General features: G+C 38.2%; 8 protein-coding genes and 3 long non-coding RNA genes across 14 annotated transcripts; 8 read left to right on the forward strand and 3 right to left on the reverse strand.

The window, feature by feature from the left end:
• Positions 1–253: 253 nt before the first annotated feature.
• On the forward strand, positions 254–17,785 carry nradd (neurotrophin receptor associated death domain). Its single transcript, XM_055211164.2, has 6 exons — positions 254–633; positions 7,954–8,086; positions 8,186–8,554; positions 13,720–13,936; positions 15,953–16,095; positions 16,231–17,785. The coding sequence occupies exons 1-6, from the start codon at positions 580–582 to the stop codon at positions 16,542–16,544; spliced, it is 1,230 nt and encodes a 409-aa protein (XP_055067139.2). The 5' UTR covers positions 254–579; the 3' UTR covers positions 16,545–17,785.
• A 3,050-nt stretch (positions 17,786–20,835) lies between these two features.
• setd2 (SET domain containing 2, histone lysine methyltransferase) lies at positions 20,836–56,674 on the reverse strand. The gene is made up of 22 exons (XM_073871968.1): positions 56,300–56,674; positions 54,971–55,093; positions 52,963–52,984; positions 48,864–52,822; positions 45,109–45,240; positions 44,786–44,914; positions 44,564–44,687; positions 44,384–44,461; positions 42,409–42,506; positions 41,030–41,174; positions 40,132–40,266; positions 39,883–40,011; positions 37,168–39,138; positions 36,964–37,012; positions 36,578–36,866; positions 35,142–35,913; positions 34,765–34,890; positions 31,627–31,763; positions 28,595–28,706; positions 25,708–25,782; positions 25,505–25,606; positions 20,836–22,298 (listed from the first exon to the last, which is right to left on the reverse strand). The coding sequence occupies exons 2-22, from the start codon at positions 54,997–54,999 to the stop codon at positions 22,137–22,139; spliced, it is 8,775 nt and encodes a 2,924-aa protein (XP_073728069.1). The 5' UTR covers positions 55,000–55,093; positions 56,300–56,674; the 3' UTR covers positions 20,836–22,136.
• Positions 56,675–59,433: 2,759 nt separating this feature from the next.
• On the forward strand, positions 59,434–63,225 carry rbm12bb (RNA binding motif protein 12Bb). The gene is made up of 2 exons (XM_055209686.2): positions 59,434–59,631; positions 60,771–63,225. Exon 2 carries the CDS (start codon positions 60,793–60,795, stop codon positions 62,668–62,670), a length of 1,878 nt encoding a protein of 625 aa, XP_055065661.2. The 5' UTR covers positions 59,434–59,631; positions 60,771–60,792; the 3' UTR covers positions 62,671–63,225.
• A 2,558-nt stretch (positions 63,226–65,783) lies between these two features.
• On the forward strand, positions 65,784–77,010 carry gra (granulito). 4 transcript variants are annotated; one of them, XM_055209692.2, is made up of 7 exons: positions 65,784–65,917; positions 69,834–69,913; positions 71,024–71,076; positions 71,177–71,264; positions 73,335–73,444; positions 76,033–76,079; positions 76,166–77,010. In XM_055209692.2, the coding sequence occupies exons 2-7, from the start codon at positions 69,841–69,843 to the stop codon at positions 76,173–76,175; spliced, it is 381 nt and encodes a 126-aa protein (XP_055065667.2). In that variant the 5' UTR covers positions 65,784–65,917; positions 69,834–69,840; the 3' UTR covers positions 76,176–77,010. The 4 variants fall into 4 exon arrangements, with proteins under 4 accessions (XP_055065667.2, XP_055065663.2, XP_055065665.2 ...); XM_055209688.2 differs by lacking the exon at positions 65,784–65,917 and adding an exon at positions 67,236–67,355; XM_055209690.2 differs by lacking the exon at positions 65,784–65,917 and adding an exon at positions 67,236–67,355 and having other exon boundaries at positions 73,338–73,444.
• An 837-nt stretch (positions 77,011–77,847) lies between these two features.
• On the reverse strand, positions 77,848–86,310 carry LOC129447813 (uncharacterized). Its single transcript, XR_008645574.2, has 2 exons — positions 85,858–86,310; positions 77,848–78,273 (listed from the first exon to the last, which is right to left on the reverse strand). It is a non-coding gene; the product is annotated as an uncharacterized lncRNA (long non-coding RNA).
• Positions 85,023–97,463, forward strand: upp1 (uridine phosphorylase 1). The gene is made up of 8 exons (XM_055209687.2): positions 85,023–85,182; positions 85,299–85,370; positions 91,855–91,966; positions 92,083–92,232; positions 92,353–92,467; positions 92,827–93,036; positions 94,049–94,195; positions 94,919–97,463. The coding sequence occupies exons 2-8, from the start codon at positions 85,312–85,314 to the stop codon at positions 95,065–95,067; spliced, it is 942 nt and encodes a 313-aa protein (XP_055065662.2). The 5' UTR covers positions 85,023–85,182; positions 85,299–85,311; the 3' UTR covers positions 95,068–97,463.
• A 3,527-nt stretch (positions 97,464–100,990) lies between these two features.
• On the forward strand, positions 100,991–106,596 carry stmn2a (stathmin 2a). The gene is made up of 5 exons (XM_055211815.2): positions 100,991–101,152; positions 103,193–103,288; positions 103,447–103,622; positions 103,778–103,969; positions 105,087–106,596. The coding sequence occupies exons 1-5, from the start codon at positions 101,134–101,136 to the stop codon at positions 105,144–105,146; spliced, it is 543 nt and encodes a 180-aa protein (XP_055067790.1). The 5' UTR covers positions 100,991–101,133; the 3' UTR covers positions 105,147–106,596.
• A 3,852-nt stretch (positions 106,597–110,448) lies between these two features.
• Positions 110,449–111,749, forward strand: fabp4b (fatty acid binding protein 4b). The gene is made up of 4 exons (XM_055211695.2): positions 110,449–110,610; positions 110,776–110,951; positions 111,028–111,129; positions 111,249–111,749. The coding sequence occupies exons 1-4, from the start codon at positions 110,538–110,540 to the stop codon at positions 111,300–111,302; spliced, it is 405 nt and encodes a 134-aa protein (XP_055067670.2). The 5' UTR covers positions 110,449–110,537; the 3' UTR covers positions 111,303–111,749.
• A 1,550-nt stretch (positions 111,750–113,299) lies between these two features.
• On the forward strand, positions 113,300–146,584 carry ankib1b (ankyrin repeat and IBR domain containing 1b). Its single transcript, XM_073871973.1, has 20 exons — positions 113,300–113,463; positions 115,373–115,637; positions 121,237–121,537; positions 123,775–123,957; positions 125,949–126,066; positions 128,265–128,473; positions 128,698–128,786; positions 128,913–129,057; positions 132,486–132,641; positions 133,338–133,437; positions 133,544–133,674; positions 134,750–134,884; positions 135,005–135,091; positions 136,991–137,057; positions 137,614–137,759; positions 138,583–138,761; positions 139,993–140,044; positions 144,400–144,505; positions 144,857–144,900; positions 144,978–146,584. The coding sequence occupies exons 2-20, from the start codon at positions 115,450–115,452 to the stop codon at positions 145,722–145,724; spliced, it is 3,183 nt and encodes a 1,060-aa protein (XP_073728074.1). The 5' UTR covers positions 113,300–113,463; positions 115,373–115,449; the 3' UTR covers positions 145,725–146,584.
• A 30,573-nt stretch (positions 146,585–177,157) lies between these two features.
• Positions 177,158–180,033, reverse strand: LOC129421296 (uncharacterized). Its single transcript, XR_012371705.1, has 6 exons — positions 179,765–180,033; positions 178,938–179,084; positions 178,522–178,619; positions 178,265–178,385; positions 178,070–178,184; positions 177,158–177,930 (listed from the first exon to the last, which is right to left on the reverse strand). It is a non-coding gene; the product is annotated as an uncharacterized lncRNA (long non-coding RNA).
• A 21,440-nt stretch (positions 180,034–201,473) lies between these two features.
• On the forward strand, positions 201,474–203,050 carry LOC141367349 (uncharacterized). The gene is made up of 2 exons (XR_012371706.1): positions 201,474–201,733; positions 202,209–203,050. It is a non-coding gene; the product is annotated as an uncharacterized lncRNA (long non-coding RNA).
• Positions 203,051–288,358: the final 85,308 nt, after the last annotated feature.

Here is a 288,358-nt window from a genome sequence, read left to right on the forward strand (position 1 = left end):
TTAATATTATATTATTTTTTTCAGTGTAATTTGTAATAAAAAATAGAGTGAATGAAAGTCAAAAACAATGTAAAAAAAATCAACAAATGCAAAATTTAAAATTATTAAAATATCTGCTATAGGCATGCAGCAATTTCCAATGTGAATTCCTACAATACTGTCTGTCCAATCGCACTGTGTGTGTTTGGGGGGGGGTATCTGGGGCTTTATGTCCATCCCCTTCATCACAAGCTATTTAGTGAACAGCTGCTCGTGAGCACACATCAGTTGAGTGATGGAGCGACACTAACAAGAGTAGCCTACACTGACTGTAGCGAGACAGCAGAGGGAAGCTCGAGCACATACGGGGATTTACACTTACATCGCTATTCATCACACGTTCACGAGTTTTCCATCGATAAAAAACAAACTGTGGTGAAAGAAACCCGTGGTCAGTTTCACCGAAGACCGTGTAAAGTACTTGCCGAAGATGTTTTAAACTGTAATGTCTGCGGTATGTTCATGAGCATCTGTGCGGTTTCCGTTGGATTTTGAGCGGCACAAAGACTCGTTTACTGAATCCATCAGTGAGGGGAAAACATGAAGGGAAGGATGGCAACACTTCAGCTCTGTTTCTGTGTCCTGGCACTAAAGGTAAGTTAAGTTATACTCATTTACATTAGTTTAGTGCAAGTTAGCGATTCGTGACTTGTAACAGTTTCAGTTCGTTATTTTTTTTTGGCGATCTGAACGCAGGGTTTTTTTTACTTTATAATGTCTACACAATAAAAATGTTTCCAATTGACATTTTAACAATTGCGTCCAAAATAAATAAACAATAATTAATTAAAAATAATGTAAAAATCAGTTCAGTATTTGCTTTATGTTGTGTTAATAAGATAGTGTTTGTAATACGTTTCTAATAGATATTGCATTGCCAAGCATAACTAAGTAATTAAAGACAGGAAAGAAACACCCTTTTCTTCTTAGGACCTGCACAGCTTTACTTTATTGCATTTTATTACACCCCCACAGAAAAAATATCGTAGTATACATCAGTATTTACTATAGTAAACTGTAGTAATTTGTAGAATAGTATACTGCACTTTGTTTATTTATACAGTAGTATTTATGTAACGTAGTACATACTACAATAAATTGATAGGCTATAGTTTTGTACTTTAATACTTACTATAGGAAATATAAAAAACACTAGTATCTAAGAATTTTACTAGGCTATAGTAAATACTTTTCATGCAGTATTAAAGCCTACTAACTCATATATGCATTTTTACAATCTGGTATTTATTTACCAACGCCTCCATTTTGTCATCTTTTCCAAATTATAAGTTGTGTTAGAGAGATGCAGAGCCAAATTTCTGTGAATGACTCATGTTAAACCAAAATCTCTAAATATAAAAACACTTAATAAAGAGCATGCAGATATAGTGTTACCAAATAACATAAAACCAAAGCGGTAAACATTTTGGCCTGATGATTTTGTCTATTTTTAAGTCAGTGGTTTTGAATAGGGGAACGCTATTCCCCAGATCCATATCTCCTGGTGTGTTCAAACGGTCCGTTTGAACACGTGGGGGGATAGGACTAGACCCCCGTTCCCCTTCCCAAAGTATGTTGGTCGATAGGCGACCACAGTGTTAAGTACTGCTGGGGCCCGTGATATCCGGCCCGTTGTAATTATGATCATTTTCTGTCGGTATGTGGAAAGCAAGGGGGTTGAATTTGCAGCTCAGTAATTTGACTTTCCATTTAGCCACATCACTTTAGTTGTGTCTACCGGGGCAAAACTGCGGTTTCCTCTTGAACTCCCAACCTTTTTATTTCTCCCACTGGTTTTGATGGTGCAGCTCACTGTCTCTATCTGCTAACTGACACTGGTGTAAATGATCTTGAAGTTTCGCAGACGCTCAGCCGTATCTAGCATGGTGAATAAAAAGGGTCCAGATGTGAGTTTTGTGTGAAATGTCTATGCGTACGGTGTGGTATTGTACGTTTTCGGATACTGTTGGCCACATTGAGATAAGATATCAGTGGAAGCCGTATCTCAGTGGATGTCTGTGGTTGTATGTTTGGTTTGGTGGGGGTGAAGGGTCAATCACTGTTGTCTCCTGGGGCTTGTGTCTCTTTTTATGTTCCCATCATTCAGACTACTCTTACAAAACGCACTCATGGGTAGCACACATGTGCCCATATATCATATCATACAACATTTGCTTTAAGAAAGATCAAACGTGTGTGTTTGCATGTGCATGTATGTATAATACAGTGATTTACTGTAAAAAACAATTTGTTGGTTCAACTTTAAAAAGTAAGTTGCTTTAAAAGTTTGAGGTAATTCAACTTAAAAATATTACTTAACTCAAAAAAAGTTGGGTTATAATTTTGTTTAAGATGAATTCACTTAAAATTTTATAGCAACCAAGTAACTTATTTTTTTTAAGTTGAACCAACTTCTTTACACTGTTTACATTGATATACACCCGTTGGGAAAGTGAAACTAGATCTCCTCAATGTCTTGCTTGTTATTTCTAGACAGCAATGTGCTTCTCCTGAGAAAAGACCCCGGTAATTTTTTTAAGAAACTGAAATCATCTTAAAAATCTTTAGAGAAAACGTAACCACATTTTTTTAGAACATTAACATTTTCAGAAAGTTTTAGAAGAAACAATCAAAACGTAAATAAAACACAACTAAGATCTCTTTTAACAAGCACCCAATGTAAAAAATTGATCTTGGTGTGTGTGATTAAAAAAATGTATTTGAAAGTTTTCGACTGAGATACTAAGTAACTTGAATGGCCAAATAAAAAAATCCTTTGTTGGTCTTTAGTAAAATAGGTGCTTAAAAGACACCAGCTAAGCTATGATATCCGGTCTGACTTTACCTCTCTGTGTGTTTGTGTGGGAGGGGGTTGTAGAATAGATCAAAGGTGTTTTGTGTGAATTGGCTTCTTTCATATGTGTTACTAATCCCTCAGCATTACGTGAATTCATCACAGAGACTGAAAGTGTGTGTAGTGAATGAGCTCTCTTCACAGTCCTCTACACTCCTGCACTTCCAGATGTTTATAGGTGATGTCTGCACTTTGTTCATGCCATTTACTCAAGACTTACGAGCAAATTAGATGGTGAAGAATTGTCAGCGAGGATGTGAAGTTCCTTCCTCTTACAGCCCACTGTGGGTTAGGAAAGTATTAAACACCATATTAGGAAACTGACAAAGAAAATTCCAATGGTGCTGCTCATCTCTCTCTCTCTCTCTCTCTCTCTCTCTCTCTCTCTCCCTCAGTAAAGCCTAGTATTGGGCTAAGAACTGGCTAAGTACCTTATATTTAATGCATTTCTCATTTACGCATTACGCATTTCGAATTACATCGCATTCAAGCTATTTTATCTTTATTTGTAATGTGTTCTCTGGAAATCAAACGCCTGACCTTTGCGTTGAAAATGCAATGCACTGCCAAGTGAGCTACAGAGATATCTCTTCTTTCATTTTTTTCTCATTTAAAGATGTTTGTATAATATTTTGGGGGGTTACAATCATTTATTTTACGATTCTCAGTAAAATTCTTTGCAGTGTATTTTTTACTTCATTCTGCACTGTAAAAAAATAAATGCAACATGAAGAAAACAACTTGGTTTTGCAAGTCAATTCAACCTACTATTTTAAGTTTTGGCTTGTGATAAGTTAAACATTACTTATAAAATCAGTTGAAATTGTTTAACTTAAATTTTTAAAGTAACACAAAAATATTAGTGCTGGGCAAAGATTAATTGGATACAAAATAAAAGTAAATTTTTGCATAAAATATGTGTGTGCTGTGTCTAATTATTATGTATAGTTAAACACTCACACATACATATATTAATAATATATTTTTTAAATATATATATTTTTAAAATGTATATATAATATAGAATATCTAAAAAAAAAATATATATATATATACACACACATGTAAATGTTATAAATGTTTCATACATAATAATATACATGTGTGTGCAGTGTGTAATTATGTTAAAAATCACTTTTATTTTGTATGCGATTAATCGCGAAAATGTATTTTCTTACAAAAAGGCTGCATATTTTTACAGTGTTGGAATAAACTTTTTTTCGTATCATACCAAATACTAAAATGTTTTACAATTGATGTTAATTTTTGCTTTAGAAAAGAAAATAAAAGAAAGCAGAATGATTTTCTCAAGTGATTAAATTTTTTTCTTATATGTGACCCTGTCTGTAAAAAGTAATTTTTTGTGGTTTACTGTTTTCTTTCACTGTAAAAAAGTTGGTTCAACTTAAAAAGTAAGTTACCTGGTTGTCTTAATTTTAAGAGTTAATTCAACGGAAAAATATTAGTTTTACACTCACCTTTTTTGAGTCAACTTACATTTTTAAGTTATTTTAAGTAACAACCATGTAACTTACTTTTTTAAGTTGAACCAACAACTTTTACAGTGTACATAAAATCATCCTGCATAATGTAAAGACCATTCTGTGAAAAAATATAACCTTGATATCTTTAATATTGACTGAGCCAAAGATTGAAATCAAACTTGGATGCTCATAATTAGATTATGACACTTTAGCCTGGATTTGACAGACAGGATGACATTTATTTAAATTAGTGCTCAATCAATTGCAGGTTTAGTTGCAGATTATTAAACCTGGTTACTTAACCTCTCCCCTTTGCCTTTTAAACCTTTGAAATTTTCTGGTGTGTCTAACTGGTTAAAAAAGTGAGGGTTTTTGCCTTGTGGGCAGGTGTGTACAAACGCGTATTTGTGTTTTTTTTAATAAGATTATAAGTGTGTGTGTGTGCTCGTTCGACAGGTTTACACATGCGTTCTTGTCCTAACAGAGATCAGAGAGACATCAGAGCGGTCGTGTGGGTTTGCTTTCCCTCTTTAGAGGAGGTTTACATCTACAGGCATCTGTTGGCTCTTGTCAGAGCCCCAGGGGGCAGTTGTGAAGTAGAGGGGGTGTGTGAGGGGCAATTTTCCCAAACATATGCATGTTTAAGATGCCGTGGAACTGACCTCCTTTATCACACCTGCAGAGCTGGGGGGGCATCAAAGACTTCTCTCTTAGCCAAACAGACAGACATGCACACACCAGCCCAACCCCATCACACCCTTCCCTGAGGTCTCCAACCGCAGTGGTCTTCCCACCGTACTGGTGCATCTGTTTGAAATGGGCACAGCAGATACACATATTGGGAATATAAAGTATTTTTGAAGGTTTTCTCATGACATCTTTTTTTTATTATTCTCTGTGTGTTATTTCGGTGCATGGGCATGACTCAAACTGTGGGGTAAAAGTCACACGTTATCTTACCTCTGGCTCTTACAGGAAACGCAGCACAATTGAAATGCCTAAGTTTAATGAAAAATTACAGGGAGTTGTGTGTGTATTGTGTATTTAGATGGAGAGAACACAATGTTCCTATAACCTTTTTTACAGGCTGAACTAAATTATATCTTTAAAAGTTATCTTTAAAATTATAGTTTTCACAAAGTTCCTTCTCTTGACGCGGATCCAAAATGTGTAATTTATCAGGCATTTGTTGTTTAGTACTTTATAAATGTTTATCTGTAATCTTTATAGTCCGTGTTTATACTGCAGGGTCTTGTTTTTATCCCACAAATTACTATATGTAATCCTCTGCTTTAATAGTAGTAGGTGGTTATCATGTTATGTCTTTTGTTAGGTTTTTTGATAGATTTCAAATATTAAAAAATGACAAATATTTTTGACTCGCTTCTGTTTGAAAATCAGCGTATGTTGTGTATTCAATGTTGATCCCCTGCTTGTGATACTGGTATGCTGGTAATCGTAACCAGCAAGAATCCTGAGGGCAACCAGATTAGTAAGACCATTTGTTGTTGATAAACAACATGGCTATGCATATACTGCAAAAAAAAGGTTATACGTAGTATTTTTGTCTAGTTTTCCAGTACAAATATCTCAAAATACTTTATCTGGGATACATTTACTTGAAAAGCAAAATGAGAAGTCGAAAACATGTTTATTCTTAAAACAGGAAAAATAAGCCTGAATTAAGTACTTAATAAAGAGGTAAAACCTAAGATTTATTTTATATTTCTTGTTTTAAGCATAAACTCACTTAATTTTTATGTATTTATACATTAAATAAGACTTAAAGGGGACATATCATGAAAATCTGACTTTCGATGTTTAAGTGCTATAATTGATTCCTCAGTGCTTCTATTAATCTAAAAAAAAAATAATAATAAAAAATAATAACCCAGTAACTTAGTTTTGGTAAACCATTCTATGTGAGAAAATAGGTTCAGATTTTGCCTGTTTTGTGATGTATGTAGCAAGTCTAGTTATAATAAAACCGCCCCCTAATCGGAACTATCCAATCACAGCACTGCCATTTAGTGCAGAGAGACTAAATAAAAAAAATTATTTACAGCACAATTGAGTTTCAATTTCAGCAAACCACCATCATTGTGATCAGTGTTTGCATTTCATCAGCTCATTTGCATTTTAAAGGAAACACCCAAAAACGGCACACTTTTGCTCAGGCCTACAAAGTGGCATTTTTAACATGTTATAATAAATTGTCTATATGATGTTTTCAGCTTTAACTCCACATAGGCACTCTGGAGACACCAAAGACTTACTTTACTTTTTTAAAATGTATTTAATACTTTAAGTCAGGGGTTTTAAACTTTTTGTCAGTTGAACCCCTTCGACCTAAATTATTTACTTGAAGTATCCCCTGAGATTTTAAGTAAATAATATTTCAATAATTTAATAGCCCATTTGCTCTTTTAAAGTTCTCAATATTTTACATTTATTGTTATTATTACCTGTTATTAAACCTTCACCTGGTAAATTTCTTTTATAGGTAAATAAAATGTACACTGTAAAAAATAAAAAAAGTTGGATCAATTTTTAAAATTACTTCAATTGGTAACACCTAAAAATTTAAGTTGTTTCAAGTTAGTTTTTTCACTTTTCACCTAAACATAAATTGAAACAACTTAATTGTTTAAGTTGATCCAACTATAAACATTTTCGGCAGATAAAAGCAATTTTTTGTTTAAAAACAGTCGATGATCAGGGCAGATTATCTTCACATTCAAAGGATGCATAAAAATGCATCAGAACAAAAAATGCATATTGTGCAAATATTTCGAATTTGGTGACGATGACAACATAATTGACAACACAGTTTGTACACTCAGCACTTCTAGGATTTCACAACATAATCATTTGAAACAAAACGTAAAAAATACACTGTAAAGTGTAAACAATTCTTTTTTGCACTTTTCAACTTGAATTTACAAGTGATTTAAACTTATTTTTATTCAGTTGACTTGAAAAATGAAGTTGAATTAGCTTGTTATTTTAACTTTATTTTTTTTTATATTTTATAGCAACTCCTCGCTAGTCAAGAAAGTTGATATGAATTAGGGTGACCTACGTGCCATTCTTCCCGGACGCGTCCTGTCATATTTGTCGACCGCATTCGTCATAGAGGGTTGTTATTATTACAGAAAAGCAACTGTTACATTTTAAGATAAGAATGAAACTACGATTGTATGTCTTATGTTTTTAACTGAATGGCGTATGCGGTCAACAAATACGACTTCCGGAAGACACACCGAAATCCTGGACAAGGACGCGTCTGGGAAGAATGGCACGTATGGTCACCCTATATGAATTGTAGTTTGAGGTTTATTAAACTTAAAGTTTTTTTTAAGTACATCAGTATGAAAGTCATTGTAAGTAATTGAATATCGGCATTGGCACAGAATTGTGTGTATTGGTTCATCTCAGTAATAACCATTAATGTTAGCTTGGATCAGTTTGGAAATGGTGGTCTAAGCTGCTCTTTTCAGCAGGAGCAAGCTACAAATTGCCAGTATTTTGTTTATCTTTGGTATGTTACATTGATGTCTGCTTATGTTTATTCAGGTGGCTATCGGCGAGGCTTGTGCCAGTGAGCAGTTCAGACAAACAGGAGAATGTTGTAGCATGTGTGCTGCGGGCACTGGCTTGGTAAGCAGCTGTGGCCGTGAAGACACTAAATGCCAACCGTGTCAAGATGGTGAGCATTTCCAAACCTAAACAATTTTAGGTTTACTTTGTTTATTTTTATAGCTGTGCTTCTTTATTAATGATAAATATAACTTTACATCGCTCGTAGGTGTTTCCTTTTCCGACTCTGAGGGTCTTTCACCTTGCCGGTTGTGCGCCCGTTGCCCCGCAGCCATTCCTGAATTGGCACGTTGCACAACTACCCAGGATACCCAGTGCGACTGTGGCGAGCATTTCTTCCTGCGGCGGGCAGTTAACGGTACGAGCGGACTGTGTGCGTTTTGCAGTCTGTGCGGTCCTGGAAGTGGAGCGGCTCGGCCCTGTAGTCCGCTGGGAGATACTGTATGCGAGCGGTGCAAGCCAGGGACTTACTCAAAAGAGAAAAGTGACATGAAACCCTGTGTGCCTTGTTCACGCTGTAGTGAAGACGAGGTGGAGCTCAGACCCTGCCAACCGGACTCTGACACCCTCTGTATGGGTGAGTATCATTTTCATAATATATGATTATTATTATGATTTTATAATACTGATTATAAGGAGCATCAAAGTTTGACTTGACAATCTTTGACATGACTTTAGTCAATATAAAAAATGTTTTTTATATTATATAGGATAATTTTATGTAGAAAACCATAAAGATTGTAGCTGGGTTTTCACAGGCAGGGTCACAAAACATCCAAAACAACTTCTGATACATTTAAGCAGTGGCAGCTCGTGACTGCTCATCCGAGTGGCACAAACTCAAAATAAGTGTTCGGAGTGTCATGTGTGTGGTTCCTTTTTTCAAAATATGTTTGTTGCGTCATGTATAAACCATGTGCATCACGTGTTTTGTCAAAATAAGTGCCTGCTGCACACGTGTCAAAACCATTTATGATAAAAGAGATGCTCACGTTCACAAAATACACGCAAGACACTCCCTTAACAGTAAACTCTGATTACGCATGAGATTATGCGAGTATCTGGCAAACGCAAGCTTCTCTTTTATCATAAACCTTTTAGACGCGTCTGCAGCAGGCACTTATTTTGACAAGGCATCACTCGACACGCAGAACACATATTTTGAAAATATGAACCACACACGATGGGTTACATAAGAAAAGAAGTCACCGGCCGCCACTGCATTTAAGCAACACATTTACATTCTCTAGGAATCTAACTGATGACCTTTATGCAGAATGCAAGACGTTTATTAGCTGAGCTACACTATACAAAGTTAGGTTTACTTAAAGCCATGCAGAGAGAAAAACAAAATGTAATTTCCGAGGAAACCTTGGTACAAACCATACATCTCTTATAGTCTAAGATATATGTGTGTATGCGTAAGGTTAGACTGATAACATGTGGCTGACACCTGTGTTCAACCAGAAAGAGCCAGTGTGCTTAAACACAGACAGTTCTCACGTTTTACTGCATTGACAAAATACAGGACCTACTTTGGCTTTAGATGTTCTTCTCATCTTTAAAGGCACATAACAGTCCATCATTTGGATCTGATCAGCCTAATCTGATTCACTTTGTCCTTAAGTATATCAGCGCCACGTCGAGTCGCGTCTAGGACAACTCAGAGGTATCGTAGAACATTAAAGGTGCCCTTCCTCTGTCGTTTTCATTGTTTTATACTGTTGTCTGAGGTCTACTCATGACGTTTGCATGGTTTTTACATCCAAAAACATCAAAAGCAATAAGTAATAGGCCATTTTGTACCCTGGTTTTGACGCTGGTTTCAGAAATGATCCATTTTAATGGGCGGGCTGCATTGACGACTTGGAAGTAAACGCCCACTGCTATGATTGGATAACAGTTTTTCGTTCAAACTAACTTTCAATTTAATCTCATGTGTAATCAGTTTAATGTTAAGTGAGTGTCTTAAGACAGTGTCTTTCTTACACACGCATATTTTATCATAAACCCTTTTGACACACACACACACACACACACGTGTCTTTTATCGTAAACCCTTTCGATGCGCGTGTAGCAGCGCACGCACGCACACACACACACACAAACGTATTTTACATAAACCCTTTCGACGCATGTGTAACGAACGCACAAACACACACATGTGTCTTTTATAACATTTGATGCGTGTGCATCATGAATTCGCGTGAATCGCGTCCCGGCCGCAACTGATAGTGACACATAGTACTAAAGTGTTTTACTCACACACACGCGTGTCTTTTATCATAAACCCTTTCAACATGTGTGCAGCATGAATTCGCGTCCCTCGGAAGAGAAAACACCGGCCGCCACAGTGACACGTTGGACTAAAGTGTTTTACTTACTTAAAGGAATTGTCTACTCATTTTCAGTATTAAAATATGTTATTACCTTAACTAAGAATTGTTGATACATCCCTCTATCATCTGTGTGTGTGCACGTAAGCGCTGGAGCGCGCTGCGATGCTTCGATAGCATTTAGCTTAGCGCCATTCATTCAATGGTACCATTTAGAGATAAAGTTAGAAGTGACCAAACACATCAACGCCTCTCCTATTCAAGACGAGCAGTCATACGAGCAAACCTGGCGGTACAAAACAAAACGCAGCGCTTCTCCAAGCCGATTCAAAAGAGGAACTATATTTTATGGGGTAATAGCACTTTTGGGAGTACTTCGACTCGCCTAAAAAGTCCGCTCCCCTTCTCACTCTCATAATGGGAGAGGGAGGGTGTTACTGCACCGAGTCGAAGTACTCCCAAAAGTGCTTTTACGCCATAAAATATAGTTCCTCCTCCAAATCCGCTTAGAAAAGCGCTACGTTTTATTTTGTACCACCAAACTTGCTCGTATAACTACTCGTCTTAAATAGGAAAAACGTTGATGTGTTTGGTCACTTCTAACTTTATCTCTAAATGGTACCATTGAATGAATGGCGCTAAGCTAAATGCTATCAAAGCATCGCAGCGTGCTCCAGCGCTTACGTGCACGCACACAGATGATAGAGGGATGTATCAACAATTCTTAGTTAAGGTAATAACATATTTTAATATTGAATATGAGTAGACTATTCCTGTAAGCTGCGCCATTCTGTCCGGATCCAATATTGATGGAGGAGCATTGCTTTTTAATCGCAGTCTCTCTTCAAATCCAGCGTTCTTCTGAACATCCAAATATGTAGCAACTGTTATGATTGTTATGATTTAATAGGAATGATGTCTCTCGACGAAAAACAATGGCCCGAATACGGTACGATTGACGTTTAGCCATCCTTGCTGTAACTTGTTATGAAAACTAACTGAACTACACGTATAATGTGAGCGTGGTCTCAAGTCGGAGAGATCATGAATATTAATGACCTCGATCAGTTCCACGTCACACTGATAAGCTTTTCAAACTGACCTGATTTCTCCGCTTATTTCTTTTCAGTGGCTAGAGCTGACAGAGGAGGTGGAAGTTAATTTTCACATTCACAACACAACACAAACACATATGGACCTAACACATTTTAAAAATACAAGTAAAAACGGTTTTATGTGGGAGGGCCTCTTTAAAAAGCGCGAGCTTAGTCAGATAGCGTCGACTTCAAAATGCAAAATATACGTTAGCAGCCAGTGTGTTAATCGTTAATGATTTGGGACAAATATGATGTTATTTAATGTTAAACTATGTGAGTGGCGCTTTGTGGCGCGACAGGGATTTGAGCAACTTCCTAAGTCTTAGCTGGGCGCCGCGGACAGGCGTCACCTGTCGGCGCCGGCGTGCGTATACTCATAGAAAACAATGTATTCGACGCTGAGCTGTCCCCTTAAGGTTAATTTGCGATAACTTGTTAAGAATATATCATACATTAATACTCTATGTAAAATCAAATAAGCAAAATGAAAACGCTGCTGAAAAAATCCACAAAGTGCACAATTACAATTGCATAACACATCACATGTGTCTTTCTGCCAGTGGTTCTCAAACTAGGGGGCGTGAGATGGTCCAATTTTCATGTTTTTTTTTCCTAGTGCTGGGCAAAGATTAATTGCGATTAATCGCATACAAAATAAAAGTGCATAATATATATGTGTGTACTGTGTGTAATTATTATGTATATTTAACCACACATACATACATATATTTCTTTCAGATTTTTTATTTATATATAATTTTTTTACATTTATATAGAATATATAAAAATATATTAAAAAAAAATATATATATATATATATATATAGGCTACACATTTAAATGTTTCTTAAATACATACATGAATGTGTGTTTATTTATATATACATAATAATAACACACAGCACACACTCATATATTATGCCAAAAATCACTTTTATTTTGTATGCGATTAATCGCGATGAATCTTTTCCAAGCACTTATCATACATGCTGTGTAAAGCTAGTATCGCTTTAACATTTATGTGCCAATCTCTTTTCTAAAACATAGACTATACTTAACCTTTTGAAGTATTATACAGTTATCGCAAACTATTGTGGCATGCATATTGCGGTATAAACATTTGCAATATTACAGTTATTTTGATATATTGTGCAACCCTAGTTGTTCCCGGGAAATCTTAGATATCAACTAAGATATCAAATGTTTCATATTAACAAAAACTAGGACATTAAAACATAAAAAAGAAATAAAAACTCATTTTCATGATGGTTAATGTTTGTTTGGTCCAGCTGGACAATCATAGCCTTGTTGAGGTGTGTTAAATCTGTTTGAAGGTTAACCAACTGGCCAGTGGGTCGCATCTCGCGTTTCCCACTGTTCCCTGCATGGTGTAGTCACCAGTGGGGTAGTTTGACCTGCACAGGTCACAAAGGAATCACAGCGAGTGTTTGATCCGTATGGACAGCCTGCGGTGTGTGTGAGAGAGAGAGAGAGAGAGAGAGAGAAAGAGAGATGGGTGGACAGCATGGATGTATCTGTGTGAGTGGTTGGGGTGATATGCAGGATCTATTACAGGACACGGGGTGCAGGCAATGAATTCTCCTAACCGTGCCACACTTTTCAACATTACGACTTGGAGCTTTAGTCTGTCAACTGTGCCTGTGGCCGCTGATGATGTGTTAATCAGCCTTATAGCAGATGTATGTCAGATGTGGGTTTCACGTCGAGGCTGGAGGGAACGTTTGTTTTTTGCAGTAGGGGTGTTGAAATGCTTTAGCGTGTACTTAAAATGTCCTGGAAGTACTAATGAGGAGATGAATGTGATTGAAATGAAGATCAGTTAAAGATCCTTAGGTGAAATAAATACAGAAAGAAATTAGAAATTAGAGAAATTAAATGAATGTGGATAACATTGTTTGGAAGAATTTGGTGCTTTAATTCATATAAAAATTTCTTCGATTTTTTCGACTTGGAAACTGTTTCCCTTCTATAACTCTAGATGAGACAAATGAGATTTGAGAGTACAAAACATCTAAGGATGAACCTAAAAAAAGCTCCACTTGCGTCTCATTAATTTCACTGCTGTTTAAGAGAAACCACAAGGGCATTGTGATAAGAGATCTCAATTTACATTTTGATGCGTTTACATTCATAGGTATTGAATCTTTAAAAGAAAACGTTCCTTAATTCTCAACCCAGCACACATAAGTTTCATTGTATTGTATGTACACAGTATGTATTGTATATGTAAAAAAGGTGCAAGATGTCAATTCGAATCATTTATCTTCCCTATTAAATCTCTTATTGCAGTAAAAGACCTCAACATCCTGTCCCGGCCGTCTGGTTCTGATGGTCCTCGATGGCCGACTCTGACTGATGAAACGGATAACAGGAGCAGCCCGGCTCCAGGGTCCGGATCCCCTCGACTCACACCACAGGAACAAGGAGGCAGCAATAACATCCTGATCTATGTGTCTGTACTCGCTGCAGTGGTGCTTGGTCTCCTGCTCTACGTCGCCTACAAATGGTGAGATAATAAAGTGGGGATGACAACCGATTGAGTAAAATACAGTTGAAGGTTGTCTGTGACCTGGTAAAAACAAAACATTTTATTTCATTTGAACGTGCAAACAGCAGCGACAGATCAACAACAGAACCAGGATTCATACATTATCAGATATTCACGCAACATTACCTTATCAAAGAGCACGCTTATCAGTTTTTCAGCTACCACAGTAGCCATTTCTAAAGCAGGAAGCATTTCAAAAAGTTTTCCTTTTGCGTTGTCTTTCTCTGTTTGTGCAAAAAGAGAGATGTTTATGGTCAGGGTCAGAGGCCATCAGTCAAGGTCTGTCCGGATGTGTGCGAGACAGAGAGGGACTGCGTAATCTTGCGCGCACACGCCCTATCTCCGTTCAGCTTCCAAACCATACTCAAACAAGCACACTAATGATTTCTCATACAAATGATTAATTTATCATAACGTCAGGGCAGCAATAATTTGTGTCATTTACAGGACATTCACAAATTAAAGATAGAAAAGTGGCAAAATGTCTGTCAGCTCATGACGACACGCACCGTGCGTAAACAAATATTTTTTCTTTTAACTGATAATGTTAATCAGTCATAAATTCTTACCTTCGGTTAACGGTTAAATGGTCAATATGAACATCCCTATAGTAAAGGCATGACCTTGACCTTTTGCGCTACTAATGCAATGCTCTACTACAGGAACACAATGAAAAAAAGGAAAAAAGAAAAATAAGCTGTTTTTAACCGTTGATGAGTTATCTCGTAAATTAAAAGAAACGCTTCCCTGCCAATGACGAGTTTTTACGGCAATCCTTATTTCCGCTATTATCCACCAGGTGCCGCTCTTACCCAACTTATAAAACACAAAGTATCCCCTTGGGTCCAACAGTTTAAACTATGTTTTGATCATTGCCTTGAATCTGATCTCTATCAAAAGTCCTTTACAAAAACGCAATTATCTCAGGTGTTTTGGAAGAAACCTACCTATATTTGAGAGATGATAAAAAGAGAACAATTTTTTTTTAAAGCAGAGGGTCTGTTCTTTCATTTGATATATTGTAAGTTTATATATTGAAAGAAAAATATTTTCTGGAAGGTATTAAACTTTGTGAAAATCATAAAAATGCTGGCTCTGGCTGGCAACTTTAAAAAAAAAAACTTTGGCAGGGAAAGAGTTAAAGACATATAGCCTATTGTAAAAGGTTCTTTGGATGTCATTCAATGTGCTTTTTCCATCCGAGTTTGAATTTTGACCAAATCTTGGACCATATCCCTTATCTCTAAGTATATAAATGTGTTCAACGTCATGCAACGCTGTCCAGATTGATCGCCATATGATATCATAGTGACTCAAGAGCAGATAGCTCTGCATCACGCCCGGTCGCTCTCTTCCATTGGTGAAAAGTGAAGCCGCCAGTGTCCCGATACGGCGCTGACATCTTGGGTCTTGAGTCTGCGCATTAGTGAGCAGGAAGTAAAGCCGCAAAATCAAGGCCTCGCTCTCGCAGAATGCGCATATCACAGCTGTCGATCATGACGTGACACCACTATTTTTATATCATTAAATAACGAACTAAAAACAAACTTATTTTAAAAACAAACACTTGAATTTAACTTCAGCTTGATAAAAACTACAGTAAATGACAGAAACCAGCTTCGGAAAAAAGATAATTGAAGTGTAATTAAATAGTTTAATTGGTCTCAAGTCCCATTGAATAACAAGGGTTTATGACCTATACTGGGACCAGTCACTGGGGGGATCAAGATGTTTTGGCGTCACTTTTCAGGGCTTGTGCGGCACGCTTGCTCTGTATGTTTTGATGTCATACGCTGATCGGTCCGCACAGCACCATCGCATGAAGCCCAACACCCCTGTTTAATGAAAAAGGTCCAATGTGTTTCTCAAATAGTTTGGGATAATAGATTAAAGATTAGGTACAGCATAAAGTGTGAAATGTCATTGTGGCGGTAAGAATGCTGAACTCACTGTGATGTGTATGTGTGCATTTAGCTGGAAGTCCTGTCAACAGAAGCAAGCTCTGGTGAAGGCTCGGGTCGCAGAGCTGAATAATGCCGGGGAAGGAGAGAAATTACACAGCGATAGCGGTGTGTTCCTGGACTCTCACAGCCTGCAGGACGGCCAGCCGAGTAAAGGTACAAAACAAAAGCTGAAATTCACATACAATGTCACCAAAAGATACTTAAGCTACACTTAAAAATGTATGCAAGTTACTCAGCAAACTTTGCATTTGTTAAGTGACCGATAAGTAATTCTTATATTTTCGGCAGGCAGTAAACGGGACAGCAAACAGGACACGCGGCTTTACGTAAACCTGCCCCCACAGAGACAGGAAGAGGTAGAGCGAGTCCTCGCGGAGGGGGGCAGTCGGAGCTGGAGGCAGCTGGCCGCCACGCTTGGTTACGAACAGGACCGCGTGGATGTCTTCGGGCGGGGCCAGGACCCCATCCACACCCTGTTGACTGACTGGGCTCAACAGGAAGGCTCCACGCTGGGCCTTCTCTGCTCCGCCCTCACCCGCATCGAGCGACCGGATATCATCACTGTACTCACCGCGCCCACTCAAGGAGTGTCAGTGGTCTGAAAACTTAAATCTGTTCTTAAAAGTGAAAAAGACGCTATATATTTACAGATGAGGAGTGGACTGCAAAGCCATGCAGTAAGACTTTGAAGATTGGATATTACCACAAGGCTTTTACAACAAGCTTTTTCGGAGATGTTCCTCGCACCCCATAATTTCTGCTCAAGACTCCTATATTCATAAACAGTTTATGCTTCATATTATCCTCTTTGTAGTGTCTCAGACACTCATCCACGCTGAACCTTTTTATTTCCCAGTGTTTGTGCTGTTTCTGCGGTTCATACATCGGCGTTCGCAAGCTTTGTGGATCATTGTGTGTGAGATGTGGTTATGTATTTATATTTGAGCGCTTCTGCCATTTGAACAATAGTCAACACACACAACATGTACAGTATGAAATGCACAGCAACAATGGCAATGGCATTACAGCGTTGAATCATTTCCAGATAGGAAAACCACTAATAGAGCTATACAAGGAAAGGGAAAGTTCAATGAAGATATTTTACATTGACATCCATAGTAGGAAAAACAAATACTATGGAAGTCAATTGGTACTGTCAACTGTGCATCATTTATCGAAATATCTTCTTTTGTGTTCGATAGAATGAAGAAACTCATACAGGTTTGTAACAACATGAGGAAATGATGGCAGAATTTTGGTTGGTTGTTTTATGCCTATAGGTCATATGAACTGTACCCGTGTTAACTTTGTTATCTTTAGGAAAACAAACTACATAGATTAACTAGATAATGACCTTGAGACCAATTAGTTAAAACTAATTGTGTTGAAGTTCAAACTAAAAGTGAGAAAAGGTCTAATGTGCCACTTTGTTTGCCGTTTTGTTATTTAATGCATTGACATTTAGACATGTCTGTCATAAGTGTTCACATACTGCATATATCCCACAACAAGTGCCTGGTTTGCACTTTAACCAACAATGCAACCTAAAAGCAAAGGAAGCCCACCCAGCTTATGCACCTCTCCGGTGCCTTTTCTTTGATTGCTCAGGTTTGTGCTTCGCTGGTTTGTCCAACATTGTATGTATTTTAATGTAAGTTGTGTATTTTAGGGCTGGGAGTTCTGGGTGAGACTTGATGGTTTCTGTGCCGAGATGCTTTTCATGTTCGTAACATTGATGTTGTGCATCTATCACTTATGTTTGTTCTTTTTATTCATGAAATATAGTTTATAGTTATCTTTGTATTTTTAAATAAAATAAATAATACATTGTGTGAACAAAGTAGCAGCACAGTCCCTTTAGGGAAGTCGCACCACTAGGCGGCCATGTTTGCACACTGAAAAAATGATTCATTTACTTTACTAAATTTTTTAAGGTAAGTGGTCGCAATCAATTTATTTAAGCTACATTTAACAAAAAAATTAGAAAAACAAAACAAAAAACTTTGTTTAAAAATGTAGCTTAAATAAATTGATTGCAAAACAGTGGGTCTCATTCACCAAACATGCGTACGCACAAATTTGTTCGTAAAATGTTTTAACTTAAAAATCATGATTCAACAAAAACATTCATAATAAAATTTCTTCTAAATGTTTGCAAAAACGTAAGAACAACTTAGACCACACATGTGCAATAATCATAAACAAGGAAAAAATACATAACACAGATATATATTATAGGGTTCTTTTTCCTTGTTCATGATTATTACGCAAGTGTGGTCTAAGTTGTTCTTACGTTTTGGAAACATTTAGAAGAAATTTTATGATGAAAGTTTTTGTTGAATCATGATTTTTAAGTTAAAACATTTTACGAACAAATTTGTGCGTACGCATGCTTAGTGAATGAGACCCATTATCTCTGGATAACTTTTTAATCACTAAATGTTTAAAACAAACATATGATGCATTTTACTTATCACCTGCTACTCATGACCCAGTTAGGACCGCCCCATTTCAATGAAATCCAGCGTTAAACAAACACACCCGCACAACTCCGCTGCTACCCCGGATAAACAAACTATATTTTTCCATTGGGGAGCAGCACAAGCATAAATTTCCCTCACAAACAACAACACACTTCTCTGATTCATGTGACCCCTTGGTTGGTGTGTGGGTGTACCATTCCGGTCTAAATAAGGCCCATATAAGGACTTCCACTGGACTTCCTGTGCTGAAATTGCCCTAAAAGAAATGGAATAAGATGAAATAGCTTTAAACCCCCCCTTTAATAATAAACAAACAAAAAGTTGGCAAGGATTTTAACTAAACTAACATTAAAATGAAAACCACAAAAATAAAAGCCAATTAAAAATATTATAAAAAAATACATTTGTAAAACTACGCAGTGTATAATAGTGAGGTGCTGGTTTGTAAACAGGATTTAAATAGAAAATGTGTACATCTCAACATCATTAACCCTGTTTGTCAAAGCTGGAGCCAAAATTATCAATTTTTCTTTTTATGCAAAAAATCACTAGTACATTAAGTAAAGATCATGTTTTGTGAAGATATTTTGTATATTTCCTACAATATATATATCAAAATGTATTTATCATTAGTTGCTACGGACTTCATTTGGACAACTTTAAAGAGGACATATAATGAAAATCTGACTTTGTCCATGTTTAAGTGCTATGATTGGGTCCCCAGTGCTTCTATCAACCTAGTAAATGAGAAAAAGATCAACCCAGTAACTTAGTTTTGGTAAACCATTCTCCACAAGCATGTGAAAAAATAGGTCATTGAATTTTGTCTCCCCTTGTGATGTCAGAAGCAGATAATACCGCCCCTTAATCTGCACTATCCAACCACAGCAGTGCCATTTAGTGCAGAGATCAGCTCATTTACATTTTAAAGGACACACCAAAAATGGCTAATGTATAAAATGGTAAAGTTACAATAAATTATCTATGGTATTTTGAGCTAAAACTTCACATACGTACTCTGGGGACGCTAATGTTTTTTTGACATTTTTAAAGGTCTTGTGAAATGTCCCCTTTAAAGGCGATTTTTCTCAATATTTTGATTTTTTTGCACCCTCAGATTTTCAAATAGCTGCATCTCAACCAAAAATGGACCCTTATGGCTAGTCTTGTGTTCCTGGCTACCACGGTCACATTTATTGCTTGTTTTTGCCTTTCCTGTCCACTTAAAGGGCTAGTCCACTTTAAAAATGGGGTCAATTGACTTTTTATAGTGGGAAAAAAATACTATGGGCCCCATCTTTAAAGTGGATTACTCCTTTAAGGAAGACATGTTCAAAAAATAGTTTGCTTCGACCGTAGCAAAAGATGAAGTTGTTGAGCCATGGCGATCACTGCCTTGTTCAACCTGGCAACAGAGAACCACAAGATTTTTAAATCTGCCAAAATAATGTCATATGGTTTTGTTGGCAGTCAGAATTTTCAGATTTAATATAAAGTGATCACTACAGCGTAATCTGTTTGTCAACGCTCTCTTCTGTACATCTTACTGTGGTCATGATGAAAGTCAGGTCTTAGAAATTTCAACAACATTTAAAATTAAATTTCAATATAGTCAAAACTAAATGAAATCCGGTTTACTTTAAAAAGTTACTTCTTAAAACCCCTTTGCTCTTCAAAAAGAAAAAAAGAATGAAGTCATGTTCAATTTAGTTGAGAACCGAGGACAAAACTTTCAAGTGAAACCTTGGAGGTTGAAGGGCAAAGTTCAATGCCATCAAAGACCCCAACCAGTAAAGAAGAGAATAAGATCTTCTGTCACTGTAGTGAATGTTTGAGTCCATTACTCTGCATCCTCTCTCTCACTAAATCTGCTAATGATTTCTGTGACTGCTATGTTAAGTGAAAGCAGAGGGTTGTAGGGACTTGGGGCGGCTCTGCGTGCTGTCACGTACTCCAGACGGTGCTGCTTAACTGCGGTCTGGAGCGGCACGGTAAAATGCCCTGGGAGCTCTGCTAAACATGGAGAAGGGGTAGGGTGAGGGGAACGGGATGACTATTAGGGCACCATGTAGAGTCTGAGCCCTGGCAGTGTCTGTGCAGCACATTTATACGACGCTTTACCGAAACCAGATCTATGCTGTGGTGGCAGTGGCTCTCTTTAAAAACAGGAAGTTCATGAAATCCAACAATTCCTTAATACATGCTTTTGGCAAGTACGCAATTCCAAAGATAAATAAAGGATTACCTTAGTAGATGATGTCATTGAGGCTGCATGTGCGGAGGAAATATTAGCCAATCTGCAGCAGGCATAGACACAAGCTATTATTTTGGGTAACGCAGCTGTCGGGTTCGCTATTAAACAACAGCTTTTAACCGTTGAGTATTGTAAGACCGACACCACAAACAAGACTTGTTTTTAGAAAACAGTTTATTTTACCTTAAAATGTTTTTACACTCAGTATGACAATGTGCTTGCACAGTACTTACAGTGGAGCGGGGTGAGACTCCTGTATGTCCATATAAAACAATCCAAAGTCTTTCAGCAAGGAAAAAGTTAATGACACCCCCACTATTAAAACCCAACCCAACATTAGGAGCGTGTGGAATTCTGCTTGATGTAGGATCATCGGAGTCACACTTACGAGGACGGAGCACATCCTTCTAATCCCATTATTCCGGTTTGGTATAATTACACATATTTACATGAGAAACAGTAGAACCCCACAGTCTTTTTACAAAGTCTCTGCTAATGGTCTCAAAAACTAGCTCTCAATATATTCACATATAAAGCAATATAATACACGTATTGGAAACAGATTTAATGCATGGTAACTAATATGGGATGAGTTGATTAATGGGTAGAGCTTATGGGACAGTTAACCTGATCCTTACACCAAAACAAGCTACAAGTTGCCCGGAAGGCTTCACATTTGCCTCTGCGATGCGAATATAAAAATGTTAATGTAAAAACAGTGTGAAAGACCTTGATAAAATCTTCTTGCTACATAACCTTGAGGAGAAACAAGACCAGATCAGATGGGGTTAGACCACAGACCTGCACCGTTCAATGTAACTCCATGTCTAAAAAGCATAAAAACAATGCTGAGCGGGGTGTGAGTTCATGCAGATGATGATCGGTAATTGAGAAAGTGAATACAGGCTCATCTATTGGCTCACATTTGCGACTGTAATCCTTAGCATGTGTCGTGACTGCCGAGCCAGAACTTCTTTGTTTTCTTCATCAGCCTTGATTGATATCAGAAAGGAGTTGGACTACCAAAAGCCCTTAAATAAAATCTACAGTAACAGAGTGGGGTGGCAAGGGGTGTAAAGCATTTAAATGGTCCATCTAATGTATGAAGAAGAGTTCGAGATGATCCTCCTCTACAACGTGAGTGCATCTGCCTTATAGATCATTTTTAAGAAGACTAAAAATATCATGAAATCTGCGACAGAGTCTGTCTAGTAGCACCCTTGATGTGTGTGTCCTCTGCACGTCATACCGCGGCCGTTTCCTTCGAGGCGTGTCTCTTTGTAAAACCGTCCCCGTGCGGGACGGCTCGGGCCTGAGCAGCATCTAGGACGTGTTCAGAAAGACAATGGAAAAAACAACAGGACTCGCTCTGGTGCCGTCCTGTCTGATGTTTCGAAAATTGTTCGGCTGCTCAGAGCCGGCGACTGCAAGGAGGTTCTTGGATTTGCTCCGAGACATTAGTCCAGCTCGGTGTCTTCCTTGGGCCGGTACACGGAGCCAAACTTCTGCATGTATTTCTTGATGTATTCCTTGGTCTTGTGTTTGACATTCTCATTGCATTCGAGATCTTCGGGGTTCTTGCACGATTTCAGTTCCTTGTTCATCACCCCGTGAGTCAGCTGCAGGGGCACACAGATGCAAATACAGGGTTAAGGTTCAGATGACTGGTTTTGTGGTCTATATATAGTTTATACTTTCCAAGTAGCACAGGTATATTTGAAGAGTTTGGTTCCAAAACTCGATGAACGCCTTTTTTTATTAATTACCGGCAAAATCAGTATTAAAAAGTAAATTCTTAATTTTACTCAAAATCTGATATCCGCCGTGTTATTCTGTCATCTTTTATCCCTTTTTTCCACAAATCGCAACAAATGCCAGCCCTCCTTCTCTGCAGAATGCAATAAATTCGCTTAACAAATCACAGCGCACCATTGCACGCACTGTAAACAATAATGGCGGCGCATTAAATACACACAGAATCTTAGTTTTCCTCATCTACTTTGTTCTTCATGATCAACAAAAACAAAATAATACTTTTGATGGCATTAATAAACCTGTGGTCGTGTTCTGTTATGGGGAAGAATTGCAATCCATCAAAATGTGACAAAAGTAAGTGTTTTGATTAGTGCTATTATTGTTTTTTATTTGTTTTAATCAGTGTATACCACTAGTCAACTAAATGAATATAACATGGCAAAGATGAATGCACATTTATATATTGATTCAATAGATTTATAGCATTTTGGAAAAAAACTTGTCATGAATTTATTGCATTTTGTGAAAGAAATAATCAGTTTTTATAATAAATCTTTGAAAATCTAATTATGGATTTTAATTTTTAATGTTATTATAATCTAAAGATGCTATGTGAAAGTTTGTAACAGAAAATAGTGGTTTTCATTTTGTCACTCTCTTTGTATAAAAAACACATTTTAACCCAAATTAGTCAAAATTGATTTATTGCGTTTTGGAACCAAACTCTTCATTTGTAGCAATAGCCAACAATACATTGTATGGCTTAAATTAATTGATTTTTTATGCCAAAAACATTAGGATATTAAGTAAAGATCATGTGCCATGAAGATATTTTGTAAATTTCCAACCGTTAACAAATCAAAATGCTATTTATCATTTATAATGTGTGTTGCTAAATTCATTTGGACAACTTTAAAAGGTGATTTTCTCAATATTTAGATTTTTCGCACCCTCAGATTCCAGATGTTCAAATAGTTGCATCTCTGCCAAATATTGCCATATCCTAACAAACAATAATGGAAAGCTTATCATTATGATGACTGGTTTTGTGGTTGAGGATCACATATGGAGTAAAACAGAATGCAGGGGTTTTACTTTTTCAAATCTATTTCAATCTCTACTATCGATATTTTAAAGCAACACTATGTAGTTTCCATGTAAAAATGACTTACAGCTCCCCCATGTGGTTGAAAAGCGCAACAATGCCTGGTATCAGACACTCTTCTGCAGGCAGGGGGAGGAGCGGGGCTGTGTGCTCTACCCTCCACCGCCACTTTCAGAGTTTGCTTGTAGCAGCTAGGAGGCTGCTCAGGTTGCAGCAACAGTACAATTTGTCCAGTTAAAAGTTGTTCTATCACTGAAATAATTTCAGAGACATTATTTAAAGGTAAAAAAACTACATAGTGTTGCTTTAAAGGAACACGCCCACATTTTGGGAATTTAGCTTATTCACCGTATCCCCCAGAGTTAGATAAGTCCATACATACCTCTCTCATCTCCGTGCGTGCTGTAACTCTGTCTGACGCAGCCCCCGCTAGCTTAGCTTAGCACAAAGACTGGAAGTGGGTGGCTTTAGCTAGCATACTGCTCCCAATAAGTGACAAAATAACGCGATCATTTTCCTATTTATGTGTTGTGATTTGTATAGTCAAACCGTGTACAAATAACAAGGTGATATGAGACACAGCGATCTTTTAACAGTATACATACTGAGAACTATATTCTCTGAAGACGAAGCACTGCCGCATGGGCGGAGTGATTTGCACAATTCTGACCGAACTCTCTGCTCCTCACCAGGGGCTTCTCGTGTGCTGCGAGCAGATCACTCCGCCCATGCGGCAGTGCTTCGTCTTCAGAGAATATAGTTCTCAGTATGTAGATGGCTGTGTCTCATATCACCTTGTTATTTGTACACGGTTTGACTATACAAATCACAACACATAAATAGGAAAATGATCGCGTTATTTTGTCACTTATTGGGAGCAGTATGCTAGCTAAAGCCACCCACTTCCAGTCTTTGTGCTAAGCTAAGCTAGCGGGGGCTGCGTCAGACAGAGTTACAGCACGCACGGAGATGAGAGAGGTATGTATGGACTTATCTAACTCTGGGGGATACGGTGAATAAGCTAAATTCCCAAAATGTGGGCGTGTTCCTTTAAAACCCCATCAAATCCCTTTGTGTGCATCAAATAACCTCCTTAGCCGCTGCTGTAGTTGTCGCTGTCCAGTTGTCTGCCATATACGACCATTCGGCCAATGTCTCAAAAGTTAGAGGGAGTTAGAAAATGGCAAAAAATTTAAAAACAACTGCAGCTTTCCAAGTCGACGTGTGGAAGCACTTTTTATTTTTTAATTATAAAAAAGAAAAAGTATTGCAATGTATCGCAACATGCAACGCATTGTATTGTATCGTGATACGTATCGTGAGGCTCTTGCCAATACCCAGTTCAGAGTATTAAACACAGTCAAATTGACCAGTCCATTTAGCAGTAGAGCTGCACGATTCTGTATAAAATGAGAATCACGAGTCTTTTGCCTAAAATTAAGATCACGATTTTCTCACGATTCTCAAGAACTTTGTTAATTTTAAAGATGTACAGCCCCTGAACATTAGTTTAACATTAGTTTTTACAGGTGCAAAGAATTCTGCTTCTGAAAGTTTCAGATAAGTGCACATAATCTTTAAATTCAGTTAATGTTAATTGTAGAGTTATTATGAATTCATTTTATTTAAAGAAAAAAATTAAAATATAAATTTTAAGTAGACATGGATTAACATTACTTTATGGCAATGAGCTATGACGCGGTTCGGTGCCAACCATTCGCAAGGCGGAAACATTCGGCGCCAACCAATCGGAAGGTGGAAACCTCCGCTTGAATAAATCTACATGCAGGCTTAATCTTCAAGCCCACTACACTTTACGAATCGAGATCACGATCTTTTAACGATTAATCGTGCAGCTCTATTTAGCAGTGGAAGTAGTGTAAAATTAAATAAATTCAAAAAAGTTGGTTTGCATAAAGTACATCAAGGCTTCATTGTCATACAACATAAGCACACACACATTACCTTTCTAGCAAGATGTTTGAAGTCCTCCGTGTTACTGATGCGGCCCAGCTTGCAGTCTGGCTTGCGATATGGATTAAGGCATTGCACAATGAACTGTGACATCTAAAAGAGACGAGAATAAATTGAACGGTTACACGAGCCAGACGCACATGAGCTACTGATATGATCAATCGGTAAAACCCAGAGAGAATCGAAAAGTTCACCTCCTTGCGGAAGACTTCTTTGCTTTTTTTGGCCAGCTCGCTGGACGTGTCGGCCTCGGCCGTCTTCGTAGAGAACTGTATTTCAAATAAAAACCCACTGATGAATTCCCACACTTCATACGTTACATAAATCAAATCCAAACACTTCTTTATCTTTCTTTTCCTCATATTTCAGAGATGAAATCCTGCTAGACTTCAAACTGGAATTCCCAGGGTGCCATTAGATGAAAATCAAGACTTAATGCCAAGACTGTCGTTACTCACGATCCCAGAGCTCCAAATAGAAATGTTCAAGCCAAAACAGTACAAACACATGCTAAAACACAGACAATCAAACCTTCCTGTAACATCGGTGGAATGTTTTTTAGTCAAGTGGAAGTTAAAACGAAAGGGGAAAGAGAGAGGGATTTGCAGAGAAGACAAAAGAGATTGCGCAGAGTTCAACTTCAAAACAAGAAACCACACATAAATGAATGCAGTTTCGACAGCTGGGTTTCATTAGCATCAAAGAGAGCCAGAGAAAACACCAGCACACGCTGAAGAGACAGAGAGAGAAAGAGAGAAATAAAGAGAGATGTGCACTGAACGACAGTTTCGAGATGGTTACGGACTGTGAGATTACATGTTTACTTGTAGCCTGCTTTTGTTTTCGGGTTTACTCTGGTCGTACCTCGTTTATTTGTGCCAGATGATTTGTCTTAGAAGTCTAAACTGACGCCTACAAAACCGAAGCAAATGTTAAGTGATCTAAGCGTTTCCCTCCTAACTCCAAATAACTTTTCTCCATGTGGATGAGCCCCAGCTGTGAACCATTCCATCCTGGATGCTTGGATCAACATCTTCAATTATCCACAGAGGCAGGGCCGGTTTAGGACTCAACATGCGTGCACTAATGTGAACTCTAGGGCAGTGGTTCCCAACCTTTTTAGCCTTAAGTACCCCCACAGCCCTATCAGTAAGGCCCAAGTACCCCTCTATCGAAACTAAACCGAAGTTGTGTTTTAAAGACAAATAATTAGTAATATTAATTAATTAATTAATTAGTTTTAAACATTAAAGTAAAAAGCACTGACTGATGAAGCATGTTTATTTCAACAAGCCACAATCATTGCGATCAGTGTTTGCATTTTATCAGCTCATTTGCATTTTAAAAGACACACCCAAAAATTGCACATTTTGCTCAGGCCTACAAAATGGCAATTTTGACATGCTATAATTAATTATCTGTAGTGTGTTTTGAGATAAAACTTCACATATGGACTCTGGGAACGCCAAAGACTTATTTTACAAATTAAAAAAATTTCATCATATGACCCCTTTAAGGGCCAGATTTACTAACAGCTTGCGCAAACCATCATTTTGGCATTAAATAACGAGTGAACTTACTAAAGACACGTAGTAGATATTTAGCTCTGAAAAGGTGCTATTTTTGCGACCTTATTGCATGTGCATTTGTAGAAGTTTTCCTTTTAGAAGCAACATTAATGCGAGGAGAGTATTAAATTTTAGAGGAACATACTTTAAAAAAACTATATAGTTTGCCAAGCCATGCTATGTTTAATTTGCTGGAGAAAAGAGGAGGAGAAGTCACGAGGAGAAGTCAAATCAGGTATTTCAAAACGTATTTTACCCTTCATCTTTTGTCCTCCGGATCTTAGTGTACTTAGCTGGAATTTCACACTCCGCAGTCCACATTTTCATTGCGATGTCCTGCCGAGGTCTCTTATTTGCGACCCTGTATTAATTTGCGCTGCTAGTAGATTGCAATGGTCATTATAGAAATGTGCTTATGTCATTATTGTGCCTGTGTATTTTATTTGCGCCTTTGTAGTAAATCACGCGCAAATTTTCCACTCCGTCGCTTATTTGGAATTCTCACGTCCTTTTTAGAAAATGCCCTAAATTTACTAAAATCTCAATTTAAGTTACTAATAATTAAAGTGTGAGAATAAGTTAAATTATTCGGTTCAAATATAAAGAGAAACAAATGTGTTAAGACATTCTCTATAAATACAAAAGACATCATATGGGACAAAATATGTTAGCCAAAAACAATGCAAACGTTTTTTTTTTTTTTCATCATTTGAAAATGCAATGGCAGCGGGAATGAATATTATAACATTATTTGAACATTATTTATAGTTAATAAACTTTGTGTCTTTAGAAACTATTCAGGTTCATTGAAAATAGTCAGATCGTTCTTGAGTTGGACATCACTATTGCAAACTTTTGGATCATGCAGCGCATTTACTCTTGACGGCTAATTATATTAATGATAAGATTAAAATTACAAAGTTGTCCTTTTTACAATGCTTTCCTCACAAAAATCAATCTTATGTAAATGACTGGACAAACGAAAGACATTTTTATTCAAAGTAAATGAGATCAAAGCAAAATGTAAATCTTTTCGCGTACCCCCTGGAAACTCTTCACGTACCCCCTGGGGTACGCGTACCCCCGGTTGGGAATCACTGCTCTAGGGTGCTTGTGGCAGCTTCAGAACCAAATGTTTGTATTTTTGGATTATTTAACAATGACCTCAATGATTTGGTGACAATGACCACTGGGGAAAATCCATACGCTTTTTACATTTCTATTTTTTAGCCCTACTTGAATGTGCTGCTCATGGTTGTGATGTCAACACAAGTTGATTCATTTACGCAGTTTCAAAAATGTGACTCTGTCTGTGAAATCCAGGGTCAAGTTTCGTAATCAAAATATGAGATTTGGAGCAATAAAGTTTGGCTTCACTTCGATTTCAATTGTTGACATGAGTTTGCTCAGTCAGTATTAAAAATATAAAGGTGTTCACATAACATAACTTGTGTTGAAAGATCAAGGGTGACCCATGATACCGCCTTTATAAGTGTCAAGAACTAATGAATACCTTTGAAGGATTTTCATCGTATGTGGGCGTCCCAAGGTCCATTTCAGCCTCGTGTTCTAGATTGGCCTCTTCTGTAGTCCCATCCCAGCTGGGTGGATCCCACTGTGTTTGCCTGACATAAGAAAGATCACAAGCTCATCAAACTCTCATTGCATTACTATAACAGCACAATAGTAGACATGTTCTGGCTCTGCTGAATGTGAAATTTCTAACATCATGTAGTTATCCTTATTCTTCTCGAGTGTGTCACTTTAAAGGAAAACACCACCATTTTTCAATATTTTACTATGTTCTTAGTACCTCAATTTAGACAAATGAATACATACATATCTTTATTCAATGCTGCGCTTATTCTTGTGAATGTGTTAGCATTTAGCCTAAACCCATTCATTCCTTAGGATCCAAACAGGGATGAATTTAGAAGCCACCAAACATTTCCATGTTTTCCCTATTTAAAGTCTCTTACATGAGTAGTTACACGAGTATGGTGGCACAAAATAAACGTGGTAATTTAAGCGGATAAAAAATGAGAACTATATTGTATGGTGGAAGAGAACTTCGTTTGTAGCACTTTGAACTCGCGCGCAGTAATATTGAGGGAAGTTTGAGCGATAGAGGGAGTAGTCATTAGTGATGATGTTACTGTGCCCAAGGTCTCTGTTTGGATCCTAAGGAATGACTGAGGGCCAGCCTAAATGCCAACACATTCACGACGCACTGTACAAAGATTAAGTGCACGCATTAAATTAACATGTATGTATTAATTTGTCCAAATTGAGGTAAGAACATAGTAAAATGTTGAAAACTGTTTTCCTTTAATTTTATGAGCAGATCAGGTGGCAAAAAATTATGTTGATCAAACAAAGTTACAGTAGCTTCAGGTCATGTTTACATAAATGTGTTTACATTTTAAAATGTATTACTTTTGCCATGTTTACGCCTTTCATTTAGACCAGTGATTCCCAACCGGGGGTACGCGTACGCCAGGGGGTATGTGAAGAGTTTCCAGGGGGTACGCGAAAAGATTTCGATTTTGCTAAATATCTACTGCGTGTCTTTAGTAAGTTCAGTCGTTATTTAACGCCAAAATTATGGTTTGCGCAAGCTGTTAGTAAATCTGGCCCTTAAAGGGGTCATATGATGAAATTTAAAAAAAATGTAAAATAAGTCTTTGGTGTTCCCAGAGTCCGAATGGGAAGTTTTATCTCAAAACACCCCACAGATAATTAATTATAGCATGTCAAAATTGCCATTTTGTAAGCCTGAGCAAAAATGTGCCGTTTTTGGGTGTGTCCTTTAAAATGCAAATGAGCTGATAAAATCACAATGATGGTGGTTTGTTGAAATAAACATGCATCATCAGTCGGTGCTTTTTACTTTAATGTTTAAAATTTGTTAATCAATTAATTAATATTCCTAATTATTTGTCTTTAAAACACAAGTTTGGTTTAGTTTCGACGAAGGGGTACTTGTGCCTTACTGGTAGGGCCGTGGGGGTACTTGGGGCTAAAAAGGTTGGGAACCACTGATCTATGGTACCCCCAGAAAAAATTGCAGACAAGGCTTAAAGGACTAGTTCACCCAAAAATGAAAATTCTGTCATCATTTACTCACTCTCATGTTGTTACAAACCCGCATAAATTTCTTTGTTTTTATTTGTTCTTTGTTAAACCAAACTGTTCATGGACCCCATTTATTTCCATAGTATTCTTTTTTCCTACTATTGGCGCTTATCCATTGCATAGTACCCCACGGTTAGTTTAGTTTGGGTCGGGTGAGCTCACCTCACTTTGGTGTGGTTAGCTTTTCCATCGAGTTTGGTATCACTTCGCAGTGGGAGGGATTATAGGCGTGTCGTTATATTTGCGCTGCATACTAGGTGTGTAACGATTAACCTTGCAAATGCGCGTTTTCTCAATGAATGAATTTGAATGAATTACGGTGAAATCCAGGCACATCCGAACGCCAGGGGGCGCTCCCGTGCAGAAACTCCCTTTGTGCCACAGAAGTAGCAGCATTACGAATGCTATTCCAGGAAATGTCTACAGGAATATTTATATCACTGTTCTTCAAATTGTTTCAGGTATTTTCATGATAATAAAGAATATTTTAAATGATTTGGTTTAACGAGTGTTGCTTTTTTAAATGCACGTTATAAACGACTCCAACTCGTTATGATTTTAGATTGATAAGGACTTCCTACTGACCATGTCGTAATGCCGTAGTATACGCACAAGCTGTGCATTAAACAAAGAATCGCAGCCTTGCGATTCAGAATCGATTTCAGACGGTTGAATCGTTACATCCCTACTGCATACTGGTGTGACATCATACAAGTGAGACCATCCTTGTACATTCCCATTCATTTATTTATTTCTCAGACCTACAGTGTTTTCGCATCACGTTTGGTATCAGCTCGGCTCGCTTGGAACGCTAACCGGGGTGGTATGAAAAAAAGTATTGGGTAGTACGTACTGCACCCAATGGAAAAGCTCCCAAAAGTATGCTGACCCGACCCAAACTAAACCAAACCGTGGAGCACTAAGCAATGGAAAAGCGCCATATGTAAGTGAATGTGGTCCACGAACGGTTTGGTTACAAACATTTCTCAAAATATCTTCATTTGTGTTCATCAGAAAAAATAAATGTATATGGGTTTGTAACAACATGAGAGTGAGTAAATGACGACAGAATCCTCATCCCTGGGTGAACTATCCCTCCAAGGCTAGTCCTAGACTAAGAAAAATGTTTAAGCTGTCTCATAACTTGCAATGACTGATCTTTAAATATGCCAGTGCCATTGATTTGTCTCAAGATACACACAAGTAACATCTTTTCTAAGGCATGTTTATAAAAGACATATTAATTTGACTAAGGCCTAGTCCAAGCTTTAGCTAAGCCTTGTCTGTGAAAACGGGCCATAGTGTTATCGGTTAAAGTGACCGACTTCATCTAGTTGTACTAATGAAAGTGGTTATTGGCTCTCTCTATGCTTCAGTTTTAATGACGTACAAAGCAAAGGATGTTTATACCTGGTAATGATGTGGTAGTAATAGATTCGGCCCTCTGGGTCTCGCGCCACCTTCCAGCTGGGCGGCAGTATGATGGTTTTTGGTTTAGGTGGGGAGGGGGGCGGCAGGTCAATAATGCTGTTGGGTACGATCATTTCCTGTGGTGAATCACAGATCAGGAGAGTTTAGTCAGCATGTTGAAATTACTGGAACTGATTCCTGTTGTCTATAAAATGCTAATCACATGCTCCCCAGGACTTTGTGGTATATCAGTGCTCAACATTAAAGCTTGTGAAACCTGAAGTTAAACTAAACTAAAGCTATATGATACAAACATAGGATGTGAGGAGACAGTTTTTCATTGAGAAGTGAATTTAAAAAGAAAGTGTACCACACGCTCAATGCTTATTGACTCTAGTGCACCACCGACAGAAACAACATGCTGATTAGCACAACAAAGACTACGAACCAACATAAATCTGCAGTGGTTTGCATCAAAGCAAATGCATCAGGAAAGCATTAACAAGTTTAATTAAAATGTACACTTGACTTACTCCAAATGTAAAACGACACCATATTTATAAGCAAATGAAACGAAGGCTTAAAGTTCACTCACATATGTAAATACTCAGTTTACTCACCTTCATGGCATCAAAGATGACTTCCTTTCTTCAGTTGAACACAATTTAACAGTTATATATAAAAATGTTGTTATCTTATGGTGCGTTTACACCAACCGCGGTAGAGGCGTGAAGCGCGAGTGATTTCAATGTTAAGTCAATGTGCAGACGCGTTGACGGGCGGCAGGAGGTCCCGCGGCGCGGAAGAGGCGTTCGGCGCGGAGCTGAAGACGCGTTTCCGCCTCATTCGCGCGTGAAGCTCGCGCGAAAGGCGTGAATTGAGCGTTGTGCGCGGTACGCGCGAATGGTGCTTTTGTGCATTTTGCGGTTCACGCGAATTTGCAGCTGACGCCCGAGTTGAAAAATTTGAAGTTTGGCAGAATTTCGCGCCGCGTTAACCAATCAGTAGCCTGCCTGCTGCTGTGGCGGCAGCCCCGCCCGGAGTCACTCACTCAACCAAGGCTTCGCTTGATATTGCCTGTAAGCAGTCACTCGGAGCTATATGACACAAGTTGTTATTTCTATAGAGGAGACAGGAATAAAAAGGACCTCGCATGGAAGAGTGTCAGTAAGGACTTTTGGCAACCTGGTAAGTTGTAATACACACTTCACTTTTGAGTCACGTGACGTTTATCGACCCGCGCCGTTCATTTTCCCCCTATAGTAAGATTACTCAATACAAACTGGTAACTCTCTTGATAAATGCACAATCAACATCAGTCATCTTGCAAACAGACACTCTCACAGCAGTTACCCCTCCCACAAGAAGCGGATTTTGCATCGGACGCGCGTCAAATGCTTGCTTTTTCCGCGCGTCCACTCCGCTCTACACGCGCGAATGCATTCAAAGTGTTCAAGCGGCAAGCTGGGCGCGGTGGACGCGATTTTGACGCCCGGAACGCGTTTGGTGTAAACTCAGCATTATGATAAGGGTCAACATGGTCCAGCTCCAAAAAACACTTAAACCAATTACTTAAGTAATCCAAATAACTCCAGTGGGTTAATATAGGTCTTTGAAAGCCAAATAAGTTTGTCAAAGAAAAATGAAGCAATCATTAAGCAATCAATAAATTGTGTATCATTGTAAATAAGCACAACAGAGAGTAAAATTCAAATATGGTGGCATTGATCAATATATCACGCATCAATGGAAATGAGCACACCCGAGCTCTAAACTTAAATACGGAGGCACTGATTAATATATCGCATTATCAATGGAAACAAGGACATCAGAGCTCAGGGTTCCCACACCTTAGTTAACTTCAAATTCAAGGATCTTTCAAAGACTTTCCAGGTGCAATACCCTCAAATTCAGGGAATAATTGTGGGGACACATTTAAAGTGAGAGCAAGGTTACATCGTGTTATCTTTTAAGATACATTGTTACAGTTTCCTTTTGAGGGAACTCGCGCTGCGTCACTGCTGTAATACTCTGGGGACGCCTCCAGGGGTAAGTGCGTCTGAATGTGTATATCAAATGCAACCAATGGTGAGGCTTAACGACAAAGACAGGGTGACGTGGGAGCCAAGAAGTATATAGCTATCTGAAATATTGCCAAAGATGGCGTTAGAGGGACGCAGGAAGTATGGCAAGGGAGACGCAGCGTCTCGTTCCCTTCTCAGGGAACAACAGTTACAAAAGTAACTCGAGATGTTTTCATGTGTCAAAACACAACTATGCAAAAAAGCATTATGAATCAACATTCGCATACAGAAGATATAAGCATTAAAAGTGAACAGTTTAGCATGTGTGCTTAAAAAGTCTAGAATCTTTATGACATTATCCTACACAACACAGGGAATAATATGGATTTTTTTCCCAGAAAACTTTTTGCATAAAATAGATTCAAGCACTTTCAATGACCTGTATCTACGTATGTACATTTTCAAAAACCTCCCAGGGCCTTGAATTTTTTTTCCCCAGAGTCACAAACTTTCAAGGATTTCAAGGACCCGTGGGAACCCTGAGAGCTATAAACTCAAGTAATGGCGGCATCGATCAATATATCATGTTTTGATGGAAATTAGCACATCCGAGCACTAAACTTAAATGTGGCGATATTGATCAGAATATCACATATCGGAATTGAATCGGTCCTGTTAGTCCGATATCCGAACCAGCCAAAAAGCCCTGATCGGCCCTGATAACGATCCAAGATATCGGATCGGTGCATCCCTAGTTCTTGCACATCTTCTGTTTTTTGTAGCTTTAACTTGTTGGCTTACTTTTTGAAAATAAAGCCTGACAAAACGTTATTATAAAATTATTTGTTTGTGTTGAACTGAAGAAAGGAAGTCAATACATCTTGAGAGTTTTCTTATCTGGGTGAACTCTAAGCATTTCAATCCTGTTTGCAATTAAACTCTTATTTTGTTATTATTCTACCAATAATTCATGCAACAAAGGAATGCACATAGTTTACAATTTCAGTATTTGAAATTACAAAGATAATCTAAACAGAAAAGAGATTAAATACAAAGTGAGTGCGAGACTGAATATAATAGCGCCCTCTTTTGGTCAAAGGCACAAGCTACATACCTGTTGAACAGTCTGAGATGTGACAATTGTGGTGACAGTGCCTCCCTGCTGCACGACCACACCCTGCGGATGCCCTGTGTACACCTGCTGTCCGTGCAGGTAGCTGGCGGCTGGCTCAGTGTATGCCTGGACATGCAAGAAAAAACTTTTCAGCATGCACTCAATAAAAGACTTTGCTCCAAGCTGTCTCAGTTTTACTATTAGGTAACATGACTGATTAACAGCCATACATTCTGTTTTCAGCACCAAGCTGATAATAATCATACTCATAGGATAAAAACATTTTCTACATAATTTTAAGAAATCAACCCATGAAAACCCTACACTAGTCAATCATCCTTTAAGAATGAGGATTTGGGAAGGTGTTGGCATCCCACCTGTATGACAGGAGTGCTGGTCTGTGGGTATCCTGCAGGAATGCTATAGATGGTCGGGCAGGGTTGACCCTGATAATAGATAGCTGTCTGAGGCTGAGCTGTGGTGGAATATTGCTGGGTCGGTTGCGTCTGCACTGTGACCGCTTGCTGTGTGTTGGGGTCCCAGAGCGTGGTGTAGCCCTGCTGACTCTGGACCTGCTGGCTGGCTGTTTGCGCAGGAACCGTCAGGACAGCCACACTCGGGTCCTGCGCTGGCACAGCAGGCTGGACAAACTGCTGAGTCGGTGTGGCGGATGACAGCTCCAAAGAGGCAGGGATGTGCGTCAAGGTGGAAACGGGTACAGCCTGGGTAACGGTGGAAGAAGGTGAAGCCAGACCAAGATCTGATATGATCGGCTGAGATGGCGTTTGTTCAAAATTAACGGCAGTGCCCGCAGCAGCTGCTGTGACACAGATAGGATCTACGGGAGGTGTGGGTAAGAGAACTTTTCCTGCATTGGGATTGGTGGGGTCAACATAGGTCTGGATAGGGTATCCAGGTGGGTAGCCCAAGAAGCTCGGGCTGGAGGCGTAGGCCAGTGGGTTGAATGCGAGTGTCTGCAGTTGTTGCTGCTGCTGCTGTTGTTGTTGTTGCTGCTGCTGTTGTTGTTGTTTCTGGGCCTCACGCTGAGCCACTTCCTGCTCGAAGAGTTTCCGTCGTTCCTCCGTGGACAGCTTGTTACGAGACTCTTTGGTGTGCAGCTTCTTCTTGCTGCTGTTGGTCTGCTCATAACTACATGACATAATACAAGAACATCTCATTATCGGTCATCTATTATTTCTACTGTGCTTTTAAGCCATTTTGGAGCATGAAATCATTCATTCTATAGAAAGAAGTTTCTATTATACTGTGCAAAAATGTGTTAAGGCCAAAGTATGGTCCAGTTTTTATGTGTGCGCAATTTTGTCATCAGAAGAGTGCACGTGATTTTGGAAACCCCACGTACGTCGTACACGTAGGTTGCACATGGGCCTAGTATGTATGTAGCCCAGGAGATGCATACGTCAAACGTCTGTGTACACCAGGGATGGGCAACTTTGGTCCTGGAGGGCCGGTGTCCTGCAGAGTTTAGCTCCAACCATAATTGAACACACCTGAATCAGCCAATTAAAGTCTTACTAGGCATACTAGAAACTTTTAGGCAGGTGTGCTGAGGCAAGTTGGAGCTAAACTCTGCAGGACACCGGCCCTCCAGGACGAAAGTTGCCCATACCTGGTGTACACATACAAGTCAAACTATATTTTTGCAAGGCTGTGCATTTGATTGTGTGCGTATGTTCGCATACACATAAAAAACAGACTATATTCTGGCCTTTAGAAGTAACTCATATGTGTTTGGAATGACATGAAGTTCACGTGACAAAGTAATGAAAGTTTATTAGTTATGAGTTAATACCGGTCATCATTTCTGCGGTTTCTCTCATAAGCTGAAGGTGGCAGAGGGGAGGTGGAACCTCGTCGTCGTTTCCTGTCTGCACTGCGAAGGGTTGATCTTTCGCCATCCCGATCACGTTCCCGGTCCCGATCTCTATCCCGATCCCTGTCCCGATCCCAGTCCCGTTCACGCTCCCATTCTCTCTCCCGTTCCCGGTCTCGATCTCTATCCTTCTCTCGTTCTCGTTCTCTCTCCCGACTGCTCGAGGGTGTGCGAGGGGTCATCAGCAATTCCCGATCACGACTGCGATCTGTGTTTAAAAAATAATAATAAAGAATAAAAAAGAGACTGTAATAGTGAAACTTATAATAAAACTGGTAGGGGTATAAGATAACTTCTGAACATACCATTTGACTCTTTCTCAATCTGGCTCTTCTTTGGTATCCTGTAAACCTCCTAGGTAGAGAAAAACAGGCTATTCATAATAGTACTAACTTTATGGGATCTACATATAGTTATTCATAGTCCTGTATAAGGTATATTTCATATAAATGTAGCAAATACCAATAAAAAGGCATGCATCACTTCTTTGAAGAAATCTAAAGTCTTGCCTTCAAGTCTTTCCAGCTGTCCAGCAGACGGGCAGCCATGTCACTGATATCACAAGCCCGCACTTGCGGCTCCTGACTGCGTTCACTCTCTACATCAGAAACATCCTCATCTTGTGAGGGAGTTCCTACTGCAGCACCCTCTGCTGGAACGACCACAACACCAACGGCTGAAGTATCTGCAGAACCAGCGGCTAAGACAGGCTCGGATGATGCATTTGCTGAAGAAACTGTACAGGAACCAGGTGGAGTGGTCTCTATGGAGACGGATGGAGATTCTGCAGGCGTACCTTCTATGGCATCAACTTTGGCTTCAGAAATGCTTTCCAAGACTTCTAAGGGCTGTGTGGGTGCAATCTCCACAACGCTTGAACTTGTGTTGCTTTCTGAGCTGCACGGTTCAGATGATTTCTCCACCTGTTCTTCGACAGTGGGAGTTTCCACATCAGCAACTACGGTTTCATTCCCATTGATCTCTGCAGCTGTGATGTCCATAAGTACAGGTTGATCTTCTGCTAAAGTCATAGATACCTCCTCACTCTTGGTCTCCTCTACCAGCTTATCTTCATTAGACAATTCATTTTCTTCGTTGGTCTGTTGGTCTTCGTTTTTACAGGGAAGTGTCTTTTCAGTTTCTTGGGCTTTGATGGTCTCTTCAGGGTCTTGCGCTTGGTTGGTCTCCTCAGGGGCTTGCGCTTCGATGGTCGCCTCAGGGTCTTGAGCTTGGATGGTCACCTCAGGGTCTTGAGCTTGGATGGTCACCTCAGGGTCTTGAGCTTGGATGGTCACCTCAGGGTCTTGAGCTTGGATGGTCACCTCAGGGTCTTGAGCTTGGATGGTCACCTCAGGGTCTCGCGCTTGGATGGGCTCCTCAGGGTCTCGCGCTTGAATGGGCTCCTCAGGGTCTTGATTTTGGATGGTCGCCTCAGGGTCTCGCGCTTGGATGGGCTCCTCAGGGTCTCGCGCTTGAATGGGCTCCTCAGGGTCTCGCGTTTGAATGGGCCCCTCAGGGTCTTGATTTTGGATGGTCGCTTCAGGGTCTTGGGCTTGGCTGGTTGCTTCAGGGTCTTGGATGGTCTCTTCAGGGTCTTGCACTTGGATGGCCAACTCAGGTTCTTGCGCTTTGATGGCCTCCTCAGGTTCTTGCGCTTTGATGACCTCCTCAGGTTCTTGCGAGGGAGGTTCTTGTGCTTTGATGACCTCCTCAGGTTTATGCGAGGGAGGTTCTTGCTCTTTGATGGCGTCCTCAGGTTTTTGCGCTTTGATGGCCTCCTCAGGTTCTTGCTCTTTCATGGCCTCCTCGAGTTCTTGCGCATTCATGGCCTCCTCAGGTTCTTGCGCTTTGATGGCGTCCTCAGGTTCTTGAGCATTCATGGCCTCCTCACGTTCTTGCACTTTCATGGCCTCCTCAGGTTCTTGCACTTTCATGGCCTCCTCAGGTTCATGCACTTTTATGGTCTCTCCTTTGCTTATATCTTCAGATTTTGATAGCGTAATCTCCTCTGTGTCAGAGGTTTCCGGTTTCAACACGGGGTCAACCTCTGCCTGACCCTCAGCAGGAGCTTCTTTAACCCTTTCTACTACTTTGACTGATGTTTCAACTGTGGCTTCCAACTGTGAAGCCTCATCCTCCATTTCTTCTTCCTCCTCATCATCCTCCTCTTTGCCATCCGAAGCTTTACTAGCATCTGAGTGTGCACTGTCCAGACTGTTCTCGCTGATGATCTTTAACCTACGGTAGACAGCTCGCTTGGGAGTGTCTCCATCCAGTTCGGTGATCAGCTTGGCCGGTGGACCATCGGGGGTGTTGAGGGGCGTCTGGGCACGTGAGGTGCTCTCACTAGAGTAGCCATCTTGTTCTGCAGGTTGACCAAGTGGACGATTCTGTGCCCAGCGCTGGATGAACTGCAGCACACGGCTCTCCTCCAGCATGTTCTTTGTGGAGATGGGTAGCACTGCTAGTGCCTTCATTATCTGAGGATGGTAAAAATATGCCAACTTAAGATCCATAGGTTTAAAGTATCATACAAGCTACATTTACAAAAATATCAGGCCACTAGAAATTTCTGGAGTTTGTAAACATGCGCGTGCAGCATGGGGTCAAACTGTTCATACAATCGAGGCTTTATAATTTAATCTAACAGGGCTGAAAAATGATGGCTAACCTGAAATGAAGTGAGCACTACAAACACAAGCCTCTTTGAACTTTGCATTGTCCCAGTCTGCACGTTAATTGCTTGCAGCCGGAGATGTTGTATTTGTTTGTTTTTAAGATTCTGCATGAACCGCGAAAACTTAACGGAAGACCTGGTGCGATTTTCACAGCCCACGACGCAAGTAGGCATTTTTTACGATACAGAATAATACGCAACTCAATCTGCTGTAATGACTTTTTTGAGGCCCAAAGTGGGCTGAGCTGGAAGTCGCCATCTTGGTAGCACGTTACCACACGTTAACATTGGGGGTATACTTTTGGAGCCAGTCTCTAGTGGCCAGTTTGATGAAGTGCAGTTTAAGTCACTTTCGTGTTGGCGCTTGGTGCCAGCATGGCAATAAAACAAAAAGGTAAACCCAGAGATAGAAAATGCTTTACAGTATTCTGCAAAAAAATAAGCTTGCAAATGGCTTACGGTATTATTACTGACCACAAATGGCTAGCAGCCCAATATTTTTCTTGTTAATGCACTTTAATCTTTGCATTTATATTTAAAATTTTACCTCAAACTGTAGTTTGATGTTGTTCACAGAGTTGGTCTTGGCCTCTGATAGTTCAACCATAAATATCCACAGCAGAGAGAGGCCATGGTGATCCAAAAACTGCTTCAGGCACAAAGGATTCTGGGTATTCTGCATATGCATGCAAAAAAATAAAGACACGTTTACAATTTTAACCCCCACAAGTCATAAAAAGCAATGTTTTCCAGCATTCCAATACTGATTCATCTCAGTGTTATGCAGATGATTTACCCTGATGAGTTTGAGGCAGGTAAGTCGTTGCTCCATTGTCTCCACCCGTACCATAAGCCTACAGAGCGAGATTACATCCTTCTCCCCGCATAAGCCTTCCCCATTCTCCTGCAGAGCCTCCAGCTCTTCATCCAACTGTAAAACATCAATGAGGATCCTTAACTCCTATTAAAACTGCACTTTACACTACTGGTCACACAGTTTCATGTACCTGACAGATTTTTTCACATTTGATTTGCCTTCTTAGTGCAAAGCTATAGCAGATATAATGAGTGGTAGTTTAAACCAGCCATTAATCATAAACTGAATGTATGCAGAATAGCGGTTATTTGTAGACTATAACAGGCTCTGCAAGTCTCAGAGCAATTAACCTGCAGCAAGAACAAAGCTGACCCAATTCAGCTATAGCATCATTTCTTTGGTCCTGCTAGTTTTAAAAAAATAACACTTCAGCACAATAGCTTAAAATGTGGCATGCCGTGTGTTATTTTTAGCAATTTGCAAAAAAATGTTAACGTTTGCAGAAGACAAAGACACAAAATGATCCTGTCCTCTCAGGTTAAAATCTCCCATTAAAGAGTTTATTTGTGATGATAACTGTCCGACAGTACAATATCCCATTTATCCCACATAGCTAGGGCTGGCCGTAAATCTAAAACTATCTAAAATTAATCTGTTCAAATATGTCATTTTTAGTTTGCAAATTATAAATTTCTAGTCAAGCTGTTCACCTGGCCAAGGAGGACATTGCAAACTATTTGTATAGGCTATTTACTGTATTGTTTGCTTGGACCGTTGCATTAAATAGCATAAAATAGTGTAAGCGTTGCTCGCTGCACGTGCATTTTGTCTGGCATCTTGTTTAAACAACCACAATAATCAAACCCCTCTTTCTTACCGTGGTAAGGGCACTATCAGTTTCTTTCTTCCGTGGGCGTTCTTTCTGTTTCTTCCCACCTGCTGCCCGGACACTGACTCGAGTCTCTCCCCCAATTAATCCTCGACAGCTGGGAGCTCCACAGAAACACTTCTGAGCCTCTTTCCTGATGAACAGAGTAAGAAAGACCTCACAATGAAAATGTGTTTATGCTGTTTTGAATAAATGCATTAAATGTAAAGCAGAAGTGCCGTTTGGACAAGAGGCAATTGTTACACGACAACAAAAAAACAGAAAAGATTTCCCTTGCATTTACGAAATATTTGACATACATATACGGTTGCCAACTATCCTGTGTTAGCAGGGACGTCACGTCACATTTTGAGCCTAATTTATTTGTCCCGTACGGGACGTGACACATCCAGTTTTTTGACTGCTACACTGATCTAACCAAGCCTAATAGGCTTGTTCTACTTTATGTGGTGCCACAAGAACTGAGTGGCAAATGACAGCAATATCCAGTGAGAGCAAATAGTATGTAACACGTAAAATGAACATGAAGCGGATTAAGTTTTTTACTCTTAGTGCGGGAGTCATAAGTGTTTTGTTTTAGACAGATATGGTTCAACTAAAGGACTGTGTTAAACGTACCTGCTAATAAACCTGCCGTATGTTGCCAATGCTTAGGAGTTATAAATTAATATTTTATTAGGAGATTAGCATTTTGACAACTGACTTAAATACACTGTATACACAAAACCATATCTGCACTGCTGCGACAGGCCATCTTTTGTCCCGTATTTTAGAGTGAGAAAGTCGGCAACCCAACATTCACATGACAAAGCGGTCAAAAATATCCCCGTTTATGCGGTTGCGAGAAAACAAATCCCTTGTATTACATATGCCAGAACTCGATGTTATCTTGTAATGTAACACTACAAGCCTGCACATATACACATTCATTAACAGAACGATACATACAAACATTCAAAATGGTGAAAGCATCAAGATGTTTTATATTTAGATGGATGATAAATGGACTATAAAGTGGCAAACATTTTTAAACTCTGTTGGAGAGGCATTAATAAACTTATTACACAGTCTTGTAAGCCACCACTGTTGTTTTGGTTAATACACTTGCGCCTATAGACCAACTTAACACATGCACAGAATGTAACCATTATCACTTATTTGCGTTTACATGGTATACACGAAGACAACAAGGCGGCATATTTAAAAACGTTTACTTTAAAAGTTTTGTCTTCAAAAGTTTTTTGTTTTCAGGACCCCAAAACGTTGTTGTCGTGTAAATGAACAGACAAACAGCATAAACGTTTAAGGTTGAAATCGTTGTCATGTAAACGACCCCTAAAACAAACTGAGCCGAAGGAATTCCTTACCCGTATCTCTGGAACTGATAATCAAATGTGAGCTCTGTCCCAGCTGTCACAGCTTTGGTGGTAAAAAAGCCAACTCTGAGCTGACCATTCACAGTCCACTGCAAAAAGAGCAATGAGTTAAGACATGCAAAACTAAGATTTTACATAGTGTTCCTTTGGTTCAACAGAGAGAACATGGTGCTATGCCGAAGTTAAGACACAAACTGATCAAATGTATAGTTTGAAAGCAGTGTAAACAGCTTATGATAAAATAATCTGCAAACTGTGTAAATGTACAATAAAAGGGCATATATTATGCCTACTTTCACAAGATGTAATACAAGTCTCAGGTGTGCCCAGAATGTGTCTGTAAAGTTTCGGCTAAAAATACCCCACAAATCATATCTGATCATTATAGCATGTCAAAAATGCCCAAATTTGGTGGGTGCAAAAACCTTTAAAGCAACACTAAAGAGTTTTTGCTCTTTGCTCCCCCTACAGGTTGGAAGTGGAAGTCTTCACTCCCTTACCAACAGACGGTGAGCACTTTTGGTTAAATATAGATTGGATATCTGTGAATTCAGTCTGAGACAATAGTATATTTAGACGCATTAGCGCTACAATGTGCTATCAAACACATTTGGTAAAGCTTTTAGATAAAAGTGGTCAGTCAGTAGTCGTAGGGGGGCTTTGTTTGTGTGACGTCACATTAACAAGAGAATCAAAACAGCATGTCTAATGAGACTGTTTTGGTTTAATGTGGATTAAAAAAGAAGGCATGGATTTTTTTCATTGTAGGGTTAATGTGTTCACACACTGCCAACACACATTTATCCCCAAACAACTTGGATTTTGCATAATATGTGCCCTTTAATGGATTTGGGCCTAACTGTGTGTTCACACCAGCCGCGGAAGAGTTGGCAAGCGTGAGTGATTTACATGTTAAGTTAATGCAAAGACGTGAATAGGCATCCTGTGGCTCGAATGTCGCAGAATGCGAACTGAGCAAATTGAGGGTTGCCGCGTGATCCGCGCGAGTTGAAAAATCTGAACTTTGCCGGATTTTCGCATCGCGTTAACCAATCAGGAGTAGGGATCGACCGATATGGATTTTTCATTGCCGATGCCGATTTTTGTTTCATCAGCCTTAGCCGATGACCGATACAGGCTGCCAATTTTCTTGAGCCGATATTTGGAGCGGATACTGCTTTTGCTCACTCAATTTACATCCTAAAAATGATGTAAAAAATGACATGTTGTTAAAAAGAGATGTTATTAGTTTGAACAGTTCTTACATTTATTTAAGTCTAGGACTAGTCTAATTCCTGTCCGGGAAATTGCCCCATAGAGATGAAAATAAAACCTGCTTTGTTCAGCTATGATCAGCTGTTAGGCCGAGCTTTCGATGTTGTCATGGAAAGGTTGGTTGTTTTTAGTCACATGACCGGCAATCGCTTGCGGCTTCCAGCACTCTGTCTGTAAATAATGGCGGGAAAAATTGGCGAACACGGCAGCCATGTATCGGCCGATGCCGATACACATAAAACTCGCAAATATCGGCCCGATATATGTTTAGTAGTGGCGTGATAACAGGAAATAAGCCAAGGCAGAAGAAGCCCCTCCTATGATGCGAATTTCCACGTGAATGTCTCAAATGACTCGGATTTTAACGCGCGAATGAAGCGAGTAAACCCAAAATGTTCAAGCGTCCAACTACACGCGAATAGCGTGTTTTTGCAGCTTCTTCCGTGTCTGGTGTGAATGCACAGCAATGACTAGGTGACAGAGCTACAGAAACGCTACATAAATAGGTAAAAATTTGTTCATATGCACTTCTGCATGCTGACATAATGTTAATAGCTAATTAGCAATGAAGCTATTAACCTAACTATCGACTTAGACACATTTAATACTGTAAACAATCTCAATGCAGACAGACAGGTGAACTTGATGGTTTAACACTTTTTTTTAACTACAGTAAAAACAAAGCACTTACCTTCTGAGTTTCACAGTTGGGTTCGCAGCTGTGATTCATGAAACGGGAGCAGTTTCCTTTTAGTGTAGCATCAATGATCTGCAGATGAAATGGAGGCATAAATGTTTATCAGTGTGCTAAGAAAACTACTGGTAAAGCATTAGAATTCTCAGTCCTTGTGTACAAATCCCAACACCTCACCTCATTGTTCTTCAAAGCCATAAAATAATAGTGAATGTTCTTGTTTCGGGCATACTCCTTCACCCGTGCCTTAAATTCCCGGTGGTCCAAAACTTCCCCGCAGTATTCTAAAACAAAGGTGTTCCTGCAAAAATCAAAATAAGGTGGTTATATAAAGGACAGGACACAAAAAAAACTATTAAATCTAACAAGCGTGTGTTTGCTGATGGAAACAGAACTTACGCTGGCAGGTCTTTGGCGGCTCGTAGACCCCAGCCTTTGCTCTCGGTCAAAATGACCTCAAAGTCTGCATGCTGTTTCAATTGGAAGCGGCGGTTGGAGCAGTAGGCTCCATTTAAACACCGGGAGGAACTTAAAAGAACATACAGAAAACAAAAACTATTTTACCCTGCGTGATCTTACTGCAAATGATAAGTTGAAGATTCCAGTCTCCACATTCGCAAACTGCCAGTACCACAATATGAGCAACAAAATAAACATGATATATTAATTGTAGTCTCTCTTCCAAGAAACCAAATATTAAGATGTGGTAGCAGAGTAAATACCACTCAATCATTAGCAGGCGATTAAGACAGTCTTCTCCACACGCCATGATCCCTCGGGCTCGCTCTTCTCTTGACAGGACAGCACATTCGCACTGCATTCTTTTAATGTCACGATGAGATTTGTTTTTCTTGCTGTTAAGAAAGAGATCATGAATACATTTTTTATTAAATGTAAACTAGGATTTAAAAACCTGGCAATTTAAGGGTTAAATTTGAGTAACATATTACTATCTAACATCTAACTTGTTAGATAGTTAACTGAACACAGCTACAGGGCTGCTTTAAAATAGCTTAATAAAGTAAAAAAATTAAAGAGATAGTTCACCCAAAAATTAAAACTCTGTCATCATTTACTCACTTTCATGTTGTTAAAAATCTGTTTACATTTCTTGTGTTGCTTATTTTGAGGAATGTTTGTAATCAAACCAATCAGAAGCCTTATTGACTCCCATAGTATTTTTTTTCCTACTATGGGAGTCAATGGGGCTTCTGTTCGAACAAGGAAATATATACAGGCCTGTAACAACTTGAGAGTTATGAGAGTAAATGACAGAATTTTTGGGCATTAAACAGCAACATATTACTGCTGCTGATGCACCAAAATTTTGGCTGCTGAAGATCTTTGGCCGAAAGAAAAAACGGCTGAAAAATATAAACCAAAAATAAATGATGCTCCAGCTTAGGGATGCTCCGATCGATCGGTGGCAGATCGCTATCGGTTGTTATCAAATTAAATGACTTAAAACGATCCTCGCTAAATCTCACAAACCGATTTTTTTATCTATTTTTGTCATGACAGACATTGTTACAAAGCATCTATTGTAACCTTTCAATATTCAGCAATAAATTTACGTTTAAATGACTCATGTGACTAACCAATTTAAAAAAAATCTTGATTTCACATAAAAAAAAAATAAGATGTAAACAAATTAGGGGTTATGCTGTAATTTTTATAGTGTGTAATAGATTTAATAATAAATCTACTTAAATACATTATTTTATTTAGGTGCGGTTTCCCGGACAGGGATTAGACTAGTCCTAGACTAAAATAAAATAAATGTAAGAGCTGTCCAAGCTGAAAACAACTTGCAGTGACATAAAATACATCAGTGCCCTTTGTTTTACCTCAACATGCACACAAGTGATGTTTTTAGTAGGGCTGCCTAATGATTTGTCACGACTATTTGTTTGCAAAATAAAAGTTTTAGTTTACATAATTATTATACAAAGTACATCAACAAATATTATGTATATGTAAATACAAACACATGTATGATTTAAGGGAAAGATATGAAGAGTTTGGTTCCAAAACGCAATAAACGCCATTTTTGAAAAAAATGAGTTACTGCCAAAATCAGTATTATATCAGGTCAGTAGTTAAAAGTAAATTCTTAATTTTACGCAAAATCCAATATCCGCCGTGTTATTCTGTCATCTTTTCTCCCTTTTTTCCCAAAATGCGACAAACGCCACTCCCACTTTTTTACAGAACGCAATAACTCCATTTCTGATATTACAGCCCACCGTTCACGCAATGTAAACAAGCAATGGCGGACGCGCGTAGTACACGGAGTCCTGGTTTTCCTCATCTACTTTGTACTACGTGATCAACAAACAAAACAAAATAATACTTTAATTGCATCGCTAAACCTGTGATGGTTTTCTGTGATGGGAAAGAAACGTAAGCCATCAGCATCTAACAATTTCCCTGAGAGGCACTTGGGAGACGGGTGCTTGTTCTCCCGACAGCATCAAGCTTCTCATGCTAACACATTGACCCCAGAGGATCTTATGAAAAACTTTACATAATTTTACTCAAAGTCAACGAAAATCGAGCAGGACCAAAAACATTTTACAGTCGATCGCTGTGAAAGACGTTTAAGCGAAGACGTCAAGTAACCGCAATGACAGGGTTCTTAATATGACAAAGTAAGTGTTTTGATTAATAACATTAATGTTTATATTTTTAATTAGTGTGTACAACTAGTTAACTAAATGAATATAACATGGCAAAGATGAATGCACATTTATATAGGCTATTGATTCAATAGATTTATAGCATTTTGAATAAAAACTTGTCATGGATTTATTGCATTTTGTGGAAAAAATAATCCGTTTTTATAATAAATCTTTGAAAATCAACTTATGGATTTGAATTTTTTATGTTTTTATAACCTAAAGATGCTGTGTGAAAGTTTGTAACAGAAAATAGTTGTTTTCATCTTGTCACTTTCTTGGTATAGAAAACACGTTTTTACCAAAATTTGTCAAAATGGATTTATTGCGTTTTGGAACCAAACTCTTCATATATTGATATAATAAATATTTATTAGGGATGTCACGATTCGATATGCTGGATCGGTATCGGGGCCAATCCGGGCTTTTTGGCTGGATCGGACATCGGATCTAGGACCGACAACATGATCGATCCAATTCCGATATGTGCGTTAGCCATGCTTGTGACTGTCAAGCTATTAAAAAGGACAACGTATTATAAAAGCACATAAACATTTTATGCACTATATTCAAAGTCCACGCATCTATTCTCTTTGTGTTTTAACAGTTATAAACTTTCCATTGCGGTGCGAGGATGCTTCAAGGGCATCAATTTTGCGCCCAGAAACCGGATGAACGTAGTGTGTTATGACTTAGGCGCATCAATTCTGCACCCGGAATGTGCATAAAAAGTCCGGTCAAATGCGTAATTCACAAAATAACCATTTGCACACTAAAGCTCTTTTACATTTTTTTCGCAATTAAGAAAAAAATATTTAGCATACTTAATTGATCAAACGTACCCATTATATGTTCTCCTAAACACTGATTAAGTAAGGAATAATTGACGACGGGCCATTGAATTATAAGAAAATAATGCACACCAAGGTGGTAATGCGGCACGACGCGAAGCGGAGTGTGCATTATTTTCAAATAACTCAAAGGACCGGAGTCAACTACTCCGCTTATACCACGGTTACCACAAACATTGCTCTGGTACCTATTTTTAAGACATTTGAAAAGTTAGGTGTGCGGTTTACAGAAAAATAATCAACACGCATAGAACATTTCTCAGCCAATCAGAATGCAGCATTCAACAGACCCGTGGTATAATATTTAATAATGCTTCCTTTAACTTGTAAATTATTTTAAATTATTGAAAATGATACTAGATGTAGCAGGAAGCACCATACACATTTAATTAAAATAGTATCGGGCAGATATCGATATTGGCTGATATACAGAATTCTGGTATTGGAATCGGAAATGAAAAAGTGGGATCGGGACATCCCTAATATTCATATATGATACAAATTATATGTAAATATAAAAATGTTTATTCACATGCAAATATTTCTTAAATGTATACATGCATGTGTGTGCATACATAATTATTATACACACATTACACATACATTTAATATGTAAACACAAACCTTTATTATGCAAACTTTATTAGTCGCAACTAATCGTTCAGCTCTAGTTTTTAGTAAGGCATGTTTGTTAAAACTAGTTTTATTTCCTAATTGAACTAAGGCCTAGTCCTGACTTAAGATAATCTCTGTCCGGGAAACCGCCGCATAGATATATAATCGGTTTCAGTTTTGTTATTTTTGTTTTAGCTACCTGAAACTCCGAATGGCTCTTAACGTCTAATTTTTGGAGCCAAATTGGCTGGTTGATAATAAGGGTAATTATAAATGCTTTTATAGTACATTTATAAATGCTTTGGCTGTACAGAGAGAAATATAGATACTTACCGTTCTGTCAGATACAAATTCTCCTCAATAAGGTCAAAGTAAGGAGGCATCTTTTTCTGTTTTGCTTTATCCTTCCACTCAGCTGGATCTCGGAAATTTTTTAGACGGAGCAGTGGGCGACGTACCTCCTGAATTTGGTCAGATGATTCCTTGCCATCTTTGGCACTCCTTGAACCCTCATCAAAACACTCCCTTTTGCTAGCCAGCCCAGCATCTGCCTCATTATCTGATTCTGATTCAAAGTCCTGACGTCTCTTCTTGGGTGGACCCCTTCCTCTATGAGGCTTTTGGTTGTCTTCTTTAGGAGCTTCCAAGATGTGTTGTCCCTCTGTGGTGAAACTGCAGTTGCTACTTATCTCATTGGCTTGAACAAATGGGGAAAAACCTGGATGTTCTGCATCTGGGACAGATCCTCTCTTAATCCCCATTACCCTTCCTTCGCAGTCCTCATCATGGTCATTGGTCAGGGAGTCTGGATGAATCTGGTTGACTGAATCATGATACTGAGAAGGCACATGTGTGTTGACTGATTTGCTGGTTTTTGAGATAGTAGGCTGAGCCCACGGACCTTGTTTGTTACCACCCTCAAATACAGCAGTTCCTGGCTGTGGCAGACGTTCGTTACCATGACTGCTGTCAGGTTGCTGAAATGTGCTGCTGGGCTGCTCTGACTGGTGGAAATCCCAGGCCAAATTACAACCCTTCCCATCACTAAAGTCTGAATCATCATATTGTTGTCTTCCTCCCCTTCTTCCATTCCAACTATCTGGTCGATCATGGTACTGATGATGACCCGATTCAGGTCTTCTACAAGTCTTGTCAAAGTTCTGAACAGAGGCTTGGTTGATCTGGGAATAGACACCATGTCGTTCTTGGGCACTCCAATTTATGTCAACATGATGGGTGGCTTCTGAATGGCTGGTGCTGTCAACCATGTTGCTTTGCGATTGGTAAGACACACCAGCAGAAGTAGATTGACATTTATCATCGGCCCTTAGTGCACTGGCCTTAAAGTGTGGAGTCGATGGTTCCTCAAGCTTTGACTGAGAATTAAATCTATAACCGGGTTCCTGGTTAAAGGCTTCAACTGCATCAGGTGGTTGCTGCTGGTCAGGAAATACAGAGGACCCAGAAGGATCAGTCAAGTCTTTAGCCTCAAGAGCAATGGTTGAATTTTTTGGCACAACCACTACAGAGTGTAGTCGTTTCAAAGAGACCTGTCCATCATCTGAATCAGAGTCAGATTCTTCACTCTCACTGTCCTCGCTGTGACATTTAGCATCATGGTTTAAAGAATCAGGGTCTTCTGCTTCAGACACTGGTTTGTCTACACTGACTGTTTCAGAATTAGTTAAATTAGGAGGAAGATCCAAAGGGGCACTTTCTGATTCAGGAATTTCAGAAGGCAGATTTACAACTTGTTCATCACACATGTGATGAGTGGCATGGTCAGGCAACGGAGTACTTGGTTTTTCCAAAGATTCAAGAGAAGTCACATCCCTTAGCCCTTCCACAGATTTGTCAGAATGTACTTCAGATTCATCAGGGTTAGTCTCATTTTTCAACTCAATTTTTTTCACTGAAATGACCTTCAGAGAGGTGACAATTTCTGGATTTAACATCATCTTAGGGCTTTGAGATTCTAAAGTGTTTTGACCAACAATGTCCCATCTTGATTTTTTAGCACTATTATCTTTTTTCACAGTTCCACTATTAGGTTGTTCAGGAATTAAACTAAGCTGCTCAGAATCGGTTTCACAAAATTCAGCACTTAGTGTGACAGGCACACTAAGGTTACTAATGATTAATGATGAGCCATCCAAGTTAGTGTTTAATTTCAAACATTCTCCAAGTGGTGATTCTTTCACAGAAAGAGGGTCTGCCAGTGATCCTACTGGATCCTGGTCTGGAGTGTGGACCACAAGAACCGTCTCAGTCGTTTCAGCTGTCAAAGATTCATTTTGGACTGGAGTCTCATCTTTTATTTCAGTTTTGTCAATCACAGTGCAACTTTCAACTTTGAGACTACTAGAATTTGATTCTTTCAATATCTCAGTTGTCTTTTGCCTCTCATCTGTGCAATGTTCCAGGTTACTAAGATCTTGGTTTGGAAATTGATGCTCAACTTGTTGATTTGTTGTTTTGTGCGTAGCTTCATGCGTTTCTTGAGAACTTTTAGATTTAGACTGATCAAAGTAATCACACAAAGGTTCAACATAAACTTTGCAATCCCTCTGCGGAATAATTTGACTGGATCCTAAATGTGACTGCTTCGTATTTTTACTTAACCTGTCAGTTGATTGTCTGTCTGTTCCATTATTTAAAGTCTTGTGATCTGTTTTTTTGTATGATGAACTCCCGGAACCAGAAGACTTGTCTGACCCTTGTGACTGAGATTTTTTTCTATGCTCTTCATCAGAGTCAGAGCTGCCACTGTTTTTCTGGACCTTCTTTTCTGATGTTCTTGATGAGGTAGCTGGGTTGGAATCTGAGGTTTTAGTATTGATCTCTGATTTTGACTGGGTGCTAGATGTCCTGTGAACACCCAATGCTTCAAGAGAGCTCTTTTTGTTGGATTCAGAGTCACCACTTTTTCCATGAGATCGTTCTGATTTTGAATGACTTCTTTTGTCTGACTCTGTTGATCGAGAACAATCTGTTGTTTTTGAGTCTCTATGGGATCTGGAGTGCGTAGATGATTTTGTGTCTTTTTGTGAGCTAGAGTAATTGGATGATCGACTTGAATCGCTACCTCTAGTCCTCATCCGCCTGTGGTCCTCTTCTGAGTCGGAGCTGTCACGAGACCTGCCATCGCCTCGAGAACGCGAGTTTCTCCTTTCACGGTGAGGAGAACTTCGATGAAACCTTCTATCAGAATCGTGATAATGTGACCTATCTGACCTTAACTGTCTATCGCCCCTTGATCTCTCAGACCTGGAATAAGAACTAGTTCGACAGCTTCGGGATCTAGACCGCGACCGACTTTTGGTCCTCCTCCTGTCTCTTTCAGAACGAGATGATCTTGTAGACATGTGCCTCGACTCACGTTCAGACTTGGAACGACTTGAACCCTTTTCATCTTCCTTTCGATCAGACCTTGATTTTTCACATTCCTCCGTTTTGGATTTAGAGGATCTTTTCGTTTCATTACTCTGACCTTCAGATTTTGCTGTATGTTTCCGGTCACTAGACCTTCGGGTAGAAGTCTTTCCTTCAGACTCTGAACCTGGAAGAGTGCTGTCTGATCGGGACTGGGATTTTCTGTTATCTTCATGCTCAGAAATGATGGGAGAATCCGTATCTCCTTTCCCAATATGGGAAGAAACAGCATCCTTAAGGCATGAATCTGATTTCTCCTGAGGGTTTCCCTCTTTGAAAATAACTTTTTCAGAGGAACTATCAATGACAGAGTTCTTGTGTGACTGTCGCAATAAGGTTTCAGTTTCAACCTTGGCTGAAGATCTAGTTCTGACTGAGCTTGATGGAACTACAGGCTTTGAAATCTCACCTGGGGCATTGGTGACATTGGAGTTACCCTCTGCAACAGTAATGCTGAGAATCTGTTTCTTAAAATGGATCTTTCCAAGATCCTGTTTTGATTTGAGTGGAAAGGATACTGGGGAATGTGTTATCTGGGACTCCCTCACTGCTGCGGCAACAACAGAACAATTGGCATCCACATTTTTGATTTCATTACTATGTCCTGCTAGATCTGAAGTGGGTACAGTCCCAGCTTGCACTGGAGATGAATGCTCACTCTTCTCCAGGCTTGGGGGGGCTAAAAATACATTCTGACGTGGCTTCTTAGTCTGCGTAAAGCTGAAGGAGATCTTCTGTCGGCCCTGTTCCTCAAGGTTTACTTTTGACTTGGTTCCTTTGGGCAGGAGATGGTTTGTCAATACAACCCTAGGGGCAAGACCTTTGAATATGACGTGTTTCGAGAGGTTTTCAACCTTGATCTAGTGATAAAGAGTGAAAAATTATTTCATTAGTAAAACACAATGATGACTACACTACATTTGTTTAATATTTCAGATAGGAATTAGGTACACAATAAAATAAACAATTGTTTTATACATAGTGTTTGTAAAAGACTTACCGAACAATCTTTTACATCCTCCCTAAAATGAACAGCATAAAAACAGAATATTAGTCAAGTAAATTTAATGTAAAACAAAAACTAAAAAATAAATTATTAAAACTCTATAATATATTAAACTCAATTATAAAACACCATGGCCTGCTATTTCATAACTCACTTTCCTTCCTATGCATGAAGCTTCATTTTATACATAATTCACACACCAAAATGTAGACTTTTGCCAGTTCTCACTCTAAACTGAACTTAAGCTGCCAAGCAACAACTGGGTTGCATGTTCTTCTGCGACTTGTTCTCCCGCTGACCTTCATAATGGAGTCACACACAATGATAGTAGTAGTAAATGGGAGGCTTCTCATGAGTCAAGTTAAACAGACCTTGCCATTCAGATCTGTCAGATTTATAGGCAATATTTTATATATTTTAAAATGGCAATATCTTCCATGACCCCAATTAAAATATAATTTAGCCAAAATGTTATTAGCACTATTAACCCCTTAAAGTTCCAAAGTACCACTGCATTATTTGACAGAAGACTTCATGACATACAACAACTCAAAAACAAAACCTAAACATGTCACATATCTTTGAAAAGATGAGAATCTTGTGATTTGAAAAATGTCAAGCCTTTTATAATACATTAAACACAGCAGGTACAATGTGTGTCTTATTTAGGCATTTTTAGCAATGCTAACGGGTATTGCTTACATTGCTGTATAAGACATATTTAGTAACAATATATTCAAACAATGTTGTCACAAAATCTAGTCCTAATTCTGCTTTAACACCAGCTGCGGTAGAGGCATCAAGCGCGAGTGATTTCAATGTTAAGTCAATGTGAAGACACGTTGATGCGCGTCTGGAGGTCTAGTTCGCGCGAATGGCGCAAATTGAGCATTGCTGCGGCAAACGCGCAAATTGAAAAATTTTAACTTTGGCGGAAAAACCCGGCACGTTAACCAATCAGGAGCTTGCTCTAGTAGTGACACGATTACAGGATGAGAGCGTAGATGCAGAAGCCCCTCCCATGACACGAATTTCCGCGTGAATGTCTCAATGACTAGAATTTCACGCACGGCTTCCACATGCACATGAAGCGATTAAACTCAAAATGTTCAAGTGGCAAACTAGACGCGGTAGACGTGAATTTGACGCCTCAAACGCGGCTGGTGTGAACCCAAGGTAATGACACTAACTGGTACAACTCAAATAAAACTCAAATAAAGAATGCATAGGCACAAATACTGCTCTTAAATGTAAAGCAAGAGGTGCACTGCTTGTATGAAAAAGATAATTTAAAAGCATATTCATATTCAAACAAATGTGCAAAAAAACAAAGGTAGCCCACACATGTTCAAGATATTCTGCCATGTTACACGTATAGACTGTTTCAGTGGCAACAACATAAGTAGTCTCTCTAGAGTGGTTTATTTCTGATAACAAGCTAAATAAACATGTAAATTGCCTTAGTTCAAATCATAGTAACGTTACTATGTAAAATCACGCTTGTTCCTGTGACCAGTGACAATAAAGACTATTCTATTCTATTCTAATGTATGCAACGATCTTTGAATAATTGCCTGGCTACCAAACCTCTCCTTACACCCAGATCCATCCAATCACCCCTCAAATTTTTCTCTGCAAAGTGGAATATACGTTTCATAATGTCTTATGCTTTGTTTATTTCAAATACCTTAATGGTGTGAAACCAAATTTAGCATGGAACTGGAGAACCTGTATTACTACTGCAGTGAAGCATGGCTTAACATTCTTGCATTCTGTACGTTGACAAAAGGAGCTAAAGATATATCAGCTTATGTCTAATTGGGCATAAAAATTTGAACTATGCCGAATGAAGGAAAACACTAAAAACACATTTGAAACTTAAAGCTATCACTCTAGTAGCAAGGCCACTTTTCCAACATCTTAAAAAGATTGCTTTGTTAAATAATTGTGTACATTGCACTGTATTGGACAACAACACGATCAGCTGGACTAGAGGAAGTACCTGAGCTCGGGATTTAACAGAGTATCCATTTTAAGGCAGATTTGACGTTGAGCAGCTTGAAGAAAGCTGCAACACTGGAGCAACCCAATTCAGAGTAGTATGCTCTCCTGTGTGATGTCACACCTATGGATAAAAGACAACACAACTGCGTTCAGTCATTGTACATATCCTAATGGAAATGTATTTGTCCGTAAATATGTACAGATGAAGTTGTAACCCTGCATACAAAAAAGCTTAAACTATGTAACAAAAAATGGTTCACAGTTGACAAATAAAGCCTTAACGTTTATATGTTTTCCGAAGACAGACTTGAAAGTTACAGCGTTCAAATGGTCAGCTTTAACATTGTACTTGTTGCAACAGACAGAAGTGGAGGGAAGAGTACTTATCTGTTTCAGCAAGACAAAATGCCTTTTGTTTGAGTGTGAAAGGTTAAAGACTGTGATCCACAATATCAATAAGCACACTTTGTTCTCTGAAATAACATATTATATACCTTATGTTTTACCTATAGTAAACACTTAACTAACTTTAAACGAAATAACAACGTTTCGGAAAAAGAGAACTTGCATAGTGCAGAGGAGCTAACGTTATCTGTAGCATGTGGGTGACATTTGTTTGGACAACATAGCCATTTTACTCAGCTGTTTATCTCGGTTAAATTATTGTTGTAGATTACAATATTCATAACGATGTCAACAGCACAAGTCTTTGAATACCATAGAGTTTGGCTCTTTATTACTGACTGTTTGGTTAGTAATGGCAGCTCGAAAGATCCTTCAGTACTTGACCGCGGGCAGCTAAAAAATTTAGCCCGTGGTTTCGAGGCCTACACGGAGGCCACGCTTCATCTGTCTTTAGTGTGTTTCCACTGTATACAAACCACTTTGATACCACCGTAATGTCTAATCACATTGTAATACTAACGGTGAATTTAAAAAATTGTTTATCTAAATGGATCCTGACTGCATTTATTAAATGTGTTATTGATCGGTCCTCAGATCTCACAGGCTAGTTACAGGGTGAGCAGTCTTCAAGTCTTTGCTTGTTTATCATAAACTAACCTCTACGTTAACCTTAAAGGATTGACTGTTATCTACAACATAACGTTACTCAGCTCTACAAAACGAAAATTATAGTTTGACCTGTGTTTATTTTTCCATGTACCAGGGTCACCGTAGACGGTCGGTTAGCGAGTTAGCACTAACGTTACTATTACTACTAACTAGGTAGCTCGATGGCTAACTGGGTAAAATTGTTGCATGTAGGCTTTCGTTTGGGTATGGTTTGTGTGCCAATAGAAACTGAAAAAGGCGGCAAAATACTTACTTCGTATACTTCTCCAGTTCGTGTAAGCTGTCCATCTTCTAGGACAACGATGGCAACCTTATTTCCCCTAAACATCCAGCAGCACACAGACGTCAAATCCACACGGGCCAGCCAACAAACTGCTCTCTCGAAAACACAATTCGCCCGGTGTAAGATATCCTGCTGCTAATTCCAAATGCTTTCATTTAATGCTCGGTCCACGGTGTTCAAATGAAGACCCATTAGACGAAACCCCTGTACCATTGGATCAGTACGAAGCGAGCTGTAAAGGGCAACATCCTTTTTGTTTCATGGTGTGGGACAGCCTCAGATTATCCGCTGGAGTCGATATGCGATGCACCGGTTGCGGCTCCTCCTCTCTCTCCGAGCTACAACAGTGAAAGAGGTCGACATGCACTGCTGCCCAGAGGGACTGGTGACGATGAACCGAGGATTTGGGGGTCTTTGTTACTTTGTTAATTACGACATCGTCCAGTACAATAGATGGGGAAATAAATATGTTTTATGAAAGAGAGATTGTGTGACAAAAAATTTTTTTAAGACGTTTAAAAATGTTTCATGTTTCAACGTGAGACAACGCGGAGACCATATAGGCCTTAACAAGAGGTCAGAGCACAGCCAAAGTTTAGGGTTAATCTAGAAGTTTGGAGAAACGTAGATAATAGTTGGTTGATATGGAGATATAATCTTAAAAGTATCTCATCTAAAAATATTACCCTGATAAAGTTTGGGAAGGAAGGATAACACTGCAAGTAAAATCAGTCTTAAAGGGGTAGTTCACCCAAAAATGAAAATTGTCATAATTTACTCACTTTTATTGTGTTACAAACCTGTATAAATTTCTTTGTTTTGGTCAACACGAAGAAAGATATTTTGAGGAATGTTTGCAACCAAACCGTCTAACCTTCACTTCCATAGTATTCTTTTATCCTACTATGGAAGTGAATGGGGCTCATGAAAGGTTTGGTTACAAATAGGGTGGCCATTCGTGCCAGTTCCGCTGGACACGTCCCGAATAGGATTTCGGGTGTGTTCTCCGGAAGTCGCGTTGCTCGACCGTGTATGTCATCGAGGTTCTCACATTTCAGTTAAAAAACATTAGAAAATTACGATTTATTTATTTTAAGACATACAATCACTGTAGTTTTTTTTACCTTGAAATGTAACGTTTGCTTTTCTGAAATTGAACCCGAAATATTAAACCTTGATGACGTATGCAGTCGGCCAACGCGAATTCCGGAGAACGCACCCGATATCCTGTTCGGGACGTGTCCGGCGGAACTGGCACGAATGGCCACCCTAGTTACAAACATTTCTTGAAATATCTTTCTTCGTGTTCATCAGAACAAAGAAATTTATACAGGTTTGTAACAACATAAAAGTGAGTAAATGGTGACAGAATTTTCATTTTTGTATGAACTATTCCTTTAACGAAGTGTTAATTGTTTTGTAAAGTGATGTTAGACACATTGTGCGGACTAGTAATATTTAACAAAACATGTAATTGTATCTTGGCTGATTTGTTCGCTTTTAAAATTATTACAATTGGTCTGCAGTATTATTAAATGACTTTAGGGTAGATATTCACAGCATTAGTAACTAGTATGTAGTTACTGTTATGCAACCTTTTGTATCGTCTTCCTGTCATAAACGTTTTTGGAATGCGCACATACCTCATCTCTCCCCTCATTCTTGAAGTCTCCTGTTAAAAACAAGCCTGATCACAAAACTGGAATTAAAACTTTTCAATTTTTCATGGTTTAATTTCTAATTCTATATAAAACATATGTTCGACTAAGATGTGTTGATGTATAATAACAGAAAAGGAAGGAAAAGCAGCATTTTATCATATCAAATCCAAGGATTATTCAAGTATTACCCTTGTCATAGACTCTTTGATTTGTTGCTGTATTGTAAAGTTCATCATGAACAATAAAGAAAGGTGAAGGTGGGAGTGGCTTACAAAGGGGAGCATTGCGACTAATATGGCAAAACAATCCTTTTCTACAGTTGAGTAAAGGCACATGCCATTGTGAGCACCATAGCAGGAGAAGACCAACTTTGAAAAACTAGTTTGAGTGAGATACACGATGAATTTTAGTTGCACAATGTATTTTAGCTCTGCTTAAGTCCTGGCTCTTGACTTTATGTAGGGATTGCCAGTGGGTAATAGGGATGCATATCAATTAATCGCGATTAATCTATAGCAGAATAAAAGTTTTTGTTTACATCATATATGTGTGTGAACTGTGTATAATAATTATGTATATATAAATATGCACACATGCATGTATAATTCTAAGAAAAAAATATATTTATATATTAAGTATTTATATTTATATATAATATAAATTATACATAAATATACAAATGTATATACACATGTAAACATTGCTTAAATATATACATGCATGTGTGTGCATTTAACTATACAAAGTTATTATATACAGTACACACACATATATGATGTAAACAAAAACTTTTATTCTGCTATAGATTAATCGCGATTAATTGATATGCATCCCTAGTGGGTAACTTTCTGACATTCTGCTTTGGGTACAAAGTGCGGGTCTTCTTGTCTTCAAATGATCTACACTTGATGAATTTGGTCAACTTGTATGAAAATGATTTTCGGTTTTTTTTTTACTGGTCTGCTTCTAGCTTGACACAAATCTTGTTTGCACTTGTTTGCATGAAGCGCCTGCTGGGAACAAAATATTTTTCTTATGTTTGTTAATTTTGTTTCATTCCTTTTAAAATGTTCTTTAGGTTATCTAATTTATTTGTTAAAAACAAATTATAATTCCTGCTCCTCGGTACTCAGTGTAAATATTGGATAGTTTACCATAGCAATCATTTATCATACCCACAAAATTGTATAACGCTTTGCAAGTAGACTATTTGTAAACGTGTGTGTTGATGTCTATTTAATTCAGTGTGATTTTATTCATTACATTCCAGTTATCTCTCTCTCTCTCTCTCTCTCTCTCTCTCTCTCTCTCTCTCTCTCTCTCTCTCTCTCTCTCTCTCTCCCTCTCTCTGGATGGACAAAGGGCTTCGCTTTGCATTTTTCTTCCAGCAAGCATTCTAGAATGATCAGCCATAATATGTAAATACGCGGTTTCGTTATTTTTTTGGCGCCTGCAGGCTTCCGTAGTCCACAGATGGCGCTAGAGACGCATAAGCTTAGATTCATGATATGCCCTCACTGGTGATATAAAATAACGACGTTTTTGTTTTGCCACGGTGGAAATCGGACAGACGACATCCTAAATTGGTTAAATTTCGCATTCGTTTATGATTGGAGAAGAGTGATATTTCCTTTATTTTGTGTAAGTTGGTAAATGTTGTGCCTGTCATATTCTGGGCCTATCATTTTAGCGTGGCCGATACCGAAAGTAGCTTTCGTTTTTATCTTGCTCTTATATAATCTCAGATTTATATATAATATCTTGCAAAAACGCGTGGATCCTTTTTCACCGCGCAATGTGTAACAGTTATCAAACGTGTTTCTCGTGCCATGCATCGTTAAAATCGACACGGTTGTATTGTTTGTCTGTTTGGTTGCTTTGGCGGAAATCGGTTGAACCTTTGTAACTTAGGTTTTTTGTGGGGGATGTGAGATTAAAAGACGTGTAGGAAGATAGCATGTGTTTATATTTCTGAATAAAATCCTACAGAAATAGGATTGTTATTTAACACTAATGCAGTTTTTAAAACGTTTCACCTGATAGAAAGCAAGCACGGTTGCTTAAGAAACCGGATGTCTTTTTTTTCTTAAACAAGATGCCACAATACAGTAGGAAAGGTCATGGAGGATTTTTTTGCCTTTTATTTACCATTAGTATTTGGAGAATTTTTTTTAAGAAAGCTTTGAAACATTGATGACGACATGATGGGTGCAGGTGATGTGAAATTGATGTGTTTTTAAATGTACTGAGCTGAGGTTTTATTGTGTGTATTGAGTGACTGTAGTGTAGTTTATATTGGGTTTTTGTATTATTTTAACTACTTGAAAAGATTTGAGTTGCTGTAATCCATTGCAAACTGTTTTACCCTACTGTTCTTTGTGCTGTATATGGATTGGAGTGGGAAAATGCAGATATTATTAATTATCATAGATAACAGCATAGTTAAATATGCGATGAACAATCATGGTTGTCATTTCTCTGACAGTGGCGCCAGCTTTAGTTGTAAAAATTGACAAGCTGGAAAACTAGTCTTTCCTGTTAATCTCAAAAGTATGATGTTTGCCGGGTGAAGTTGTTTTTTCGTGGATCAACAGACGTTGTTACTGGATACAAACTGGTTGGTCCTGGCTAGATTGGCTTGTGGGAGGTTTGTGTTGCACAACAAAACGTGGTCGTTCTTGGTTCGCAAAGCATATTTGGGAGCTTTTTCAATGTTTTGATGTGGAGGCAACGGTTTTGTCAGCTATAATGCAAACTCTATGTGCCCCTTCTGTCTACAGGTGCTGTTGTGTGTGCTCCATCATGGCTGTGGTCATCCGATTACAGGGGCTCAGAATCACGGCTGGTTCTGAGGACATTCGCAATTTCTTCACTGGGCTCAGAATCCCCGATGGTGGGGTTCATATTATTGGTGGGGACCTTGAGGAAGCTTTCATAATATTTGCATCCGATGAAGATGCGAGACGAGCCATGACGCGCTCGGGGGGCTGCATAAAGGGCTCACCTGTTAACTTGCTTCTGAGTAGCAAGACAGAAATGCAGAATCTTCTCGAAGAAAGCACTAGACGGTCTGAGTTAAAAGGCAGGGGTATCAAAAGACCTGTGGAAACGGGTCCTCAGCAGTTCAATAAAGACCCGAGACCAGACGTGCGAAGGGTAGATCATCAGGAGTTGAGAAAAAGACCGTCTCCTTCTTCATTCGGTGAACCGCGAGGCAAGAGAGAAGGGTCTGTGTCTATCAAGGATGATGTTTATCTGAAGTTGACCGGGATGCCGTTCTCGGCGACGAAGGTAGACGTTCGTACCTTTTTTGATGGGTTGCAACTCGATGATATTCTCTTTCTGAGGAACAACCGTGGAACATTTAACGGACAGGCTCTCGTCAGATTTGTCACCGTAGAGGACACCATCGCAGGTCTGAAGAGGGATCGACAATACATCGGACCGCGGTATATACAAGTATCGAGATGCACAGAGGAGCAGTGGCTGCAATCAGGGGGCGTTGTTAGACTAGAACCCCGAAAGAGAAAGTCCGTAGATCGTACGAGATCTCAGTCTCCTGTTTCCTACCGGTCACGGTCTCGTTCCCCCTCCCGTGAAGAATACTGTGTTTTGTTTGAAAACTTGGCGTATGGAATTGAAAAGCGAGATTTGAGGGCATTACTTAATCCGCTGTCTTTGAAGGATGACCAAATTATTATCTTTGCGCAAAAGCAGGACGATAGAACCAAATCGGCCATTGTAGTGTTTAGAAATCTTACCGATTATTGTGCTGGCTTGGCTCATCATAAGGAAATTTTGCAGACTCGGGTTGTTTACGTGTCGCCTGTCTCCAAGGAAAAAATGGTAGCCATGTTGGAATCTTCTGTTGATGTGGACAAGGACACCAGAGGGCAGAGGCGGTCGGCTGAAATGCCCCAATCTTCAAGAAGAGCTCCAGATTCAGAGATGAGGTGTGTCTACGTGCGCAATCTGCCCTTTGATGTTCGGAAAGTGGAGATTATGGACTTCTTCCATGGATTTGCGCTCTCGGAGGATAAGGTTATTTTATTGCGTGATGAAAGAGGAGCTGGGCTTGGTGAGGCTTTGGTGATCTTTCAGTCTGAGAAGGAGGCTGCAATGGCTCAGTCCCTAAATGGACAGGGGTTTCTTGGATCAGAAGTCATGCTAAAGTGCATTACATTGGCCCAAATGCGTGAATTTGGTTTGAACGACCAATCGGTGATCAACTCGCAGGTGCAGAACTTTCAGAGACCAGAAGAAGTTTTCAATGATGGTGCAGGGTTTTCTAATGCCCAGATGCGCCCTGATGATTGTAATATGCAGCCCAGTTTTGGAGGTGACTCCTTTGAGCCTAATTTTCAGCGTAATAATGCATTTAGAGCGGGACCGGAGGGTAACGGCAATCGCCGTTACGGATCACCTGACCAACAGTTTGATGGACCAACGTGTATTAAATTGCTCAATTTACCCTCCCAGATAAGGATCGATGAGATTTATGACTTCTGCTATGGATACAGAGTGATTCCAGGATCTGCCTCATTGCTATATGATAGAAATGGAGCTCCCAGGCGTTGTGCCACAGTATTGTTCGAAACCCACAGAGAAGCACTCACCGCTCTTCAAGAATTAAATGGGAGACCGATTGGCACAAGGAAGATTCAGGTTGTGTTTGTGTAAATATGCATGTAGAATATAGGATCAAAAGATTTGGTGCAATTTGTTCTTGTTGTCTCAACATAAATACAAATTTTGTGTTTTTTAAGGCTTGTGCAAGTAGACCTGTTTTTTTGTCATTTTTCTTTCTTTCTGAATTTTTCAGAATTCTGAATTTGAATTTCCAGATAAAATTTCTTTACTGTAGATGAATACTATCTGTTGTAAGTAATTCTTAAAATACATTTGGTTTCAAATATTCTGCTCTTTAATTGGTGTAGGTCAAATACAGGATTGTATCTGTATTATTTATACTGTTTAATATTAGTTTCCAAGCTACCATTTTGTTTCAGTTTTCAAGTCAGTAATATTGAGTGTTCTGGTAAAAAAAGGTTTAAAATGTTTTTGTTAACATCCCTGTGTAATAAAAATGTGAAGGATGTTTATTAAGCCACTGATAAAAAGTGCGTTAAAGAAATCAGTTTGTTTTGATTGCTTTTCAAAGCTTTTTTCTTTTCCTTCTACAAAAGTCAGTATTGTCCAGCAAGAATCTTATGAAGTAAATTTGATAAGATTATATTTTCTGTGTTTGGTGAATTGTCTCAACATTTACTATCTATTTCTTATTAAAAAATAGAGTATGACTCTATCTACAGCAATTGCTATAGCGCATGTTTATTTTTCATAAGCAGTACTTTTCTCATAATTAGCGTAATTCGTTTGTTAATGATGCTATAGGTTAGTGAACTAGCCATTTTTTTTTACATCAGTCAACAGAAATGTTTGGACTTCTGCATAAAAAAATAATATTTTTTATTTTGTGCTAAAACGTATTTTTTTGCCGGTCTTTTAAAGGAATATTCCATTTTCTTACAAGAAAAATCCAGATAATTTACTCACCACCATGTCATCCAAAATGTTGATGTCTTTCTTTGTTCAGTCGAGAAGAAATTATATTTTTTGAGGAAAAAATGGACTTTAATAGAGCCCAACATTTAATACTTAACTCAACACTTAACTGTTTTTTTCAACTGAGTTTCTAAGGACTATAAACGATCCCAAACGAGGCATAATGGTCTTATGTAGTGAAACGATTGTCATTTTTGACAAGAAAAATAAAAAATATCCACTTTTAAACCACAACTTCTTGTCTAGATCCGGTCCAGCGCGACCTAACATAAATGCGTAGTGTTGTAGGGAGGTCACGTGTTACATATATAAAACACACATTTGCGGACCATTTTAAACAATAAACTGACACAAAGACATTAATTAGTATCAGTTGACATACAACAATGTAGGAACAGTCCTCTTTCAACACATTAGTAAACACTGGGGCGGAGTTTCGCGTTCGTCCTCTGTGACCTCTTGACGTATTGCGTGGGGTCACGCTGGCGCATCACGACCCGATCTAGACGAGAAGTTGTGGTTTAAAAGTGGATATTTTTTATTTTTCTTGTCAAAAATGACAATTGTTTTGCTAGATAAGACCCTTATGCCTCGTTTGGGATCGTTTATAGTCCTTTGAAACTCCGTTGAAAAAAACTGTTAAGTGTTGAGTTAATTATTAAATGTTGGGCTCTATTAAAGTCCATTAAAACGAGAAAAATCCTGCAGTGTTTTCTTCAAAAAACATAATTTCTTCTCGACTGAACAAAGAAAGACATCAACATTTTGGATGACATGGTGGTGAGTAAATTATCTGGATTTTAATTTTAAGAAAATGGAATATTCCTTTAACATGCAGCATAAATCTAACAGTACATTATAAAATGAATATAAACCAATCCGTGTTCTATTTTTCATCACATTTTATTTGATTTGGAGGGAAGGCAAGGGAGTACAATTTTTACACCTCCCAAGGTGAAGTGTAAAAAGATCAGGTGAGGTAGTAAAGCCACTGTCTTATTTTTTTTTAATGGGTAATTGGATGCATTGACTTAAAGGGGTAGTTTACCCATAAATAAAAATTCAATCATTTTCTCATTCTCATGTTGTTTTAAACCTGTATGAATGTCTTTTTTCTGATGAACATAAAAGATTGTAACCATTGACTTCCATAATAGAAAAAAACAAATATGATGGAATTTAATGGGTGAATGATGACAGAATTTTAGTTTTTGGGTGAACTATCCCTTTAGGTCACATGTTACTTAAAAATTATGATGCTGCATTTGCAAAACCAACTAAAGCTATTTTTTGTGATTCACTGTTTTCTACATAAAATCATTCTGCTGTAAATAACATTCTGTGCAAATATAATCTTAAATATCTTTAATTGACTCTTTGATGCTCCGAAATTACTTTTAATCGCTTTTAAAAAAAATAGTTAAATGCTGCTTTTGTGTGTTTGTAACAGCAACCAAAAAGTCCTGCATCTTAATATGATGATCTTGCAGGAGTGATGTCTTTCTGATAGTACAAATCATCTATGGAGCAGCTGCTCTTCCTTAAATCCACAGCCAATGCAACACTTATTACTGCTAAATGAACGTTTATTGTAAGATGGTGTTTTCCCCTCTTTTCTTAGCAGTTCCCAAGAATGTGGTAAACAAAGCAGGTGCAGTAAATTAGTTTTTAATGTTAAGTTAAATTAAATGAGCAAAAAGTGCAACTGTTTCTGATGCACAGGACAGTAAAGAAACCATGACATTGAACTTGACAATCTAAAGAAGACTTCTTCACAGGGAACTTATTTCACACTGAGTAACATTCTTTATTGTACATAACATCTATTACTGCTGGTTAAAGATTACTGATTGCTGTCTTTTGTACAGAAAAAATAAACTTAAAATGAATATGGTCCTAAGCATGTTTGTCTTCAATCATTCATTTAAGAATAATAATATTAAAAACTGCTGTTGCACAAAAACAAGCTGTACAACATTGCAATATTTATAAATCAGCACAAAGCTGATTAAGTCTTTTATTATATTACGAGTTGAATTTTTTTTATAGTTAATCATACCCTCGCAGAAAAGGAGAAGACATGAATGCGACAGACTTTTAGTATTAGCTCCACTTGAAAAGCTGCGATCTAATCTTGTTTAGGCTACATGAAATAATCCTCCTCCCGAGCAGGTTTAATCTTACGGACCCGTTGCTATGACAGCAGCTCTAGGAGGAGCTTCAAAATTACCCATGATCAAGTTTGGGAAGTTGTCAAAATAAAATCACAAAACATCACTAGAGGGCACTACAGTATAATCAATCTTGGAATAACTACCACCTCCTTCGTGAAAGTGTGAGACTGACAAAGACAAGACTAGAGGTGGGTGGTAGCAATAAAATGAACATATTTTTAACAAGTACTGTGTGTTTTTAGACAGTACCAGAAAGATGGGCCATATCAAAGACAGTAATCAATGTAAATGTCAGCGTTTCTGCAGCAAAACAGCATAAATTATAGAGGTGCACATGCAGATCCAGCTAAAATTGGGATTTTGAAGAAACAAAACAGTGTTCCATTATAAGATGCATCAGGCTATAAAGTACTACACAGCTGTTGCAGCAGAATGTCTTTACTATCAGGAAATAGTAGAAAGATTTGGGGAAAGTCATTTGGGAGTGTGTGCTATAAAAAAGCAACAGGTCATTAAGGTCATTTTTTCAGTGTAGAATGGTCAATGCAAAGCAGTGATTCTCATGACAAGAACCAACTAAAACAGAGGCCTGTGTGAGAAGCACTTGCTTTTCCTAGTTAAAAAAATGTCTACCATTCAGCTTCCTATAACAAAGGATGTTGGTCAAACAATTATATGACATACCTGTTATACTAGCAGACTTCTCTGGAAATAAGCCATTCAAGGCCACATCACAGTTTCAAGCAGTAAACTTCGGAAATTTTATAAAATATTACAATGCAATAATCTGATCAGCCTTAAATGAAAGTGGAAAAACTAACTGTATGATACACAGAAGATTTACTTACCTGTTGAGGCTTGAGTATAGAAAGAAATATGTTTCATCTTGTCTGCCTTATTTTTAATAGGCCTATAGCTAATGGAAGGTTTGTGGTATTTGGTAGGTTTGGGTACAAAATGTGTATTTCCTATGATCTACTAACTCCTGAAAAAGTAACGACTTTGAATATGTCAGGTGAAACCTCACATCAGATTTAGACCTCAAAACAAAAAGTTTGCATTCCTCAATTGGTTTACCTCACATCCTTTGCACATAGCAATTACCCTTTTTTCCCCAATATCCAATCTCTTTTTCTCTCACAGCTCAGCTATGATATAAAACTGATCAATTAAAAAAAAACTTTATTGGTAATTTAATCTAATCATTAATTAAAATATGAAATAAACCCATTGTGTGTTGACAATAGACAAAAAGTGAAATGTTTAATGGGAATATTTTTGCTATATATTTTTTATTACATGCAGCCGTAACATTTTTAAACTGTAGTCATGGCACATGGAGCATCATCAGTTATGTCATGGTAAAATTATAGTACAGCAGTGTCACTTAAAAAAAATCATTAAATAAAATAAAATAAAAATTACATAAAATAATCAAAATAAAATAAACAGATATTAAAATAACTTTTAAAAATTAATTTGACCCGTGATGTGTCGGGTCATCAGCAGGCCAGGCAGCTCGAGCGGACAGATGAAGAGTCACGAGCTGAGGTGGAATGTTTTCCCGGTGTGTGTGTGAGTGAAAATGACGGAGGCTGGAGCTGGACGCATTGTCAATGACAAAATGTAAGATGACATTATTTGGTTAATTTGTTTGTTTTGTCCGATTGTCTGAGGTACTTTTAGTCCGTCGTGAGCATGATATTGTGGTAAAACTAGATTGTGAAGAAAAAAGTTTGCAGTCATCATGGCTAGCCAGCTAGCAGGAACGGTTCGGATGCATTCAAATGATAAAGTTCAACTTAGCATTAGCTTTTCATCTTTACACTTGTCTAATTTATATTACACATGAGTATGGGCAATTATTTGTTTTTACAATTCAATTAAAGTTTTTATACGGACTGATATTTTTAAAAAGTAGATTTACGACCATGCCTGTGAAAACTCAGCTAGTCATTTACTGTTTTCTACATAAAATCGTTTCTACATAATGTAAATAATATGTAAAAATATAACATTGATGTCTTTAATATTAACTGAGTAAGGTCGTGTCAAAGATTGAAGCTAATGAGTAAAATCAAACTTCGATGCTCATGCCTGGATTTCACAGACAGGGTCACATACTTTAAGCTTATGCCATCTATTGTTATACATTTGTTAGAGGTTTAATAGACAGCTAAACTTTGCTGTCCCCTTTTTTTTAGGAAGACGCCTGAAAGCATCACATTTTTAGTTGCCATCTACCTCACTGCCATGTTTCACTGGTTATTAAAGGGATAGTTCATTTTGTCATAGTTGCTGTTTATTTACTCACCCTCAGGCCATCTGATATGTTGGTGGCATTTTTTCTTCAGTAGAACAATAAAGAAGATATTTAGAGTTTTGTTTTGTTCAAAAAGCAGATATCCAATACAAAAGTAATCCCCAGGACTCCTGGTGAGATATTGAGGTCTTGTGAAGCCTATTAATTGTTTTTTTGCTAGAAATTCAACGTTATTTGCAACATTATTAGTGTTAATGCAGAGCCTCTGCCAAACATTAGCACAATCTTTTGTTTTTTGGTGGCGGTTGGCAAACCAGCCTCTTAGTACCACCTATAGAGCGAGAGGGTAATGCGCACTTCATATACATAGTATTAGGGATGGGCAAAAAAAAAAAATCGCCAGCGATTCTCATGCGTATCTTATTAGTAAAGCCGGTTCGATGATTAGTAGTAAATCACCATCACCTGCTTTCAGATGGAGGGCATTTACTACACAGAGCTGTAGTTCACTTACAAGCTGAGCCATATTGCATTCACAATCGCGGACGAATTGCCTGCGATTATGAATGCAATATTGCCTAGCTTTTCAGTGAACTACGGCTCTGTGTAGTAAATGCCCTCCATCTGAAAGCAGGTGATGTTGATTTACTACCAATCAAGGAACCGGCGTTACTGACAAGAGGCGTGTGACAATCGCATGATATTTATCGTGCATCCCTATTGCCTCGTAAGTCGACACGCTCCGCTGAGCTTCATTTAAGTTGCAAAAATGCTGTGCATGCATGTGGACGATCACGTCGCAGATGTGCTGCCAAAAAACGCAAGCTTGGAAAACACTGATGTGGTGTTCCTGATTCTCAACCTGTGGATGTTTTTCATTACAAAAAAAGTTGTTTGACAACTTAAAACAAAGCACAGTAGACAACAGGTTTACTTGAGACAGCGCACACACAAAGGTAAAGCTAATCTTGCATTATAACGATGACGCTGGTAGTGACGATTCTCTTAGACCAGTCAGTGATCTACAGTGTTTTTACGTCACATTTTAGTACCCGCTTGGACTTAAACCGAGGTGGTACTAAAAAATGCTTAGATCTTATGTACTGTACCCAGTGGAAAAGCCCCTAAAAGTGAGCTAACCCGGCCTGTGGGGTACTACTCAATAGAAAAGTGCCAGAAATGAACAGCAAATGTTGGATGAACTATCCCTTTAACGGGACTGACATTAATACAAATCCTTCTGTTGCTCAGTGGCTGTAATAGGAATGACATTCTTACTTGAACTTGCGTATAATCCATTGTGAAATTTATTTAAAAAGTCCATCATGAAAATTAAGTCTGTAAAGTCTTAAGGGGGTCGCACACCGGACACGTAGCTCAGCGCAGCCCGCGTCTAGGACAACTCGGAGGCATCGTACACCGAAGTGCACATTAAATAGCGCAAGCTTATTCCGATAGCGTCTACTTCAAAATGCAAAATATACGTTAGCAGCCAATGTTAATCATTGATGATTTGGGACAAATTTGATTTTATTTAATGTTAAACTATGTGAGTGGTGCTCTGTGGCCCTACAGGGATTTGAGCAATTTCCTGAGTCGTAGCTGGGTGCGGCAGACTCGTATACTCATAGAAAACAATGTGTTTGTTGTTGTTGTTGTTGTTGTGCAATCCCCTTTAGATGGCAAGAGACTGATGTCAGTAAATTGTGTAAGACAGCATGGTGTGCTGTGGTATTTTACTCTTAGTCACAGACACAATTAAGTCGTAATGCATTGTTACAGATATTGTACATAATTAAGTCTTGGACACAATTAACATGTTTACTCTTTGCCCTGTTTAGCAGAAAAATGGACGTTTCAAAGAGGATCGTCAGAAATTTGGAGCCAGCAAGGCCACTGCGTCGTCTTAACATAAATCAAGGTAAAATGTGGCAATGTTCACACAGAGTTTAAGGTGCGATAGGCGATTTTATTCAGGAACACCTTTTACCATGCTGGTTAATAGCAATTTACATTTAAATGTAATGTTTATCTTATGTGGAAGGTGCAGGACCATAAAATGTTTGCCAAATCATTGCATTCGGTCCGCAAACAATTATAGGATGCCTGTCAAACTGTGTATTTGTATACCTATGTGCACTCTGTTTGCACAGACATTCTTTTTCCATCATTAAGCAGTGTTGTCAAGTCCACATTTTTTTCTTGTGGAATTGGATTACTTTTGGTGCACGCTCGCATCATCCTTAACCAAACCACCCTCCTCACTCCCCTGCTTGTCTGCACTCCCACTACACTTTCTGATCGGTACCCGAATACACTTATTTTGAAGATTGTTTTGAAGGAAACTGTTAGATATGCAATGTTAGAGTTCATAATAATTCTCAGTTTTTGGGTTATTAGGTGTGTTTGAAATCATGCGCGCTGTGATGGTTTGGCGTATGACATTAATAATCGTGAGAGAGATTTAAAAGCATATAAGGAGCACTCTGCTCTCCAATCACTCTCGAGCTGCCGTGCAGCACGCAAGATGTCAAACACATCTCTATTATCTGGGGTCGTTTGGGATACAGTGACATACGGCTGTATGTTTTTGTGCTGCGTATCAGAGTGTTTTACATTGACAGCTGAAGTTTGACATTCTGGCACGCTTGCCCCGCCCCTGAATCAAATTAATTGTACTCGAGACCACATCTGCAAAGCGGACCTGGGTATGCTTAAGTGTAGTGCACTGTGGTACAGTACAGAGTTAATTAGGTTAGATTTAATTGGCCATTGGGCTGGTTTTGTTAGGCAGGTCTGGCAACCCTGTATGTTCCATTACACAATGCGGACCAAGTTAGAATGGGACGCAAACAGCGACTACCTTACGGTCCTCCTGAATGGACAAAACATGGCACAAGAAAAGGATGTTAAAACTAAGGAAGGCTTGGAAATGTCTGGATCAAGAAATATTTAAAATACTTGTTTTTTATGTGTTTCTCTCTCTGTGTGTTGGTGTGCTTTTATGATTCATTGAACGGGCCACCCATAGTACCACAAAGCAATGTGATGATCAGGCAATTTGAAAAGCCAGTTAAAAAGCCGGTAAGTCCAATTTTATTGAATTAAACATTATGCTTGTTGTGTAATTCTGGCATTTTTCAATTCCTGTGTCATTGAGTGACCCTTTGTTTAATGCTGACAGGACAACACTATTAAAGTGGAGCAGTTGTACGAAATCCTTCATCTTCAAACCACAAGTAACCTGAAAAGTCCCCAACCTGAAAAGAAAGGTAGACGTTTTCCTTAATGTATAAGCTAAAAACAAATAGTTCAGATTGTATGAAGTGCATTAAAGGAGTAGTTTACCAAAAATTACCCCACTTTCTTCAGCCAAACACCGCACACCAGCTCCACGCTAGTACTAAAGATGATAATTGATCTATGGCTAAGCCACGCCCCCAAATGCGATGATCCAATCACAGTGCGCATAGCTAACCCTATACAATCGGACATTCTCTGCTTCCACGTCCATTCAAATGCATTGCAGTTAGTCAGTTTTCATTCGTTTTTATGTTTTTTTCTTGTCATTTTAAGTTAAAAATGATCAAACTGTGTGCATGGGGTATATGCAACTCTGAGAGGCTGGGCGACGTTGTGTATTTTTTTACCCTTTCCCAAACCACATCTCAACCGAGATGATGTTAAGTGTCTGCTCTGGATTAAGTTATGAGGTAGACAACAACACCAACTAAACATGGATAAATTAAACAAGGATGTCTACATCTGTTCTAAAGTCAACAATGTATTCTGTTCTAAAGTCAACAAAAAATTAGAAAACGTTAACGTTAGCTTTTTGCTGCGTTGAAAAATTAGCTATACAGACCAAAAACCAGGCTGTAAACATATTATTTTCTGTTGTAAAGCTGGGCATTTTTAACATGGAGGTCTATGGAAATTATATCCCTTTTTTGGAGCCTGCCTCTATGAATTGCAGTTTAAATCACTTCCGTATTGGCTTCATCAGAGAGATCGGAAGGTTGCCCCTCGGTTTACACTGTGACCTTTAAATTTTTGCCTGGAGCTGAAGCTTTTCATCCACCTTCTCAACAATAAAATAATTAATGTAACCCTCCAATGCATAGTTAAGGCCCTTTTGGTGACTTTGAGATTATATATAGTCTTTCTTTTTCCAGAAAATAACCAATTGCCTCTTGTGACATGTCTCCTACTGTGACAGCTGCCATAGCGTCCATCACCAAATGTTGATTGTTTGTCCGAGTGAGTGGAGGGGGCGTGGCTTAGCCATAGGTCAAGTACTGACGTGGAGCCGGCTTGCTGCATTTTTGATGTAGATGTGTTCTATTCAAACGTATTACACGGCTCTCTGGAATGCTTGATTCTGATTGGTCAGTTGAGACATTTGCAGGTTCGTTCTTTTCAAATAATAACCGCTCCAAAGTAATAACGCATAGCCGGACTACTTGTATGTTTAAAATCCCTCCGCGCCAACAAAGATTACTGTTTGGTGCCATATTGTGAGAAACACTGGACAACCACAATTAAGAATGGAACATTATGACATTAATTTTAACATGTACGGAAAAAACAAAACATTTAAACAGTGGATAGAAGAACGAACAACGACAAGACACAGAGATCTTACTGAGACTGAACTTGACAAAATAGAGCATGACAGATACGAAGCCAACACAAAAAAAAAACAGAATGGGCATTAAAACTTCTCAAAGACTGGCTAAAAGAAAAAATAATGGAGACAGACAAGTATGAAGCAGAGGATCTTAATAAGGTATTACAATCATTTTATGCATCTGTGCAAAGTTTCGCGGAAGGATAAAAGTGTTAATTTAAAACAAATATGCCAATAAAATGTTTCAAATTCATATTCATGTCCAGTTTTTTTTTATGTGGCAAGTAGCCGTGTAATAAGCGGGATAATGTAGAGGCAGCCGGTAGTTATTGGGAAATAAGCCCCTTCAGTGTGATACACGACCCTCTGCTTCGCGTCGGGTCCTGATCACACTGTCGGGGCTTATTTCCCAATAACTACCGGCTGCCTCTACATTATCCCTTACGTGATGTATCGATTGCTAAATACGGAGCATGAATAGTTTTCTCTCAGAAATGTATCGTTTCGCTTCAGAAGACATGTATTGAATTTTAAAATGGCCACTATTGAATGCCATTACAAAGCTAGGAAGAGCCAGACTGTTATTTAATATAACTCTTAATGTGTTCAGCTGAAGAAATTAAGTCATATGCCTATGATGGGATTTCTGTGAACTTTTCCTTTAATTAAAACTTAGAGAAATTTAGAGCTAATGCTTAATATTTTATTGCAGAAGAAAGGATATGCTACACCAGGGACTTTCTTATCAAGATGGCAAATTGTCCATTGGCCAAGAAGAAACCTGAGTTTTTGCCAGAGCATCCTGTTGTTTTGGAGAATGGAGTGAGTTATTAATCACTATACCACGGGGCTGTTGAATGCTTTATTCTGATTGGTTAAGAAATGTTCCACGGGTATGCATTATTTTTCGATAAACACACAACTGACCTGTCAAATGTCCCAAAATAACCACCAGAGCATATGTCTGTGGTAACCGTGGTACAAGTGGAATAATTGACTCCGGTCCTTCGAATTATTTGAAAATATACACACCCATATATTAACGGCATTACCACCTTGGCTGTGCATTATTTTCAATTTATTTAATGGTCCGTCTTCACTTATTCCTTACTTACACGGCTCTCTAAAATGCTAGATTCTGATTGGCCCCGAAGCTTCTCCCTTTTACATAATTACTGCTCAAAACTAATAACACACGGTAACCCTAATGCTGCAAATCATTTTGACAGGTACCATTTAATATTACACAAAATTCTATATCAATAAGTCTAACATATCCGGCATTATATTTGAAGAGTTTGGTTCCAAAACACGATAAACGCCATTTTTATAAAAAATTAGTTACTGCCAGAATCAGTATTATATCAGGTCAGTGTTTAAAAGTAAATTCTTAATTTTACGCCAAATCCCAAATCCGCTGTGTTATTCTGTCATCTTTTTTCCCAAAACGCGATAAACGCCCTCCTCCTTTTCTACAGAATGCAATAAATCCACTCCACAGATTACAGCGCACCATTCCACACAATGGCGGCGCGTTGAGTACACGGAATCTAGTTTTCCTCGTCTACTTTGTACTTCATGATCAACAAACAAACAAAAACAAAATAATAATTTAATGGCATTGATAAACCTGTGATGGTTTTCTGTGACGGGAAAGAAATGTAAGCCATCAACATCTAATAATTTACGCAAAAGGCACTCGGGAGACGGGTGTTTGTTCTCACACAACAGCATCAAGTTTCTCTCATGCTAACACATTGACCCCAGTGGATCTTATAAAAAACTTTCCATAATTTTATTCAAAGTCAACGAAAATCGAGCAGGACCAAAACATTTACAGCTGATCGCTGTGAAAAACGTTAAGCGACAACGTCAGGTATAACCGCAGCAATGACAGTGTTCTTAATATCACAAAGTAAGTGTTTTGATTAATGACATTAATGTTTATATTTTAATCAGTGTGTACAACTTGTCAACTAAATAAATATAACATGGCAAAGATGAATGCACATTTATATATGCTATTGACTCAATAGATTTATAGCGTTTTGAAAAAAAAAACTTGTCATGGATTTATTGCATTTTGTGGAAAATATATATATTTTTTAATAATAAATCTTTGAAAATCAGGTTATTTGAATTTTTTATGTTTTTATAACCTAAAGATGCTATGTGAAAGTTTGTAACAGAAAATAGTGGTTTTCATCTTGTCACTTTCTTGGTATAGAAAACACGTTTTTACCCAAATTTGTCAAAATTGATTTATTGCGTTTTGGAACCAAACTCTTCATTTACAAATGATTAAACCAAATAGTGTGTTCGTGACATTTGAACGTCTTATCTTATCTCAAAACCGAAAGTTAAAGTGTTTTCCTCACAGAAGGTCTGTATTCGTTAAAAATTAACAAATAAAATATTTCAAATAAATATTTAATGCTCCATACCTTACTTATGAGGTAAAAAAGCCGTGTAATAAGTGAGATAGTGTACAGGCAGCAGGTTGTTATTGGCTGATTTCTGCGATAACAACCTGATTCCTATAAGTTATTCCTCACTTATTACACGGCTCTCTGGAATGCTTCATTCTGATTGGTCAGTTGAGACATTTGCAGGTTCGTTCTTTTCAAATAATAACCGCTCCAAAGTAATAACGCATAGCCGGCACTACTTGTATGTTTTAAATCCCTCCGCGCCAACAAAGATTACTGTTTGGCGCCATCTTGTGACAAACACTGGACAACCACAATTAAGAATGGAAAAAGTTTGACATTGATTTTAACATGTACGGAAAAAACTAAACATTTAAACAGTGGATAGAAGAACGAACAACGACAAGACACAGAGAGCTTACTGAGACTGAACTTGACAAAATAGAGCATGACAGCTACGAAGCCAACACACAAAAAAATACAGAATGGGCATTAAAACTTCTCAAAGACTGGCTAAAAGAGAAAAAAATTGGAGACAGACAAGTATGAAGCAGAGGATCTTAATAAGGTATTACGATCATTTTTTGCATCTGTGCAAAGTTTCGCAGAAGGAAAAAAATGTTAATTTAAAACAAATATGCCAATAAAATGTTTCAAATTCATATTCATGTCCAGTTTTTTTCTTATGTGACAAGTAGCCGTGTTATAAGCGGGATAATGTAGAGGCAGCCGGTAGTTATCGGGTAAATAAGCCCCTTCAGTGTGATACAAAACCTGATCACACTGTCGGGGCTTATTTCCCGATAACTACCGGCTGCCTCTACATTATCCCTTACTTAATGTAGATTTTATAATACAGATAGTTACTTGTCAAATAATACATTTCTTAGAGGAGATACCTTTATAGATGTACAAAAATATACACGCATGTACAATTGATAAAGGTTTGTGTCTGATCTTTTCATCTTTGACCCAATCTAGAGAACTCGTATTGTGCCCAGTGTCAATAACTTTAAGAGAGAGGACATGTAAGTACATTCATGAAGCTACCATATAAATATAATGACATAAAATGGATTCACTGTTTACCTATAAGCTTTTCTTTCATTTATAGGGTTGTCTGATGTGGAGAATTCCTTAAAATCTATTTTTATTATTATTTAAAACTGGGCTCTAAAACTGCACTACATGGGGAGTAATGTGTAAATGGTTAAAAATCTTGCCCTTTTAAGTTCCTGTAATGTTGGAATCCATCACAAGTTAAGTTTATATTCATAGATGTAAGAGGAGTACATAGTATAGTACAAAACAAAAAGGATACCTGCAGCACTAATGTATCGTTCCTTGCAAAATGTATATTTAAAAGAAATGTTGCCCTAAACTCTATCTTTGTCCTTGATCAAACCTTTTTTTTTGTCTTACCTCATCAAAAAACGATGATTTCTAACTCTGGCTTTTGATCTTTTTCAAATACTGGTGGTTTTGCGCTGCACTACAATTTGATGATCTGTGATGTTTTGCTGATATTTGGATTTGAAGTGTATTTGCTTGAAGATGTGCACCTTGAAGTGACTTATAAGGGGTTTTCATGCTTTAGTTAGACTTCAGAGATGTTTGATTGTAACTTGCCAGCTGTACTAACACTGGATATTGCAAAGAGGTTGGATTCAAGGGTTGGGCAAGCAACGCATATCTGGCACATTCTTTTTGATAACTAATTAGTCTACTGGATTACAAAACCTTGCAATGATGGTAATAATACACTTAATATTTCAATATTTCTGTTTGTATAAATGTATGCATAATTTATTGCAGTGAAGTGGGTGGAAGCTCAAAATGTTTTGTCACAGGAATTTGTGTTTAAACATGTTTTGTACCACACTGTAATCTGTCAAACTTATTGTCTTGAGATTTGCTCTACAAAACTCATTACACTCAGTAAAGAAAATGTTTGTTTTACTTGCTGCTTTGCTTCATTTGTGTGTTTTTTTCCCCCACGAATTTGGAAATTGGTACAGTAACTGGTTTATCATACTGTACATCGTGTGCACAATTATTATCCAAGTTGTATTTTTTAGTTTTACTTTTGTTATTGTACAACTACAGTGCTCTTGGTCAATTTAAAATGTTAACAAACCCTCAAACCTGAGCATTTAAATAGTAAAAGTGAAATTTTGGCTTTCTTAAGAGAATATTTCTATGTACACCATTATTAGGCAACTATTAGTGTACAGAATTATTAGACAACTAAATGAAAAACAAAGATTTTACCATCTCGCTTGGTTCTTTTCACCTGTTAAAGTGAGAATAATACATTTACAAATAAACATTTAATAAAAAAATTAATAATAATAAAAAACCTCAGTGACCAATATAGCCACCATCTTTTCGATAACAGTCACAAGCCTTCCATTCACGGATTCTGTCAGTTTTTTGATCTGGTCAGAATCAACATTTTGTGGAGTACTTTGATGCATGTGATGGGGCGTTGTCTTGCATAAAAATCAGTCTTCTTGAAAGATGGAGACAGTGTCTTCTACATTACATGAAGGCAGGCACAGACAGGTATTATTAAAGATGAGCTAGTTGGACATTTTGGGTTGAAAATGGAAATAAAAAACAACTCTCAGACCTACTGCCAATTTTTAGTAGACACTTTCTTCGAGCAGTGGTACAGGAAAAAATTATCATTTAAGACTATTATTTATGCAACACAACGCTTCATCACATACAGTCGAGCTCAAAATTATTCATACCCTTTGTAAATATGACCAAAGAAGGCTGTAAAAATAAATCTGCATCGTTAATACTTTTGATCTTTAATTTTAAAAATCTGCAAAAATCCAACCTTTCATTGGAACATAATTCTTTTAAAATGGGGGAAAATTTCATTATGAGAGAAATATTATTCTCTAATACACACTGCTCACAATTAACCATTTTGTTCAATTCTTTTTGCAACCTCCTTTTCCCAAGAGAACAGCTCTGAGTCTTCACCTATAATGCCTGATGAGTTTGGAGAACACCTGACAAGAGATCAGAGAACATTCCTTCATGCAGAATCTCTCCTGATCCTTCAGATTCCAGCTCCATGTTGCTGCTTCTCTTCAGTTCATCCCACTCACTTTCTTTAGGGTTCAGGTCAGGGGACTGGGATTGTCATGGCAGAAGCTTTGTTTTGTGCTCAGTGACTCATTTTTGTGTTAGTTTTGGATCATTGCCCTGGAGGAAGATCAAACCATGGCCCATTATATGATTTCTAACAGGGACAGTCAGGTTTTGATTTTTCCTCTGTTGGTATTTCATAGAATCCATGATGCCATGTATCTGATCAAGATGTCTAGGACCTCTAGCAGAGAAATAGGCCCACAACATTAAAGATACAGCAGTATATTTCATTTTACATATGGGGTACATTTTACCCCTGTGTGCACCAAACTAATGTTGAGTGTTTGCTGCTTAAAAAGCAAATTTTTTTGTGCTTCATCTGACCATAGAACAGACTGGAAAAGTAACTGACACTACTTGAACTTCAAACGGGATGGGTTCTGTGGTCAGATAAAAAAAAATAGCTTTTTAAGCAGCAAACACTTGAAAATATACACACCCATTGGTGTAACGGCATTACCACCTTGGCTGTGCATTATTTTCAATTTATTTAATGGTCCGTCTTCACTTATTCCTTAATTATTACACATCTCTCTAAAATGTAAGATTCTGATTGGCCCGAAGCTACTGCTCAAAACTAATAACACACGGTAACCCTAATGCTGCAAATCATTTTGACAGGTACCATTTAATATTACACAAAATTCTATATCAATAAGTCTTTTAATAACATATCCGGCATTATATTCGAAGAGTTTGGTTCCAAAACGCGATAAACGCCATTTTTGAAAAAAACAAGTTACTGCGAGAATCAGTATTATATCAGGTCAGTGTTTAAAAGTAAATTCTTAATTTTATGCAAAATCCAATATCCGCCGTGTAATTCTGTCATCTTTTCTCCCTTTTTTCCCAAAACGTGATAAACGGCACTGCCCCTTTTTTACAGAATGCAATAAATCCGCTTCACAAATTAAAGCGCACTTTGAATAAACACTGAATCCTAGTTTTCCTCATCTACTTTGTACTTTGTAATCAACAAACAAACAAAAACAAAATAATACTTTAATGGCATTGATAAACCTGTGATGGTTTTCTGTGACGGGAAAGAAACGTAAGCCATCAACATCTAATAATTTATGCAAGAGGCACTCGGGAGCCGGTTGCTTGCTCTCACACGACAGCATCAAGTTTCTCTCATGCTAACACATTGACACCAGTGGATCTTATGAAAAACTTTCCATAATTTTATTCAAAGTCAACGAAAATCGAGCAGGACCAAAACATTTTACAGCTGATCGCTGTGAAAAACGTTAAGCGACAACGTCAAGCATAACCAAGCAATGACAGTGTTCTTAATATGACAAAGTAAGTGTTTTGATTATGACATTAATGTTTATTTTTTTAATCAGTGTGTACAACTAGTTAACTTAATGAATATAACATGGCAAAGATGAATGCACATTTATATAGGCTATTGATTCAATAGATGTATAGCATTTTGAAAAAAAACTTGGATTTATTGCATTTTGTGGAAAAAATAATTAGTTTTTATAATAAATCTTTGAAAATCAAATTATGATTTTTTTATGTTTTTATAACCTAAAGATGCTATGTGACAGTTTGTAAGAGAAAATAGTGGTTTTCATCTTGTCACTTTCTTGGTATAGAAAAATGGATTTATTGCGTTTTGGAACCAAACTCTTCATTTACAAATGATTAAACCAAATAGTTTGTTCGTGACATTTGAACGTCTTATCTTATCTCAAAACCGAAAGTAAAAGTCCATTGGCCAAGAAGAAACCTGAGTTTTTGTCAGAGCATCCTGTTGTTTTGGAGAATGGAGTGAGTTATTAATCACTATACCACGGGGCTGTTGAATGCTGCATTCTGATTGGCTGAGAAATGTTCTATGGGTGTTGATTATTTTTCTGTAAACCGCACACCTATCTTTTCAAATGTCTTAAAAATAGGCACCAGAGCAATGTTTGTGGTAACCGTGGTATAAGCAGAATAATTGACTCCGGTCCTTTGAATTGTTTGAAAATAATGCACACCTGCGGTGTAACGGCACTCCGCTTCGGGTCGTGCCGCATTACCACCTTGGTGTGCATTATTTTCTTATAATTCAATGGCCCGTCGTCAATTATTCCTTACCTATACCACGGGGCTGTTGAATGCTTTATTCTGATTGGTTAAGAAATGTTCCACGGGTATGCATTATTTTTCGATAAACACACAACTGACCTGTCAAATGTCTTAAAATAACCAGAGTCGTATAAAGAGAGAGTAACGACAAGCTTTGATCTCGCTGCCGCGCGGTCACGTAATTCATGTAACGTTCTACAGTTCCAAACCAAGCTGGGCTGTCAATCTGTTTGCATAGGTTTTCAGCTATTTTAGGTAAATATTAGCTTGTAGTGTGAATTGATTACTATACTTACTATGTTTATGACTTTTGTTTATTTTTTTTACTAGGGAGTGATGGAAATACAGTAAATCAGTTAATAAAGATAAACAGTTATGGTGACCCAAAGATAACTGTGGTTATCTATAGCAACTACAGCAACACAGTTTATCTTTTATTTTTGTAGCAAAAATATGGCTATATAAATGGCTATCCATCTGCTAAAAACATAATTCCTACACTTTTACTATATTAAAATCACAAAAAAGATCGCCGATGCGGTTATTTTTAACAGTGAAACATAATAGAAACACACTAAATTCATATTTAATTATATTTATATTTACAGTACACATTAAATGTTAATATAATTATACATGATTTTCCCGGATATATCACTCGTATTACCTACCAAACACAATGAAACACATAGCAGCATTGTGAAGCAGTGTGACTTTCTTATGAGGCATTTAGCTTCTCGCTGTTGCCCCCTAGTGTTACTCGTAATAGATAAAAAATATATGATAAGTATATATTAAAGTAGATGGCCACCAGTAATAAAATATTAAACCATTAAATCTATATTATTCACACATTATACACAACTCATTAAAATATAAAAATTGTACTAGTTATTATTAACGATAATCATACCTACAGCAGAGTTCATAAAATATCACTGTTGACTATATTCATGAAATGTCCGAAAATGTAAAGAGAAACAGTAATTTCATCGATTTACCAGCAGGTGTCATTGAAATGAATGGACTTCAGTGCCTGTGTTTGGAACTAGGTCACATGACACGCTGTTACTTTCGCATTCCATTCTTCCAACGGACGTCTGTGTGAGTATCGTAACTCTCTTATTATACGACTCTGAAAATAACCACCAGAGCAATGTCTGTGGTAACCGTGGTACAAGTGGAATAATTGACTCCGGTCCTTCGAATTATTTGAAAATACACACCCGTGTAACGGCATTGCCACCTTGGATGTGCATTATTTTCCATTTATTTAATGGCTTCACTTATTCCTTACTTATTACACAGCTCTCTAAAATGCTAGATTCTGATTGGCCCGAAGCTTCTTCCTTTTCATAACTCAAAACTAATAATAACGGTAACCCTAATGCTGCAAATCATTTTGACAGGTGCCATGTAATATTACACAAAATTCTATATCAATAAGTCTTTTAATAACATATCCGGCATTATATTTACAAATGATTAAACCAAATAGTGTGTTCGTGACATTTGAACGTCTTATCTTATCTCAAAACCGAAAGTAAAAGTGTTTTCTTCACAGAAGGTATGTATTCGTTGAAAATGAGGAAATAAAATATTTCAAATCAATATTTAATGCTCCTTACCTTACTTATGATGTAAAAAAAGCCGTGTAATAAGCGGGATAATGTAGTTGCATTTTTGAGGATTACTTTCGTTATTGTACAGTGCTCTTGGCCAATTCAAAATGTCAACAAACCCTCAAACCCGAACATCCAAGCATAAAAAGTGAAATTTTGGCTTTTTTAAGAGAATGTTTCTATGCACCATTGTTGGGCAACTATTAATGTGCAGAACCACTAAGCAACCAAATGAAAAACAAAGATTTTCCCATCTCACTTGGTTCTTTTCACCTGTTAAAGTGAGAATAATACATTTACAAATAAACATTTAATAAAAAATTATAATAATAAAAAACCTCGGCGACCGATATAGCCACCCATCTTTTCGATAACAGTCACAAGCCTTCCATTCACGGATTCAGTCAGTTTCTTGATCTGGTCAGAAACAACATTTTGTGGAGTACTTTGACAGTTGTCACCTGGCGTTGGGGTTAGAGTTAGGTTTGGGTAGGGATGTCATTATGTAAATCTAACCCTAAACCGACGCGAAAATGGTAAGAAAATAGGAGAAGAGAATGCAACGGACCTAATAGTATTGAAGTCCCCAGTTCGTCAAAAAATGACGCGAAAGGTATACCCTCCGCGTCACATATTGACGAATGGTCAAGTGTCGTCAAATATTGACGACATGGGGTGAGACTGGGTTGTTGTATGTGATGAAGCGTTGTTTTGCATAAAAATCCAATAGTATATTCCTGCACAACCGGAGGCTGCAGTTTTATGACCGCAGTTTTATGACCGCAGTTCTATGACCCTACGTTTTTGTGACAGCGCCACCTACCGAACTTCCGCAGTTCTGGGCTCCTGGTGGTTTAGTTTGTAATAACGTTTGTACATAATTATATCAATATAGTAATCTCACTACTATTTCTAATATGATATGTGAGAGGAAACGTTGTTTTGTAGGTATATAGCTCATTAACGTGTCAGCTCCGTACATTTTGTCTATTCTGAATGTGCTGCTGCTCAGCTTACTCAAACACATTTATTTTTGTACATTGATTTATTTTATTAAAAGACCATTTATTTATATCCCGCCATAAATGTAAGTCATCGCGGGATGGCAGCTCCGGTGTTTTGTCGAAGTCTGTTCCCCCTATGTTTCCCTTCAGTGTAGTGTTTTTATGGCGTTTTTATCACGTTATAGGTTTTATTATTTATATATTTAAAGTTTTAATGGCTACTGAGATGTATATGTGTGCATTTCTGTAATGCATCTGTATTGTTCTTAATGGTAAGTCAATTATTTTTACAGTATGAATCATATTATATGTACAATATTTATTTAATTATGTATGCAAACATTACATTTTTAAAACAACCAGTAAAGGAAAAAAAAAGAAAAAGACAGGCTATATTGTAAAAGAAATACCCTAATAGAAAACTGTCAAATGTATGAAATATTTAATAAATTGTATTATAAAATACATGATATTATGCCTTTTTAGTATAACCAATTCAAATCTTTAATCTTTCTAAATGTAACGTGATGAAAACGCTATAAAAGCATACACTAAAGGGAAACATAGGGGGAACTCAGTTCGACACAACACCGGCTTCCCGCATACAGGATTTTGCCGTCTGGCCGCGAAGAGATGAGCATAATCTCCTGCCCTGACTGCAGATGGGAGAGACTCTGCTCTGCTGCACGAGGCCGCCTGTGAGTGCTTTGGTATGGGGGTGGAGCCCGCGGAAGGAGCGGTAGCTGCTCGTTGAGAAGACTGAATGATAAGTGCTTTCAAGTCAAAGTCTCCAAAAAGTCTCTAACAATGCCAGAAAAAGTAGCTAGATTTGTCGCTAATAAGTCGCTAAAGGGGTCTGAAAAGTCGCTAAATCTAGTGACAAAGTCGCCAAGTTCGCAACACTGCCAGTTCGATAGTTGGCGCTGTCACAAAAACGTAGGGCCACAGAACTGCGGTCACAAAACTGCGGTCATAAAACTGCAGCTTCCAGTTGTGCAGGAATACCCTTCTCTAAAAATCTGTCTTCTTGAAAGATGGAGACGTTTTCGTGTACCACTGCTTGAAGAAAGTGGTACGTTACATGAAGGCAGGCACAGACAGGTATTATTAAAGATCAGCCAGTTGGACATGTTGGGTTGAAAATGGAAATAAAAAACAACTCTCTGACCTACTGCCAATTTTTAGAAGACACTTTCTTCAAGCAGTGCACAGGAAAAAATCTGCATCTCCCAAGAAGACGGATTTTAAGGCAAGACAACGCTTCATCACATACACCAAAGCACTCCACTGCGTGGCTGGCCAGTAAAGGCCTTAAAGATAAAAAAATAATGACGTGGCCCCTTCTTCACCTGACTTAAACCCTATTGAGGACTTTTGAGCCCTTATAAAGCAGGCCATTTACAGTGAAGGTAAACAGTACACTTCTCTGAAAAGGGAAGGCTGTGGTTGCGGCTGCACAAAATGCTGACTCTAACCAGATCAAGAAACCGACTGAATCCGCGAACAGACGGCCCGCGACTCACATGGAAAAGAAGGGTGGCTACACTGGTCACTGAGTTTATTCATTTTTTTTAATTTCAGAAATTTTTATTTGTACTTGTAGAGTTTGTTTATTAATCTCACCAGAACCAAGTGAGATGGGAAAATCTTTGTTTTTTATTTAGTTGCCTTATAATTCTGCACACTAATAGTTGCCTAATAATGGTGTACATAGAAATATTCTCTTAAGAAAGCCAAACTTTCACTCTTACTACTTAAATGTTCAGGTTTGGGGGTTTGTTGGCATTTTGAATTGACCAAGAGTAGGCCTACTGTACAGTAACGAAAGTGAAACTAAAGAATACATCTTGCCTAATAATTGTGCACACGGTGTATATAACAGTTTCTTTGTGTGCAGGAATATAAAAAATAGTCTGTTTCTAGAAAAACAAAAACAAAAACACTGAAGCATCTGTTGTGCTCGTGCCTCAATCTTTCCCTCACTACATGCCATAAAAATTAGGTCCCGCCTTTATCATAGATGTGACAGACATCTTAACGTTTCATTCGAAAAGCTCATCCTGTGCCAGGGGGCGGGGTTTGTCAAAACGACGGTAGAAAAGCACTGTCACGTACATCAGCAGTGCAGTCGGATGTTTCGCAGCTGTAACTGACAGAAACAGTTTTATAAAGCTCTCCCTCACCGATTTATAAAGTTAGACAGCTCATAAAGACAGACAGCTCATTTAAAGGCGTAAAGTTGACACATAAAGGTAATGTATATTACGTTTTATTGAGAGACATTTTTTCTAAGTGTTGAGAGATTATGATGAACTTTGTTTCTAGTACAGTGAAATGTGATGGTTTGTCATTGTGTACCACGTCATAGGGATAAACGAAAAATGCAGCGGGGTGAAGAGACGAACTTGACGGAAGAAGAGAAGTACAGCACGTGTAAAGGGTAAAGAATTATAATCAATAAGTGCACCCATATACTTTTTATGTTTTTATTATTTCCATAAAATCTTTTTATTATGCACGCACTCCCTGCCGTCTTCTGTGATGTGCTGTCTAATGATTTAACTTTTGTTAACCATTGACAACATGATACGAAATAAATGACACATTCTCGCATTCGTGTAATGTGAAATGTTAGTAAGCAAAGTTTATTTCAGTACTGTAGGTTGTCATGTCTTTACCTTTACCTCAGGAACAAGAGAACTTGCGTCTTTTTAATACGCACATTGCATTTGTCTACAAACATTGCAAAATACACTTCCACATACTACAGCTTTGTGACCCACCCATACGCACTAAAGAAACAGTTACTATTTTCTTCCTACATAACACTCCTCTCACCCAAAACAGAAAGTCCTTTTTTTCCAGGTACAAAATACCAAAACTGTCAGAAAACACATTTGAACATTGTCTGCACCCTTTATACTTACTATCAATCAAGCCTTTTAGACGGTCGTCTCTCCCTAGAGGAATAACGGTGTTTTGTGCATGACAAGGACTCTGAAACCGAAACCCTGGACCAGGTTGGTTGTTTTGCAACTTTGGAAAGCTTTCAGTCTCTGGCGGAGTAGGAGGACCCTCTGTTGAAAGTCCACTAACACAAGATCCCAGCAACAGCTGGTCCAAATGTCGCCTCCAGATAAGCTTGTCAGATGTTAGAACAGTGTATGACACTGGGCCAGTCTGAGCTAGACTTGGTCCCGAAGTATAGTTGCGACCTAGAAAATTTTGTCCTGGATGGAATATAGCCAAAGCCGCGCCTGCAATTTCGCAACTGCCGCTCTGCACAAACAGAGAGCCCCGCCACTGCCCTTCCACTCCCAAGATCACATCCCTTTTTAAAAATCCCCTACAGCTCGGAAACTGTCTGCGGTCTCAAGCCAGCGAGACAGCCGCAATTTTTTTATTAATTTACTTACGCTAATCGGTTTCAGTACCGCTAGAACGGATTAGAGACGGCGTTCTCTTTCTTTCAACAAGGCACGACTATAAAAATATATCAGAGAAGTTATTTGGTTCTTTTTCAAATCTTATTAGAACTCAAATAATTGTTTTATGTTAAAACTTGACATTTATATTCGTCTGGACTACATTTTCCATAATGCTCCACTCTCTCTCACCTGTTTGTCTGCCATCATATTCATCATTTATCTCCCTATATGAGCTTATTTTAATTTATATTACATTTTTGTTTAAATGTAATGTTTTATATTGTAAATTAATGTTAATAGTAATGGTAATTATTATAGATAATTTATTATTTTATTAATTTAAATATTTTATGTATGTATGTATGTATGTATGTATAAATGAAGAGTTTCGTTGCAAAACGAGAGAAATCCATTTTTTAACATTTTTGTCAAAACATGTTTATTATTATGTTATCATGTTATTATTTTGTTTTATGGTGCTACTTAGCTGTATTTTTTAAGTTTTAAAGGTTTAAATCAAAACAAACCAACTGCAGTTGAATTGAAATTAATTGGAATGCACAACCAAAAAACGAGATTTCTGAACAATTAAAAAAACGGTGGTTATCTCGTTTTGCAACGAAACTCTTCATATATATATATATATATATATATATATATATATATATATATATATATATATATATATATATATATATATATATATATATATATACATATTTTTAAAATATTTATATTTCCATTAAGACCTTTCCTTTATAGGTTTGCTCATTCTGTCAATTGATGTTTGGTTGGGGTCACCCCGACTATAGCTGTACCCATTTTCAAGTCATTTAACTGTATATTAAGAAACATCACATTGGATCGAAACCTAAAAGAGTGCAATAAGAAGAAAGTGTTTTTTTGTACATTTTAAATAAATCACTGTATTTTAAACTTTTATTTATTTTACAAAGTTTATTTTATTTACATTTACTGTTCTATTATTTTTGTTTGTTTAATTTAAATGGAAAGTGTGTAAAGTATAAAGAGAAAATACAGATCTCTATCTATGTTTTATCAAAAAGGAAATCAATAAATGTTTGTCCAAATGTGACACATGCAAATTATTTAAGTTCTAATAAATAATACAGTTTAAGAATGAACTTTTTTGAGTTTACCTTAATTATGCTTCAAAGAAATACAGTAAAATGACTTGATAGTCAGGGTGACCCTAAACAAACATCAATTGACAAAATGAGTTAACCTAAAGGAAAGGTTTTTATGGAAAATAAAAAATAATGTACAGTTAAATGACTTATAAATGGGTACAGTTATAGTCAGGAGACAGGGACCCTAAACAAACATCAGTTGACAGAATGAGCTAACCTATAAAGGAAAGGTTTTTATGGGAAAAAAAATAATGTACTGTTAAATGACTTGAAAATGGCTACAGTTATGGTCAGAGTGACCCTAAACAGACATCAATTGACAAAATGACACTAAATAACCTATAAAGGTATAACATATAAAGTAATAAATAATGTTTAATAAATAATGTATAATAATTAAAGTTGTAGCGGAGGATTTTCTCGACCTGCCTTCTCCACTTAAAAAAATTTGTCTGCCTTTAAATGCAGTTTTAAAGTTTAAAATTACTTTAATTTAACTGATCAACACAAATACAGACTCTGCTGCTCTATAATGACAGAGGCTCTGTAAATTTGCATTTAACAAACTTAAATTATGTTCTTTAATTTATTTTTGTTATTTGTAAATATATATTTAGTTGTAGGATAGCTTGTTAATCTTTTTTCATAAGGGGAAATATAGCACCCTGCGTTCTCAGTGCACCTCATGGCTTATAACTGGGTTTAATTATACTTTTATACATTTATATAATTATAACCTCATGGCTTATAACTGATATAATATAACCAGGGCTCGCAAAATCGCTAGCCCGAGCCCCGAGGTCCCTGGGCTATTGCGAATTCTTGTCGGGCTACCAAAATGTATCTCCGCCCTACAAATCGGGTATATGGAGGAAAAATATTTGAATGTTTTTTGCATTCTCTCAGATTTAGTTAGGTAATTATATTGTATGTAATTCGGCGTTGTCTGTCAGTCATTACTATCCTCACGTAACAACTGAAAGTGTCAGGAAGTAAAAGTATAATTAAACCCATTATTTTTCTCGTGTTCACGTCTGAAATGCGCAGCGCAGCTGCACGCGCTTCTCTCGGCTGTGCTCTTCACGAGAGTACCCGATTAAATAATTTCGTTTTTACCTCAGCCCTATCAAGCTAACTTAGCCACAACGTCAATCACGTTTCCGCCATTTACTCAACCACTCTCACCGCAGAGATTCGGGCCATTTAGACTGTATTAATAGTAGCGGTCTATGATTAGGACTTCTTCGTCTTCTTCTTAGGTGTTTTACGGCAGCTCGCATCCAGTTTGTTGCATGATTAGAGCCGTTTCTCAATACCAAGTACGCCAAACTCGGTCTTGTGTCCTTCGTAGTTCGAACTTGCAAGTTCAGACTCGGAAGAACGAACTCCTGACGCGAAATGCATTCTGGGAAACTTCGCTGTCATAAGTCCACACAAGTCTCCTCTGATGCATCCTCGATAAAATGGGCGGATCAAGAACACATCCGGGGATTTTATGTGAACTTGGGCTTGATGCGAACTTTGGCTGTTTCTCAATATGCGTTCTTCAGCGATCTTGTGTTCTCGTGTCCTTGCTCTACGTCATCATTAACAGTCGAAGTTCATTCCAAAGCCGTTTCTCAATGTCAAGGATACTTCCTTGGCAGGACTAGTCCTTACAAGTCACTTCCTTCAGAGACTAGGCGAGGCTCCTTTTAAGCATTCGGAGAACACGTTAAATGGAACAGGCTAGCAAGTGCACGTCATTACGTCATTGCGTGATTGAAAGGTGTGCTTTCGGTGCTGCGCGCATAGGATTGTGGGTGATTTCAGCGCGTGAAGAGCGCGAAGGATACAAATGTGCATCCTTTCCTGTATATGGGATATTTCACGAACGAAGGACTCAGTCCTTGGCTGAAATTTCGAGGATCCTCGAAATTGGAACAGTCCTTCAACGGACGTCGATGACGTAGCATCCTCAAAATTCTAGCTTCCGAGGATCCTTCCTTGACATTGAGAAACGGCTCAATTCTCAAGAACGCAAGGACAGAGGACGCATGAAAATACCCGGATGTGTTCTTGATATCGAGGATGCATCGAGTGCAGACTTGCGCGCTGAAATCGCTTCACTCCTCATAAGTCATTGCGGCAAAACAATAGGTGTGTTCGACTTCATGCGGCGCTGCGCAGACTGATCGGTGGCTGACTAGAAGCAGTGCATTCCGGTTAGTATTTTTGTCCGACTTCAGCTGGCGCTGCAGGCACGTGACAGTGTCATATGGTTTTAAAGTACCGCAAGAGCGTTTCGAGAGTAGCCGGCTAGCTCAGCCGGTGCAGCCTCTCCAGAGCGGCTGCACGGAGTTGTGATGACGACACAGCTTTTCGTGATTGGTCGCCTCACTGATGACAACGATCTCGTGCGTTTCAAGTTTAATCCAACCTTTAGTTCCACTAATAAACATTATAAATTCATGTTTTAAAACAGGAAAAAATGTGTTAATATGCATAAATATGTTATATTGTGTTGTGTAATAAAATAAAAATGATGTAACAAACTCTATTGTTATTTTAATAATATAGGCTTGTTTCCCGTTATTTTCGGGTATACAGTATAAGCAGCAATTAAAATATTCGATATAAAATGTTTCTGGTTGCAACTTTTTATTAAAAGATTTGTTTTTATCAAATTCACCATCTAATTCACTTCATTCGCGATTAAAAACAAGGAAACACGGCGCACACGTCACTACGGCAAGCAGCAGGTGTTCGGCTTGACGGCTCGTCTTCAGTTCCTCCCTCGACTGCAAGCGGCAAACCTCGCCGATCGGTCTGCGCAGCGCCGGATGATCTCGAACACACCTATTGGCGGAGGTCAGGTGACCAACAGGAAGATCGCACACATCTCAATTCTCCTAAGTGCGTTCTGTGTTCTCGCGACCTTCTGAGTTAGTTCTTCCGAGGTCGCCTGGCAAGTTCGATCTCCACGAGGACGCAAGTCCGTTCTTTGTGTTCTTGGAATTGAGAAACAGCCTTTGAATTGGAACAGTACTTGGGCCGCGACTGATGACGTTTCACAAGTCCACAAGAACACAAGTACAGACAAGAACGCATATTGAGAAACGGCTTAGGACTTCATGAAGGCTTATGCTGCGTTCCAGGCAGGTTTTTGAGCCCGTGAATTACGACTTCAAAACCACGACTCACGACTCTATGTGTTCCAGGCAGCCTGTAACCCGTGTTTTTACAACCTTCTACCTGTGAAAGTGCACTGGAACGGCAGTCAAACCCGTGACTTCCCACCCGTGAACTCGTACTAGATCGATGTACTGACTCGTGGTTTTGAAGTCGTAATTTACGGGTTACAAGTTGCCTTGAACGCAGCATTACAATGTTTTGTTTTTTACCCGCCCCCTTGAAATCAAAGCGTGATTGGTCGATTTGCCCGTCACTCTCCACACCAAAACACATACGCTGCGTCCCAAACCGCATACTTCCATACTATATAGTAGGCGAAAAGCACTACTTCTCGTGCTCTTTGCCTACTATGGAGGTGGGCGGTTTGGGATGCAGCGATAGCTTGGCCTTCCCTGGAATTAGTGAAGTCCTAACCAATGAATGAGCCAGCTAATCGGGCCTTAATAGAGACAGACGATTTTGATTGGATAAGATGTTTTCATGACATGAACCTGAGCTTAACGTTAGAACATAGATATTACATGTATTGTATTGTATTAAATTAAATTAAATTAAATTAAATTAAATAGAAATTTAAAAATGTAAAAACATATTTTTATTGAATACTTTATTATTTATTAGTATTATTATTATAAAAAAAATGTTAATTTTAGAAGGCCCTGTGAGTGACAATTGTCAGGAACTGTTTAGAGCTCTCATCAGCTTTCATAAATCAAGTTTGCTGAACCGCTTTCCCCCAGCCAGGCCAGCAAACAGATCATCAATGAGGGGAAGTGGATACTGGTCAGAAGACAGAACAGGGTTAACTGTCACTTTAAAGTCACCACAAATTCTAATAGACTCATCCTTTTTAAGCACAGATACAATAGCCCGTATACGTTTTCAAAACTATATTTGAGGGCTTTAGGCAGACATGCTTTAGTGTTTTATGGTACACAGCATCTGACACTGAAAACTATTTTATTCATACATGACATAGGTAGCAATACAAAACCAAGGAATTTCCTCACCATGCCCTTTTCATGACCCCCGATTGACTCTTGTCTGTATTGTACCTTATGGTGTTTATGATTAAGGTTGTACTTTATACCAGTTTCTTTTTTTACCAGGGACAATATTTAACAGCTATTACCTGCTTCATGCAACTGTTTAACTTATAATCCATGCATAGGGGCATACGTGTTAACAATCCTCATTTGGATTCCATGAAGGAAGACTTCCTCTACCACTTTAACCTCGGGACATCCAGTCATGACTTACCAGCCATGTTTGGAGATGTCAAAGTAATGTCAAATCACATCAACACTCTTATATGTGAAAGTTTTACCCAAAATAATTTAAATATATATGTTCTGGTCATATGTTAATAATAAATATATTGGTTTACGTGCTCCTGTAGTTTGTGTGTGTAGGGGGAAGTTCGTCGAGAATGGCGGCTTTCACTAAATACATTGCAAAGGAACTGGGGGAGAAGGGAGAGTACTCAAATTTATGCGTAGACATCGATCGCTACGTCATGTACAAAGTTGGACCTGTGCTGTCCATCAGTGTGAGTGAGCTCAGATTCATATAAAGCACTTTGTGTAGCATTATCCATCAAACACCTTTGTTTTTAATAAAAAAATGATATTTGTCTGAATATTAACATTAGGTTTTTTGTGTGTTCTAGCATGGAATGGGCATCCCATCAATTGCCATCATGTTGCATGAGCTAATCAAGCTGCTCTATCACGCTCGCTGTACTGACGTTACAGTTATCCGCCTTGGGACATCAGGTGGATTAGGTACATTTGCTTTTGACATTTAACAGTTTAGTCAAAAAGGCCTCCCTGTGCTTTCGAAAACATGTCAAACCACACCCGTGTGATGTAAACTGGGAAATTTTTTGGATTATTTTCTGGCATTGTGACTGTACACATACTGTATGTTGAAATTGCGATAACAATAGACTTCATAGCCTTTTACATTGCTGTTCACAGAACCATGAATGAAATGTCGTCACGCTTTGAATTTACTGCTTAGATGCACAAAACCCTTGTTGTTACAGACAGCCATTCTCTCAGCGTAGCAAATGGTTCATTACACATACAGTAGTGAGGCGCATGATAGTTTCAGGCTGTTTTTCTGTCTGTCCTTTTGTCAGATTTAGAGCCAGGCACCGTGGTGGTTACCAAGCGGGCGGTCGATTCTATGTTAAAACCCTCCTTCGAGCAGATTATCCTGGGCAAACCGGTTGTCAGGAACACCGAACTTGATAGCAAACTCGCAGAGGAGCTGCTAAAGTGTGGCGAAGAGCTCGGGAAGTTCAAAACCGTCATTGGTGACACAATGTGCACGCTTGACTTTTATGAAGGTATGATAACATCAGATCTGACCTTAAATATTTGTTACTGTTTTATATCTGCACAAAAATTTGCACAAATATATAACTACATTTCTCACATGAAAATTTCATAAATCTACTTAACTAAGTTGAGTAAAATTACACAGAAAAAAATATTATGTAAAATTACCTCTTTTCTTTACTCTTATGTCACATTATATTGAGCAAGTAAGAAGAGATTGGTCTCAGTACTGGCATTATTGCTCATTGAGTAAATTAAGACACATAATGAATTTCATTGTGTCTCCTAATAAGTTTTTTTATTTAGTCCTGTCAATCAAAGGGCAGGACAAATACCACACCAACCACTCTAAATTCTGTTAGGTTACTTAAGCTGGGTATATATAATATAAATATATAAATATACATGTTTGGTTATAAATAATCATATGCTGGGTTGTTGTTAACCCAAACATGAGTTAAAACAACCCAGCATTGTCCAATATTTTCCCAGCATTGGGTTAAAAATAACACAGATAATTTAGATTGAATCATAATAAGTCTGATCCAATAACATTTAAAAAACGAAAACGCAAGTTTTGTTTTCCAAAATTTTAGTTAGTTTTGCAGGTCCACATTTTAATTTTTTTAGAAACCTTCGTTTTTATTTTATTTCAGTTAACTAAAATGTTTTTTTCACTAATAGTTTCAGTTTACGTGATAGTTTCGTTTACTATAATAACCCTGGTCTACCCAAATCATTTATGCAATTTCATGTATTTCTTTTTTTTTTTACAAATTTAAGTGGATTATACATGATAAAATGAAGTTTAATTAACTCAATAATGTGTTTATTTAGAATTACTCAAACTACTTACAGTACTATGTTAGTTTTGACTCCAATTTAACACATTTTTATAGAGTTTAGCTATTTTATTTTGTTAAATCTACTAAGGCACATAATTTTTAACAGTATTTAAGATTTCAAAATTAAAGGGTTAATTAAAAGCAAGAAGTTAATTTTAAAGCTGTTTCGTTACAGGTCAGGGTCGGCTGGATGGCGCCTTCTGCTCATACACAGAGGAAGATAAAATGCGCTATCTTGATCAGATCTGTAAGGCTGGGGTTTGTAACATTGAGATGGAGTCAACTGTCTTTGCGGCCATGTGCAAACAAAGTAATCTTCGAGGTGTGCAATTGTTAACAGCTATTCTTAATAAGTAATTTTTGTATATATCCAAGTATCTATCTGTCAAAATGTATGCCTGTAGTTCACTTGAACACAAAATAAGACACATTTTTGTCTAATGGTAGAAGGTACCTTTGTGGGTATTGTCTCAAAAACAAAGTAAAGTTAAAAATTTTTTGTAATCCGTTTGGCTGAGGAGCTTCATGGCTCTCCTGATTGTGCCAAGTGGTTGATGTCCTCAGGGCAACATTATGTTGACCCTGGGACAACATTTCAATCAACCAATCAGATTTCAGAAATAAGTTTACAGTTTGTTTTAAGTTTAAGCTTACAACAAGGATTAGCTGTTTCTAGACCATTTTTTTCACTTATCATGTCTCTCTGATTTTAGGGTTTGGTTATGGTTAGGGTTTGGATTTGGGGTAGGGTTAGGTTTTATTTAGAAAAATGTTGTCCTTGGGTCAACACAATATGTTGCCCTGGGGACATCAACCACTTGGCAAAATCAGTTTGAGCGTAGATACATTCACTTGAACTCATCTGGGCTTATTTTACACGCACACGTTTTACAAAAGTGGCTAAGATTTATGGTTTTTATTGGAGTTACAGTAATGTTTGAAAGACTACTGGGAACTTGTCGCACATTAAGCTTGCCATTGTTTCTTTGGGTTGTGGTTTTATGTGTTAAGGTCATGTGATAATATGCTTGTTTTGTTCTTTTAGCTGCTGTTGTGTGTGTGACTATAGTGAATAGGATGAATGGAGATCAGATCACCACCCCTCATGAAGTCATGGATGAGTACCAATCGCGCCCTCAGGTGCTGGTGGGACATTACATCAAAAAGAAGCTGAATGCCTCCAAGAAAAGCTAATTGTCCGCAGTGGCGTGTTCAACATTTTGGGGGCCCTAAGCAAAGTCCAAGGTCCTGGGGCCCCCAACATTGCCTAAGGTTTTTAATTTGAATTGCACAAACGTAAAATTTAGAATATAATTAAGTTGGACATATATAAACCTGATTTATTTAATTTGGAACAGCTTAACATTATACAAAATTGTTACGGTTTGGTATAAGACAAAAAAATCTTGGTTTAAAAAATACAAATAGTGCCCATTGTCCTTTTCAAAATGATACAGAATCATTCTCTATAAAAAATAAAGGTCTTGGTTGTACCTTAAGACACAAACCTTTTCCACCGGCCCCCCTTTTTTACAGAAAAATATTTTCAAGCCCTCTCAGATATATCCTTAGCTTGCAAATTCCTTATTTCTTATAATTAGTGATGAGACAAAATATGATATATGTATTTTCTGCGTGATTTAAACCTATATGTGGTGTATATCATGTTTCTACCTATTTCACGACGAGTGTTGAACAAAAGATTATGCGTGTCACTGATCAAACCAAACTACCAATCACAGTAAAGCCCAAAGACACAAAAGTCAACTTGACGATTGAATGAATGTTGCGAAAGCATAGAGAGAGTCGAGAGAGCGCTCATCCCAGCATTGCATGTGTGATTGCATTTGTGCGCGCTGAGCAGACGTGTGCTTTTTCGCCCATGAACTAGCCTATATATGCACTCTTGCAAGGATGCTTTTCCATGCGCAAATATTTTTCTGTGCGCTTACTCACGCATTTCTCGCTTGCGAGTTTTTTATATGAGTGCTTAGATTTTGGTCTGAATAAACACAACATACTTTTGAAATTATGCTTACCAGGCCCCCCTTTTAATTACTCCACGCTCCCCAGTTAAGAAAACCAGTATTTTCGTATTTTTATCCGTTGTCTGTTTGATGTATCTGGGCCGAAATCATTAAATAAGGGGCTGTTTACACTTAGTATTAAGATGTGTTTTCATCGATCCGATCACAAGTGGACGACTGAGACACATCACGTTTACACCTGGTATTTAAATCCGTCTCTTTTGTCCCCTTTCGACCGCTTCTGTCCTGAATACTGTGAGGGGGCGGTCTGTCGAGACGGTGGGCGAGTTTCTCTGCTGTCATTCAAACGCGAGCGGGAGTAATTATGAGTTTAAATGGACGCAAACTAATATTATGTTGGAGTCGGCTGCTTATTTAGCAAGTTAACATGCTGCACAGTGTTTTGTACATGTATATGTTAAAGCTTTCTCTGAATTTTCAGCGCAATTGATGAAATAAGATCGCGCAACTTTCACACGCTTTCAAAACGAAACTACGGAGATCAGCCGCTTTAGTTTTATCAATGAAAGGCTAAAAATAGCGCTGTTTACCGTATGTTTGCACCAGAAGTCAGAAAAGACCTTAAACATTGTATTTAGTACCTCAGATTAGATAAATGAGCGGAGGGAAGGCGGTCGCGTGTGGCTGTTCGAACACATTCAACCACATGTGCGTTTACAATACAAAAGCAATCCGATCAAAAGGTGTTTCGACCACCTTTGAATGTGGTTGAAAGTGGTCGAAAGTGGACGAGCTCAAAACGTTTTGAACACCATTTACACCTGGCATTAACGTCATCCACTTGTGATGCCAAGTGTAAACAGCCTCTAAGTTAACCGCTTGTGGTCAGTAGGGCCCCCCCCAGGCCCGTGGGGCCCCATGCAATTTCATGGTTTGTGTGGTGGGTAAACACGCCACTGGTTGTCCGCGAGCTAGAACATTAACAAGCATGTGTTTATGCAGACTAGGAAACGTTATATGTTGTGGTTTTATTTATACATTTTCTTATGTAAAAGAATCCAGCTCAAGTAAACCAGTATGAAGGAAAGTAACTAAAGAAAAAACAATACATTTCGTTTTTCTACTGTTTAATAATGCATTTAATAGCTAAATTTGTTTGAAATTATATTGGGCATTCTGTGCTGTCTAAATTGTTTTAAATACCTGATATTTATTGAATAAAAAATGATGGAATTTAATGGGTACCGTCAACTGCGTGCTTACCATAATTTATTAAATTATTTTCTTTTGTGTTCATCAGAAAAAAGAAATTCATACAGATTTAGAACAACATGAGGATGAGTAAATGATGACTGAATTTTCATTTTAAAGTGAACTATCCCTTTAAAGAGCACTTTCCAAAACTGTTTGCCTTCTTTTATGTTTGTTACAATTATAGTGTTTATAAAATTGTACTGTAAAATTACAGACATCTTAAATTTTTATACTCTCAAAGTTTGCAAAATGTAAACATTGCAAACAATTATTTTAATCGCATGAATAAAGGTTTATGTACTGTATTCTATAACATATGAAGATAAATAAAATACAACATTTAATAAATGACTGTTTTTGTCTAATATGTGATGCTAAGTACATGTATAAAAAATAAACAATGAAAATAATCACACATTTATATGAATAATGTATAAACATTGCATTATGCATGTCAGCCTCACAAAAGAGACAACTTAAAATAATTATTTTGTTTTACACAAATTATTAGAAAGCTCTCAAAGGCCAAAAGGCTGAAGACAAGTAAGTTGTTTGTGTCACTTACTCATTTATTTTCCTCACATTTTAGAATAGTGAAAGAGTAACTATTTAATTGCTAAAAAACTTTATTTTGTATATTTGGTATAATACAATGTGTTTGTTTGGTTTATGGTTAAAAAACATTATTTTCCACATACTAACATTTTTGTAGCTCCAGATTTCCATGTCTTCCTGATACACACGGATTTTGTACAAAACTGTGCCTGATTGGCCAGCTAATCTGTACGTTGTGATTGGTCTGAATACCTCTGACATCAGCCAGAAAAGGACGCTCCTTACGCATAATGCAATGCAGGGTTTAACTTACAGGCTGTGAGTCCGAAGCGGGAGGAATTATGATATTGGTCTACATCACCAATCCCAGGAAGTAAACTGTTGCCTATAATACGTGTGTTTGTTGTAGTCCAAGAAAAGAGATTTACGTTAGAGATGAAAACTCGCATCATTGTTTACTTTGGTGTGTATACCTTATATCGTTAACATGAACTAATACACACTTATACACCAAAGGAAATGTAAAATCATGAATCGGACTATTGGTGCTCTTTAACCATCAAGTAAAACAAATGTAACATTGGGAATTGCATTGTAACATAAAATGATTTTGATTTATTTGGGATTTGTTATTTTACCACCTTTAAAGTAGCCACCCTTGTAGAATTTGTAAATATGTTTCATCCATCTTTTTGAGATGCTTTTAAAGGAGCATTTCACCCGTGGAAACATTAATCTTTATTGAAAGTGCGTCATATTTGTAGTCGAAATGTAACATACATTTAGAATTGCTGCCTATTTGACCGAGAAAAGGGGTGTTTGTAGTCAGTGCCGGCCCGAGCCTCTTAGGGGCCCAAAGCAGAATTTGTTTGGGGCCCCCTCTCACCATTTTTGTATGAATTAAGTATAATTTTTTAGAGCTACAGAAGTGATTCTTTGTCTTGGATTGTTTGATTAACATTAATGACACAGACTTAAAGGGGTCTTACTGTGAAAATCTGACTTTTCCCATATTTAAGTGCTATAATTGGGTCCCCAGTGCTTCTATCAACCTAGAAAATGTAATAAAGATCAACCCAGTAACTTTGTTTGGGTAAACCATTTTCTGCAAGCGTGTGAAAAATTAGGTCGTTCAGATTTCGCCTGTTTTGTGAAGTAGGTAGCAAGGCGAATTACAATAATACCACCCCCTTTATCTGCAATATTCAACCACAGCACTGCCATAGTGCAAGGAGAAAGAGAGAAAGAAAAAAGTACTTGACAGCACAATTGAGTTTCAATTACAACAAACAACCATCATAGTGATCAGTGTTTGCATTTCATCAGCTCATTTGTATTTTAAACGACACAACCAAAAACGGCACATTTTTGCTCAAGACTACAAATTAGCAATTTTAACATGCTATAATAAATTATCTGTGGAGTATTTGGAGCTAAATCTTCACATACGCACTCTGGGGACACCAAAGATTTATTTTACATCTTAAAAAAATCTCATAATATGACCCCTTTAAGTAGGTTAATTGAGGTTACTGTCTCTTTAAGAGAAGCACGGACCTGTGCTTTCTGCCTAATCTATACATATAAACCTAACACATAAACAAATGTTTTATTGGAAAAAGAGTACTGTGGAGATCATTTTGTTTGTATGTGCCCTGTCAAGAACAGAAAGATGTTATGTTTGCTTGCTTTTTTTGCTTTGCTGAAACGCGTTTTCACATGTGTGCACTACCGAGTGCACTTAAGCACGCGCGCACACAGACGGAGGACGAATTACAAACGGCACAGCATAAAAACCTTACGTTGTTTTTAAGTGCTCTATTCCTCAAATGTATGCTAACAACACACAGTAGCGTAACTCTCTCTAAAGTTTAAACATTAAGTGTTCTGATCTCTGAAGGGGATAGTGAGGATCACCTCTGACTAGAGCTGGACCGGACACATTTAACACGTGCGTCCAGAAACCTGCTCACTTTAGCGACTTTTTGCGGGTTAAATAGTTTAAAATCACTTGAAATGTTAACATTTGCAAGCCTTTGAAACACATGCAAATGATAAACTTTCCCTATTAATCCGCAAATCGCATGCGAGCCGAACTCGATCACGGATCAACTGCGATCTATCACACCACTAGCTGCTGCTGCACAAATTGAACACACTGTAAATAATCATGCAAACATACATTTATCTTGCTCTTTTTTCTCCTCCTCTGTCCTTTTCTTATTTCTCTTTTCGGCACCAGAGGGATATATGCTTTTTTGTGACATGGCTTATTATTTATTACAGTGACCGGCACCTGCGCAAATTGTCAGTTCAAGCTAGGTGTCTATATTGCGCATGACTCAACTGCTAGCACTACAGACACACAGCAGTTGTCTGCAAATCAAAATTTTCTTATCTTGAATTCATTCATTTATTCATTCGTATTCATTCATTCATTTATATTACTTGTGTAAGTTATTTAAATGAACAACAACAACAACAACAACAAAAAAAAACGATTGGGGGCCCCCTGGTGGCCACGGGGCCCTAAGCAGCCACTTTGTTCGCTTGGCCCTGTTTGTAGTCTCACCCCCTCAACAAAGATATTGGACTTCCTGCTTTCAAGGATGCAAAATTATGATTTTTACATCATTGAAAGAAGGAAGTGCAACACTGAAATCTGTATTTCTCCTGCAGCGGCAACTGACTATACAAAGCTTAATGCAAAAGTGTCCCTTTAAAGTTAAAGGGATAGTTTACCCAAAAATAAAAATTCTTGCATTATTTACTCGCGCTCATGTTGTTACAAACCTGTATGTTCTAATGAACATGAAGGAAGATATTTTGATTAATATTTATAACCAAACGGTTCATGAGCCCCATTCACTTCCATAGTATTATTTTTTCCTACTATGGAAGTGTATGGGGCTCACAAATGGGTTGGTTACAAACGTTCCTCAAAATATCTTGCATCGTGTTCATCAGAACAAAGAAATGTTATACATTTTTGGTTGAACTATCCATTTAAACACCACCTCGTTAATCAGGCCAAGTCAAGAATTAAAAAAAATCTTAAAAAACAATTCTATAAATATTTAGTAAAAGAAATTAATATTCACCATTATAATTTTGCTTAGCAAAAATTCCAACATTTAAGTATTCAGTGTAAAAGATTTTTAAATCTTAAAAAGTCATGCAATGATATGCATCCTTATGTGACCAGATGTGAATTGTGATAGTCCCACTCCCATGTAGTTCTCGTGTAGATGCAGGCCAGTTTTTTCCTCCTCACACACGTCAGTGAACGGTGTCCAATCTGCTGCTGCGCGGAAAGCATCATAACTCAGCCGCTCCCTCCTCACATCTCTTCTCTCTCCTCTCTCATTGTGCTCTGCTGACTCAGTGCCTTAAGCATCATTCGCTCCCACTGGCACAAAACGCCATCATTGTGGAAAATAATACAGATTTAGGAAAAGATACAATGGCCAAAACAGCTATCGGTAAGTACTGCGCATTTCTTTACATGCGTTATTGAATCCATTGCTGCTTTTGGGGAACGTGACCGTAACAGAGCGAATGAGCGTTAGACCGTGCCCAAATATTTACCCTATCTCTTTTACAAATATTTGTATTTTATTTACATTGTTAATATGTTTCTTATCTCACTTATTATGGTTTTTATTCAAAGCGTATCGTAAATACGCATGTCCCGCTATCACGCGTCTGCTATTAAATAATCGGCGGCATCATACAAAGACTCATTTCGTATTATTGTGATCTATTATAATTTATAAGAATCTGTCGAAATTGAATCAAAATTAAAAGCATCCTTATATAAGCTACCAAATAGCGACATTTTTGTATGATTGGCGATGGCGCACCTGCTACCGCCGCGCATCATAATGCAGAAAGACCGCACCCAAGAAACCGGCATCTTAACGCTGGCCACATACAACCACAAAATCCCTAAAAAAAATATAGCCTTATATAGCACATACGACACGTTTAACAAGCGATTGTTGCTTTATGTACAAACGTTAATGAAATTAGTCATTTTGTTAAGAATGCCATCGATATCAAGTCTGAATGCTGGCATATGCTGTGATCAGATGTTATCAAGGTGACAGATTTGCTTTTAGGGTGCATTTCTAAATAAGCCTGTTTAAACATTAAAAGCAGGCTTATAATGATGCTATTAGATTTAACAAATAGGCCTAGCTCGATTCATTTATGGAAGCATCAATTAATATATGCTTGTTTAAATACAACATTAATATTAGTGACCTTTAAAGTGATTACTAGTTATAGTGCTGGCAAACAACACAATGCAGGCTATATAACAATTTTCATATCTTTTGTTGTGTTTTTTCCATAATGAAACCAGACTCAGTTTTGTTGTGGAGTCTGAGGTCTGATTCCCAATCAGCGGGCAATATACAGTGCATGGTTTAAAAGTGATTTATTATTTTTTCACAATTCACCAGGCTGTTAAATTACAGAAGGTGTAAAGTCAGAATCCGTCACAGGCCTGTTCTGTCAGGATTTATTGATCACAAGGCCCCTGTGCATTGGGCCTGGTTGTTGATATCGGAGAGAATGGCTGGCGGATGGACACTGGGAGGCCGGCCAGCCCTGCAGCAGTGGGATGCTGCACATGGTGACCTTTGCAGCACTAGATAAATACTATTGACAGTATTTGGATATTTGCATACAGGGTCCCGGTCTCTGTCTTGATAAGAAATGGTCTCCTTTTAAAAAGTTAGGTACAGATATGGATACATTTGGTACCCGCCCCAGTGACAGCTTTTGTGGCCTTTTTTAAGGACGTGCATGTGAATTACTGGTTTGGAGATGGTCAAGACGAAGCGACGTATCTGATTCCTGTTGATAACGTTTTTAATGCACGTGGGAGAAACTTGTCTAGTGTCTGCTAGTGTTAATAGTGTCTGGTTTTAATTTTCTAGCTAATGGGCTGTTGAGGATGTGCTTGTAATCTGTACGACGCTACAGAGGCCAGGAAATGGGAAGTGTCATTAGTGTTCCTCTTGCATTTTTCATGAGTCTGCAAGCTCCATTCGTTTGAATGTAGAAAGCATTCATTGGTGGCACTTTTTATGACAACTTTATGATTTTCAGGGATTTGCTCAGTTTAACTCCAGATGTTTTATTGTGTCTGTCATCCAATTAGAAAAATTGTGGTGATAATAGAAATTTTCCCAAATTGGAATTGACAGAATTCCTAAAATATAATTATATAATATAAATATACATAAGTAAATCCACTTTCTCAGATGTTTGATTGTCTTAATAATAATTATAGCATGAGCAATATTAGCTAAAGTGGCAGTCGACCATTAAACAAATTGTTCATCATTCAGTTAAAGTATCTTAGAGAAAGCCACTGGATAGTCAAGAGCATGATAACCCCACTTATATACTTGAAAGAGTCTCAGAGACAATTTACGATGCCCTGTTAAGTTTAGCATATAAGTCTGTATATTTATATAAGACTAACAAGAGGCCAATTTACTTTTTTCCAGCCTACAAAGAGAAGATGAAGGAGCTGTCCATGCTCTCCCTCATTTGCTCTTGCTTCAGCCCACAGACACGCAATAACATTGTCTGTGAATTTGAAGGTAATTTTCATTATCTAACATCATGCATGATGGGTATGAATAATATTTTTATGAGAATCTCTGCTCATACTGCTCTTAATTAAAAACATTAACTGAAACGTTGATATAAATGAATTAATATCAGTGAGTATTGTCAATCTTCTACGATCGATTTGAAGATATGGAGGTAAAGCCCATAAATAAAAGGGCATCGGGGCAGGCGTTTGAGGTGATCCTGAAACCACCCACTCCAGTGTCCGAGGTGGCCCCCAGCATCACCACCCCTCCAAAGAAGAGGGATGTCTCGCTGGAGGACATCCAGAAGAAACTGGAGGCTGCTGAAGACCGCAGGAGGGTATGTGAATCACGAGCAGACTTTTATGAGGCACAAATGTCCAGTTTAGAGAATGTTAAGGGACTGTAATTAGCCAGCTACTTTAAAATCCATTTAACCTTAATGAAACGTAGCCTGTATGTTTGGAGGATCTATATAATGACTCTTCTCAACAGTCCCAGGAAGCTCAAGTGCTGAAAGCTCTGGCTGAGAAACGCGAGCACGAGAGGGAAGTGCTACTTAAAGCCATGGAGGAAAACAGCAACTTCAGCAAGATGGCAGAAGAAAAGCTCATCCTGAAGATGGAGCAGATCAAGGAAAACCGCGACGCTTACCTGGCAGCCATCATGGAGCGCCTGCACGAGAAGGTGAACGCAACAAGCAAAAAAATTCTCACAGTGAAGTAAACTACAGAGTACTGAATAATAGGCTTATCGCGAGATATTTTACAATTTGTTTTGAAATATTTTAACTAAATATCATCAAGAAGTCATTTTTGTAATTTTGCAATAGCATTTATTGCTAATTTAGTTTTACACGTACTGTCCAGGTTAGTCTCATAACATAGGTGGAGCTTCGCAATTGTGCTTGGGGGGCACCTACTGGCAAACAAGGGTACTGCAATACTTTGAAATTAGCGAGAGAGTGAGGCTTCATGGTTTTTAAGTTCAAATTCTGTGATTTTCTCATCCTCATGTTGTTCTAAACCTGTATGGGTTTCTTTTTTTCTGATGAACACAAAAGAAGATATTTTAATAAATGATGGTACACTGAAAAAAATATTTATTCAATTTACTTTTTTTTAAGGTAGGTGGTTGCAAACAATTTATTTAAGCTATATTTAAACAAACGTTTTAATTTTATTTTACTAATTGTTTTTTGTGAAAATGTAGCATAAATTAATTGATTGCAATCACTTACCTTAAAAAATTTAGTAAATTGAATGAATCAGCACACAGTTGGTGGTACCCATTGAGTAGAAAAAACAAGTACTCAACTGTGTGCTTACCACCATTTATCAAAATATCTTCTTTATGATGTATCACAATACTTCCATAATATTTGTTTTTCCTACTATGGAAGTCGATGGTTACAATTAGCATTTATCAAAATATCATCTTCTGTGTTCATCAAAATAAAAAAAACTGTACTATCCCTTTAAAAATGGTTTAAATCAATTAAAACTATTTTAGCCTCAAGTTACTCATTCATTTATTGAGATTAGACAAATAAAATATGATTTCTCGTATTTCTATTTCATTTTTAGCGCAGACAAAATCATAACCGGCTCTGGTTTGGGGGGCAGTGCCCCCCTGTCCCTTAAACTCGGCCTATAATCCATTTATGAGATTAAAAGCATCAAAGTTAGATTTCACATTGATTTTAAAGGTGCATTGTGTAATTTTTAGAAGGATCTCTTGACAGAATCACAGATAGGGTCACACAAATTGAATAATTATCAAATAGTGATTTTTGAACCTTCAGGAGCGACACGCTGCAGTGGTCCGCAGGAACAAGGAGCTGAGAGAAGAGCTGGAAGCGTGAAGATCCTCCATCTCCTCACATCCTTCATCAGCCAATCTATCATCCTATTCTGCTCACGCACACTTACACACAAACGCTGGTAAACAAAAGTCAAAACAACTAGTATACTGTTTGAACGGTCCCGCTTGATTTCATAAAGTAAAGGGAAGACACAAGTATTATTTTGTATATACATCTTTTTTATCTATCTATCTATCTATCTATCTATCTATCTATCTATCTATCTATCTATCTATCTATCTATCTATCTATCTATCTATCTATCTATCTATCTATCTATCTATCTATCTATCTATCTATCTATCTATCTATCTAATTGAATGATGATAAATCAAACGTATCAGATCTACGCGATCCAATGTCAATTATGTTCGATATCATTTGTCAGTTCTTTGGTTCAGGCACATCTGGTTTGATCATGTGAAAGGTTTCGGTGTCGTGAGTAAGCTGCTTGCTTACGTTTGCAGTGTTAAATGATGTAAAGTTTGGTGTAATTGTGAAGAATGCAAAAAGCTTCAGTGCTCAGGCCCCAGGTCAGTATAGGTTTATCTTTTAAATACAAACCCGCCACCATATCCAGACTCATTGATATATAGTGCACTTCGGTTTATATACAGCATGATCAAGACAGGCTTTTTTCTGAACAAATAGCTTGAGTGCAGAAACAAATAAAAGATGTTAATAGTGTCTCACTGGTAAACTAAATCTCTCTGAAAGTATGTGTTTGAGCTTTTGTTTTGATATTCTCTGTAAAAATAAATATCACTTTCTTGAAATGTTATGAACATGTGCATGTTGACGTCTGCAAACCTACTTTCACCGGCTGACGTTTTGGAAGCACTGCGCCCCTTCTGGACTCTCTGGATCGGACAGCTTGACACAGCCTGCATTATGACTGATAAAGAAAAGAGAACCGTCCGGGTCCTACATATCTATATTTTTTTTCCTCATTTATTGCTCCTTATGAGCAAGATATCCGCACATCGATTTGGCACATATAAGGCTGTTTTTTGTCATCTCTTGCTAGCAGTAGAAAGCATCATTAGTACTGCGGTGTGTATAAGGGAGTTAACCTCCTCGAATGTTTTGTCATCTGTCTGGCTTGATAAAATAGGTAACATCTTTACCAGCTGAATGTATCCTCCTATACTCCCGACTACAGCCTTTGACGTGTGATTAATTTTTATGTTATTTATTTCAGTCAGTTTGAATGAGTGAGTGTAAGTGTGTGTGTCCATGTTAGGTTGACCGAGCATTTGTGTGCTTTCTGGAAGATATATGCATATGCAGAATATGCACTGAATGGTTAAACTGTATATTTTCCCTTAAATCACTGTTTCCTCTATAAATGCTAGAAACGTCCTCGGCTGCCAAATTGTCTTTTTTCCCCACTCTCATTTCTGTGTGTGCAAACTTTGGTGAAAATAAAGGTTTGGGGTTCTGTGAACAATGGCATGCTCTCTTATTTGCCTTTATATGAAGTATTGCTGCACATCATCAGATGGCAGTTAACCTTTTATCATCAAGTAAATTGCTCGCACATTTTCAACCATTATTTAATATGTGCCTTCCATATTTGTCAACTTAAAGGGGCCATGGCATGAAAATCTGACTTTTTCCATGTTTAAGTTCTATGATTGGGTCCCCAGTGCTTCTATCAACCTTGAAAATGTGAAAAAGATCAACCCAGTAACTTAGTTTTGGTAAACCATTCTCTAGAAGCACATGAAAAAATAGGTCGTTGAAATTTGGCTCTCCTTATGATGTCATAAGGAGCTCTTATTATAATAATACCACCCCTTAATATGCACTATCCAACCACAGCACTGCCATTTAGTGCAGAGAAAAGCACAATTGAGTTTTAATTGCAACAAACCACCATCATTGTGATCAGTGTTTGAATTTTATCAGCTCATTTGCATTTTAAAGGACACACCCAAAACGGCACATTTTTGCACACACCTACAAAGTGGCAACTTTAACATGCTATAATAAATTATTTATATGGTATTTTGAGCTAAAACTTCACATATGTGCTCTGGGGACACCAAAGATTTATTTGACATCTTAAAAAAGTATTGTGCCATGGCCCCTTTAAGTACAACCAGTTAAAAATAATATAAATAAATCAAATTTCTGTTGAAATTACAGTATTACTGGCAAGGAGTTTGCCAGTAACTTACTGTAAATTTAAATTAATTTTATTTACTTTGTTCAAGGATAAATTAACATAAAACATTAACAAGACTTTATATTTACAGAAAAAGTACAGTATTATGCAAAGCATTTTGGTAACCAAAATCAGAAAAAAAACTGAAACAGGTTGATGGGGATTTCTGGTTCCCAGAATGCTTTGCATGAGGCTGCTTTTCATCATTTTATTCTGTGAAGATTGAGGCGTGTTGCTGTTTAATGTTCATTTAACTTTGAACAAATGGTTGCCAGTAAATAACATAAATTTAAATCTACAGTAAGTTACTGGCAAACAGCTGCATAACCACAGCATTTTTTTTACAGTGATGCAATAATCTAAATAATTATGGTAGTTATTTATTCAAAGATGCTATAGCTTAGTGGTAAAGCATTGCATTAGCAGTGCAAAAGGTCATGGGGTTCAGAAACACATATACTGATAAATAAAATGTATACCTTATAGTTACTTTTTATTAAAACGTTCGCCAAATGTGTGAATGTAAAATCTTTAAACAATATTATTATTTAGTTATGTGAAAATTGGCATTTTAGAGTGCTTGTGTTATTAAACAAATGACAAAAATAGGTAAATTTGATGTGAAACAGCGAAACAAAGTGGTGATGTCTTACTTTTTTACCACAAGATGGCAGAAAGTCGTAATTCTCCAAGGCTTTTTTTTCTGAAAATGAGTTTTTGATTTAAAATCTCTCTTACTGCATATAATTTAAAATGCATGCACAAAAAGAAAAATGGATACCTAGCAGTCCGTTCACAGTGGTCTTTGTGATCCAGTGTCTGAAGCCCACATGTTTCTGGGCTGTCAAGTACCCAGCAAGATGAGATGGCAACTGTACAACATACAGATGGTTATTTTAAAAGCAATGGTCTTTTATAAGTCTAATAGTTGCCATCTGAATCATGGAGCATCTGGAGGATCTTCAAATGATTCACAGCGCTCGTTTTCTCACAACTCAATTTCTCAGTATATATGCTGATGATCTCATAGTGGGACAGTGTTTTCCTAAGAGCTAAGATCTAAAAAAAACCTAAAATTGTTATTGAGTCACCCATAAAATCTCCTTTTGCAGTTTCACTTATCAGCATATTGGAGTGAAGAAATGAATATAATAAAGCTTCAGTTCTCAAAGGTATATAAAACAGGATGGGTCTGTATTATCATAGGATTGGGGGATATTTTAATATGCTTTGCATGGTAATATTATTTTCCAGCACCCAGTGGTTTAACATGAGCAGTCTAAAGAGATAAAATGTATTATTTGTTAGATTTATTATTATATAGATTTAAACGTCAGTGAACATACGTTTGGATGAATATAAGGACATAAAAATATATGCCATAACAGTATAGTTTGTAGTTTTAAAATTGTTTAAATCATTTTGTTTTCCAGTTGTCAATCCAATTTCATTGTATATTTATCCTTTAATAAAAATTCTATGGCAACATTTGCATGCCATAATTTATAAAAACAGATTTCCTTGAAGAGTCACACTTTTTACAACTGTACTGAACTTCAGCAGATGTGATTTCTGACCATGTCACTGAGTTTAGGGCCTCTGACTAGCCCACACAGTTTTAAGGGAACAACAATAATAGATAATATATAACATTAAATAATAGAGGAAAATTCCGAATCATTCCTATGCAACCCTGTTATTGCTTATTTTTCGCTCTGTCCCCTCATGAGACTCTTTGTGCAATGAGAGCAAATCTTTGCACTCACAGACGCCTTTGTTATCATCTTTGTGCTCCCACTGTGGTTTATTTCCTTCCCTATTTCCACCTGCAATTTAACACTTCATTATAAAATGCACCATTGGGATCTGTATAGTCTGAGCTATTTTCTACTGCCGCACTGCAAAGTGTTTGTGAGGAAAGTAAATATCATCGAAAATCATCTGGAGTATAGACAGACACACAAAAGCTCCGGCAAATCATACAGTATGCACTCCATGTTTAATCCTAAAGAGTCACATTTGTTCATAGTTAAAATTGTATGACTTGTGGTTGTTAAGAGACTGAACAGTGCTTAGACAACAAATTTAATTTCTGACTTAATTGTTTCTGCTTTATGTCAAAACACCTACAAATGCCTGGAAACGTAGAGAGCTAATATTCTGTATTCAATATTCAACATCCAGATATTATGTACGATCTAAGACTTGATATATTATATGAACGTTAATACATTATTGAACTTACTTTAGATGTGTTAATAGATTAACTATTTGCTGTTGTTATTGTTATTTATTATTGATTTACTTTTTTTAATAAGATGTTTTTCTTGTGATATGGTATTCCTTTATCTTCACCTAAGGTTTTTATTTCTAAATATATTGGTATGACATGTTTGTGTGTGGCATATTTGGATAAAAAACAATCTTTCTTCTGGGGGCAATAAAGTAGCCTTCATTTAAATTTAATTTCATTTATTGCCCTGCTATTAAAAATATAAACACACTGATTCACATTTTTTCTTATTATGGTTGACAAGGGAACAAAGAGGATTAGATGTTTTGTATTTGTCCTTGAAAGACCAAAGCATTTTAGGTACAAAAGTTATTTCTTTTTCTCCCCTAACTAACTATACACAAATTACTATTGCTTATATTTGCATGTTTAATAGGGGCAGGACCTCATATACATAATGCATGTAAACAAAATGATTAGTTATTTAGATTGGATATCAAATTGTTAGTATTATTAACGGTCAGTAGAGTTTACATTCTGCAGAAAAAAGAAAGAAAAAAGTACAAAAAGAAAAATTAGTAAATAAGTCCAACCAAAATCCACCAAAAACAAAGTCTTTAACAAGATTAAACTTTTGTTGTTTTTGCTGTCCCCAAATACTTGTTATATTGTGTTAATTATATATTTAGTATCATAATATAATAAAGCACATATATAATTTACCTTATGCACATTAAAATATCACATTTTTTTCACTTTGCCTGACATTCAAATATTCATCTACCAGGCACTCCCCTTCCAAGATCTCTTAACCAATCAATGTTTTTTGTATCACGTCAATGATTGGTCAGGAATGGTGACACTTATTCCTGCACTCTTTAAATTCCCTTCTGCTCTGGTCTGTACCTTTACAACACTTAAGATATATTAAGAACCAGAAGTTCTTGTATTATAATAATCCAATTATTTCTTGTTTTCAATAGTAACTATGGTTGAGCAATTTGTTGGTAAATGGAAAATGACTTCAAGTGAGAACTTTGATGAATACTTAAAGGCTGTAGGTAAGACGAACAGACGATGCAAGATTAAATTATTTTATTACATTTCCTTTTTTTACATACTAAAATTAACTTTTGTCAGGAATATGTTGTCCAGTATTATGGTCATATAACTGTTGCAATGTATCTCAGTGTCTTTGTTTAAGCAATATATGCATGTGTAAACAGGTGCTGGTTTTGCTTTCCGGCAAATAGCAAGCCTTGCAAAACCCAACGTGACATTTGCTGTGGATGAGCAGGGTTTCATCTTCATGAAAGCTGTTACTTCATTTAAGACCTTTGAACTCAAATTCAAATTAGATGAAGAATTTGATGAGGCAACAGCAGGCGGAAAGAAAGCCAAGGTAGGGGCATTTTTTTCGTTTTCATTTTTGAATTATACTTATGTTCTTTTATTAATCTCAATATCTTATTTTTAAGAATACAATGAGCCTTGTGGATAATAAACTTATTCAAAAACAGACCTGGGAGGGCAATACCACAACAATCGAAAGAGAGATTATAGACTCAAAACTGATAGTGGTATGTGCAATAATTATTATTATTTTTAACATTATTGTATTTTGTTTGAAAACTATGTCAGAGTTAAGTGTTGCTAATCTTTCCCTCCTTTTCTTCCATTCACCCATTAATCTCTACAGACATGTATCATGAATGATGTGGTCGCTATCAGGACATATGAGAGAGATGAATGACTGCCAGCCTGAACTGCTGATTTTAATATGGTTTAACTTTACTGCTTCTTAATTCAGTGTCCAACAGAATTTGTTTTGGCGCAAGAAAAAATGGTTTATAAGTACAATTAAAAATAAAATAAAAATATTACAATGTAACTTGGGTATTATTTTTATTTTATTAAAATTTTTCCACATGAGAACCAAACAGAAAGTGAAGTAGTACAGTATGAATATTAATGTAAAATAATTATAAATAATAATCCACCCCTGCACCTCACATTGCAAGTATGCAGTAAGTGCCTAGATTAGATGTTAAGGACATGAGGAGAAAAGTAATAATACATGTTTTTGTTTCTTTTTGAAAATAAATAAATAAAGTTTAGGTTCCTGTCATATATAACTCAATATAGCAAAATGCCTAGCATCCAAAAACAGCCATAATAAAAATATATTGTTCGACCACTGGCCAGTAAGCATGTGATGTATTAATCCTTAATTCTCCAGTTCATAATGTTTCCCTTAACCTCAATAGTTTCAGGATTAACATTACTTTAGCTGCTGGAGTGAAACTAAGAGAGCTGAGTGACTGACCAAGAGCTCATTACAAACTTCTGCTATGCATTCCTTATTTGTGACCCTAATCTTACTATTACAATGCATTGCATATTAAAGCATGTGGTGTATAAAGAGAGTTCTACACTGCAAGAAACAAGGTAAATAAACTCTGCTTGGTGTTTGCTAAAAGAAGCAGATAGGGTGTTAGATTTTTGTGCATTAATATTCATCTCTTTCAAAAACACAGTTTCAGTGAATGCCCAAATAAAGTTGGCTTTAGGGTCATGAGATGGATTTGATTTAGAAAGGGTGAAGCCCTGTCACATTTTCTCTCAATGGCCCATTGTATTCTAGACTTTACTTATAAGGAACACATTTTAAGACTGTCATCCATTTTTCCATGTGCTTAAAATTTTGAGGGAATTTACTACAAAAAACACCACAGCGCTTAACATAGGATTACAATTTGTTTTAGATAAAAAAAAGTTTTGTTATGTTTTCTTCTTTATTGTAATGCATTAGACCGGGCAATGTATAGGGCTATCCACAGAAGCTACGTTATTCTGACACATTGAGCATTGTTAGACATTAAAGATCTGATACTGTGCTCAATCACAGGGAGGTCTATGTCAACATCATCATATTATATATATGTGATCAATTTTCATTTGGTGGTCCACAATATTAGAGTAGTCAATAAATTGCAGAAATGTAAAAGTGCAAATAATTCACTTAATTTCCCTTCCACACTGCCACCTGGTGTTATATTTGTGTAATGAAACAATGTTCTTGATCAGCATAAAACATCGTTTTGTTTTGCTCATGTGCAAGCATGTAGCCTACTATCTTGTTTTTACTCAGTAGGCTAAGCACCCTCAACTTTAGCTTGGTAAAAAAAGCAATATATGCTTAGTTACATAAAAAGTCGTATGCAAACAGTTAAAGCTCATAATTAATCTATGGTTTTAATTTTGAAACAGAAAAATATTGTGAACGCTTTGTAACGTTACTTTAATCTGATTAGTAGTTTTAATTTTTTATTTAAATCCTAACCCAAACATAAAACTGTATCCTGCCTGAAATTATAATAAGGTGAAAAACAAGAAACCTAATTTTATATATTAAAAAAACACAACGAAGCCTACATAAAATATAACACATAAAAACGTTTAAACGTGGCATCAACTGATACATAAGGGAATGAGGCCATGGGTAGCCACATTCATTTTGGGGGAACATTTCTGACCAATCAACAAAAAATGTAAATACATTTTCGGTAGCCAACTGGAGGACAGAAACTTAATCACACATTCAAATCAAGCAGCTAAACGTATAAATTACTAAGGGTAAAGAATAAAAAAGTCACACAAAAAATCAGGGCCTACGGTGATTTTGGTACTGTTTGGAAGCGAAACTGACGGGGCTTTTATTTTGAAATATGAAATTCACAGCCAAAGAAACTGGGTGATTGACGTCCGCTTCACACAGCGGCAGAGGAGCGTTCACAACAAAGGCGAGAGGCAGATTTTTTTGTATTTAGAGTCAACACAGTTTCATCAGACAACCGTTAAATTATTCACGGTCAGAAAGAGACGAAAAAGACTGCCATCGTTGTGACATCTGGGTAAGTGGGTTTTCTGGGTTTGTCGCGGTGGATCGTTGAAAGGATTTGTTTGTTCCAATATTATGCAGCCTTTTTAAAGAAATGTACACCTCATAACAACAACACGTCGGGTTGACAGCGATTAAATACCGTTTATCTATAACAGCTCTGTCTATAAAGCATCTCTATCTCGGTCTTTGTTGCGAAATCTGGGTTTGTATTGATAAGTTGCCAAGCTAACTCCGTTGAGATTGATATCATGACTAATCAGCACATGAAAGAACTGTGTCAATCAGACAGGTGTATTGATTTTATCATCGGAAGTAGCATAGTGGCCTTTCTGCGCAACAGGGATCGCGTGGAGTATAAAACCAACCAGCTATTAAAAACAGTGGCCAGCTGGAAAACACACCCCGATGACTATTTTTGTCTCTGTGAATAACACACAATGCACACAGACGTTTGCAGTAGATGAAAGTACACTCTAGTTATGACTTTTGTGTATTTTAATGGCAGAGGCTGTAAACACATCGCCCAGCCCCTTCTAGGAAATCGACGTTTGGCTATAAACAGCGCAGAGAATCTGGATCAACACACACACACATACACATACACACAACAAAACACAACCGCTGACTTCCTGCATGCCGATGATTTCACTCTCAAACGGGAGAAATTAAACGTTAACTCATTTCATTACCCTTTGGAAATAATACCATGGTAACCACAGCTTCCGCTTCAAAAAACCACAGTTACTATAGTTAATATTACTCATGTACTCAATCTGTAATGCATTAACGTGAGGTATCCTTAGAGCAGTTTAAAGTTTGTATGCTGTGACATTTTCTTCACTGTATTCCTGAAGTAATTGTCAGAGCTATACTGTGGTACCAAGAGCTGTAGTGGCTGTGGCGTTGTTGCGGAGGCTGCGGTTACCATGGCAATGTATTTTTGTAAGGGTAGACTTGACAAGCACATTAAAATGCCTTGCGAAACTGATACAAAAAGCATAAAATAATATCTTGTGTGTGTGTTTAAGCTTTCACAAGTGTTTGCCTCCTAATTTATTTAATGATTTAAATATGTTTTATGTTTTCCATCCAACCTGCTTATAACATTGCGCCATCCCTTCTTGAAATGTACTTCACTTAAGTTACTATATAAAACAACCCAAGACAACCTGGCCATGAAACTAGGCCAGACGGGTTGGGTCGTATAGCGAAATGTACTGTTGTTTTGGTTTAATCTATGCCTATGTATGTTGAGATTATGCAACCGTAATGGCGGTATACATACGAACCCATCTGACACCTCAGGTGTCCATGTTGACAGATGGCATTTGTGGGGGCATAACTTTTGCCCTGCTGTATCCTGCCCTTCGACAGAACCCGCTCTCAGTAGGCGGACAGCAGTTGGCGGAGGGAGCCGGAAGCCCCTGTTGTTCCTGGAGGAAGTCTGTGTTTCTTTCCTCACAACCTCCTGTTGAGAATGAGTCAGTGTATTCGCCACTTGCCTCTGATCCAAGACCAGTTTTAGTTTATCTCTTGAGGAGGTTGAGCAGGATTTATGCGGACACGCTGGCCTCAGATCTGCTCTTGGAGGTGGCCGGGTTTCTAAAGGGCACACATGTGAAGTGGGACATGTTTAGCATCTGCTCCTGTCTTGTGGCTGAACACGTGACTTTGTTTAGTTAATGTTGTTTGGCTTTGGCAAGGAGTCGGTTTGCCTCCTAAATAATAATGATAGATACGTTCAATGCAGGCTTTTTACAGGAATGAGTATAAATAGGATTTCTTTTTATTTTCGGCTGGTGTTTTTTCTTTACGTTTTAAAGTGTTGAATGCTTTTTATTATGTAGCAAGCATGACCTGACCGCTATCTGATGATAAGGCTATGGTGGATGCATTCTTTGCTTTATTGATGTTTCCAGGATCCGCATCATGTTGGCTGTCTGCAGGCCCACAGGCTGAAGAGGTCTGAGCGGTTGGAAGTGCTGGGAACGGAGAGATGGGGAACACGGCCACAAAGTTTCGCAAGGCACTGATCGGTGGAGATGAGGTTTTGGCTTATCAGCTGTACGAAGGCAACCCTCAGTTCAAAGAGTCACTAGATCCCAACACCTCATATGGGGAACCTTACCAACACAACACTCCGCTCCATTACGCTGCCAGACATGCCATGACACGCATACTCAGGTAAAACATGCTTAATTCTGCGAAATTCTGCTGTTCTGGTTAGACCTTACATATATCTCATTTTCATTGCTTACCTGTGACAAATAGAAACATTAGTGTTTTCTTCAGTATTGCATTGTTTTGCCTTCCATTTTACACCTGCAATCCTATAATTGGGTCTATAAAAATATGTGACCCTGTCTGTGAAATACAGGCTAAAGTCTGAATGTAATTATGAGCATCAATGTTTGATTTCAATTATTGATTTCACATTAATTTAAATCTTTGGCATGATCTTACTCAGTCAATATTAAATATATCAAGATTTTCAAACAATGTTCTTTTTATTAGGATGATTTTATGTAGTAAACTGTAATAACAGGAAATGACTTTAGCTTGGTTTTCAGAGATTTAAGAAATAATACTATATTTGCATCTTTTTTTTTTATTCTAGAGCAGGGGTGGTACTTGAGTCGAGGGTCACGTCAGTTTTTGAGATAAAGGTGAAGGGCAGCAAACTATGAACAATACATGTAGCTTTATTTATTCCAAATTCGCACTCATATAATTTATAATATTAACTTTATGAGCACTTTTTATTACTCTTATATTAACCCTCAAGAGTTCCTTTAAAAAACTTCCTTAAGTGTTCCTAAGGCCACAAAATGACACCTTCCCAAAACTGCTCTAAAAATATCATACGTCAATATTTTCTTTCATTTTAAACGATGCTATCTTTAAGAACTACTTCTGCCTGAAACATACATATCAAATATTAATATAATTTGTGAAAATTTTAACCCTTTATATGCCTGTTTGTTTACATTAGCCCATGTTTTTTATAACAGAAAAAACAAAAAAACTAAATATTTTCCAAAAAACACATTTGAACCACCATGTGATTATTATTATTATTATACCCTGAGATGGGTCAAAGATTGGTAGCAACATTGATTTTCATGCATTGTTATTTTTTTGAACAGGGTCAGATTTTATAAAAAACTTCCTTAAGTGTTCCTAAGGCCACAAAATGACACCTTCCCAAAACTGCTCTAAAAATATCATACGTCAATATTTTTTTTCATTTTAAACGATGCAGTCTTTTAGAACTACTTCTGCCTGAAACATACATATCAAATATTAATTACATTTGTGGAAATTTTAACCCTTTAAATGCCAATATATTAACGTTAATCGAACCACAGTGTTCAACTGATGTCGTAAAACCTTTTGTGGGACATCGTAGCCCAAATAGTGACCTGTCCTGATTTCTCACTCCAGAGACTGAGAGCTAATAAATTTTTTATCTGTAAACATCGGTCAGAATGAGCAGCCCCACATAAGCCTGCAGTTTCTCTGTCTCAAGATCTCTCCAGTCTGTGACTGTCTCCCATGTAGGTTTGTCATGGCCCCAATATGCTGCAGGATTTCATGCATCAGCATCAATGAAAAGCTTGAAGTCAGGGCTGATTTGGGGAGTGGCATTGTGTGTGAGCCCTGGGATCAAATCTCTGGCTGCTGGAAAGTGGCGGAGCGTCTCCATGTTTGTGGGAGACCAGAAGATTTTTCAATTTTGACGTCCATCCTGCCGCCACTTCATCCATCTCCTCTCCGCTCTCACCTTCTGACAAGTCTTCTGAAGATCTCTCTAATGAATTAGACTCCAGCTGGTCTACTTCTACCTCTGAGGCCTCCGTGTCGACCTCAGAATCCTCGGAGGAAGATGAGGAGCCATCCTCGCTCTTGAAGTGCATGATTATTTCAGGAGCCTTATGTATGCTGTAATGCCTTGCCATTTTCACTACTTCTGCTATACTGTTCATACTTATAGCAGTGTATTTGCATAAACAACATGAGCGAGAAACAAAATGAAGATTGATTTTGTTTCGGTTCTGGCCTCTCATCGTTTTTATTACTGAATTAGTTTATAACGCAGAATGTGCCTTTCAAAGAGAGAAGAATTTGGATATGTTGAATATGCCCCCCTTCTCCACTCATCACCGACCCCACCCCGACATCACCCCACCCCCTTACCACTCAGACACACTTTTTTTTACACACACACCAATTTTCAACATTAAAGGTTTATCTTTTCAGCAGCTATGCGGTCCGCAGAAAACAGCAAAAATTGTGACATTTTGATGAATGCATGAAATGGTAAAAAGTAGCGCCACCTGGTGGACAAGTATAAAAATTAAAACTTCAAGGCCAGTAGTTTAAAATGATATATTGACATAAAGGTATGTATTAGTTTATGTTAAGATAAATGGGGGGTCAAAAATGGTAGTTATAATGGTTTTCAATGGGGCATTTTTTGTCCGAAGGAACACATTAGTCGGTTTTTGCGTAGCTTAGCCATTTTAAGCTAATTTAAAAAACTGAAACCAATATTCTAAAATGTATCAAAAATGATTAACCTTTGGCAAGTTTGGGCAATATTCAATCATCACAGTCAAGATGGTTTAAAAATCAAAATCAAAATGGCACAAAATGTCCCTAGGAACTCTTAAGGGTTAAAAAACTAAAATATCTCTACTTCTGTGGATACATGCAGTTATACAGTTATGAATAAAACATTATAGTATTACAGCCTGAGTAAAAAATGTAACATAGTAAGATAGTAAGACATTTTTACAGTTATCACCATAGGGAAGCGTAATCATGGTTTTATTAGTGTAGTAACCATTTTTACTAGATTAATTCCCATCTGTATTACCACAGTTTAACTACAAATAAAATGCCATATTGTGAGACCATAGTAAATTTTGGTTACAGCAAAGTAAAAGCATGCTTCATTTTCTTAAAGGATTAGCCTATTTTCTTAAAAAAACAGATAATTTTCTCACCACTATGTCATCCTAAATGTTGATACCTTTCTTTGTTCGGTGGAGAAGAAATTATGATTTTTGAGGAAAACATTCCAGGATTTTTCTCATTTAATGGACCCCAATACTTAACAGTTTTAATGCAGTTTAAAATTGCAGTTTCAATGCAGTTTCAAAGGACTCTAAATAATCCCAAATGAGGCATAAGGGTCTTATCTAGCGAAACGAATGTCATTTTTGGCAAGAAAAATAAAAAATATGCATACACAACTTCTCTTCTTCCTTCGGCTGTGTGACGAGCCAGCGTGACCTCACGTAATTGCGTAATGCCGTGGAAAGGTCACGTGTTACTAGGGCTGGACTAGAATATTCGAATATTCGTTCCGTGGGTTGACATTCGATTTTCAGTTTTGAGATTCGAATATAAATATTTTACAGCATTAATGCAGAGCTTTTGCCAAGCAGGAAGTGCGCTTCACGCTCCCGCTCTATAGGTGGTGCAGAGAGACCAACATTCATAGCCAACAGCCACCAAACGCCACCAGTGGAAGAGATCACCTCAAACGGAAAGCGCGCTTCCTGCTTTGGCATTCACGCTAATAGTGTTGTAAATAACGTTCAGTTTCTTGCAAAAACTGATTGATTTGCTTCACAAGACGTCAATATGTCACACGGAGTTTTGGGGGATTACTTTTGTATTGGATATATGCTTTAGCTCTTAAAGTGTGCGGATCGGTTGACTTGCATGACGGAGGACTGGGGTTTCTGCAAAATATCTTCTTTATTGTTCTGCTGATGAAATAAACATATTGGGTGGTGTAAGTGTTATAAATAAACTTGATTTTGAAAGTATGCTACCGTTTTATTCCAGTTTGTTGAACTTCGTTCATTTATTTTAGTTGTTTTATTTACATAGCATACCCTTTACGTTGTCAGTAATTATTGTGCTGCTAATTTCTGATACGGGAGTGTTTGTTTGTTAGAAAAATGTTAGGCTAACTTATTAAAAGTATTGGTCTTGTGTTTTGTTTCACTAACGCCGCTTCCGTCTTGCGCTGTTCTGTAGTATTTTTAAAGTTTATTAATTCTAAACGTGTCACATGTCCATATTGCAGCAACACATCCGCCACATAATAAAACTGTGTAGACAGACAGACAGACACACACATACACACACAGAGATTCCTGCCTTTATTAAAGAGAAAAATGTGTTCAGCCCCTCCTTCCGAAGCTTTGAATATTCGATTTGATTTCTAGTAGAGCTTCGAAGCTCAAAAAATGGTATTCGGAACAGCCCTACGTGTTACATATATGAAACGCATATTTGCGGACCATTTTAAAAATAAACGGACACAAATACATTAATTATTATCATTCGAAACAGCGTCGGAACGGTCCTCTTTCTCCACACTTGTAAACACTGATACGGTACGTCATCCGTGACCTGTTGACATGATGACGTATTGCGTGAGGTCGCGCAGATGCATCACAGGACCGTAGATAGACGAGAAGTTGTGGTTTAAAAGTGCATATTTTTCTTGCCAAAAATTACAATCGTTTCGCTAGATAAGACCTTTATGCCTCATTTGAGATCGTTTTGAGTCCTTTTAAACTGCATTAAAACTGTTAGTTGTTGGGGTCCATTAAAGTCCATTAAAATGAGAAAAATTATAATTATAAAAAAAACATAATTTCTTCTCGACTGAGCCGAGAAAGACGTCAGCATTTTGGAAGACATGGTGGTGAGTAAATTATCAGGACCCCTTAATGGGTAGGATAGGACCAGGGACCTCAGTACATCAAATTAAGATTTACATACAATAGTTTTTGGCATAATACCTAACATTTTAATTTAACTGAATGCTCTTCATTTTAATCAAGTTTTCATTTTTTTTAGCCTATTAATGCATTTTTTTATGCCTAATTTCATTTTGCCAACAAAAAGTGCATTCAAGCAATAGGACCCCCAGTGATACCCCCATAGACCCTCAAGGGTCCCTAGACCGCCTGTTAAAGATTCATTTTCTAGAGGTTCCATTTTAATTCAAACTGCAATTTCAAAATTTGGGTAATACCAAGTTTTCTTGCTATGATACTGCAGGTTTAAATATAACCTAGCTATGCAGGAAACATTGGTAAATATCTATTAAATCTGATATTACAGTTTGTATCTGTCAGGCTTTAAAAGTGTTTAGAAAGTTTATAAATGCCCAAAGTATGGGAAATGTTTTTTTTAAACACATTAGACATTATATACAAAAATGTTCTGCTGTTTTTCATGCCCAGTGTGAAACTTTTGGGTATGATGAGGTCAGAATTTTTGGGACAAAGCATTAGAAGTTATTTTAAACAGCTGTTCTAACTGCAAATGTGCTTTGAACTGAAGATTTTAATGATACTGGGTCTGAGTCATCGCACCTGTGTTTCTCTGACTTTCTAGTTGTTTGGTAAAGGATAAAACATTCATTTATCTGAGGTAGATGTAATAAAAATCTGGCCTTTTTATAGTAATCGTAACAGATCACATTTTTCCAAGTAATCCTTTTCTTCGTAACCAGAATATAATAATTTGCTCTTTGTCTGAAATCACTTTTTCCACTGCTGTCACATGCTATTGCATCATACTTACCGAAAGCCAAATAACCTTTTAAGTGCCGTTTACGCGAACTCTCATTCAGGTGTGACTCTACACCCACATTTGATTTAATCTCACAGTGTATATAATTTTGTATGACTTAATTTTGACTAACAGCAGGTTGCTGGAAATTTCACTATATCATTTTTCTCACACACAGGTCCTTTCTCTTCAGCAAGGATGGGAACCCCAACAAGCGTAACTTGCACAATGAGACGGCGCTGCATGTTTTGTGCATGGGGCCTCACATCATGCTGTCAGAGGGGGCGCTGCAGCCACGCCTGGCCCGGCCCTATGAAGATGAGCGCAGACGGGCTGAGTGCCTACAGATGATTCTGAAATGGACCGGCGCCAAACTGGACCACGGCGAATACGAAAGTGCGGACATCTGCGCCAGTGATAACAAGAAAAACACGCCGCTGCACTATTCTGCTGCCTCAGGGATGAAGACGTGTGTGGAGGTACAGGCTCATGCACTTCATCTTAAATTGGTCTTTGGAGATGAGGAAAAAATTGCATCTGGAACATCTTGAAATCTTGCACGATGTGACGTGTGTGTGTGTTTTGACTATAAATGTTGAGGTGGTTACAAGATACAAAAGTTAAACCATCTGTGTGCATAACTCTAGGAAATTAATTCAAAGAATATTCGTTCCCAAAACGTGTATGTACAATTTTTCCGGTTGTGCAGCCTCCTGGAACTGAGCTCTTTACTTGAATTGAAACAAACTGGAATTTCGGGAATTTTTACGTTAGCTTTATTTGGTCTGCCACTTATGTAAACAAATATGTCATCAAAAAAATTCTAATAAAGCTGTCTTTAAATAGGAATCCTGCTGTTTACCCTCGCCTAGCTATCTGCACCATGATTTGTAAAAATCAAACAGTTTTATTAACAGATGAAGTTGGATACATTCAGGTTGTTGCAAGTTTGCGGTCTAGTCCAAATTGTCTTTCATTGACAGGTTCTTTGCAAAGCCTTTTGTAAATATTGTGTCTGTTTCACTAAACAATCAATGCTGAAATGCGCTGAACAAACAATCACACAACGACATGATCAGGCACCTAACACTAGGATCCTGTGGAAAATTATGGCGAGACATTGATTTTCCAGTCAGTAACGGCACAATGTTTAAATTTCCTAGTAGGTTAGTTAAATATCAGCTGTAAAGTGATGTGGGTTCACATGTTCACGCCTTGAGCAGAATAAGACAAAATGTGGTGGGTGGGTCAAGGATGTGTTGCTGAGTAGGTGAGTAGCTGAGTCATCATGAGTCTTACCATACAGTCTTTACTGGTAAATTGCAGGTAAATTGCAGTTAACAGATCATGTGTGAACAGAACATTTCTGGTAAACCAGTGCTGCCAATTTACCAGTAAGAGAGGTTGTAAGATTGCCAATAATTTACTGGTAAGCGCTACGTGAGAATTTCAGCATTTAAAACAGATGACATCAGAACATGCTGACGGCTTTGGGCCAATCATAAGGTTTTGATACAGATGACACTTTTACCCCTGCGCTGCTTACGGACGTTTCCACGTGCTTGCTGGTTAAAGGGGCCATGGCATGAAAATCTGACTTTTTCCATGTTTAAGTGCTATGATTGGGTCCCCAGTGCTTTTATCAATCTAGAAAATGTGAAAAAGATCAACCCAGTAACTTAGTTTTGGTAAACCATTCTCTACAAGTACATGAAAAAATAGGTCGTTGAAATTTGGCTCTCCTTATGATGTCATAAGGAGCTCTTATTATAATAATACCACCCCTTAATCTGCACCATCCAACCACATCACTGCCATTAAGTGCAGAGAAAAGCACAATTGAGTTTTAATTGCAACAAACCACCATCATTGTGATCAGTGTTTGAATTTCATCAGCTCATTTGCATTTTTAAGGACACACCCAAAATGGCACATTTTTGCACACACCTACAAAGTGGCAATTTAAACATGCTATAATAAATTATCTATATGGTGTTTTGAGCTAAAACTGGGGGCACCAAACTGCTCTGGGGACACCAAAGATTTATTTGACATCTTAAAAAGTCTTGTGCCATTGCCCCTTTAAAGTCGAACGTCCACATTTCTTCACCAAAGTTGGTTAAAACAGCTTACCATCTATTTGCCGAATTGCCACGTCCTTCGCACACTCTCTTTGAAGCCTAATGTGCAAACATTATTGCAGTTCAAGACGCAGGTTGCGACTCTTCCCCAGTTCAGTTGTGTTTGAAGTCACCTAATACAATGTTTGGTCACGAGCAACTTCGCAACTTTCAGCGTTTGCCACAGAAGTGAAAACAACAAAATATGAACTGTGGATATGAAATCATAACCCACCATTGTTAACAAATGCAACACTAAGATCGCAGTGCGGCAGTTTAGAGGTAACTTCTGCTTTTGGTACTATTTTGGTATGAATGATATCTTACTAGCAAAAACATGGAAGGTCACTGTGTGTGTGAACAGCACATTTTTGTATTTACTAGTAAAGTCATTCTGGTAAATTCATGGTCATTTACCAAAGTTACTGTGGGAAAGAGGCTATGCATTTGTGTGTGATGTCACAAAGTTGCAAAATAACTTTGTATTATTAAATTGCTACAGTATGTTTTTATAATACAGGTAACAGTAAATGTAATACTTAATTCCAATATTTTGATCTTTTCTTTGTATATTAAGATTCTTCTTCTCTGTGGAGTTTCTGGTGAAGCGTGGTGCAGACCTGTTTGCGGAGAATGAGAATAAGGAGACCCCATGTGACTGTGCAGAGAGGCAACACCATAAGGAGCTTGCGCTCAATCTGGAGTCTCAGATGGTCTTCTCCACCGACCCGCACGCTGAGAATATTGAGGCAGAGTACGCAGCCTTAGACCGCAGGGAGGTGAGCTCTTCAAATAAACTCGGAGATTTCTTGCGACATCAGGACATTGACCTCAGGGCCTGCTGGTGTCCAGATGCAATGGTATCTATGGGTTTGATCCCCAGGGAACACATACAGCACTGATTAAAAATGCTTTTACAGGAATGGAAATCACATGTTTTGTGATTCAAACCAATAAAAATGCTGATCAACCAATTAAAATAAGGCCCACTGATTAAACACTGGAAGGGGTCTGTAGGGGGTAAATGCACTGTAAATCGCTTTGGATAAATGTGTAAACATAGTGTTAATGACTGATTAATGATGTTTAGCGAAATGCTAATTTTTAGGATGCTTATTATGGGATGTGTGGCTTGACATCTTTACAGGGACACTCCACTTTTTTGAAAGTGGGCCCATTTTCCGGCTCCTCTAGAGTTGGACATTTGGTTTTTGCCATTTTGGAGTCCATTCCAAATCTCCGGGTCTGGCGCTGGCACTTTTGGCATGGCTTGGCATAATTCATTGAATCTGATTGGACCATTGGCATCGCGCAAAAAAATAACCAAAGACTTTCGATATATTCCTATTTAAAACTTGACTCTTCTTTAGTTACAGTGTGTACTAAGAATGACAATCTTCATGTTCATATGCCTGAAGAAGATCTTACGATCGAAACGTCGCAATAAATTAATTTAATATTTTGCAAGTTACTAGTGTGCGGGATATCTCTTGTGTATATAAAAACACTCAAATAAAACGTAATTTTGAAGAAACTATGACAAAAAAATTAACACATACTAGATTATTAATGAATTAAATGTTTTTACCTCTAAGGCTGTGTGATGAAGTGAAACTAAAGGGTTAATAAACACAAACTAAAGGAGATGTTGTAGAACGTCTGGCGAACGATGATAGATAGCGCAAAAATTGTAAAAAATGATTATTTCCTATTAATAACATTATCTTAAAGGAGCGTAACTACTGTGGCATGTAAATAATGCACATAAATAAAGTGAGCAAGAGCGCTCAACAATTATATCTAATCAACAGGCACGTGAAACCTAGCAGGATGCTCAAACAACAAAATCACCAGCTAACTTACTTTAAAACTGCAAGAACTATAGACTGATAGAATAACAGGCTTAAATAACCCCAAAACATAAGTCCACTTACAGTTCTCACGGACACGCGATTTATCAACTGGCTATCCTCCAGACATGACAGACCATGTCTTATCTTATTTCGGCCGTGTGGTGCGCGTGCACGCTCGCGGTGTCAAGCGCGTCTGCGCTATTCTCCGAGATGTTTTATCAACTGGCTAGTTATCCTCCAGACAGTGAGGGTCCGGACCACGTCTTTCTCATTTCGGCCGTGTGGCGCACGTACCCGCTCACGGTTTGATGCACGTACGCGCTATTCTCCGAGATGTACTTGACTTTTTTTGGACGACCTTGTTAAGGCGGTTTGATTTCCGAGCTCAGGCGGGCCGCCTTAACTGAAATATGCTGCAGGAAACCCCGATAGTTTCTAGCCACATCGGCCCAGAAAATCGCAACCTTCAACCCCCCGCCGTTCCCGGCACACGATGTAACCACAGAAGAGTCAAGTTTTAAATAGGACATTTTTTATTGCGCGATGCTAATGGTCTAATCAGATTCAATGAATTATGCTAAGCTATGCTAAAAGTGGTACCACCAGACCCAGAGATCGGATGAATGGATTCCAAAACGGTAAAACTCAATTGTTTAACTCTAGGGAAGCTGACAAAATAAGACTATTTTCAAAAAAAGTGGAGTGTCTCCTTAAATATATCTTGAATCACCCCCTTTAAGCAAAAAAAGTGTGCGGGGTTCATTATTCATTATTTTGTGATAGATTTACATGAACTTCAACTGACTGCATCCTGACAATGTCCAGGTTAAATTGCAATGTTTACACAAAAGTCAAATTGAAAAAAAACCATACATAATTCATATACTGACTGAGGTGCATCTCTACCTGTGTTTCAGTTTTATGAAGGTTTGCGAGTGCAGGATCTCAGAAGACTGAAGGACATGCTGATAGTAGAGACTGCAGACATGTTGCAAGCTCCTCTCTTCACTGCTGAAGCTCTCCTCCGGGCTCATGGTACGCTAGCGTCATGCTCACAAAGTCCTTGATGCACTGAAGAATCTTTATGAACAATCACAGTATGCTATGTAAATTGATGGTAGGATAAATAAGTTGTAAGGTATTTTTTTATACAGTCTATCAGTCGTCCTCTTACAGCAGGTGTACAGAAAGCCGCAGGGAGGTTTTTTCTTCGTATTTGATAAAAGCACTCGTCTTCAGAGCTGCTAAATGCACTGGCACAAGACTCGTAATTGGATCAGTGCTTTCTTTAATAATCTCCAATTATGCAAGCAGGCTGTCACTAGAGCCCATGGGAGGCGAAGGGCAAAGCTCTGATTCATAATTGCGGCTGTTATTGCCATAACCACCATGGGGTTCTTCAGCCCAAGATTAAATATACAACTCACCGCCTTTTAATCTTAAACTCGAATGTACAAATTCAGGCACCTCTGTGTAACAAAATCTAAACAGTTTAATTTAGGGGGTTTTCCTACAGTATATAAAAGCCCCTGGGGGTCAAACCAATAGTGTGATACTCCTACATAACTCTCTTTTACGGAGTACAAACAGTTGTCTGAGCAGGTGTAATGAATTTAGGGTTTCATAAAGTTGTTTTGGGAATATTTGTCCTCTTTCTGTGGGTATGATAAAGTTATTTTTGGCTTTGTGTATTCATTTGGCTTGTTTAAGATCTGGAGACCATCTCCGATTTCTTATCTTTTCTTATAAACCCACATGCTCTTCATTGATGCAGTTTGATTACGTTCACTTTAGGAAATAAAAATGTCTTTTTATATATAACAATCCCATGCATAGGTTTTGAATAGAATGAATTGACTACACACTTTTCATGTTTTTGAATTAAATTCGTGAATTATTGCTAATAGCATATTTGACCTACTTTGGGGTTTTGTTTCTCTTATGTAGGAGTATCACACCATTGTTTTGAGATGACTGGCAGGTTTAATACAATGGGGACCTAGGGGGTTTTATATATACTGTAGGGAAACTTCCCACTTAAAGGAATAGTCTACTCATTTTCAATATTAAAATATGTTATTACCTTAACTAAGAATTGTTGATACATCCCTCTATCATCTGTGTGCGTGCACGTAAGCGCTGGAGTGCGCTGCGACGCTTTGATAGCATTTAGCTTAGCCCCATTCATTCAATGGTACCATTTAGAGATAAAGTTAGAAGTGACCAAACACATCAACGTTTTTCCTATTTAAGACGAGTAGTTATACGAGCAGGTTTGGTGGTGCAGGATAGAGCGTAGCGCTTTTCTAGGCGTATTTAGGGGAGGGGCTGTATTTTGTGGCGTGGTGGCACTTTTGGGAGTACTTCGACTCGCCTGAAAAGTCCGCTCCCCTTCTCACTCTCATAATGGGAGAGGGAGGGTGTTACTGCCCAGAGTCGAAGTACTCCCAAAAGTGCTATTATGCCATATAATATAGTTCCTCTTTTAAATCCGCTTAGAAAAGCGCTGCGTTTTGTTTTGTGCCACCAAACTTGCTCGTATAACTACTCGTCTTAAATAGGAAAAACGTTGATGTGTTTGGTCACTTATAACTTTATCTCTAAATGGTACCATTGAATGAATGGGGCTAAGCTAAATGCTATCGAAGTGTCGCAGCGCGCTCCAGCGCTTACGTGCACGCACACAGATGATAGAGGGATGTTCTTAGTTAAGGTAATAACATATTTTAATATTGAAAATGAGTAGACTATTCCTTTAAAGGGATAGTTCACCCAAAAATGAAAATTCTGTCACTATTTACTCACATGTTGTTACAAACCAGCATAAATTTCTTTGTTCTGATGAACACAAAGGAAGATATTTTGAGGAACCAAACCATTCACTTCCATAATTTTAATTACAATGGAAGTGAATGGGGCCTCTGATTGGTTTGGTTACAAACATCCCTCAAAATATCTTTTTGTTCATAAGAAAATAGAAATTTGTGCAGGTGTGTAACAACATGAGAGTAAGTAAATGATGACAGAATTTACATTTTTGGGTGAACTATCCCTTTATTCTGTTTAGACCTTCGAGAAGCAACCTTGTATTGAAATGGATGAATTTGTTTGCAAACAAGCTGGTACAGAGGAACATTTGAAAAGTCAAAGATTGTGTTTCTCCATGTAAACAATATAATCTTTAATTTTGAAGTATTGTACCTTGTCGTACACATTATTCCTTAAATCTGTAGACTGGGATAGGGAGAAGCTCCTGGAAGCTTGGATGTCTAACGCTGAAGACTGCTGCCAGCGCTCTGGCGTTCAAATGCCAACCCCTCCACCCAGAGGCTACAACACTTGGGACACCCTACCGTCACCCCGTACACCTCGAACCACCCGATCATCCATCACCTCCCCGGATGAGATCAGCCTGACGCCTGCTGATGATGATCGCTCCTTGGTGAAGGATTATACATATTGCCTCTTGTGTTAAAATGATACTCAGTACCTTTTCCATCTATCATTGTCTGCCTGTACAGAATATAGTTTATATAGCTAATGTAGTTTTCTTATCAAATAAGTGTATTAAAAGACATAAGAATGAGTTATCACATTAGATTAAATCAAACCATCTCTTACGTAGGTGTCTCACTGAAGGTGTCATGTTTTTTTTTATACCGGCAGTGCGGGATTTGTATGTGTGCAGCATCTATGTTCGAAGAGCCTGTTGATATTCCATGCGGTCACGAGTTTTGCAGGGGATGCTGGGAAAGGTAAAAGTTTTTATATGGGAACTTCTCACTTCGTCATTTTTTAATTCAATCACATGTCAGTCATTCTCACATGTTATTGCTGCTGTCATGATGTAACTCCAGGCATGTGTTTGTTCCCCTTTGCAGCTTTTTGAATCTGAAAATCCAAGAGGGGGAGGCCCATAACATCTTTTGCCCAGCTTATGACTGCTTCCAGCTGGTTCCTGTTGAGGTCATTGAGAGCATCGTGTCCAGAGAGATGGACAAACGTTATCTGCAGTTTGACATCAAGGTATGATGATGTGTGCGGTATGTTGTACTCGGATTCTTTATGCACACCTACTGTTTCTATACCGAGTTTTAAACTGCATTCAAAATCATTTACAGGGGCAGTATGTACTGAATTGGATGAAGTAGCTACTTATTTGTCATTTAAAACGTTTTAATTTTTTTGTATCACCTCGGTTGAGGGTCCTGTCGCTGTGTATCTCTCGTCTTTTCAAATGAGGCGTTTCTAAATCTGGTTGTCATAAACAAATAAGTATCGTTCACTCCAGTAACTGACAAGAGACGGATGACGTGAACTACAATGCTTCGTTCTCATTGGTAGTCGCTTTTGAAAGTCGCTCATAATTTGCATAAAGTTAAACATTTCTCAAATTAGACGCGCGACTGGACATGCTGTCAACGGTCACTGCCGCTCGTGATGTCGGAAGTCGCTAGCTTCCATTGAAATCATTGAGTTTGTGTCGCTCTGCTATTGCTAGTCGCTGCTAGTCCGAATGCAGCTTAACACTGCAGATGACTGATTAAGGGCGATTTATAGTCGTGCGTAGGTCCTACGGCGTAGCAGCGACGGCGTAGGTTCCGCGTCGGTTTTCATTTATACTTGTGCGTCGCCGTCCGCGTCGACGTGCAAACACACGCGAAACCGCTGGTTGGCAGTAATCACGCGTGTAACCACAGTAGCAGCAGAAGTCGTCACAGAAGAAGAAGCTAAGCAAGTAAACCCACAAACGAAGAAGAAATAGCAACTTGTTGTGTATAATTTGAGAAGAACAGCAATGATGGAAGTAAATAAACAGCGACTTATGTTTCAGTTTAAGTTAAATCACTCCTCAACTTGGCTCGTCTTTGTTTTCACCGTCTCAAACGGAAATACCTATGACGCAGTTTTTTTACCTGACGGGAGGGGTTCTGGTGGACCAATCACAGCGCTTACGGTCCGCGTAGAGCCGACGCGCTGTTAGAAAATTTGTGAGGTGCGCGTCAGGCTACGCAGAGCTACGCACAGGCTACGGATAGCCTGCGCCGTAGCTGCGCCGTGGGACCTACGCACGACTATGGATCGCACTTAAGTCAGAGAATCATCACTACCAGCATCATTGCTAAATTCACGAGTATACTCTCCACGGCTACGCCCGGATGGCCGCGTTCGACACGTACGCAATGCAAATGATTTCTTATTCAAATTATTACTCTACCAGGTCGTCAGGGCTTTGAATTGAATTAAATTGATTCACGACATTTACAGTACATCAAAAAATTTAGATAGATAGAGGAAAAATAGCGGATTCACCATTGCAAACAAGGTTTAGAACAAACAACAAGAAAAACAAAGAACAGGAATCAAACATTATGGTGACAAAAATGCTCCACAGGTTTCTGCTCTTGGAATAAATGAAAATAAAAGAAGAAATGGTGTGTCTCCAAACGCTGTCTATTGCCTTTGTGTAATTGTTTGTTGTGTAGTGTCCTGTCTCAACATTTTTACGCGCACGCGCTGTCGTAATTATGAAAATGATGTCAATGCGTATGGCCCGATTATACCTTCGGCTTAAGTGATGTTGTCAACTTCGCTTTGTTGTACGAGTTCCCAAACTCCCTCTAGCTGTGAAAAACATCCACATGGCGAGAATCAAGAACACCATCGATATGCTCCGTTGATCCCGCGTTGAACATTTGTTTGCATCGCGTTAATGATTCGTCCATAATCCCTTCCACTGTGAACCGGCACTAAACCAAAAGCAAACCGAGCCAAAGTAAAGCGTGCTGAGGCCAACCGTGTAGTACCATATTGGCTCGTACTATCCAATAGAAAAGCACCATTTTGTGATCGTTAACAATCCTAGGATGTTCGTCGAAGAAGAGTAGGGGTGTGCCCTCGCATCCTGGCAAAACTTGCCCATTGGTCTACTTATCATCCCCATATACTAATTGGCGATATAACTCTGTCTCCTCCCTACTAATTTACTTCTTTCACTTTTTTGAATTTAGCTTGGCCTCATGGGATAGTAGTGTCCATCCAATGCACACTTAAAAACCTAGCTGGAAGTATTAGGTCATACGGGTACTTTTTGCCAACTGTTTCTCAAATACTATGAATTTAGACATACCGGTACTACTCACCTTGCATACTGATTTTCGGATGCAACGACATTTTACAGGTTTTGCAGGGGTCCTTGAAATCCTTGAAAGATTGTGAATCTGGGGGGAAAGATTCAAGGCCCTGGGAAGTTTTTGTAAATATACATACATAGATACAGATAATTGAAAGTGTTTGAATCTATTTTATGCAAGAAATTTCTAGCCTTTTAAGCATGTGTGCTAAACTGTTCGCTTTAAATGCTTATATCTTCTGTATGTGAATGTTGATTCATACCGAAATGCTTTTTTGCATAGTTGTGTTTGACACATGAAAACGTCTCGGGTTACGTATGTAACTGTTGTTCCCTGAGAAGGGAACGAGACGTTGCGTCTCCCTTGCCATACTTCCTGCGTCCCTGTAACATTGTCTTTAGCAATATTTCAGATAGCGATATACTTCCTGGCTCCCGCGTCACCCTGTCTTTGTCGTTAAGCCTCACCATTGGTTGAATTTGATATAGACATTCAGATGCACTTACCCCTGGAGGCGTCCCCAAAGTGTCACTGCAGTGACGCAGCGCGAGTTCCCTTGAAAGGGAACTGTAACAATATATCTTAAAAGGTAACACGATGTAACCTTGCTCTTACTGAAATGTGTCCCCACATTTAGTCCTTGAATTATTTGAGGGTATTGGACCTGGAAAGTCCTTGAAAGGTCCTTGAATTTGAAGTTAACTGATTTAAAGGGGTTCACTTAATTCGCCGCTCTGTAGTTGTTTTAAGTGCTGTGATTCTGCCATCTTAGGTAGCTTTGCAGTAACACAGATCTAGTACACTGAACATGTTTTGGTGTTATTGTAAAGTCAGTCCAAAGCTGTGGATCATTGAAATGGGAGCCAAGAAGATTGAAGTAACTGTAACAATGGCAGCTCTCATCAGAGACTGTCTGAGAATGACACTCTCACGCTGTGGAGTCCCAAGCCTTTCATTACGTTGCCATGGCGATGTTGAATCTTTCGCAGGGGCGTCTGAGCTGCTTTCAGGGTCAGTGTTTACTAAGAGACTTCTAGAGCTGTTGGTAAAAATTAACTCTCATCCATTGACTCAACAGATTAGATGAACCAGGCGGGACAAGATATTATCATTTTGGTTTAGCTTGTCAACAGTTTTTAGGTTTTTCACATTTCATACAGCCATATGCAGTCGGTACTATCGGTAACATTGGTTGTTCCTGTAGCTGAATTGGTAGATTATTGCGTTAAGGGTCAATACTGATAAAATGTGTGTCTTGAAAAAGTCACGTTGGTTAAAAGTGTCCATTTGCATAAATGTCTCTCGATTTCTCTTTCACAGGCATTTGTTGAGAATAATCCTGCCATCCGGTGGTGTCCACGGGCCGGCTGTGATAGAGCGGTGCGTTTGGCTGGACAGGGGCCTGGTGCCAGTACCTCTGACCCGCTCAGCTTCCCTCACCTTCAGGCCCCTGCAGTGGATTGTGGCAAGGGCCATCTCTTCTGTTGGTCAGTGCCAGTCATCCATATCAAATCCCTCAACTAAACTCCAGTGCTCTTGAACATATTAGTATCATTTTGTTTTTACATATGTTAGTTAAGACCTTTCACCACTTATATTTTAATTTCATTCGACCACTAGACTGATATATGTACATGACCTATATACGGAAAAGAAGAATCTGTTTGTATGCATGTTTGCCCGCAGAGGTCCGTGGCAGGATTGTTTCGCACAGCTCTGGGCCTTCTGTCCCAACACACAAACACACATAGACGTATACACACCCACAAAGAAGGCACATATTTCATCACTGCCTGTGCCAGGTCTGAACATTACATTTCACTAAATACACCCTCTCCTCTATCTCACACGCACAAACATTTCAGCTGTCTCACTAAATATGGAAATATTGGAGTGTTTCCATAGCTGAAGGTGTCATCTTAAGGCGTCCATCAATGTTTTTAAATAGTATAGCATCATAAGCTATTTCAAACACCTGAAACTGCTAAGAATGATACCTAATAATGAAGGAAATGTGTACTTAAGTATTTATACTTACGCTTACATTTCACATACAAGTTGCATGGAAACAGCTTAATCCCCCACGATCCTTTGCTATAGTATCCCGACAGAAGTGTATAGAATACAAACAAGATATTCTGTTGATTTTTTTCTGACATCACAATGATGATCCTCTTCTGTTGGGAATGTCAAGGAGAAGCCCATGAACCCTGTGACTGCCAAACATGGAAGATGTGGCTTCAGAAGGTCACTGATATGAAACCAGAAGAGCGTATGTTTTGGTTTGGACACTCCAGTCGTCACTTTCATCTTTTGTGATGAAAACTGTTCTGAAAATGTTGTTGAACCATCTGTATTTCTGTCTTTTTGCATTTCAGTGGCAGGTGTAAGTGAGGCGTATGAAGATGCTGCCAACTGCCTGTGGTTACTCACCAACTCAAAACCCTGTGCCAACTGCAAATCTCCCATTCAGAAGAATGAGGGCTGTAACCACATGCAATGTGCCAAGGTTATTGCTTGATAATAAAAATCATAATAGGGTTTATTTATATACCAGCTTAAGTGGGGGTGAGTTTTGCTGAGGTAGAAGAATGCAGGCTTGACAAGAACTTGTGTGAACTTTATCAGTGGATGATAAGACATTATATTAAGATTTCAATGGCTACAATTTTAAATCAGTAATCAATTAGTTTAACATTTTTTGTTGGTTTTTGGTTTGAGAAATTGGAGTTTGCCTTGTGTTTTATCACTGATACAGATGGTCACAGAAATTGGTGGGATGGTTAGTAGCAGAACAAGTAGTAAAATAAACTTGGTCATCAACAAAGGAGACGATCAATGTGACTCCGAAAAGACAAGTAGATTAAGAGAAGGAGTGGGCCAAGGACAGAACCCTGTGGGACTCCTAGAGTGGTGGAATTGTATTTCTGAATAGAGTTTGTCAGCGTTAGTAAGAAAAAACTTGAAGGAACACTTGTCAGTGATACCAATAGCTCAAAGACAAAATTAATATATTTTGACTGTCAAAAGTGAAACATTTTATGAAGTCCTGACTTCAGTGCTATAAAAGTATTAAATCCTAAGATTTTTTGTCAAATTATATTTGACAGGTTATGATATTTTCTTTGATCTGATGTTTGTTGTAGCTCTATTTTTGTGTTCAGCATAATGCTTTGTTTATACCAGCGATCACATGGTTGACATAATAATTGAATGTTATTATTAAAATTGTGATTTGTTGACAGTCCCACAAATGCAACATATTTAATAGATCTTTCTCTCTCTTATCACGATAAAGGAAAGCTGTGCAATTCCTTCTTATGATTGAAAAATGTGCTTTAGGGAAGTAATGCCTTTTAAGTCAATCTTTATAGTCTTACGGCAAGGTTATTCAACAGGGGAAACGTGGCAAATACTAGCAGAAAGCAAAAGTGAGAAAGCAACAAACTTAATCCTTTCAGAGGCCCACTGCTCCCAGTGTACTGCCTGTAGTAGACTGATATATTTGCTAGTGACACAGTAAAGGTGAGCTAATAGACTTGTTTTAGTGTTGGTGATAGAAAGTGTAAGTTTTCTTTGTACAGTGTAAGTATGATTTCTGCTGGATCTGTCTGGAGGAGTGGAAGAAACACAGTTCCTCTACAGGAGGATATTACCGGTGCACGCGCTATGAGGTCATTCAGCATGTGGAGGAACAGTCCAAGGAGATGACCGTTGAGGTACAACGTTGACATACAAATTTGTATACTTTTGAGAAGATAATGAAAGATTATATCAAATAATAAGCATTAAAGTGAGTAATGCTGTGCCTGCACATTAATGCATCATTTTAACTTGAGGCTGAGAAGAAACACAAAAACTTTCAGGAGCTGGATCGCTTCATGCACTATTACACACGCTTTAAGAACCACGAACACAGCTACAAGGTAATAATACCCAAACAGTTGGATGTTACATAGTCTTGCATTGCTGTACATTTGATTAAACAGCATAAGCTAAGTTCAAGAATTCAAGTGACCTCCAAACATTTTTTTTTACATGCAAAGTATATTTGATTGTTCTTAAAAAAAAAACGGACTATTTTACTGACATAATTCAGAAAACATATCAGTATAGTATTCTGCCCATAGAATCCAGTTTATCTGCTGCCAAGTGTCTGAATTAAAATAACACATATTTTTAAAAAAAGTAGAAGATTTATCATCCCAGTCATTTTTAAGCATAACTTAATCACATGTGCCCTTGATCCTAAAAGTTGTGTAAAGCCAGCCAATCAGATTAGAGATTCCCAGATCATAAACGTGCTTTCAGTTTCCAGTTTTCACATCAAATATCGGAATTATTACTACACTTACATTGAGTTTTATGCACATGAATGATTAGAGTCATATTTAAAGGAACAGTATATAAGAAATGTATATCAATTAATCATAAAATGGCCCTGACATGTCACTATACACATTAAGAAATCATTTTCATTTCAAATACTTATATCACTCACAACAGTGGTCTGGCCAGGATATTGTCATTTAAAAAGTGGAGTTGCAGCCCTCAACTGATGTATATGTTGTAATGTTGTGTATTGGCCACCAGTTGTGTGATTGCAGTACCAGTTTTAGCCACAAGTTTTGTGATTGCAATATCAGTGTTGGCCACAATTCTACATACTGTTCCTTTAAGTGGGAAACTTGCGAGTTGTGAGGTATGGGATGTGTCTATTCTTTTAACATTATAAAAAGCATGTTTGTTGTCAATGGTAATGAATGATTTTGCAAAGTCTGTATTTCAGTCATTTTACATAAATGTGCGAAAAATCTTTATTTTTATTCAATACCAATGTATGACTAGGATTTCTATGACTTGTAATGGGCAAGCTGTGTGGACACTATAGTTAATATAAGTAATCATAAAGTTTTCAGGAAAACTTTTTTGTTACATAATGTTTTTGCTACACTGTCAGAAATAAAGGTACAAAACTGTACATTTTCTGTCACTGGGCTGTACACTAAGTTTACGTTTCGTTCCTTTACAGGAATACAAAACAGAATACAATTTTGTAGATTACCATACCTTAAGGACCTACATTGTTAGAGAAAAGTCAAAATATGTACCCTAGCTGTCAGTTGGGCAGCGCCCTTTAAAAAGGTAATTGTATGAACCATTAGGTACAGATATGTAAACATTAGTACCAATATGTACCTTTGGGATACTAATATATGTATTTTTGAGGTACTAATAAGCTCTCTTTGGTCCCAGTATGTACCTCTGAGGTACTAAAATGCAATCTCTAGGTGCAAAGCTGTACTTTTTGAAAGGGTACAGCCCCACTGACAGAAAAGGTACAGTTTTGTACTTTTATTTCTGGCAGTATACTTTTATGTTATTCTCTGACTTGAACGCATTAAGTAAGGAATAATTGTCGATGAGCCCTTGAATTATAAGAAAATAATGCACACCCAAGGTGCAATGCGGCACGACTCGAAGCGGAGTGCCTTTACACCTCAGGTGTGCATTATTTTCAAATAATTCTAAGGACCGTAGTAAATTTTTCATTTTATACCACGGTTACCACAAACATTGCTCTGGTGCCTATTTTTAAGACATTTGACAAGTTAGGTGTGCGTTTATTAGAAATTAATGCATACCCACAGAACATTTCTCAGCCAATCAGAATATAGCATTCAACAGACCTGTGGTATAATAACAAATGCATGTCTCGGACCTTTGAGTTTCTTAGGTACACTTGTAGGCTGCTTGTAGTCCAAAGCCAATATGCAAAATGTCTCCATTTTACACTGAGATATTTCTACTATCCTCTCTTACAGCTTGAGGAACGGCTGCTTAAGACAGCCAAAGACAAGATGGAACAGCTAAGCAAAGTTCTGAGTGGAAGTAAGATGCAAAGCAGGACTTTTATTTATAATATTTTGTCCTTTGTTAAATTGTATAGACCCCTTCACGGTTCACGTCACAGGCGGTTCCAACTGCGCATGTTGGGGTCAGAAAAGACATTACAGCAGATTGAGTTGCGTATTACTCGGTATCGTCAAAAATGCCTACTTACGTTGTGGGCTGTGAAAATCGCACCAGGTCTTCCGTTAAGTTTTCGCGATTCATGCAGAATCTCAAAAACAAAAAAAATACAACATCTGCGTCTGCAAGCAATTAACGTGCAGACTGGAACAATGCAAATATCAAAGAGGCTTGTGTTTGTAGTGCTCACTTCATTTGAGGTAAGTAAAAATTTTTCAGCCCTGTTAGATTAAATATATATATAAAGCCTGGATGGTATGAACAGTTTGACCCCATGCTGCGCGCGCACCCGATAGTCATTCAATGTTTACAAACCTTGAAGGGGTCTATAGTCTGGTAGTACTGTATATAGCTTTATACCTGAGGCTTATGATTTTTTTTTAAACTTGTGATTTGTCTTGCTGTGTTGTTGCAGGAGAGGGAGGTCCTCCAGACACTACTTTCATTGAAGATGCAGTGCATGAACTACTCAAGACCCGCCGCATTCTCAAGTGCTCTTACCCTTACGGGTTCTATCTGGAGCCCAAAAGCACAAAGAAGGAAATATATGAACTTATGCAGGTCAGTAACGTGGAGTAAATAGTCGGAAGTGCTTATCCCAGACTGTTCTGAGTTAGCAATGATGCTTCTTTTGCCAGAGTTCCCACGGGGCCTTGAAATCCTTGAAAGTTTGTGAATCTGGGGGGGATTCAAGCCCCTGGGAAGTTTTTGAAAATATACATACATAGATACAGGTCATTGAAAGTGCTTGAATCTATTTAATGCAAGAAGTTTTTTTTGGAAAAAAATCCATATTATTCCCTGTATAGTGTAGGATTATCTTATACAATTTCCAGCCTTTTAAGCACACGTGCTAAACTGTTCGCTTTAAATGCTTATATCTTCTGTATGCGAATGTTGATTCATACCAAAATGCTTTTTTGCATAGTTGGTGTTTGACACATGAAAACATCTCGGGTTACGTATGTAACTGTTGTTCCCTAAAAAAGGGAACGAGACGCTGCGTCTCCCTTGCCACAATTCCTGCGTCCCTCTAATGCCGCCTTTGGCAATATATTTAAGATAGCGAAATACTTCCTGGCTCCCACGTCACCCTGTCTTTGTTGTTAAGCCTCACCATTGGTTGAATTTGATATACACATTCAGACACACTTACCCCTGGAGGCGTCCCCAAAGTGTCACCGCAGTGACGCAGCGTAAGTTCCCTAAAAAGGGAACTGTAACAATGTATCTTAAAAGGTAACTCGATGCAACCTTGCTCTCACTTGAAATTTATCCTTACATTTAGTCCTTGAATTTGAGGGTATTGGATCTGGAAAGTCCTTGAAAGGTCATTGAATTTGAAGTTAACTAAGGTGTGGGAACCCTGTTTTGCTCCCATTAGACTGACTTGGAAATGGTGACTGAAGACCTTGCGCAAAAGGTCAACAGACCGTACCTCCGCACCCCCCGTCATAAAATCATCCGCGCCGCATGCTTGGTGCAGCAGAAACGGCAGGAGTTTCTGGCTTCTGTGGCGAGAGGCGTGGCCCCCAACGACTCACCCGAAGCCCCTCGACGCAGGTAAGAGACTTCTTTCTGAATATCAGGCTGCTTACGGTTTAGTCAAAATGTATTTTACTTCTGGGTGACAGAAGATGCAATGAGAAAAAATTGTGATGTGAAAGTTTATTTTGTACATCACGAGTTTATTGGCTTATGCAATGTTTGTCCCAGCAATCAGTTTTTTGAGTGCTTTCCCTCCGAGGACCGAGGTTGTGATACCTGCATTAATGGACAAGTTCGGTATTTTACACTTAAAGCCCTGTTTTCAGATTGTTTATGATGATATAGAACGGTTTTGACTGAAATTTCAACATATGCGGCTGCCCCGAGAATTTTCAGGTGTTTGTGTTTCCCCTCACACCCCTACAATGGGTTTAATGGTGCACTGGAACAATCCTTCCTAAAATGCATTAAACTTTCGTTTACAAAGACGTGAAACTCACCGAGTGGTCAGGGGTGTTCACTGATATTCTCACACAAAAATTGCTGCAAATTACGCATTCCAACAGGTTTTATCTTAGTTTTTGCAACTCCATTGACTTGTATTAGATGTGCTGTGAGGTACGGTATTACTCCGCGCCGGGAACGTTGTTTGTATTCTTGCAATTGGCAAAGCTGGATTAGCGCCACCACCTGGACTGGAGTTTCTATTATTTAAGCTCTCAATGGAAGAATATACGAGTGTGAGGCGTTTGGAATTTGGAAAAATAGGTCCACAAGTTAACGACGAATGCTAAAACACTTGTTGGAAATCATCTTTTGCAGCGATTTTTGTGTGAGCATATCAGTGAACACCCCTGACCACTCGGTGAGTTTCACGTATTTGTAAACGAAAGTTTAATGCATTTTAGGAAGGATTGTTCCAGTGCACCATTAAACCCATTGTAGGGGTGGGAGGTGAAACACAAACACCCGAAAATTCTCGGGGCAGACGCATATGTCGAAATTTCAGTCAAAACCGTTCTATTTCATCATAAACAATCTGAAAACAGGACTACCTAAAATACCGAACTTGTCCTTTAAAATTAAAATTTATTGTTAAATGTTTGCAGGATTTAAAGGCTGTGTTGTAACAGTAGTCAAAAGCAATGTCTAAATATTTCAATATATGTTAACATTATTTCCCCCTGCCATGAAACACATATATGTACATATGGATTTATTTAGGCGATGTAAATAGGGCCATTAAATGTTGTTATTTGCTGGAATCTGATTAAAGTAATGTAGTACTCTTTTTGTATGTTTACAGTTTTGCTGGTGGGACATGGGACTGGGAGTACTTGGGTTTCGCCTCTCCAGAGGTAAGGTGTTTTGTTTGGTATACAGCCATATGGAAAAGCCTTTGGGGATGGTTTAATGTAGAGTGCTTTTCAATAAATCTATACTGTGGGCAACGTTTGTAAACCTGACGTACAGCGCTTGAAGGTTTGAACCTCCATCCAGGCCTATTGAACAAAATTGAGTGAAGTTGCAGTAGCTGTAAATGTGAAATGTGAAGATAAACAGTGTGTGCCTGTGTTTTGTTCTGATCTAAAGATCCAGAGGAATCAAGCCTTTCTCGGGGGAATTGATCCGAGAGAGCGCTGTCAGTATACAGGAAGCCATCTGCAGGTATTAATAAATCCTCATTAGACCCCATCTCAAGAACGGCAGAACAGCACCTGTCATGTACATCACTTTTTATTTGGTCGCATGCTTTTTGTTGCATTTATGTCTTTTTAGAAAGACACTTTGCACACCAAGGAAAGATTTCTTGCTCTGATGCATTTTGCCATCTTTGAAAAGTCATTCAGGAGAAGGTCCTCTGAAAGATGCCTTTGGTGTTGCAACTTGCTTATTTTGCTTTCGCTATACCGCAGAGGTCACGAATAAAGGGCTCGTTATAGTCGTGCATAGGTCCTACGGCGTAGCAGCGACGGCGTAGGTTCCGCGTCGGTTTTCATTTATACTTTTGCGTCGTCGTCCGCGTCGACGTGCAAACACACGCGCGACCGCTGGTAGGCAGTATCCACGCGTGTAACCACAGTAGCAGCACAAACGTGAAAGAAGAAGAAGCTTAGCAAGTTAACCCACAAACAAAGAAGAAACAGCAACTTGTTGTGTATAATTTGAGAAGACCAGCAATGATGGAAGTAAATAAACAGTGACTTTTGATGCAGTTTGAGTTAAATCACTCCTCAACTTTGTTTTCACCGTCACAAACGGAAATACCTATGACGCAGTTTTTTTACCTGACGGGAGGGGTTCTGGTGGACCAATCACAGCGCTTGCGGTCCGCGTAGATCTGACGCGCTGTTAATTTTTTTGTGAGGTGCGCGTCAGGCTACGCAGAGCTACGCACACGCACAGGCTACGGATAGCCTACGCCGTAGCTACGGCGTAGAACCTACGCACGACTATAAATCGCCCTTAATGTGTTATTGGAGATTTTTTGAGGTGAAGCAGGCCACTGTTTCAAAATATAATGCTGGTTGCTGCTCTTTGTAATCTATTATTCAGGTTATGGCACAGTTTTTATGGCTTCAAGGGAAGATGAATGATAGTTCATCTTATAGAAAGTAAAGTTTTCTATTACTGATGCTTGAGCTGTTCCTCTCAGAAATGTTTTTCCTAAATGTGCAGTTTCTTTCAGTTGCTTCTACTTTTGTATGCTTTTTGCATGCAGCTTTAGTCTGGGTTAGACAAATTTTTTTTATAATTTTGTAAAGTCAAGTTCTGCGGTACAATCAAAATTGGAACAAGTTCATTATAGATCAATACCCGGTAAAGAGTAAGTTGTTGTTATACAGATCTAAGTTTGTTTTTTCTGTTAATACTTTTGAGAACGTTTTTTACCAAGTCAAACCAGATGTAGTTTTACATTTTTTTTTAATTCTTTATAATTAAACCCCACCCTCACCATGAACATAGCCATAGAAACTGGCATGGCATTTTAAATGAAAGGAAAAAAAGAAATGATACGGCTACATGTCTGAAATAACTGATTCTGATTGGTCATCAATGGTAGATGCATTTCTATTAAGCCTGGAGTATAGTACAAGAACGTGCGTGTACAGTTGAAAGCACAAGTATAGTTTATTTGGCTCGTACGTGTACACAGACTTTCAACGCGTGTACATTGCAACAAATACAATGCATCTACTACATTCTCCTGTATGCGCATGCCTATGAGTACAAAGTATACTGATGACAAAATTTGCTTCATGCGCGTATGTGCACGTACACTGATAGGTCTTATACATATATATATAATGCATACATATATTTTGAAATATAAAAATGTAAACAAGGATCAGATATACAGTTCTTAACAAACATGCATGTTCGAAGGCGCCAATTCTTTCTCTGCCGGTGGGTGCTCATCACAGCGTCAAGCAATGCTTAGGTTACTTAGCAACGACAGATGCTCTGGAGTGCTGCACGCACTTTGAAGGGGAGGAAAGCGGAATGGTAAAGTTTTTTGTGTGATTTTAGACGTGACGTGTGAAGTAAATGTAAAGCAACTGTGCATATGTGCTTGGCCATTTTGGTGGGTGCTCCAGCCGAGCCCCAGAGCACCCACGGGATCGGCGCCTATGTGCATGCTTATTGTAGCACTTCCATCATCGTAAAACAACAAGTGAGGAACCTTTTTGGGGTTATAAGCCCTACTTCACACGCACTATACATAGACCCTCGTGCATGCATAAAAATGGGACTATCCTTTAGCTTTATCCTTTAAATTGCGCAAATTCAAAAATACGCCCAATGCAAATGCTCCTATTTCGAAAAAATTGCTTTTTACTTTTTCTGCTCTATAGAAGAGGTCATTCAGGCGATTTTAAAAAAAGGAATATATTGCGAAACTGCAATAGAAACAGATTTTCACATTCTAAAGAATTTCTATAACATCCCAGAAACACCTCATACGTGGCTCATAAGGGGCTTTTCTTGCCATTAATGCTTTGATAACACGCCTGGGTGTCTTTTGGTTAAATCAGCAGTGGCTACAATACACGTAAACCTACCAACATCCTTCACCATGATTCTTGGAATGACTTGTTTTAGTTGCATTGGTTAAAGGTCCAGTGTGGGTTTTTTTAGCGGCATCTAGCAGAGAGTTTGCAAATTTGCAAACCTCAATTTCGAACGCAGTGAGAAGCTACGGTAGCTGCCACAGGACAAACATGTCAACAACGTAGGGATGAAATGCGCTCTGTAGAACAGTTTGGGGGCGACTGTATAAACATGGCTGTTACTTCCATGTAAGGAGACCCGTGATGTATGTAGATAAAAATTCTAAGGAAATAAAAACAATACAGGTCTTATGTAAGGTCTTTATACACCACTGATAATATAGTTATGTATATTATATAGGGCTGGGACGATGCATCGCGTTTCCCATTAAAAATGCCTGTCTGAAATCGATTTTGAACCGCAAGACTCCGATTCTGTGTTTCATGCGCAGCTTGTGCGTGTACTACGGATCTTTGATAAGTAGGAAGTCTTAATCAATCTAAAATCATTATGAATCAAGAAGTAAACCTAACATTGGATTCAGACATGCCTTCATTCCTTCCTGCCTTGGAATGCTGCCTCAGAAGGCAGCAATTTACAATTTTCGGATGCACCGCGTATCAATCTAAAATCACCATGAGTTTAAGTCGTTTATAACATGCATTTAAAAAAGCAACACTCGTCAAACACAATCATTCAAAATATTCTTTATTATCATGAAAATACCTGTAACAATTTGAAGAACAGCGATGTAAATATGCTTATAGACATTTCCTGAAATAGTGTTTGTAATGGTTCTTTTTCTGTGGCACAAATGGAGTTTCTGCATGAGAGCGCCCTCTGGCTTTTGGATGTGGCGGCATTTCACTGTAATTCATTAAAATTCATTCATTCAGAAAACGCGCATTTGCACAATTAATCGTCCCCAGCCTTAATATTATATTGTATTTCTGTCAAAAGATCCTTCTAAAAGTTACACAATGCACCTTTAATGAACATCCTGTCATTTCAAAATAGTTTTTTGTTGGCATTTTGAAAATAGCGCAACTGATTTTTACAAATCTGTAATAAAAACAAGGCTAATGTGAGGTCAGATATTTTTGTATAATGGCCGATAAGTTGTAAAATTGCCACACTGCTAGTTTTAAGTCTTGCATCGAGTGTGTCACTTTTCTTCTAACACAACACTTCGATTTGAGTATAATTTTATAATTGGGGTGTCTCTGTAATAACTGGGATCATGAACAGTACTTCTGTCATTACGGCAGGTCATTAATAGGCCAAAGGTTCTTGTAACATACCAACATTTTTTTGCCATATTGACAGGATGACTGTACATTTAACCCTTACATAGACTAAACAGACACACACATACTGAAGCCCATAAAGTATCATGTTCATTACCTAGCATAAGCTTGTTTGAATATGTACATGATTCAAGCAACTTCTCTCACATTTCAGCTTATAACATCTGTTTGGTATTGTGACACATCAAAGGCAATAAATAACCCTCCTTAGTTTTGATAGCGTCACAGCAGATATCTGTTCCTGTGACGAGTTTCTCAGAGATGTTGACTTTTATTTACAGGGCCCGTGGAGAATGCTGATAGCACATTTGAAGCAGATGTGAAACAGTGCTGCGTGTGTTTTTGTGTTGTAGGAGTATGCCGAGTTCCAGTACAGACGCAGACACAGGCAACGCAGACGGGGAGACATGGCCAGTCTGCGCAGCAACACACCCGATCCCGATGACCACGGCACTTTAGGTGTGGAGAAGAAAAATCCTGCATCTTTCGCACACGCTGACCTCAGCCTAAAATGCAGTAAAAATGCAATGTGAACGTTCTGTTAACGCTCTCTTTTCGTGATACAGGCTTTTATTAAGCTATATAAAATAATGGAGTGTTATTTTTATTCGTTGATGGGGAAAAGATGTCGGTTAGACTTGAAGGAAGTTCCACACAAAGTGTTCGGGCTCATAAACCGTCAGTATGTGTAACTAAATCCAGATGAGTAGTGTAAACAGCGTTGCCACCCTTGGAGTCAGGATACAAAACTCAAAAGTACCCTAGGAAACTAAACAATTGATCACTTTTTCCATTGTTTTTCCTTTGTAGACACACAGGAAATCGGCGGTGGTCAGAGACAAGGTTTGCCAATGGTAAGCGTTGCACGTCCGCAAATGGATTATTCTGCAGATCCTCGGCTTATAGTAACATCCGATCTTGTGCCTTACAGCCTCACGGCTCTCTGGATGAGGATGACCCGAATATTCTCTTGGCCATCCAGCTGTCCCTGCAGGAGTCCGGTCTGGCTTTAGGCGGTGCTGGTGTTGATGCTCAAGAGATACTGGCCAATGAGGCGTCTCTAGGGGCCATTGGAACATCCCTGCCCACGCGGCTGGATTCGATGCTGTGCGGTATAGATGTGCCCCGCGCTGCCCTAAGCAGCTCTGAGCTGTTGGAGGTGGGTGACAGTTTGAAGAAGCTGGGAAATATCAGCGGCCAGAACGTTCCCCTGCGTTATGACAATCTTAGCAATCCGACTCGTGAGTCCGCAGAGGGCACCTACCAACCTCTTTCGGGACGCCTGGAGTCTACTGACTTCAACACAGAGAGCGCCAACCTTCTGGGCAACATCATGGCTTGGTTTCATGACATGAACCCCCAGAATATCAATTTGGTGCCCTCGGCGACGCATCAAGAATTCTCTGCTTCGGAGTGCACCGATACGCAGTGGACATCAGGGGGCGATAGAGAGCAAGAGCGCGAGTACGGCGCCACAGAAGAACGTGAGCCTGTCAGGCCGACGCAGCTCGACCTGGTGGCTCACGACGTATCTCCAGTACCTCCTTCGTCTGTCGAGTTAGGGGAAACTCCGAGCGGTTCCAACCCGTGTCACTCCGATACCCCGAAATGTGACTCTGACCCTGACCAGCCTAGCAGTAGCTCTTCTGAATGGGAGGGTCAAGTGCATCTTGTATGAAATACCGACCCTTCTTATACGCTAAGCCACTTTTTCATGTGAAGTAGTCGCTGGGGTTCAAACTCGAGGCGAGATTAATCACAACGAGAAAAGCTTTCGTGTCTATTGTCTGAAGCCGAGTTCACAAATTGGTCAGTACTCGTAACTAGTGTTCTTTGCTCACTAAAAAAAAAACTCTTTCCAATCATAAAGTGTGAAACACTTCTGAAGAGTCAGCAACTGAACCACGTAATAAAAAAGAGAGAGAAGTCCGTGAGGTAATCTTACGCAGACAGCCAATGCCGTAGGGCTTAATCTGTAATGATGAGAAAATATCTACTGTATAGTAAAGTCTTTATCCGCATAAATGTTAGGATGTAAAAGACACTGTAGGTGCCAAAAACACTGGCTAGCACACCCAGAGTTCACTAACGCCCAGTGGACGGTGTGCCGACTGTGCCTGCTGCTGAAGGGCTCGGTCGCCCTATCCTTCCTTTAAACTAGACCTGTAGTGTTAAGAGACGCATACAGAAGAGCGGGGCTGTTCTGTGCTGCCGATCATCACAGAAACTAAATGTACGGTCGGTTGCGCAGTCTACTTCTTCATTTTTTGGGTCAAATGCAATCACTGTAATCCTTCAATGGTAAATTCGAAAGTATCGGTGAGGTTCGGCTCATTTCAGGAGCGCCGCCGCACTGGCTCGGTTTTCTCTTTGCAACTTATCACAGTGCCTTTTCTGTGAAACTTCGCTTTATTTATAGCCACTCTCTTGCGCTCGGCGCCCAGTATGTGGGAAGTTCAGATAGACGGCGTTGGATTATCAGGTGGCAGTTACGCAAACTGAGCTTAATTAAAAAAAATAAACTTTTATATATGTTGATTTGCCCTTGTTAGCATGTTTCCGGTCCCGTTACAGAGAATCTTTATAAAAAACTAAAATAATGGATTATTGTATCCATTTATATTGAATGTGAATGTGCATTGTGTTTTAAGATGAGAAATCCAGAAAGTGTGGCGATAACATTTCAACAACAAGAAATATTTAACATTTAAAGGTATTGTTCACCTTAAAACAAAAATGTTGGCATTATTTTTTACCCTCATGTTACCTTGGAACAAAAAAGCAGTTTAGCAGAATGCTCCTGATGTTTTTTTCCATAAAATTAAAGTGAATGGTGACCAAGCTTAAATGGCTAAATGGCTTTACTCCAGTCAAGTATCAAGGTTTCCCCATGATGTGCTCGCCCTCGGGCGGTCCGGGATGCATGTGTCCATCGTCTTTCGGACGAGCACACTTGGAGTTGTTTTAGTAAATGTCCTACACTGTAAAAATATTCTGTAGAAATTACAATGTTATTGCAGCTGGTTGCCGGTGGTTTGCCGTGGATTTGGATGTGTGTTGTTTGCTGGCAAGAGTTTGTTCAGGGTTAAATGAATTTTGAATATTGGCGGGTCTTTGTCTTTACAGAATAAAACTATACAATAACAGCCTCATGCAAAGCATTCTGGGAACCAGAAATCATCATCAAACTCTTTCTGTTTTTTGCTTCAGATTTTGTTTCCTAGAATGTTTTGCTTGATGCTGTTTTTTAGTTTTACTGTAAAGACAAAGACTTGTGAATGTTTGGAGTTCATTTAACTTTGAACAAAATGTTGCCGGTGGAAAACATAGATTTGAATCTACGGTGAGTTGCCGGCAACCCAGCTGCAATTTCTACGGAATTTTTTTACAGTGTACCTTTTCCAAGCTTTATAATGATTGAAAACAGGGATAAGGGAACAACTTCTAAAAAAGTGAATCCATCCTTGACAGAAGCAATCCACAAGGGGTTAATTAGAGGTCTTCTGCGGGTAATCGATGCGTTTTTGTAAGAAAAATATCCATATTTTGAACATTATAAACTATAACTAGCTTCTAGTAATGACGCCATCTTGTACTCACGTGATTAACGTGATAGTTTTGAAGGGATAGTTCGGCCAAGGGCGATGTTGGACCCATGATTTGCTCGCCCCCGGGCTGTCCGAGTTGCGTGTGTCCATCGTTTTTCGGACGGACACATTTTCGGATATTTTGGAGAGTATTTTGGATCTTTCGGTTGAGTAGATGTAATGTTACGGGGTCCAGCCATAGTCCACAACCTTCGGGTCCAAAAGGGGTGCGTCCATCCTTCACAAATTAAATCCAGACGGCTCCAGGATGATAAACAAAGTCCTTCTGAGGGTAATCCGTGCGGTGTTGTTCTGGAAATATCCATGTTTGGGATCTTGTTAACGTAATTAGCTGGCTTCCGGTTGCGCCGCCATCTTAGACTCAGGAGAGAGTATTAGCGTAGTGTACGCACTTTTCTTAGTGACGTATGACAAATTCGGAGGGCGGGGGCACAGAGCAGCAGCAGAGAAACTCTGTACGCTGCGTAAGCGCTCATCCTGAATGCGGATGAGACTGGGATGGCGGCGCTACCGGAGGCTAGTTGATTACGTTAATGCAGTTTTGAATGTGGATGTTTCTGCGGCGGCACCGCACGGATTGCCCTCGGAGGACCTTTGTTTGTCGTCCTGGAGCCGTCTGGATTTGATTTGTGGGGGATGGACGCACTTTTTTTGGACTTGAGGGTCGTGGACTGTGGCTGGACCCCGTAACATTGCATTTGATCAACGGAAGGATCTAGAATATTTTCTGGAGTATCCGAGGGTGTGTTTGTCTGGGAGGCGATGGACGTGTGCAGCTCGGACGGCTTGGGGGTGAGTGAATCATGGGTTTGGTGTCGTTTTTGGCCGAACTATCCCTTTAACATGTAAGTACTCTTTGCCCATGGGTACGTTGTGCAGTGACCCTAGAATCGCGTGAAACGCTTTTTTGGCCTTCAAAGTCAAAATTTTATCCCATTATAAGCTTGGAAAAGTAAGGACATTTGCTAGGGTGATTCCAAGTGTGCTCGTCTGGGGGTTGATGGACGTGTGTGTTTCGGATTGCTTGGGGGTGAGTGCATCATGGGGTAATTTTGATATTTGGCTGGAGTTTTCCTTTTATGCTGATGCTAGCAAAAATGAGCTTAAAAATAAAACAAACATTACATTTATGTCTTTATCTCACACAAGGCTGTCATAGGGCTACAAAAGACTTGAAATCATAAGGATGTGGGATTACATTTATGGTGCTTATGTTTTGGAGCTCGACAGCCTTTGGTCACCATCTGCTTTCGTTATAGATAAAAGAGCAACTCGATGCATAGAAAATGTCTTTTTGCTTCAACTGTTGACTTGAGGTTGAGTAAATGATGGCTAAATGTTTCATTGTTGAGTGAACTGTCACTTTAAAAATGTCATTACGGCTAACAATCCATAGATGTGACCATGCTCAAATACATAGTTTAATTTGTAGTCACACCCCTTAAAAAATAAAATAAACATCTGATTCATATAGTTTGATTGCATCTATGTGATAGTAAAGAACCGTCGATGGTACATTTCTACAGATTGAGCGAATAATTCACAAATAATGATTTTTTATTTTACTATTAAATATAACTGTGGTATTTACAATAAATTATGGATATGAATTTTCTATTTATTTGAAATTGAATGTCCTACTTTAAAAAGTTATAATAATGAAAGTTGATGTTTAAAAAAACCCAAACTGACAAGAGCATAACTATATTTTATATGTACAATATTAAAGCTGTAATAAACACAGTGCCACTTTTGAAAATGTGCTTGTTACTTACAAATGACTGCTAAACAGAATTGTGAAAGCCATTTAAATGAATTAACAATTTGTACAACTTTTTTATTTGCTTTAATTTCCTGCAAACACCTGGCCAACTTTTCATCATATGAAACTGTCTGTTCAGCTCGTACTGAATCTTAAGCACTTCAGAAATATTGCACAAAACTAGCTCACACTTAAGCCTTGAAATAACCCACTTTAGTTCATGCGGGTTTGCTGGTATTTTGGCACCTCTTGCTGTGGGTTTGATTTTGCAGGCGCCTGGTGTTTAACTGTGGGCTTGTATATTGAATCTGACCTGTTTTTCTAATGCATTGTTGCATTGCATTGTGGAAACTTTACAACGTGCAAAATGAAGGCAAAGTTTTTTTTTTGAAGTGGTATTTTGTCATTCCAGAAGTTTCATCAGAATTTAGGACAGTTCACAAATTTTTTACTGTATGTATGTGTCATCTGAATCAATTACAGTATTTCTTTAGAGTAACGTGTCAACAGAGGTGCAGGTGAAGCTGATGTCTGTTTTCATGAAGCGTATGGTAGATTCTCAACATCTGACCAGATGTGACAAATATAAGTGAATAAAAAAGTTGTCCTGTATTTGACGGTATGCTGTGCATTCAGTAATTATAATAAACATAGATCATGTTTTCCTGACAAAAGGCAATTCAAGTGTCAAGGCTATTGTTTGGGGGAAGGGGGGTGTCTGATGTTTGTGGGGGGAGCACTTTTGTAACCATTAAAATTTTTATATTGTTAAGCATCTAATCCTTGAAATGGTATTTGCACTTTCATAATCTTTACTTGATACATTCCCAGTTTATATTGAAAAAACAAATGTGTGATGCTTGGCCAATGAATTGGACCGATTTTGAGTGTGAATCTTAATAAAGTTGTTAAGACAAGTTTCAGTTGTACAGTGGTAATGGTCTTTGAACAGAATGTACAATGAAAGCTGAATAGTTGCGTGCAAATCAATATATAGACTTTTTTTAATAATATCAATATTATTTTAGCATTTAAAAATATTTTAGTACCAAATGTTTATTAAATACGTTTAAATGCAATGCTGAGGTTATGTTATGGAAATTAGATTCTCCTAATTGGGTTCAAGTTCAATTATAAAGAGGAAATTGGCATTTCATGAGCATCCCTCTAGTGGCCAGATTTGGGACTACACTGTTATTTGAATAAAAATAATACTTGCTTTCTGGACCCGAAACCTTTTGTGATGTAAAACCTAAAGACTACAGCATTATTTTCACTTTACACACTCTTGTATATTAATCACATTCACAGTGGAAATAAAGATTGACTTGAACCCCCATGTGCATATAGCCCAGAACAGTGATATCGTATATATTTATATCGCTCACTTTTATTTTAGTTTACTGACTTTGTTAAATGCCCAAAGTCAGAAATTGAGAGACATTGAAGCTGAATGGCTTTACAGAGCATAACGTTTTAGGGAGCATTAGGGAATTCATTTAAAGGTACTCTGGTTATAAACACATTTATGACAGATTAACACTGGGATTGACAGTACGATTGTAAAAAAATAAACAGTACAAATGTCATAGTTTTCATAAACTTAAAAATAAATTAATCTGAGGCTGCCATTTTGTTTTTCATTACTATACATATGACATCAAATGGTTGCAATAAACCCGACTGCTCTATTAATGCAACAGCGAGGTAAACATGATAAACAAGTCTTTATAAAATGATGTGAAACAGCAGATGAGAGTTATAAATGCACACAGACAGTAGGTGGCGTGTTTACCATTTTGGGGGCCCTAAGCAAAGTCCAAGAACCGGGGCCCCCCCATGCCCCAGCATTGCCCAAGGTTTTTTATTTGAATTGCACAACAATAATATTCAGTATATATGATATATGATTCAGACTGATCTAACCAGGCCCGGACTGGCCATAGGGAGAACCGGGAGGATTCCCTGTGGGCCGGTCTGTTTTTTTGGGTCACGGGGGTCCGGTGTTGTCATGCCACCGGGTTGAAGGTTGCTGTACCTAGAATGCCAGCACTCACAGCAGCCCCATTCGCGTATTTGCGAGTGAGATATATCCTCGCAGCTTTATTTCCAAGTTGATTGTGTTCCGAATCCCGACCACTTATTGGAATAATTCATGCACGAGGGTTCATAACATCTAAAACGTATGAAAAACGCAGGACGCGCTGCTTTCTTCTGCTTTTCAAAGCGCTCGCCTGTGAACGCGAGTTTGGTTTCAGACGCGTCTATATTCGAGTGCGCTTGCCGTGCGTCTATATTTAAAATAAACTTGAGCACATCTTGATTCGAACGTCCTCTAAGGAAAATGATCTACAAATTTTATAATTTTATCCAAGTCACAGATGTAACAATGAATCATCTATATAGTCATTATTCATTGTTTATTGCAAGAGGAACAAAAATCTATTTGATGCAAAACTCATCAGTTTATTTGAAAAATGCTAAGTTTCAAAAGTAAGTTCCATATGATGTTTTCTTTTTTGGACACAATGTATGTCTACCTTAGCCTACGTTATTTGGCAGTAGACATGATCTAATAAGTACTAAAAAATTATAAAACAGATTTTTTCCATTTGTTTCCAATGCATACTTTATAATTCTTGTTTAGGCTATTGTATATGATATCAGGGGTTTCCAAACTTTATCAACCCAACAGGTAATCTCAAGACCCACATTTTTTAGAAATAGTAATATAGAGGGAACACTCAAACACATTTGTTCCCTTTCAGTAGTTTTTGAATAGCAGGATTTAGAATTTTACTTGAATAATATTAAAATGTATTTTGGCCGGGCTGCACAAATATTGCAAAAATCATAATTGTTTAGGCTACTGTATTTGCACTAAATTGAAAATGATATGAAAAATGTACAATGAATTTGCAAGGATCTGCAGAGACCCGCAAAGATGCACTACTTGACAGACTATATTAAAATGACTATGGAGGATTTTATGATATTATTTTAAATAGTCAGTCGTGAGCTACAGTGGGCCGGTCTAAGGCTTAAAACTCCAGGGCTGAATGAATGAATGTCCCACTCCGGCCCTGGATCTAACAAACTGAACTTCCAATATTTCACCAGCAAAAAAGTTCATTGTAAGTTGTATTTTTACATGCGCACATACTCACACATCTCTCGCTTGGGGTGCTTTATCCGTACCTTATGATTTGGGTCTGAATTATAACATAACAGTACTTTCACTACACCTTTTTGTTGTCGCTAGTAGGGGGCCCCCCATGCCCGGGGGCCCCAGTGAACATTTGTACGTGGTTTGCGTGGTGGGTAAACACGGTTTCAGCACTGTAAATGCACACAGACAGTAGGTGGCGGTATTCGTGGGTCCTCATGTAACTTATTAAAAATACAGCATCAGGTCCTTTCAGTTTAGCCCTTTCACACAAAGTAACATAAATGAAGAATAATACAGAAAACATAAACAAAGATCAAAATAAAGGCGATCTGAGAGGTAAAAATGTGAGTGGGAAATAAAAAAATTCACATGAAAAACTATAGATATACCACTGTAGTTGTATATTTCTCAACAACCATTGCATGTCAACAATTTCAGAACGCAGAAACATAATGGCGTCCTCCATAGGTTAAAATGAAGGGTTTTTTTAGGGATGAAAATATTTTAATTTTCGTAATTGAAGGCAAAGTGATAGAGCAATGTGTTAGAAGCGCAAAACATCATGGATTTGAAACCAATAAAAACACTTGTTTACCTTGTCATGTGCTGTACCTCAAATTTGGACGAAAGTGTCTGCCAAATGCATAAATGTAGGCTAAATGTAAAGTGATCTGGGATCTCTTTTTTGGGACCAGCAAAGATTTACTTGACATACTACATTAAAATGACGTCAGTAGAATATACGTTTTTTAATAATATTAAATATGTCCGTCGCCAGCTAAAAGCTAACGGCATACATTAAAACACACTTAACAAACATACACAATCAGAACTCGAATGTCACTGCATTGTCTGAAGTACAATATCCCAGATATTTCACAAAAAGTTACATTGTAAGCCCGTTTTTAGGACAGTGAAAACAGCGCTATAGAGACATCATATATATTGTGTTTGTAATTATAACAAAAGTGTTACTACACTTTTTTGTTGTCGAACACACAGTATGATTTGGGCTATATGGACAAAAACAAAGTGAACAATTGTACATTTAGTATAAGACGGTTTCAGCAGTAACAACATAAACAAGCAGCTTTCGTGGTCAACACGTAACTTCTGGTAAACTCCGCTAAGAATAAATAACAACAAAGTTCTTTAAACGTAGTTTTTTTATATAACAAGCTAAATAAACAACACATAGATTACCTAGTAAACCAAAACATTTATTTTCAACGAGGTATTTGTTCAAGAGTTCAGTTTCAGCAACTCTTCAGACCATTAAAAAACTGAAACCTGAAGTAAAGTTCAGACCAGACGCGTAATCGCGTCACCGCACGCGTGTCCGATGAAACTGTCTATAACGAACTATATTAGTTTTCACACCACCGGACGATAACGTTATGCTAATTCACTCGTGAGGAGCAGTACGCACGCAAATCATTTACCTTCAATAGCATCAACTAATATTGCATATTTAAAAACAATTTATAAATGTTAACATGTCATTAAATGTATAAATATCTTGTTGCACATACACAGCGGGTATAACCAGCAGATGTCCTCAACACACCGCGTTTCGCGTAACTCTAAACAGCGAATCTAGTTTGTGTAATTGAATATCTTACCTTTCAGTGTAATAGGCAGTGTAGTAAAATAAGTGTAGAACGTGCACTTCAAGTTCAAGTAGATTTGATTGGCTGTCAATGGTTTATCGTTTATTGGTTGTTTATTAGTGTGAACTCCGCTATTCTTTTTAATACTAAATGATTTATGTGAACAGCCCTTAAGCCTTTTGGAAAATCACTCATAATAGTAAATTATAAACAAAATGGTCTTACATTGTTTGTTGGAAGTGCCAAAACTCTTGCATAATGGAGTGTAAATCATACAATTAAAGTGTGTCTGTAGAATAAAGTCTTAATTCAATGAAATTAAGGGCATCAAAGTTTAAATTTTACTTCACTTTATTTTCAATATTTGACAATATTGAAGATATCAAGGTTATATTTTCACAGAACAATATTTACATTATGTTGGATGATTTTAGAAAACAGTATATCACAAAAAATAACTTTAGCTGGATTTTCACAGATAGGGTCTCAAATGCTTATTTTTTTTGTACTGCACCTAAAGTTTTTTTTTTTTTAGTTATCAATGCCTGTAATGGTTGTTATGCCTCAGCAGGCCAGTAGAGAGTGATATGTCTCAGTGAATGAAAGAGAGAAGGTTGTGAATCTGAGTCTGGTACTTGGGCGTCTGTGTTGCTGGCAAGCCATGTTGGCACTCTCTATCCCAGACTCATGGAAGCAATTCAAGACGTCATTTAGAGGAGGAGAAACCCGAAAGCTCCTCAGGAGGCCCTTAAAACATGTCAAGAGAACATCCTGCATCATATTCCCACAGTCAAAACGAATTCAATGTAAATCATGTAGTTCTAAAAGACATGAAAATGGCCCTATTGTATTTTTATATTTCTGAAGATCCCTCTGGTGCTTGTGCGGGGATATTTTTAACACTTTATAACGAAGTGTGATTACAAAATTGCTTGACAGTTGTTTGTTTTGTTTTCTGGTGCAGTGCAAAGTTCTTGGCTTGTCTCTTTGTTTTATTGGTCCAACTGGAGATGGTTTCAAAAAACAAATATTAAATTTAGTCCTGGACTTCTACAAAACAGTTCTTCTCCCACCAGAATCTCTTTGATTTTACTAGACTCAGTATCAATAAGAGCAAATCAGAGTAACACTTGTGTCCATTGTGTAAGTCCCAACAGCCCAGATTTGTTGCAGACTTTCTCTCTTATGTGGAACGCCAAGGAAACAAACTTTGAGGACCTATACTAGTGTTACGACTAGTTCCGTCCTTAAATACAAGGCACAGGAGAACATTCAACGCACGCACGCACGCATGCACAGACACGTACACACACACACACACACAGTAAACACATGACGCAAGTGTCAAAATATGTACTCCAATTGTCACTGGGGTGAAATCTCTTTTCATGGGAAGTACAGCTTTGCACATAAAGACACGGATCTCAGAAGAACATATTGGCACCACATTGTACATATCTGTATGGAACCACACCTTTGGTGATTGTGTATTAGTACATGTTAACGATATGCAAAAGGACAAGTAAACAAGGACGCAAGTTATTGTCTCCAACTTAAAAATCTCTTTTCTTGGACTACAACGCTTCGCACTTCCTGGGATTGGTGATGTAGACAAGACCTGACATTATCATAATTCCTCCCGCTTCACACTCACAGCCTGTAAGTTAACTCCAGTTCCCTACTGAAAAATCCAGCAAAGACCAGCATAAGCTGGTAGCTGGTTTTAGCTGGTTTAAGGTGGCAGTACCTGGTCTAAGCTGGTTAACCAGCCTGACAAAGCTTGGTCAAGTTGGTGTGTCAGCTGGTCTTTCAGCCTGACCAGCTAATTCCAGCTAGACCAGCTTAAAAAGTAACCAAAACACAGCTAGGCCAGCTTGCTACACCAGCATTACCAGCTAAAATTAATCAAGCTGGGAGACCAGCTAAAACCAGCTCACCAGCTTATGCTGGTCTTAGCTGGATTTTTCAGCAGGGTTAGCAATTGCATTGTGATCAAACAAACATGGTAAGGAGCGTCACATTTCCTGCTGATGTCAGAGGTATTAAGACCAATCACAACGTACAGATTAGCTGGCCATTTAGGGACACAAATCAATGAGTTTTATACAAAATCAGTGCGTTTCAGGAAGAGAGTGATATCTGGAGCTACAAAAATGTACGGTATGTGGCAAATAATGTGTTTTTTAACCATAAATCGTGCGAACGGGTGAATAAACGTTTTATTAGCAATGAAATAGGTGCCCTTTAAACAATTTTCTCTAACAGTGCATGCAAAAGTGGTACATTAACAAAGTAGGTAAGCAAACGATGTCACATAAGACCTGTGCGCTATAGGTCAAAGTCTTTTAAACTCAAATAACAAATTCTTTTTAATCAGTTTCAATTGTAATATTTATTTACATGCTCCTCTTCTCATAAGCAGCTCTTAAGTCAAGAACCTCTTTGACTTGACCATTAAATTGTTGAATTCAAGAAAGATTCTTAGGCAAAGTCGTTTCAACATGAATGAAAACGATTTCTTCAGCTGAGGGCTTTGGTTTTGTATGATACTTTGAATGTTCTTTGTTTGAAACGGTCTACATCCATACTCGATATATTGTGTGAAAAGCAGTGGATGAGGCGACGTAGTATGTCGATTCCAAAACAGTAGGGAAAAAGTACCCGGATGACCTACTACTTCCGGCAAGATTCAGGACCTACTACTTCCATGGAAGAGGTGTTAGTGAGACCAGCAGGGGGTGCTCACCCTGTGGTCTGTGTGGAAGTCCTAACACCCCAGTATAGTGACAGGGACTACTATAGTGTCAAAAAGCACCCCAGACGTTAAGCTACCGAGGTCCTGACTCTCTGTGGTCATTTAGAAAGCAGCTAAGCTACCAGGATGTCTTTCGAAAAATGTAGTTAGGAGTGTGCCCTGGCATCGCTGGCCAAACTTGTCTGTTGAAGCCTACTAATCATCCCTCATACTAATTGGCTATATATTGAGGAGATTCCCCCATTCATATGTAAAGCGCTTTGGGTGCTGCAGAAAAGCACTATATAAATGTAACAAATTATTATTATTAATAAGATCCTGAAGTGTTCATTCGATGGACACTATACTATACCGTGATCTCTGGAAGAGGAGTTATCCAATGAAGAAAAAGAAGGAAATGCATTGTTTTATTCAAAAATGTCCAAAATGCATTAACGCGGCCCTATTCAAATGCAGTGGCGGCTCATGACTGTTCATCCGAGGGGCCCAAAATTCAAAATATGTGTTCGGAGTGTCATGTGTGTTGCTCGTGTTTATGTGTTTGTTGCGTCATTTGAACCATGTGCATCACACGGGTTTTTTTGTCAAAATATGTGCCTGCTGCAGACCCATCAAAACCGTTTATGATAAAGAGCATTCACGTTCACAAAATACACACAAGACACCCCACCCCCCTTCATAGTAAACTCTAATTACGCATGAGATTATGCAAATATCTGGCAAATGCGAGCGTCTCTTTTAATCATTAAACCCTTTAGAGGCTTCTGCAGCAGGCACTTATTTTGACAAGACACTTGACGCACACAGGATCTTTCGACGCGCAGAACACATATTTTGAAATTATGAACCACACATGACGGGGTACATACATGTTGTGACGAACTTCCGCATCGAGCGCCCTCGAAAAAAGAAGTCACCGACTGTTCAAATGCAAATACATAATAAATAGCTGTCCCTCGTGGTTAACTTGCACTTGTTTAAGAGTTTGGTTCCAAAACGCGATAAACGCCATTTTGAAAAAAATTAGTTACTGCCAGAATCAGTATTACTTACTCAGGTCAGTATTTAAAAGTAAATTCTTAATTTTACGCAAAAACCAAAATCCGCCGTGTTATTCTCAGTCATCTTTTCTCCCCTTTTTCCCAAAACGCGATAGCTCTTGAGCGTACCACTCCTCCTTTTCTGCAGAACACAATAAATCCGCTCCACATATTAGCAGGAGGCAGTGCACGCATTCCACGCAATGTTTAAACAAGCAGATGGCGGCGTGTTGAGTACATCGGAATCTTAGCTGTTTCCTCATCTACTTAATGTACTTGGTGATCAACAAATTCGTTCCAAACAAAAGCAGAAATAATGGCATTGATAAACCTGTGGTTGTTTTCTGTGACGGGAAAGATTGTAAGCGCATGCGTCATCAGTCCAATGTCGAGAGGGACTCGGGAGACGGATGCTGTGTTCTCCCGACAGCATCTGTGAAACGCTTTAGCTGCTCGATTCTAGCACATTGACCCCAGCAGATACTTATGAACACGTAACTATGCCCTCCATTATTTTAGACTCCGAAAGTCAATGAAGAATCGAGCAGGACCAAAACATTTTACAGCGGACTCGCTTTGAAAAATGTTAGGCGACGGCGTCAAGTATAACCGCAGCAATGACTGTGTCATCAATATAACAAAAGTGTTTTGATTAATGCCATTAATGTTTCTTTTTTTAATCAGTGTATGATTTTCAAAGATTTATTATGAAAACGAATTATTTTTTCCACAAAATTGCAATAAATCCATGACAAGCTTTTTTTCAAAATGCTATAAATCTATTCAATCAATGTATGAACGATGTGAACATTCATCTTTGCCATGATGTATTCATTTAGTTGAACACCAGGCGTCTAAAAGAGACTTTAGAGCCTCTATAAGATGACAGGCTATTTAATGTTAATTGTTGACCAGCATGACAGCATGGAGGTGTACCACATATTACGTTTTATTTTTAAGCTTTGAATGTGTTTAACCAAATTAGTTCATGTAACATTTAACAACAGTCTTAAATTATTGGCAGTATAAATAAAGCAAATAATCTACCTATGCACTTTTTTATTGGTATGTTGCGTGAAACTCTTTACCCAGATACAACAGTAGCTATTTTCTGATTGGCTATTGTGTAGCCTCTTTGCACATTTTATTTATGTTCAGTATTTGGCTCGCTCGACTAGCAAACTCTAGGAAAGACGGGCTTGATAGAGAGAGAGAGAGAGAGAGCAGTGCGGCCAGATACATTATTAGGCGCTGCATAGTGATGAGTAAAGGAACAACTGCGTCTGTCACGTGACATCTACCGGTAAGCAAAAAAAAACTTTAGCGTGTTCAATCTGCACCATAGGAACTTTCTTAAACAGACTATCTGACGTGTTTTAGCAAGATTAAATACATACCCGAAACTAAAAACAGACCAGGCACCTTTATTTGAGACAGGCGTTTATTTACCCAAACCTGTCGTCACACCAGGCGTCTAAAAGAGACAGGCGTCTATGTTGGGACTTGGCTATTATTTGAAAGTTTTACGGTATGTGGGTTTGTAACAACATGAAAGTGAGTAAATGATGACAGAATTTTCATTTTTGGGTGAACTATCCCTTTAAGAGCATTCCAATTAAGAACAAACGTGTTGTTTTGATGACATATGTCACGTGATCCACACGTATCAACATGGCGCATCATGTACGTCCGATTTCAATCACAATATTGAAATTCATAGTGTTTTAACGGTGGACGAGTACTTCATCTAATTCAGTACCTACTGTCAAAGTGTGCGATTTTGCACCCAGGGTTAGTGTGGTATTTGTCCTGCCCCCTCTCCACTGTGATTGGACGGCTATGTGAAACATGACATTAATAAGTTGAGCGTTCTTCCCCATGTCAAAAAGTTTTTCAAAAGCGCGCCATAAGAAAAATCGCTCTGGTGGACCCGGGGCCTTAATTACATTGGTTTTGTAAACTGGGAAAGATTCATGAACATACCAAGAAGAGGACAAACTTCATCAAACATTTTTAGGACAACCACTATGGTTCATTGTGTTCTTCATTTTTTTTGTGACTTGTGTCTTTTTTATAATATTTTTTTGGTCCATTTTGTCTTTATTTGATAGACAGTAATTACGACATGACAGGAAAGTACAGGGTGGAGAGAGGGGTATGGGATCGGCAAAGGACCTCGAGCCGGGATTTGAACTCGGGTTGCCGGAAGTGCGTCTGCACCATATGTCAGATCACTGTCCACTACACCATCAGCTCCAACTTGTGTCTTTTTTAATACTGAATACATATTACTGTAGAAAGATCATCAAATGGGTTTGGAACTGCATTATGAGTAAATATTTTACCTTAAAGGATTAGTCCATTTTCTTAAAATAAAAATCCAGATAATTTACTCACCACCATGTCATCCAAAATGTTGATGTCTGTCCTTGCTCAGTAGAGAAGAAATTATGTTTTTTGAGGAAAACATTGCAGGATTTTTCTCATTTTAATGGACTTTAATAGAGCCCAACATTTAATACTTAACTCAACACTTAACAGTTTTTTTCAACGGAGTTTCAAAGGACTATAAACAATCCCAAACGAGGCATAAGGGTCTTATCTAGCGAAACGATTGTCATTTTTGACAAGAAAAATAAAAAATATGTACTTTTAAACCACAACTTTTCGTCTTCGGTCCAGCGTGACCTAACGTAAATGCGTAGTGACGTACAGTAGGGAGGTCACGTGTTACATATATAAAACGGACATTTGCGGACCATTTTAAACAATAAACTGACACAAAGACATTAATTAGTATCATTCCACATACAACAACGTAGGAACGGTGTTCTTTCTCAACACTTGTAAACACTGGGGCGGAGTTTCGCGTTCGTCCTCTGTGACCTCTTGATGTGATGACGTATTGCGTGGGATCAGCTGGCGCATCACGACCGGATCTACATGACGAGAAGTTGTGCTTTAAAAGTGTATATTTGTTATTTTTATTGTCAAAAATGACAATCGTTTTGCTAAGACCCTTATGCCTCGTTCGGGATCGTTCATAGTCCTTTGAAACTCCGTTGAAAAAACCTGTTAAGTGTTGAGTTAAGTATTAAATGTTGGGCTCTATTAAAGTCCATTAAAATGAGAAAAATCCTGCAATGTTTTCCTCAAAAAACATAATTTCTTTTCGACTGAACAAAGAAAGACATCAACATTTTGGATGACACGGTGGTGAGTAAATTATCTGGATTTTTCTTTTAAGAAAATGGACTAATCCTTTAAAACACTCTTACTTCATACAAGACAGTATAACATCTTCATGAGCGTATCTAAGCCTGTCTGTCATCAAGAATGAAAGTTTTCAGACTGAAAATGAATGGTCACAGTAATATGAGAGTTATGTGTGACTGGTCAACCCCAGGACCTCCTCATGTGATTTTTAAACCGATAGACTTCATAAAGCAGAGGATGTTATTTTAGGGAGGAATAACCAAACATTGAACCGGCTATGAGGCATCATTTGGCAATTACTCAACAGAAACCCCCACCAAAATAATAAAGGATGAATGTGAATAAGATACAGACTAAACATGAACTCCAAAGACTGCAAGCAACCACAAAAAATCTGAAGTGGCACTTGATGTGTGGCCCTTCAGGCTGTTTCCCATATATAGAGCCACTAACTATACAAGATAACCAGCTTAAGGATACAGTAATATCCACAGAGACAGGCGTCTCAATGTCAGCTATATTAGGCTTACAAACTGCCTGACATCTCTGTATAAAATCTTGGTGATTATTAAGTTGACCTCCTCCTGCCTTTATCATTTTACTTCATACATTTCTTTTTACTCACCATCTCTGAGAAACACCAGGACAGGACAAATCCTGTCAGGAACGCTGTTCTGAATTTGTAGTTTCGTGCAAATTGCCGTCCATTGTTAACTATCCAGGGGCACCTTTGGTTTCGAGCCAGATCACTTCAAAGAAAGAGCAGATATCATTAGTGAAAGTGACTTTAATTGTTGGTATAATTAATCCCAGAACTGAGAACCAAGGCTTCATGATATCATAAATAATATGATTTATTTAATGCATTTCCAGAGACATGCTTGTTTAATGATATACATAATGAGGCCCATAATTCTTGCTCGGTTTGAATCATTATTCACAAAACTGTATGAAAGAAAGCTGGTCAGAAATCTGCCAGTCTTTACCTTCTGAGAAGCAAAATAAATGGTTTATGGGCCCGGCTTTGAATATCCCAACCACCCCCTTTCATTTAAATGCCATTTTTGTTACCTGGCTCTTAAATTTCACTGTGTACCAAAAATAAGTGTCAAAGTTTGTGGGAAGAGAAAGCACAGCTTATCCAGACACCAAATAAGAAGCGCTGAGGTAATGCCAAGCCCCTGGAGATGAAGTCCAAGATGTTTTTCTAAAACATGGGTTAGTTTTGAATTACCGTACTTGGTGACAAAACGATATATAATGAATGTTCCTGGGTACAGCAACCTACTTATTATATCAGAAACATATATTGCAGATAAATGAATGATTTAAAGATATCTATATAGTGTCTGCTGGAGAAAGACTAAAGTTTATATATAAAGGGAAATGTTTATTGATTTATATCCTCTGGACTTCTGAAGGTACCTGGAGATCATTCTCTGCAACAAAAAAAAAACCCAAATCCTGTATGTAAATTACCTGGGTTATACCTTCTGCTCTCTAACACCAGCCATATGGGCAAACTGCGAGCACATGTGGTTTTGATAGGGCCGCAGCGATAGCTCTGTTCATGGTTTCTCTGAACAGTTACCACAGAGCAGTGCTGTTGCATGGGCAAAACTTGGCCGATCTCACAGGCGACCACATGCAGAGACGACTGAAAAATCAACACACATGTTTGGAGTAATATAAAGGAGATCTCCACGTATTAAAGCTGAGGCCCCATGCTTCTGTGACTCACTGAGAATTTAGTTTCATAGAAGTGCTGTTGATCTGATCATGGGGGTTCCATCACTGGGAGTTTCGTGGAGAGAAACAAAACTGGCAGATGTTTAACATCACTTTGAAACTACACTACTTAATGTTTCTGGGTTTCTTTTTTCGCAGAACTACTGCATATTTGCCAGGTCCACCGTTCTGACAAGAGGCCCTTTCACACCGATTACGGAAAATACAGGGAAAATGCTTCCGGGATTTGTCCGGGATCGTTTGATTTTTGGTTCATTCACACTGCCAATGATTTCCCGGAATCTGTGCCTGCATTCACACACATAAAGATCCGGTAAAGTCACGTGATGTATTTAAAGGTGCTCTAAGCATTTAGACTATCAAATTTTTTTTGTTACATACAGCAAACATCTCCTCACTGTCTGCTTGCTGCCTGTCCGCTGATCAAACTGTAAAAAACGCGATCTCTGTAGACAGCCCAGGCTCCACAAACTGCAATAAAAACAAAGTGGCCAAACCTAGCACCACGAAACAAAACAAAGTGTTCCAGCCAATAAACGACAAGAAGGATTTGGGGGTGGGGGTTGGGCGTGTTCATGAAAGCACGGGAGGGGGAGGAGTTAGCTAAGCTCCGTTAGTTTGAAAACAGTTCAAACATCAACAAAAACATGCAGCAATCGGACAAGCAAAAGTGCGTATGTCTGCTCAGAACCTGACGTGGCGCTAAGCACTTTTCCGCGTCAAAGACAGTTCTTATAAATATGGACTTTGCCATGGATTTTTGCGTACACTTTACGATTAAATCTGTGCTTACACACTTTTTATAGATGAGGCCCCTGCACTTGGTAGGTTTTTTTCAGACTGATCTCACAGAAAGTTGTGTTGTATTCATGCGAAATTTTATCAATTTATTCGTGTCCATGGCACGAAATAATTTTTTCCATGCCTTGAGCACAAATGTCTTTTTCGTGAAACTCGCACAATTTTCTATAAATAGTTTTACGTGTGCATTGCACAACTTTCTTTTTCATTTAGTTTTATTTTATGTATTGTTTTCTCATAGATTTTTCTATTTTCTTACCATTGTCGCTTGGGGTTGGGGTTAGAATCACTTTATGTTACATTTCTAGACATCCTAACCCAAACCCCAACTCCCGGCGAGAATAGTTTTAAAAGCGGAAGACATACATAAAAAACAATACAACAATTTGTTAATTTGTTGATTTTATGTTAATATTTCCTAATATCTCATTAATAATTTGTTTTGATATCCTTTGTTTGGCCACCTACTGCACCTAAATTTTTAAGTTTAATTGACTCAGATTTACAATTAATTTCTATTTAAGCTGGCCACCCACTTGAAGATTTTAAGCCCAAATTAAGTTTTTTTGTCCAAAAAACATTCACTATGTGGTGTCATTTGCTGCTCGTTTCATTGGCCTGGCTGCGCCCTCCTACGCACTTCTGCTCGATTTCATTTTCCTTCAGTACTATGTCTGGGATTTCGGTCTATTCTAGCGTTTCGAGAAATAAAATTTTTGTAGGACCAATCAGCGAACAGAGAGAGTAGCTGAGAAAGATGACGTTAATGTTGTGCGTCAGTTTGAGTTGTAGTTCAGTAATGGCAGCGGAGAAAAACGTGAGAAAAGTTATTCAGTCCGTTGTTGCAAAACTGCCGAATATACAGAAGTTAAAGCCGGAGCAAGAACAATGTTTGCCAAGTTTTGTTGGCCTGATCATTCGGACGTGTTGTTTCCGGCCGGTTTCGGCGCATGATATACGTCACGACCACACGTTAGAGATTGCCTATGGCAGATCCTGAGTGACTCTGGGCAGATCCAATAGTGTCGAACTTTATTAGAGAACCCGCCTACAAGGACGTAAACGTTTCTCAATGGAGAGAGGCCATACTCTCTGTACAAATGAAATGTACGAGAATCTGGTAGAACCAGACTAGCTCGTTGGAGCCTTCCCGACCCTAAATCGTAAATATCAAACAAGTTGCCTTCGACATGACAGTAGCAATAGCCAATGAAAGCATGCAAGCTTCAACCGGATGTTGTGTGCTTTTATAGCAAAATAAGACACTCACAAGCATGACATGATAGAGGAGTATTGAGAAAGAATCGACTTTTACACCTTTGACAACAGTACTTTTATAATGTGTCATGCAGGAACAACATTTGTTTATTTTTCACATATCCGTGGGATCCCGCATCACTTTTAAATCGTTACTACAGTCATTACGTGTGTGGTCGAATCATCCAGTGTGTGCATTCTGAGAATCTTTTTAAAATTGTTTGACGCTGTCACTATGTCTGTGGTCTCCCATGGATTTAAAATCGTTTAAGATGTAAAAATCATCCAGTGTGTCCCAGGCCTTTCTTGACTAGTGAGGAGTTGCTATAAATTATAAAAAATAAAGTTAAATTAACTTAAGCTAATTCAACTTATTTTTTTATCATTTATAGCAACTGTTGCCCTCACTAGTCAAGAAAGTTGAAATTAATTGTAATTTAAAGTTGATTCAATCTCACATATAACCATATTAAAGTCTAAAGTAAATTCACACAGCATGAAAATGGTCTATGCTGAGGTCCTCTGAGAGTTTGATAGAGAAACAAACCCAAGTGTTATTTAAAAGGCTAATGGTTTAATTCTGTGATTTTCTCACAGCTGCACCTGATGTTCTGCTCTTCCTCTCCATCGGTCCAAGAGGTTCGTCCAGCTTCCGTTGAGCGGTCGATCTGTCTCCTCTAGAGAGAGATCTCTGTGCACACGCATTCAATAAATGAGTCACACTGTCTCTTCTGTCCCATCTTCAGCATTCGGTCAGCTGTCAGCTTTCAGAGACACTCCACATGGCCTCTGCAGGCGAGCTGATGAATTTTGGGAAGTGAATCGTTCAAGAAGATTTATTGGTTGTTTAAACATCTTTTCTGAGTGGATTATTCACCATTTAAAAGGGGTCTGTGTGTGTTTTAATGCAAAATGCTGAACTGTGAGATGATGTAAAGCTTGTTAACAGATGCTTATTTGAGTTTTTTTATGTGGCTGAAGGGACAAAGCTAAATTTGCAGTAGCAGACCTTTCGATATGACCTGTTTTGGACTATTGGTAAGACTAATATTAAAACAGGCCACAGTGAAAGTGCCTTTAGGGAAGTCGCGCCACATAGGCGGCCATGCTTGCCTCCAGGCATTTGTTTAGTCATGCAAGACTACAGTACAGTCTGCTTGAATAGGGAAAGACTAATATCTCTAAAATTCAACATGATCTCACAGCAAGTTGTGTTATACTGTAGTCACAATTTTTTTTATTAATTTCTTCGTATCCATGGCACAAAATTCATTTTTTTTGAGCCTTGAGCACGAATGTCTATAAAGTTTTTGGTGTCTGTGGCACGACTTTCTTGTTATGTCATTTTATATATTGTTTTCTCTTTCTTTCCGTATTTTTAAATCAATGTCACTTGGGGTTGGGGTTAGATTTGGGTGTACTTTTATATATTGGTTTCTACACGTTTTTCTTCCGCTTTTAAAACTATTCTCACTTGGATTTGGGGTTAGAGTTGGGGTTTGGGTAAAGATGTCTACAAATGTAACAAAAAGCGATGCGTTGCGACACGCTCGTTTTTCCAGGTGCGTCCGCGAAATGTGAACCGCCCCTAAGGCTCACTGAAAGAAAAGCTGATATCCACGTTACCACCCAATGTGTGTAATCAACGGCCGTGTGACGTCGACCAGCGTAGCGGCAGCCTAGGGTTCGGTTCGGTGAAAAAAAATCTAGGATTCGGCCGAACCCGAACCCCGTCAAAAAGCCCAGTATTCGGCCGAATCCGAATCCTGGATTCGGTGCATCCCTAATGTAATTAAAATTTAACTGAATTTGACTTTCTGTGAGATTAGTGTGCTAAAATTGTGTACTAAAGTCACAAATAAATATATTACTGCACCATACTGCACCATAGCATCGGTTTCTTAAGCTAAAATTGTGATAAAACACATTTTTGCGCATGCACACAGGTTGGCAAACACCTCGTGACTCTGTATATTGCCCCTCCCACGGAGAATCATCAGGCTTTATCGATCGATGATTGGTTCTTTTAACTCGAAGGCGGGACTTATGTCCCCAGAGTGGCCATATGGAGCATTGCATTGTCCTTTTTCATAGTAACAATGTTGTTATATCCAATATGTTTGCTACAGTTTAGCTTGTGTTTTTATACAGTTTCTTTTTACATTAACTGAATGCATTAATGTTAAGCAACAAATATTTTTTTGCAATTATACCTTATTATGACCTTATAATCATTTACCTTATTATCATTTCTCTTGGTTCTAAAAAGCAAATTTAAAGTCTTTCCATGTAGGCCTACCCAACGAAATGAGATCTGACATGTACCCTTCATTGGAAGTTACTCATGAAGGTCACCTGGCTTACAAATCAATTCACAGTTTAACAATAGCACCACAGTGTCAGAAACCAGTGTCACCACCTTTATCTTGTCATTACAATGAAGTGTCTTAAAAAGAGGGGAGACAGGAAACATTGTTGTTACTTTTACTATGTGTGGTCTGGTGATCAAAGCAGTGGAACCAAAGCAGAGCCATTTGGTTACAGCACCTCCAGACCTACATCAGTACTGCACTTTTTATGTGAATCAAACTAAACATCATTATTCATGCTATAGTGAACAATAAAACATATTAAATTCCACTAAAAAACATTATATATGTACAAAAAAACTTTTCATGTTCACACTTATTTTCAGTCTCTTTTCAATGATCATCTTTTAATCTGCTGCAGCTCTGAATATGACAATTGTCGTCGCTCTGATCTGTTGTTGTATGGTAAAGATTTGGATGAAGATAAAACAAAACCATACGGGTGAACTATTGAACTGTAGTGATCTCTTATACTGTAGTGCATTAGCAGATCCTACTACACAGACATTACGTTTGCAACTGCATATGATTCTGCTTAAACACATTTAATGTATTTAAGTTTGAATTTCAAAGTCAGACGAGCCTCTAATAATCAGTTACAGTTATCAACTTAAAGTAAGAGAGAGTTTAAGAAAATGACATTAGAGTTCAAGGCCAAATCTAACCTTTTCTTTTTGACAGCTCAATTGACTGAATCCACTTCACAGGCACAAAACGTTTTAGCAACAGAAGGCATCTGTTGTAGCGATGTTTTCAATTGTCAATGCAATTCACTTCTTATAGAGTACTGCATTGATCCAAGTAAATATAAGGGTAAATGACAAAACAACTCCTAAAAATGTATAAAAATCTTCTATTAAAGGATGTAATGCATATTTTTGTTTAAAGTGCACCTATATTTCATTGCTGAAAAACAACGTTATTTTGTGTATTTGGTATAATACAATGTATTCGCGTGGTTTATGGTTAAAAACACATTATTTTCCACAAACCGTACATTTTTGTAGCTCCAGATTTTACTCTCTTCCTGAAACGCATGATTTTGTACAAAACTCATCGATCTGAAAAGCTCTGTGTCCCTGGCCTGATTGTCCATCTAATCTGTACGTTATGATTGGCCTGAATACCTCTGACGTCGGCCGGAAATGTGACGCTCCTTACCATGTTTCAAAGATTCGCTCACAATGCAATGCTAACAGGAGTTAACTTACAGGCTGTGAGTCCAAGCGGGAGCAATTGTGATATTGTCGGTCTTGTCTACATCACCAATCCTAACACACCAAAGGAAATTTAAAAACGTGAATCGGACCATAGGTCCCCTTTAAAAAGTTTTGTTTATATATATATATATATATATATGTATATAACATCTCAGTTCATTTTAATATTTCACAATATTTTTAATATCCCCATTCAAAAAAATGTCAGGTGGTACAACCATTGTGTATTGTCGGATTGTTTGTGTACTTGATCGTGGATTTTAAAATGATAATCCTGAAAATAGAACAACTTTACCATAAAACTAACATTTTAAACTATACATTTAATAACAATAAAAAAGTAAAACAACAATTATAGACAGCCTTAGCTTGCATTTATTCAAACTAAAATTATTAGCTCATTAAATTTATCCAGCTTACTGTTTTTTATTTTTAACACTTTACAACAAGGTTGTATTAGTAAACATTACTAAATGCATTGACTAACATAAACAAACAATGAACAATATAATTTTTCAGCATATTTATTCTTGTTAATGTTAATTGATTTCAATACAGTTGTTCATGTTAGTTCATGGTGCATAAATTAATGTCAACAGTTAAAATGCTTGATTTTATAAATGTATTAATAAATGCCGCAATTAATATGTTCAAAGTTTAATAAATGCTGTGGAACTATTGTTAATTTTTAAGTTCATGTTAGCTAATGCATTAACTAAATGTTAACAAGTACAACCTTATTGTAAAGTGTTACCTTTTAATTTCTTTGGGGCATTTATAGCAGTTGCACCCTTTGCACCACCCGACCTCTGCAACATTTAACAGACTTCTACTTGAATGCTGGTAAGGTTTTGTCTATGATATTAAATTCATAATATACTGTTTTTAAAACACAATAAAAATGTTTTTAATAAAATAGCATTTTTTCTAGTTTTACATTGGCTGTACCCCCTGACACAAAAAGTGTACCAGCCTATCCATTACATTAAAGTAGCTATTTTGTTAATAAGATAAATATTTAATATGAGAAAAAATTTTTTTCGAAGACATACTACTCGCCTCACCACTGCTTTTCGCCTACTATATAGTATGGAAGTAGGCAGTTTTGGACGCAGTCAGTGTGTAGTTGAAGCCACTAGGAGGCTGCTCAGGTTGCAGCAGCAGTAGAATTTGACGAGTTGAAATAAAAAAATAAAATAAAAATGCCCCCGGACACAAAAACATGCACGTTGTTTCATATCCCCATAAACTTTCACTTGTAGTATTATGCCATGGCAGTGATGGTAAATGAACAGAACAAGGATGTCTTCACAAAGACTTTCCTTCAAAGTTTGCTTTCAAAGTGCTTGATCGTTCATCTGTAACTTTTTTATGGCATCTGTTTTCTTTTTATTTCTTCCTTGAGCGGTTGAGAAGTGGCCTCCCCTGCAGTGCTTGGTTCGGTTTGTTCTGTCTTCTTCTCAGGATAAAGGATGCTCACTCTCTGTTCGTCAGATGTTCAGAGAAAGGAATGATGAAAACCAGGAACTGGGAGAGGAAGCATTGAGGAGAATGTTGTATATAATGGTCAAGCAGTGGTGCGATGTGTCCTTTGAATAATTGTGAATTAAATTAGCAAAGCATCTTGTGGTTAGAACCTGAATCTCATTTATCTTAACAAGAATATTTAAAAGTGACCTTGTCACCTCATTCACCCTGTAATGATAATGCATTTAATTGCTTAACAGATGAAGATTTGTCTTCTACACTTGGGTTTGCATAGGGTTGTGCCGATAGACGATAGTATCATTTCTGAATCGCTGTTTAACCTCAGATTGGCTTTATGAGGCAATGTTTGAGTGGTCTGTGGTTAATAAGAACAGTAATAAAAAAATTAGATTGAGCCATTAACCATCTTTAATCTAATGACTGTGTCTTTAAAAATGGTTATGGATTCGAAGACCTCTGAGGATCTCACCCTACAACTGGAAAACTAGTTATGCAGCAGTTTGCCAGTATCTTATTGTAGATTTATCTAATTTATTGGCAACGTTTTTTTCAAAGAAAAATTAATATTATTAAACAGCCCGTTCTGGTCCTTCATTCTGATTGGTTGAAACGCGTTCTAAGCCGTGATAAAATACCCCACGGTTCAGATCGCATTACATAAGCATCACTGCGCCACCGTTGCTACATACTGATTAATCAAAATAACACCAAAGTCTTTAATCATATTTTGAATTTTTCTACAATTACACAATTAATGGCGATATCCAGATAGATGTCAAGAAATATTGTTGAGTCATCTTGTCAATAAAGAGAAAACGTTCCCTTTGGAGTTTCTTCCTCAAATCCATATTTCCGCTTTTATCCACTAGGTGGCGATCTTACCCAACTTAAACACTGACGCATTCACTCAACACAAAAAACACATGCTGAGTCCCAATTCGCCTATACTACGACCTAAAAGTATGTACTGTTTTTGTGAGGAAAATGTACATACTTTTGAGTGTGTAGCAAAAGAGTATGCACGTTCTGGGATGTACTTCGATGACGTCATGCAACGTGAACGACAACGTGGTTGCCTAGTTACGCACACCAAATGCAGGTCGTTTGTGAGGCGGCTGGTTATGATGTTCATGTGCAACAATGTGTGTAACGAAAGCTACTTATTTTAAAGTCAAAATAGTTAAAGTTTATAGTATAACTATTGTTTAACGTATTTTATGCTTATTTTATACTTATGTGTGCAAATCAAAATTACCGCGATGAAAATGAACCATGCTTTTACTATAGTAAAAGTGTAGTAACCATATTTCTTAATAAAGTTAACATTTGTACAGCCACAGTATTACTACAAATAAGTCAGTGTGGTTAAACTATGGTTAGTGTAGTAAAAGGTGTTTATTTTCAAAAGGGTTTATAGTAAGGTATAAATCTAAGACAGAATCATAAAAAGAAATACATAAAAAAGACACATGCATGACACAGTACTACAGCCATGGTACTTTATTTTCACAACATCAACCGAATATTACGAGACAATGAAAGATAACTTTAATTTGGGTTAAACATTTGAATTCTTACACTCAGGGCCGGAGTGGGACTCATTTTCAGCCCTGGAGTTTCATGCCTTAGACCGGCCCACTTTAGTTCACGACTGACTATTAAAATAATATCTTTAAACCCTCAATAGTACAAGTCTGCAGTAGTGCACTGTTCTCTGCAGCCTTGCAATTCACTGTATTTTTCAAATATATAATTTCATATTCCGTGCAAATGCAGTAAACAATTATATTTTTTGCCATAATTATGCAGCCCAACCATAAGACCATATATTACTAAAGTAAACTTATTCAAAAACTAAAGGAAACAAATGTGTTTGTATTTTCCTCTATATTTCTATTTCTAAAAAATGGTGGGCCTACATTGTGTTAAAAAAAAGAAAACATCATGGATATACTTTTGAAACTAATGACTTTTGCATCAAATAGATTTTTGTTCCTCTTGCAATAAACGATGAATAATGACTATTCATAGAGAATTCATCTATGACTTGGATAAAAAAATACGTTTAGAGGCCAGCCCGTTTGTATTAAGACGCGCTCAAGTTTATTTAAAATATAATAGACGCGCGGCCGGCAAGGGCACTCAAAAGACGCGCTCAAGTTTATTTAAAATATAGACGCGCGGCCGGCAAGCGCACTCAAAAGACGCGCTCAAGTTTATTTAAAATATAATAGACGCGCGGCCGGCAAGCGCACTCAAAAGACGCGCTCAAGTTTATTTAAAATATAATAGACGCGCGGCCGGCAAGCGCACTCAAAAGACGCGCTCAAGTTTATTTAAAATATAATAGGCGCGCGACCGGCAAGCGCACTCAAAAGACGCGCTCAAGTTTATTTTAAATATAGACGCGCGGCCGGCAAGCGCACTCAATATAGACGCGTCTGAAACAAAACTCGTGTTCAAGTAAGCGCTTTGAAAACCAGAAGACAGCGACACGTCCTGCGTTTCCCATGCGTTTTAGATGTCAATGCACCCTAATGCAAGAATTCTTCCAATAAGTGGTCGGGACTCGGGACACAATCAACTTGTGCATAAAGCGGCGGAGACATCTCTCACCCGCAAATACGCGTCATCCCGGTGGCATGACAACACCGGCCCTCGTGGCCAAAAAAAACAGACCGGCCCACCGGGAATCCTCCCAGTTCTCCCTTTGGCCAATCCGGGCCTGCTTACACTTAAAAGCTGAGGGCGCATCTCCGCTGCTGCGTCTGGCTGCCATGTTTACATCACCACAAAGCTCCTCCCTCCCGCACGCAATGGGTTCTGGGCAATATTAGCCGTTAGAGTGTGGATCGATCTGCACTTCGAAATCTAACCTGAAATAGTAGACCATCCGGGTATCTTTGGGATACTCATTTCAACATACTACGATTTGGGACGTACTAATTCTAGTTTCGAATACTATTTAGGACGGATAGTATGCGAATTGGGACTCAGTGACAGTGTAAGTTTTGATCATGGCTCTGAATCTAATCTCCTGCAAACAAATCTACAAAAAAAATTGAATTATCTCCGCTTTTAGCTGAAAATTTGAGAGGTGATAAGAGAACAAATGAAGGTAGGATAAAACTGGATTGATGGATTTTTCTAAACTAAAACTTGGTGGCAACTATTTATAAAAATGAATGGGAAAGAGTTAAACATGATTCCAAGCATATTTGATCATCACTTCACAGTTGTACAATATAAATGTTAATATAAATTAGATGAATGTTGATTTATGAAAATAAACACTACAGTCTTTAATCATATTTTCATTGTGTCTTTGCTGCGTCTGTGTTGCTTGGAAACTGCGCTACGTTGCAGACACACTTGATTCTGAGGAACTACTTTGTTTAACGGAAGAGTAATATTTGTACTAATGTTTTATTTTATGAAACCCTGCTATGCATATGAAGATACCGTTTTATAAAAGCAATAAGCTAAGGGGGTTACCCACTGCTTCTTGGGGCTTATTGCTTTATTAAACATTAAGTCATCTTTTTCTTTACAGAATAAAATGATAAATAACAGCCTCATGCGAAGCATTCTGGGAAACAAAAATTCTCATCACCTTTTTCATTTTTTTCTGATTTTGGTTTCCAGAATCACTTTGCATAATGCTGTACTTTTATAGTTTTTTTTTTTTGTAAAGATATGATGATAATTTATCTTTGAACAAACTGTTGCCAGTAAATAACAAAACATTTTAATCTACAGTAAATTACTGACAAACAGCTGGCAGTATGCTGTCATTTCTACAGACATTTTTTACAGTGTGTAAGTTGCTTTGAAAAAGTGTTTTAAATGTAAATATTTAAGCAAGATATTTAAAATCTTTTACTGTTTTATGTTATTAAACATTTGCTATATTTTATTTTAACTCATGGGTTTGATGCCACTGCAGATAGCACTGATCTGTTAAATGTGTATAGCTGCTCTTCAAGAGATAAATAATATGGATATGGATTCCATTGAGAAAGGAAAATGTTATTAAGGTAAGACAAAAAGTTTTGTTTTTGTAAACTTGTTTATTGACTTTGATTTTTAAGTAGGGTGAGAGCGCCACCTAGTGCATAATAACGTAGATATTGATTGCCATAAAAACCCGTCATTGGCAGGGAAGTGTTTTCTCTTAATTGACGAGATGATACGGAAAGGAAAGAGTTAATACCAATGATCCTGTCCAGTCGGGTCTGTGTTTTTTTTGCAGGATTCGGTCCAGCTTTCAAATAAAAGATGTGTCTGCATTAGTTCTGGGTAGTAAATTTAGTTTTTCTCGGGTATGCATGAATCCAGGTCCAACTTTTAAACAATAGACGGGTCCAGTCGGTTCTGTTTTGATGTCAGCTGGCCTAAAGTGGAATCACTTTATGGAAAATCATTTGGTGCTCCATTTGATCCTTCTTAGTTTCATATACTGAATGGTATATGGTAAATGCATAGCAAAGTGCATAGTACGCCAGTTGGGACATAACTTCTGTTCTGTCAGAGGGCAACAGTAAAGCAACATCAGTAGCTAAATCTCCACACGTCTGGCACAGGTAGTCAATAAAAATCTGTTTTGCGCTTCATAAAGCAGCACGCGTTTGTAATGTGAGAATGGAAAACTGAAGGCCATCTGATTTTACAGAGGGAAAGCGTGAAAAACTCTGTTACACAGTGAGTCAGACGCCACATGGCTATAATGTCAGTGATCTTGACCTTAAAGTTTAACATGCAGTTACACCTTTAAGCCACGAGTGGCCAGTGTTGCTCATCGAGCTGAGGCGGTGAAAACAAGACAGACAGAGGCAACTTTGCCTGATTTTGATTTTACTCACACGCATGACTGCTAAGTAAATTGATAGCACTCATAAAATGAAGTGAGGAAGTAACCATCATTCTCAAGCATATATCTGCTAATGACACTAATGAAATGTAACATTAGCCATTCAACCTTTAACACGCTTAAACTGCTACATGTGTGACCCAATCTCTTAATACTTTTACATGTTGTTATTCTTAACATATGAAAGTAATATGATACGTATCACTTTAGTATGAAAATATACATACGGATTTGATTCCAATTAATTCCCAGATGCCATTTTGTGGGTTTCCCACATGTGATTTGTAGGGAAACATCTGTATACAATACATTAGAAGAAACCTAATGCCTACTGTACTGAGGGAAATAATCTGTGATGGATTGTTTATTTTTAGCCATCTTTAAGAAATGGACAAATATTGACACATGGTTCCATTTAGGTAATGTGACCACGATAGAAAGAGAGGTGATTTAAATGTTAAAATTGTGAGAGCACCTACCAACACTATTAGTCCAAAACAAAATCATAGCTGCGGAAAGTTATTGTATACCAAAATCCACTGAGGAGCAAGATTAGAAAATGAAACGTTTTATAGAGTTTGACAGGATTTGGAATGAAGAGAACTGAAATGCTGTACTTAAGACTCTTTTCTTAAACCACATAATTGTGCAATAATTTCACAAACACACATATTACTAGCAGGTGCATATAATGAAGAAAATAACTATACCATTTTCATAGACAAACCATTTTAAGTGTAACAGGCATGCTTTCAGTGCTGTGCTTTTATAGGATGTTCAAGTTAAGTCGTTTAAAGGGGCCATGACATGAAAATCTGACTTTTTCCTTGTTGTGTCCCAAGTGCTTCTATCAACCTAGAAAATGTGAAAAAGATCAACCCAGTAACTTAGTTTTGGTAACTCATTCTCTACCAGCACATGAAAAAACAGGTTGTTGAAATTTGGCTCTCCTTATGATGTCATAAGGAGCACCAATTATAATACTACCACCACTTAATCTGCACCATCCAACCACAGCACTGCCATTTAGTGCAGAGAAAAAGAGAGAGAGAAAATAATTCACAGCACAGAATTGAGTTTCAATTGCAACAAACCACCATCATTGTGATCAGTGTTTGAATTTCATCAGCTCATTTGCATTTTAAAGGACACACCCAAAACGGCACATTTTTACACACACCTACAAAGTGGCAATTTTAACATGTTATAATAAATTATCTATGCACTGAAAAAATGATTCATTCAATTTACTCAATTTTTTTAAGGTAAGCGATTGCAATCAATTCATTTAAGCTACATTTAAACAAAAAAAATTTTGTTGAACTTAATCAATTTTATTTAGTTACCCTAGTATAAAAAAGTGTAGTAAATTCAACCCTATTTAATTATTTAATTATGACTGATGAAAAATTATTAACTGAATTTACTAAATTTTTTTAAGGTAAGTGGTTGCAATCAATTCATTTTAGCTACATTTAAACAAACACATTTCATTGACTAACTTTCAACATTTTAAGGAAATTGTTTGCAATCACTAACCTTAAAAAACAATAAAAATGACCCTTAAATGGCTTTGCAAATACACAAAGTAGTAAGTTTAATGTTATTTTTTTTAATGTCAGCAAATGTAGTGCATGTTCAATAACAATTTCTTTGTGTGTACAAGTGTTTAAAACAAGTGCTCACTGCACATTCACGAAATATAAAATAAAAAAACACAGGTGGAAAGAGGCCACATTGTTTGTGAATCAATAAAACAACAATATTAAAACGGCACAAAAGTCAAAAACAGTAGTGCTGACTTCACACACACTTTTTACAGACAACAGTTATGAATCATTAAAAGCATTATTAAAATGTTTAAAACTACTGATTCCCAGGTCTTAAATGAAAAACAGAGTAGACTGTGACATCTGGACTAACATTTCATGCTGAGCATGCACATACATGTCTGCTGCAAAATTTCAGTATTAAAAGTTTTTCAGTCCTTGAATTTTTGGGGAGAGCTTTAGAATCCATCTGCATAATGAATTTCTAAAAATTCATACACAGCAAAATCACTGGTGTTAAAATAACACCCACAGTGTCAAATTTAACACCGGCAAAGTGTGTATATGTGTCCACACTACACTGTGTTAATTTAGTCAAAAGTGTAGTGTTAATTTAACAACACCCATAATATGTTAATTTAACACTCAATATTGTTAAATTTGACACTTTGTTCAACACTATTCATTGTTGTTTCCACACTACACTGGTGTTGGCACAGAAATACAGTGTTAAAAATTAACACTCCTAATTTAAGGTCAACACCAGTGTAATGTGAATTCAACAATGTTAAGTGTTAAAATACTGAGTAATAGCCACTTTTGTTGCTAATGGGTTGTTTCTATAAAAGAAAAATGACAAGAAATATTGCAAAACCTCTTTTTATTAAAGTAAATCACATTTAATATTTACATTGATACACACAATACTTTGCATTTAACACTGCTTATTTAAATACCTCAGCTACAATTAGAAACAAAATACAGTATGGAATAATGAAAGTTATCTTATACCACAGCGCAGTGACATGAAAACCACTTATTATAAGGTCTTTAATAAATCAAATGAAATCAAAATTAACCTCCCTACTCAAAACATGAACATTAAAATACACTGCAATTACCTTACTGGCAGGCAGAAATGTTATCCTTCACAATACTAAAGATTTTTCCATAACAAAACAGACATTTCAATTCAAAAAACGTTTCATTTTTCTTAAATACGTTCCAACCTGGTATTTAGTTCTGTAGTTGTTTTACTCATGATGTAGTGGGAGGCTGCATCAGTGGTCATCATCATGCAGGGAATGGCTTTTTGGTCCAGAATGATGCAAAAACTCTGGATGCAACTTCTGTTCCCAACGCAGAGCAGGCAGGGCTGTGCTGATCCATCCACCTCAAAGCATGGATTGATGCTCATCACCTAAGAGTGTTTTAAAAGAGTGTATTTGATGAATGTATTTGATGTGTATTTATGAACTTGTATGCATTTACATGGGGTGAACAATGCAAGCAAACTAACTGCTGAATAAATAACTAGAACAAAACACCAAAAAACTTACACAGCACAATCAGAAGCTTCAGTTGCACATTGACCCTCTCCAGTCTTTCTTCCTTTCACAAATGAAGGCAAGAGGTGAATGAGCCAGGGAAGAGCTGCCACATAACTGTCCCGTCCTAGCAAAACAGAATTTAAACACCATGAGTATACAGTTCAACTTTAAAACCGTAAAAGTAGCAAACCCATTTACACTTACCATATTTAAACTCCTGTTGACCAGACAGAGGGTCATCCATATCTTCATCAGGATGTAGTCTGCAATTATCCTTTAATTGTTGTATGTTGGCTATTTTGCAATACATCACCTCAGCATATTTCTGCAGATTTTCAAAGACAAAAAGGGTCAAGAAAATACCAAAAAGGGTGCAGTTTTAACCGTTATTTGAATCAAAATCATCTCAGTATAATCATGTTAGAGACAGTGTACAGTACTTAAGTACTGTATGTACTCACATAACTAGTTGGTAAGCTCTTATCCTCCAAACTGGGTTAAGAAATAACAGTTCCAGAATTCATGGGTATGCCGTATTCAAATATAGTCTGGTAGGGTCCTATCACAAAAAAATGACAATAAAGACTCTGAAAACTCAACATTCTTTTCATATTAAATACAGCACTCAAGACAATATGAATCTTCAATTATACATTTTCAAAATAGTAATCAATTTGATTGCTATTTAATATGATATCAATAGCAAAACGATGTATGAGAAGATAATATATTTTTATTAAAGTTGGCAGCAGGTCATGTGACTTTCTTGCCTGATTAATAACCATAATATGTACAAAACTGCATATACTAAAAAGATTGGTTAACTGTTCAGTTATGTCAAATAAAATGATTTATATGTATAAATATATAAACTTACCTTCTGTAATGAATTTATATAAGTATTAGCAGTCGTTTCTCATTGGAAGTCATCCATGTCAGGTCTTCTTTAATAAACTGCCCTTAAAAACAGCATCTCTTCTGAATGATTTGAAGCACTCAGTGTGTACTTTTACCAAACTAGCATCTATAATGACAGGAAAACAAATGTTCGCCATACACGTTTTACACTTTGGTATGTATTTGCTATTTGCATCTGTCTGACATCTAGTGCCACGAAAAGCTTACAACACACAATGCATCCAATCTGTGCATACATATTCTGAGGTAAAATGAATTGTTGGTTTGGCGATATTTTCCCTGTTTGCATACATCTTAAAAAAAACACATGACGATGCGGTTGCGGTTTTCTCCATGTTTTTCAGTAATTTGAATAATTAACCGACATCCGTGCACTCACGTGCATGTAAACGACCTCGTTAACTCACGGTATCTAGCCTATATGATTACCTCATAACGAGCATCATATGGTGAATAAACGAGCTTTCATTTAACTTAATTTCATACCTTCAATTTGTAGTGCATGTCGCGTTTTATCATGGTTCAATTATTTCATTCATTCATATCTCCTGTTAATATTATACTTCTTGGTTAAAACTTTTAGCTAGCAGTTTAACTTTATACCAAACTAACAAGGGAACAACGTAACACAAGGTAGTTCTGAAGAAACTGAACCAAATAACGAACAAAGGGGAAATAAAATGAGACAAATATCTTATTTAGGTTTTTTGGCATATGGCTGCGTAGAGTCAGACAGAGAAATAACAGTTTAATTTAACTAAACCAAGTGAATATTATAAGATTTACCTGCTCTCTTCAGTCCTCCTTAAAAAGAAAATGGCGGTAAAATCCCTGACAGGAAATGTTTAGTGGAGGCGTGGCTTGATTTACACCGCTCAGAGTGAAATCTGATAACACCCTTGTTTTACACTGACACTGTCGTGGATATAACACTGGCCTAGCAATGGCAGTGTTATTTTATTACCAGATAGTGTTAAAACAGCATCAACACTGTGTATTTAACACCATCCCTGAAAATTTAACACTGGTGATTTTGCTGTGTAGTAGTATTTTAGTTCTTTGGGGTACGCCAAATTAAGCACATAGATTGTACCCAGCATCAATGCAGGCTTGTGCCACAGATTAACGCGGCTAAAGAATCATCACTCCAACAACGATTCCAATATCGTCATAGTCGCCAAGAACACCTTCTTTCTTTTTGATTACACATATGCCCATTATGATGTTTTCCTTTCAATAAGTCATTTGGTTGACTGTACTACATTTAAATAAAAATAAGCTGTTATTAGAGATTGTTCTGATTCATAACACTTTGACAAGTCTACAAGGGTAATTACAAAAACTATGACACCCTTGTATACCCCATATATTATACAGTGCCCTCTATAAATATTGGGACAGAGTGCACACTCTTAGAGGGTATTCACAAATTCCAATTTGTCTTTAGGATTTAGGAATTACAGTCGTTTAAATGGGCCAAACCTAATGGGACAGTTGATTTAAAATATTAATGTAAAGAAACGGCTATTCTGTCCATCAAATTTTTATGAGATTCAAAGCAGCCGAGTGTTACATTCTCCCTGCCCTCAAATCCGTGGCGGAAGAAAGTAGTTCCCAAACAAAGAGGCTTTTAAAATAACTCCGTTGTTGTTTTCTAGTTTTTGTTTTTCAAACTTGTGCCGTCGAACTTCTGTATAAAAGCAATATCGCTCTCGGAGTCGTGTGGTATTTGTTTACGTTATATCGTAACGGCTGTGATTGCCTCCGACACTCGGCCTGGAGGAGCTCTCTTATAAACGGCGTATTTTAAGTTTATAAAAGTATTCAATGTTATAAAAGGTGCTGTATTACATGAAATATTACTTACTGTGAAAATAGACCGACTGAGCAAAACTCCAGGGCTGAAATATCCCAACTTCAGATCGACCGTAAACCTGACTGGAAACTTCTTGTAGTACCAGGGAAAAATGTACATTTGCGCGCATGCGCAAAGAACCAACCTATTTTTTTAAACTGAATTTAATTAATTGACATGACTTGGATTTAAGAGACATGCAATTTGCTTAAAACCTATTAATATATATTAATTAAAATCAAAAACTTAAATTAAATAGTTAAAACTAGCTAAATTGAATTATGCTTCATTTAATTGGGGCCATAATCATTTTTTTTTCAGTTTGAGCTAAAACTTTACATATGTGTCCTGGGGACTAGGTCGAGCATCGCATTAAACGACTCGATCGGTACTCAATCTTTCTATAAACTTTTGTCATCATAGGGCTCCTGAATGCAGGTGCAATTTGAGACAATTTTGACACAGTGCGAGCATTTTTACAAGGCAAAGTTTCAAATTTGCAGGTTGCACACAAGCAACAGGTTGTAAAAATACTGTAATTTTTTTACAGTTTATTTTCTATGAGGCTGCACTCCAGTCCTAACATGCAGTGTGATGCGTCTTTACATCCCCATCAAACAGCGTATACAACATATCCTGGTATCGGCCGATCATAACGACAAGAAATCAGTACTCGCCATCGCTTGCAAAAATCCTGATTGCCATCCCTACCCTAAGGATCTGTTTTGTACCTTTACAAGTATATGAAACATAATACAATGTTGTACTTTTTGGAGTACATGTACCTTAAGGTTCTATTGTGTACCTTTAAAGGTACAGTTAACTAAAAATGAACTGGAACAAAATTGCTCCTTAAGTTACACAATAGGTCCTTAGTAGGGATGTAACGATTAAATCGCGTCTCCCATTAAAATTGATTCTGAATCGCAAGGCTGCGATTCTTTGTTTCATGCACAGCTTGTGTGTGTACTACAGCATTTGGTCAGTAGGAAGTCCTTATCAATCTAAAATCATTATGAGTCAGAGTCGTTTATAACGTGCATTTAGAAAAGCAACACTCGTTAAATAAAAATCATTCAAAATAATCTTTATTATCATAAAAATACCTGAAACAATTTGGCGATATAAATATTCCTGTAGACATTTCTTGGAATAGCGTTTGTAATGCTGCTACTTCTGTGGCACAAAGGGAGTTTCTGCATGAGAGCGCCCCCTGGCGTTCGGATGTGCCGGGATTTCACAGTAATTCATTAAAATTAATTCATTGAGAAAACGCACATTTGCACGATTAATCGTTACATCCCTAGTCCTTAGGATATAATATTGTACCCCAAAGGTACAATCTATGAAACCTCTATGATTACGAGCCAGTGAACCAGTTTTAGTGCTATTTAGCATCGTTTGTTTTTAGAGTGTATATGCACTCTCTGTTTGATGCTAAGCCCTCAAACATTGTGTTCATCCACGTGGATCATTGGATCCTTGATTCCAAATCCAATTATGTATCCGATACAGCTTATTTTGTCACTTAAATTATCATTAGTAAGAAAGATTTTCCCGCTGTAGGGAAGAATTTAATGGAACAAAGCACTGTTGCTGCTCTGATTTTGCACTGATCTTCACACTTCACTGCATTGTAAAGGATGTATTGGACATTCATTAAATATCAAAAAGGGAGAAAAAACATTATTTTCAAAGACACCATACTACTGGGGTATAAATATAAATTCTGGACTGTGAGCCAACAAATATTTGACAATAAATAGTGGCAAACCCTTAATTATAAGAAAAAACAATTGTCCCAAAGGTCCACTTAAAGGTCCACTGTGTAGATCAGGTGTCTTCAACCCTGCTCCTGGTGAGCTACCATCCTGCAGACTTCAGGTCCAACACACCTGTCTGTAATTATCAAGCAAACCTGAACGGCTTGATTAGTTGGTTCACCTGTGTTTGATTGGGGTTGCAGCTAAAATCTGCAGGATGGTAACTCACGAGGAGCAGGGTTGGAGAACCCTGGTGTAGATCTGTAGTGGGATCTAGTGGTGAGATTGTGAATTGTGACCAATGGTTCAGTCCACATCTCACCCCACCCCTTGTATTATGGGACAGTCTCGACTGTTACACCAGAAATAGGAAGAACAGTGGTGAACTCCTCCCATACATCATCTGATTACTCTTTCGCAAGGACTTCTGGGTTGGTAAAGTGTGTGGGCTTCACCGAAGACCGCATCAAGGGTGCAAAGGGGGCGCTGATAAATATGACAGATGGGACACCCTACAGAGTCATAGACTAAAGGCCCGGGTATACTTTTTTTCCGCGTCCGCGTCCGGCTCGCGCGCGCACGCGACCGCGCCCGTGCAGCTTTCCGAGTATAGTCCCCGCAGCTACACGCGGATGGGCGCGTTCAACACTATACGCAATACAAATGATTTCTTTTTCAAATTATTAGTCTAACAGGCTGTCAGGGCATCACTGATTTGGAGACATTTACAGTACATTAAAACATTAGGATAGGTGAAGAAAAGTACCTGATCCACCATTGCAAACACAGTTAAGAACAAACAACAAGACAACAAAGAACAGGAATCAAACACACATGCTCCACAGCTTTCTGTTCTTGGAAGAAGTAAAAGTTAAAGAAGAAAAACGATAGTGTGTGTGCAAATGCTGTCTATTTCCTTTGTATAATTGTTTATAGTGGAGTGTCCTGTCTAAATATTTTCATGCGCATGCGCTGTCGTACGCGGACTGTACGCGCACTGTCCGCGCGGTCTCAAATTTTGGGCTGCCGCGGACCCTCCTGATGACGAAAATGACGTCATGCGACGGCTCGCATACGCGGACGTCCCTAGTATACTTTCGGCTTAAGCGAGCACGTGCGATTTAAGGCTACGAGACCGAATGTGTGCCATTTGGGACAGGACCAATGAAGTGCTCTATAGAGCAGTTTGTCCAGTTTGGGCTACTGTAGAAACATGGCTGCAACTTCCATTTAGGGTGACCCGCGGTGTATGTAGATAAAAATGTACTGTACTTTTGTTTTCTGGACTGGGGAAATAAAATAGGCTGTAAGTCGGACTTTTTCCTTCAGTGAGCATAAAATTGAGGTGTCAGACTTGCAGTTTTCTCAGTTTCCCAAATATGAATCCAGTTGTAGTCCCAGTACACCAACCCCACCTTCTACTACAGAGAAATCCAACTCAATAAGCAGAACTTGGGTTAAGAGAACGTCTCGGTTACGTATGTAACCCTCGTTCCCTGAAGGAAGGGAACGGAGACGTCACGTCGTGACCGACGAATTGGGAACCGCTTCGCGGGTGACCTATCTACTTCGAGAACTATCAAAAACGCCAATGAACTTGGCATGCAGGTATTTGCATAATGCCGGCGCCGCCCCGCCAGGTGCGTATATAAGGCACAGGTGCATAATACCAAATCAGCTATATTATTGCTGAGAAGCCGAGCAACAGTGCCCGGCCTGAACAGCAATGGAACAGCAAACTGTGGCGACGGGACGTGACGTCTCCGTTCCCTTCCTTCAGGGAACGAGGGTTACATACGTAACCGAGACGTTCCCTTTCAGTCGGTCACTACGACGTCACGTCGTGACCGACGAATTGGGAATCCCTACCAAAACGCCACTGCAGCTGAACCCTTCCAGTGCCTGCAAAAGCCCTCCGCCCTCCACATAAGGGGCGGAACCTAAGGCGAAATGCAGAAGGCCGGTCACTACCTGTTCCTTAACCCACGATAGTGAAGCAGCGAACTGGGAGAAGCGTCTAAACTGAGCGGAGCTAGAACACTGCGGAAGCCATCCCCTAAGAAGGTTAAATGGATGACATAAAAATATATGAAACAGCCGACAGGTTGCTCAATAAAGTCTCTGAACAATACATGGTATGCAGAGCAGGCTCTGCTAAGGAAAAACGTGGAGGATTAGAACCCCACGGACTATACACACAAATGAACCCCACGTAGGGGACAAATGTGGACGCCTAGCCTACACAGGTTTACAGAGAATACATCAGTGATAGGTTGACAGCGGATGCTCCGCAACACCAGCTATCAGGGCGGTGGAGGAGAGGCAAAAACAGTTTTTTAGACGTTTTTGCCCCGATGGCCTTCCATAATGGTGCAAATGTGCAGCACCAAAATAGAGGCTCCAAGCCGACACACGAGCCGACCCTCGGCATTCTTAACTAGTTAGTAGAAAGAACCCGAGTGGAAACCGGTTCGACACGAACACTATAGAATCTTGTGAACGTATTAGGTGTCGCCCAGCCTGCAGCTCTACAAATATCTGTTAGCGAGGAACCGCGAGCCAGTGCCCAAGATGATGCCACACTGCGTGTAGAGTGGGCACGTAAATTAAATGGACAAGGCACATTCTGCTTTTGATATGCAAGGGCTATAGTATCCACAATCCAATGGGACATCCTCTGCTTGGTGACAGCTTTTCCTTTCTGCTGACCACCGTAACAAACAAAGAGCTGGTCTGAGGTCCTGAAACTTTGCGTCCTGTCTATATACACACGTAGTGCACGAACAGGGCATAACAAAGCCATGGCTGGTTCTGCCTCCTCCAAAGGCAGTGCTTGGAGATTCACCACTTGATCTCTAAAAGGAGTGGTGGGAACTTTGGGCACAAAGCCGGGCCGGGGTCTCAGTGTTACGCTGGATGCAGCCGGCCCGAACTGAAGGCACGATTCATCGACCGAAAATGCATGAATATCCCCTATCCTCTTAACAGAAGCCAAAGCAAGGAGAGTTAATGTTTTCATTGTAAGAAATTTAACACTCACACTATGCAGAGGCTCAAATGGGGCTTCCTGGAGTGATTTCAGCACCAAGGACAAGTCCCAAGGAGGAATAGAGGGGGGACGCGAAGGATTCAGTCTTCGAGCGCCTCTGAGAAATCTAATGACTAGGTCGTGCTGACCCACTGTTCTACCGTTTACGGGTGAATGGTGAGCTGATATCGCAGCGATATCGACTTTAATAGTGGATGGTGACAGCCTATTCTCCAAACGACGCTGGAGATATAAAAGCACAACACTAATCGGGCATTCTCGGGGGTTTTCACTTCGGGAAGAACACCAGTCGACAAACAGGTTCCATTTAAGCGCGTAAGCCTGTCTCGTAGACGGCGCTCGCGCAGCAGCAATAGTGTTAGATACCTCTTGCGGTAAATCACTCATATCCTCCGTGCCCCGTCCAGAGACCACACATGGAGGTTCCACAGGTCGGGGCGCGGGTGCCATAATGTGCCCTCTTGTTGAGAAAGAAGGTCCTTCCTCAGGGGAATCTTCCACGGAGGGGCTGTCGCGAGGAGAGAGAGTTCTGGAAACCAACTCCTGGTTGTCCAATACGGTGCCACCAACAGCACGCTCTCCTCGTCCTCCCGGATTTTGCATAAGGTCTGCGCAATGAGGCTCACCGGAGGGAACGCGTATTTGCGCATGTTTCGCGGCCAGCTGTGTGCCAATGCATCCACGCCGAGCGAGTCGTCGGCTAGTGAATAGAACAGGCGACAATGGGTCGTCTCTGGGGAAGCAAACAGATCTATCTGCGCTTTGCCGAAACGTCTCCAAATTTGCTGAACCGCAATGGGGTGGAGTCGCCATTCGCCGGGACGCGCAGCCCGAGAGAGCGCATCCGCCTCTACATTGAGCGTGCCCGGGATGTAAATGGCACGAAGAGACCTCAAATTCTTCTGACTCCATGTGAGGAGGTGACGGGCGAGATGCGACAGGTGACGCGAGCGTAAACCGCCTTGACGATTGATGTACGCCACGGTCGCAGTGTTGTCTGTTCGAACTAATACATCTTTGCCCCGTAACTCGTTGCTGAAACGGACGAGCGCAAGATATACAGCCCACATTTCCCGGCAGTTTATGTGCCAATGCAGCTGGGGTGTCGTCCAGACCCCCGAAGCCGCAAGCCCATCGTACGTGGCCCCCCACCCCGTGTCTGACGCATCTGTGCATACTATCGCATGCCTGGAGACCTGTCTCAGAGGCACACCGGCTCGGAGAAACGCACGGTCTAACCACGGAGTGAAAGTGCGACGACACGCAGGTGTAATGATAACACGGTGAATGCCGCGCAACCACGCTCTCCTCGGGACTCGATCGTGAAGCCAACGCTGAAGCGGTCGCATATGAAGCAGTCCGAGCGGAGTTACAGCTGCGGCTGCTGCCATATGCCCCAACAGCTTCTGAAATTGTTTCAGCGGGACCGCGCTCTTGCTCTTGAATGTATTCAGGCAAGTCAGAATCGACTGTACACGCGCTTCTGTTAGACGAGCTGTCAAATCGATCGAGTCCAGTTCCATACCGAGAAAAAAGATTCTCTGCACGGGGCAAAGCTTGCTCTTTTCCCAGTTGACCCGAAGACCCAAACGAGCGAGGTGTTTTAAAGTTAAATCTCTGTGATCGCACAGCGTCTGACGTGTTTGAGCTATTATTAGCCAATCGTCCAGATACGCGAGAATGCGCACACCTCTCTCTCTCAGGGGTTGTAAAGCCCCCTCCACTACTTTGGTGAATACACGGGGCGACAGAGAGAGCCCGAATGGGAGGACTTTGTACTGGTATGCTCGCCCCTCGAACGCAAAGCGGAGAAACGGCCTGTGTCGGGGGAGAATCGATACGTGAAAGTACGCGTCCTTCAGGTCGATAGATGCGAACCAATCGTTTGGACGAATGCATGGAAATATGCGTTTGGGCGTCAGCATTTTGAACGGCATTCTGTGAAGTGCACGGTTCAGCGAACGCAGGTCCAGGATCGGTCGCAAGCCGCCGCTTTTCTTGGGTACAATAAAGTAAGGGCTGTAAAACCCCGACCTCATCTCGGCTGGAGGGACCGGCTGAATCGCGTCTTTCGCCAATAAGACAGCGATCTCCGCACGGAGGACGTGCGCATCGGCAGCTCTCACCGTAGTGAAACGAACGCCGGAGAATTTGGGGGGACGCCGGGCAAATTGGATCGCATAGCCGAGACGAATCGTGCGTAAAAGCCAACGCGACGGGCTGGGAAGCTGTTCCCACGCCCCCAGATACCGTGCGAGAGGGACTAAAGGCACGATCGGTGTACCCGCGGCGGGCGCAACGGAGGTGATCGCCGGTGTGTGCGTAACGGCCGCACCGACAGCAGTGTTGTGTGTGATAACACTCACCTGAGTCCGTTGCTGGGTGGTTGAGTAAGGGAGGCTCTGCTGAAGACACCTCACACCACTCGATGCACCCTCTGGCGAAGGAGGAGGGAGACGATGGGTTATGAGCCCGTAGCTGTCTCCTACCGGCTGAGAGCGCGGTGGGGTTATGAGCCCGTGCGTCGCTCTCGTTCTCCTCTGATGAGTCGGAGAACGAGGGGGGGTTATGAGCCCTCTCGTATCTCCGGAGCTCATCTGAAGACCTAGAGATGGAAGTGGAATTCGCTCTTTTTGTGGATTTGTGGGTGCCGACTGAAAAGTCGGCGGAACAGAAAAATGAAACAAAAGATTCCCCAACCGGCCCTCCTCCGGTGGGGGGAGTGGTGCCTTCACCATCTCCCGAAGAGCGATCCCCTCCATCTCTAGGTCGCCCGTCTCAGGGCCGCTTTGATCTTCTTTTACCACCCTTTGCAGCGGGCTGAGCGGGCGGGGCGGGCTGCTGACGACCGGTTCCTCGCTTCTTAGAAGAGCCCCGGGGAGGAACGGGGGCGGCCGCCGCAGGACGCCCTCGGCGAGGAGCAGGCTGAGGCGCCGACGTGGATGGGGCAGGCGCAGGACGCTTCCGACGTGGCATGATCTGAGCGATGGCCTCAGTCTGCTTCTTGGCCGCGGAGAATTGCTGGGCAAACTCCTCGACCGTCTCGCCGAACAGGCCGGTCTGGGAAACCGGAGCATTCAGGAGCCGGGTTTTATCAGCGTCCTTCATGTCCGCCAGACACAGCCAGAGATGGCGTTCCTGGACTACCAGGGTAGACATCGCACGCCCGACGGCGCGTGCGGTGACCTTGGTCGCACGAAGCGCCAGATCAGTAGCCGCACGTAGTTCCGAGAACTCCGCCGAGTCGTGACCTCCCGCGTGCAGATCCCTCAGAGCCTTAGCCTGATGGACCTGCAGCAATGCCATGGCATGCAGGGCAGAGGCTGCCTCCCCACAAGCCTTGTAAGCAGCACCGGACAGCGCCGAAGACTGCTTACAGGCCCGTGAGGGGAGAGTAGGCTGGTCCCGCCAGGAGGAAGCGACACCGGCCGGACACAACTGCATCGCGACCGGGCGCTCCACTGACGGGATACCAGTGTACCCCTTGGCATCTCCACCCTCGAGAGAGGTGAGAGGTGAAGGCTGATACGGCCGGTTCCGGGCGGAAAACGGGGTTTTCCACGACCGCGTCAGCTCTTCATGCACCTCGGGGAAGAAAGGCACCGGGGGCGAGGACTGAGAAGCCCTGGCACCCCCGAAGAACCAATCATCGAGGCGGGACGGTTCAGGTGGGGGAGGTTTAGTCCACTCCAAGCCGACCGCCTCCGCCGCCCGAGCGAGCATGGCTGCCATCTCAGGGTCGAACGCAGAAGCCGCAACCTGGCCCGAAGGCGGGAGCGGATCCGGATCGACGTCTGAGGCTGACAACCCCCCCTCCGACGTTACGGTGGATATCGCGTCAGGTGGAGGCTCGACAGAGCGCGAGGACACCGTAGAACACGGGCCACTCGTCTCCATCGGGACCTCCGCTGGCAACGGATCAGGGCGCTGGGAGCTACTGGACGAACCAGCAGACCGACCCAGCACCGTTATACGGAGGTCATCCTTCGCCAATCTGGTAGCTGCGCCCTTAGCAGCACCAGACTGGGAAGGCGGGGGCCGTTGCCGGAGGAACGACACCCGTCTCCGCAAATCCGCTATAGTCATGCCCTCGCAGACGGGGCATGAACTATCACGCAACGCTGCCTCTGCGTGCTGGAGCCCCAGACACGAGAGACAACGCTTGTGGCCATCCTGGGGGGCGATAAACACCCCGCATCCAGAAACGGAGCACGGACGGAAATCCATCTTTAAAAAGACGACCCCGACCGTGACACGAATGAGTGGCTGTCTTTAAAAAGACACAAAGCTCAAACGTGCTGCTCTTTTAGGGAAATCACTCTTTTGTGCGAGCTGGTGAAACACACAGGGAGAGGCAAACGCACTCACTCGAACTCAAGTCCTAAATTAAAGAGACAGAGAGAGAGAGAAAGGGTGGAAAAAAAACACTGCGAGCCTCCACTGAGGTGTCTTTGCCCAACCAACTTCAGCAAGCTGAGATATTCTTTTCCCACACAGCACAGGATCTACGAAGATCAGTAACAGCTTCTCGAGAGCAGATGTCTGCCGGCTTCGAAGCAATAAAGCTGATTTGGTATTATGCACCTGTGCCTTATATACGCACCTGGCGGGGCGGCGCCGGCATTATGCAAATACCTGCATGCCAAGTTCATTGGCGTTTTTGATAGTTCTCGAAGTAGATAGGTCACCCGCGAAGCGGTTCCCAATTCGTCGGTCACGACGTGACGTCGTAGTGACCGACTGAAAGGGAACTTACAAACTTCTGTTAGGTCACATGGCTGCTCTGAAAAGCTCTCAGTTAGTTTAGCTGGGATATAACAGTCTGAATTAATAATAATGGCACAAGTTCCCATCACCCTTTATCAACATCAGAGACCAGACTGATACGAAACTGCTGGGAATATTGTTATACAGATTTGAATGTTTGCTTAAGATATGCCTTTTTGGTCATATTTTTTAATTGCTAATGAAACAAAGATTTTAGACATGATAAGTCATTTGTTTTTAGTTTTATTATATGCTGACGATTTTGAGTCCTGGATTGTGGCCCTCCTTTGTCGATTCCTGTATCTTTTTACTGTCCACTCAAAATTAAAGCACCCCCCCCAAAAAAAAAACATAAAATGGTAAATCAGAAAAAAGGGGCATATCATAAAAGCCATCTGCTAGTAATACACGTTTTTTTTCTTGTTTAGACTGAATCGGTTGTGCAAACACATGCTATGTAAAGCAATACTATGAAAGTGGAAGTCAGGAACAAAAAGCCCCTAAAACATAACACAGTTATGCTGGACCTCTTTTTAAGCCAAAGAAAACATTGACCCTTACTGTTGGCACTTTCCTCTAAAATGTTCTGATAAATATTGCAAAATATGGACAGGGGAAAAGTAAGTTAAATAACAAAAATCATGCAGATCATTTGCATTTATGAGGAGATGACTGTTTTTTCAAATACTTTGGTTGGGCCCAAGAGTATTCTCTGTATAACAGGCGCCACCTACCAGGAACAACTTTTCTGAGAACCTAGATTCATATTACAATTGAGAATATCTTTTCCTGATAGCATTCTCATGCATATTTTTTATTTTTATTTTTATTTACAAACAGTGATTTGTTTGCAAGAGCATCTTAACTAAAAAAAAAATAATAATATGAACATATTATTTCCGTCTAGCAAGACATTTTTTAAAATATATGTGTAACACTTTGCAATAAATGCATTAGGTAACATGAACTAACAATGAGTGATATAGTTTTTCAGCATTTATTATGTTAATGTTAGTTTAGTGGCAATACAAGTGTTCATGTAAGTTCATTGTGCATATGCGTAAATGCTAAAATTAACATGAACTACGAGAAATAAAAGCTTTATTGTTTATTGTGAGTTTAAAGCTCAGAAATAATTTGTGTGTTCTTTTGTCTTTCTGTCCTTGCATTGCCAAAACTCTGAGAAAAAAATAAAAGCACACAAACTCTGTATACAAATAATGGGCTTGGGGCAACAGATAATTCCTCCAAGACCCCTTGCACAGAAATGGGTTATTGAGTACAACAGCAGTGTCAGCTCTAAGGGTAAACTATAACCTACTTTAAGCAAAAAATAATGAACTAATAAACACATAATAATTGTAAAGAATGTGCTAATTATATACAGTAGTTATTAAATTTAAACAGTTTTTATTTGGGTAAGTAAAATACTTGTATCTTTTTATACAATATGTCAGTGGATCTCAAACTGGGGGCTGCGGTGCATGGACATTTTATAAAAAACATTAATTTCATACGAAGACTCTTAAGTTAAACCTTAACTACAGGTTTACCTATAGGCATGTTTCCCGAACTGTACCTTAGCGGGTTTCTTAAGGTATACTTTCTTACGTACGACGTTACCAGGTGCTGTCCATGGCGATGGTGCTGAATAGGTTGATATCGATTGCTCGACAATCAATTGTTCACTTTATGTAATAGGTTATTTATTAAAGAAACATTTCAGAAATAGTTCAAGTTACATTTATTAGGAATATCTGGTAAAAATATTTCAAATTGCAAACTAAATATAAACCTTGTATATTTTATTTTATATCAAACCCATGCAAAACTCGCAACTTCATGTCCAAAAGTATAATGCATAAACTGCTCCAATGCATCCATTATTCCTTCACTTTAAAGGATAATTTCCCAATAAATGCGTTGCACAGGGGAATAAGGTGGGTCGTGTCACCTGGCTTGGCATTACACTTAAAATATATAAAAACAAATTGTTGTTCATTAGTTCACGCGTTTATGTGCTTGGACAGTGGATGCGCAACAGCGCGTTTACAATGCGGATAACGCTTAATTGACGCATTTCTGGAGCCGCCCCTGTCTGTTTACCTTAAATATAACATAAAATATGTGATATATAAATATATATTATGATTGCTTTAGATTTTAGCTTTGATTAGTTTTAATGTGGAAAATTTGTTGACCTTATCCAAGCAATAATCAAGTGGAGTTTCTTTTGAATGTTTATAAAGAATATGGCATGCAGCTGCCTAACATTAAAAACTTCAATGCAAAGTCGACCTAACATCAATGATAATATTTAGGAAAATCAACAATTATGATTTTGTGATGAATGTGCTCCCGTGGCATGCGATTTTACTTGATTTGTTTTATTGCAGCTAAAGATTTAACGGATTTGAAATGCACTAAGTAAGATTCGCTGTATACTCCTTCACCCAAAATGTTTTTTTAATAGTTTCTTTAGCCTGTAATAATAGTTTGAAGCTGATGTTCCTTTGGAAAAATATTAAAAATCTAACAACCATCAGTGTAATAATGTCTAATTATGTGAATGTTTTATTCTTTAAATAAAAAATGCCTAATTTAACAAGGAGTGTACTTCAACTTTTTTTTAACAGATATTTAGTTATATAGACTGCAATATACACAAGCTTTTATCACAGTCATGGCCCCTAGCGGAGTCAAGTGGGATAAGGTATAGCTAAGAGGGCTCCAGACCAACCTTCCGAACGAACGACTTACAGAAGTGATACGTAACTAAGAACGTTTCGGGAAACACGTATTAACGATAAGGTACAGCTTAAGGTACAACTTAAGAACGACGTAGAGCTAAGAAGGTTTCGGGGAACGCAGCCCAGCTCATTTGCATTTAAAAAGACACATTTTTGCTCACACCTACAAAGTTGCAATTTTAACATGTTATAATAAATTTTCTATATAGTAGAACTACACATATGTATGTACTCTGGGGACACCAAAGATTTATTTGACATCTTGTCTGCATTAATGTTTGGTTTAATTCAAAGTTTAAAAAAATTTTATGTCATAAATTTTCTTTCGGGAGCCACAAAGCGATGCACCATACACAAGGAAGCCGCGCGCCAAAAAGTTTGAGAAACACTGCAATAAGCAGAATGTTGACTGTATGACAACATTCTTGCAAATTCTTCCAATAATATAGGGTGACCAAACGTGCCATTTTTCCCAGACATGTCTTGGCCAGGATTTCGTGTGCATCCTCTGGAGGTCACATTGGTCGACCACATACGCCATAAAGGTTTATTATTTCAGGCTCTACTCAGAAAAGCAACTGTTACATTTCAAGGTAAGAATGAAACTACAATGATGTATGTCTTAAGAGAAATAAATGTTAATATTATAACGTTTATATAACTGAAATGTGAGAACGTCGATGACATTTGCGGTCAACAAATGTAACTTATATCCTGGCCAGGACAGGAGAAATGGCACATATGATCACCATAAAAAAAAAACTGCAACCACAGTGACTAGTCAAGGTGGAGACTTCAAAAACACTGTAAAGTTTTATCACAATTGACATAACCTGAATAAATACACAGATGAGACGTAGTATAAACATATTTGTCAGAAAAGTATGAATTAGCATTTAGCTAACGGGCTAGCGGACCAAGCCATGCTCTTTGTTTACATCCTTGCAACAAGATAAAAAGCATGACCTCATCCCCTTTGTTGTGTGTTCCCAAGAGCTGGGTTTGTGTAAATTTTGGGGTTTGTGATGTCACTAACCCAGAAAGAAGCTCACTTGTAGTCTATCCAGCTGTTTGTTTGTAGTTTATGAGAAGCGATTTCTGTTCAATAAAATATCTCCAATTGCATTGAGCTTTGAGTGTTGTAACTTTGCAGATGTTGCAGATCTTCGATTTTTTTATGCATCTCTACATGTAAATTTCCTAATTAGTGCAGCAGTATATTTGTTTATTTAAACTAAAGACCCTCATGCACGCACTCAGTTCACTTCAATGTATTGTGTCAGTAAGATTAATGACTTCTCCTGACAGCTGTATGTGGTGGCTTTAGTTCAAAATAACAATCACTGTACCACAAATCCAACACTTAGTGGTAATGATGATAAAAATCCCCATCCCCTCTTTGAGCAGACCACTTAATCTCCTCCTTCAGGGAGGGTGGAATAAGTGAAGGAAAATTAAATGAATTATTATCTTGATCGATTTCGTGACAGTCAAAGCCCCAGTACTGTGGCGAATCTCATTAAGTGACGCGGAGGTCCGGCTCTGACCGAAAACGTTCAATCCGAGGCCAAAAGTGAAAGGTTGCAGCATGTTACCTAGCAATAAAGTCAACACAGCAATTACGGTTCTATTACACGGTTCTCCTGGCGGCACGTCCGCCCTGTGTTCCAGAGGGCGCACCCTTGACGTCACAAAAAACTGTTACTCCTGGTCATTACAGTCACCAGAGGATTTAAAGATGTAAACATTAAAAAGAAGCACAATCAGGCTGAACGGAACAGCGGGTGGTGCAATTAATCTGACCGAAACTTCCAATGCACTAAACAAACACACTTAAGAGCAAATTGGCCTACAAAACATAAATCCACACACACGCTCCACAACACAGCTCCGCTCCCCATGTCCACCACCGCAGCCTGTGTGACTGCTGTTCAGGGTTTGAGATGTTAATAGGATAACATGACAGAAAATCAAACCCAGCTCTGCGTGAAAGGGAATGACGGCAGGGGGAGTTCCTTCCAGTAAACACTCAAAACATCTTCGGGGATTTAATCGGCTTTAAGGTGGGCAAGAGGGTGGTAAGGACGTGCCAGCATTTAAATCGGGATAAAATCCAGCCTTTGAGAAGTGTCAGATCTCTCAGACTGGACTAAGGAGGGTCATGTGGTTCATTTCCAGTTCTCTGACTATAGGCTTGTATTTTGCTTCTGAACCCATCCGATTCAGCCAAGTGTAAAAAACTCCAATAAAGAGTCACACGATTTCTGCTTTATTCTCAAGGAGGAGCTGCTGTGCTGTTGCATTGATTTCTAATCAGACGAACAGCTGCTTCTATGCTGAGTAATAAACAAACAACTAAAGTATTGTATGAGAAGTTGGTTTGCATGGATTAGGTCAGTGGTTCTCAAACTTTTTCAGCGTGGGCCCCCTTTGTGTACCATGCATTCCTTCGCGGCCCCCCAAAGAAAATTTATGACAAAAAACAGTTCTAAAACTTCACATTTTAATTAAACAAAACATTAAATTATACAAAGTAGTGCTGCCTTATTTTTTTAGGTTTAATTTCAAAGAATTCATGATAAATGAATGTATTTTTTAAAACTGGGGCCCCCCTGGCACCATCTCGTGGCCCCCCTGGGGGCCCCGGACCCCAGTTTGAGAACAACTGGATTAGGTAATGATACCCTTAATATTTTAACATACAGTAGTATCTACACTCTCAGAAAAAATGTACAAGAAGGGAGAAACGTTTTCACTGGGGCGGTACCTTTCCAAAAAGTACACTTTTGTACCTTAGAGGTACATACTGGTATCTTTACCAAAATGGTACCTGTACATATTAGGACCTTTTTAAAAGGTGTAGAGTGCAAACTACATACTAACTAGTTAAAAATGTAAACACAATGCATACTTTATTTTTGGTATTTTCTGCATTACTGGCCACTCGTTGGCTACTTACTTTCCTAACTAGCCATCAATTTTAACTGAAGTTTTAGATATGTAAAATATAAGTGTCTACAGTTTATTTGTCTACAAAAATATTTTTGAATGTCTGTGAAATTCAGGCTAAAGTCTCAAAATCTGAGATTAGGAGCATTTTATTCATTGATTTCAATTTTGACATGGCCTTACTCGGTCAATATTAAAGATATCAAGGTTATATTTTCACAGAATGTTCTTTGCATTATAAAGGATTATTTTATAAATCACAAAAAAACACTGCAGCTAGGTTTTCACCGTAGCCTTTAGATCAAAGTTTTAAAAGTTAAAAAAAAATCTAAGCCCCCATGGGATCACATGTGAATAACATGAAGTTCAGGGAATGGTAAAAATGTAAAAAGCATTTTTCTTTTTGTTCTTAGAATAAAATTATCTCTGCAGTCTACAATCAAAAACTCTGTACTTTTCACATTATTCAAAATTGTGGTGTATTTACTTAATTACACATTACATAATCATTAAGGGTGTCACGATTTCGATTTTAAATCGAAATCGATCGAAATTAAGTCACAACCTCAAACTTCGAATTAAAAAATGGGATCGTCGATGCTACCACGCCCCCATCTCACGTCCGGTCGGCTTGCCAAGCGGGGGAAAATAAACTTTCAGAAGTGCCTTTAAAAACATCCATCCAGCGGAACGCAATTTATATTTTAAACACGAGGGATGTATTGCTACAACTCCTTGAATGCATATCATAAACAGGATTACTACCTAGTGATCTGCCTTCGGACAGAGCGCAGCTCTCTGCACGTGCACGAGAGAGCCGCCAAGATGCAGCGGGTTATATTTTAAACAAAAGGTATAGTTTGCCTCAGCCCGCATGAAACGCATAAAACTGAACAAATACGTAAGGATTATTACTTTCGTTTATGTTTAGACTTTGGACAGATGCGAGAGCGCGTGCATGTGAGACAGAAGCGCAGGTGCTTATGACGCACCGGTTTTATTTCAGATAATAGGAGTCAAGACGCGCGCATTAAGTCTATCTGCGTGCAAGAAGGAATTCTCTCTCTACAAGCTCTCCGTGTAAAGTAAAGCCCACAAACCCCCATACGAGGAAAAGCACGCAATGTGTATGTTAATGTGAAACTATAATAATAATAATAAAGGCATATCATTTTTTGTCTTAAAAAATTCATTCAAAAATCGAGAATCGAATTGAATCGTGACATCAGAATCGAAAATGTAATCGAATCGAGGATTTGGAGAATCGTGACACCCCTAATAATCATGATAAAATCATACTGATACCACCATTAAGTGCAGACACCAGACCTTTATGTAATACCACCCCAGATACAGAGCTAATTTCCTGTTCTTAATACAAATCTATAACTTGGTCATACATGCTTTAGAAAAAAAGTCTAAACTTCACACATGTTTACATTTGCACTAGAATAGAGTCGCAGCAGGTTTATGTCACTCTTTGGTGGTGTAAAATTACAAGCCGCTACTGCTTGTGAGGTGTGAACATGACAACAGCATTCATTGAGAGCATGTGTTAGGCTTAGTCTGAAATTTGGCACATAGACTTGGATTGCAACACATGTCATTATATTTACAAAACCACACAGCACTCACAGATGCAGATCTGCATAATTTACTTGCCTGACAGCCATGTGATATATGTGACAGGTGACATATTTAATTGATTTGAAATTAAAGCATGACAGATGCTCATGAACGATCTTCTGTCTGAAAGGCTGGGAAAATAGATTTAAATGTTGGATTTCAAATAAACATAGTGAAATTGAGCTAAACTGATTCATGAAGAAACAACAAAAATGGAGGCATAGTTTTTTCATTTGTCTGTCTGTTTGTCTATCTATCTGTATTGGCAATGCTGAAAAATATTTAAAAGTCATTAGTTCATATTAGCTGAGGTCATTAATAATGTTAACAAACATCCTTATTGTAAAGTGTTATCAATGTTCTCTTTATACATTAATCTGGGATCAAACTGAACATGCCTTAGACCGATCCACTTTGGTTCACAACTGACTATATTAAAATAATATCCTCAGTAGTATACTGTATAAGTCTACAATAGTGCACTGTACTGCTAGTGGGGCTGGATAATATTGTGCTGGCAGACTAGGGACAGCAACCTTCAACCCGGTGGCATCATAAAACCAGACCGGCCCACCGTGAATTCTCTTGGTACTTCCGATGGTCAGTTCAGGCCTGGGAGCAATATTACACACAAAGGTGAACTTTTCTGAAAGGTGCATGCCTACATTGCGATACAACATAGGGTTAAATCTTCAATTATATCTGAATTCTGGGCTTCTGAACACTCAGATTTACTTACTTCACTGAATTTGGCAGATGCTTTCATCCAAAGGGACTTACAGTGCATTCAAGCTATTGGGGAGAACGGGGCACAACCTAACGATTTTTGGTTTTGGCTCAATCATTCAAAAAACATTTGAGTTTGATTAATTATATTTTTACACAAGCAACACACACATCTCTGCTACGAATGAACCTTTGAAGTTTGTTTCTATTACTTACCATTATTGGACAATTACACCAAACGTGACAGAAGTGCAAACGTTACAACTTACCCCATAGGTGAGCTTAATTGTAACAGGCAGGGGGTTAGTTGTAACACTTGCTAAAAATTAAGTTTGCAGGCAAATATTTCGATTCTATTTTGTCTATATACTTGCAGTGGATATTGTTTATATATCTGTCTATAATAGACAGGGATCCACACTGTATTCATTCATCCAGCCCATTTCTAACAATAGTTCAATTATAAATGGACACAAATGTCTAAATATGTGAGAAAAAGCAGCACAATTATGACAATTTTTTTATATGTGACCCAATAACAACAAAATAAATCTGACACACGATTTTTGATAAGACAGGCACATTTATTTTATTGGCAGCCAGCAATCATTCGCGTGTAGCCTATTTAAAACAACAGTAAGAATTACGCTAACGTAAGCGGTTTTCATATCGTAAGTGCTGAGGGGTTAGTTGTAACACAGCGTTACAATTAACCCCACAGTACTGGGTCAAAATATTTTAAAGCCCACCAAAAAAGTTCCTAATAGCTGCAGACATATTTCAAAATGATGCTATGTTTTAGTCAACAAGACACTGATTAATATGACATAACATCGGTTTTAGTATCTTACACACCCAACTTTGAAACCGAACAAAACATATGATGAAAAAATGTACTTACATGCCACCAAAACACTTATTCATCAATAACTCTCTGGAAAAACACTTTACATTTCCAATAATTTGCGGAGATCGTCTTTTGGCAGCATGGAAAAATATCGGAAAAACAAAACGCTCAACCTTGTAAACAGTCCGTGTTACAACTAACCCCACGTTAGTTTTTGCCCCGCGCACCCCAACATTTTATCAATATGTGTGTTCTCTGAGATTGAACCCATTACATTGCACTGCTAACGCAATGCTGTTCCACTTTTTGGATAAAAGTAGCCTACTAAATGTAAACAATTAATAAAATGTTAACAAATCTACATCTGTCAAAATTAAATCTAATCTAATATCATATACTGTAAGTAGTATAAATAACATAAATGAAAAATGCTAAAAAAAATGATATATATTATGTAGCCACATGACTTTGAATGTCATAATCTTTTGTTATCATTTTCTGATTGTCATTAAACAACATGAAGAGTATCAATCATTACTCATGCTTATTTTACACTCACTGGGACACGCTCTCCACATGTAGCCCATCTGATAATACAAGTCCTTCAGAATCACTCAAAGAATGATTAACAGGTTTCATGTGTTCTCCAAGACACAGTGGGTCTGTTTTCCTATTGCTAAATGTGGTGATCTATGCATGCAATAACATGCACAATCACCCACGGAGGAGTAACCACTTACTGTAAACATGCGCTGTGTCAGAGCCGCCTTTATTGGCATTTAATGTGTGCTGGGTCTGATCCAGACCCTAAGGGGGCTGCGGTGAGAATGAGAGATTCCTGTTACACAAATAGTGTATTAATATTCAGACTGGATCAGACTGGAAATGACAGTCATTGAAGTATTCATTGTTGTAAAGTAATAGTCCAGCAACCTTAAACGTGATCGCTAACATGCCTGACGGCTACGCCACGAAGCCAACACAATTATATTTATACAGCCAATTATGATGAAAGAAAACTTTCACCTTGTATTCCAGACTCCTGTTAAATGTTGCAACATCACATTTGCTGAAAGAGAAAAAAAATCATTCACCATTTACTCACGTTACTGTTGTTTAATGTGTGCCTTCTTTCAATTGTACAACAGTGACCCATACAATTCTTCAAAATTTGAACCAGCATGAGCAAACGATGACAGATTTTTTTTTGTATTGTCATTATTTACCCACCCTCACGGTTTAAACCCCTGATGGGTTTCTTTGTTCTTCAAAACCAAAACATAGATTATTTTACAGTCGGAGTGGACTGTGACCATCTCTTCAGGTTTCAAAAGGACCAAAAGCATTATAACACCACGCCATATACTGTAATTAAGTGTCCTGAAGAGATTTCATAAAAACGACAACATAATTCATTATTTAAGAAAGTCTTGACATGTGCCTCTTCTTTTTTTATGCGAGTCCATACGCAAACAGTGCAATTTACTCCATTACTATATTTTTGCAGACATGTAGACATTAAAACAGACATTTGTGACCCTGGACCACAAAACCAGTTGTAAGGGTAATTTTTTTAAAATTGAGATTTATACATTATCCGAAAGCTAAATAAATAAGTTTTCCATTGATGTAAGATTTGTTAGGATATGACAATATTTGGTTGAGATAAAATCTGATAAAACTTGAGAGTGCAAAAAAAATCAAAATATTAAGAAAATCGCATTTAATTAAAGTCCAGTGAAGTCCGTATACAGTAAGAAAAAGGTTTGTTTTAGTGCTTTCTATTGGTTTACCGCTGTAATGACCTTGTTGACTGAATGGGGGAAACTTTAACATAAACCAAACTTAAATGGGAAATCCCAAGGAATGGGTACCAAAGCAAAGTTTATAGGTGAGTTTATGGGCAATTTTGATCACGATTTGCTGAACCACTCACTAATGGTGCTTTTCCATTGCATAGTACTCCACGGTTTGGTTTAGTTTGGGTCGGGTCAGCTTACTTTTGGGAGTTTTTCTACTGGGTGCAGTACGTAGTACCCAATACTTTTTTTAGTACCACTTTGGTCGAGGTTACAAGTGACCCGAGCTGATACCAAAACGTGACGCGAAAACACTGTAAATCACTGATTGGTCTGAGAGAATTGTCACTACCAGCGTCATCGCTATTCACCTTATTTTTCACGACAACAAGGGCGGCGCCATTTCGCTCATTTTGTCAACGTTCTTCCGGCCGCATAGACGATGAGCAGCTGAGGCAGTGACTGAAGGCGACGCGTTAAAGCTTAAAAAGCTCACCCGAGCGCCTTTATGTTTCTTTCTTACCAATTTTAAGCCAACTGAGGAATACCCTTATCCCAAGGTTCGACTACGATGTTCCGGAAACTTTAAACCACGCCGGGTGATGAAAAGGTGGCCAGTTTCAGGTAAGCTATCTTAGCTATATTTGTGCTCGTTCGACTAAATTTATATTTGTGAAGTCAGTTATAAATATACACTTAAGATCAGTAACGTTAGTTTATAAAATGCAACTATTTGAATGGTTTTAATTGTCCACCTATATTTTTATATTTACGATAGTACAACGAGATAATGTAGTACATTGCATTCTTACAGTAGCCCACGTGATTCCTACAAGTTACTGAGATTTCAGATGCTAGAATGTCAGTTCATTTCTCATTCAGATATTGATAATGACCTATTAAACAACGTATTATTTAACACTGAAGTTAAAGGTTGTGTGTATAATGTTACTGTCTCTTTTTAATGCATCTCTCTCTTACACTCTGTTCTGTTTAAGTATGGGTGCCATTTAACGTTCACGTTATATATTAATTCTCATGATGCAAGTTTATTTTAAATACTAACATAAAAATGTTTGTGGTTATATTGTTTTCACAGATGCATTGATGTGTAGTGATGCAGTGGACAACTGTGAGGATGATACAATCAACATGTTCCTAAACTGTGATGCAGAAACACAATGGGAGGATCCATCCGTCTCTGACCACAACTACACTTTAAAATCACAACTCAACCTGAAGCAACCTACATCTGATATGGGAAAACAATGGTGCGGTTTCCCGGACAGGGCTTATCCTGGTCCCAAGCTAAAATGCATATTTGAGCTACAATAATTTAAAAACACCTTTTACTGACATACCTCAACATATATGAATGCCATTGGATTGTCACAAGATGCGCACCAGTCTTGTTTTTTTGTAGGGTTTGTTTGTAAAAACTAAAATGTCCTAATATAATTAAATCCTAGTCCTGTAAACCCTGTCCGAGAAACTGCTTCAATGTGTTGAGCTGGCACAAATGTACAAATCTCTACTGAGAAACAACCACCTTTGGTTCAGCTTTACACAGGGTTGATATTGCATCCATTACACAGTCGCCAAGCACTTTACCAGTACATACACCAACAGCTTCCAGATAAACACTTGGGATCAGCTCCTGATGACTCCGATAAAGCTGTGTCTTAATTTATTGCAGGGTGGTCTTGCTTTACCTGTTGTAAAGTTACATTAAACCTTCATATGTGATCAGATGTCATGCAGTGATATTAAACTTTTACAGTGTGATCAGATGTTGTGCATTTATATTAAACCTTTACAATGTGATCAGATGTTGTGCATTTATATTAAACCTTTACAATGTGATCAGATGTTGTGCATTTATATTAAACCTTTACAATGTGATCAGATGTTGTGCATTTATATTAAACCTTTACAATGTGATCAGCTGTTACATGTCATGCAGTTATATTAAACATTTACTATGTGATCAGATGTAGCCTCCCATGCAGTTATATAAACCTTTACAGTGTGATCAGATATTATCTGTAAGGAATTTCTTAAACCATATGTGAGCTTTGTAGATTCCACTTAAAAGGATTTAAGTCTCCTGATTTGAAGGAATAAGTGTTGGCAAGTTTGCAAATGAATTCTATCATGGTACCACATAAAAACGAAATAGTTATTGAACTGGCTAAGGTGCACATTTGCTATAAAAAAAAGACGAAATCGCTGTGTAAATATTGGTAGACATACTTTTAATAATTTTCAATGTTGCTCCATCAACTCCTGACAGGACGAGGTAATTAAATATGCCAGGTTACTTGCCGCGGCCGCTTCATATCGTCTAACCACGAGACGATTGATGGGACAATATAAGACTATCCGAGCGTCGTATGAAGTTTTAGTGCTCCTAATTTAAAACATTTACAGCAGTAGCGATATTTGTCATTTCGCTAAAGTTATAGTGAACTACAAACAATCTTCTAACCACCAAATTAACCACCGAATGCACTGTGCCATATTAGCAGCGGAAGTCGGTTGACAAAATGCGGAAGAGCGAAAAATTAAAAAGGGGCGTGGCGGAATAAGGTGAATAGAGACAGAGCGCAGCGCGTCATAACCTGAAAACCACGCCCACCGGGGGGGAAAGCAAACCAACCGTCTCCATTGACTTTGTATTGCGAGAAGCCGCCTCCTTGTCATTTCTGGCTTATAACAAAAAACTGAATAATGCCTAAAAGCTGCTGTGTGACAATATGTACAGCTAACAAGCCAAAGAACCCAGAAATAAGTTTTTATAAGCTGTCGAGCCGTAAAACCCAGCTTTTAAGGAGAATAAAGTGGATCGCCGACTACGTTTCCCCCTATTGGACGCAGTTTTACTAATAGGAGTACTATGAAAAGTTGCCTGTTTCCATTTCTGTGTCTTTAAACGCTCGTTTTTTTGAAGTTGAAAGCTTATAAAAACGTATTTGGTTTTTTTGGGTTGTTAGATGTACACCTTTATGGAAGGTTTTTTTGGTCTTTTTTAAATTAATTAATTAAATTATAAAACAATTAATTAAATTATAAAATAATTAATTAAATTATAAAATAAAAAATAAAATCGCAAAATATGTCCCAAATTTGAAAATGAAATGCTAAAATAAAAATTAAAACATTATATTAAATTATTTCATTTTCATTTTTAACGTGATGAAGCATTATTCCGGCCAAATTGAAAAATTTAATTAAATTGATGATTTGACATTTCATTTTCAATATAATCTTGAGTCAAGACTGACAATATTAAAATAAAAAGGCAAGCTTGAAAAGGAATCTTTAAATACATTTTTTAAAAGGCTTTTTATTCATGCACAAGCAATAATAGGGACAAAATTAAAATGTAAAGTTTTAATTTCATGTTCTGTTTTTCTTTTTCATTTTCGTTTTAATTTTCGTGTTCATTTTTATTTTCAACTTGTATGCAAATTCAATGTTAGTCAGTGGGTGGGGCTTACTCGGTTAAAACAAGGGGATTGGCTGAAGCAGTGTTCAGTGTTGCCAACTCAGTGACTGTGTTGCCTGCCAACTTAGCGACCTTATTGCTACATCTAGCGACTTTTAGACTCATTTAAACTTAGCGACTGTTTGGATGAATCTTAGCTTCACATCTGTACAGATAGGCTACTGTGTTGATTGTACTGCCCAACGAGTGCCGGGTGGCGCTGTCATGGTGAAATGTGCCCTCTGTGCATGGAGCAACATTTAGACTGTACGAACTGACGCGTGGATGAGATTCAAGTACATTACATTTCAAAGGAGGAAAAAACATTAAAAGAGGCTGGTCCGCTGTTATGTATATGCGTATTTTCACACATCTGATCCGATGAGGCGTCAGTTCAATGAATTGCAGACATACACAAACAGCCACTTACTTTTAAATGAACATTATCTGTGCTGTCTGTACCACCCCACAAGTATCACCCCTATGTGAGTCTTTCGGGGTCTACTCTGTACACTGCACTGGACACAACATAGGCTGCAGTTCTGACCATAGCTGAAGCGTGAAAGACGAGCTACGCACATAAATGCGGTGCGGTGATGTCACGGCATATAGAAATACATATTATTTCATGTTGTTATTGCTAATATAATTTGTTGTTTTAATAATATATAAGATTACTACTTTCCTGGGGTGGGTTGTTGTGCTGTAATACCCTGATTTTGTTGCTTCTTCACCGCGGTAAAACAAAATCCCGTACGGTCACAGCCAACAAATCAGTGTTACAAATGGGGACCACTTTACAAATATGCAGGGTTTAAAACTGGGCCGAAGCTGAACCCCGTCCAAAGGCTGACGTCTGCGGTGTGCCCGCTGCAAAAGTAAGTTACTGGTCGCTGTGTATGTCCATTCTCATGAAATGCATACAAATAACATGCAGTGTGATTATAGTGCTATACAGCAAATTTCAATTTTGAGATGATACACCAGTCCTTCCCGGATTTCGGCGAATGTATTGCACGATTATCACACTGCGTGATACTGTATGTGTATGCATATGAGAATGACTGACGCCTCACCGGATCAGATGTGTAAAAATATGCACATACATAACAGCGGACCAGCTTCTTTTAATGTTTGTTCCTCCCTCGAAATGCAAACAATCCACGCGTCAGCTCGCACACTCCAAATGTTGCGTTGCCCAGCTCCATGCACAGAGGGTAGACGCACATCCCACAGTGACAGCGCCACCCGGCACCCGCGGCCAGCACAATCGACACAGCAGCCCATCCGCACAGATGTGAAGCCAAGACCCATCCAAACAGTCGCTAATGTTGGCTAAATGAGTCTAAAAGTCGCTAGATGTAGCAATAAGGTCGCACAGTTGGCAAGCAACAAAGTCACTGAGTTGGAAACACTGAACACTGCTTCAGCCAATCCCCTTTTTTTAAGCAAGTAAGCCCCACCCACTGACTAACATTGAATTTGCATACAAGTTGAAAATAAAAATGAACACGAAAATTAAAACGAAAATGAAAAAGAAAAACAGAACTTAAAATTAAAACTGAACTTTACATTTTAATTTTGTCCCTATTATTGCTTGGGCATGAATAAAAAGCCTTTTAAAAAAATTATTTACAGATTCCTTTTCAAGCTTGCCTTTTTGTTTTAATTTTGTCAGTCTTGACTCAAGATTATATTGAAAATGAAATGTCAAATCATCAATTTAATTAAATTTTTCAATTTGGCCGGAATAATGCTTCATCACGTTAAAAATGAAAATGAAATAATTTAACATAATGTTTAAATTTTTATTTTAGCATTTCATTTTCAAATTTGGGACATATTTTGCGATTTTATTTGTTATTTTACAATTTAATTAATTATTTTATAATTTAATTAATTATTTTATAATTTAATTAATTAATTTAAAAAAGACCAAAAAAACCTTCCATACACCTTGTCACACAGCAGCTTTTAGGTATTAATCTGTTTTTAAGTTTAATCTGTAAATAACTTTTTATAAGCTGTCGACCCCAAAAAACGAGCGTTTAAAGACACAGAAATGGATACAGGCAACTTTTCATAGTAATACTATTAGTAGAACTGCGTCCACTAGGGGGAAACGTAGTCGACGATCCACTTTATTCTGCTTAAAGACTGGGTTTTACGGCTCGACAGCTTATAAAAACTTATTTCTGGGTTCTTTGGCTTGTTAGCTGTACATATTGTCACACAGCAGCTTTTAGGCATTATTCAGTTTTTTGTTATAAGCCAGAAATGAGACCGAGGCGGCCTCTCGCAACACAAAGTCAATGGAGACGGCCGGACCGCCCTCCCCCCCGGTGGGCGCGGCCCCCAAATTTGCATAACTGCGCTCTGTCTCTATAATGTAAAAGATTAGCTTTACCTTCATGCTAGCGTACGCTGTCTCATGTAAAGCTGTTGTCATCTGTGCTTTGCTGTAAGTTCTCAAACTCCCTTTTAGCGCTGAAAAACATTCACACAATGAGAATCAGGAACACCACACCCGTTTTTTTTTCCAGACTTGCAGTTTGTGGCGGCACATTCGTGACATGCACGTCCACATATATGCTTAAATGCAACTTAAATAAGATTCAGTGGAGCACGTCGACCGATGCCATGGGTGTTTGTACAGAAACTGTCATGTGAGACAGAGGTGATAAATGCAATGTCTTTGTGGTGGTCAATTTAAATTTTGTTGCGGACTGAGAAATAAATGAATGCATGGGAATGAACAACAACGCTCTCACTTGTATGATGTCACAGCAGTAGACAGCACAAATATAACGACACGCCTATAATCCCTCCCACTCCGAAGTGTTACTAAACTCGATGGAAAAGTTAACCAAGCCAAAGTGAGGTGAGCTGACCCGACCTGACCCAAACCAAACTATGCGATGCAAAAGCACCATAAAGTAAAGTTTTGATATTAATTTACGCAAAAAAAAAATATTTAGGAAATTTACAAAATATCTTTGTGGAACATAATCTTTACATAATATACTAATAATATATACTACATACATGTAAACTTAAAGGAGCATTTAAACCGTAGAAACATTAATCTTTATTGAAAGTGTGTCATATTTGTAGTCGAAATGTAACATACATTTAGAATTTGGTGCCTATTTGAATGAGAAAAGGGGTGTTTGTAGTCTCACCCCCTCAACAAAGATATTGGACTTCCTGCTTTCAATGATGCAAAATGATGATTTTTACATCATTAAAAGAAGGAAGTGCAACACTAAAATCTGTATTTCTCCTGTCTCACCGGCAACTGAGGAAATGATGCATGACCATTCAAAAACATGACTGGGGTTCTAACTATACAAAGCTTTATGCAAATGGGTGAAGTGTCCCTTTAAGGGGGTCGCACACCAGACGCGCAGCTCAGCGCCGCTCTAAAAAAACCGAACACATTGTTTTCTATGAGTATACGCACACTGGCGCCGACAGGTGGCACCTGTCCGCGGCACCCAGCTTTGACTCAGGAAGTAGCTTAAATCCCTGTCGCGCCACAGAGTGCCACTCACATAGTTTAACATTAAATAACATCATATTTGTCCCAAATCATTAACGAATAACATTGGCTGCTAACGTATATTTTGCATTTTGAAGTAGATGCTATCTGACTAAGCTCGCGCTATTTCATGTGCACTTCCGGTTTATGATACGTACAAGTTGTCCTAGACGCGACTCGACGCGGCGCTGAGCGTCTGGTGTTCGACCCCCTTTATAATAACATTTTTTTGCATAAAAGAAAATCTGTCATTTGATCCATGCAATGTATTTTTTGCTTTTTCTACAAATGAAGAGTTTCGTTGCAAAACGAGATAACCACCGTTTTTTAAATTGTTCAGAAATCTCGTTTTTTGGCTCTGCATTCCAATTAATTTTAATTCAACTGCAGTTGGTTTGTTTTGATTTAAACCTTCATAACTTCAAAAATACAGCTAAGTAGCACCATAAAACAAAATAATAACATGATAACATAATAATAACCATGTTTTGACAAAAATGTAAAAAAATGGATTTATCTCGTTTTGCAACGAAACTCTTCAAATGTACCTGTGCAACTTTGGACTGGTTTTGTGGTCCAGGGTAACATTTATTCAATTATAAGAGTATTGCTTTTCTATGCCATTGTAGAGTTGAAGTGATAAACAGGTGCGTGATGTCATATCCTGTGGAGCGCACACATATTTACAGAGATTCCCAGCCCTTGTCCTAAATGGTAACCTAAACACGAAGTCTGTGGTGAAGCTCGCTCAAGGATGCGTATCAACCAAATGACAACTGGGACACTCTACGGTCTTGTGGACTTAACGGACACCCGAAAGCAGCGGCCATTGTAAGAATTATAGTTCCGTATTAACCGCCGTATTAACGTTTCTATGCGTAGGTCGCACATGCTCGTACAAGAGAATGTAGTATGTAGCCCAAGCATTTTGCCGCAATGATGCATGCTTTGAACATCTGTGTACACCTACAAGTCAAATAAGTTATGCTTTGTGCATTCGATTGTGCACGTACACGTATAAAACTATATTAGACTATATTACAGGCTTAAGTCCATGATACCACATGTAGTCCACATGAAGTGCACCATTTGGGACAGGGCCACAGTAAGTCAAATGAATCCGCCCCTTTAAACACCTACATGGTTAAGTTCAGGCACAGTCATACCACCTGGGCCAGCAGACTCCAGCTGAACTTTGTAGGAGCGGTTCTGTGTCTCTATTTCTTTAAAAGTTCTTTATTTTACATAGCTAGGGACGAAAATGAGTGGCAGGCCAGATGCATTTACAATGGCCATTTCATTCTGCTCCACACAGTCTAGGGCTGAGTGACTGCTTGGAAAAGTTCAGCTGTTGCACCAAATCTGGAGACCTCTCCCATGTGCACGAAACAGGATGTTAATGCCAGACTATAAAGGGGGCAGAACAAACCGTGCAACATTTTCACTGATTCTGGACTGACTTTAAATGACTGCACAATCTCAGATATTGTCATACTGTACAATTAAAGTATGTTGCATCAACATTACAGTCTTTGTGTCACAGCACTGATTGCAATGAGCATCAGAGGAACTCCAGTGCAGAGAGCAGTGAGATCCATCAACTTTCCTCCAGTGGTCCTCTGAACCTATGAGATCAGATCTGTTGGCAAGTCTTTCTGAATCACGGCCAGTCTGTGCTGCTGCTGCTGCTTTCATTAAACCAACCCAACGTGGTTTTGTTTTTCTCTTTGTTTCTCGCTCCTCTTTTGTTCTGTCTTCTAACTGTTCTCTCATATATTTTCTCTGAAAGGGATGTCATCCCAAACCCATGATGTTTATTGTTTTTTCATGGACAACAAAAGATTAGTTTTTTTAAGGACTAACGCTTAACCCATCTCTTTTTCCATATGAAGCATCTCAAAGACACCATATTTCGCCGGACGGTTGATAATGACTTTGGTCTGTTCATCACACAAAGCTAACATATGGATTCAGAATATAAATAATATAGTGCATACATTTTATTGTGCTCTTATGGTGTTTGTTACTCTTTTTTGTGCTTGACAGGCATGTGTTATTTGCTACGAACAGTTGTTTTATGGAAGAGGTGTTTGAAGATCCTTACGGATATAAATGCAACCATATGGTTTTACAATGACATGGGAACGATTAAATAATGACAGAACTTTAATTATTTTCCGGGGAAACTGTCACACACCCAAACAATTGATAATGTCCACATGCAATGTCAGCCTTTTCATCAAGAAAATGGAAAGTGTACTGGGTGGGAATCCCATTTAAATTGAATGGTTTCATTGCAAATAAGACCTGTTTTAATATTGTGCAAGGTTTCACTCGTTCAATTTTATGACACAAAAAGAAAAATGTATGTATATATGCGCATATATGTATATACAGTATCATTCCCTGAGGGAAGCAGGACATCTGGATCAACTCTCTTGCTCTTCAATGTAAATATGGAGAACGTGAAAATAGATTACATTTGGAGAGGGATGGCAAGGGCCAGACACATCAGTGATATGATAAAGAATGACAAGATAGCGGACACCTCTTGCCCTTTTAAGCTACACACGTCCATACATGGTGCTGTTAGGATATTGGCGAGACCACCTGACAAAGATGCGTTGACGGGGTCACCCCCGAATCCAAGCCATGGTCTTACTGGACTTTGAGAAGCCACCTAAGATGCTTGTGTATTGGCCTGACACCCATATCAGTGATGTCCAATGTCGCTAAACTGAGAATCGAATGTATGGAAATAGCTCCGTCAAGCACAGGTGCTTTTCATCTACCAAATCCAGAACAGCTTCCATTCTGAACCGCACAAACGTCAGTGTTGTAACTTTCCACGCTGGAAGCGAAAAACCCTAAGGGGTTCCATTCACTTCACACCCCAAACTGTTTACGTTTCATCCTGTTGGTGTTGTCAGATGGGACAAAACACAGGGCTTACATCAGAGCCCGTTTAGTATGGGCATCGGTTCCCACTGCGCTGACCTAATTTGTATGCTTGGTGCACACAGTATACTTCCGAGAAAGCGCGTACTCAGAAGTGAGACGGCATAAGTGGCCAGGTTTACATTAGTTAAGTATACTGTATCATTGCTTTGGCCTGTCAAAAGTTTTAAAAAAGAGCCTCGCGGAGGCTCAGTCCAAACATTACTGCTTTGAGCCGGGACCAAAGTTAGGAGAATATGCATTTATTGCCAGTGCGAAATGATATACATGGTCCAAGGTCAACATTATCTTGGTTTTTGTCGGCTGGGAGTTTGGTGTGTTTATGAACGAGGGCTTATAGCATATGTACCGCCTCCTATTCTACAGCCAGATCTCAAGCATGAGAAAATCCGACTCTCGACCTGAAATATACTGAAACATGCAAGCCTCTTGTTGAATGGCTCAATTTAGCTATTAAATACCCCGTTTGCTGGCACCATGCTGAGATAAATTGTCTTTGATATCCCGGTTGTATTTTACTGATGTTAGCCTGGCTGATTCTTACAATAGAGTATTGTTTTAAAGCAGTAGGGGGGTTCGATACGGAGGGGGAATTGTTCCTGCGCAGAATATTCCAAAGAGCCAAAGCTACTACTGTACCAGATGACATCATTTCATTTAATATATACTCCACGATTTCCAATACAACGCTTCATGAACATGCAGAAAAAGAGAGAGAGAGAGTTTATCTGTATGTTTCCACATACAATACTTCCCCATTGGGATTTTTTTAAGTTGTTGCCAATGTATTTGCTGGATCTGTCTGTTCAATTTAAGTTCATTTACAGTATGTCTTCATTTGTTGGATTTCAAACAGCCTTTTTTGCTAAAACTGTGAATGGAGCGATTCTAAGATTCTTTCATTGATGCTAACAACACTTTTTTAAACAGAATTCTTGAATGAGAGATGGTGAAATGCCTATGGTCATTTCTCATTATGGTTTAGATGTTTAAGACTGCCTATATAGTATATAATGAAATGCTAACGTATACTGATGGTTGATGAATGACACAGCAGATGTTTTTTATTACATTGCTGCAAGAAGATAGACATGTTGGCAAGACTAGAGATGTTTTAACATTTTAAACGAAACGATAAGTGTGAGAAAAACTAATAATTTGAGCTTATTTAGTGAAACCAAAACTAAAACAAGCACATCTGAGCACTTAAAGACTTTTTTAAAGATGTCAAATAAATCTTTAGTGTACATATGTGAAGTTTTAGCTCAAAATACCATATAGATAATTTATTATAGCATGTTAAAATTGCCACTTTGTAGATGTGAGCAAAAATGTGTCGTTTTTGGGTGTGTCCTTTAAAATGCAAAGTTGATCTCTTCACTAAATGGTAGTGCCGCTGTTGGATAGTGCAGATTAAGGGGCGGTATTATCCCCTTCTGACATCACAAGGGGAGCCAAATTTCAATGATCTATTTTTTCACGTGCTTGCAGAGAATGGTTTACCAAAACTAAGTTCCTGGGTTGATCTTTTTCACATTTTCTAGGTTGATAGAAGCACTGGGGACCCAATAATAGCACTTAAACATGCAAAAAGTCAGAGTTTCATGATGTCCCCTTTAAGTAAAAAATGTCTCCATGTCAATAACTTCAAAACTCTTGAAAATTATCAATTATTGTCAATTATTCACGTCAAAAGACGTTTCGTTTCAGAAGTTATTACTAAAGCCAATACTTTTATAATAGATGTATGCTTTTAATAGCTTTAACATTTTGTGACCGATATCCTGTATGTACAGTATATGAAGTGAAACAAAAATCTTTGTTTCAGAAAAACTTTGTTCAACTGAAAAAGAAAGACATCTGGGATGGCGTCAGGAGCAGTAAATTATGAGAAATTTGTCATATTTTGGCCGAACAATTCCTATAATAAACCAATATGCAAAGAGTGCAATTGCATTAAAGGTGTTAATAACAAAGTAAAGGTAATGGTGTTTTTAATTTGTGGACATGTCTGAATATCATTTAGTCAGTCCTCTCGACTGCATGCATACAGCGACAAGCTTTAGAAACGCGCTGGGTCCGAAATCAGCTGCTTTCCATACTACAGTACATAGCAGGCAAAAATCTGTATGCTAGACAAGTAGCATGTCCAATTGTATTATAGTATTTAAAAAACATAGTTTTAGTACACAGATGACCTACAACTTGTGTGCATTCGCTTTTCCCTTGAAGCTACGTGAGCTGAGGAGACACCAAATTCCAAAATGTGATTTTAGTGATTTAGGTACCGACGAAATGTAATCCTAGTGATTTCAATCTACTTGTTAAACAACACATACTGTAGTAAACTATGGTTGCGCTTGTTCCAATTATGTCAGGTCAAAGGACATACAAGTCACATGACAATGAAAACATGTTACATGCATTATCTACAAAATGCATTCATACAGTACTGCAACCACACATACTATATAGAATGTACTGTTTTAATGATAAGGCAGTACTTCATGTAATTCAGTACATATTGTCACAGTAAGCAATTTCAGATGCAGCAGAAGTTTCTATAAAGGCACAATGTGGGTTTTTTAGTAGCATCTAGCGGTGAGTAGGGCTGTATGATGGTATATTTAGTTACCGTGAAATAAAATGTCATACGTAACACATTTTTTAACTATTAAAGGGATAGTTCACCCAAAAATGAAAATAATGTCATTAATGACTCACCCTCATGTCATTCAAAACTTGTAAGACCTCCGTTCATCTTCAGAACACAGTTTAAGATGTTTTATATTTAGTCTGAGAGCATGTTGACCCTTCATTGAAAATCTAGTAACAGTATACTGTTCATGCCAGAAAGGTAATAAAACATCATCAAAGTAGTCCATGTGACATCAGTGGGTCAGTTAGAATGTGTTAAAGCATCCAAAACACATTTTGGTCCAAAAATAACAAAAATTATGACTTAATTCAGCATTGTCTTCTCTTCCGCGTCTGTTGTGAAGCGCATGCACAAGACTAAAGTCACGTGACTGCAGTGACGCAGATGACGTGTTATACTCAAACATGTTTGCGAAGGTTTTTTTCAAACTTACAGAGTGCGTCTTCCTCAGACTGTAAACGAAGCCCTGGAGCACCAAAAAAACATAAAAATAACATAAAAATATTATTATTAATAAAAATACGCCGCATCGTACGTGGAAGAGAAGACAATGCTGAATAAGGGGCCAGTCACACCAAAAGCGTTTATGGCAGTTGCAGGCGCCTTTTTTGAATGATATTCTATGGGCAGGAAGCGTTTGCGCGCTGTTTATGCGCGCCGAGCGCCTTGCGTTTTTTTGCCGCCTGCCGCGCACGCGTTTTTGAAGGAGCGCTGAGAGCGGAGAAGCGCCCGACGTCATTCGCATCTTTCCATTGTCCAATCGAATGAAGGGAGAGGCGGGCCTTACGTTGTGGTGAGGGAAGTTTACAGTTACTTTGAAGAACCGGACACCACTCGCTCACTCTCTCCTGTGTGTTTGTGCACCTCTCACCCTCAAACAAGGTCAGAGCAAACGCCCTCTTTTTAAAATTTCTGCTAATATGACAGTTAACAGCAAAAGAGCGCTCACGCTTCAATATTTGATTGACAAGACAGCTGAATCGGTGGTTGCTTAGCAATATGAAAAGCTGCGTCGCACTGCTCTTTTTTTAAAAAAGGCAGTGCGTCGCGCCTTGCGTTTGCAAGCGTTTACAGCGCTTTTGGTGTGACTGGCCCCTAAAGTAGTAATTTTTGTTATTTTTGGAACAAAATGGATTTTGGATGCTTCAACACATTCTAACCAAACCACTGATGTCACATGGACTACTTTGATGATGTTTTTTACCTTTCTGGACATGGACAGTATAACGTACGTAGATTTGCAATGAAGGGTCAACAAGCTCTCGGACTAAATATAAAACATCTTAAACTGTGTTCTGAAAATGAACGGAGGTCTTACGAGTTTGGAACGACATGAGGGTGAGTCGATAATGACATTATTTTCATTTTTGGGTGAACTATCCCTTTAAGGAGCCCTGCGGTGTATGTAGATACAAACGACTCACTCTAAGGTAAAAACAAATACAGTTCATTATGTAAGGTCTTTATACACCACTGATAATATAGTTATGTATGTTATATTGCATCCTTGTAAAAGTCCCACATTGCACCTTTAATGTGTAAACTTTATGGTAAGGCCTACTCTGTTCATTTTTATGCAAACCTTATGTAAGTCTTTTTGCTGTACGGTATTTTAACAAAGGTTAAGAAAAGGCATTTGTTTCTGTAGAGAATACTAGCTTTATTCTGTCTAAACGGCGCTGTTAGATGACCCTGAATAGGAGAGAGCCATGTTTACCTCCCTTCACAACAGTGAACATAGTATTTGTTGTTGCTGGCAAGAACAATCTGTTCTGTCATTACTGTTGGGGTGAAAGGGTGGAGCATCTATTTGATTTCATTTAAGCCACAACACTAAATTTTACATCAATAGAGTCCTGTCACAACAGTTTAAGCGAAGACTATGCTTGTTGTAGCTTCAACAATTATCAGACTGAATTCATCCAAAGCAAGATAGACATAGATGTTAAATGTACATTCAGAGGCAAAATTAAGGTGATTTAGGCTACATTGATTTTCTATTTATGTCTAAAATAAAAACTACCCAGAAACACACTTAATCTCTACTGTACGGATCGTGTTAGCAGCACACAAGGTTCCCATGGGTTCCCTGGGAACAAACACTGATAAAACATATACTGTAGGCCTTGAATCCATTGTAAATCGCTTAAAAGCATTTGTCAAATCTAAATATCTTATGTGACCCTGCCCGTGAAATCCCAGCTAACGTCATTTTGTGTGATTTACTGTTTTCTACATAAACTCATCCTACATAATGTAAAGAACATTCAACCTTGATATTGACTATTGAGTAAAACTTTAGCTTGAATTTCACAGACATGGTTACAAATATTCTGCACATCCTCAATATTATTTAAATTGAAAAAACTCTAATTTTTATTGATGTGTAGGTCTTCAAAAACTGGTAAGATGCGATTTTACGGTTTAAACTGGTAATGAATCCCAGCCCTAATGCCCAGCAAACAGTTTCCACCATCTCAGCAAAGGGTCTCCTCTTGTAAGACCCATGTGGAGAAGTCCAGGGAATGAATGACGAATGGTTGTCCCTTCTGTGGCCTTTTCCGTCTCCATCTGTTACTGTCACAATACGATCCCCTGTCTTTGTTTTACTGTTGCGGATAGAAACCACACTGCTTGACTTATAGGGCAAGGGTGCCAGCGATGTTGGGGAAGCATGCTGGTAGACTTTACAAGGCCATGCAGGTGTTCTCAAAACTTCTGCGCTCTTTCCCTCATTAACTGTAAATCAGTACAGAGAAGTACACTCAGTCTGTACACCATCTTGCCCTAACCTAAACCAGCAGAGAATAGAGTCGAAAGGAAGATTCATACACTGCACACACACACACGTTGGTTTTTTAGTTTTTTTGGCTTCCCCTCCATTTTTTTCTTTTTTGACAAGCAGTTAATTCTCATGTGAAAGTGTAGCACTTGTAAGGTTATTTGCTGCATCCGTCACAGCTACCAATTGTTACAGTCAAACTTCGGAAGTTAAAATAAAGAAAATAAATCAAACTCGCCTAGAATGGGGTCCAGAAATGTCTATTATTACTCAGTTTTGGCACAAATAAGATAAACGAAATTAAGTACTACACTAGCGAGTAGAAGACTGGATGAGAGAGAAGCGTGCTTCAGTGGATCTTCAGTATGATCACGAACTCACGATCTACAGCAGGAAGAGTCTGCAAAGCAGACCTGTTATATATCATAGTCCACACGTACAGCTATACGGTGGGATACGCTCCCTCCTGCAGTGTATGGCCAGCAAAGACTTCTTTCTGCAGGAAATTAGTCAACCTCACCGCAGTCTCACACAGAGATCCCAAGGGGCGGCTGAATGTTGCTCGCTACATAATCCTTATGTAGCCGAAGACGGATAAACGAGGAGATAAAGGTTCAAAGATTTCCTTAAACAAGAAAAACATTTGGGAAGTAAAATCTCTACTAATGTCAGAATATATCAAGTATCTGGAACATAAAATGCGAAAATATAGTTGCTTTGCAAGTATACACTACAGTGTCTGCTGTATGCATCAAAGTATGATCATCTTTATTTTTTAGCATTTGTTTTTGGATATACAGTATTCTCTTAATACTAATGAACACAAACACACATACAGTAACAATGCATTTAAAAGCATTAATTTCTTTTATTTACAGCCATTCACAAAGGTTTGACTTTCAAGACTCTCTGGCTCTGTATTTGATCTGTACCATATTGACCCGTTAACCCATGTGTGTGTCGACACGTGCCTACAGACATTTCGCCACTTCTATCCTTAATTTGTGAATGGCCTGTAAATGACGCAAATTATTACTGCCCTGATGATCTGGTAAAGTAATAATTTGTATGAGAAATCATTTGTAATTGTATTGCATATGGTTTAGAAGCTGCATGGAGAATTAACTATGCGCGTGTGCGCAAGATGACGCGCAAGAGGACGCTGTCCGTCTCAGTCTCACCTTCACGGATCGCCTCGGTCCTAGATTCTTACCATAAACATCTCTCTTTTTGCACAAACAGAGAAATAAGATGGAAAAGCAAAACTTTTTGAAATGTGTCTTGCTTTAGAAATGGCAACTGTGTTAGATAGACTTGAAAAATGACCAAAACACAGCTAGACCAGCTTAAAAGGTGACCAAAACACATCTAGACCAGCTTGAAAAACACAGCTAGACCAGCTTAAAAAGTGACCAAAACACAGCTAGACCAGCTTAAAAGGTGACCAAAACACATCTAGACCAGCTTGAAAAACACAGCTAGACCGGCTTAAAAAGTGACCAAAACACATCTAGGCCGGCTTAAAAGGTGACCAAAACACAGCTAGACTGGCTTAAAAAGTGACCAAAACACATCTAGGCCAGCCTAAAGATGGAAAAGAGGATGTTTGTTTTATACATTTTTGCAATATTACTTGAAACTGTCTTTACTAAATGATAAAAGACTATTTATTAGGTGCACTGAAAGTAATAATATTAATATACGTCATCTGTGCACAAGATAAGGCCTTAAAAACATCAGCCAATTGCTCATGCGGTCATCTCAATCATCATTGGCCCTCTGGCTTGTCAATCACTGCCATTACGATCCTTGTGAGATACGTGTGCGCTCCAGTAACTTTACACAGGCGACGCATGCGCATAGCACATGAAACTCCGTCTTAAGTTTCGGTTTGTTTTCATTGTCAATACTCCTTTCCTCCTCGAATTTGCACCATGGAAGAGAAAAAACCCGAAGTAGGACGCAAAAGAAAGACTTTTTTAAAGCCGCTGGGAATAGGAGAAAATTGTCAGAAGAACGTTACTTAATGTAACCAGAGTCGTTAATGAGTCGAAACATTTAAACGCTGGAGAGCAATGAATGAACAGAGAGGTGTCAAGACAGACGCACAGTTCGCAAAAAATCTTCTCAACAGGTAACAGTGATTATTCTTTCTTTGTGGATGTAATTATTGTTGTACTGTTATTCAGGTATATTGATGTTGTTATTGTACTGTAGTTGTAAGGCAGTGACCAGTCTCCTACATGCTAGTTGAAATGGGAGTAAGTTAGCGTCGACTGATCTAACGTTTTAACGTCTTATGTGTTTATTATCATATCATTTCACATAATGAATTCACTGACGCGACACAGCATATGCCTATGGCAAACAAACACTCGTTCGTGCACGAGTTTTGGAAGGCGTTCCCTAGAAATGAGCTGTGAAGGCGGGAGGCTGTTCTTACGCATGCGCTCATTTAAAAAACTCAGTAACCGTTTTTGGATTCTCTGTCTGCGAAAAACATCCTCTTTTGCGCCTTTAAAAAGTGACCAAAACACAGCTAGGCCGGCTTAAAAAGTGACCAAAACACAGCTAGACCAGCTTAAAAAGTGACCAAAACACAACACAGCTAGACCAGCTTGAAAAGTGACCAAAACACAGCTAGGCCAGCTTTAAATGTTACAAAAACACATCTAGACCTGCTTAACTTGTGTCCAAAACACAGCTAGGCCAGCTTAAAAAGTGACCAAAACACAGCTAGACCAGCTTAAAAAGTGTCCAAAACCCGGCTAGGCGAGCTTAAAAAGTGGCCAAAACACAGCTAGACCAGCTTGAAAAGTGACCAAAACACAGCTAGGCCAGCTTGAAAAGTGACCAAAACACAGCTAGACCAGCTTAAAAAGTGACCAAAACACAGCTAGACCAGCTTAAAAAGTGACCAAAACACAGCTAGGCCAGCTTGAAAAGTGACCAAAACACAGCTAGGCCAGCTTAAAAAGTGACCAAAACACAGCTAGACCAGCTTGAAAAGTGACCAAAACACAGCTAGACCAGCTTAAAGTGTGACCAAAACACAGTTAGACCAGCTTAAAAAGTGACCAAAACACAGCAAGACCAGCTTAAAAAGTGACCAAAACACAGCTAGGCCAGCTTAAAAAGTGACCAAAACACAGCTAGGCCAGCTTAAAAAGTGACCAAAACACAGCTAGACCAGCTTAAAAAGTGACCAAAACACAGCTAGGCCAGCTTGAAAAGTGACCAAAACACAGCTAGGCCAGCTTGAAAAGTGACCAAAACACAGCTAGGCCAGCTTGAAAAGTGACCAAAACACATCTAGACCAGCTTGAAAAGTGACCAAAACACAGCTAGACCAGCTTGAAAAGTGACCAAAACACAGCTAGGCCAGCTTGAAAAGTGACCAAAACACAGCTAGGCCAGCTTGAAAAGTGACCAAAACACATCTAGACCAGCTTAAAAAGTGACCAAAACACAGCTAGACCAGCTTAAAAAGTGACCAAAACACAGCTAGACCAGCTTAAAAAGTGACCAAAACACAGCTAGACCAGCTTAAAAAAGTGACCAAAACACATCTAGACCAGCTTGATACACCTGCAATACCAGCTAAAACCAAGCTGGTAGACCAGCTAAAACCAGCTTATGCTGGTCTTAGCTGGATTTTTCATTAAGGTGTTGCATTAAAATTTGAAAAGGTATGAATCCTGGTTCTGTTGTTGATTTGTTTGCTGCTGTTTGCACATTCATATTAAATAAAATGTTTGTATTGTTTTTACCGGGTCACAGACAACCGTTTCCTTAACCACTGAAAAATTCAGCTAAGACCAGCATAAGCTGGTGAGCTGGTTTAAGATGGTCTCCAAGCTTAGTTTTAACTGGTTTTGCTGGTGTAGCAAGCTGGTCTAGCTGTGTTTTTGTCACTTTCTAAGCTGGTCTAGCTGGACTTAGCTGGTCAGGCTGGAAGACCAGCTGACCCACCAGCTTTGCCAGGCTGGGAGGACCAGCTTAAACCAGTTAGTGCCACCTTAAACCAGCTACCAGCTTAAGCTGGTTTTAGCTTAATTTTTCAGTAGGGAATGACAATTTAATATTGATGACAATATAATAAAATCTTATCAGTTAATGGTTAATGTTCGGTTAACAAGCTGCGCTTGTCGGTCGGGAAAATTAACTGAAATGAACATCCCTACACTTTAAAAAATGTCTGTAGAAATTACAGTATTACCGGGTATTACTGGCAACTAGCAGCCAGTAACTTACTGTAGATTTTACACTTATGTTATTTACTGGCAATAGTTTGTTCAAAGTTAAATGAACATGAAACATTTTCAGTCTTTATCTTCTACAGTAAGTTACTGGCAACCAGCTGCATAATTACAGCAATTTTTTACAGTGTACCAACCTTCTTGTGTGTTTTTGGTGTATTACCATTGGCAAAAATCATGATTTTACCACAGTAACCATGGTAAGTTACATGGTTATCTTAACATTTTAAGTTAATTCAACTCAAAATTTTAAGGCAACCCGGTAACTTAATTTTTTTAAGTTGAACCAACAAATCTTTTTTACAGTGTAGTTCTTCATGTTTTGTTTTGTTTTAACTTTAGTAAAACCATGGTTAATTTTTGTAAGGGTTTGCTTTTTAACCTTGTAACCTTTTTGACAAACTCAAAGCACAACTTGTTGATTACGGATGTCTACACAGTTCCTCCCATTTCAGTTGAAGAGCTAAACAACTCTGTCAGTGTTGTACTGTAACCGACCCTTTCAGGCTTATCTTATGAAACACACTGCACTCAAGAGTAAGTTTTGAGCTGACAAAACCAAACAAACTCAAGTCTGCTCGGCGGGATCACACAGCTCACTGTAAACGTTCTCGGTCAGCTCCGAGTTTGATCCTGAGCTCGAAAGTAACCCTGGAGCATGTGCACATTACAGTGTGATGTGTGCGGCAAACAGCCAATCGTGTGAAACGTGGAGAGAGAGTCAGCGTGATTTATCTCATCTGGTTGCTGGGTTTGCTCAGAGGACTGATTTTTATGTTGTTAAGGAATGTGCCATACTAAATTAATTTCTAATTTCATCACAAATTTGACAGCTTTACCTAACAAAACTTTATGGCTGCAAGACCCGATTGGCTGGCATAGTTGTGAAACCTCACAGTGATATTTATTATCCTATCAGGCAGTAGACCGCAGCTGGAGTGAAATATAATGCAGGTGAATTTTGTTAGTTTGACCTCCGTATAATTAAACACATCACCAAATTCTGACTGTTAAACATTTGCCGGTTAAATGACAAACTTTGATTTAATCCTAACACCATGGAAAATTTACATTTGCTTTAGTTTGCATTTAAAAAGTTTTATGGTGGGTTAACAGTTCAGAAAGCACTGTATTTATAATTAAACATTTGTGTGAATTTGTTAAAGGTGAACTATGCAGGATTTTCCAAAATGCCTTTATTTTTATTCTTGTTTTGTTTTGGGATTTGCGTTAACTCTCAGCCAATAACCACACGCAGGTAAAGGCAGCAACCAAACGTAAAGCAACTACGAAAAATGCAAATATACAGAGGTAACAGATCAGGCAGATAAAGCTCATTGTAAAAAACAGAATGAATCTGGGGTTGGCCAGCCCTTCCGTGCTGCCTACGACTGATGATAGATAAATAAATACAATATTATCACAAAAAAAAAACATGCAGCCCTTCCATGTACTGCCTACGACTGATGATAGATAAATAAATACAATATTATCACCAAAAAAACATGCAGTAGATCAGAAGCAAGACAAACAGACACTGTTATCGGATTACATCATGTGTCATACTATAATAGAGAAAATAAAACTATGACATTGTCACACTTCATGATTCTGATTGGTTAAGCTATAGATAAACTTCCACACATAGACGTCCAGTTCAGAGCATATCTAGTTTGATTATAAGTATGACAGCGAGAAGTCCAAGTTTAGGCACAGAATGAGCTGTGAAGTCTCATTTTCCCAACCTTTCTTAGAGTACTCCTGCTTGTTTGGGAAGTGTAATAAAAAACATCATGATAAGAAGTGCTTTCTCACAGAAATTTAAGGACTATGACAAGGAGTTATTGTTCTACTTGTGACTTTAACACAGAGAAACAAGCCTATTGTGAACTGTAGAACAGAAAGTTTTTAGTGAAAGATTATACATTATCTAGAATCACATTATTTCGTAAGCATAAAGAATTTACAAAAATCACTTTAATTTCTGGGACGATAAATATTGATTAGTATCGGATTATTTAGTATTCAAAATCATTTAAAGGTGCAGTGTGTAAATTTTAACAGCATCTAGTGGTGAGGTAGCGAATTGCAACCAACGGCTTAGTCCACCGCTTTTGAAACACACAGAGAAGCTACGGTAGCCGCCACAAGACAAACATGTAATCATCGGAGACAACTTAGTAAAAAAATGTCCTTTAAGGGCTTCTGTAGAAAAATGGTGGCACAAAATGGCGACTTCCATGTAAGGGGACCCTCGGTGTATGTAGATAAAAACCTCTCATTCTAAGGTAATAAACACATAACGGTTCATTATGAAAGGTCTTCATACACCACTGATCATATAGTTTTGTATATTATTTTGCATTTCTGTCAAAAGATCCTTCTAAAAATTACACACTGCACCTTTAAAGGTGCATTGTGTAACTTTCAGAAGGATCTCTTGACATAAATACAATATGATATACATATATTATATTATACATTATATTAAACATGCAAACACATGCTGACTGATAGGGAACAAATATTATTATACTATTCAGAATGCAACATTTTATAATCCAACGCATTTCAAAGATGATATTTATTTATAAAAATACATTAAGATCACTTAAGATAGTGACTGTTATCAGGGTGTTGGGGAAACTTATTTCATCTTTAAATATTGATGTCATATGATGAACTGTGTGCCCCTACAGGCCCTAGCTCTCCTGTCACGACACCGTATAATCCAGCCTGAAACCAGACGCCATTACTTTAATGTCAAAAGATGCCAAATAACAAGGTAAGTCTGCACAATCAGAAGTAATTACTCACTACTGAACGCCACAATCAAGTCTTTATAATAATGAGTGTTCAGTGGGGCAAAGTAAAGCTTTTTAATGAGAGGCTCTAAAGGGATTTCTAAGTCAATTTTCCCTTAATACGTCCCATTGTTTTGGAAAAGTTCATTAAAAACCCAGTTGTTAGATGTTTGAAATATGGTAGTGAGATGTCTTGAACACGCTGTAAAAAGTCAGATGTCATACAGTAATGACTCTATAATGATATGGTTTGGTTTGGTTTGATGTAATTGAAAGTGCATGCTCATATTTATATGGTCAATAACCGCTGTCAGAAAACATGCAATAAACATACAGTACAGGCACATGTCATTAAACAGCTATCATTGTTTCTTTATCTCTTCCTTTCTACTCTCTGTCTGTCTCTCTCTCTTTACTTCCTTCCTTCTTCTCTTCCTTTCTTTCTCCTTTCATTCCTTCCTCCCTTCCTCCCGTCTTTCTTTCTTTCCTTCCTTTTTTCTTTCATATCTTCCTCCCTCATTTATTTCATTCTTTCCTTCCTTCCTTTCTTCGTTCGTTCCTTCCTTCCTATCTCCCTCCCTACCTCCCTCTTTCCTTTCTTTATTTCCTTCTTTTGATTCTTCTTTCCTATCTTCCTTCCTCTCTCCTTCCTTTCTATCTTCTTTCTTTCTTTCCTCTTTCCTTCCTCCATTCTTTCCTTCCTTTCCTATTTCCTTCCTCCCTCCTTTCTTTCTTCTTTCCTTTCTTCATTCCCTTCTTCCTTTCCTTTCTCCCTCCTCTTTCTGTCTTTCTTCCTTTACTTATTCTTTCCTTCATTTCTTTCTTTCCTTCCTTCCTCCTTCCCTCCTTTCTTTCTTCCCTCCTTTCTTTCTTTCTTTCCTTCGTTTTTTTAATTCTTTCCTTCCTCCCTCCTCTTTCTTCCTTTACTTCTTTCCTTCATTCCTTTATTCTTCCCTTCCTTTCTTCTTTCCTATCTTCCTCCCTCCCTCTCTCATTTCTTTCTTTCTTTCCTTCTTTCTTTCTTTCTTTCCTTCCTCCCTCCCTCCCTTCTTTCTTTCCTCCCTCCTTTCTTCTTTCCTTCCTTCACTTCCTTCTTTCTTTTCTTCCTTCCTCCCTCCTCTTTTGTCCTTTACTTCTTCTTTCCTACATTAATTTCTTCTTCCCTTCCTTTCTTCTTTCATATCTTCCTCCCTCCCTCCCTCATTTCTTTCTTTCTTTTCTTCCTTTCTTTCCTTCCTACTCTTCTTTTCTTTCCTTCCTCCCACATTTCTTTCTTCCTTTCTTCTTTCCTTTCTTTCTCCCTTCCTTCTTCTTCCTTCCTTCCTTTCCTCTTCCCTTCCTTTCTTTTTTCCTTCCTTCCTTTCTTTCTTCCTCATTTTTTTCTTTCTTTCCTTCCTTCCATTCCTTCTTTCTTTCATTCCTCCCTCCTCTTTCTTTCTTTCTTCTTTTACTTCTTCTTTCCTTAATTTCTTTCTTCTTCCATTTCCTTCCCTGCCTTCTTTCCCATCTTCCTCCCCCTCCTTTCCTTCCTTCCTTTCCCTTTCTTTCTTTTCCCCTCCCTTCCTCCCCCTCCTTCCTTTCTTTCGTTCCTTCCTTTCTTCTTCCATTCCTTCCTTTCTTTCTGTCTTACCTTCCTTCCTTCCTTTTCCTCTCTCCCTGTCTATCTCTCTCAATACTTGCTTCCTTTCTTCTCATTTTCTCTTCTTATGACCAGCTATATATATATACAATTAAAAAACGGTGGTTATCTCGTTTTGCAAAGAAACTCTTCATATATATATATATATATATATATATATATATATATATATATAGATATGAAGAGTTTCGTTGCAAAACGAGATAACCACCGTTTTTTTAATTGTTCAGAAATCTCGTTTTTTGGTTGTGCATTCCAATTAATTTCAATGCAACTGCAGTTGGTTTATTTTGATTTAAACCTTCATAACTTAAAAAATACAGCCAAGTAGCACCATAAAACAAAATAATAACATGATAACATAATAATAAACATGTTTTGACAAAAATGTTAAAAAATAGATTTATCTCGGTTTGCAACGAAACTCTTTATATATATATATTACTCTCTTTATTCTGCCATGGTGTGATTTTTAGTTGTCATTTGCGACTCTTACAAGTTACATCCTGACAAAAGATAGCAGTCAAGCAGAGTAAACAGGGGGATATAAGTCTTCGTTTAGCACTCAGTTATGTTTATCGTAACAGTTTACTGTTTCCTACATTACCAAAGACACCTTCCTGCTGTTCCACATTAACACATCACGCAGAAACGATTCATCTGCTAGGCAAACCATTTCGGAATTTCTTAAACTCCTTACGTGTCAAAAAGCATTGGGCTAGCAAAGCAAAGGCCATGGGTTTGATCCCACGGAACATGCATACTGTTAAAAAATGTGTATTGAATGCTGCTCCACAAGTCTCTTTAGATAAAAGTGTCTGACAAATGCATAAACTTGACTACATTAATTTACACATGTTACTGTTAGGGGTAAGATCAAGTAAAAATATATCCTTAGGTAAGAAAATGATCTTTTACAGTGCATGTACTGTACTGTATTTTCCCTGTGTACTTCTCCTGCTTTGCTGGATGAAGTTCATGCTTCAAGGATGATTTGTTTTTCACAACAGGGGGTTCAGGATCCCCATTTCTATGTATTGACACGTGTCAGGTCTGTGGTGATTATTGATCAACCAAATTACTGTACATTTAAAATGAAATGGTTATAAAAATGTGGTTGAATGACGTTACATACAATGACAAATGTTGGTCCCCGATGAATCCTAAGGTCAGATTTAGTGTCATACTGCGCTGTGAGCCTATGAGAGGTGTGGATGGGGTTTAGGCCCATATGAAAATAAAGAGTTGGCGTCCACTTGATGACTGTGACTCTATCCATCAGTGACAGTTGTGCTTTTGAAGGAAGCATTGTTAGAGACTGTACATATGTCTTGGAAGAAGAGGAATATTGGCACAGATAAGGTGTTTTTCTGGAAGAGAGCATGAGAAAGTAGGAAGATCAGGAGAAACATAAAATATGGAAGCGTTTCATCATGTGCTGTGTAAAACTATGAAATTAACTCTTTCCTGACAACTAGCATCTACTGTTATTATTTTTACCTGCTGTTTCTTTTTTCTTATTTTATTGTCTGCAGTCATTTATCCAGAGATATCCAATGTGTCTATTTTTCTCATATTTCCATTAAAAAATATGTATGGTAGGTCCCAGGATAGATTATGCCTATTTGAGTGGGTCACAAAATGAAAAGTTTAGGAACCACTGCTGTATAATAAACACCTTTTTTATAATGTCACATTTAGCTTTACTTCTATTTAGTGTAAAATAACTCCATCTGATGTTTATTTATGTTCGCTCTGTTTGAATGAGTGTTGTAAGTGAGTTGTCAGTCAGAGGTGACTGTATCTACGGTTGTATCTTTCGGCATTTATGCGTAACAATAACTACTACCATATACAGTACAACTACTTGGCAGCACATTTTTCTACTGCTAAGCTTATAATACGGTTCATTGATGATGACATGCTGAAAACAAAATTGCCCATTTCTAACAAACAGAGCAGTGACAAAACTGCACAGAAGAATATTACTTTTTAGAGGAACATTTTTTGGTCCTACGCCTTTCACAGATGACTTAAATTTCTACAAATACATTTAAACAACTTAACACAGTGATTGCTATCAGGATGTGAGGAGACTTTTAACCAGCATAACTAAAAATGTTTCAGGATCAAATCCGTTACCCTACCTTTAACAGTGTGTTGTGAATGTGTTAGCATTTAGCCTAGCCCCATTCATTCCTAAGGATCCAAACAGGGATACATTTAGAAGCTACCAAACACTTCCATGTTTTCCCTATTTAAAGACTGTTACATGAGTAGTTACACGAGTAAGTATGGTGGCACCAAATAAAACGTGGCAATTTTCTAAGCGGATAAAAAATTAGAACTACAGTGGGGCAAAAAAGTATTTAGTCAACCACCAATTGTGCAGGTTCTCCCACTTGAAAAGATGAGAGAGGCCTGTAATTTTCATCATAGGTACACTTCAACTATGAGAGACAAAATGAGGAAAAAAATCCAGAAAATCACATTGTCTGATTTTTTAAGAATTTATTTGCAATTTATGGTGGAAAATAAGTATTTGGTCAATAACAAAAAAGCAAGATTTCTTTCTCTCACAGACCTGTAACTTTTCTTTAAGAGGATCCTCTGTCCTCCACTTGTTACCTGTATTAATGGCACCTGTTTGAACTTGTTAGCAGTATAAAAGACACCTGTCCACAACCTAAAACAGTCAGAATGCAAACTCAACTATGGCCAAGACCAAAGAGCTGTCAAAGGACACCAGAAACAAAATTGTAGACCTGCACCAGGCTGGGAAGACTGAATCTGCAATAGGTAAGCAGCTTGGTGTGAAGAAATCAACTGTGAGAGCAATTATTAGAAAATGAAAGACATACAAGAACACTGATAATGTCCCTCGATCTGGGGCTCCACGCAAGATCTCATCCCGTAGGGTAAAAATTATCACCAGAATGGTGAGCAAAAATCCCAAAACCACATGGGGGGACCTAGTGAATAACCTGCAGAGAGCTGGGACCAAAGTAACAAAGGCTACCATCAGTAACACACTATGCAGCCAGGGACTCAATTCCTGCAATGCCAGATGTGTCCACCTGCTTAAGCCAGTACATGTCCGGACCCGTCTGAAGTGTGCTAGAGAGCATTTGGATGATCCAGAAGAAGAGTGGGAGAATGTCATATGGTCAGATGAAACCAAAACATAACTTTTTGGTCGAAACTCAACTTCGTGTGTTTGGAGGAGAAAGATGCTGAGTTGCATCCAAAGAACACCATACCTACTGTGAAGCATGGGGGTGGAAACCTCATGCTTTGGGTCTGTTTTTCTGCAAAGGGACCAGGACGACTGATCCGAGTTAAGGAAAGAATGAATGGGGCCATGTATCGTGAGATTTTGACTCAAAACCTCCTTTCGTCAGCAAGGGCATTGAAGATGAAACGTGGCTGGATCTTTCAGTATGGCAGTGATCCCAAACATACCGCCCGGGCAAAGAAGGAGTGGTTTCGTAAGAATAATTTCAAGGTCCTGGAGTGGCCTAGCCAGTCTCCAGATCTCAACCCCATAGAAAATCTTTGGAGGGAGTTGAAAATCTGAGTTGCCCAGCGACAGCCCTAAAACATCACTGCTCTAGAGGAGATCTGCATGGAGGAATGGGCCAAACTACCAGCAACAATATGTAAAAACCTTGTGGAGACTTACAGAAAACGTTTGATCTCTGTCATTGCCAACAAAGGGTATATAACAAAGTATTGACATAAACTTTTGTTATTGACCAAATACTTATTTTTCACCATAATTTACAAATAAATTCTTAAAAAATCAGACAATGTGATTTTCTGGATTTTTTTTTTCATTTTGTCTCTCATAGTTGACGTGTACCTTTGACAAAAATTACAGGCCTCTCTCATCTTTTTAAGTGTGAGAACTTGAACAATTGGTAGCTGACTAAATACTTTTTTGCCCCACTGTATATTGTATGGCGGAAGAGCACTTAGCTTGCAGCACTTCGACATCGGGGTGCAGTAACATCATCATTTCTGATCAGTACTGATCAAAACTACCAAATGTTTACCAATATTTCATTATTTTAACTCTTGAATTGCCAAGTTCATAAGTGATGTCACACAAAATGACTGATTTTCAATATAAAAAGTGATTGTGGACTGGACTGGACATGTCAAAGATTAGAAACAACATTGGCTTTGATGCATTTTTAGTTTTTCTGCAGCATCAGATTTTTTCTCCCTCATTTACTGTTCATGGCTGTTTTTACCATATAATCATGCATTCTTGATTGTTGTTGGTTTTTCCTTTTGCAAAGAGGTAACATTTGTCATTACTGTTGATCACCGCGTGGCACAATTAACCCTTTAGTATAGTAAGCCTGTGCAAAAACAAAGCTGACAAATTTTACCTCTAAGCAAAAGGAAAGACCACCAACAATCAAGAATGCAAGATTATAGTATGAGTTATTGTTTCCAGCTAACAAAATCACATAACCTGATGTATCATTGGTCATGATTGATTTGGCTCGGCATTCACTCCTTTTTCTAATGTGAACAAAAAGTAAATAAGTAACCCATTACTGATGTTTAAACTATATATGTTTTATACTTTAAGATTACAGTATTTTCTCTTTAATTCTTTTAAAATTACCTGAGGGCAATATTTTGAGAGGTATGAGAAGTTTCTCTTGTGAGTAGATGTTTAAGGTCATTGTTTTATTTCAGTTTTTGCGATAAAGAGCCATATTAAATATTCATTTGGTGTACTAATTTCTATTTTAAATTCTAAATCATCAGATGTTGCTAAAATTTGCTTAATTAAAAAAATTAGACAGATGATAAACAGTTTATTTCTAAATTGCTTTATCTATAAAAGGTCTCCAGACTCTCAAACACTGGGTCTCATTCACTAATAATTGCATACGTTTTTCGTATTTATACGCACAATTGCTTTTCCCCTAATTCACAACACGTGCGTACGCACATTAGTTTGTTCTTATACTTGATCTTACGTTAGTGAATTTTGAGTGTTCAACATGAGGGCCACGTGCACGAGGTTGGTAATTTGCATAAAACACGCCAAACCAGCTCAATATAAGGGTTTTCCACAGCGGTAGTCCACAGAAAATTTTGGAGCAGTTTGTCATACAAGCAAAAGAGCTTGAAAAGAAATCCATGGTTGTATTTATTATCGGTAAAGTTCAGTTTTGCTTAGCATTTTTTATTTGGGAGGTTTTGCTGTAGCTGGAGGAAGCCAGTGCTGTTCACCGACCGAGGTAACATTAAGTATTGGATGCATTAACAAATGACATTTAATTAATATGACAGAGACGCGCATCTGTATCTAAAATAAAACAGGCAGGAGATCAAGTGATTGACGCTTGAACTTTTCATTACATTTACATGATGTTTACATTAGGCATTAAGCTTTCATATAAATATTTAAAAAGTGAGGAAGGAAAGCATGAAGATTTGTCATTACATGCATCTTCTTTATATGTTTAGAAAAAAATAAGTAGGTTATAATAATGTATAATATAATGTATATAATAATAATATAGATCATGTATAATAATATATAATATAGAAAATATTATAATATAAAATATAGTCATGTACATTTTAGATATCAACATTATTATAACATTATAATTATAGCCTAGTATTTGATTATAGTGTACGTGATTTTTGCGTGGTTCGTAGTTTTAGGTTTTCTTGAATTTTTGCACATTTAGAAGACATTTTGATACGAAAGTTTTTGTTGAATCACGATATGTTCATGAAAACATCCGTACGCAAATATCACGCACAGCTTTGTGCGTACGCATGCATAGTGAATGAGACCCACTGTCTTTGGATTTTAGGTTTTATTTAGTAGATACTTTGCTGCCGACAGAACTATACAGTTTATACAAGTTTGACAATTTATTGCACACTATAGAAAAGAAGGTTACAGAAAGACTTAGATTACCGAAAAGGTTAAAAAAGGTCAAAGGCAACCCTCCAGAAAAAAGATGCTGCAACATGGGCCATAAATCTAGCCCATAAACAGAACACCGCACACCACATAATTGCAAACAGGGCTTCTGTAAACTTTAAACCCGTATGTTTCATTATTATTTGTGTTTGAAAAATGCTTATGTTAAATTCCCACATTACATTACTAAAGACTTAAAACCTTATAGGGTGTCAAGTCATAATGGTATCAACAGAATGGTTTGTCCAGTATTGCTTGAACTTAACCAGAACCACAAGGTCCATTAATAATGATACAGGTCTTACCCCTAAATCTATAAAATATGTAATTTATTGGTAAGAAAAGGAATGTGAAATGAGTTCCTCTTTAATTCTTTGAAACCTTAAAATAAATATTTACTCTATTTTTATTCTCTATACGATGTAAAAAGAATTAGGTATACAGATACTTTCCATGACTGTGGAAAAAGTAATTGTAGTTCAAGAGTATTAAAGCAAACTTTGTGGCCTGCGGTTTGTTTGCACAAGTTACTAGACGACTACAGAAGAGAATAATAACAAAAGTTGGACATTTACAAGATATTTTTAACACCCATATGTTTCACAACGATGTTTCTAGCCAAGAAATAGTAAATATAATATATAAAAATACCAATTACAACGAATAAAGTACTGGAATGATTCATCCTTTATGCTAAAGTTACTGGAACTCAACCTCAATTTCCATTTGCATACAGAATTAGCAGAACTTCTATATACCTTCTATAAAAGATTAGATGACAGTACATGATCTTATAAGCCTCAAGTCGGGAAACTACGCCTTAATGGAATATACATCCACAAATAGCGCACTTTCCACCAAATGCCTTTTTCTGTTCGGTCTCACCAAAACAATGAGAGATAATTAGGTGTCGTTCATTAAGGCAATGCGAAACAGATTGCATTTATAGCCGAAACTCTATCTGGTTTTGCTCCGCTATCAGTGTGAGCAGCCGTTCCTGTCGCCCACTCCAGCAGATAACCGTCATGGGAACCTGACCACAAGTCTCCTACAGTATCCCCTGCCCTTCAGCTACTGATAACAGCAGCTTTGTACTGTGTTTCAGTACATGGAAGAGATAAACACACATCACCTTCAAGCTGTGAAGTCCCATTCAACCCTGCCAATAAGCGCATTAGAAAACAGAGATTGATAGACATTGCTGCAATTCATTCCTAACTATCAAGTCAAGCTCTAAATATTTGGACGTTTTACATTATAATTTTAACATTAAATAATACCGTGTACAATATTTGAAGCTCAGGCACGTATGATACGTTCATAAAATACTAATTTGTGGTTAAGTTTCTTCATTTTTAATTTTGATTTCTGACTTTCATTATTTGCAATGTTTGTAGTTCCATCTTTAGTGATTTTGCAACGGTTTACAATGTCTTGTTTAAAGATGTAGACTTTTGGTAGAAGTGGAGGTTTTTGCCCAAAAAACGTGCGTGCACTTAGAGGGTTTTGCAAAGAAAGACTGTCAATTTTTTTAAATAGCAATGAAGTGACTTAGAGAAAATAGGACATTTCAATTACTGACTAATAACCTTCTCATTGCCTCATTTACAAGAAAACAGGTCAGATGCACTGGGCTTCATTCACTAAGCATGCATACGCACAAATTTGTTTGTGAAATATGCATTCGGATGTTTTAACTAAAGCCCGGGATACACTGCACGATTATTGGCTGTCCCAGACGAAAGATTGCCATCGTGAAACAATCGTCGCGATTTCGGTGATCGTGGCTCTTCATCTGTGGTCCTATGTCGTACAATGAGAGAGGTTCAAAGACGGCCGTTTTCACCGGTCTTGCGTCCAAAGATAGCCTATGATAGTTTTCTGACAGTGTCAGAAATTCGGCATGATCACCGCACAGTGTGTTTGCTGCTACGACCTGCGCGCCGGTATTGTTTACCACGAGCGCATGCTGGTGACGTTGCGCAACATGTAACGCTGCCGCCGAAGCTTCCATGTCATCATCGTACAGTCTACATGCCTCTCGTACCCCAGTTTAAACGATACATGTCGCACAGTGTGATAAGGTAATGCGCTTATAGGAGGGCAAAAATCGTGCAGTGTATTCCGGGCTTAACAAATCATGAATCAACAAAAACTTTCATACTAAAATTTATTCTAAATGTTTGCAAAAACGTAAGAACAACTTAGACCACCCATACGCAATAATCATTAACATTGAATCTTTTTTATATTTTTAAATATGATTAATATTTTTTTCCTTATTCCTGATTATTGCATACGTATGGTCTAAGTTTTTGCATACATTTAAAATTAATTTTACTATCAAAGTTTTTGTTGAATCATGATTTGTTAGTTAAAACATCCGTACGCACAATTTACGAACAAATTTGTACGTACACATGCTTAGTGAATGAGACCCACTGTCTGAACTCTATATTTGAAGAGTTTCGTTGCAAAACGAGATAAATCCGTTTTTTTAATTGTTCAGAAATCTTGTTTTTGGTTGTGCTTTCCAATTCAACTGCAGTTGGTTTGTTTTGATTTAAACCTTCATAACTTAAAAAATACAGCTAAGTAGCACCATACAACAAAATAATAACATAATAATAAACATGTTTTGACAAAAATGTAAAAAAAATGGATTTATCTCGTTTTGCAACGAAACTCTTTATTTGTCAATGTTGCTTGTTCATGCAAAACTCACCAATGTTGCGGCAAATTGTATCTAATGTCATGGTCTTGGGTTTGATTCCCAGTGAACATCCATACTGATAAAATATATAGCTTGAATGCACTGTACAGTAAGTCGATCTTGGATGAAAGCATCTGCCAAAGCATAAATGTCTCTACAAACAGTGCACAGTGAGCTATAGTTTAATACAAGCAATGCATATGAGCCTTAAAAAGCACCACTAATTACAGTAGCAAAAATGTAAAGGATTGTCACACCATAATTACATGCAACGTAAAGTGTGACTGCCATCTCATTTGTTTTCTCTTTGAATATGGCATGTAAATTAATTATACATGTTTGACATTTATTTGGACTAGCAAGGCCCCTTTTTGATATGAAGCTGTCAGGCTCAAATACCCTGTGACTGACACTTTATTCGCTTCTGTCAGATAAGCTGCCATTTCAAAATGCACCACAAAACCACCTGGAATGTGTTGAGACTTTATGAAATACAGCTGCCTATCAAAAAGTCCAAGTTTCCTTGAACAGCAATGAAATATTGATGCAACTGCAAGCGCAGCTGTCACCAGGTTTGTGGTAATCCAAACAACGGTGAAAGCAAAATCAAACTTTACAAGCTTGCGTGAATCATCCAATTGCATAATAACTGTAGTGTGATCAGTGCACAGCTGCTTTTGGGTTAAACAAATCGATTACAAATAGATACACAGCATTGTGCAAAAGTCTTAGGCCACCACCACCACCAGCACTGTTGTTTTAGCAAATCGTCCATCCATATTTATTTTTCACCCTTTTTTAGATACAAAATGAAAATAGAGAAAAAAATTTACACAAGATTAAAAACAAAACAATTTTCAGAACTAAATGTCTTCTTTAGGCATCAGTCAGTATTTAGTGTGACCTCTCTTGGCACGAAACACATCTTGAGCTTTTTAGAGGAGACTGAAGTCCTGAAGTCATTTGATTAGAAATCAGGATTTAATTTTATTTATGTTTAAGAGATCCTGCAGCTGCCTGCTATTGCTCAAGTGGAAGGGGAGATTACCCTAAATATTTACACTTTAGCTTACACTTTCATACTGTTTTTAATACTACATACACATTTCCTGTATTTTCTGGCTGTATTCTAATAAAGAGACTGAGAAATAATTATATATGATCACTATACAATTGCAAATACTTCAAATCTAATGGTGACCTAATGCTGCATTTACACAAACCGCGGTAGAGGCGGCAAAAATGCACTATTCGCACATAGTTTGACGCTTGAACATTTGAGTTTACTCGCTTTATTCGCACGTGAAATTCTAGTCATTCGAGACATTCACGCAGAAATTTGCATCGTGGGAGGGGCTTTTGCGACTCTGCTGAGACTCCGCTTGCTTCCTGTAATTACGTCACTGCTACAACAAGGTCCTGATTGGTTAACACGGCGCGGAAATTCGCTGAAGTTCATATTTTTCAACTCTTGCGTTTCCCGCGGCAAAACTCAATTCTCGCGGAACGCGCGTACCGCGCCGCAGGATGCCTAATAGCATCTTTGCATTGACTTAACGTGTAAATCACCCACGCTTGCCATCTCTACCGCGGCTGGTGTAAACGCAGCCTAATGCTGAGTTTACACCAAACGCGTTTTGGGCGTCAAATCACGTCTACCGCGCCTAGTTTGCCGCTTGAACACTTTGAATGCATTCGTGTGTGTAGAGCGGAGTAGACGCGTGGAAAAAGCAAGCATTTGAAGCGCGTCCGAGGCAAAATCCGCTTCTTGTGGGAGGGGCAACTGCTGTGCGAGTGTCTGTTTGCAAGATGACTGATGTTGACTGTGCATTTATCAAGAGAGTTACCAGTTTGTATTGGGTAACCTTACTATAGGGGGGAAATAAACGGCGCGGGTCGATAAACGTCACGTGACTCAAAAGTTAAGCGTGTATTACAACTTACCAGGTTGCCCAAAGTCCTTACTGACACTCTTCCAAGCGAGGTCCTTTTTATTCCTGTCTCCTCTATAGAAATAACAACTTGTGTCATATAGCTCCGAGTGACTGCTTGAGTGAGTGACTCCGGGCGGGGCTGCCACCACAGCAGCAGGCAGGCTCCTGATTGGTTAACGCGGCGCGAATTCCGCCAAAGTTCAAATTTTTCAACTCGGGCGTCAGCCGCAAATTCGCGTGAACCGCAAAATGCACAAAAGCACCATTCGCGCATACCGCGCACAACGCTCAATTCGCGCCTTTGACATTTGACACGGGCGTCAGGAGGTCCCGCGGCGCGGAAGAGGCGGAAACGCTTCTTCCGCTCCGCGCCGAACGTCTCTTCCGCGCCGCGGGACCTCCTGACGCGCGTCAACGCGTCTGCACATTGACTTAACATTGAAATCACTCGCGCTTCACGCCTCTACCACGGTTGGTGTAAACGCAGCATAAGACTTTTGCACAGTGTTGTAGATTTTAACTAGATTATACATTTGATCTACCACTTTACTTTCACTCTAGTAGTCTTTGAATTAGAGTATAGTGTTCATGTAGTGTTTAAATTGGTATAGCACCCTCTAGCCAGTGTAAAAAGTTACAGTGTTGACTAAATTACATTTAACCATCAGGACCAATCAAAATGTGTGTTGGTTTGTACTTCGTGAACTTTTCACGCTGTCCCTAAGCATTTCTCTTATATCCAATTCGTATTTGTGAATTCATGCATTTGCCAGATGTTTTATCCAACAACTTATACTGCATTCAAATGATACATTATATCAGTATGTGAGTATAGTAAACACTCCTATGGGTCATATTTGAAAGAAGTGACAAAGGACCTAAACTGTCATATGAGTATATATTCCTCAAATAGTAACACATGGTTAAGTAATGCCAAACGCATGGGTTTGATTCCCAGGGAACACATCATTTAAATGTATAGGCTTTGTAGGTAAATGTTTGCACTGTAGGCTCCCCTTGCTTATTTAAACTTCAAAAGTACCTCATAAACTAATGGTGTGTGTAAAGCATTCATCTTCAGTATAGCAGCAGTTTTGACAGCCTCCATATTAATGACGTCACTTATCATCAAATGGCCCTGGCCGAAATATGTCTGGGGCCGAACTACGTCAGGAGTCCACAGGCTCACCGTTCGTCACCTATCGCATGGCTTTCTAGTTTGACCCACAAAGACACATGCTGGAAATAAAGGCAAAGCGTATCTGTTCTCATCAGCCTCAACTCAGAAGCAACACCCAAAGACTAAATGTTTGTGAATTGCATTAACATATTATCTGCTAGATAAAATATAGCCATACTGAGACACATTAATCACTTACAATGTATGACACACCAAATTTTGACTTTACTCGAATATTCATGACAGACATGCAGCAAGTACTTTTATTTCAGAATACAACCTTTTCCGAGGAACTGTCTAAACAAGCTCTCGAAAACTTGTTCTTCAACCTCCGCGTCCCTTAATGGCTATAACTTTTTGACTGTTTCCTTTCTCCAAAGATGGAAGCAATTTTAGCATGCTGCCAATAATTTGTGATTGCCCTCATTTCACCCCAGTGTGAGTCTGATCCCTTAGGGACTGAGGCGAAATGCAGTAGAGGAACTCCAGCTGCTGAGGTTACTGTCACATCTGGATCTATTCTCACTTGCTGTACCTGTGATGGGACTCGTTTCACTGAAAGGAAGTCCGGAGCCTCATCCCGTCCAATCAGATTAGAATCTGCCTAAAACAATGCTTTGGTTTGTAGACTGAGCCCTATGATGTAACTTGTTGGTTTTTGTGTTTAATTGAAGGCATTTACTTGTTTCCTTTTAGAGGAGTTCAAAGCGTTTTCCGTCAAGACAGAGAGAAGACAGTAAGAAATGTAAAGATATGATGTATAGAATTTTTTATATATATATATAGAAATTATGTTTTGGTCATGAATGACTTCATGAAATCCACTTGCATGTATGCAGAACTTGACTGTTCTGATCTTTAAACATTTGGAAAACATGCATGTCTTACACTGGCAAAGCCTGCATGTGTTTCACTTCATTTGTTGGTTCTTTGTTCTCTGATGCCAAACTTCCCTGGAAGGCCTTTTCTTTTGAACGGATGAAAGGACCATTTGGCATCGTCTTATGTCTATAGCAAGACATAAGATAAACCATGCTGACTGCATTTGCATTGGATTATGATATATCTAAAGCTACAGTACATTTAAAATTTTAAACTGAATTTCTTAAAGGTGAAACGTGATTACATCAAAGCATTTCTGTATATGTTCAGTTAGGGCTGTCACAATGATTAAATAATCGTCTCATCGCGATTGTTTGACCTCATCGCAATGATTTCAGATCTCCGCAATGATTGCACTTCTCTCTAAAGAACACAATGGGAGCTGTAGTGCCTGTATAAATGAGACAGTATCAGATGGCACTCCTTAATTGACAATGTAACACGATAATTTGCAAAGCCATTTAATAATTCCAAATTTAAAGAAGTGAGGGAATTTAGTCTTAAGAATCTGTAAGGAATAGATTTTTTGCAGCCACTACAGACATGATTAGTCTGTAGTGGGATTAGTAGGATTGGCTACTATTTAAGGCCTGCATTGGTATAGTTAGTTTATTTTGATTGCATTTTTATTTTCAGACACTTCGTTGTGTTTATTTTTTATTGAAGAAATGAAAAATATCTATGAAAGATATATTCATTAAAAAATTACTTTTAAATATGTGTTATGTGTATTAATATTTACTGCCAGGTAAACCTTGCTAAATATTTCATTTAAATAAATCACAACAATGTGTGAAAACTATTTCATAAACAAACAAAAAAATATGAGAATTGCATGTCAAAGCAATAAAACAGACAATTATTCGTCATAAGCAGCAAAATGTATGAGACAATTAACCATCAGCCAAATTTCATAATCGTGACAGCCCCTATGTTCAGTGTTAAAATAACAAACCAATACACTGAGGTAATCCAACAGTATATCAAAAATACAAACATAAAGGATTCTTAAAGGACCTATCTTAGACATAATTAGACACCACACTGGCCGCTGAATCATGGGTTAATGATTATTGGGATTTATGTAAAGTTTTTCATTATGGAAATTGAACAACTTAGCATTTAGAAGTATTTAAAAGTATCACTTAAAAAAGGGACGCCCTAGCGCATGTGGCCTTATGAGATAGAAAAGTGTCCCTCTGATGCATGCTGAGAAATCTTGGCTGAAGCTGTCTATGCAATTATATTTCTGTTTTTTGCCCAATGAGATTAGACATTTTGCATATTATTTTTTGCATGTAGGCAATTTTGGATACAAAGCTCGTCACCCTCATGCTTTATCAGTATAACTTTTAGAAAAACAGTTTTTGCTCCTGAAAGTCTACTGTACATTATTTCAAAAATAATTTATGCCATCTCACTCCTGGATGAGACTGCTGCTCAACACATAGCAGAGACAGATGCTATAATCAACTACATACGTTTCCCTCTCTTTCCATCACTCTCAGTCACTTACTGCTGATGAGTTACAGTACATGTGACATTAACATGCCAAACAACTTAAAGAGTCAAACAACTCTCCTCATGTGATATTGCTTTAGTATTGCATTTATACATACATTTGCTGATCATGAGATGGTGTCTGAGGATTGAACTTCATTGCAGTAATTCTCAATACACAGACCCACAAACTCTTGATGTTTCAGAGACTGTCAGTCATTAATATGCACTGTCAGCAGAATGGTCAATATATGTATCCCAGCTGTCATTGGGGCAGTACCCTTTAAAAAGGTCCTAATATGTGCCATTAGGTTATCTGTGCTACTTACACTTGAGAAACTTATTTATGATATACAAAAAACTTTTGGATACCTCTTTAACACTATTTTAAAAGACTCTCTTGATTCCCTATTCTCCTGTGTATAATTATTCTTCTGTCTGATTGTATTTACTTCCTTGCCTTATTGCATATTTCTTATTTTATCCATTGTAACCATTGAGGCTGTATATCTGTATCTTTCGGGACATTGAAGTAACCCGACAAATAAAAAATATATGGATATGTATACATTTGGTAGCAATATGTGCCTCTGAAGTACAAATTTGAATTCTTTAGGTCCAAAGCTGTAATTTTTGAAAGGGTACCATTCCAGTAACAGCTGGGAAACATATTTGGATTTTTTTGAAAGTGTACTGTATGTTTCATCTTAACATACAAACTGTTCATATGCATTTTACATACACATACCTATAACCAAGAAAGAAAACCAATAACTTGACAGCTTCATGAGGCAAACACCAATAACTTGATCGCTTCATGAGGCAAACACCAAAAACTTGATCGCTTCATGAGGCAAACACCAATAACTTGATCGCTTCATGAGGCAAAAACCAATAACTTGATCGCTTCATGAGGCAAATGCCAATAACTTGATCTCTTCATGAGTTAAAAACCAAAACCTTGATCGCTTCATGAGTTAAAAACCAAAAGCTTGATCGCTTCATGAGGCAAACACCAAAAACTTGATCGCTTCATGGAGCAAACACCAAAAACTTGATCGCTTCATGGAGCAAACACCAAAAACTTCATCGCTTCATGAGGCAAACACTTAAAACTTGATCGCTTCATGAGGCAAACACCTTAAACTTCATTGCTTCATGAGGCAAAAACCAAAAGCTTGATCACTTCATGAGGCAAACACCAAAAACTTGATCGCTTCATGGAGCAAACACCAAAAACTTGATCGCTTCATGAGGCAAACACCAATAACTTGATCGCTTCATGAGGCAAACACCAAAAACTTGATCGCTTCATGAGGCAAAAACCAATAACTTGACAGCTTCATGAGGCAAACACCAATAACTTGATCGCTTCATGAGGCAAACACCAAAAACTTGATCGCTTCATGAGGCAAACACCAATAACTTGATCGCTTCATGAGGCAAAAACCAATAACTTGATCGCTTCATGAGGCAAATGCCAATAACTTGATCTCTTCATGAGTTAAAAACCAAAACCTTGATCGCTTCATGAGGCAAACACCAATAACTTGATCGCTTCATGAGGCAAACACTTAAAACTTGATCACTTCATGAGGCAAACACCTTAAACTTCATTGCTTCATGAGGCAAAAACCAAAAGCTTGATCACTTCATGAGGCAAACACCAAAAACTTAATCGCTTCATGGAGCAAACACCAAAAACTTCATTGCTTCATGAGGCAAACACCTTAAACTTGATTGCTTCATGAGGCAAAAACCAAAAGCTTGATCGCTTCATGAGGCAAACACCTTAAACTTGATTGCTTCATGAGGCAAAAACCAAAAACTTGATTGCTTCATGAAGCAAACACCAAAAACTTAATCGATTCATGAGGCAAACACTTAAAACTTGATCGCTTCATGAGGCAAACACCTTAAACTTGATTGCTTCATGAGGCAAACACCAATAACTTGATCGCTTCATGAGGCAAACACCTTAAACTTGATTGCTTTATGAGGTAAAAACCAAAAGCTTGATCACTTCATGAGGCAAACACCAAAAACTTGATCGCTTCATGAGGCAGTATGTAAGCCCCAAAAAGCAGTGAACATGGTGACACTGCAAGACAAAGCTCTGTGAAGCAGCCTCTCACAAATGCGTACAACCAACAACGTCAAGATGGAGGTTTATTTAAATTGCAGAACATGACGCTATAATATTATTTGGTTCAAAGTGGTGAATGGTAACCATGTGAGATAGCAAAACGTTGCTGTGGTTACCTGTGTCAATCATCGCATTTTCGAAAATAAGTCTTTTCCCGTACAGACATGGAATGATCATTTCTGCACTTAATGTGGTTGTCACTCCCGAAACGTTGCAGTGTTTATGGGGCCATATACACTGCAGCTAAATTCGGATGTCACTTCACCTTTTAGTGCTTAAACCAGTTCTGTAGACACACAGAACAATAATGTAGGGGACTCACAACTTTGTTGACACTTGAATGGTATACATGGCCATAGTGTTTTGTTTAATGTAGATTATGTCCCATTTTTTTGTTATAAAACCCACTGGAACTCTGAAGGATCAAATGCTTTATTCCAGTAATCATGTTTTCTTTTTCCACTTCAGTCGCCCTGAAATATATACAGTATATGGAGTAATGTCCAAAGCATTAAATCAAAGGGCATGTGCCAACCACAGATGCCTCCTACAGAGGATAATCGCTCTTTCCTTTTCTCCTACTCTCTCTGTTTGCTATGGTCAGAACAAGTCCTCTGGCACTGTTGCCTGACACAAAACAAACAGAGACTAAAAGCAAACTCTGAGTTTTTGAATTTGCACAAAGACATCCAAACTGTGCTCTCCGTTATTCTGCTGGAGGGATTTTCTTGTACCCATTGTGAGATGAAGCACAGATGGTCCAAAAAACAGTGAGAACTGGGTAAAAGGTGAGGTGCGTTGTGTAAAACCTCAATAATGCTCAAAAACTGCTTTCAGAGCAGTATTGTGGTTTTACACAACTTGATACTTATGTGCTAGCCAACTGTATCGACTGAAAAATCTAGTAAATTCTAAAGATTTATTTTATCATATACTCTGAGTTTCAGAAATTGTTTAAGTCATGCAATGACTCAGAAAGTTTGTGATCCTATTACAGTACAAAGCCTGATAAAGCCTGGTTTCCGGTGCATATCACCAAATAGTCTGGTGGCCATTAGACCCTCTGCCCCTTTAACAGTGTTATCTTAAGGTCAACAGCGATTTTTTCCAGTGAAGCAGTCATGTATCAGCAGAAGTGGGCTCAGCATGACGTCATCTAGATAATCTGGTCTGACTGTTTGTACATTTTCTGACTAGATATTCTTAATATCCTACATGAGATTTCTGCTCAATTTGAGTAGCTTCAACTCTTATCTTCAGTTTTCACATAATCTATTTGTGTGTTGAGCTTCAGTCTGTTCAGTTTATTTCAAAAAGCATATACTGTACAAATTTACAGTTTGTCTTGAAACTGAGATGTTTTATCAACTATTTTAATGTGGCAGTACGTTACACAGTCTTTAATGTAGTTAAAGAGTGATTTATGTTTGGTCTTTGATTTGGTTTGATGTTTATTGGAAACTGCTCAATTCCAGTTGAAGATACAATATACTGTACGTACAGTACTGTGCCAAAGTTTTGGGCCACCACCTCTGTTATTTTGGGAAAGTTTTAGTGACCATCTTTATGTATTTTTCAGTCTCTTTACAGAAAATACAGTAAATAAGTACACAAAATTAAAAAAATCACAACCAAATGGCAAAAGTTAGTATTTAGTGTGACCTCTCTTGGTACCAATGTGAACTCTTTTATGGACACTGGAGTATTAATGATGTCATTCAATTAAAATGAGAAATTAGGGTTTTATTTGATTTAGGTTTAAGGGTGCCTGCAAGTTTCTGCTATTGCTCAAGTGTAAGGTGAGCTCACACAATACTTTTTAAAGATTTTGTTCAGTATTTTTACAAATGTAACTGTATTTTCGGGTTGTGTTATTACAAAGATTTCCATGGATTGCTATATGTAATAGTGCTGCTACTAATGACTAGTTTTCTAACGACTAATCTTTGGACAAATTTTTCGATTAGTCAACTACTCTAAACGACTAATTTAAAAAAAACTCAAGTGTTTGTTATTTCATTGTGTCCATTTTATTTAAATAATAATAAAAAATTTCCAGTGTAAAGTAACTTAGTTGCTTGGCAGAAATATGAAATGTTTCACCTCTACTCTTTGATCTATCACATTAAATTGCATTTTAACACAACTGAATGCTATTTTACATATTATCTGTTCTGTTGTCAGACATAAAATGAGTAGACTATAAAATAGTGACTAAACACGACCCATTACACCTCGTGTTTAATCCAACCAGCTGTTCCTTTAACTGCTGCTAAAATCCTGATTTAGATACGCGACATCGTCTGACAAAATCACCATACATTTACATTGAAGCTTTACTGCTGTTGCTCTAGTCTTCTCATAATTGTTGTTGTGTTTTGAGTGCTGTTATTTAGACCCAAACATTGCTAAACTAAAGCTCAGAGTATAGTTTTTTTAAAAGTAGGAGAAAGTACGCGCACAGCCAAACGCACAGCCTTGCAAAGCATAGTTTATTTGACTCGTGTAAACATACGTTTTACGTATGCGCATTGCAACGAAATACAATGCATCTCAATGCATCTCCTGGGCTACATACTCTTCTCTTTATGCGCATGTTCAACAACCTGTAACATCAAGTTGATACATATAAAAACACAAACCAGAGGTTGCGATATGTTGTGGTATTCTGTAAAACTGAAATAGGAATCAATAACTGAAATATTAAAGAGCACCTATTTCACTGCTAAAAAACGGTATTACAATGTGTTCGCGTGGTTTATGGTTAAAAACACATTATTTTCCAAATACCGTACATTTTTGTAGCTCCAGATTTAACTTTCTTCCTGAAACGCACTGATTTAAAAAGCGCTGTGTCCCTGGTTTGCCAGCTAATCTGTACGTTGTGATTCGTCTAAATACCTCTGACGTCAGCCGGAAATGTGACGCTCCTTACCATGTTTAAAAGATTCGCTCACAATGCAATGCTGACAGGCGTTAACCTACAGGCTGTAAGTCCAAGCGATAGGAATTATGATAATGTTGATCTTTACTAAATCACCAATCCCAGGAAGTAAACTGTTGCCTACAATCCGTGTGTTTGTTGTAGTCCAAGAAAAGAGATTTACGTTGGAGACGATAACTCGTGTCATCGTTTACTTTGGGGTTTGTACCTTTTGCATATCGTTAACATGTACTAATACACACTTACACACCAAAGGAAATGTAAAATCGTGAATCGGACAATAGGTGCTCTTTAAGCATTCTAAAATGGCAGACATGTCACATTGTGTGGAGTGGCCGAATGGTATCTACTGACACAATCAGAAAAATTGGCCAAAAATTGGCCCAAACTGTCACTGAGACATTACCCTTTAAAAAGGTCCTACTATCTATTTCATTTAGGTACAGAAATGTGTACATTTGGTCACAATATGCTAAGGTACTAAAATGAAGTCTTTTGGTGCAAAGGTATTTTTTACCTTATCTATTAGTTTGAAAAATTTAGATTACCAGTAATTATAAACTGGTAGGGTACCTATCAATCATGGAAACTCCCTACATGTACAATATTATCCAACAGAAAGAAAAATAAGAACAATTCCCTTATGTTATAATACATGATGAGTAATTCACACTCCCAGAACCACAAAAATGGGCAGTGTTGACTCCGAGAACCCAAAGCATAATGTTTTCAGACTGGTCTCATAGAAACAGAGTCATTTCACGTAAAAAAAAACAAAACAATGTGAATCTGCTCATCGCTTCAGTCCCTATTGAAAATCATCTCGTCTCGTGGGGAGCGAATAGGCAAAGCACAAGGTTTCCCTGTTAGTGTCCGCCAAAGGCCATTGAGTAATCGCCACCCAGGAAATGTGCTAACAAATAAAAGCACTCTGTATACGTCAGGGTGGTGAGGTTTGGAGAGCAGGCGAATTAATGCTCATAGTGGGAGCTCAGCTGTACTTCTGTGACATCATGTATCTTCAGGGCTTGTATTATTATCTTTTAATCCTTTACAAATCTTGCACATGCAGTGGGAGGGAACAGCCAGTTCGGTCATTGTGTTCCTCACACAGAAATCTAGTATAAAAACTAGGAGAAGAACATGTAATCTAGGAAGGACCTGATCTGCCAAATCTTGCAAATTAAACTTTAAACAAAAATAACAAAGTCTTCTGTTTCTCTCGTGGTCGGAGATATAAACAGATGTAGGAACGGAGCTGCTCTATTGACCGTGAATCACCACACACTTGTATCACCATGTACTGTAGTAACCTAGTTTCTAATGCCCAGCCCACATCTCGATGCTCAGGCTCTATTAAACTAATAAATATCTTACTAAGACTATTTTCACAAATAATGCACATCTACATTGTGTTTCATATGCAATAGATAGATTGTGGCCGCTTCTTCACCTGGTGTGTCACACATATGGTGTGTCATAATCCTCCAGCAGATGTGTTCAAGATGGCCACCCAGGGCAGAAACTCGATCATCGTAGTAGGGGAGAAAGGGAGCAAGGGTGGGACTGTGCAGGGGTTCCCAGACTGGATTGGGATTAGAGGTGGATTCGAATGAGGGTTATACGGCACCAGCTGAGAACGTGCATAAACTGACTGGACCGCCTGTTGTGAGAGTATCTCTTAAACACATTTACACACTCAGTCCCATGTCAATAGGACTGTCAGTAGGATTTGTTGGTGACAGTTGTTTGGGAGGCAAATAAGGAAGTACATTAATGAATTATGCTATTCTACTCACAAGGGAGAAATGCAGAAAAGATGGAAAATCTTGTTCTGTCATCAAAAGTTCTTTTATTTAAAGGTTAAGGAATTAGATTTGCATACCTAAAAAGAGAACATTTATATTTGTAACTGAATATGACGTGCAGCTTTTCCAACATCTGGTAAGCCGGACAACTGGCCGCTTTTTGGAGGGGGTGGGAAAAAATGAAATGCAGTTTTTTCGGAATAAAAATTCCTGGAAAAGAATTCGATAGTCATTTTTTGTCACAAGGGAATACAACTACCGTGACTTTTACGTGATTCGTTTTACTTACTGTATTTGACACAATTACGCATGCACTTTGCTCTTTTTAACCTAATTTCATAACTCTGGCATGAAACCAAAACCATATAAGTTAAGGCCAATCTTTCACCGACAGTAAATCAAATATTCAACTGCAATATGTGCTGCAAACACATAACTTATTTTGATTTATGAAGGCTTGTGAAGACTATTGTCATGAATAATAGATTCCTTTTCACACCGGAGATGAAATTAAGCTGACAGCAAAGATATTTTTTATCCCGCAAGTCAATGTTTTCTTTGTTCAGAAAGAAAAAAAATGATCAGATTGATGTGGAGGTTCTGTATGGCTTCAGAAAAAAATCTTTTATACTGTACAGTATGTTTTTTATAAAAAAGCTTTAGGCAATATAGGTTTTTTATGTGTATGCGAACATATGTGCATGGTCAAACGCACAGCTTGGTCAAACGCTTCACCTGTATGTGTATGCATACAAAGTACGTGCGATTACTAATATCTGGCAGTGCCCATACAGACATTTGCGCTGTACACGGACTCTTGTGTATGCATAAAAACTGTAGATTTGGAGCATGATGGCTAAGGTTTCCCTTCACTTTTATTATATAAAAATATCCTATAAGAACTTACCTTTAAAATTCACAACATGAGGATGCATAATGACAGAATTTAGATTTTATTATTTTCTTTGTATATTTGCTTTGTTTAAATTTTGCCCCTGTCTTAAATTGGCCTTCAGTAGGAAAAAAAACTGCTCTCTATATCTGTGCATGAGTCAGTTTGCTGTATAGTGAGTCAGCCTATTAGGTTTTGAGATGCAGCCATGTGTTCTCCTTTGTGAAATCCTATAAATATGGCTCATAAATTAAACGTTGCGGTACTGACACTGTCCATGGGGATGCCCAGTGGCAATGTTGGCTCTAGTTTGATTATACATTTAAAGGGTGAATTTACTAAACATTTGTGATGTCTAGGCATGTGCAATAGTATTTAAATCAAAGCATAAAATGTGTGGTGCTCCGTGAGTATTTAAATTGAGCAACTGTCATCCTTTTCAGTACAAACACGATAAAAAACATGATTGTCAGCTGCAATTGATCTGTGATCAAATGATGATGCGTAGCATTATAACCAGACATACTGTGTCCAGATGTGTTGTGTAGTTGACTGTTATTTGGCATTTTAAAGTTCCCATGAAAAAAAAAATAAAGATTTTTGGCTTTAGTATGAATTTGTTAGACTTGTGTATATATATATACACTACTACACTGCAAAACATTGACAAAATTCACATTTGGAAGTTATAAGCATTCAAAACTTACAATCTTTCACTTGCGCCAATATGGATCAACGATTTTTTATGACATCATTGGGCACTTCAGTTTCTCATCATATTACAGGCTATGAGGTAAACTAAACGTGGTAACATTTATAATATTTATTACATTAACATAACATTTATTTTTTGGTGTCACTGTTACATGTTACGCGTAATTACTATAGTCACATTAAATTAAGCATAATTACATGCAACTAATCCTAAACCAAAAACTAACCACTTATAGTAAGTAAGTGCTTAGAAATCAACTTTAATTTAATTTAAAGTGCACCTATTTCATTGCTTAAAATGTTATTTTGTATATTTAGTATAATATAATGTTTTTGCGTGGTTTATGGTTAAAAAACACCAAATTTTAAACATACCGTAAATTTTTGTAGCTCCAGATATACTGCTTTCCTCAAATGCATTGATTTTGTACAAAACTTGATTGGCCATCTAATCTGTACGTTGTGATTGCGATACCTCTGACGTCAGCAGGAAATTTGACACTCCTTACCATGTTTGAAAGATTGGGTCACAATGCAATGCAAACAGGAGTTAACTTACAGGTTGTGAGCCCGAAGTGGGAGGAATTGTGATAATGTCGGTCTTGTCTACATCACCAATCCCAGGAAGTAAACTATTGACTACAATCCATGTGTTTGTTGTAGTCCAAGAAAAGAGATTTACTTTGGAAACGATAACTTGCATCTTCGTTTACTTTGGGGTTTGTACTTTTTGCATATCATTAACATGTACTAATACACACTTAAACACTAAAGGAAATGTAAAATTGTTAATCTGACCACAGTTGTTCTTTAATAGTAAGATGATGACTCTAAAATGTACAGAAGTGTTTTAGTCAAGACTAGAGGAACTCGTTAATCATTTACAGTGTGCCGAATTAAAGAAAAAGAAAATTCTGTCATCATTAACTAACCACCATCATGGTCATAATCAGCGTTGTTTTTGGCAGCCCTTTTAGTTTTAGGCTTAGTCTTTTGGACGAAAATGCTTTTTAGTTTTAGTCACATTTTAGTCACTTATATACTTGATAGTTTTAGTCAAGTTTTAGTCGACGAAAACACAAAAAGGTTTTAGTCAAGTTTTAGTCGATGAAAATGCAAAAAGGTTTTAGCCAAGTTTAAGTCAATTTTAGTAAAAAGGTGGCCTTTAACAAATGAAGAGTTTCGTTGCAAAACTAGATAAATCCATTGTTTAACATTTTTGTCAAAACATGTTTATTATTATGTTATCGTGTTATTATTTTGTTTTATGGTGCTACTTAGCTGTATTTTTTAAGTTATGAAGGTTTAAATCAAAACAAACCAACTGCAGTTCAATTGATATTAATTGGAATGCACAGCCAAAAAAAACGAGATTTCTGAACAATTAAAAAAACAGATTTATCTCGTTTTGCAACGAAACTCTTCAAATTAATTTAAGTTAAAAAGTATTGGAAATGGGCTTAGGTTTGACAAGTAGATACATGTAAAACCTTAAGCTTACCCTGAAATTTTCACAAGCCGATTATGATAAAAAAATATCAGCGTGATGAACCTTCAGGTGCCGCTTGAGGTTGGTGGTATTCTTCCCACCTAGTTTGTGGCCACATTTACTGCGTCTCTCAATATGCATTTCGTTTTTCTTTCTGATGGATTATACTGAAAGTATGTCCATAAATCATCTCGTCGTTTCCGTTTATTGGCGTCACCGCCACGGTCCTTCGAACTCGCATCAGACGCAGGTCTGTTGTTGTCGTTGGTGTGCGTGCGCGGCATGGCGATGGCCGGGTGGTGGCCGTACCCAAAACAAGGATAGGAAGCGGCAGCATTGCTGATACTTTTTAGCTAAAAACAGACACATTTCAAGCAAAATAGGCAGAAATGACATGCATTGTGAACGTAAGACTTATAATCCGTCTTGTCTCGTCAACGAAAGCTCAAAAGCGTCTCGTCATGTTTTAGTGATCTTAGAGCCAATTTTAGCTAGTCATCACAGCGATATCGTCATAAAATAAGGTGTGTCAACGAAATAATTTCATTATCGTTGATGAAAACAACACTGGTCATCATATAAGTTTCTTTATTCTCTTGAAACAAAATAAACAATTTTGATGAATGATCGTTTGCACGCAGTTGATGGTAGTGACTTCCATAGTATTTGTTTTTCTGACAACTGTGTGCTTACCATCATTTATCAAAATATCTTCTGTTTTGTTCATACATGTTTATAGCAACATGAAGGTGAGTAAATAATGATGACAGAATTGTCATTTTTGGGTGAACTATCCCTTTAAGCATAATATATATACAGTATGCATTTTGTGGTATAGTCTCACGTGGGCAGCTGTCTTTAGGTTTTCCCATCATTCCTGCACAGCAGCGGGGGGAACAGAACTTCAGGAAAAGGGATAAACTAAGGAAGTTGCCCTGATTTGTTAAAGTGAAGGCAAGAGGACTTCAAAGGATCAGTCACACACTCCCCGTAGCCCCATTGGCCAACTACTGTACACTGATTCACTCAAAATTTTCCAGATGTTGCTAACTGTGCTCAGTACCTTAAACATTGGTTTTTCGTTGTAGGTCATTATCGTTACACCTCCAAAATGATGTAATGAACCCCGGGGCTGCAGGAGTTTGTACTCTTGTGGAAGCGAAATAGGTAGTGAGTTTGGATAGAAGAAGAAATAAAATCAAGCATTAAAAAATGAAATGCAAAAAATGAAAGAGGTAACACTGAATCATGTCCAATCCCAGCTGGTGTTAATATTAAAGTTCTCTACATACAATAATGTGTGATGCCTATAACTCTCTCTTAAGTCTTAAGAATGAATTTCCTGCACTGTTAGTTGCTATAAAATAAAGAATGATTGAGCTTCTCGTACCACATCCTGCGTCTTAGTAGTTTCACCTCTTCCTGCAGCTCAGTTGAATCACACCACCATTCAATGTCATGGCCTCTCTGTCTCACTTTCACAGACCCGCAAGCAAAATAAACAAAAAGAACAAATCTTTATTGAAGGATTTTACTCATGCTGTTTTTATAACAGAGGGGAGCAGGAGGACATATTATGAAGCATGCAAATATGTAAATCATGGTCTTGTTATGCCACTGGTTTTCAGCTGTTGTGATGTCATGACTGTATAAGGCCATCAGTGCCAGATTCATATCTAACTGAATGTGTCATACTGTACAGTAAGTGTTGACCCAGCTGCTAGTGTATACATTTCGTTTATAGGGAATACAATCATGCTAATATACACCCATTAGGCATTCTTGCTCACGCAATATTTCTTTAGTATTGGATGGATGAGATGCAAATGGGGCTTTATATTAGTAATAATGAGAAATGCTAGGTCCGGTAAAGATACAGAAATAGTTCATTTGAACACAAGATCATCAGATGTGTCATGGTGCAGCTGCTTTGCGGTTTAAGATTTGGACTGCATATAAAATAAATAATGCTAATGGATTGTGTGATCAAACAGGAGAACGGCAGGGTGTTTCGAATGCGCCACAACACAAATGTGGGTCACTAGGTCAGCCAGCACAGCAGTATTGCTAAATGTATGACTAGGCATTCAACTAACAGTGTAACCAAACTATGTTAACTGTGAATACATACAGAAGATGCATGACTTTAAGACATATATAAAAAAAAGACCATTGAGCGTACATAAGTACAGTATACGTACAGTAGACGTTCACACAGCCATCAAAATAATTTTTTTTACTCACATGTGATCCAGATCTGTTTTTGGATTTCCTGATTTAAGTCATTTCCATATGTGATCCAAAATCAGTTTTTGCAATACGACATCAGTGTGAACAATCATATCAGAATTTATATTCCACCGTTACATCTTTGCATATTGACACGCATCACAATTCTGCACTGGTTTAAAGCATCACGAGCCATCAGCTGCATCCAAAATGGTGCACTTCATGTGGACTCACAATGGTCGCCGCGTGTCCGTTACCTCCACAAGTCCATAGGGGTGTCCCATTTGTCATTTAAAGTTTGAAAAGGCTGCTCATGGGTGCCCCCTTTTCGGTCAATAAGCGCCTTTGATGCACACTTTTCCTGAGCCGGCATAGGTGCGGCCTTCGTAGCAGACTTTTTCCCGACAGTCAACGCGCCGTTACGTCACGAAAGTGTCATTTTGGAACCAGGCCATCCTGGACTAAAACATTAAGCTGCAGCTTATAAAGGGAAACCCTTAGGGGCTGGACACACCAAAACTTTTAAACGCGGCTGAAAACGCCTTGAGGACGCCGAATGCCAGCTGTTTTTCAGCTGAGTGCCAGCTTTCTTCGGCTGGGCGCTTTGGTAGCTGTGGTGCTTCAGCTGCGAGCCGGTTGGTTGCTGAAAACTGACATTGACGAGCGGAGCTTTTCTTCCAAAGTTGAACATCTTTCAACTCTCGGTGCTCAGCGCAGAGCGCGGAAAAACCGCCGGGCGCTGGTTTTCGGCGCGGAAGAAAACTGCTAGCTGCTGGCTTATTTGAAAAACGCAGAGTTTCCATTGACATGAATTGAAAACATGCGCCCGCCGCGGGCGTACAAACGGTGGTGTGCACGCCCCCTTAGGGGTGGTTTCACAGACAGGGATTTGCTTAAGCCAGGACCAGGCCTTAGTTTAATTAGGAAATATAACTAGTTTTAACAAACATGCCTTACTAAAAACATTATTGGCATGCATTTTAAAGGTAAAACAAAGAGCACTGATGTATTTTAAGATATGGCAGTGCAAGTTTGAACAGCTCTTACATTTATTTTAGTCTAGGACAAGTCTTGTCCCTGTCTGGGAAACCGACCCTTAAAGCGTAAGCTAGGTGTCTACTACTCCTATTGAAAGTTACCAAGGGGACTATTTTCAGCTGTTGTGTAATGTCATTGTGCCTCCTGCAGCCTCCATGTTACGGCAGCAAAGTCTTTGATTATTAGGCCAGAATGAGAGTATAGTCCTAAACATTTTTGCCTACAAAATTGCACCTTTATTTTTCTGTCAGTCTTAGTACACGATGTAACTACAGAAGAGTTAAGTTTTAAATAACAAAGCCCACCCACGACTGACATGTCAAACAACCAATCACAGTTTGTTTCGTCTAGCATCACGTTTCGGACTCCCCACAATAACGAGCCGGGTGCCAACAAGTCCGTTACTGAAATAATCAGCCAACCGAATAGCATCTAAATAAACAACATTACTCACCATAGGACAACGTTGTGCACTTCATCAACAGCCACACCAATGAGACGCTCCCGTTAAATATCTGTTTGAAGCACATCTCTTCACTTTTTAACACCAAGCAATTCAGCAAAATTCTTGGACGTCTTTTAGAGAGTCTATGCCGCGAAATTTGCATTTTTTTAAGAATCTAATGTTTAGCTGGTCATGATAACTGCTCATTATTATCCACGTGAACACGACTGATTCTCTTCCTCAATGGAACGTCAGAGCTTTGTTTTCCAGGGACCGAAACTAATCGCGACACTCCCGTCTCCTGGAAATCTGGTTTATTTCAGCCAATCAAAGATGACTTTGACATTTCCACAGGGTTTCCAGAAAAGTGTACGAAAAACATCAGACGTTTAGCCAACAATCTGTGGGCGTGACGTCTGAGGCTGAGACTACCTCTGCGGATACATTTTATTTATAATAACTTATTTCAATCATGTGGAACCAGTGTCCTTAATTGAATTATGCAAACCCAATAATAGGAGCTATTATTAAATATTAAAACCACTTTAAAAGAGAATCACAACTGTAAATAATACAAAAAGCTGTAAATGCTCTAAATGCAGCACAGCATCGTCCTTGTGCCATCAAAAAGCTATAGCACCTTGTGCTATCAACCTAACATGCTCTCTTAAAGAGCTGGGGACGTACTGTAAGGCAGTAGACTCTTTGTGATAACAAGGGTCGACCTAAAGGGCAAAACATGACATTGGACTAATTACGTATAGCCGATTAAACACTGGCTGTGTCAAGTACTTACAGATATGGAGGCAGTATTTTGGGAAAGAGTGATACATTCATTGTGCAATCTATTGTGGTGCTGGTGTTCCCACCAGAGTTTCTAGGGTTGAGACAAACCTGGTTTATACTATGCATGAAAGACTAAACAGGATATGAAAGTTTGCATTCTTTCAAACCGCAGTCCGATTTTGTCACACTGACTCAGACACCAATTAAGATCAAAGTAACATCACTTCAAAAAGTGAATTTTTTTGTGTTCCGCACTTTTAAACACAACATTCCAAAATATGCATTTAAATGGCATTACATTCATGCATTTGTCAGTTCATTAAGGTATATGTTTTATTAGTATGAGTGTATCCTGGGATCGAACTTACAGGCTTTTAATTTGAGCTGCGTGCTTAGGACAAATATGGACAAACCCAACTGCTGGGATTAAATAACATAAATTTCACGCCTAAATTGTAACGTAAATGGTTTGTCCATATTTGACCAAATCATGGGTTGAAACAACTCAGAATGAGTGTATGAAAATATAGAGGGTATGGTGTAATGCAAATGGGTGGTAAATTATCCGTGACACAGTACCCAAAAAGGTGTGTCATAAAGGCACACTGTGAGGAAAAGCCTTCATTAAAGAGGGTGCAATAGAAGATACAATGCCAGGAAAAATTTCTTGCATGCTGAAAGTATGTGTAACACAGAGCGAGGAATCTTGAGTTATAAACAAGACTACGTGCCACGGTGGTCCGACCACAAGAACGAGAATACTGTGGTATGATTACACACCCAAACCTTACACAAGTCAGTGAAAGCAGGCCTGATATCACAGAGCCAGCTAGCGTGTAAAGGGAATAGAGTTCCTTACATAATGATGGCCCATGTTACTCACACTTCCCAGGTCTGGTACTAGTCAGGACATCGCCTCTCAGTTTCCTCTGGATCTTCAAAAGGACACGCAAAATGATAGCAGCACACGTCACAAACATTTAACCACATCTGTTGGAGAATATAAAACAAACTGAAAATCAATAGACACCACACACGCTGGCAAAACTGTGGCAAACAGATGTTGTGATATTTAAGATGCTGTTAAAAAAACATATTGTATTATTGAGGTCTTCTTATAGATGCACCTTACATTTAAACCTTATACATTATAGGAATTAAAGTATTGCATGTCTTCAATTTTGTACTGCAACTGAAAAATGGAGAACCCCTAAATTTTGGGAGGCCATCCCTTCTCACAGGGAAACCTCTCGAGTTCATATAATGGCTAAATAAATGGGGAAGTTTCTTCAAAAAGGCCCAAAGCTACATCTGGGCATCTCCAGGGCTTTAGAGCCTCCCATCTGTGCTTAGTTTTATCCACACTTACTTACAGTAATAGCTTGGCAATGCAATTACAGTGATTGCCTTTAATTTCAATGGAGGTTCACTCCATATGTGAGCTTATAAGGATTTCTAATGCGATTACAGTGCCGTGATGGAGAACTGATAAGCCTCCTGCTCTTCCACAGCGAACGTGAACCCTCAATGCTACACTAAAATCTGCTCTCCCTAATGCTTTAACATCAACACAATGTTTTAATCCACCTAAACACGTCATTAATCTTTCAAAGGTAATTGTGCATTAAGTCTCTATGTGTTCCCAAACAAATAAACAGTATTTACTGCATGGTTGACTTATGACCATGGACCAAAAACCATGGAGATTTTGTCCAATAATTATGCACTTTTCTGGAAATTACCCATTTCAGTTATTTGTCTTTCAAAGAAATTATGGAATAATTTGCTCAAAATTGAAAAATCCGAAAATCTGTTATTCACTCACGCTTATGTTGTTGTTATAAACCTATATAATTTTAAGCATACATCCTAAAACTGGCTGGGTTATTTTTGACCCATAATGGGTAAATATTGGACAGAACACACTGCTGGGTTGTTTTAACCCAACTGCTGGGTTATTATACCGCATGGTTGCATAATAACAACCCAACATTGGGTCATTTTTAACCCAGCATGTGTTTTGTCCAAAATTTAATTCTGATTATATCACAAACAGCATTGTATTTTAATTTTGCATTAAAACTGCTGTTATCTGACAATGACTGTCATCAGTAGCAATATTGTATATAATAATGAGAGACTGTCACCATTTTTGCTTCACTTTGAAAGTACATTAATATAAATCATATATATTACACATTAACGTTACTACAGAAAGATATTGTTAATAGAAAGGATTGCTGTAGTGGAGTTTAAAGTTGCCCTAGATTAAGCCCCAATTCTATGTTATACCCCTAGGCCCCATTCCTCCCCACAGAGTGAAAAGGGGAAGGGTTAAAAATCAAGAGTTTGGTTCCAAAACGCAATAAATCCATTTTGACTAATTTGGGTAAAAACATGTTTTCTATACCAAGAAAGTGACAAGAGGAAAACCACTATTTTCTGTAACAAACTTTCAGATGGCATCTGTAGGTTATAAAAACATAAAAAAATTCAAATCCATAATTTGATTTTCAAAGATTTATATAAACTGATTTTTATTTTTTTTGCAAAATGCAATAAATGTATGACAAGTTTTTTTTTCCAAAATGCTATAAATCTATTGAATCAGTATATAAATGTGCATTAATCTTTGGCATGTTATATTCATTTAGTTGACTAGTGGTATACACAAAAAAAATTAATGGCATTAATCAAAACACTTACTCATATTAATAACACTGTCATTGCTGCTATCATGCTTGGGACGTCTTCGCTGAACTTTTTTGACAACGATCAGCTGTAAAATGTTTAGGTCCTGCCAGATTTTCGTTGACTTGGAGAAAAATAATGGAAAGTTTTTGATAAGATCTGCTGGGGTCAATGTGTTAGCATGACAGAAGCTTGATGCTGTCGTGTGAGAATAAGTGGCTTACGTTTCTTCCCTGCCATAGAAAACGACCACAGGTTTATCAATGCCATCAAAAGTATTATTTTGTTTTTGTTTGTTTGTTGATCACAAAGTACAAAGTAGATGAGGAAAACTAGGATTCCGTGTGTATTCCGCGCCGCCATTGTTGTTACAATACGTGGAATGGTGCGCTGTGATTTGTTGGGCGGATTTATTGCATTCTGCAGAAAAGGAGGACTGGCGTTTATCACATTTTGGGGAAAAAGGGAGAAAAGATGACAGAATAACACTGCGGATATCTGATTTTGGCGGTAACTCAATTAAAAAAAAATGGCGTTTATTGCATTTTGGAACCAAACTCTTCAAATATTCTCCTAAGAAATGGAACATCACTACTACACTGTCATACGACATCATACGTCCTATGTCAAAGTAGATGCAATGTTTATCACAAACTTAAAAGATGCTGCCTTCATCTGTATTTATATAAGTTTAGTTACAGCCTAAAAAAACCTGGAGGCCCAAAAGCAACACACCACACACTCAGATGGTCTCTCCCTCTGCCTATTCATGTTCCGGTTTCCCACGGTCTGATCACAATTGCTGTAGTGGACTGGCAATCTGAAGCACCGTGATTTTTCCGCAGTTTGTCGCCTTCATAACGGCAGCAGACTGGGAGAACTGGGACGTTCTTTATATGTTGCATTTTATATGTTGCTGTAACGTTACTATTGTGAAATTAGTAACGCAGGATATGTTAGCCCAGTCTCCTGAAAATGCGTATAAATAGCACGAAGTGTAAAACTCGTGCAATACATACGCCAAATTCCACTTTGGCGTGCATATGATACGCAAGTCCTTCCCATTCACTTAAACGGGGCATCTTTTTTTGTCGTTTTATTTATTGGTTTCTCAATTTTTTTGCTATTTTTTACCATTTTTGCTTGGGTTTAGGGTTAGAACAACTTTTTGTTATATAAAAATGACATCCTAACCCAAACCCCACCTCTAACCCCAACTCCAAGCGACCATGGCTTAAATATGGACAAAAACATTGAGAAATCTGTATATTAAATAACCTCATTAACCAAATCTAAAATCTAACCCTAAACAAAAGCGAAAATGGTTTAAAAAACAGAAAAAAATTGAGAAACCAATAAATAAAACGACAAAAAAAGATGCCCCGTTTAAGTGAATGGGAAGGACTTGCGTAACATATGCACGCCAAAGTGGAATTTGGCGTATGTATTGCACGAGTTTTACACTTCGTGCTATTTATACGCAACCTCAGGAGACTGGGTTGGATATGTTAGCAAACTTTGGCAATTTTTTTGCAAACATTTCTCTTAATTCCTAAATATGAATACAAGATTGAATGTACTGTAACATAAAACAAATTATTATTTGTCATTAAAAACTTTATTAATGTGAAATAATGACTTGAATTATACTCGCATGAGCAGCCATGTTGGAAAATTTCTTACCCCTTCATTTGAATTGAGGTGGGTAACACTTTACCTGAAGGGGTGTTCATAAGACTGATATGACACATTCATAAACATGACATGACACGTGTCATGAACATAAAGGAGATATTATGCACGTTTATGATTAAGTGTCATTTGCTCAATTATGTCATATTTAATGCAAAGATGACATTGTTTGAGATGTCTTTTTTATGACAACTTCACATTACCAAGACAACATAACTTGTCAAAAATCTGTCATAAACTTGACATAGCAGATTAATTATCAAACTTAAGAAACTTCCCAGCTTTAGCTTCAATATGTACCACTGTAGTTGAGGTCAATAAAAATATTCATGGCGCTGTTATAAAACAACTTGCAGGGTATTAACATTGACATTTGACAATGACATTTTAATGACAAATTCAATTTGTATCGCTTGTAAAAAGTGGTCAGAAAAGTATTCATGACACAGTTAAATTGGCAAATGTCAAAACCAACCATATGACAGTTTAATGTAATTTTAACCCATAAAGCTAGGTTTTATGTTTGATCATTAATCTATGTCATTGCTATAACAGATTTACGACAAGTTATGATGTATTGGTTTATGTTAAGTTACATAAAAAAGACATCTCAAACAATGTCATTTTTGCATAAAAAATGACATAACTGAGTGAATGTCACTTAATGACAGTTGTCATAAATGTGGATAAAATTTCCTTCATGTTCATGACACGTGTCATGTCATGATTATAAAGGTGTCAAGTCAGTCTTATGCACACCCCTTGAAGTAAAGTGTTACCAATCTTTGTTAAAATGGCTATTTGGCACTACCCCTCCAACTAAAAGATAATTGGGACATCCCTAGCCCCTTACGTGAACGCCCTAAACGGAGGGGTAGGGGAAAGTGTAGGGGTAAGGGGTAAAAATGGAATTGGGCCTAAATCACCTCACCACTTGTGTCCGACATTTATAGCCACTGTCTGTGCAGGGTGTATAAAGGGGATGTGGCTCCACGACAGGCATGTCTTGTTTTCTATTTCCCTGACTTTCTTGTGCTACAATTGACCCGTAGCTGATCTTGGAGAAATTCAAAACCCTGGAATCCAACTTAATTACCACAAACCATGGCAATAAAAGGTCCATTCATCACATAAGGTAAAAGGAGTGGTGCTAAAAACCCTAATTGCAATCAGAGATTTGCTGCCCAATGGACCGAATAAGTTAGTTGGGGAATTAAATAGTAAACTGTTGTGTGTGGTTTGTTGCTCATGTAAATGCATCCATTTATCAAATGACCCCAAAGTAATTTAAGTGTTGGATAATATTAATTTTAACATGATGGAGTTTAAGACAACAACAAAAGGCAATAAAGTACAAATTAGTTCTTTGTTTTGAAAACCAATGTCTCTTTCAGAGGTTAAATAAAGATTTACGATGAATGATGGAATTGTGACGTAAACAAAGCTCTCATTTGTCATACTGAACTAATGCCCACAAGTCCCTCAGGAGGAGTCTAAAGTCAAAAGTTTTTTGTAATATTTCTCTGTTTTATTGACAATGCCATTGTGTTAAAATGATTCTTTGAACTTTTTGTGTTCTTTTAAATCACCTAATTTGCACAAAACAATTTGAGTGGTTCTCAGCACCATAATTCACAGATGATTCATTGAAATGCATGCTTCAGCCTTGCAGTGACAAATGACTGTACTGGGAAAGTGGGATGGATCTTTACTCAATCATGCTAAAAAATACATTTAGGCAATGTTCACAAGTCTCAAGTTAAGTCATTTGTTTTGTGACCTAAGTGAGATGATGAGCATTGAGAAGGGTCTTGCTGAAGCAGTTAGCACTTGCACTCTCAGACTTTCACTCTCAATCATCAGCTCTACCTAGCAAAAATACAGCTGACAAAAAATGGAAAGGTTTGCATTGCCAATGGCATTAAGATGCTGAATTTGTTACATTTACTTACCATACTGTAGCAAGAAAAGTTTTTAACAAAATAATTTCTTTGTGTTCATCGCAGGATTTAATATATTTAATTTTTTAGTTAGAGATACCACTGTTTTAATATTTACAGCAAAGCTAATCATTATTAATGATACAAAGAAGTTGTTAGATCTAAATTATAAAATTGGTCAAATTTAGTTCTTGTTTGAAATTAAACCACTTATAAGCAAAGTTAACAATATCCATGTTTCCATCAAAAGTTGTGAATTTAACTCATGTGCAAATTTGTAATATCGCATAACATATTTAGGGAGTCATAGTCATAGAGAACAAAAACCAAAAATTACTTGCACATCAGAGCTTGGAGACTAAGGGGGTTTTCACACCTGCCTTGTTTAGTTCGATTGAATCGTACCAGAGTTCGATTGCTCAGTTGGTGCAGTTCGTTTGGGCAGGTGAGAATGCAGCAATGGAACTCTGGTGCGCACCAAAAGCGGACCAAACAAGCGGACTGGTCTCGGTACGCTTTCAAACGAACTCTAGAGCGGTTCGTTTGTGGCGAGAACACGATCCGAGATCGAACCGACCTAACTGCAAAAGTACTGCGCATTTTGGATGCATTATCGGATGAGGAAGTGTTTGTTGACCATTTCTATTAGCAACATTAACACAATGACAAATCGCAGACATACCTGGAGTTGCGAGGAGGTGCTGGTAGAGCCTCGGAAATTTTTTGTCTTCGCCGTTTGTAGTGCATTAAGTTTTCAAGCCGCATCCGCGATTCATTCTGAAATTGAACAGTTTGTCTAGAGTGCTGTATACAAACTATGTATAACAACCACGGAGACATAATTTCAGCGTGAAGCCGTTAAGGAAATACGTTCAAATACATGTGGCCAATGAGTGATGTTGATCTAATCACATGACAGAATTTTGGTTCGTTTCAATTGGTGCGGATCAGAGCAATCAGTGTGGTGTGAAATGGAACCAAATCTGCTAAAAAAGTTACAATGTATCATTTTTTGCTTTTGGTCCGGACCAAATGAACCGAATTACAGATGTGAAAACGCCCTAAATTCAGTCTTATCATCTTACTTTCAGAGGTGGATGGATAGCTGCTCTTTGGTAATTCAGTTGTGACAGATAGTTCTGGAAGGTCAAGAATAGTTCTGGAATTATACCAAACTACACTGATTACAAACTTCTGCTTAAGGTTTCAGAATGACCAAAACAACATTCACTGTGGTCAAAAAGTGGACCAAAAAAGTGGTCCACTGGTTAGTCCAGTTATGCAGTTTCATCATGCCCCTGTTCAAACAGAAAAGGCAAAGTCAAAGTGCATAGAGGAATTTATTCATTAAATGTGTTTCCTTCATAATTAAGCGCATAAAGTTTTTTATATCATGCTCAACTCAACTATGGGTTGTTCTTCTACGGCTATATTCATGGCAGGTAATCCATACACATTGGTTGTTTTCACTCAACTATGGGTTGTTCTTCTACGGCTATATTCATGGCAGGTAATCCATACACAAGTTTTATTCAGACACAAGTTGGGGGACAATTTGGTATCTTCAATTTGCCTAACTTGCGTGTTTTGGCCTGTGGGCGCTTTTAACAGACCTATGGCCATCTAAAGAGCTTTATAATTTGCCTCACATTCACCCATTCACTCCCACATTCATACACCGACAGCAGTGTCAGCCATGCAAGGCGCCAGCCAGCTCGTCGGGAGCAGCTGGGGTTAGGTGTCTTGCTCAAGGACACATCGACACTTGGAGCCGGGGATTTACCAACCTTCCGGTTTGTAGACAACCTACATGAACCACTGAGCCCCACACAGAAACTCCACACAGAAAGGCTACCTGGCCTAGCCGGGGCTCGAACTGGGAACCTTCTTGCTGTGAGGCAACAGTGCTACCCACTGAGCCACTGTGCTGCCCCAACTATAGGTCAACCATGGTTTGAAACCCAGCAATTGGGTTGTGCTTTAATCATTATTCTCAGTGCAGAGCCAAAACCAGAATCTTTGTGAATCCAGGTTAATTTTTTTGTGAATCTCATCAGAGAGCTCTACACTTTTTCTTCAATGTCCATGTGATGTGAAATACTGTTAAACATTAGACACAACAGAACAGTGTGTGCGCCACTGTGGCCCTGAAAGCACACATCTTATAATAAACAATCATGACTAAACTGTAACGTTTAAGTGAGAGCAATAGACACAATAGCCAAACTTATCCTTTTTCACAGCACAAGGCTAAATACAATAGTCTTTTATTATCTAAACATTCTCTTTCTCAGGAATTGACACACCTGAAATCACTGCACTTATCTTTCCCACCGGTGTCTTTCACAACAGGTGAAGCGTCTTGACTTGCATTGCACTAGTAGACATTAAATGATGGATGATATAAATGCATCATCTGGACTGAAAAGGATATTTTTCTTCTTACATTGGAAGTTTTCATGCACATTTTAATATTTTATTTGGATCTTGGCGTTTGCATCGAAAGGCTTTTTAAGGTAATATCTCAAAATGTGAATAAAAATATGTGGATGTAAACATGACTAATGAATAACTATCACATTTAAAGGAGACATATCATGAAAGTTAAAGTGCTATAATTGGGTCCAGTGCTTCTGTCAACCTAGAAAATGTGATAAAAAACAACCCAGTAACTTAGTTTTGGTAAACCATTCTCTGCAAGCATGTAAAAATAGCTCATTGAAATGAATGATGTCAGGAGGGGATAATACTGCCCCTTAATCTACACTAACCGACCACAGCAGTGCCATTAAATGCAGAGATCGGCTCATTTGCATAAAGAAAGGACACACTCAAAAACTGCAAATTTTTGCTCACACCTACAAAGTGGCAATTTTAACATACTATAATAAATTATCTATATGATATTTTGAGCTAAAACTTCACATACATACTCTGGGGACACCGAGGATTTATTTTACATCTTAAAAAAGTTTTGTGAAATGTCCCTTTTAAACCCTAGTCCCTTATACACAAACTGGTGAATTGCAATTAAAAGATCATGTGCGAACAGGACCATTTTTTAGATACTGGTAAATCGGTCTTGCCAATGTATTAGTAAGAGAGGTTATAAGATTCCCTGTAATTTCCTAGTACCACGCTTTGTCTTAACAGAGAATAAGATTACCGGTATGAGCACGGACTTCGTCAGAAAGTGCTGACAGCTTCTGGCCAATCAATATATTCTGACACGGATGACTCATTTGCCTCCCGCGCTGTTTATGAAAGTCTCTCCACGCGCTGCTTGAAGTCGAACATGAGTGCTAAACCGGCCAAATCTCTTCACCAGAATTGCCCAAGTCGTTTACACACCCTCTGTGAAGCTTATGTTCAGACATTACTGTTTAATGTTTTAGATGCGGATTGCGACTTTTCCCTTGCGACTTTGCGTTGTTTGGTCAAGAGTAACTGTGCACAACTGTGACAACGTTTGCCACAGAAGTAGAAATAACAAAAATACGGACCGCGGATATTAAGTCATAACAGCCCTGTTTACAGCACAACACCGACCTCGGGCTGTTTACCATTTTATAATGTGTGAATGATATCTTACTGGTAAAAAGACGCAACGTCATTGCATGTGTGAATAGCTCGTTGTATTTACTAGTAAAGTCGTTCAGGTAAATTCAAGGTAAATGTGAAAGAAGCTAAGACTACAACCCAAGCTACATACAGTATGGTTTGTCCTTTATTACCAGTGCATTTTCAAGTAAAGTTTTAGCATGGCTGGGGTCATTAATGGTCGTTTTAGTTTTATTGCCAGTTATAAATATTTACTTCATAAAATTAATAACTTATTTCAACATTCATTTGACAGCATATACAGTAATATCCATTTTGTTAATGGAACCATACTGTATGCAATCACAGAGGTCTGGACTAACCACTCAATATGAACTGAACCCTGGACTCGAGTCCCAGACTACAGTTTCATCGCCATTGACGGCAGGACTGATGATTTATACTGTGTCCTTAAATTACACAGAAAATCTCCCACACTTAGCTATATTATAATTTAACTTTTAATTGAAACAGCCAGACTTTGACGACATGTTCCAAGCACTAATGATCATGTTAAAGACAGCCAGCCATTTAAAAAGATCCCTATAGTTTCCATAATTTTTGGCATAGTGCTGCACAATTGTTCCTAAAGGACATGAATGTCCCCCAAAACAGGGGAGAGCTTTGATTTATTTTATACGGTTGTGGCTATATTGCCAACAGATGTGCTGTATTGTACGGCACTGTTGTAGTTACCCCCACCCTACAATTAATTGGTTCAGAATGGTCGGGTGCATTGTATTTCCCAAAGCAAGGCTCTGGCAAGGTAATGCTTTGCATTTACCAAATAATAAATCATATTGGCTGCATAAAATTGAGCTTAATCTTGAAGAGACATGCGTTGTTCATGAGTCAGTATGTGTGTGAAGTGCGTAATCTTCGGAGAGGTCTGACGCAGACAGACTTTAAGTGGGAGTATTCTAATCTCTTAGAACCTCACTTCCTGGTACTGCAATGTAAGGCAATATTCCAACATTGTACTAAATATGGTCCAAATCAGGCTGTCTTCTCTGAATAATTGAATGAAACCATAAATGCAACACTTACGGGATTAGTAGATCTTCAAAGCCTACAGAACAGTGAGCCTTTGGAGAAGCAATGGCCATCCAATTGTATGGATTTTGGGCTTAGACGAATTTCTAGAAATTTGTAATAGGTATCCTTTACGTTGCCACCACAGAATGTATATGATGACGGCCTGTTGTCATATTTGCATTTCCTAACCCATACGTTCACTGCCAAGTAGCAAACAGACAGAAATAAAATGACCACCACAAGCTGTTTCCCCCCGCACCTGATCTTCAATAAAAGACTTAGTAGTAGGGTTTTGAATTCCCATTCTGTGGTCACTTTGTATCCCTGGTCACGGTGTCTCCACCATTAGGTCAGTCTACTCCATGACTGTATTCGGCATCTGGTGAGGAGGGCCGCGTTTCGGCAGAGACAGTGAGTCTGCTGCAGATAGATGAGCTGCACATTGGGTGCAGAGCCATGCTCATGTTACTATTAGCCAGAAACACTGAGCCTTTCACCTCTCCTTAAGTTGACCTACATTCATGCTGCCTGTATTGTTACCGCCTGGATAGATAAGCAGTTCCAGATGCGTCTGCAGCTTTCTGTAGGTCCCTGTGGTCATGCTTTGAAGGCTGTGCTGTATGAGGGCACTTACGTGATGTGCCCCTTTCTGTTTGACATGGAATATCCAAAAATGTAAGAAAATGCCCGTGGAGTGTAGAGATGAATGATGAAAAAATACATGAGCTGATGAATGGATAGATAGATGGTAGGGTAATAGCCAGAACTAATGTGCAGACTAGCACTGTGGGAAGAGGTAGAGGTGAGGGTGGGGAGGTCTCAAAATTAGGGCAGACAGACACTAGATTAATACAAAATGCATTCATACATGCATGTATGCGCACATACTTACATGCATCTATACATACAATAATTCATACATTTACACATACATGCAATCATTCATGCATACATACATACATGCATTCATTCATACATACATACATACCATACATTCATGCATACATACATTCATGCGTACATACATACATACATACATACATACATACATACATACTGTACATACATGCATGCATACATACATACATACATACATACATGCATGCATACATACATACATACATACATACATACATACATACATGCTTACATACATACATACATTAATGCATACATACATTCATGCATACATACATACATACATTCATACATTTATGCATACATGCATACATACATACATAAATGCATATATACTTTCATACAGACATACATACATACATACATACATACATACATACATTCATGCATACATACATGCATGCATACATTCATACATTCATACATACATACATACATACATTCATACATTTATGCATACATACATACATTTATGCATACATTCATGCATGCATACATTCATGCATACATACATACATACAAACATTCATACATACATTCATACATACATACATTCATGCATACATACATTTATGCATACATACATACATGCATACATACATACATTCATGCATACATACATTCATGCATACATACATACATACATGCATTCATACATACATACATACATACATACATTCATGCATACATACAAACATACATTCATGCATGCATGCATGCATACATACATACATACATACATACATTCATGCATACATACATACATTCATGCATACATACATACATACATTCATTCATGCATACATACATGCATGCAAACATTCATACATTTATGCATGCATACATACATACATTTATGCATACATACATACATACATTCATACATACATACATACATACATTCATGCATACATACATACATTTATGCATACATACATACATACATACATGCATACATTCATGCATACATACATTCATGCATACATACATACATACATTCATGCATACATACAAACATGCATACATACATTCATGCATACATACATACAGTCATGCATACATACATACATTCATGCATACATTCATTTATGCACACATACATACATTCATGCATACATACAAACATACATTCATGCATGCATGCATACATACATACATACATACATACATTCATACATACATACATACATTCATGCATACATAGAAACATTCATTCATGCATGCATGCATACATACATACATACATACATACATTCATGCATACATACATACATTCATGCATACATACATACATACATTCATGCATACATACATGCATGCAAACATTCATACATTTATGCATGCATACATACATACATACATACATACATACATTCATACATACATACATACATTCATACATACATACATACATACATACATTCATGCATACATACATACATTCATGCATACATACATACATTTATGCATACATACATACATACATGCATACATTCATACATACATACATTCATGCATACATACAAACATGCATACATACATTCATGCATACATACATACAGTCATGCATACATACATACATTCATGCATACATTCATTTATGCACACATACATACATTCATGCATACATACAAACATACATTCATGCATGCATGCATACATACATACATACATACATACATACATACATACATTCATGCATGCATACATACATACATACATACATACATACATACATACATACATACATACATTCATGCATACATACATACATTCATACATACATTTATGCATACATACATACATACATACATTCATGCATATATAAATACATACATTCATGCATGCATACATTCATGCATGCATACATACATACATACATACATTCATGCATGCATGCATACATACATACATACATACATACATACATACATACATACATACATTCATGCATACATACATACATTCATACATACATTTATGCATACATACATACATACATACATACATACATTCATGCATACATACATACATACATTCATGCATACATACATGCATACATACATTCATTCATGCATACATACATTAATGCATACATACATTCATGCATACATACATACATACATTCATGCATGCATACATTCATGCATGCATACATACATTCATTCATGCATGCATACATTCATTCATGCATACATGTATTCATGCATTCATGCATACATGCATTCATGCATACATGCATACATACATTCATGCATACATACATACATTCATGCATACATACATGCATACATACATTCATTCATGCATACATACATTCATGCATACATACATTCATGCATACATACATACATTCATGCATGCATACATTCATGCATACATACATTCATTCATGCATACATACATTCATTCATGCATACATACATTCATGCATACATACATACATTTATGCATACATACATACATACATGCATACATTCATGCATACATACATTCATGCATACATACAAACATGCATACATACATTCATGCATACATACATACAGTCATGCATACATACATACATTCATGCATACATTCATTTATGCACACATACATACATTCATGCATACATACAAACATACATTCATGCATGCATACATACATACATACATACATACATACATACATACATTCATGCATGCATACATACATACATACATACATACATACATTCATGCATACATACATACATACATTCATACATACATTTATGCATACATACATACATACATACATACATACATTCATGCATATATAAATACATACATTCATGCATACATACATACATACATTCATGCATACATACATGCATACATACATTCATTCATGCATACATACATTAATGCATACATACATTCATGCATACATACATACATACATTCATGCATGCATACATTCATGCATGCATACATACATTCATGCATGCATACATACATTCATTCATGCATGCATACATTCATTCATGCATACATGTATTCATGCATTCATGCATACATGCATTCATGCATACATACATTCATGCATACATACATACATACATTCATGCATACATACATGCATACATACATTCATTCATGCATACATACATTCATGCATACATACATACATTCATGCATGCATACATTCATGCATGCATACATTCATGCATGCATACATTCATTCATGCATACATGCATTCATGCATACATGCATACATACATACATACATTCATACATACATTCATGTATACATACATGCATACATACATTTATGCATACATACATACATATTTATAGTATAGACATACATACGTATTTAAGATGCTTGAAGAGATTTACCTGCAAAGCTACAGTGCTGTAAAAAGTTTTATGCACAAAATATTGTCATTAGCCCTATTCGGACGGGATTAGTTTTACAGAGGGACCTCTGAGAAGATTGTGCATTTCAGAGGTCCTCTGTGTTTTTAATCCCGTCCGAATCGGCCATGTCTGTGTTTTTCTCTGACGACCTCCGTAAAAATTCCAGAGCAATTTACCTACTGTTTTAATCCCGTCCGAATGCAAATGTCTGTGTGTGCCTGCAATATCTTTTGAAAACGCGGTTCATTTCGTGTTTTGGCCAACGTGATCTGCCGTAAGGTCTTACTAATGTGCGTATATTGTATTTCCTGAGTCCCATTCATTCAGATATGAATGTTTTTTTTGCATTCGTCAAAATAAAATACAACCCCAAAACAGAAAAAGTTGGGACATAGTAGAAATTGTGAGTAAAAAAGGAATGGAATAATTTACAAATCTCATGAACTTATATTTTATTCACAGTAGAATATAGATAACATATCAAATGTTCAAAGTAAGATATTTTGAAATGTCATGCCAAATATTGGCTCATTTTGGATTTCATGAGAGCTACACATTCCAAAAAAAGTTGGGACAGGTAGCAATAAGAGGCCAGAAAAGTTAAATGTGCATATAAGGAACAGCTGGAGGAGGACCAATGTTTAGGAATAGGAATGTTGTCCTATTCTTGTCTAATACAGACTTCTAGTTGCTCAGCTGTCTTAGGTCTTCTTTGTGGCATCTACCGCTTTATGATGCACCAAATGTTTTCTATGGGTGAAAGATCTGGACTGCAGGCTGGCCATTTCAGTACTCAGATCCTTCTTCTATGCAGTCTTGATGTTGTAATTGATGCAGTATGTGGTCTGGCATTGTCATGTTGGAAAATGCAAGGTCTACCCTGAAAGAGACGACGTCTGAATGGGATCATATGTATCTAGAACTTGGATAAACCTTTCAGCATTGATGGTGCCTTTCCAGATGTGTAAGCTGCCCATGACACACGCATTCATACAGCCCCAAACCATCAGAGATGCAGGCTTCTGAACTGAGCGCTAATAACAACTTGGGTTGTCCTTGTCCTCTTTAGTCCGGATGAAATGTCGTCCCACTTTTCTATAAAAGACCTTCAAATTTTGATTCGTCTGACCACATAACAGTTTTCCACTTTGCCAAAGTCCATTTTAAATTAGCCTTGCCCAGGGAAAATGCCTGTGCTTCTGGATCATGTTTAGATATGGCTTCTTTTTTGACCTACAGAGTTTTAGCTGGCAACAGCAAATGACACGGTGGATTGTGTTCACTGACAATGTTTTCTGGAAGTATTCCAGAGCCCATGTTGTGATTTCCATTACAGTAGCATTCCTCTATGTGATGCAGTGCCGTCTAAGGGCCCGAAGATCACGGGCATCCAGTATGGTTTTCCGGTCTTAACCCTTACGCACAGAGATTGTTCCAGATTCTCTGAATCTTTGAATGATATTATGCACTGTAGATGATGATAACTTCAAACTCTTTGCAATTTTTCTCTGAGAAACTCAGAAAACTATTTTTCGCTGCATCATTGGGGGAATTGGTGATTCTCTGCCCATCTTGACCTCTGAGAGACACTGCCATTCTGAGAGGCTCTTTTTATACCCAATCATGTTGCCAATTGACCTAATAAGTTGCAAATTGGTCTTTCAACTGTTCCTTATATGTACATTTAAATTTTTTGGCCTCTTATTGCTACCTGTCCCAACTTTTTTTGGAATGTGTAGCTGTCATGAGATCCAAAATGTGCCAATATTTGGCATGACATTTCAAAATATCTTACTTTCAACATTTGATATGTTATCTATAATCTACTGTGAATAAAATATAAGCTTATGAGATTTGTAAATTATTCCATTCCTTTTTTACTCACAATTTCTACTGTGTCCCAACTTTTTCTGTTTTGGGGTTGTAATTAAATCAAGACGAGCTGAATATCATACACTGTTAAGACTGGCCACTGTAATATCATTAACGTTATAAGAAACTCCGTTCAAAGTTGTTTAAATCCGGAATGGTAATGTAATTAATAAAGATAATAAATTGTTATTAATCATTATTTCTTCATTTCTTTGGGTTTATTATAAGCAGACAGTTATATAAAACACGTAGGCTAATGTTACTTTTGTAGGATTTGTATTTTTTATTTTGATTTGTTAAAATTAAATTAATTAATTACAAGTTCTGTCATAATTTTACATTTAAAGCAAAATATTAAACATTACAAACACACGTATCCAGAGCACATGCTACTGCAAAGCCCAAATGCATGAAACAGACACTCCCATCTCTGGAATAGCCTGCATCATTTTAATCCCGTCCAAATCGGTACATAAAATCACAGACGTCCTGGGGGACACGTTGAAACTCAAACGTTGTTTGGAAAACTAATCCCGTCCGAATAGTGCTATTGTGATTTCTTTTACCACCCTTTTAAAGCAGATTTTGTCATAGTAACACATACTTTTTCAAATAGTTTTATAGGCTTCTTCAGGCATCTTAATCTGTTTTTCCCCTTTCTTCATGTGATAATAGACAGACTGAAATATGGTAAGACCAGATCTCTGCGGAGCACCAGCTGTTGTCAGACTCCGTCCATACAAAAATCTCAGTGGATTATTACATTTAATGCCAAATGGAATGCTAGGAAATATAAACAGATATTTCCTATTTACACACTACAGCAAATGATTTAAATAAATGACTTAAAACAATTATTTTAGGTTGAAAATAATAACACACCTAAGATTTTTGGACAGTACTGTACATACATAGTCATTAATTCATACATACATACAGTACATACATTCATATAGTACTGCTTATAAACATATAGACAGTCGGATCTACACCGGATCCGCACCGGAGCAGCTGACTTTGGGTCCGATCCAGTCCGGAGTCAAGACACTGTCATCCCTGATAGTAGCACGCCAAAAAGATTGCTGATAGCAACTAAAAAAATGTAGTGGAATAAATGCTATAGAGTGCCTTATTAGGCTTCAGCTGAAGTTTGAGGTGAAGTAATTCAGCTACATAAGCCAGTACAGACCTGGCAAAAAGCAAGATGACTGGACAGGATATTTAGAAAATAATACTGTTAAGGCCAACTTCCTTTGCATTATCAGTCCCAGTTCTGGGAAATCGTATGACTGTATTTTTGGGATGACGGCGGGAGGAGAAGTGGAGAGAAAAGAGCTTTGGTGACGAAACAACATGAAAGATGACATCAAACGAAAAACAAGGAAAACATCTATCAATGCTTTTTTATGATATTTCTCATGGAAAGCCTAAAAGGCTTGAAATTAGTTGAAGGTTAAAGCGAAGCAGGTTACCATTTGCAGAGTTTTAAACTAAATCAGTTTTTAAAGGAAATTAGATAATGCTCTAACATGCCTTAATAATTATCTTGAGTGCAGGGCCAAGACCAGTTAATCCAGGTTAATTTTTTTGGAACCTCATCAGAGAGTTTTACAAATCTCCTTTAATGTCCAAGTGATGTGAAATAAGTGTAAAAACTACACACAATAGCAGAGTGTGTGTGTGACTGAGTGCAGACAGCATATTTGGATGTTGTAAACAAAACAAAAACGGTGTGTCTACATGCACAAAATAAGCAAATATCTACCAATAGTCAGCTTATTATAAAAAATGTTTTCTTGTGATTACATGCACATTAATAAACCGTCTATGCAGAAATCTGCGTTTACATGAAATTTTGAGCTTTGTCAGGTTTCTCACAGTGATGTCATTATAATCCTATAGTCTGCTTGGTCATTAAAAAAGCATGTTTTCTGTTTCGCAACACAAAACGTAACTACGATATTGCTTTATCATCTAAGCATTTTCCTCTTCAGCAATCGACACACCTACATTGATATTACCGCATTCAACTTTCCCAGCAGTGTCTTTCCCAACAAGTGAAGCGTTTTGACTTGGATGACACTAGTAGACCCTTATGACAGTTATTATTCATGCATCATTAGACCCATAAAACATATTTCTCTTCTCATTCAACATTAGTCATGGATTCTCATTAACTACGTTTTGTTGGCAAGCAACATATACAGCTCTGGAAAAATTTTGGCACTGGTTATTTACACTTTTGCATTAGACACTATTTTCATAGTAAAAATATAGATATTTTTTATTTACACTAAGTTACAATATCATCTTTTACTTTGAATTATGCTATTTACAGTAGGTAAAACAAGTTTTATTTAATAAATAAAATGATCAAATTTGCAATAAATATAAATAGAAATTACATTCTATGTATTTTGTCAGATACTATTTGCACCTCCGTATTTTTACTTCAGTAGATTTTAAGTAAAATGACCCCCAACCCTACCCAATAAATATTTTTATTCTTTATAAAACTTATTATTTCTAATTTTTATTATTATGGAAAATGAAAGCCTTTTTGGTGTGATCGGCAAAAGGCGGATTTGAACCAGCAGCATTGCGTAAAAAAACAATTCCACGACACTCATTTTAACAACAAAATACTAATGTTTCACGTGTATTTAGAAAGAGTTTAGAAATTAACACTTGATGGAATATCCCTGATTTTTAATCATAGCTTTCATGTGTCAAGTGGTAGATAGTTTTATAAGTCACTTATACTTTTTCAGAGATCTCACAAGTAGATATTTAAAGTGCACCTATTTCACTGTTAGAAACATATTATTTTGTGTATTTGGTATAATACAATGTGTTTGTGTGGATTATGGTTCAAAAAACAATTTTTTTTCCACATACCGTACATTTTTGTAGCTCCAGATATGCTTTCCTTAAACGCTCTGATTTTGTACAAAGCTCATCAATCTAAAAAGCTCTGTGTCCCTGATTGGACAGCTAATCTGTATGTTGTGATTGGTCTGAATACCTCTGATGTCAGCCGGAAATGTGGCGCTCCTTACCATGTTTGAAAGATTCGATCGAGGAGTTAACCTACAGGCTATGAGTCAAAGCGGGAGGAATTATGATAATGTCGGTCTTGTCTACGTCAACAGGCCCAGGAAGTAAACTGTTGCCTACAATCCGTGTGTTTGTTGTAGTCCAAAAAAAGAGATTTACGTTGGAGACGATAACTCACGTCAGTTTAGTTTGGGCTTTGTATGTTTTGCATATCGTTAACATCTACTAATACACACTTACACACCAAAAGAAATGTAAAAATGTGAATAGGACAATAGTTGCTCTTTAAATAAATTGCATGACATCACACCATAATAAATTTTAACAACCTCAGTATTTGGGTTTTTCAGAACCGATATAAAATATACAAGTCAAACTGGTCAGCAGCAGGTCCAGTGGAGCTCTAGAGACTGAGCTGTCTCTTGTGACATACAAAATAGTTTTGTTCATTCACTTTTACATCCACCCTCATCATGATGTGTTCAGAAAGGACAGAATTACTGGCAATTATGAAGTAGTAGGGAAACCTCAAGCATATCTGTTAACTCTAATTTAATATTAAATGAAAGATAGAATAGAAAATATCTCAAATTCTTTGATAGTTATCAACGAACACTACAACAACGGAAATAATGCATGATTAAGTGTTGCATTTACCACAGTTTTGTAAATGAATAACAGAGACTGTCCTCCAAAAATAACAACCCCATATGTTGTTTGTGCAAGCATCTTCTTACGACGTACAGCTACATTTTAGGAATAAGTGCCCAGCACCTTATGCCCTGTGGTTAATTTTTTTCCTTTTGCGTCAGATAAGATGCATATACCTGGTTGGTGCTTTTCGGTGAGAAGTGCCCATAAAAGACTTTCATAGTACCTCCACGAGTTGAGACTTAATAATAATTAAAATTAAACACCAATAGAACCCCCTTTTAAGTAATATCATGGCTTTTTCTAACTTTGTAATGGTATATGGTGGCAATTTTTTTAAGCCCATCCATAATCAGATAAAGGAGTCCATAAGATTCCTGTGGGTTATTTTAAGTGAAACCAAGAGAAAACAATTTGTATTTCCGGCGTAATTTAGTGATTGAAAAATTGCATTTTAATGTAAACGCATCTATATAAAGAAATGGCAGCACACCGGCTCCACGTTTGTACGTAAGACAATCATTAGTTCTCACAAGTCTTTTCTCTCACAAGCGTATTGTTTCTCTTCAAAAGACATACAGAATCTTAACCCACTGGATTCCTTAACTCTCTCCCCGCAATTAAGGAGTTAACTCGTCAATTAACCTCTTGAAAAGCACCCCCACTCTGGCCCAAACCATGAAAAGACCTAATTTTACTAAAAAATTAGTTTTTACTAAACCATTTAGAGTATGAACAATGGTATAAACAATGGTATCACACTTTGAGCTTCATTTTCCAGGTTTCAAAATTATTCTAAGTTAAAAATTGAAAAAGTTAGAGAGGCTAAAGTACATTGGAATAAATTTTTTTTGCATAACATCTTTTTTAATACTAAAAATCTTAATGATAAATATGTGTGTAAAACCTAGAAATTCAATGATCCCAAAGCCACAAGTCTAAAGAAGTTATGCTTCATGTTCAAGGTCAATAGGCCCAAAAATGAGAGGTTTTTGTAAGACTAGTGCCTTTTCTAAGTGCCAGTCAGCCACAAAATAAAAGTCTTTTGTTTACATGCATACACGTTCGTTCTTATTATTTATCCTTATGATAGCTTATAAAATGCAATTTCCACACCAGGAAATGAAACGTCACACAAAGATTGTTGGATTCATTATCTAATTGGCTACACATTCTGTCTATCATTATTTTCCATGAAGTCATTGGAGGAACGAGCAAGTCAGATAACGTCACGATATTTGACAGCGCGGTTTGGATATCATGTATTATACTCCCGCCTACTTTTAGAAACAAAGTTTGACCGCGGGTTAATGGGTTTAGCAGAACCTAATATGACGTATTATTGATGTAAATAGTCCTCAGATATGTATATTTTATTCTATTACAAGACGTTCATGCAAAATCTGATGTAAACAGCAGACTATACATCTATATTTCACAGATTATACGGATTTGTGGACAAAAATGGTAATTGGAAGCATTCTATTAGACAGTTTTCATGAGTTATTCACACATCTGAAACAGACTGGATTCGACTGGCGATCGTTATATCAACACAAAGGTAAGAAGTCCTGTTTATATTTTGCATGTTGTCATCTTTTGTCACAAGACTACATTTAAGATGCTAAAGCATCTGTATCTCAAAATGGAGACCATACACTGATGCTAAACCCGTTGACCTTTTAAACAATGTATAGTAATGTTAATATTATTAATGTTTGTAGACAGTAGGCTATATAGATATTGTTAGCAGCGTTAAAAAAACTGACGCCATTCCGCACACGAGCTAGTGCACGTCAAGAAAGCGCTTCCCTGCCAATGACGAGTTTTTCTGACAATCCGTTTCCACTAGATGGCACTCTTTCCCAACTTATAAAACCCGGAAGTATCCCCTTAGGGCAAACAGTTCAAACCCCGTGTATGTTTTGATCATGGCTCTGAATCTGGTCTCTGATAGATACAATTTTCTCAGCTTTTTGCTCTGAAATTTGGTATTTTTAAAGAAACCTACCCATATTTGAAAAGGTGATAAAAAGAGAACAAATAAAAATAGGAAAGCACTTTTTGTTTAAAAGCAGAGGGTCTGTTCTTATATTTGAGATATTGAATGTTTATATAATTTAAGAAGAAAATTTTCTGGAAGGCATTAAACTTTTTTGAAAATCATAAAAAATGCTACCGCTGGCTCGCAACTTTTTTTAAAACGCTGGTGGGAAAAGAGTTAATTTAAGGAAAAAGAAAGTGACATACACCTAGGAGGGCTTGCAGGTGAGAAAAATATGGGTTAATTTTCAATCTGGGATGATATGGTCATTAGAAAAAATAGCATCCATGCCAGCCTTTAAGAGAAGTTTTTTTCCTATGAAGATGACATTTCTAGAAAAAAGCTTCTGCTTTTTGACATCTGGGACATTTATGAAGGATCAGGCAACATTCCATGATGAAGTCGATTTGACCTCACTCAAGCATGGAAAAATAAATTATCTAAATTATCTAAATTTGGACCTAAACTTCACACAAAAATACATCAAATACATCTTGAAAAATTGCCATAGTAGGTGACCTTCAAAGTTATCATTTATTTTTATCATTACATTTTTTTTTATTATGCTAATTTGAAGTAGCACAGATGTTGAAGTGGGTTTATGGTCATTTGACAGTAAAATTATTACTCATTCACTGTGAGTAATTGTTTGTGAGAGGGTTGTGAGGGTCTCATGACCAGTTTCCAAGGGAAAATTTGTGAAATTGTGTTCATAGCAATTTAAAGGGTCTGCGCCGCTATGATTACTCCCAAGAGATCCATCAAGTCAGTGAGAAATAAAGGCTTCTTGTTCAGAAGTTCCATTGTAGAGAGCAGATTCATTCCCTGCAAGACAGACTGTTGAGTCGAAAAATCTCCAACACACATCTCTGTAACACAGGCCTGTCACCCTCGTGCTCCCCTTCCAACCTCTATTTTCAGCACAGTCCACGGAGCCAATGAAAACATTCTTTATCGTGTTTTTCTGTATTGTTATCTTGCTACTTCTGAATTGAATCTCAGACAGCTTTATTCCTTGCTGGGATGAAGAATGAGAACACTGCTCAGACAGATGTTAGTCAAATACTTCTTGTTAATGTAGACCAGCGTTTCTCAATGGAGGTGGTAAGAGGGCACCGGGGGTTTTTGAACGGATGGGGGAGCGTTCAGGTGTTCTGGGGCGTTTCCAAGCTTACACCAAAAATCAAGGCAAAACTATATCAAGCTGTAAAAACTGCCTGCAACCATGTGCGTAGCATCCGCGGGGGACCAGAGAACACATCCCAGCCCACTTTTAAAATGTTTTCTATATTTTTTGATTTGTTATCTAGATATGTGTGAAATCATCTCAGCCAATCACAAGTGAGTGAGCGTATGAAGCAATTATTACTGGCGCACACGCATGATGCGTCTGTTTGGGCACAATCGGTCTTGTCAGTGTAGCTAGGTTGATTTGCTTATTCATTACCATTTTTATGATCTGTAAGTTTTGATTTCCATATTCAAACCTACTGGTGTTAAGATATTATGGCACGAGACAGAAGCGGTAGAATTGTCCTATTTATAATAAATATAAATGCTGCATCATTGGTTCCCAACTTTTTTCACTTCAAGGCCCCCTAGTTGTCCACAATAATATTTGAAGGCCCCCCACTCACTCGATTATTTCCACATAAAATTAAATAGAACTTGGAATGACCAGACAGATGTATATTCGCTACTAAAATGGCCAACAAAATAAGAAACATTTTGTTTTTTGCTTGTGTTAGCTTATTTTAATGTTTGTTTCGTCAAATTTTTAAGCATTTTAAGTCATCTTGAGGCCCCCTTGGAAATCTGCTGAGGCCCCCCTGTGGGCCTTGGCCTCCTGGTTGGGAAACACTGCTGTGATCAGTACATGATATTCTCCTGATTTTGTGTGTGTATATGTGTGTGCATATATATTTATGTGTGTGTACAGACACAATTCTAAATGGATCAAGAAAAATACTAGGAACGGATCGGCTGATACTCAGAATTCAGGTATCGAAATCGGCTCGGTAATGGAAAAAGTGGTATCAACCCACCCCTGGTATAAAATACAATGTGCATTCGAGATATTCGGATTCAGATACCTGGGCTCAGGGTATCCGCCGATTGGTTTATGGGTTCAAGTACTTGCAAGATACCGATGCAAGATCGGCCGCATTTCTGACACTGGAATCGGAATCGGAGCAACCCTAATGTGCATCAAATGGTTATTTATATACGTAAGCATGCAAGACTTTAACGCAAGAAACAGCACTGTAGCAGTTGTGCAGAAAAGCTAAAAAAAAATGTCACAACCGCAATCCTTCTCTATCCTCTATGTTTAAAGTTAATGGGCTGCCCAACTCAGAAACTCATTATTTAAAATGATCTCAGAGTTTACCAGTTGTAAATAAAACTTTAGAGGCCGTTCATGTGCAATTTACAACTAACATTAAGACAGACACTCTGAGATAGCTTTACATCTTGCTTGATCTCATTATGCCTGGTTGGGACTCAGTGTAGATCATCTCTCCCACATTGCACACGATACCGTTAAGCTCCTAAACACATACTGTAAAAGACATTACCAGCCAGATACACTCTGACCATCTGGACAGCATCGGATATGATCTTACGGTGTAATTCATGAACGCAATGAAATCCTGGTCTCACCAAAGTGGCTTTACATATGCTAGATGCTCAAATCCTTCACTTTCTCGACTTGTCATTACTCCAGTTACATAACCCTTTCACCCCGAATTCCCTTTAGACTTCAGAGGCCCATTTAGCTTCTCTAGAAAGGTGGTAAAATGGTTAATCTTAGGGCTTCTGTCACCACTGACTGTGTGGGCTAAAAAGATCTTGGCCGATCTGTTGAAAACCAACACCAACAAGAATTCGGCACTTCCCTTAATTTATAAACAGACTCAGTTTTGTCTATATTTTTAAGGGTTAAATTGAGCAGAGGTAAATCTTGTTTAACAACACTAGGAAATGTGATCTTCCTTCCATCAGTCTCAGGTTTTTTTCTTGGGAGATTCTGTAGCTTAATTGGTAGCGCATTGGTTAAGTAGTGCAAAGGTTATGGGTTCGATTCCCAGCATACATTACTGATTAGGGATGTCAATTTATGCAATTTCCCATATTCGATAATCGTTTAAATTAACGATCAATCAATCAAATAATCGTTAACTGTAATAGTGCAATAAGTCTATACTGCAGTAGCATATAGCAATAAAAGTCCGTAAAAACGCCAGCTTCCTCACGCAAATTAATTTTTTTTATTTTGACGTTAATAAGCCCATGTGTGATTTTGGCATCGAGCATCATTGTGATCATGGCTAGTTTAACTTCTGGGCCTCGCGGCAGTATGTGTTTTGCGTAGGCGCCGCCCACATGTGCATGATCTTGCTTATTTGACAATCGTTAAGTTTTATCGATTAAATTCTTATTGACAATATTACTAATAAAATATATTGCTTGAATGCACTTTAGATAAAAGCATCTGCCAAATGTAAATGGACTATATCTTCCCATGCATTTACATGCACCTTAGTATGTACTGTAATGATCAGTTGCTTTTGTTTTTACTTCTGCAATGATTTCACGGAGTAGCCTACTCAGAGGGGCGAACCTACACGGTGGCATAGCCTGACGTGCACCTCTTCCAAAATGTTACAGTGCGTCACAAGCAATGTGATTGGTCTGCGTCACATTTCCTCATACTGATTTCCGCTTACGATCCAAAAAAACAAAGATGGGCCAAGTTGAAACTGCAACAATATTCGCAATTTCTCTCCATTTCACAACCCTCAAATAATTAGCTTCTTCTCTGACTGTTGCTGTTATTGTGGGTTACACGCCTACTTGCGATCTGCATGTGTAATTGCACAGCGACGCAAACAGCGATGCAGAAGTATGCCGACGGGTAGCCTACGGCGTCAAGGATACAGCCTAGGCCCTAAGAAAAAATATAATGAGCCCTTAACGGCCTGTTTACACCCAGTATTAAGATCGGTTTTGGCTGATCCAGTCCCAAGTAAACAGCGCTAAACATGTGTAAACAGGGCCAAAAGATTTTGAGATTGGATCAATTAGACCTCATTCAAAAGAAGTTGGAAATGCGTGTAAGTATGTCACATGTGTAGTGTATTAGTAATGTTAATCTGTTTACATTTTGCCTTTTCTCTATGTTTGTCAGAGCTTATTTGTCATTCGGTTGACGAAGAAATTACTATTTGATGTTATGAGTCATTTCCTCTGTGTCATCCACTAAATGTACAGTAGCTGTGATGCAGACCTACTGCATGCTTATTTTATTAAGAGCAGCTACCTTCTAACAGGTTGAGTTATTTGCCTTCTGGTGTCTACACTGATAGTTTCTTTTACAAGAACAGATTGCGAACTTCCAGGAAATGATGAAGAGAGACGGTTTTAAGTGTTCAAATGAAAAATGACAGTCAGTTTCTCTAGAGCATGTTTCCTTTCTCTTTCAGCAGCTAAACTTCATAGCTGAAGTTTGATGATCCTTTCCCTAACTGCTCTTCAGAGTCCAACAGACTGGAATAATTGGGGAGGCAGAGGCAGAAAAAACTCGGAAATCACCAGGGATGTTAGTCATGTTTCGTATCTGCAGTGATTTGAAAAGCTGCCATTTCTGCAAACTGTAAACACTCAGATACACACTCGCACCCAATCTGTTGGCCGCGGACTCTGGCTTTCCCCGCTCGACTCAGACATGGGAGAGCTCTACTGGGGTTCATGGAAAAGCGGACCCAGAGGAAATGCTGTTGAGATGTCAGTGTTCACCGAATCCTGCAGATTTCCTAGAGACTGCGGTGTGGAAATGTGAATTTGCAGGAAACAATTCAAAGGAAATGCCTGTTTTTCATTAACGGGTGTTACATGCTGTATTGGCAATAAAATGCATCTTTACAGAATATTTACAGGAATATGTTAAATATACATCAACACCAATTATTTCTCATAAACATTCAGATGTGTGGTCCTAATCTGAGATTTACATGTAAACAATGATAATCAACACTGAGCTACATCTGCATCTCTCAGGGTTCCCACACCTTAGTTAACTTCAAATTCAAGGACCTTTCAAGGACTTTCCAGGTCCAATACCCTTAAATTCAAGGACTAAATGTGGGGCACATTTCAAGTGAGAGCAAGGTTACATCGTGTTACCTTTTAAAGCAACACTATGTAGTTTTTTTACCTTTAAATAATGTCTCTAAAATTATTTCAGTGATAGAACAACTTTTAACTGGACAAATTGTACTGTTGCTGCAACCTGAGCAGCCTCCTAGCTGCTACAAGCACACTCTGAAAGTGGCGGTGGAGGGTAGGAAACACAGCCCCGCCCCTCCCCCTGCCTGCAGAAGAGTGTCTGATACCAGGCACTGTTGCGCTTTTCAACCACATGGGGGAGCTGTAAGACAATTTTACATGGAAACTACATAGTGTTGCTTTAAGATACATTGTTACAGTTCCCTTTTGAGAGAACTCGGGCTGCGTCACTGCAGTGACACTTTAGGGACGCCTCCAGGAGTAAGTACGTCTGAATGTGTATATCAAATTCAACCAATGGTGAAGCTTAACGACAAAGACAGGGTGACGCGGAGCCAGGAAGTACATCACTATTTGAAATATTGCCAAAAACGGCGTTACAGGGACGCAGGAAGTATGGCAAGGGAGACGCAGCGTCTCGTTCCCTTCTCATACGTAACCCGAGACGTTTTCATTTGTCAAACACAACTATGCAAAAAAGCATTTTGGTATGAATCAACATTCACATATAGAGGATATAAGCATTTAAAGCGAACAGTTCAGGGCGTGTGCTTAAAAGTCTAGAATTTTTATGATATTCTCCTACACTACACAGGGAATAATATGGATTTTTTTCCCCCAGAAAACTTCTTGCATAAAATAGATCCAAACACTTTCTATGACCTGTATCTATGTATGCATATTTTCAAAAACTTCCCAGGGCCTTGAATTTTTTCCCCAGATTCACAAACTTTCAAGGATTTCAAGAACCCGTGGAAACCCTGATCTCTATTTTGGAGAAATTTGAAAAATTGCTTTTTAATAAATATATAGCCTATAAATCTATAAATGTAATGTATGCAGTACAGTAATGTATGGAGAAAAAATGATATTGATATTTCCCAGAAGTCTCAAATTTCGGTTAAGCCAATGAGCTCTGGGGAGAAGGGGGTCAACCGAGCAGTGGGTGCCAGCTCCCTATTCACAGACTTTTTTATAACAGATCCTGTTTGCTTTTCTTGTGAGAAAGCCACAGTTTAACTTTCACTTACCTTTTCTCTTGTTCAAAGCTTGGCAAACTAACAAAAAAATACAGACATACCATCACACTCGCATCAGACCTGGATCTGATGATGTGCAATCAAACTGTAGTGTTGGCCATGAACGTGTTTGCTTGGTTCATGTAACGGATTCAATAAATTTGCATAAATATTGCATGTTTTGTGCAGATGTTATGGTGAAGTTAAACGTTTTGCAATATACGTACATAGACAGGACCCTTACACCCACAAATCCATACGGGTTGAAAAACCAAATATAAACATCCCTCAAGACATGCATGGGGATGTTGTGATCTTGAGGTCTGTATCTGTTTTCATTTCTTTTGTGAAAACTGTCCTGTATTGCAGCTGTTTTTTATTTCACTACCATTTTACTCTCAGATCTCAAAACCATAACAAGAAGTACCACACCTTAACAACAAGTCAACAGAGACATACGACTTGCCTCACAGGCGTGATGAGCATTGACGGACCGTGCACTCAAAATGGCCAAGTGAAAAATTGTGTTTATGTTTATATCACTTGATGTTAATGACTGTTTGAATCACGAGACACTTTCTAAACAGCAAGATTGTTTTTTTCAAAATGTTTTACGATACACATGATTCAAATTAGAGGAGATTGTAATGTCGATCTTTTTGTTACAAAAAATTATCTTTGTTAAAATATCTCCAAAAATGAATTGAGCTCCGACAACTAATTGAAGCCTTTCAATCCAAAGGTGTGAAAAGGTGTCAAACATGTGTGGATATAAGCAGCGTCACTTTCATACTCTACATGTGGTGAACGTAATCCAAAACAGGTGTCAATTAATTGGCCGGGGGTCTGTTTGCCATTAGGTTGGGAAATAATGACATATGGAGGTGTGTGCTGGATCACTGGCCTGACGCTGACCTGCTTTCATGTTACAGACGTTGGAGCTGGGAGAGGTGCATGCGGAAGAGACAATTGGGGATAATTAATCAAATAAAAAAAATAATTTTGACACGTTGACCCTACTGTCTTTAGAAGCAGAGAGAAATTGAACTTTGTGTAACCTAGATCACTTAACGTTGACTTATTGTAACATAGATCACTTAATGTTGTCCACTTTGTTGCCTTTAGGCCTGGGGATATTTCACTTTTTATGCATACGTGAGGGTCAGCGTACAGTGTGCACCCCCGGATTTATGTTCAAGCGAGTAAAGGAGTATGTGGGACGTAGGTCATTGAGAGAGGTATTGCAATTTGTTGCAATGCATGTGTGTCGATTGCCTGTGTATGCTTAAAAGTCAAATTATTTGTATACTTTACAGGGCTCTGCGTTCAGTATATGCTTTTCTATGCATAAACAACTATAGTTGGCCTTTATCATGTTAAATCATGTTAGCATCATCATAATATTTCTTTTTCGCTGCATTTAGGATGCTTGCACTCTGTGCTTTTGCTTTGTGCTTTAATATTCTGCTTTAAAGGGATAGTTCACCCAAAAATGAAAATTCTGTCATTTTTTACTCTCATGGTGTTACAAACCTGTATACATTTCTTTGTGCTGATGAACCAAACCGTTCATGAGCCCCATTTACTTCCATAGTATTCTTTATTCCTACTATGGAAGTAAATGGGCTTTGTGGTCAGTTTGGTTACAAACATTTCTCAAAATATCTTCACTCGTGTTCATGGTTATTAGGGGTGTAACGACTCATCGTGCAAATGCGCGTTTTCTCAATGAATGAATTTGAATGAATTACGGTGAAATCCCGGCACATCCGAACGCCAGGGGGCGCTCCCGTGCAGAAACTCCCTTTGTGCCACACAAGAAGTAGCATAACGCTATTCCAGGAAATGTCTACACATGAATATTTATACGCTGTTCTTCAAATTGTTTTAGGTATTTTCATGATAATAAAGAATATTTTGAATGATTTGGTTTAACGAGTGTTGCTTTTTTAAATGCACGTTATAAACGACTCCGACTCATAATGATTTTAGATTGATAAGGACTTCCTACTGACCAAATGCCGTAATATAGGCACAAGCTGTGCATAAAACAAAGAATCGCAGCCTTGCGATTCAGAATCGTTTTCAGACAGGCATTTTTAATGAGGACCGCGATTGAATCGTGACTGAATCGTTACATCCCTAATGGTTATTGTCAACCAGCTAAACAAATTCTCATGGCTACCTGGATTTTCAATCTGGTTTCTGTCTGCATCACAAGCACAGAGACAGTGCTTATAAAGATAATAAATGATATTCGATTAAACTCCGATTCAGGCAAAATAACAGTGCTGGTGTTACTAAATCTTAAGGCTACATTTGACATGGTATATCACACCACACTCATACATAGACTGGGGAACAGGGCTCTCTGGGATGGTCCTCAAATGGTCAAAAGTTACCTAAAAGGGAGGGGTTACTATGTGAACCATAAATCTGAGTGGACACCCATGACATGTGGAGTCCCACAGGGCTCAATTCTTGTACCGCTTCTGTTCAGTTTATATATGCTCCCACTTGGCCAATTTAATGAAAAAGATCCAAATTCCTTACCAAAGCTATGCAGATGACTCCCAGATATACTTAGCCCTATCACCCGATGACTACAGCCCCATTGACTCCATATGCCAGTGCATTTTGGATGCATCAAAACTTAAACAAACGCAAAACTGAAGTCATTGTATTTGGAAACAAAGATGAAATGCTCAAGGTTAACACATACCTTGACTTTGTTTTATTCTTTGTAAACACACTCTAATTTTTTATATAAAAACAAAATTTATTCATTTTAATTCCTTGCTTTTTTTTTATTCTTTTCTTGTGATTTTAAATATCAATTTTTTACAGTTTTTCGGCTTTCTTTGAAATGATTTGTTTTTTGTAATGCACTTTTAATTACCTCTGTGTAAGAGATGTGCTATACAAATAAACTTGCCTTGCTATGCGGCCCGACTTTTGCCATGGCAATCTATCTAGTTTTGGTTCTGCCAATGTGCTGGCTTTACTGTACAATAATTATTTCAGCAAAAACTAAGTCAATTCTTTAAAATCATACATTTTGCAGGGTTAAATATCATGCATCTATTCTCCTTTTTTACATGCCTGGGGAAACATGGCTGGCTTGTATTGTAACTGATGAGGTGACACTGGAAAGGGAGAGGAGATGAAAAATGTCAATGGATTGAAAGTTGGAGGGCTGCTTCATTTGGAGCAAAGCACAGTCAAACCTGCGGTCGTCAGCAGAGAGACGCACTGAGGAGCACTGAGCCTTTACAGTATGATCATGAATCTTTTATAGTTTTTGTATATCGATGATGCCGTTGCTCCACTATAAAACCATAATTACTGCGTCCTGACAGCTGTTTTGTAACACATACTAAGGCAGCGTTTTATTATGTTTACAAAGCTCCCAGCAGAGTTGAGCATCGCATATACTGCGTCTCTGTTCTTTTGTCTGGGAACGAATTGCTTTTACTTTCTGTTTCCTTGGACAGCCGATGGCTTCTTGCCACAGCTATGTAAACAGAGCTTCACAATTTCAAATCCTCTTCATAGAAAACCTCCAGAGCTGGGTCCGGCCCATTTGGGTCTTGCAAATAGCTGGCCGAAGGCCTGGGGTGAAATAAAACACCGTGGTTTGGCAGAGGACCAGTCTCTACAGCCCATGGACCATTGCTTCATAACGTCTTCATATAAGAAATAACTGGGAGAGAAAAAAAATCAATGAAATAAAGATAAACAGAGTCTTCATTGCAAAACGTCCATGTGCTCAATAGTGTAAACAAAACAATAAGTAGAGCAACCATGACTCTGGCCAATAAGGATAGCCTGATAATGACATCACTTCCCCCAAAGGGACACTGATAGCTGCTCGCTCGCGGATGAGATAAGAGAGCGGGACACATAGTTCAGAGTGCAGCAGCTGTTAGGTGGACTGTGAGTGGAGTTTCCAGCTGTGGCTGAGGGGCATGACTGCATGTGGATCCCTGGGATGAAGTCTGTCAGTATAAATAAACAAGAGGTTCCTGCATTTTCTTTGACATCACCGCTGGCCATGCTGATACCTGACCCTCTCACCCCAATACGCACGAGGCTGCGCTCGCAGAGAGACGTGGATAGGCAATATAACATACACAAGAGGACTATATGCACTCCGTCTGCACTAATGACTCTGAATATTTATGGTATCAGAGGGAGGTAGATGTTTTAAGTTTTCACTTGGGTAAAATACGCAAAATATACTCCTCCTTTTAATACGGCATGGGACGCTAATGATAAACAGTTATGGTTCTGAGCTTTGTGTTTAGAGTACATGCGCTATAATGCATTTGTGTTAAGACATCAAGTGCCAAATGTCTTAAATTTATATCCCTCGTAGAGCCAAAGGGTGAATGTATTTACGCCGTTATACATGGGACTCTTCTTAAAAGTTTTGGAAATGGTGTGTGTAGCCTGAATATGTTGCAGGAGTTGGAAATGATATCCAAAAAAAAGATTTTGAATTACTGCACCAAATCAAAGTAAATGGTCGGAGAGTTTTACCATAAAGCACCGGTTCCCACTGTTTTCTCTTTTACTTGCATGCCAGCGGTTCAGCTGTCATGCCAAACCGATTACGTATATAATGGAAACCTCTGAGTTCCGCAGTCCAGCTGACTGCTAATGAAGAAACAAACTGGGCAAAGGGAAGTTGAATTTGTCATGGACAGATCAGTCCAGCAGGACACCAGATCTCCTCAAGCAAATGGCTCTCATACAGGGAAGGAGGGATAATCCAAAATGTTGCATGCAGTAATCACTCATTAACCATTTAAATCAATCAATTTAATCAATCAATTTAAATCAGGTTTCTGAAATAAATAAACCTAAGTATTAGTATTTATAGTTATATACAAAACTAATGCTGATAACTTCTACAGAATCATTCCGAAAATTTGGTTAAACTCAATGTAGTGGTTGCCTTAAAGGGATACTCCACTTTTTTGAAAATATGCAAATTTTCCAGCTCCCCTAGAGTTAAACATTTGATTTTGTTTTGGAATCCATTCAGCTGATTTCCGGTTCTGGCTGTCCCACTTTTAGCATAGCTTAGCATAATCCATTAAATCTGATTAGACCATTAGCATCACGCTAAAAAACAAAACAAAAAACAGAGTTTCAATATTTAAAACTTCACTCTTATGTAGTTACATCGTGTAGTAAGACCAACGGAAAATGATATTACTCAGCGCCTGAAAATAATCCCCTGCTATTGAAAGTCACCAAGGGG

Source organism: Misgurnus anguillicaudatus, chromosome 10 (genome assembly GCF_027580225.2).
Source record: "Misgurnus anguillicaudatus chromosome 10, ASM2758022v2, whole genome shotgun sequence".
NCBI lineage: Eukaryota > Metazoa > Chordata > Actinopteri > Cypriniformes > Cobitidae > Misgurnus > Misgurnus anguillicaudatus.

Coding starts and splice junctions, on each gene's coding strand:
- setd2 (XM_073871968.1), bottom strand. CDS start 54,999: ATGGATACTCTGTTAAATCCCGAGCTCAG. Junction 44,915..45,108: donor CGCCTGCTAATGATTGAGTG/GTATTTACTCTG, acceptor TGTTCTTTTAAG/TTCCTCCCGGTGTTTAAATG. Junction 37,013..37,167: donor ACAGCTGGAAAGACTTGAAG/GCAAGACTTTAG, acceptor TTCTCTACCTAG/GAGGTTTACAGGATACCAAA.
- stmn2a (XM_055211815.2), top strand. Junction 103,289..103,446: donor CATTGTCTGTGAATTTGAAG/GTAATTTTCATT, acceptor ATCGATTTGAAG/ATATGGAGGTAAAGCCCATA. Junction 103,623..103,777: donor CTGCTGAAGACCGCAGGAGG/GTATGTGAATCA, acceptor TCTTCTCAACAG/TCCCAGGAAGCTCAAGTGCT.
- upp1 (XM_055209687.2), top strand. CDS start 85,312: ATGCAGCGGGGTGAAGAGACGAACTTGACGGAAGAAGAGAAGTACAGC. Junction 92,468..92,826: donor TGGGACATCAGGTGGATTAG/GTACATTTGCTT, acceptor TCCTTTTGTCAG/ATTTAGAGCCAGGCACCGTG. Junction 94,196..94,918: donor CAAACAAAGTAATCTTCGAG/GTGTGCAATTGT, acceptor TTGTTCTTTTAG/CTGCTGTTGTGTGTGTGACT.
- fabp4b (XM_055211695.2), top strand. CDS start 110,538: ATGGTTGAGCAATTTGTTGGTAAATGGAAAATGACTTCAAGTGAGAAC. Junction 110,611..110,775: donor TGAATACTTAAAGGCTGTAG/GTAAGACGAACA, acceptor ATGTGTAAACAG/GTGCTGGTTTTGCTTTCCGG. Junction 110,952..111,027: donor CAGGCGGAAAGAAAGCCAAG/GTAGGGGCATTT, acceptor CTTATTTTTAAG/AATACAATGAGCCTTGTGGA.
- rbm12bb (XM_055209686.2), top strand. CDS start 60,793: ATGGCTGTGGTCATCCGATTACAGGGGCTCAGAATCACGGCTGGTTCT.
- gra (XM_055209688.2), top strand. CDS start 67,315: ATGACGGAGGCTGGAGCTGGACGCATTGTCAATGACAAAAT. Junction 67,356..69,833: donor CGCATTGTCAATGACAAAAT/GTAAGATGACAT, acceptor TGCCCTGTTTAG/CAGAAAAATGGACGTTTCAA. Junction 69,914..71,023: donor TCGTCTTAACATAAATCAAG/GTAAAATGTGGC, acceptor GGCCACCCATAG/TACCACAAAGCAATGTGATG.
- ankib1b (XM_073871973.1), top strand. CDS start 115,450: ATGGGGAACACGGCCACAAAGTTTCGCAAGGCACTGATCGGTGGAGAT. Junction 115,638..121,236: donor GCCATGACACGCATACTCAG/GTAAAACATGCT, acceptor TCTCACACACAG/GTCCTTTCTCTTCAGCAAGG. Junction 135,092..136,990: donor ACCACGAACACAGCTACAAG/GTAATAATACCC, acceptor CCTCTCTTACAG/CTTGAGGAACGGCTGCTTAA.
- nradd (XM_055211164.2), top strand. CDS start 580: ATGAAGGGAAGGATGGCAACACTTCAGCTCTGTTTCTGTGTCCTGGCA. Junction 634..7,953: donor TCTGTGTCCTGGCACTAAAG/GTAAGTTAAGTT, acceptor ATGTTTATTCAG/GTGGCTATCGGCGAGGCTTG. Junction 16,096..16,230: donor GGACGGCCAGCCGAGTAAAG/GTACAAAACAAA, acceptor TATTTTCGGCAG/GCAGTAAACGGGACAGCAAA.